This window comes from Amphiura filiformis, chromosome 4 (genome assembly GCF_039555335.1).
Source record: "Amphiura filiformis chromosome 4, Afil_fr2py, whole genome shotgun sequence".
Lineage (NCBI taxonomy): Eukaryota > Metazoa > Echinodermata > Ophiuroidea > Amphilepidida > Amphiuridae > Amphiura > Amphiura filiformis.
Genome location: NC_092631.1, coordinates 8553533 through 8841890, shown reverse-complemented (window position 1 = coordinate 8841890; position 288358 = coordinate 8553533). Strand labels below are relative to the sequence as shown.

Below are 288358 nucleotides of genomic sequence, written 5' to 3'. Positions count from 1 at the left end.
GCTTTGTGTACTCGGTGCATGAGCGCGTCTTGTACGTATAGCTACAGGCTTTGCGTTTGCGGTTAAATTGGATTGATAAACAAGTATGATTGACAGTGTGTGTTAGGGACGAAGTCCCCGGTCAAAGGCCTGTTAAAAAGGCAATGTTCATAGTCGATTTTTAACTCGTGCTTTCGCGATTATTTAACTGATAGATTCTAAAATTAGAACTGTTCAGTATTGAAGTGCCATTATAATATGTAGCATTCAATAAGCCTACGTATACTTTACTGTTACTGTCACTAATATAATTATATAAACTTTTTCATAACCATTTACTAGTATTTTGATGTAAAAAAATAATATCAGTATAATATCGAGTTCAACTGAATGCGTTCATAATGATTAAATAACATATTTTTATTTATCAAAAATCGACTATGGCATAGTCTAGGATCCGATCCACACGCTTGATGTTTAACATGACTCTGTAGCAAGATGTTGCAAAGGCATTGATCTTGTTTTCCATGTCCTTGGTGATTACCCATGACTCGCACCCGGACAGAAGGATAGTGATACAAGTTGTCTCAAACAGCTTGATTTTTGTTTCGATTGGCAGGGATGGGCTTCTCCAAAGGCGTTCCAGTCATGAAATGAAATAAGTATATATTCCATGCTAATCATTTCCTGATTTGAATTTGACAAAATATGTCATAATTTATATGTGGACTATGCTTGTGTACCTCAAAACGACCTAATATTATGATGTAGGATCAAGGACTGCGGCACGGATAAACTGCAAAGGTCGTTTTGAGGGTCGTTTTAAGAGTGGCAGTCCAATACAGATTGGCAGACAAACTTGGACACATTAAAATGATAAGATAATCCAGTTTATTCTGAACGCATAATTTTTTTATAAGCGTATTCATATCCCCTGCTTTTGAATTAGCCTGGGCTTATTACATTTCTATAGAGCAAGCGGGTATAACAATGGAAATATTATATAATAATGTGTCATACTGGGATCAGCCTTCGGCTCCACCCAGTATAGACGAATCCAACGAGCCAAGTCATGGTCAGGATTTGACTGGGTCCCCGCAGCACCAAACTGGTGCTGTGACTGCCCAATTGGGTGGATTAAAGCCGCTTAAAATTCGATGTTAGATTCTTTTGTGTTGTAAACTGTCGTCATTCTTTTGTCTACCTGTAACACGGGTGATAGAATGCAGTTTAAAATACCCTCCAAGGCCGCATCATTTCACATTTTAGGTGAGATTGAGCCGACGGGGACCCAAATATGGATGCCATTGAGGTGTAGGAATGCGTGAAATTGGATTCGTCTATAAATCAGTATGACACTTCCCGTACGATAATGTCCCGTATCATACCGACGCTGAACCTAATAACCAATAATCCCTGGTTGTATCAAGCGTGTGATCACCAAATACCTTACTCGTCGGAAGCTTTATACCTGTATAAACTTATCCAAGGTTCCAAATCATGTTGTCATTGTTGAAATGTTGATGATATGTATGCAGCACACCTCATGCAGGTGAGTTTGTTCATGTAGAGACGTTACTGACCTACCTACCTTTTTTAATTTTATGACTATTATGTTGACTATACTAACCATCTCAGTACCAGTATTATCCGATTTAAACAGAAAATTGTTCACCTTTCATGCTTGGAGGGCGGTCAGTGTAGTGGTCTTCTCACTCGCTTCTCACCACTGTGGCCAGGGTTCAATTCCCGGTCCCCGCGGTGCCACATGTGAGTTTGGTTGCCGATCCATGCTCGTCCTCGCAGGTTTTTTCTCCGGGTGCTCCGGTTTTCTTCCTGCATCTAAAATCGGACCACTTCCCATATCCCCGTCCCGTCATATCCGGATGGCATCCCTTGAATTTAGTTGCCTCTGAGCACTATTTGGATTAGCCTGGCTTCGGCTGAATTTTATATAAAAAATCAAGACTGTTAACAATCTATCCTACAATCGCTTAAAAAACTTCCCAGCAAACACAAAAACGTTTTAAAAACGTTTTAAATAAGTTATATTTTGGCTTTTGGTTTAGGTAAAAACGTTTTAATAACATTAAAATGTCGGGTTATATAAAGGTCATGATAACGTTTTAAAACGTTTTGTATGAAAACACTACTACAACAATATTTTTAAATGTTTTCAAAAATGTTATTGTAAACTATTTTTGCAAACATTTTTGCCAAATATTGTGTCAATACTTAAATAACATTGTGTTCAAATATTTGAACCCAGCAAACACAGAAATGTTCTTAAAATGTTTTTTTCAAAACCTTTTAATAACATTTAAATGTCGGGTTATATAAAAGTCATGAAAACGTTTTTAAAACGTTATTGAAAATATTTTGGGCAAGCATTTTTCGCAAAATATGTTTTCAACCCCAAAATCACATTCTGTTTAGAATGTTTTGTATCAAGTTTTCAAGAATGTTTTTGGAATGTTATTAAAACGTTTTTATACCCTTTATAGCAACAATACTCAGGAAAAGGTGGATGCTTTTTATGAACATCTTAACAGTGCAATGGAGTCATTCTTCCCACATGTCAAAGTAAAGAACCATGACAATGATAAAAAGTGGATTACCCCCCGAATTAAAAAATTGATTCGGGAACGCCAAGCAGCCTTTCTGGCTGAAGACAAAACTCAGTGGCGTCAACTTCGCAATAAAGTTCAACGTGAAATTGCTAAAGCTAAAATTAATTATCATGCCAACTCTGTCCGGAATTTACAACATAAGGACCCACGTAAATGGCACCAACAAATTAAAGTCATGACTAATGACACAAAGGCTGAGCACAACATACATGTCCCTGGTATTCAGAATTCTGATCATGTCAGTATTGCTAACAGCATCAATGAGCTATTTGTGAATGTGTCTTCCAACATCGATCCTCTGGATAACACAAAGCTTCCATCTTATTTACCAGCTTACAAATCACCACCTCAATTATATCCCTGGGATGTGTATGCTGAGCTCAGCAAGGTAAATCGAGGTAAAGCATGTGGGCCTGATGGCATCCCTCCAAGGTTAGTTAAAGAATTTGCCTATGAGCTGAGTGTTCCCTTAACAGAGGTTTTGAACACCTCCCTCATTGAGGGAGTAGTCCCTTCTCAATGGAAGAAGGCCATCGTAGTCCCAATACCAAAAACAAACCCACCAAGCATTGAGAAGCTACGTCCTGTCTCACTTACTGACTGCTTTGCAAAAATCGGGGAGGGTTTTATATCCAAGTGGGTTTTAGAAGATGTAAGTCATAAAATTGACCACCAACAGTTTGGTAATGTCAAAGGTGTGTCAACCTCACATTATTTAATTAGCATGCTTCACTTTCTTCATCAAGGCGCTGACAAGGTCAGCAACGTTGGCACAGTGGTACTCACAGATTTCTCAAAAGCATTTGACTTGATCGACCATACTCTGCTTATGGAGAAATTTATCCATATGGGAGTCCGTGAGTCTATTGTGCCATGGTTGTCTGACTTTGTCAGCAACAGACAACAGTGTGTTCGTTATAAACATGTTCTTTCTGACTACAAAACTGTAAATGGCGGTCTCCCACAAGGTACAAAACTAGGCCCAATAGGCTTTCAGATTATAATCAATGATGCTGTTTCAAGTAGTGTGCCTAAAACAAAATGTTGGAAATATGTTGACGATTTGACAATTGTTGAGAACTGCATCCACCCCAAATCCAGCCAAATTCAAGAAGTTTTGGATGAATTCAGTGAATGGTCTGCCAATAATAATCTGAAACTTAATCCTTTGAAATGTCAAGCCCTACAGGTCTGCTTTAAGAGGAATCCACCCAATAATGTTATCAAAATCAATGACATTCCTCTCAACTTTGTTTCTGAGGCAAAAATTTTGGGTATTTGGATGCAGGACAACCTCAAATGGGATAGAAACATTGCTGAAATTGTGTCCAAAACCAATCGTCGGTTGTATATGCTTAGGATTTTAAAAGGTTTGGTTTTAATACCCAGGAATTATGTTCAGTTTATAAAGGATATGTTCGACCATTACTTGAATACGCGGATGTAGTTTGGCATTCCTCACTCACCACAACTCAAGATCATACTTTTGGAGCAGCTGCAAAAAGAGCTTGCAAAATAGTTCTGGGCAAATTGTATGATGGTTATGACAACGCTCTTAATCTGTGCCAGCTAGACTCTCTAGCTGATAGGAGGAGGACCATTGTCGTAAGTTGGCCGAAGGGCTTTCTGCTTCTATCCGAACAAAAGATCTCATCCCTTCTACCAGACTGGAGAGTCATGGCAGGGTCCTTCGCAATGCAAATCATATCTCTCAACTTTATGCAAGGACCGATCGTTTCAAAAACAGCGCTATTCCATACTTTATCAATTTATTGAATAACTAAGTGCCCTGAACTGTTTTGCATATTCTGACTTTTTTAAATATGTAATATTGAGCCAATTTTAGCCTTTTGATGGTGTGTATTTATAATGTTTTTGAATGATGTCTTGAATAAGTGCAATATTTTATTTTCAATCAACAGCAGTTGCTGTATTTTTCCTTGTTAATATTGATACTGTATTTTTTAATGTTTAATTGTTTTTAATATTGTAAACCACTTGTAATTTGGCCTCAGGGCCACGATTTGTGTGTGAATAAAATATACTATACTATATAACCCGACATTTAAACGTTTTCTGTAAAACATTTTTGTTTGCTGAGCAGTAGATTATCAAAAATGTTTTTAAGGTTATGAAAACGTTTTATACTCTTAATATACCCTTTATATAAACCGACATTTAAACGTTTTCTGACAACCTTTTATAACCTTTTGCGAATGATATTGAAAACGTTTTGTGTTTGCTGGGTTAACGAAATCAATTCATATTAGTTTGGCGTGTCATTTTGGGATTTCATCTTGTGTTTTAGTTGTTTTCAGTTATTCCTGATTGCAAGGAGAGAATACCCTCCTGTTTTGTTGGCCTTTGTGCCTTTTCTTCCATAATAATGTTTTTGTCTCATCATTCTAATTTAAATGTCAATTGATGTTACATTTAGATACGTATTATGGAAATCAATCAATTGAAATGGAAAATTTAAATTGAAAATTGAGTTTGCTGGGTTTGTCGTCACAATTTACTGAAATCGGGTGCTCAAATTTCAAAAGTACAATTTCCTGATCGCATTAACTAAATTTAACATTAAGCTGTGCGTTACCTGCCTCGCGGTTTATAGCATTCATTTGAATATGAAATCAAGGTCACCGAACTTATAAATTGAACTACATCAACCATGTAATGTGACGTTTTCTTTTAAACGAATACTTTGATGCTGGCGTATTCATCGACTTTCGGACGCCAAATTGTATAGGTGAGATGCAAAACAGTACATTAATGTAAAACCAATACAGAATTATAACACAATAGAGAAATTGCGATGTTCCATACGCGGAATGTGGACTATAGGTTTAAACGTGCGTTTATACGCACGTTTATACATACAAGCCACGTTTGTATCAATAAGGCACATTGCAATGTCATTTCTATACAGCCAATCTCACATGCATTTCAATGGACAATCTGTACGAATGAACCGCGCGAATAATGACGTCAAATTTTCACACCTCCCAGTTGCTTGGGGTTGCTTTATTGTAATGATTTCTTACAAACAAAAAGAATCATAATAATAGTTAGACTTTCCTTCGTAGGTTCATTATCCTTGACTGTCTTTAAAATATTGTGAAATGGGCAAATGTTGTGCATTTTCGACGATGTCTCCACGTTCAATTCGAACGTTCAAAATCTTCAAAACTGGCTAAATACGCGACCTCGCTTTGATACAGGAGAGTGGTTTTGAATAGATCGACAGGCGCACGATCACGGCGTTTGGAAATCGCAATCTCTCTATTGCAATAGAATATTATGTCACTTCCAGTCTTCCACTAGTCATTGTGTTTATAAAAGATCAACACTACTTTGCCTTTAGCGTTATGCAGTAAACTTTTAAAAAAATTATGATGATAGCTTTACGTCATACGGTATAGTGTTGACACACGATCTGTGGCTTTTGAGCATATGAGCACATACGTTTATACGGTATGTATCAACACAAACCCAAAAATCGGTCAAAATATGGTATTATCCTGAATAATGCTACCCCGTTGTATCACGATAGTATACATTTCAATAAACATGATGCTTTATTGATACCTAGTTTTACAGAACATTAGCTTACATCTTTTTTGACAACCTGGAGAAGCCATAGAGATTCAGGGGTAGCTTGTGAATCAGATGGATAATGAATTATTTTGACCTTGTGCAGTGTCCTGAAGCAAGTTATGGTCCCAAGTCAAATATTGTCAGTGACTTAAAAGTGGTTTTGCTAAAGGTACTGTTTGGTAAAATTATTATTATTACCGTAAAATAGGGTAAGAATGACATTTTTTCAAAGAGCCTTTAGCACATGGATACTGATACATGGAACAATGTCACAGGGCTCAGCCATATACGGTCTTACTTCTTAATGCTGATAGTTCAATACTAAACTACAGTGTATCTCAAAGTTTCAACGAGTCAATTATTGTATTGTTTAACAAATATATTTTATTGATTAGGTCGAATCAATAAATTCATTATTTTCAATGCAATATCATTTCGCAAGACTAAAACAAATGTTTATGAATTAAAGAAAAGTTTAACTAAAATCTCACGACTTACTATTTAGCTCTGGTATCAAGCGGCCGACATCCATTGCCCTTCGGTGCCAACTGATGTAATTGAAATAGGCCATAAAACAAATGTTCGTTATGACCTATGACGTATGCGTTTATTATTTTAATCCTGTAATCAATACACATTTTGACCCGTGCTTTTAAAGGCTTAATGTACGATTTCCTTCAAATTTTTAATTTGTCATTATATACTCAAAATGCTGAAATAATACTAGTAATAATGATCGGGAATGGTTTCTGTCCATTTTGAGCTGAAATAACGAGGTAACGTGAAAGAAACACTGCTTGTTATTTTGGCCGTTTAACACACAGATCTATGGGCGGACATAAAGTCATAATTTCTTGAATTATGACTTTATGTCGAACTTTGCTCTGTTTACCTACAAACACAACAAATTTGGCTGATTCCATTTAGGTGCTAGTTGTGACATGTGTAAACATTACAAATATGCCAAAAAATCAGGTTTGAAAAAAATTAACCAAATTCATATTATAAGATCGTACATTATGACTTTAATATCCGCGCCTAATCAATAATGGGTCTTTCACCATGCTCACACCATGTTAAACTACTGACAGTATCCCTGTAGGATTATCTACTGACCAGGTGCTAAACAACTCAGTAAAGTGAATGCTTTTATAGTACCCAATCAAGTCTACATATGAAGAGCTTTGTTTCAAAACCGCTTACATCCACTTGCCCATTTTTGAGAACACATCAAAAAATCATTAAAAAATCACTGATATATGGGGGTTTGCAACAAAAGCAGTTTTTTGGGGGATACTTGGGTAGGATGAGCAAAACTGCTTTTGTTGAAAAACACCTTATATCAGTTACTATTTTGATGATTTTTTGATGTGTTCTCAAATTGGGCAAGTGGATGTAAGGGGTTTTGAAACAAAACTCTTCATATCAAGATCATAGCAGGGCATTTACAAAGAATGGTCAAAGGTCAAGTATAGCATAGATGTTGACGCAAGCTTTCGTGCGGGAAACATAAAAACATACTCGCCAGTCGTGGCCTTTTTATGAGATTTGATACGGCGCTGAAGTCTATAGCTGTTCCAAAATCACTTCCAGACCCGGTTTCCAGAGGCAAATTTGTATGTTGTTACAAGGAATTCAAAGCAATTTTATCATCAAATGACCCACATAGAGGAATACGAAATCTACCGTGAGCCAATCTGCATTCTGTTGCCTGCAAAAGCCGACGATCAGGTAAAAATTCTAAAAGCAGCGTGACTATATATTCGCGTTAATTTCATGATAAGCTTAAAACGCATTGAAAACGCCAAATTGCAGTCACAAAATATTTAATATTAGTAAATCACCAAAGCAAATGGTAACGTAGGTATGTGGAAAAGAACTGCAATAACAATAACAAACTAGGTGCCCAAAGAGTTGTCGCTTTATTGAAATGTCACCAAAAATATCAAATTTTGGAAAAACGCCCCAAAATTTAAAACATACACGAACCTTCCAAAATAAATACATATTCGCACTCGGCGGCCCAGTGACTACCCGCCGCTGTGATTTGGGGTAACTCGGTGCTTCCCCTCTTCAGATACCTGTACTTCAACTTTGCCCATACCTCACGCCTTGAGTTATCTTAGAACTGTCCTCCAGCATGGCTTCCATTTCAATTGTTATACCGTTCCGGTTGGTTTATTGCATACACTCTATAATAATAATTGGGTGCGATATATTTATATGACAATCCGTATCGGCAATTTAGTGTTGTCCGGCATAATAACATTATTCATACTGCAGTTACTGTCCGTTTTCCTATACACAATACACATTGCTCTCACCATTGACGCGTGACCTCTACAAATGATGTACGTTGGAAGAATGGGCACTTGCCTAGTTAACATCACTGTGTGAAAAATAACCAGCCAATATTTTAGCTATTCTCCAAACTTCTACCAAATATATTTTTCTAACATGACCTAAAATTACAGCTAGGTTAGATGTTCAGAAATAGTCGCACTTTTGTAAAATATGAGTGAGGGCAAGGCATAGCTAGCCAACTCCCCGTGTTAATTGAATGGAGATTTGACCGAAAATATTGGTATCGGACCGCTCACTTCTGAAGGATGCCACAAAAAAACGGTACAAGCTACATTTTAACTATTCTAAATAGGTTCTAGAAAATATAGTTTTGTAACATGTCCTAAATTTTTAGCTAATTTAGATGTTTGGAGAGGGTCGCACTTTTGTGTTTTAGGAAGGATATGTAAACGACAGATAACACCAAAAATATGAAAAAAAATATTTCCAAACCGTGTTAAGGGCTGGGGTATGAACGTTTGGACAGTATTTATTTTGGGACATCAGAGCACATCAGACATATCGAATTGCATTCTGAATACGAAGAATGTCATTCTGATATCAAATAATTTTATGGCAAATCATTAAAATTGATATTTTTGATATTTAACAGTACTTGAAGTAAACTTTATAAATCTGATGATTTATACTTAAAATGTATGTAGGTGGGATGAAAAGCCGATGATCAATTGAAAATTTTGACCTTTCGTATTGAAGATATGGATTTTTTTCCCAAAGCACAAAAAAAAATTAGGTCTTTTTGGGAAAAAAATCCATATCTTCAATATGAAAGGTCAAAATTTTCAATTGACCGTCGGCTTTTCCTCCCTGCTACATACACTTTAAGAATATATCATTAGATTTATATAATTTACTTCGAGGACTGTTATATATCAAAAATTTGAAAAATATCAAATTTTTATAATTTGTCATAAAATTTATATTATATTGTGATTTTCAAAAATGAAAATTATTTGATATCAGAAAGACATGCTTCGTATTCAGAATGCAATTCGATAGGTCCGAGGTGCTCTCATGTCCCACAAAAAATACTGTCGAAACGCAATAAACGCTCATTTTAGATCCCTTAAGTCAACAATCATTATGTTGCTCATTTTGAAGAATGCTGGTTAACAAAAAGCAGGTCTTTGTCTCATTTCGTGAACAAAGGTACACATACCATTGTTTCCTTTCGTTTCCTTTATAATCGGTTACCCAACTGAAGCTATAAAACCAGCTTTATTGCGATGTCGCACATTGAAAACAGACACTTGTGCACAACCAGAAAAGATCTGATTTAATCAGTTGAGCTGCTTCAATGAGTGTTATCTTGGTTTAATAGCTTTTAATGGGGTTTAAGTCCTGCAAAGGTCGAGATGAATTCTACTGTAGACATGACTGCATCATGTTGCCAGTAATTCGTGTTGAAACCCCGGGGCACACCGACATCGCCCGGTTAATAATTACATTAGTACAGCCAGAGACACTTGAAATGAATACACGTGATCGATACACGTAAATGTGCTATGCACGATTGATATTCAGACGATAAATCTTTTGATACCGGGGTGGAAAATGATGAATATCTCCCGCAAATGATTTCGTATAAAGAAACCAGATGTGGTTCCTTGCACTTGAACATATATGTTCAACATATATTATCGTCGTTAGGTTGCGCTTTGAAAAACTAGCGTGCGTCTTGAGCTGAGGGGAAAAAGTGACCAAAATCATCAGATTTTATATAGCGCAGCGTAGACCCTCGTGGAGGTAGTCTCGGGCCAGACTGTATGTGGCTATCACGAACATACAGGATCGACGAGTGTCAGACCGACTGACACAAACTGACTGTGTAGGAGACTATCGTAAAGGCAGTTAAAAGCATATGACAATGGCGTATGTATGCTCGCTGACCGTACAGAGGTCAGTCACAGGCTAATGTCATTAGCCTTAGTCGGATGTCCTTCAGCCTATTATGTGTTTTATAAACAGGTGGGAACACCCATTCGTGGCTGTGGATTCACCCTACCATGGCATTTTCTGCCATGAAGATATCGGGGCGATGTCGCTGTGCGGGGTTGAAACATTACTTTATTTAAGATGAACTAACAAGTTTTCATAACATAGGCCTAATATGGAAATGCATTCCATGCGTATTATGTATATATTTATTTATTTGTTTATTTATTGTATTTTATTTATTTATCTTGACCGTTCATTTATTTACGTGTTTATTTATTGCGTGGATGGGTGTGGAGCCTAAGCCTATTATATATACTGCAGTTACTGTCCGTTTTCCTATACACAATACACAGTGCTCTCACCATTGACGCGTGACCTCTAAAAATGATGTACGTTGGAAGAATGGGCACTTGCCTAGTTAACATCACTGTGTGAAAAATAACCAGCCAATATTTTAGCTATTCTCCAAACTTCTAGCAAATATATTTCTCTAACATGACCTAAAATTACAGCTAGGTTAGATGTTCAGAAATAGTCGCACTTTTGTAAAATATGAGTGAGGGCAAGGCATAGCTAGCCAACTCCCGTGTTAATTGAATGGAGATTTGACCGAAAATATTGGTATCGGACCGCTCACTTCTGAAGGATGCCACAAACAAACGGTACAAGCTACATTTTAACTATTCTAAATAGGTTCTAGAAAATATAGTTTTGTAACATGTCCTAAATTTTTAGCTAATTTAGATGTTTGGAGAGGGTCGCACTTTTGTGTTTTAGGAAGGATATGTAAACGACAGATAACACCAAAAATATGAAGAAATTATTTCCAAACCGTGTTAAGTCAACAATCATTATGTTGCTCATTTTGAAGAATGCTGGTTAACAAAAAGCAGGTCTTTGTCTCATTTCGTGAACAAAGCTACACATACCATTGTTTCCTTTCGTTTCCTTTATAATCGGTTAACCAACTGAAGCTATAATACCAGCTTTATTGCGATGTCGCACATTGAAAACAGACACTTGTGCACAACCAGAGAAGATCTGATTTATTCAGTTGAGCTGCTTCAATGAGTGTTATCTTGGTTTAATAGCTTTTAATGGGGTTTAAGTCCTGCAAAGGTCGAGATGAATTCTACTGTAGACATTACTGCATCATGACATTTATTTTTCAACTTGTTATTAAGCGGTAATGGCATCTGGCAATAAAATGTTGTCAAAGTCCGCCAACAGTTTTTGTACATAAGACAGGTAGGATGTTCTTTGCCTTCGAGGTGTTCTTTTACCATGCACTAGGGTGTAGAGAGCATATCTTCTGCAGAGTTCATCTTCCTGCATCCTCAGGATATGTCCCAGGAATCGTAGTTGTCGTGACCAGACAGAATTGATAAGAGGCTCAGTATTTAATACGATATTATACATTTCAATAAACATTATGCTTCATTGATACCGGGCCAAAGCTTTACAGAACATTAGCTTACATCTATTTTAACAACAATTCGAACAACATGGAGGAACAACATGGAGGGACAATTCGAAGTTATGTAATAATCGGATTAACTACCATAGCAATAGATGAATATAATTTTTGAATAGATCGCCCTACAAGCAGATTGCACTCATCACCTGTATGTCTGCAATCATAGATTGAATACAATGCCGCTCTTTTCGAATATACTCTTTTCGAAGATCTTACAGGTGTGAGTGATCAGCATTTCTTTGACATCTATGGGTCAATACATAGGTACCGCGTAAACGTTGTTGTGCAGCGCGATCTTTTCAAAATTTGTATTCATCTATTGCTATGATAGATAATCCTGTTACACCATCACTTCGACAGCTTGTGTCTCAGTACATTTCCATGGTCAGTAAAATACTATAGAGGAAAACCTACCATTTTCTTGTATACACGTTCGATGTTTTGATCAAGTATGTGAATATTCGACATTAGACCCAAAATGTTTTTCAGGAAATAAAAGATTAGATTACCATAAAAACGAAACAGTACTCTTTGGTTGGGTCTAATGTAATATTCACATAAATTTTCAACGTTTTTTCTATCCTTATTCTTGCTCAATAAAAAAAATATTTTGGCGTATATAAAATTGAAATAAAATTCTCTGCCTCTTAAACGACATCAAATGTGCCACAATTGGGTATCACGAATCGTTATATATGATGTGCAGTTAATATTCATATTTTCTTTTATACAGAGGATGCTTCAGTTTTGACAGGAAAAATATTTTCTTGAAAACCCTCTCACTCGGTTATTTTAAAAAGGTAACCACGCTTCCCTAGAATGTGCAATAAATTAGCATTAAAATTTTTCTTATTCTAACAGCAAGCGTTTCTAGAATGTATTATGGCGAATTGTGGTGTAGAGCCAGGGGTAGCTTGTGACATAGATGGGTAAGGGGCTGTGCAATAATTATGAGTCCTGGGGGAGGGTAAAATGGGGGGCAAGAAATTTTTGGAGAGCCGAAAGGGGGGGGGCAAGCAATTTTTGGCACCAATTCTTGGGGCGCCTTTTAAATAAAACGCTCTAAGAAGGCTTAGGAAAACAGTACGGAAACGCTTAATGCAAATTTTCCTGCTCGCTGCGCTCGCAACATGTATATAGACCATTTAAGATTTGCAATTTGGGATCCAAAAAATTCAAGTGTGCAAGGGGGGAGCAAAGATTTTTTGGCGGGCCGAGAGGGGGGCAAGCGATTTTTGGCGAGCCGTTTGGAAATTTTGGGGGCTCATAATTATTGCACAGTCCCAATGAGTAATATTGACTTTGTAAAAGTCTGGTAATGTCAGCAAACAATTTATGCTCTCAAGTCAAATATTGACCGTGAGTTAAAGTGATTTTGCTACAGGTACTATTTGGTAAAACTATTATTATTACCGTCTTTTTCCTGTAAAATAGGGTAAGAAGGGCATTTTTCAGGGCGCCTGTAGCACAATGATACTAAGACATGCGAAATAACAATGTCACAGGACTCAACAATAGGTTATGGTTTTACCTTGTAATGCTGACAGTTCAACACTCAAGTACAGTTTCAAAGAGTCAATGTTGAAGTCGAAGTTTCAGAGTTGATTATTGTCTAACAAAGAGTCAATAAGTTGAAGTTTCAGAGTCGTTTATCTATTATCTAACAAATCTATTTTATTTATTGATTAGGTCGCATCAATAAATTCATTATTTTCAATGCAATGTCATGTCGTAAGACTAAAACAAATGTTTATGAATTAAAGAAAAGTTTAACTAATTCATCACGACTTACTATTTAGCTGTGGTGGTCAAACATATTTGAAGATCACTTGATCGGAGGCAAAATTATAGATACTTTTATAACATAAAAGCGTCTTAAGGGGGTACTACACCCATGTGGTAAATTTGTGTCTATTTTTGCATTTTTCTCAAAAAATAATAACACACTGGTAACAAAAGTTTTGCATATTATTGGGGCAAGGAATCCAATTACTACACTGAAATTTCAGTGACTCAAGACAAGCGGTTCAGTATATATGATAGGAAATTAGGTACATCCTAGCGGTACCTTATTTCTTATCATAAATAACAAACCGCTTGTCTTGGGTCACTGAAATTCCAGTGTAGTAATTGATTCCTTGCCCCTATAATATACATAACTTTTGTTACCAGCGTGTTATTAGTTTTTGAGAAAAATGCCAAAATAGACACAAATTTATCGAGGGGTGTAGCTAGTACCCCCTTAATAGGTTTACTTTTTTACTTGCTGCATTTGAGATTGGAAGTCAGTTTGTCCCTAAGTGGTTTCTTTTCGTGAATGAAATCGAGGAGATGAGAGAGTATTATCTCGAGTCCTTTTTGCCAAATATATCCATGACTGTTGGTACTAATGGTCTTATAAGGCTCACTCTTATAGATATGCATTAAAATAACTAATGATACCATTGCCAATAAAAAAGGGCTTGCAATGCATTAACATTAAGATTTTCAATCGATAAAAACTACCAGAATCTAAAGTCCAGGCATGGTTAAATTTGTTTTTGATCATACAGGCTGTTGTGAACAAGAAGAAAAACCATTTTTGATCTTGTTATCAAAAACATAACTTCATGCTTTTGCTTTTGCTTTTACAACTACATGTGTGAGAACTTATGGACCCTAAGCAATACTTCTAAGCAGGCCATCAAAACACTGTCCTCCAAGATTCCAGAGAGCAATTATATCAGACATGATTCGAACTGGGTCCATTTCACTCAACTTTACGAAGCTTCGTAAATCTCGAAATCGTTTTTAACTTACGACGAGTACGAGTCGTAAGCTCCATTTCACTAAACTTGCCAACGAACGGTAATGGCCTTCGTAAGTAATAACAATTTTCCTCAGGGACCCTTCGTAAAGTCACATCTAGTATTGGGTATTCGTAATGGGCTCCAGGTGGCTCAATTGTTATTCTGAAATGCATGTAGCTTTTTTATAATAGATCTATTAAATACCGTGTGACATATTGTTATAATGATTAAAATGGAATGAACTAAATTGAAATATAATCATAGCATTATTATTATGTGTTATTGTTGTTGGAAATATTGATCCAAATTTACGATTTATATTTCTCCTTAGAAAAACAACCATATCTGTTTCTCGAACGATCCTAAACCTTGGCACAAAATTGCTAAAACCTTCTAGCTTTTACGTGCCTAAAACACTTATATTAATATAACCATGATAACGGTGGTATATCATGGCATATCAGCCGCCTGACATACTTCCCCAACTTATACATGATGCATACTTCAATTTTGACAATACACCATATCACCAACTTTTTGACCTAAAACAAAACATCTCAAAATTGCATTAGAATGTATAAGTAATGTTTATTCCCTTTACATTACATTTATATGAAAATCCTTTTATCATTTGTTTAGTTTGAGTTAGTATTTATGAAATAATGCCACATACCAATATAAAATGTTGTTTTGTGAGTGACATGAATGTGTGGTTTCCCTGGGTATTTCATCCCTGCGGGGATTGTACGTTTACACACGTTCACCCCTACCTTGCAATGTGTGTAATTCTGCATACTGTATCATTATCACTATTCTGTTTGGTTTTTTTCCTCGGGACTCTAAATAGTTAATACAACCCACCCAGTTGCTTGACAATACTCAACAAGGAGAACCTGTCGAATATTCCCTGTTGAGGGATGAGATATAAAGTATTGTTGGTAGACATATAATAAAGTTGCTTATATAGTCATGTCAATTGTGACTGACACAATTTATTAAGTGTCATCTATAGCTATACCATACATATTTACTTAATTTGATTCGGCTATTGAAATATTGTTCAAATGACGTGTTCGTTTTCATTTTTGGACCATATGTAACTCCATCCTACAAAATTCATCAATGGACAAAGGAAAACAAATAAAAACATTTTCGGTCAGATAACAGCAGGAACAGGTCTACGCCAACTCAATACAAAAATATTTAAGTTATCACTTGATGAAAATTGACATTAATAGAATTACACATTGTTGGTCATATCTAATATCGTTTATTCTCAATCTAAATACAAATGTTAATACTGTTTAACATTTCGACATGTTTATTTTCAAACGTAAATGTATATCGTAAAAGTGTTCATAAAAAGTCTATATAAACATATTATAGTGTATGCAACATATTCTGATCAATCGATCAATCAATCAGTTAAACCGGCAAGCAAGAATTAATATGTAAGTAAACAACAACAAAACTATATGCGAGTATGTCATGTGTACGCGGATTCTGGTTTCTCCAAATTGAATATCTAGTTTATAACTTAATGCCTTCGTTATCCCATGACGTGAAAACAAATAGCAGAATAAACATGAAAGAACACATCTCCGAGAAATTAATAAGCGAATAGAAAAACGACATAAAGTGTTGAATATGACAGGGTGAAACTATATGAAACTTTAACCAGTTCCTCGTTTATTTCTTTTTTTATTTGGATACTTTTATTGAAGTATCACTTTCAACTGAGAAATAGTTTCGTAAATTTCGAATAATACCGTGACAGCAGCGTGACAACTATACTTGTCAAAGACGACAGCAACCTCAAAACAACTGCAACTACAACACCAAACAAGATGTTTCATTCTTACAGATCTTCAGAAATGTCTTTAAGATGTACTTTGTTGCAAAAATTTCTGTATTATTCTGAACTCAAAAATACACCAAAGACTAGCAAATACGTAATATTCCACTACAAAAAAAACCCATAATAACAAAGCAAGGATATAGAATATTCAGAAAGGTCTTTAAGATGTACCATGTACAAATTGCTGTATTATTCTGACCGCCAAAATATACCAAGTACCGAATATTGACGGTGTAAGTAATGTGATTTGAGCAAATAGGTAATATTTCACTTCAAAGCGCCCCTTTGAAATTGAGTAGTTGATTTTTCGCGGACTGGATGTCATTGCGGCAACACAATGAGTAGAGCTGAGTAGCACATGCCTTAAATCACCGTTTCTGTCATCACTTTTTTTAAAAAAGAAAAAAAGAATATGGTTAAGAATACTAGTATTCCACATCCGCTTTAGATCCGGGCTTCGGGTAATATTGACCACCAATGACTGCAGGGTATACGTTTGAATGAATAAATGTCAGTACTAGTATGTGGTTTGTTGAATACATGCCGGACACTAGGATTATGCTTAGTAATATATGCCTCATCTATGTTCAATCATGCTCACAGAGTTGAGGGCCATAGGCTAAGAGTTAGTTTAAGGACGAGTAAAATATGTCCCTCACATTGCTATTCATTTGGCACCTTCCCGACAGCAGTTTAGAACAGTTAACTAAGGCTCTATCAATTGCATACTACCGAGTTTGTTGCTTATTGAATAGATGGAATGAGGTATAGAATTCATTTACAGGGTGGTAAGCACCTTCTAGCGGTAATGTCGATATTAAACGAAGTAATTGTGGGGTAATATATTAAATCATAGGAAACTATTATTGACTGTCAAAATTACGTATTCTCTTGTCTCTAGTTTGTTCCGTTTCCGGCAAAAGCACCAATCTACGAACTTGTCCAGAAATACATAGCACTACTGTTTTGGGAAATCAAACATAGTACAATCCTTTAGTTGCAACTAACTGACAAAAAGTCAAAATTTTATGTTTGGGAATTTTGTTGGAAAATGGGGCCAAAACATGGAAGTTTGCAAATGGTGAAATAATGCAAGCCTGTTGTCGCGTAGGGTGTGCTATTCCACATGATGTAGGCCTATTTGAAACTCGCGTGCTGTATATAGTTCGAATGTAATGACGGCAGTAAATAATGCTCCATTGTTTCGGAGTTCCGATTGTTTTGCTTGATCGCATTATATATAATTATTAATTGAGTATTATATTATTTATCAATCAGCTATGTTCTTATATCAGCAATGCAAGCTTCCAGAACATCCAGGGTATAATGTCCTCGAGGATGGGTCACATGTGACGCAAATATACGTATAATCCGCATCCACCATGTTATTTGTTGTGATCGTGAGCTCTAAAATGATGACCATGTGTCATGCTCTGGAGTCCAGTACACAAGACGAATCCATTCGGCCCTGTTGAACCCTGTGGCACTCCATATTGTATAACGAATGTTTAGCTTATGTCGTGTATGTTGCCAACAGATACTAGTGCAGCTTGATAACGCTAACGGGAAATTGTACAAACATTGGGTCAAATATTATTTTACCGTTCTTTGGTCCAGGCAAACTTTATTGCTGGGGGCTAGAGATGGCAGGGGCAGAACTGACACTTCGAGCTATCATCGCAAGTAAGAAACTAAGCTTATTTAGCCATATAAAAATCGATAAAATCCCGTTATCCATTACCAAATTTGAAACCGTTCGTTTTGTGTCATTAAACTATTTTTTCGAAAATGCACATAGATGTACTATGTTATAAAGTTCATGTACCGATAGATAAAGGTATTTTTTCAAATATTCAATTAGTTATTAATGTAATATAACTTTTCTTTTCTTTAATACCTCCCGCATTAATCAAAATTAATTTATCTGAACACTTACTGATCATAATTAAACTCGGCGAAGAGCAAGTTAAATTTCAATTTTATTTCAAACATTCTATGCAAATATTTGAAATGTTTATTTAATCTATATAATTAAATCAATCAGATTAATTAAAAGTTAACTTTTTCTGATAAACATTATTTAAACAATCGAAACATTGTTGAAACATTAAGTAAATGAATTATATACCGTACCCCGGGTATCGTACTAATTAATTTGGCAACCATGACTAGAAAAGTAATTTATTTTGAAGAAGGTTATCGGGACTGCAGCGTATATACTTTCCTCAATACCAATCCCGGTTGAAACACTTTAAAACTCTTTGGAATGTTTCAAAAATCAAGAGCTCGAATGTCGATTTGCTCTTTTCCTCAAACAAATGACCACTGATCCATTAGAGTCGCTGCTAAAAAAATACTGCAAGCTCATCTCTAGGTTTAGATTTCCTGTTCCTCTTCTGATTTATGTACCCACTGTTGTACACATCTCTGGGCCGTCAAGTTTTACTGGGCAGAGCAAGTGGTAATACAATAGGTATTGCATTGTCTGGTGCTCAGTGTCGCAATCACAGATGGTTGATAGTATCCCCATTTGTTCACTGTGATGTGATCTTTGACTGACCAGTTCGCTGTTGCTGGACTGGCGCCCACTTGGTGTGGGTAAGTTTCTCGGGGTAAGTTTGCCGAAGATATTGTTTCGGAACTCACTTTAGATCTGGCCTTGTCTAGCTACACGAGCCTGAAAGGAGAAGCAACGATCTAGAGTAACTGCAATGTATATTGGATTTAGAAAGTAAGGTAGCCTGGTGCCATACCATGTGGCATTCAACTGATGGTTAGCTTGCTGGTTCTTTGGGTGGAAGACACACACCTGACATAAATACTCCAAAGACTAGCAAATGCAAATACGTAATATTCCACTACAAAAAAACCCATAATAACAAAGCATGGATATAGAATATTCAGAAAGGTCTTTAAGTTGTACCATGTACAAATTGCTGTATTATTCTGACCGCCAAAATATACCAAGTACCGAATATTGACGGTGTAAGTAATGTGATTTGAGCAAATAGGTAATATTTCACTTCAAAGCGCCCCTCTGAAATTGAGTAGTTGATTTTTCGCGGACTGGATGTCATTGCAGCAACACAAGAGAATAATGAGTAGCACATGCCTTAAATCACCGTTTCTGTCATCACTTTCTGTAAAAAAGAAAAAAAATATGGTTAAGAATATTCCACATCCGCTTTAGATCCGGGCTTCGGGTAATATTGACCACCAATGACTGCAGGGTATACGTTTGAATGAATAAATGTCAGTACTAGTATGTGGTTTGTTGAATACATGCCGGACACTAGGATTATGCTTAGTAATATATGCCTCATCTATGTTCAATCATGCTCACAAAGTTGAGGGCCATAGGCTAAGAGTTAGTTTAAGGACGAGTAAAATATGTCCCTCACGTTGCTATTCATTTGGCACCTTCCCGACAGCAGTTTAGAACAGTTAACTAAGGCTCTATCAATTGCATACTACCGAGTTTGTTGCTTATTGAATAGATGGAATGAGGTATAGAATTTATTTACAGGGTGGTAAGCACCTTCTAGCGGTAATGTCGATGTTAAAGGAAGTAATTGTGGGGTAATATATTAAATCATAGGAAACTATTATTGACTGCCAAAATTACGTATTCTCTTGTCTCTAGTTTGTTCCGTTTCCGGCAAAAGCACCAATCTACAAACTTGTCCATAATGAACTTTGCACTACTGTTTTGGGAAATCAAACATAGTACAATCCTTTAGTTGCAACTAACTGACAAAAAGTCAAAATTTTATGTTTGGGATTTTTTTTGGAAAATGGGGCCAAAACATGGAAGTTTGCAAATAGTGAAATAATGCAAGCCTGTTGTCGCGTAGGGTGTGCTATTCCACATGATGTAGGCCTATTTGAAACTCGCGTGTTGTAGTTCGAATGTAATGACGGCAGTAAATAATGCTCCATTGTTTCGGAGTTCCGATTGTTTTGCTTGATCGCATTATATATAATTATTAATTGAGTATTATATTATTTATCAATCAGCTATGTTCTTATATCAGCAATGCAAGCTTCCAGAACATCCAGGGTATAATGTCCTCGAGGACGGGTCACATGTGACGCAAAGATACGTATAATCCGCATCCACCATGTTATTTGTTGTGATCGTGAGCTCTAAGGCCTCGTATCCATAGGCTGTTCCCTTGTGGCGTGTGCCCTTGTTCCGTGTTTACTTTTTCCCATGTGACCTGCCACACAGACAACCTATGGATACGGCCACTAAGCAAAACAAAGGTTCGTTGTCTGGTTGTATCGGGCCCTGTTGAACCCTGTGGCCCCTGTGGCACTCCATATTGTATGACGAATGTTTAGCTTATGTCGTTTATGTTGCCAACAGATACTAGTGCAGCTTGATAACGCTAACGGGAAATTGTACAAACATTGGGTCAAATATTATTTTACCGTTCTTTGGTCCAGGCAAACTGTATTGCTGGGGGCTAGAGATGGCAGGGGCAGAACTGACACTTCGAGCTATCATCGCAAGTAAGAAACTAAGCTTATTTAGCCATATAAAAATCGATAAAATCCCGTTATCCATTACCAAATTTGAAACCGTTCGTTTTGTGTCATTAAACTATTTTTCGAAAATGCACATGTATGTACTATGTTTAGTTCATGTACCGATAGATAAAGGTATTTTTTCAAATATTCAATTAGTTATTAATGTAATATAACTTTTCTTTTCTTTAATACCTCCCGCATTGATCAAAATTAATTTATCTGAACACTTACTGATCATAATTAAACTCGGCGAAGAGTAAGTTAAATTTCAATTTTATTTGAAACATTCTATGCAAATATTTGAAATGTTTATTTAATCTAATTAAATCAATCAGATTAATTAAAAGTTTACTTTTTCTGATAAACATTATTTAAACAATCGAAACATTGTTGAAACATTAAGTAAATGAATTATATATCGTACCCCGGGTATCGTACTAATTAATTTGGCAACCATGACTAGAAAAGTAATTGATATATATACTTTCCTCAATACCAATCCCGGTTGAAACACTTTAAAACTCTTTGGAATGTTTCAACAATCAAGAGCTCGAATGTCGATTTGCTCTTTTCCTCAAACAAATGACCATTGTAGATGATCCATTAGAGTCGCTGCTAAAAAAATACTGCAAGCTCATCTCTAGGTTTAGATTTCTTGTTCCTCTTCTGATTTCTGTACCCACTGTTGTACACATCTCCGGGCCGTCAAGTTTTACTGGGCAGAGCAAGTGGCAACACAATAGGTATTGCATTGTCTGGTGCTCAGTGTCGCAATCACAGATGTTTGATAGTATCCCCATTTGTTCACTGTGATCTTTGACTGACCAGTTCGCTGTTGCTGGACTGGCGCCCACTTGGTGTGGGTAAGTTTGCCGAAGATATTGTTTCGGAACTCACTTTAGATCTGGCCTTACCTAGCTACACGAGCCTGAAAGGAGAAGCAACGATCTAGAGTAACTGCAATGTATATTGGATTTAGAAAGTAGGGTAGCCTGGTGCCATACCATGTGACATTCAACTGATGGTAAGCTTGCTGGTTCTTCGGGTGGAAGACACACACCTGTGTCTTGCTTGGGTTCACTTTGAGGTGACTGGATATCCCCAAATTACACAGACATGTCGGCGAGTACTTCTTAGTCTGAACTTGGTGGAACTCTGTGTTCAGGGATGTAATGCATAGGTCATCAGCATTACATGAAGCAATATTACGTAAGTCAGTGGGTTTTGTCATTTGCATATATATGTATACAGAATTGGGGAATACTCCACCCTGTGGGAGGCCATTCCTCTGTAAGCGCTATCTACTTCGTTTTCCTCCCAATTCAACATAGAAGCGGCGATTTTGGAGCATGGTTTTTAGAAGGTCTGTGAGGTAAGGGTCTTTAGTCATCTTAGTGACCTTGCTGATTAGGCGCCTGTGGTTGACGGCATAAGCTGTTGATAGATCGGCAAACACTGCTCCCGTGATCTTTTATGTTGAGTGAGATTGAGGAACTGACCAGTTGTGGACTTGTCTGGTCAAAATCCTGCTCGCTCTGGTGTAAGAACTTCATCTACAATGGGTGAGTCTGTTGAGGACAATTCTCTCCTATGGCTGTGAACTTCATCTACAATGGGTGAGTCTGTTGGGGACAATTCTCTCCTATGGCTGTGAAGTTCATCTACAATGGGTGAGTCTGTTGAGGACAATTCTCTCCTATGGCTGTGAACTTCATCTACAATGGGTGAGTCTGTTGAGGACAATTCTCTCCTATAGCTGTGAACTTCATCTACAATGGGTGAGTCTGTTGAGGACAATTCTCTCCTATGGCTGTGAACTTCATCTACAATGGGTGAGTCTGTTGAGGACAATTCTCTCCTATGGCTGTGAACTTCATCTACAATGGGTGAGTCTGTTGAGGACAATTCTCTCCTATGGCTGTGAACTTCATCTACAATGAGTGAGTCTGTTGAGGACAATTCTCTCCTATGGCTGTGAACTTCATCTACAATGGGTGAGTCTGTTGGGGACAATTCTCTCCTATGGCTGTGAACTTCGTCTACAATGGGTGAGTCTGTTGAGGACAATTCTCTCCTATGGCTGTGAACTTCATCTACAATGGGTGAGTCTGTTGAGGACAATTCTCTCCTATGGCTGTGAACTTCATCTACAATGGGTGAGTCTGTTGAGGACAATTCTCTCCTATGGCTGTGAACTTCATCTACAATGGGTGAGTCTGTTGCGGACAAATCTCTCCTATGGCTGTGAACTTCATCTACAATGGGTGAGTCTGTAGGGGACAATTCTCTCCTATGGCTGTGAACTTCATCTACAATGGGTGAGTCTGTTGAGGACAATTCTCTCCTATGGCTGTGAACTTCATCTACAATGGGTGGGGAGTCTGTTGAGGACAATTCCCTCCTATGGCTGTGAACTTCATCTACAATGGGTGAGTCTGTTGAGGACAATTCTCTCCTATGGCTGTGAACTTCATCTACAATGGGTGAGTCTGTTGAGGACAATTCTCTCCTATGGCTATGAACTTCATCTACAATGGGTGAGTCTGTTGAGGACAATTCTCTCCTATGGCTGTGAACTTCATCTACAATGGGTGAGTCTGTTGATGACAATTCTCTCCTGTGAACTGTGAACTTCATCTACAATGGGTGAGTCTGTTGAGGACAATTCTCTCCTATGGCTGTGAACTTCATCTACAATGGGTGAGTCTGTTGAGGACAATTCTCTCCTATGGCTGTGAACTTCATCTACAATGGGTGAGTCTGTTGAGGACAATTCTCTCCTATGGCTGTGAACTTCATCTACAATGGGTGAGTCTGTTGAGGACAATTCTCTCCTATGGCTGTGAACTTCATCTACAATGGGTGAGTCTGTTGAGGACAATTCTCTCCTATGGCTGTGAACTTCATCTACAATGGGTGAGTCTGTTGGGGACAATTCTCTCCTATGGCTGTGAACTTCATCTACAATGGGTGAGTCTGTTGAGGACAATTCTCTCCTATGGCTGTGAACTTCATCTACAATGGGTGAGTCTGTTGAGGACAATTCTCTCCTGTGGCTGTGAACTTCATCTACAATGGGTGAGTCTGTTGAGGACAATTCTCTCCTATGGCTGTGAACTTCATCTACAATGGGTGAGTCTGTTGAGGACAATTCTCTCCTATGGCTGTGAACTTCATCTACAATGGGTGAGTCTGTTGGGGACAATTCTCTCCTATGGCTGTGAACTTCATCTACAATGGGTGAGTCTGTTGAGGACGATTCTCTCCTATGGCTGTGAACTTCATCTACAATGGGTGAGTCTGTTGAGGACAATTCTCTCCTATGGCTGTGAACTTCATCTACAATGGGTGAGTCTGTTGAGGACAATTCCCTCCTATGGCTGTGAACTTCTTCTACAATGGGTGAGTCTGTTGAGGACAATTCTCTCCATTGGCTGTGAACTTCATCTACAATGGGTGAGTCTGTTGAGGACAATTCTCTCCTATGGCTGTGAACTTCATCTACAATGGGTGAGTCTGTTGAGGACAATTCTCTCCTATGGCTGTGAACTTCATCTACAATGGGTGAGTCTGTTGAGGACAATTCTCTCCTATGGCTGTGAACTTCATCTACAATGGGTGAGTCTGTTGAGGACAATTCTCTCCTATGGCTGTGAACTTCATCTACAATGGGTGAGTCTGTTGGGGACAATTCTCTCCTATGGCTGTGAACTTCATCTACAATGGGTGAGTCTGTTGAGGACAATTCTCTCCTATGGCTGTGAACTTCATCTACAATGGGTGAGTCTGTTGAGGACAATTCTCTCCTGTGGCTGTGAACTTCATCTACAATGGGTGAGTCTGTTGAGGACAATTCTCTCCTATGGCTGTGAACTTCATCTACAATGGGTGAGTCTGTTGAGGACAATTCTCTCCTATGGCTGTGAACTTCATCTACAATGGGTGAGTCTGTTGGGGACAATTCTCTCCTATGGCTGTGAACTTCATCTACAATGGGTGAGTCTGTTGAGGACGATTCTCTCCTATGGCTGTGAACTTCATCTACAATGGGTGAGTCTGTTGAGGACAATTCTCTCCTATGGCTGTGAACTTCATCTACAATGGGTGAGTCTGTTGAGGACAATTCCCTCCTATGGCTGTGAACTTCTTCTACAATGGGTGAGTCTGTTGAGGACAATTCTCTCCTATGGCTGTGAACTTCATCTACAATGGGTGAGTCTGTTGAGGACAATTCTCTCCTATGGCTGTGAACTTCATCTACAATGGGTGAGTCTGTTGAGGACAATTCTCTCCTATGGCTGTGAACTTCATCTACAATGGGTGAGTCTGTTGAGGACAATTCTCTCCTATGGCTGTGAAGTTCATCTACAATGGGTGAGTCTGTTGAGGACAATTCTCTCCTATGGCTGTGAACTTCATCTACAATGGGTGAGTCTGTTGAGGACAATTCTCTCCTATGGCTGTGAACTTCATCTACAATGGGTGAGTCTGTTGAGGACAATTCTCTCCTATGGCTGTGAACTTCATCTACAATGGGTGAGTCTGTTGAGGACAATTCTCTCCTATGGCTGTGAACTTCGTCTACAATGGGTGAGTCTGTTGAGGACAATTCTCTCCTATGGCTGTGAACTTCATCTACAATGGGTGAGTCTGTTGAGGACAATTCTCTCCTATGGCTGTGAACTTCATCTACAATGGGTGAGTCTGTTGAGGACAATTCTCTCCTATGGCTGTGAACTTCATCTACAATGGGTGAGTCTGTTGAGGACAATTCTCTCCTATGGCTGTGAACTTCATCTACAATGGGTGAGTCTGTTGAGGACAATTCTCTCCTATGGCTGTGAACTTCATCTACAATGGGTGAGTCTGTTGGGGACAATTCTCTCCTATGGCTGTGAACTTCATCTACAATGGGTGAGTCTGTTGAGGACAATTCTCTCCTATGGCTGTGAACTTCATCTACAATGGGTGAGTCTGTTGAGGACAATTCTCTCCTGTGGCTGTGAACTTCATCTACAATGGGTGAGTCTGTTGAGGACAATTCTCTCCTATGGCTGTGAACTTCATCTACAATGGGTGAGTCTGTTGAGGACAATTCTCTCCTATGGCTGTGAACTTCATCTACAATGGGTGAGTCTGTTGGGGACAATTCTCTCCTATGGTTGTGAACTTCATCTACAATGGGTGAGTCTGTTGAGGACAATTCTCTCCTATGGCTGTGAACTTCATCTACAATGGGTGAGTCTGTTGAGGACAATTCTCTCCTATGGCTGTGAACTTCATCTACAATGGGTGAGTCTGTTGAGGACAATTCTCTCCTATGGCTGTGAACTTCTTCTACAATGGGTGAGTCTGTTGAGGACAATTCTCTCCTATGGCTGTGAACTTCATCTACAATGGGTGAGTCTGTTGAGGACAATTCTCTCCTATGGCTGTGAACTTCATCTACAATGGGTGAGTCTGTTGAGGACAATTCTCTCCTATGGCTGTGAACTTCATCTACAATGGGTGAGTCTGTTGAGGACAATTCTCTCCTATGGCTGTGAACTTCATCTACAATGGGTGAGTCTGTTGAGGACAATTCTCTCCTATGGCTGTGAACTTCATCTACAATGGGTGAGTCTGTTGAGGACAATTCTCTCCTATGGCTGTGAACTTCGTCTACAATGGGTGAGTCTGTTGAGGACAATTCTCTCCTATGGCTGTGAACTTCGTCTACAATGGGTGAGTCTGTTGAGGACAATTCTCTCCTATGGCTGTGAACTTCATCTACAATGGGTGAGTCTGTTGAGGACAATTCTCTCCTATGGCTGTGAAGTTCATCTACAATGAGTCTGTTGAGGACAATTCTCTCCTATGGCTGTGAACTTCATCTACAATGGGTGAGTCTGTTGAGGACAATTCTCTCCTATGGCTGTGAACTTCATCTACAATGGGTGAGTCTGTTGAGGACAATTCTCTCCTATGGCTGTGAACTTCATCTACAATGGGTGAGTCTGTTGAGGACAATTCTCTCCTATGGCTGTGAACTTCGTCTACAATGGGTGAGTCTGTTGAGGACAATTCTCTCCTATGGCTGTGAACTTCGTCTACAATGGGTGAGTCTGTTGAGGACAATTCTCTCCAATGGCTGTGAACTTCATCTACAATGGGTGAGTCTGTTGAGGACAATTCTCTCCTATGGCTGTGAACTTCATCTACAATGGGTGAGTCTGTTGAGGACAATTCTCTCCTATGGCTGTGAACTTCATCTACAATGGGTGAGTCTGTTGAGGACAATTCCCTCCTATGGCTGTGAACCTCATCTACAATGGGTGAGTCTGTTGGGGACAATTCTCTCCTATGGCTGTGAACTTCATCTACAATGGGTGAGTCTGTTGAGGACAATTCTCTCCTATGGCTGTGAACTTCATCTACAATGGGTGAGTCTGTTGAGGACAATTCTCTCCTATGGCTGTGAACTTCATCTACAATGGGTGAGTCTGTTGGGGACAATTCTCTCCTATGGCTGTGAACTTCATCTACAATGGGTGAGTCTGTTGAGGACAATTCTCTCCTATGGCTGTGAACTTCATCTACAATGGGTGAGTCTGTTGGGGACAATTCTCTCCTATGGCTGTGAACTTCATCTACAATGGGTGAGTCTGTTGAGGACAATTCTCTCCTATGGCTGTGAACTTCATCTACAATGGGTGAGTCTGTTGAGGACAATTCTCTCCTATGGCTGTGAACTTCATCTACAATGGGTGAGTCTGTTGGGGACAATTCTCTCCTATGGCTGTGAACTTCATCTACAATGGGTGAGTCTGTTGGGGACAATTCTCTCCTATGGCTGTGAAGTTCATCTACAATGGGTGAGTCTGTTGAGGACAATTCTCTCCTATGGCTGTGAACTTCATCTACAATGGGTGAGTCTGTTGAGGACAATTCTCTCCTATGGCTGTGAACTTCATCTACAATGGGTGAGTCTGTTGAGGACAATTCTCTCCTATGGCTGTGAACTTCATCTACAATGGGTGAGTCTGTTGAGGACAATTCTCTCCTATGGCTGTGAACTTCATCTACAATGGGTGAGTCTGTTGAGGACAATTCTCTCCTATGGCTGTGAACAGTGAGATTAGTCTCATTGGCTCTGAATGGTCCTTCCCAGGCTCGAGTAAGGCAATTATGCGCATTTGACGCCAGATCTTATAAGGTATCCTCAATGTGGAGGAGCCTGAGTTGAACAATTGCAGAAGCCATTTTCGTATCTTTGATCCGAATTATTTGATCGGTGGATAAATTATCAAGCCGTGTTGCCTCCCCCAGATTTAAGTGTTCTGATTGCAGATTCCAACTCATCCTCGTTAAATGCCTTTGTGAATCCAGGATCACAAGAGTACTTGTGCGATCTACAGTATATCCTTGGTTTGGTTTATTTCATGGTGGTCTTAGGAGTTCTCACGTTCTTGAGCAGCTGATGTGCAACAATAGTCATATTATTTTGCGGTCTTGAAAAAGACAGCTTTGAGCCTGATTTGGTACGCGTAGGATCAGCAAGATAAGCTTGACACGGGTCGCAATTAATCGTGAATGATTCTGATATGTTTGATCAGTTTAGCCATTCATACATTAAACTTGTCTTGGACCTATTTCTAGGTGTATAGGTGTGGACCTGATTCTGTCAATTGGTATCAATCTTGTGCACAACGATACTAGGACCCCGTCTGGAAGACATCTGGAATACCCAATGTCAATGTACGTATATTCATATTGAAAACACTTTCATTAGAAATTTTATATCTCATCTTTCTTGTTTGGTTCATTACATCACGACGTTGTTGAGGTCTCATATTTTTGGTGATCTTCAATGGTGCTCATGTTATCCTTGAGCTCAAATTACCATTACTGTTGAATATTAAGGCTGGGGTCGCAAATAGAGGCAGAAGGCCGATATCCTGATACCATCAAGGGTGATATTGGCCTGCAACCATCAGAGATTCAACAACTGATCATGCTGATGGAAGATAGGAAAGTTTGGGTCCACCATACTTCTGATGCTTCCTCCATTCTGTCCACGGACGACTGATGACATTAATTCGACGTTCATGTAGTTTTAAGGGAGGTATAATACTCTGTAAGGTGTCCTGACACAGTGCAGACATGCAGAAAAGGGGTATTAACGAACGCGCCGTCTCCAAAGTGGGAGTGCCCCACTCGCCATCAAATTTCTTGTATGGCCCTAAGAAACACAGCTCTTTTGTCAATTTTTAACAGCAGGTTTAAACTGAGTATGTAAGTCAAATATTGTAAGGCATATGTTAGCACACAACTCAACATGAATTGAATGTGATGCTCAACCTTAAACGCTTTTTTGAAAGTTTAGTAGCACTGTCAAAAGTAACATAGTTCTTATTTTAGAGGCTCTACGGAATTCAAATCACAGGCTTTCAATGTTTAAAGCCCTCTTGAGATACACTTTAATGCTCTGCGTGCTAAAAATAAGCTTCAACATAAAAATTCCCAAGTTTTGAGATATTTTCTCAAAATATCAAGAGCTATCTTAAGAACCACTGAACCAACACCAGGCTTGTTTGTACTCATTTTAATGCATTTTTCATGCTGAATCCAAATATGGTCATGAAAATGTATAACTCTGACATTTCTAAATAAAAAAAAATGAAACTTGACGTCTGTAGTCGACATTCGCGTGGGGAGAGTGGTTTTTTAAAAAGACATCATAATATCAAGCGGCTCTCAAAAAGTCTGCCAATATAAAGCGTCGCCTTCACGCAACTATCTGTACCAACTTTTCTTGAGCACATCTTTTTTAACTCTTAATTACTGTATTCGTTCCATTAACCGCCCATCCCGGGCCGCCCATGCCCTATAAGCACCCACCCAGCGATGACGTCATTAATTTTCTGTTCTAATGCCATAGATTGCTGGAAACTTTTAGTAAGCAAATAAAAGGGTTTCCTATACGCAAGAAATGTAGTAGCTATGGACAAATCGTATTTAAGGTCTCGTTCTTCACTCGTATCAATTTTGTCTGTTTTGTAATATGTAAGATTCATCGGCCATTTGGTTAATTAATTAAATTGTATCCAACCTTTACTTACAAAGGCGTACTTCCTACACCAAACAGTCTCTTCGGGATGACTTGCTTAGTACAGAGGGTTTTGAATTTCACACAGTACGACCGACTCCAGCTCTCTCTCTCTCAACGTAAATCAGGGTATGTTCAGAATTAATTGATTTTGAAGGTTTTAATTTTTATTTGTCAAATCCAGAGTATAAAAGATGAAACGTGGCTCTTGTAGATTCAGATGGACTCAAACACAACAAGTGTTGTGGATCTTGAAAAGCTTCAATATATGTGTGCAAAAATGGACAATTCACTCTTTAATGTCTATGCTCTTCCGGGTGGAATAGGCCAGGGCGAAACGAGGTATATATTTTTTGTTTGTAGACCATTTGAAAATCCTGGTTTAAAATTACTGAAAAAATCAAGTTATAATTATAGCAAACAAATTATATTTTGGGTTTTGATTCTTTGAAACAGTATGCTTTCTGTCATTGTATGATGTTATTGTCAAAATTCATCCGCATTTTTACTTGGCCTAATTATATATTTTGCTATTTATAGGGGAGGGGTTAGTAAATCGAGCGAACATCAAAATGAGCAGCGTGTTGTGGCAGGCACAAAAGGAAAGGGTGTACTTTGGTTTGGGTAATCTTTTGTATGCTTCTCAGCTGATAAAAGATTACCCAAATCAAAGTACGCCCTTGCCCTCTCCTTTTGTGCCCGCCATATTTCAAAAAGGCTAATGGAATGCCTACGTTTATGATTGGTGTCAGGTTTTACAACTGTGCACATCATGGTTCCTAAAATCACCTACTCAAATCCTTAGGCAAATGATCACATAATCTGCACATTCTTTGACAAACTAATACTGGCACCGAAATATTATTATATCACAAATACCACAGAATACAAATCTACAATTCAAAGTAAAGAATATTCACAAGGTTGCATATAATGTCCATATAAGGCAAGATTTTATTACAACTAGAGGTACTATTATTAACAATAATAATATATTTAATGGCAATTTGCTTTGACATAATCTATTAAGATAGTTTTCTTCTCTGAAAAAGCACACATATTTTATCACACATTGAAACACATTGAAAATAATACAATGTTTTTATAAAGTATACTGCATATTGGCTGTACATAACATCTCAAGGCAAAAACTAGAGTTCACAGTAGAACTATGCAAAAATATTTATCAACATTTTACTGCCATGAACACTACTCCAGTAAGAATGTTACATAAACACGATTTCAAAGCCCTGCTAGGCATTGGTGTTCTAGTTCAGATCACCACACAGGATATAAATGTGACAAAATGACAACTTTACACCATATCAATGCTCATTTTTTTACCTGTATCAAACAAGTAGTTTTTGTATATATCATATCGAACAATGAAAGCTGCCGCAAGCCTTCCACACCCCAAAACTCAAATTTTTCATCTTATTTAGTAGATATTAGTAAAAATTGTAAAACAAAGAAACACAAGAACAGACCCAGTTTTTTGGTATGCATAATTCTATGCTCTTGATTTCAACAGTATCCAGACAGGCACCTCCATCATTAAACCCATAATATACTATTGGGTTATACCATTTGAAATCCACACTCCCCCTGTGGAAGATTTAGCTAAAGTCTTCCACAGAGGGAGTATAAGTTTTGAATAGAATATGACAATTGGGTAACTTTCATTTGAAATGCTCACTCCAGTTGTGGAAGATACAGGTAAAGCCATAATACAGGGGGAGTATGGGTTTCAAAATGGTTAACTCTGACCAATTACATTTGAAAAACATACTCCCCCTGTGGAATATATTTCCAAAATCTTCCACAGGGGTAGTGTGGATTTTAAATGGAATAGCCCATTTCTGTCAAATTCTAAATGTCATTCTTTGCCACAAATTATGATATAATACTAGTAACAACTGTCAGAATTTAGGATGGTTTTCTGATCATTTTAAGCTGAAAAATAAGAGGTAAAATGAAAGAAAACCACCATCTTGGCCACTTTACTTTATTCTGTGATTAACTTTCTTTCCAAAAATGTATACTTCTATGTATATTGCATGACAAATAAAGAAGTTGCAGCACTTTTAATTAATGCATTTTCTGAAAGTGCAGCCCCTTATATCTGAATTAAGACATTATTCTAAATTGCACTGTTGTCCTAAAAACACACTAAAAGGTGGGAATTTCAAGTCATCCAACAAACCAAACAACCATTGCAAATATGCACACAAAAAATCAGGTTTGAAAAAAATTAATAAAATTCATTAAAAAAGACCATACATTTTGTCTTTAAGCTGAATTTCAACTTGATCGTTTTGCAATTATGATGGGTCACTTTTCAAAGGCGATGAACAAGCACGTTTTATATGATTGATTGCTCAGCATTTTTGCAAAAATACTAAGTGTTAGTGACCATACTCAAGGGTGTTTTACTAACATGCAACATGTTTTGGGAGGCAAATATACCATTATAGCATACAATGTGTGATCTTTTAAATGAATTCAGTTTTCAAACCTGATTTTTTGGCATATTTGTAATCTTTATACATGTCCCAACTTACACTTACTGCCAAATTGTTTTTGTTTCTGGAAAAACAGAGCAATTTTTGAATTAATGTTTTAAAAAAGACATCAAAAGAATTCACGAAGAACATCACAGTTAAGCGGCCAAGATAAAGTAAGTTTTTCTTTCATCTACATCACTATTTTGGCTTAATACCTTCCAGATAGTTTTAGTATTATTCATTAATTTATAATATTTGGCAAATAAAATAACAAATTAAAATTTGCTCAAAATCATGTATATTATGGCTTTAATTACATTATGTAGAAAGTACATGAATATTTTGCCTTTGGAACAGAAGGAAATCCCATGGGGTGCAGCCCTGGGAGATATGCCAAAGTCCAAAACACAAAATGTTTAAATTATTCACAATACCCAACATATAATACTGGCTAATTTATTACCACCACTTTCAAGTCCCTCATTTTATGAAATAACAAGTTAAGGGATCTAGAATGAGCGTTTATTGTGTTTCACAGTATTTTTTGTGGGACATGAGAGCACCTCAGACCTATCGAATTGCATTCTGAATACTGAAGCATGTCTTTCTGATATCAAATAATTTTCATTTTTGAAAATCACAATATAATACAAATTTTATGACAAATTATAAAAATTTGATATTTTTCAATTTTTGATATATAACAGTCCTCAAGTAAATTATATAAATCTAATGATATATTCTTAAAGTGTATGTAGCTGGGAGGAAAAGCCGACGGTCAATTGAAAATTTTGACCTTTCATATTGAAGATATGGATTTTTTTCCCAAAAGACATAATTTTTTTTTTTGGTGTTATGGGAAAAAATCCATATCTCCAATACTGAAAGGTCAAAATTTTCAATTGATCGTCGGCTTTTCATCCCACCTACATACACTTTAAGTATAAATCATCAGATTTGTAAAGTTTACTTGAAGTACTGTTAAATATCAAAAATATCAATTTTTAATGATTTGCCATAAAATGTGTATTAAATTGCGAATTTCAAAAAATCAAAATTATTTGATATCAGAATGACATTCTTCGTATTCAGAATGCAATTCGATATGTCTGATGTGCTCTACTGTCTCAAAATAAATACTGTCCAAACGTTCATACCCCAGCCCTTAAACTTGCAAAATAAACATTTTAAAACACAACTTTCAATTTCTTCTACAAAAAAATTGAATATGCAAAAATCGGACTTACAACCAGCGACCAATTAGAGCAGCCCAAGATCATGCTATGCACAAAAACTGTATTACATGTCTGTAAATTGTTCTGTTGCATAGAACATTTTGCCGCACATAACCCCTTGACACATATTATGTCACAACTCATACGCAGAGGTTATTGACTGATATATATAGCCCACACCTGTAACTGTTTGTTTCTTCCAATGCTGTAAAATCTTACATAACCACTGTGCATGCCTGCATCTCATGTGAAGCGATGCGCCGATGAGGTAGTCACCCTAAGTTATATTTACACACTGTTTCATTGGTGGGGTCAGCGAAACACCTGTGGCTACCAGTCACCGCTCCAGTACTTAGTACCCCCAGGGGGTCTGAATCCTGATGGAAACAAACTTCTTTGTGCATCTCTCTTACAAACTTCCTTATTTCCTAACAAGCAACTTGATTAGGCCAATAGATACAAAGTCATACACAGAGGTTATGAATTTTTCTATATAACTTGCTATTTATGGTCATAAAGTATATTTTCAGTCAAAACTGCAGTGTTTACTCAGAAGCTGTATGTCACAATTTCAGCCCAGTGGAAACTATATTTGACGCACACAAATTTGCAATGTTGCATTGCAATAAGTCAATTTGAGGAATTACTGAGCCAAAATTGGGCCAATTTGGGGGGAAAATGCTTCACTGGTGCATACAATTTCCAGAGAGAGTCAATATCACATCGTAATTGGGATCATTTCTTTCTATGCAAAAGTCACAACAATATGAAGGTCATAACAGTAGACATTTTCATAAAATGTTAACATTACTTGATAGCACATGTATATGTATGTCCCAAAAGTCACTTTACCATTTTGAATCTTCATACCTCTCGAATCAAATTATGTATTTAAACAGGCTAACTTGCAGAATCATAATGGCATCAAACCGCATATTGGGTTACTCATAAGTTTATACACAGCTCATGTGCAGTTTTTTAAACCAAGGAAATCATTTACAGATTGTCGCATTAAGGGATCTAGAATGAGCGTTTTGAGCGTTTCGACAGTATTTTTTAAGGGACATGAGAGCACATCAGACATATCGAATTGCATTCTAAATACGAAGAATGTCTTTCTGATATCAAATAATTTTCATTTTTTGAAATTCACAATATAATACAAATTTCATGACAAATTATTAAAATTTGATATTTTTCACATTTTTGATATATAACAGTCCTCGAAGTAAATTTTATAAATCTAATGATATATTCTTAAAGTGTATGTAGCTGGGAGGAAAAGCCAACGATCAATTGAAAATTTTGACCTTTCATATTGAAGATATGGATTTTTCCCCAAAAAGACCTAATTTTTTTGGTGTTTTGGTAAAAAAATTCATATCTTCAATACGAAAGGTCAAAATTTTCAATTGATTGTCGGCTTTTCATCCCACCTACATACACTTTAAGTATAAATCATCAGATTTATAAAGTTTACTTTAGCAATACTGTTAAATATAAAAATATCAATTTTAATCATTCGCCATAAAATGTGTATTACATTGCAATTTCAAAAATCTAAATTATTTGATATCAGAAGGACATTCTTCGTATTCAGAATGCAATTCGATATGTCTGATGTGCTCTAATGTCCCACAATAAATACTGTCCAAATGTTCATACCCCAGCCCTTAAGAATGTTTACTGGTTGTGAGCTTGCCTTTTTCCAGATCTCTTTCATAGCAATGAATTTAATGAATCCTAGAATTCCAAGGTCAAAGCTTATACAGGGGTCAAAGTTTAAACATGCTCAAATTTTATGATTCCTCTGGTCATAAGGATTCACAAATTATAGTCTGTAGTTATTGGAGAAAAGGTGGAAGGTCAACATTTGGGCTCCACATGGATCAAGACTGAAAATTGCCTCAGATTTTGCTGAAAATTGTCTCAAATTGTTTTCTTGTAACAGTTATCCAAATAGAGAAAAGTTTGCATTATGTAGGACATCTGTTACCTAGGAAACACACAATATAAGCATAAAATGTATGCAACTAAATTCAATCCTCAAATCATAAGCAAAGAAATACCACAGATATTGTGCCCCAAGATTATCTACCAAAAATTGCTTTATACTTAACACTATGGCAAATCCACCAACTTGGTTTGTCCCTCAAGGAGAGCAGAATGATATTAAATCCTAAGTTTGATAATCCAAAAGTACATTATTTTGCCTATTTAGATACATGTATAAGTGTCAAGAAAACATGGTGGAGTCTGTAATCTTTGATTCTTTTACTTCATTTAGAAATATACTTCTGGTAGAGATTATTAATACAAGTTTACGAGTAAGAATCTCATTATTTATGGGCAATACCAAATGATCTCACCAACCCATTATTACGCAAAGGCACTAGTATCAAATTTACAATTCCCGTTTTGAATATAGGTGTATTTTATGAACCCTGTCCATGTGTTATTCAACCATGATCTCAGGTAGAGTACATGGGCAACACTGTAAAGTCTCATAGAGGGTATCATTTTAACCGAAAGTGGTCTCAGATAAGGTACAATTGTACACATTTCTTCTCTCATATGGAACCACCCTCATAACTCCTGGAACTGACTTGGTTACACATGCACTTGTACAGCGACCTCCATATGTGATCAACATTATATTTAACACTATTGTATAAGTTCTTACAATTCAGCTTAAATATGCAAATGCAGAAATATGCAGTTTGTGACCAAGAAGAACTCTCAAAAAGAACTGTGTATACCTGGTACTGATTTTCAGCATTTGGTCATACTTGGCTTTTAGCAGTAGGTATAACTGTACATTATTTATATATAGGCTATATGGAACAATGACAACTTAACATGACATCATATTCAAACTGCCTTACCTTACATAGAGGCCAGTTTCTCTATATTTATGACACCAACATAACTTGCTCTAGGTTTTTTTAATTTAGCTTAGCTCATATTTCGTCTAGCTATAGATTGTGGCGAAGGCGTCAATCCTTCTCTATTACTGTTGACACCTACTGGTGTTAAAAAAAACCCAAGGTTATTCAAGGTATGGTAGCACAACCATGCAAGTTTTAATCAGATTTTGCTTAGGCCAAAAAAAAAAGGTTTGTCTCAAAGCTCACGAGAAATTTAAAAACAAATGCGAAATGCGATTTTTTTTTTTTTTTATTCACGACTTTTTTTCATGGTATTTTGAGAAAAAAGTTGATTTTTTCTGGAAAATACTAAAAAAAACATTTTTTAAATAAATAAAAAAAATTTCCGCATCTGTTTTTTGTCAAATCGTGGATTTTACAAACGCATAAGCTTTGAGACAAACCTTTTTTTTGGCCTTAGGCTAACAAAAGTTGATTCATTGGTTGCTGTTCCCTTTTGTACTAATTTTTCATTTTAGCCAACATTTTCATTATTCCTGCAGGAAAATTTAACATACTGTACTGTCTGTAGTAATAAATGCCCCAAGTCAAGAAAGGGGGTGGTTTATTAGAAGCAGATTTTCAGTTTTAAAAAGTTACAAAATAGCAAAGCATCACTCACTTTCAATTTATTTCTGGGTTCAAATCCGATACGTATAGCATATTATCGTGGTAAATACTCAACATTACATATATGTAAGTTATCATATTTAGAGAAATACTAACATAATTTTGCAATGACCGAGAATGAAGTTTAAGTTGGATAGGTTTTGTCCTTATCCAGCAATGTTAATGTTAAGCATGGGCATTTTTGTATATCCAATTATTTTTAGGGGTAGCACTTATTACAGACAATACAGTACTTGTCACTAATATACAAATGTCACACTCATAGTCATTTTAACAGTCTTTCATATCAGTGGGGACATAATACAGAGTTAGGAATTACATTTTAAGCATCGTCTCGCCACAAGACTCATCTTTCTAACAAAATTCTAAAAAAAAGTTACCAAACATGATGTATGTTACTGCCAAACACTTCCCATGTGTCTTAACATGTTTTATTCACAAATCCAAGTTATAGAGCTGACTTCCTCCATTGAAATGTGCAATTAATGAAAATGAATAAATAATGACACAGTCACCTCCTCTCAGATCAAAAAATATGAAGAGGGAACAAAGGGATCACATTAGCCTTATGGGAGCCCTTAGACTTTAAACCTCAAAAATAATTCAGTCAGTTCATATGCGAGGCTGTAAAGGCATAATTTTTTAGTCATATTTGAAAGTATTCTCATAACTGACAAACCAGAAGGTGGCTAAGTATGGTAGATCCAATCATGGTAGATACAATGCAGTACTAGAGTAGAAATTCCAATTGAATGAACACAGCTTTCAACAGCTGTACACGCTCAAACTGTGATCATATCGCATATGATATTTCAAACTACAATGCGAAAGCACAAACTTGGATACAATAATTAAAATACTAACCAATCACAAATGTGTTGGCATGGATGGATTCACTTCTGCGTTATGCACGCACAGTCGCACCCCCTGGCGTACATCGCTACAGTGTACGCAAAAAATTGTCATGCAATGTCAGGCTGTGTTCATTCAACTGAAACTTCTATGAGCCGATGTAAATTTTGCTCACCAATTGTGTAATTTCAACTGACAGGTGCTCACCAATTATATATGATTTTATTGTGAGGACTCTTGCACATAAGTAGGATTATCATGACCACTTAACAAGGTTATTTGTTAGCATCACTCATATTAGTACAGGAAGGTGGTTTTCAGTGGCGTGTCCAGGGGGGAGCTTTGGGGGCTGAAGCCGCCCGCACTGTATTGAAAATCATGTAAAATCAGCCGTTTTTGGCGATTTTAGCCATTAAGCCCCCACATAACTCTGAAAGCCCATCTGAGCCCCCCCGCAGGAACAGATCCTGGACACGCCAGTGGTTTTGGTTTAATTTGGCTCACAACTTACAAAATATTTAATCTGGTATACTGGATCTGATCCTTCTGTCTGATACAGCACCCCCCCAAGTATAAGGAAACCTTGATGATTACTACATTCTAGACCAGCTGCAATTCAAAACTCTGTTACATTATGTATAATCGCAATTTCCTAAGATTGCCAGAAACCAGCAGGTAAATAATTCATGGCTGTATGATTACTACCTTCACTCAGGTGTTCTGCACATATGTGACCAACCCTGCAATGAATACGCTAGGCATTTCACACAAGGTTTTACCCACATTCAGCAAAAAAATTAATGTGAACATTTGGAGCGATAACATAGCATATTTTGTTAAAGCATTTCAATTTCTTGATTTGTTAGCAAGTAAAGAAGGCAACTTTAACAAAAACAATTAATAAATTGTAGGATTTTCAGATGCCAATAGCATTTTCTGGATATGACGACCATAATGTTTTCCCAACTGAGAAGTTGGTATTGATCACATAAATAATGCGGACTTACTCTTAACTACACTTGGCTCTCTCATCCCTTGATAATAACCACTTTTAAAGTCTAAGTAATGTCTTGAAGGGCTAAAGCTATCAAATTCTCAACATTCTCAAATGCATGATTACTATTTAATATCACCTCAAAAACAATTAAGGTGAGAATAACAATATAATTGGGACAAAAAATGTGACAGAATTCCCAGTAAATTGGCAGCACCTGACGCACCATACAATCTAGTGGTTAAACTTATGTATGGACTTGTTCAACAAATTTCAGGTAGCACATGATTACTTTTTTTTGAGAAAAATATGAATTTAACATCACAAGGTGAAAGCAATCTTTCTGAGAGGTTCAATTGTGTTCATTGAGATTTTGATCTAAAACTTACGAAAACGATACAAATGCAACAAAAGTAAAAAATTTGGAATTTACATAGTCACATAGACATTAAAATACAGTACAGTGTATTGGAAGTCAAAATCATCATAATATTAAGCTGGAACATTCAGAAAGTAATTTTATTTAGATATTTAACATAATTTTGTTGTACAGGTGAATTGAACCTTTTCGGGCACTTAGAACTCGTCAATTAAAAATTTCCATGGGGCACTGATTAGGGCAGGAATGCTAATTAGGTCCAATACAGTATATCAGAAATTTCAAACAGTTTTTCATAAGCTAAAATACATGGACAGGAGACTAACTCAGTAAGCTACAACATTACTTTACTTGCATCCATATAAATCAAAAGTTAATTTTGCCAGCATGTACTTGCTCCAGATAATATGAAATAGACAGGTGTCCCATTATATATCAGTTGGTCGTATCAAACAAATTGGCTGAGAAGCAATATTATAACCACCAAATAAACCATGTCAGTAACAGTAGGGTTAATCAAATGTGTGGTATATATCATACACATATCCATTGCTTATGGGTATAATGGGAACAATATACCATCTCAAAAATGAAAAATGTTGCTTATCGCATCATGAAATTGAGCAATCCATCTTTCAAATGAGAGATGACATATTTAACCATATCACACAAATGTGAATAAACTTTGTAAATCAATTTTATATTCTGAACATTTGTTCTTCATTTACCTGGGGATACTCAAGTTTGGTTTGGGTAGGGATGTGCCTTTGAGAATCTGTAAGTTAACCCATGTTTATACCAGGTTTCCAAGAAAATTTGACATTTTTTTATACCCGATACCATGATTTTGGCCAAACTTTCATAACTTTGTTTGAAATTTGGACTCCAGTTTTTTTTGTTTTTCTTAAAGTGAGAACAAAATGACCCATTTTTATACTAAAATTGACCTAGCGAAGGGGCCACTGTTATACCACAAGCTCAAAAATGAGACTCATGTGCGATACATCCCTGTGGCAATTTGCAATGAGTACACCACCCCCCTGCCTTGTTCTAACCACATGTTTATATGATGAATTACATTGTTACAGAGCTGAGAGATATATGAATTGGCCTGTCTGGTCCTCTGAAACACATGATAGTGTTCTATCAAAATTAATTATGTGATGGTTAAATACTGTAAATGGTCAAGAGGTACAATACCAAATATAATGATTAGAATATTTGATGTGATGTCACCTAAGTGACCTAACCAGATCAAAGATGGCAATGTTACATTGAGATTCAGGCAAAAATGGGAAGCACAGACATTTTGAATTAGAAATATACAGGGAAATTGGTCTGACCAAAGCTGACAACCTATGGATGTAACCTGAGCATTGAGATTTAAGCAAAAAGACAGGGAAGCACAGACAATTTGAATTAGAAATACACTGTATACAGGAAAATTGGTATGATTTAACTGAGTAAGTTGATGAAGATTTGTCAAAATTGCCACCTTTGACCTGGTTGGATCAGAACCTTCCACACATGTTGATGAATGGGCTATTCCAGAAATTAATTGCACCCCCTTAAAGATTCTAAACAATTTTAGACTATGTTCTCCATGGGAATAACCAAGAAAAATCACCATTAAGCAGTGGGAATTCCCCAAAATGTATCATGTTCATTCAAATGTAAAAAATCTTTAAGAAATGTTGGCTTTTATCTGAGAAACCCAATTTTCCAATGGAATTCCCATTTTTCCCAATGAAATTCTGGTCTGTGAATTAAGTACAAAATGACATGTCTTTTTTGGGGTTTTTTTTTCTAAGGGGTGCAGTTGATTTTTGGAATAGCCCAATACATTATATTAATTAAGGTGGATGCAGCATATTAGAAATCCTAGAATTTAATAACCTAATATATGTTTTTTATCCCATACATGTATGTGTTGATTACAAATCTGAAATAACAGCGCTGTTATGGATCCAAGTTTTGAGCAAAATCAATTCCAACTATATATTTCCAAATATTACTACCATTACTACTGTTATTGGTTATGAAGGGGCTATGCAGCTATGTCTTTCACCCCTGCTTTTACCCCACAAAATTACACGACCCAGTGGAGACAAAATTATGCTGCATCCACCTTAAAAAAAGAATTCAAACTTCACTTACAAAATAAAATCTAATAAACACATTTTTGTACTATTCCATTTGATATCCATACACCCCCAATGGAAGACATGACCTTAATTACCACACAGGGAGTGTGAATTACAAATGGGATTACCTGAATGGGTGACTCCATTTGAAATCTACCACTCCCTGTGTGGGAGATTAAGGTCATGTCTTCCATATGGGGTGTATGGATTTCAACTGGAATAGCCCATTCTGAATTGGACATTCATCCAACGATTCCTATCTAATACAACCAAAATGACCGTACCATTAATCAATCACCCATACATAATGACAAAATGAAAACCAAAGATACATCAACTGCAAAATTATAGCACACTCTAAAGGTAGCGGAGTTTTTGGTTGTCAAAATAGAGAAATGTCGCACATTACACTCAATGAAGTGTTTTATTGGATACCCCATGCTTCCAAATACCTGAGAAACCTAATGTTAAATTTCTACAGTGCTTTAGCCATGGAAGAAAGAGAGATCACAGTCACTCATATCTCAAATAATTAAGTCAGGGCAATCATTCTGAATTTCCACCGTTGGCATCAGCCTCTTTGAGCCAATTTTAATCTCTCCGCCTTCCCCCATATGACTGTATTTTCAAATTCTGGATATGCCCTTGTTCAATGCAAGTGTTTCCTTTCTTTCATTGATCAAAGATACAAAAATATGCACACACACAAACATTTGTCAGGTAGCATACATGAAAGTTCATAAGTCAATTAACTATTTAACAGTGCGAAAATTTGGAAAAATACATTCTAAACTTGGCTCTTAAAATGCTGGGTGTCCTGACTTCGCAAGGACGATTCATTAATTAGCAATTAAAAAGCAGCTTTAAGTATTTGCCAATGCGGGAGACCATTATAATACTCCTTGTCATGAATAGTTAACATCCATGTTTGGTCACCTGGTTCCCTCCCAAGTGGATTATCTCCTAATCCATAAAATATGTTGCACTCCAATTGGCATGCAGGCAGTGCCATTTCATGATGATACTATGCTAGATTTAGTATGCGCAAGATTTTGCAATGCCCAATTTGTTCTTGGACACAACAATTTTGATTGTTTGATTTTGGCTTTGCACAAACAAATTGGAGGCACATATGCAAGACAATAATATTGTTGATTTCCCATATCATATGAACTTGACTAATGAAAACCTTCTCCCCTTTCAAATTCCTTGGAGCCTCCTCCCTTTCGCATTCCTTGGAGACACTCTATATATTTCAAACATTTCTTATATAATAATAATGCTCTTGATATTTTAAACAAGGTTGTCAACTGTAAATATAGTAAACTAAATTGCATTTCAAATTCCCAATTTTAAAAATAGCGTATATTTCTGGACAAGAATATTATACATGTTCTAAACATTCTACACTGCTGTTCATGTACCGATTCAATAATAATATATAATAAATCTACTTATCAACATAAAGCACATAATCATTATCTACCAACTTTGTATTCAACATCAAAGACTACAAGTTTTTGAACAAAATTGCAAGCACCGGGCTATTCCATTCAAAATCCAGACTCCCCCATATGGAAAAAATTACCTTAATCTTCCACAAAGTTGGTTTTTAGATTTCAAATGGAGTCACCCATTCAGGCAACCCCATTTAAAATTCACACTCCCTGTGTGGAAGATTAAGGTCATGTCTTCCACAGGGGGTGTATGGATTTCAAGCGGAATAGCCCATATGCAGATCAACCATCACTGAATTTAGACAAGATAAACCAGACACTTGCGATAGAGACTACAGACCACTTGATGCTATGTACGTCATTAGCTGCTGTAATTTGATATTAATCAATGTAGGAAAACAAGTAAAAAAAATAAAAAAAAGCACAATCTCAATTTACTGAAAATGTATTCAGAATTTTTTAAAACCTAGAATTTATACCACACAATATTAACTGAAAATTTTCCACATATATCCTTCTACAACACAATACATTAATTGTAAATTATTTTGATGCACAGTGACACAACATCCCTTGTTAAGATTTCCTGCATTGGGCTATTCCATTTAAAATCCACACTACCCCTGTGGAAGACTTAGCTGAAGTCTTCCACACTGGGAGTATGAGCTTTGATTAGAATAGACATTGTTGTCTTTGTATATGATTCAAAAAACCACCCAAGTCCAGCATTTAAAATGAACCCCCACGAAGTCCCTGAAATGCTAATCGTCATACCTAATACAGTTTAACCCACTCATTTGCACGTAAAACTTACCATATTGACCAGGTAAATCTAACTGAAGGAATTAAAATGATACACAGGTTTTTTCCCTCAAAATCACTTCCCATGGACTTGGGTGGGTTTTGAATTCATGTATTCAATTGGGTAACTTCCATTTGAAATACTCACTCAGTTGTGGAAGATATAAGTAAAGCCATAACACAGGAGGAGTATGGGTTTCAAAATAATTAACCCTAACCAATTACATTTAAAAAACATACTCCCACTGTGGTAGATATTTCCAAAATCTTCCACAGGGGTAGTGTGGCTTTTAAATGGAATAGCCCATTTGAGACATTGTGAACCACCACGATAACAACTCTACTTTTAGACTTCAGTCTGCTACTCAATAATTAGTCTTTATTTTAGGATGTTTTTGGAAAAAAGTACAATACTGCAAATTATGAAACAATAAATAAAATTAAATAAAACACTGCCAATCAGGTACAGTGGCAAGTTCTTTCCTCAAAACTATTTCGTACAGTTCCAAGTTTCTTAAAGGGATATGTATATATATATATATTGATATATATAATTATGTGTACATATATTTCAAAAACCAACTAAAACTTTTAATTTAACAAATAGAGATACATTTTCTTCATACTTCTGTGTGGATTTTCCAAAATTTTAATACAAACATGGAAAGTGGTATATGTCTGGTTAAAACAATTTTGATCAAAACACAATGATAAAAATATGCAGAGAAACAAATAGAACTGTCACAATTGAACAATTATACTCTGATGCTGAACCATTTCAAATACATTTTTGAACACTCAGAAATAAAAGGCAAGTACACAATATGGTAGTTACTGCTCATGGCTTCATTTAACTTGTTCAGTATCAGCCTATAGTAGCTGCCGTTAATGCCTGCTCTCGTGCTGCCGTTTGTTTGTCATCACTCGAAGGCCTTCAGATTTAGTGAGGTCTATTGTAGCGTAATTTGTTGGCTCCGCCTGCTGTTTCTCCTCATCCGTGTACGGCGATGGAATGGCTTAACGAAACACGCCTTCGATATTTGACTGTCCTTTACCATCCGGTGCTCCAATGTCCACATCGATGTAATTCAGTTCTTTCTCATCAACTGGCGATGATGAGTCGCTTGAACGTCTGGCACTATGGCGGGACGACAATCTCGGGCTGGGCTCGCAACTGCTTTGACCCGACCCCCCTAGAATCAAGTTTCTTACTCCATTGTGTGAACTCAATCGAGGACTCCCTGAGTGCGGACTACCCGCAGAGCTTGTTGAGCTGCGAGGACTGCTACTGCCCTTTGGGCTTCCTATGCTAGACTTACCAGGACTTCCTTGATGTAGCTTAACCTCTTCCAAAGATTTCTCAAGAGTTTTAATGCGTAACGCCTGAGCTGCGGGTGAAGTTGGTGAGCACGGGCTTGGACTGGAACGCCTCAACGACCCCGGCTCAACGTTCATATACTCCGATGTATCACTGGGGGAGTTTTTCAATACCAGGGCAGGTGGAATATTGCGCTTTTCCTGACGACTATTAGACTTCTCGCGTTGGTCAAAATTCACATTTACATATTCTCCCTCCTTTTCTGCTGACGTCCCATCAGCAGCACTTTGAGGCACATTTGAAAGGCTCTGACCACTTTCTTTTTTTCTTTGAAGAGGGTTCCATATATGCATAACCTTCATTACTGCTAGCACTTTTAGGAGAGGAGGAGGAGGCACCAAAAGAGACGTTCATATATGAGGCTGGTTCTTCGCTGGATGTATTTGAACTTGTCCGTGTGACCTGTCTATGAACCCTCATCCTGACCCCAGCATCTTTGTCTAAAGAATTGGCTCTTCTAGCCTGGAATTCCATATTCATGTAACTGTCACTACTTAGCTGTTGTGAAGGTGACACAGGGCGATAGGATGCGGGTATGTCCAGTGAGGCACTGCGAGGCGAGGGGTGCTCTGGCCGTCCACCTAACAGGTGCTCTGGCCGACCACCTGAGATGCTGCTACTACGCGATGACGGAGTCATCATCATGTAACTCTCTGGCTCATCCACGCTTGAGTGCCGAATCACGGGGGTTTCTACGTTTCCGGAACCTCGTCGTGAGCCTGGTCTTGAACCTGAAAAGAAGCAAAAGATAATATAAATACTGATCAATGTCTTTCAAAATGGAACTATAACAATGGCTAATTACTAATTATCCTTTTAAGAAGTACTGTGCAACATCATTTTTTTAGGTAATTCCTATTCAGAAATATGAAAATGAAATAGACATATACCAAAACAAATACTTTCTCTCACCGAAACGGGAATTATCAACTGTATCAAGTTAACACACATACACACGTTTTAAAATAGTACATTTTCGTCAGTTTGTATGCTGGTCAAATAACTATTGGTAATGTAACAAGGCATCATTGAATATGTGTGAAATCTATCATTGTATTGAGATTGAGTGTATAGGGTTTGTCAGTGTTAGAACTCCCTTTTTTTTCATGATTGTAGGAAAATTACAAATATTAAGAAAAAATATATCTCGAAATGCCAAAACTACAATTTAAGATGTGTATGGATAGTGGTCACCAGCGCGAACAACAATGTACACCAGTACACAGGGCAAAATATTGCCAAAGTTTGACCTCTGACCAACTAACAAGAAAAGTTGGTAAAATATAAGGCCAATATTTTCAGTGAAAATGAGCTTGCTTTTTTGCAGATACCAAATAATTGTTTTCTATTTATCTATGACAGGCGATACTTTGGGACAAAAATCGTCATCGGATTGCATGATTTTTGTCCTCAATGGGCCCAAATTACAGTACTCACAGGCGCGATGGAACAATGAACATCGCCTGCTAAATTTCAGCCTGTACCTGTTATAGCATCAATAAAATTGATAAGGATTCTGTAAAATGTTTAAAAGTGTGTCGTTAATCATTATCAGCTTCAATCTTTGCAGACACCAAAGCCTGTTTGACGCATATTGTAAGCTTGCTTAAGTGAACAAATTTAACTAATGCTTTAGTCCCTCAGGTGCTTTGAATACAAATGATTTTTCCATGGAATGTATAATACAGTGTGCCACATATTTAAGTAACAAAAGAATCTTACTTTTAAATGTAAGGCTTCATTTTCTCCATTTTAAAGCCATAATGTACAATCTTTTAAAATGATTAATTTGGTTTATATTTTAAAGCCTAATTTTTTGGCATATTTGTAACCTGTACACATGTCCCAACTTGCAACTAATGGGAATAGCCTAAGTCCATTGTGCTTGAGGGAAAACAGAGCAATTTTGCAAGAGCAAGTAAATTCCTGTCAATTAAGATAATAAATCACCCATTAAATAGAACTCCACAATCAACGGCAAAGTTAGTGGTTTCTTTCATGTAACATTATTTCAGCTTAAAGGTTTTCCTGACCGTTATAACAAATATTATTTCATCATTTTGGAACAGAATAACGAATAAATCAAATTTGATGGAAAACGTACATTATGGCTGTAATTTTTTACGATCAACTTGCCATAAAAATCATAAGTTTAATTTTTCTCTTTGAAAATGGTCTTTTTTAGAAGAAAAAAAAGGCGAGCAGATTTTAATATGGAATGACTCTTGCTAAATAACACAAAACTTGAAGACTTCCACCTGACATCTTTGAGGTGCTAGTGTTTTTTCCAGAATAATCTACACCTACGATGCCTACATGTGCCATTATTAAAATGACACACATGTGACAAAAGCTACACGTTAAAGTCAACCTAAAGTCCTACATTTATACGCAGCCAGCTTGTCATGCTTCACAACTGTTTTACAAATCTTTATCCAAATGAGTGTCAAGAAAGAACCTGCTGTTTTATTTATAGTAAATAAGGACTGCATGATATTATAATCTTTATGAATAAAATTTGTATTAAATAATGTCAGTCAAATGCCAAAATAAACGTCACAAATTCAATTTTTCTTTTTAAAAATGCTCCCTTCTTTAGAGGAAAAAATGCAGGTTTTACTTTGCAATGACTTGCTAAATAACACAATGCCACCTGACATCTATGAGGTGCTGGTATTTTTCCTAGAATAATCCACACCTACATATGCCATTATTTGACACTCTACAATATGACATGAATACTTTTACCCCAACTACAACCTATACAAAATGACATACATGTGACAAAAGCTGCACATTTAAGTCAACCCAAAGTCCTACATTAAGGTGGTACTACACCCCTGGCAAATTTTGTCCCTATTATTGCATTTTTCTCAAAAATTATAGCACATTGGTGACAAGTAAGATATGTATATTATAGGGGCAAGGACTACTACTACTGCACTGGAAATTTTATTTCAGCACAGACAACAGTTGTGGAGTTACAGTCAAAAATGAGGGAAAACCAATATTTGATCAATAAATCAATAACTACTTATCTTGAGTCACTGAAATTCCAGTGCAGTAACTGGATTCCTTGCCCCTATAATATACATAACTTCTGTTACCGGTACCGGTACCAGTGTTTTATTAGTTTTTGAGAAAAATGCAAAAATAGTCACAAATTTATCATGGGGTGTAGTACCACCTTAAACGCAGCCGGCTTGTTATGTTTCACAACTGTTTTTCAAATCTTTATCCAAATGAGTGTTAAAAAAAGCCCATTGTTTTATTCATAGTAAAGAAAGGGCTGCAAATGTCATGACTGCATGCTATTATAATCTTTATTCGTGTCAGCTAAAGTCAGTAATTTAGGTTAAGAAAGATGCCAGAAAACATGTCAAGAGGAAAAGTTATTCATTGGTAGAACACTTTCGAGCCTTGGGTGCAGGGGGGTCCGATGTGCCCTAATTTGACCTCAACTGACCTTAAAATTGTGTGATAACTTTCACCAAGTCTCATCATTATAGGATAACTGTGTGAGACAATATCAGGAAAATGAAAATCCAACCATCTTGGCAAATTTGACCTCATGACCTTTAAATTGTGTGACACATATTACCAAGTTTCATCTTTATAGGAAAAATGTGCAAGAAAATATCAAGGAAAAAAAACCCTAACCAAATTCTTGCGTTTTACAATACGATGCGCCACCATCGTTGCTCTTGGCAGTCCAATTTTTGACCTCCAGAGTTGACATCGCCGTTCTAGCTGCCAATGGATGTGTGATAATAAAGATGTTAAAAACAGTTCCATGAAGGATGCCGTGTCATCAATAGATAGTAAATAATTGTAAAATTGCTGTTTTAGTGTGCATTCGTATGTAACATCAGAATAACATTTTAAACTGACAATGGCGTATGTTCCAGTGTTGTATTTGTGACAACTGAATGAGAAATTATGTGCGAGTGCTTGGTGATATCTACTTCCAGGTTTGGCTTGTTGTCCAATTTCCCACAATTCAACGTGCTATGACGACTGTCGCATTTAAACCAAATGGGGGCGCATAGATTGCGAAATCCAAGAATTGGAAGACACATAAATACACCCCCTGTACATACACACAATGAATACAAATTAGTATATCACCTTATGGCTAAACCCAGAGATGACAATTAGAACACCACTCATTTTGCATGATCTTGTCACCCCACTCCATTCATTATGTGTTCCTTGGTTTCAACATCACAGTGATTACACAGTATAGAATGTGTCAGTCAGCATACATTGCTGTGTAATTTATATGTTAGTGGCCTTTCTAACCCAACACAAATTGTGATCACAGGATCCGTGGTCATCCAAAAAGGAACTCTGCCCTTTTGATATTTTTACTTTTATGACGTAGTACTATAGGTACAAGTATAGAATGTGCATCTTTTTCTGATAATTTGATTATAAATTTGTTTACCCAATTTTTTTTTTTTTTTTTGTACTCAAATTTCAGCATTTGATTTTTTTGTCTTTTTTGTACTTTATGTTTATGTAATCGTTCAATAGACTGGATAATGGTAAGCTTGCAATTTGAATTTTTGTAGCTTCCAACTCATAGCTGCTTTGTTTATGATGCCGACACATTCTCGGAACTTGGGAAATCAGAATTGCAAATTAATTATCGCTTTCCTTCGTTGCTTAAGAGTTGATAACCATAAGATGATATCACTGTACCTACAGTAGCCTTTAATACACATGCTTCAGTGGTAAGATAATCAATTTCACTCCCGGGAAATCTGAATTGGTCGGACTTGGCCTCTCAGGAAATTTACATTTTTCCAGCCCTAATATTCTCCTCACACACTTTTCTTTACCCATTATAGCAGTTCCTATTTACAAAACAAAATTATATAGGCAAATTAACATCCACAGTATGGTGGGCCCTCGTCAAAAGCCTGTGAAAATCACTGAATTATGTGACCTGCTACCAGCAAATGTATGTAAAGTTGTAAGTTGGTAGTCTCGAGATGTCCTGGCTGCTGCGCCGTTCTTTGTTTTAGACACACCTGTTAAGCCAATAGTATGTCCTTTGTGAATGGGGGCACAATGGGCCATTCACAAAGGATATATTACTGGCTTGTAAAGGTGCGTGGCAAGCAAAGAACATCAACTCAGCAGCCAGGATATCTCGAAACTACCAACCTGCAACTTAAGGTTCATTTCTTGGTGGCAGATCACACAATGTGCTGTAAGATGAACTCAATACTGACTTCAAACATCAATATGGTATTACCAGTTGTTGATTTGCAAAAATCAGGGGTGTGAGTGGCCACAAACCAAAAACCAGGAAAATTACTAAGAACGCTGTAAAACAGCGTAAAATCAGGGTAAAAATACATAAATACATACATACAACAAGGCTTTTGTAGCCCGCCATTTCATGAAGACCACAGCGGGTTTGATGATACATAAATAAAATAATACACTACAGAGCAAAGAATGAACAAAGACAAGTCAATATGGGAACAGGTATGTTTTCAAATTCTTCTTAAATATATGAGGAGATGTTGCAGAACGAAGGGCTGCTGGAAGTTGGTTCCATAACTTTGCCAAATGCCAAATATGGTCTGATAATAAAAGACAAGGCGGTTCTCGAACCACGAGTCTCGCCTGCTTTCGCGATCGCCTGCTTTTACGATTACTTTTGGTAGAAGTAAATGAACCTGCAACAACCCATGGCGATTTGCCTGTTCAATTTGAGCTTGATTGGACCAATATTGGAATTTGACCTTTGATCCCTAAATTTTGGTGGGTCTCGGCTGGGCACAATTACCTGGCTGATGGTGACTGTAGGCCTACCCACCAAGTCTCATGCCCATCCGACAATTTTTACTAATTTGACCTCAGATGACCCCTACTGACCCCAAAATGACCTTCCAAAAATTGGGCTCTAAATGTTGACTGTACATGTCATGCCCATACAACAGTTTTTAGTCATTTGACTTCAGATGACCTCTGAGTGACCTCAGATGACCTTGCAATGACTGTCCAAAATTTGGCTCTAAATGATGACTGTACCCACCAAGTTTCATGCCCCTGTGACAGTTTTTAGAAATTTGACCACAGACGACCCATGGGTGACCTCAGATGTCCCTGAAATGACCTTACAAAAATTGGACTTTAAATGTTGACTGTAACCACCAAGTGTCATGCCCATGGATGACCTTTGATGATCCCAAAATGACCTTCCAAAAATTGGCTCTAAATGTTGACTGTACCCACCAAGTTTCATGCCCATACAACAGTTTTTAGTAATTTGACCTCAGATGACCCCTGGGTGACCCTGAAATGCCCTTCCAAAAATTTGACTCTTAATGTTGACAGTGACCACTTAGTGTCATGCCCATACGACAGTTTTAGTAATGTGACCTCAGATGACCCTGAGTGACCTTGGATGACCCCGAAATGACTTTCCAAAAACATGGCTCTAAATGTTGACTGTACCCACCAAGTTTCATGCCCATATAACAGTTTCAAGTAATTTGACCTCAGATGACCCCTGGGTGACCTTGGATGACCCAAAAATGACCTTCCAAAATTTGGCTCTAAATGTTGACTGTACCCACCAAGTTTCATGCCCATACGACAGTTTTAGTAATTTGACCTCAGATGACCCCTGGGTGACCCAGAAATGCCCTTCCAAAAATTTGACTCTGAATGTTGACTGTAACCACTAAGTGTCATGCCCGTATGACAGTTTTTAGTAATTTGACCTCAGATGACCCCTGGGTGACCTTGGATGACCCCTAAATTACCTTCTGAAACTTTGACTCTAAATGTTGACTGTACCCGCCAAGTTTCATGCCCATATGGCAGTTTTTAGTAATGTGACCTCAGATGACCCGTGTGACCTTGGATGGCCCCGAAATTACCTTCCAAAACTTTGACTCTAACTGTTGACTGTACCCACCAAGTTTCATGCCCATACGACAGTTTTTAGTAATTTGACCTCAGATGACCCTTAGGTGACCTCGGATGACCCCGAAATAACCTTCCGAAAATTTTACTCCAAATGTTGACTGTACCCACCAAGTTTCATGCCCATACGACAGTTTTTAGTAATTTGACCTCAGATGACCCTGGGTGACCTCGGATGACCCGAAATAATCTTCCTAACATTTTACTCTAAATGTTGACTGTACCCACCAAGTTTCATGCCCATACGACAGTTTTAGTAATTTGACCTCAGATGACCCCTGGGTGACCTCGGATGACCCCAAATAATCTTCCTAACATTTTACTCTAAATGTTGACTGTACCCACCAAGTTTCATGCCCATACGACAGTTTTAGTAATTTGACCTCAGATGACCCCTGGGTGACCTTGGATGACCCGAAATAATCTTCTGAACATTTGACTCTAAATGTTGACTGTACCCACCAAGTTTCATGCCCATACGACAGTTTTTAGTAGTTTGACCTTAGATGACCCCTGGGTGACCTCGGATGACCCGAAATAATCTTCCTAACATTTGACTCTAAATGTTGATTGTACCCACCAAGTTTCATGCCCATACGACAGTTTTAGTAATTTGACCTTAGATGACCCTGGGTGACCTCGGATGACCCGAAAGAATCTTCCTAACATTTTACTCTAAATGTTGATTGTACCCACCAAGTTTCATGCCCATACGACAGTTTTAGTAATTTGACCTCAGATGACCCCTGGGTGACCTCAGATGACCCCAAATAATCTTCCTAACATTTGACTCGATGTAGCACCCCAACAGAGACATTTTTGACATAAATACCCGTTTTAGACATTTTTTTGAAAAAAAGGCTCCCTTCACCCTAAAAAGGTTGTTTTAAATGTACAGTTTCCTATACTTTTGTACATGAGAGACATTCTTAAAAGTCTTTTTTGGCCTACATGACCTAAATTGATATATATAATGCGCATATAAAAACATTATTTAATTAAATTTTGACCCCCCCAACTTCGAGTGTGTGGGAGGGGCCACATGGGGGGGTGCTAGTGAACATTTGACTCGATGTAGCACCCCAACAGAGACATTTTTGACATAAAAACCCATTTTAGACATTTTTTTGAAAAAATGCTTCCTTCACCCTAAAAAGGTTGTTTTAAATGTACAGTTTCCTATACTTTTGTACATGAGAGACATTCTTAAAAGTCTTTTTTTGGCCTAATGACTTGGCCTACATGACCGAAATTGATATATGTAATGCGCAATATAAAACAATATTTCATTAAATTTTGACCCCCCCCAACTTTGAGTGTGTGGGAGGGGCCACATGGGGGGGGTACTAGTGTGCATCCTCTGGTCATACTACCCCCACCACATTATGTTGACCGTACCCACCAAGTATCGTGCCCATACGACAGTTTTTAGTCATTTGACCTCAGATGACCCCTGGATGACCTTGGGTGACCTTGACGCACTAACCAATACGAACTTGTTCTGTCTGGGGTGAAGATGCACCCACCCACCAAGTTTGAAGAACGTATGCACCCCTAGTTTCCGAGAAAATAGGTTTTTGCATTTTATGCATAAATTATGCAAATTAGGTACTTAATTACCATATTTTGCGCTGAAAATCGAATCGGATTGAGATCCTCTGGTCATACTACCCCTACCACGTTTCATCATCATAGGGCTTAGGGATCTTACGAATCCCCCAGATACAGCTCCACAAGGCGGATTTCTTCAGATTTCCAACCATATTTGTAGAATCGTTCCGCATAAATTATGCCAATTAACAACTAAATGCGCATACTTTTCGCCGAAAAACTAATCAGGTGATCAGCAGATGTGTATCATAGCTGACACCAGGTTTCGATACCATGCGCCCGACGGATCTTGAGATAGTCTGTCCACAAACTCCGCTATCAATTTGCGCTGATTTTTCGATAAATTATGCAAATTAGCTATGTTAATTTGCATATTTTTCCCGAAAACATACGGTTACGGAGCAAACTTGGATACCCTTCCTCCCACCAAGTAGCGTCGCCGTAAGTCTTACGGTTCCCCAGATACAGCTCCGGACGGACACACATACATACATACACACGGACAGACAGAAATAGTGATAACTAAGTCCCATCCTGAACAAAGTTCAGGCGAGACAAAAAGGAGTACATTTTGGTAACAAAAAATGAGGAAATCAGCTAAAAAGAGGAACTCTTACACCCCTGTAAAAATAAAGTCTAACGGAGTGTCACAAAATGTAGACCAGTATAACATTATACAATTTGAGTTTACGACCACTCAATGCGTCCAACCCTGATTAAAATATCCTAGTCATGGAAGGGTTACCCTATCTGCATACACCTGTTCACACATGTCAAACCCATTTATCCCACAGGTTATTTCATCATTCAAGATTGATTTCTAACATGGTTGTTGATGGGCAGATGCTACTCCATATATATAGGTGTACCACAGCAAGGTAGCTTCTTTTCCCAAGGGTAATTAACTGACCGATAATAAAATAGGATGAATTATTAATAAGCTTGATATTGTAGGGCTCATGGTCATAAATTCAATCAACAGATACTTTAAACCAATAGATAAAGTCCAATAGAATAGTAAACAAGCTGCCACACATATCTTGTACCTAAATTATTTTTTGTACACCATTACAAGATTTATTTTCATGCATAGATAGATAAGGTTATTTTAAATTTGACAATTCAGAAATCAATTATTATTATTATTGCTATTTATATAAATATTATATAGTTTTGGCTGCTTTCATGATTACTTTAGGGAAAGCAATTAGTTGACCAGAATCAGGCGTGTATATAGAACTTCAGCGACCGAGGGTGCAAATATCTTGGTGAGCTAAGAAAGGATCTTGAAGAATGTAAATATAACATAATGAAGCTTAATGGAACAAAGCTGCGCCTAAATTTGCTTTTTCTAAAGCTGAAATTATCAAATATGAGATAAATTTCGCCAAGATCACATGCACACAGACGTTTCTCTTCTCTTTTGCTCCAATTTCTATTCTCTCTTTATTTTTAAAACCCGGGTGGCGCGTGCCCGTTTAAAAAGGGCTGTATTTGCTACTGAGAAAGCTTGAGAACACCTTACAAATCTGAGCTCTGAGATCTTTGAAATGACCTCAGATCATGGCTCCTGATGACCTTGAAACTGCCTTGGCACAATATGATTATTTCATAAGCTTTGATGAAAATCCTATTATCTTTATCTCTGTGGTACAACCAGGCAATAATATCTAACAATTCCTTTCAAATCATTTTTTTTTCTGGAATCCAGGTGCCTGATATTCAATGGTAACCAAATATTAATGTTACATTTCATCAGCTACCTCCAAGTTTCAGTTATTACATCTTTAAAGACAAAACTTTGGCAAATATGAATTAAATATCTTTATCCCACAGCTTTGTAGCTCAGAAACCAACTCCATTTATCACCGAGACAAATGAGAATTAATTCAGTCAAACGGCTTGAAAAGAGCTACAATAATGCTCATGGTACCCCAAGGCTATTCATTTTGATATTGCCTTCATGCTCAGTACCCACAACCTTCTGCATCAGTAACTCTGTCACTTCTCTCTCCTCCGACCTGGTTTGATTCCATCTTCACAACAATGTAGCCTTAATAATATCATCACCATCTATGCCATAGACCCAGTAACCTCTATTTAGTTATGCGATAGTGTGTTTGACCCCATGATTTAAGATACAAAATTTAATCTAAGAAACTTTCAAGTCACTTTTTATGTGAGCTCACAGGTAAAGATATCAAAGGCCAATATCCCTATATGATGATGTTGAAGATCCTAGTATCTACTGATGCTGAACAGGCAATGATCACCCTGCACTTTATAATGTATTGCTTCTATGAATGAATGCCATGTCATATGATATTTAAAAAGGAGGTCACAAAAGTTAAAGCAGACTTAATTTGATAGAATCAAGACATTGAAGTGAATTTTAGATGTTATATGTATGTGTGGGGGTGTATGTGCGCTTCTTTTGCAAACACCGCCAACCACACATACACAAACTCCCTATGGAGATCATACACTTGTGATAATTTTCAAAGTTTTTTCCTTATGGAACAATATTATCTCCATAAGGTTGGGCCTTAACACATAATTGGCTCCACATGACATATCCAATTGGACCACACATTATAAAAAAATACCCACAACTACACAGAGTATACCCCTGGAAACCCTTACTTTAACGGGACAATCAGTTTACAGAAATTTCTTGTGGCCTGTGGAACGTTTTTAAATGGAACATTGTTTTGTGTTTCCAAATGAAAAATGATCTCCTTAAGGTTGTTCCAAAACCCACAATTGGCTCCACATGGAATTAGCGATAGGACCTGGGGACATGCACATTATCAAATGCTGTGTAATAGCATAGACCCTGGAATAGTGGACACACAGGAACCATGTAAATTGACCACAAATAGCACAAAAATGCATAACAAACCAGAAGTGTAGCATCATAGAATCATGTGCCTCCAATCTGAGTCAAAATTGGAAAAAAATTCAAGCAATACCAAAATATAACCGGTGCCCTCTAAATCAGATCCAGTGTCCCCTCAATTAGTCTTAATGTACATCCCCCAATTGATTGACTAATGCTAAGCCGCTATTACAATGTCCGCTATAGTGGCATCATTGGTTAACTCAGTGAAATGAGTCAAGTGGTAAATTAATGACAAATATTCAGAACCAAACATGCTGAACAAGGAGCACAGCACACTATAGAGAATACTGTGGAGATTGTGGTGATACAAAAATTACATTGACACACCACATCAAGTTTTATTATTTATTTATTTACTTATCCTAAATTGTGATTGTGGCGGTAAAACACAGTGGTTGTTATTGAACAAGTGCATGGCTCATCATGGGTGTCCGACATGATTCAACAAGTGCTTATTTAGACCATAGGGAAAGAAAAGGCAAAACAGAGCAATGAAGAGAAAACAAATAGAGTTGGTGCACGAGCGAGTGAAAGACTATAGGTTATATACCACTAATAGGCCTGGCCGATGCATGGAAATATGACGAGAAACTATTTGTTCCTGTAGCATCTGAAAAGACTGCTTTAAAATCACTGATATTGACCAATGTTATATACATGTAGCCAAAAACGTACATTTTGAGATTTGATGCTTCGAAATGGTATTTTCTCTCGTTATATGACATTTTTGTTGTAATATTACCAAAATCCATTTGCACAGCAATGGTTTTTAGTAAATATTCCCCCTACCTAATTGTAAATTTCAGCTTAGAGAGGGCACTGCCATTTTAAGATGTTTACAGTTCAGTGCGCTAAAACACGAAAAGTCTCAGGTCAGCCTATGTTGAGTTTATGATCATTTGGCATCTAAATTATCTAGTTTCACCTGATATTTGTGACGTTTAACTGTGAGAGTTCTGAATTTGAGAAAATTCTGCCCGAAATTAACCATTTTTTATTGAAAACCGTGTAATTGATTAGAGGTTAATAACTGCGCATTAGTTATTTGGAGGGCATTGTGAAAAATCTAAACATTTTGCCTTTGGAACCGTCGGGCCGAGGTCCAAAGCAAAATGTTTAGATTTTTCACAATGCCCGACATATAACTGATGCAAAGTTATTAACCGAATTCATAACCGTCACTTTTAACTCATCACTCAACCAAATCTGAAGATTTTATTCTCCGAAATTGGTTATATAAACCATTTTTATCAAAACTCGCCCTTCAAAAAGTCGAACAGGCTAAACAGACTTACCAATTACAGCACTGCGCAATCACGCCATGTGCAAATATGGTAGTTGCGTGCGCATGTAGAGTTCCGGCGCAACAGATGCGCACTACGCGGAAGTCATTGTACCGCGTGAGCATACGCGGAGGTCATTGATGGATAGGTCATTGATGGATATCAATAACCTCCGCGCCGGTATGCGTATATCATCTAAAGAGCAATTTGATTGGGACGCACATATGGCGTAATACGCGGAGGTTATGAATAATTAATAGTATTGAACTGAACCTCAAAGAGCAAGAATGAGAAAAACAGAAAGAACACAAGAAAAGAGAAAGAGAAAGGAGAGAGAGACAGACAGACAGACAGACAGACAGAGCAGCAGATAGAGGAGAGCAAGCACTTGCCAAGCAAGTATTTGACACTTTATCTAGCTATCCTTCACCCTAGCATCAATAGGCAATCTTTTACTAGACAGCAAGTCAATAGTACATTTCATTGGCACAACTCCTTCCTTCAGGAGGATACTGGTGATATGACCTTTCTTAAGACACGACTCGATGGATTATTTCTACATTGGATTTACTAACTAGGCCAGCTTGGCCAAGTTTCCATTAGAGGAAAACGTTAAGTCATTGTGATTTCACCTGTGAAATGAAACCATTTCAGATTCTGTAAATATTTAGATGTCTGATCTGTGAGAATCATTTCCCCAGATGTAAGTCAAATCTTAAAGTTATGCCATTCGCATTGGCAGAGGGGATGTCTAAAAGCTAATATGTGTCCAGGTTGTGCACACTACCGGTACCCTATCTCAATAATCTGAATGTTTACCAACACGAAGAAACATTTAAATGGGGGTATGTAAACTTGAAAATACCCTACAAAGTGAGAATGAAAAAAAGGCTTTTTTTTAATTATTGAAGAAAAAGCCTGTTACCAATATGAAAGGTCGTGGAAAAAGAAACATCTCTTGAAAATAAGTTATGGAAAACAATAAGCCTTTCTGCAAAAAATATAAGTAAAAATGAAATGTGAAATTTGGTAAATTGATAACCACAAATCGACTGTTTTTTTCCACAATTTCTTCGGAAATACATCGATTTAGAGCATCAAATTTCAGGACGGTAATGAGATAAAATGATCTATTATATGATACCAAAAAGTCATTAATAATGACAACAACAAACAAGAGCACCACTGGTGCTGTAGCTCATTTGTTATGGGTTATGGTCAGGAATACCATGCGTAGCTATGTATAGCCATGCATAGATATGTATAGCCATGCATAGATATGTATAGCCATGCATAGCTATGTATAGCCATGCATAGCTATGTATAGCCATGCATAGTATAGCCATGCATAGTTATGTATAGCCATGCATAGCTATGTATAGCCATGCATAGCTATGTATAGCCATGAATAGCTATGTATAGCCATGCATAGCTATGTATAGCTATGGATAGCTATGTATGGCCATGTATAGCCATGCATAGCTATGTACATGTATAGCCATATGTAACCATGTCATAGCCATGTATAGCTATGTATAGGCATGTATAACTATGTATACAGGGCTGCCAACTTTGAAAAACACATTTCAGTATTCTCAAACCTCAAAATCACCATAGTGCTGTGATCAAGCACAATTCAGCATTTTGAAAATATACTTGCGGTTCTCAAGATATTTATTTATTCAAGGCATTTATTTATTTGTACCTTTTGCTTGTCGAGTATCCTTTGATTTGATTTTGTTTAATACAGTTTTGTTTGTATATTTAATGTCTTGGATGCACCATCGGATAGATGAGTGCCACTGATGTAAAAAGCAATTTCCAAATAAAAACTTGAAACTTAAAAACTACAACACTTTCATGGTAAATGAAATAAATAAATAAATAAAATTTTGCACACACATCTAATTTTCCTGACTTCATATTTCAAACAAGTGCTCCCTTCAATCTTCAGAACAGGGAAAGGCCACTAGCCTAGTGTTTACCCCCAGCACTTCCCTGTTCAGACTTTCAGTTCAGTATTCTCAAACCTCAAAATCACCATAGTGCTGTGATCAAGCACAAATCAGCATTTTGAAAATATACTTGCGGTTCTCAAGATATTTATTTATTCAAGGCATTTATTTATTTGTACCTTTTGCTTGTCGAGTATCCTTTGATTTGATTTTGTTTAATACAGTTTTGTTTGTATATTTAATGTCTTGGATGCACCATCGGATAGATGAGTGCCACTGATGTAAAAGCAATTTCCAAATAAAAACTTGAAACTTAAAAACTACAACACTTTCATGGTAAATGAAATAAATAAATAAATAAAATTTTGCACACACATCTAATTTTCCTGACTTCATATTTCAAACAAGTGCTCCCTTCAATCTTCAGAACAGGGAAAGGCCACTAGCCTAGTGTTTACCCCCAGCACTTCCCTGTTCAGACTTTCTGTTTGTCTGTTTTGTAATGTCAGAGAGGGGTTGTCATGGTCCCATATACTGATATACTAGGCCAGTGCCAGTCAAAAGGACATTTCACCTTGATTAAATGTTTACATAACTAATTGGGTCAAGATGTGTGATATAAAGTGTAAATGAGTGAGATGTTTGTTCATAGTCAGGGTTGCCAACTAACAATTTGGTAGCCCAATTAGTTCTGATTTGGGAGAATTTGAGACACTATTTGCTCATGGCTCTTGCACAGAAGGGCCTATAGACAGCACAAGCCCAATTGGTGCTAAAAGCAACACTGAAAAGCAGACATTGTAGCTGCACTGAAACAGTAAAGTTCAACAATCTCTTTTACAAATTCGCACAATCAAGGAGTTTGTACAGTGTTTGTAATATGAAAAGCACCACAAACAGTCTACATAGGAGACTATTCCATGAAATTTGGTAGAACTTTTCGTAAGAAAATGCTCCAAAAATAATACTTTCTGTCTGAATTTTTTTAGCTAAATAAGTAACAATCATGAACCATCATGCAAAGATCGCCGCCTCAAATTACCAGATCCATTGCTCAAACGATGTAGCAAGAGAAAGAAAAAAACATACAGAAATATGGACTATGCCTATAGTGCATTGCGTTTACGCAATGAGCTAAAAATCAGTGGGTGAGGTTGTTGATCGGTTTACGGACCTTTAAAAGAGAATTATGATATTTTTATGGCAGAATTTCCCTGGCAGTGAATATAAATCAGAATGCGGAAGTGGATATCACCATTGATGTGCTCACAGGTTTTCATGTGATCATTTACTTTTTGATGCACAGGATTTCAGAGAATGTTCATTAATACTATACCATGAGACTGGTTTAAAAGAGGATGCTTTTTTTTCTGTGACGTGTTAAGTTTATCAGTTGCCAAGACGGCTTTTGTGATTCTTGAAATAAGTTGTCTTTTTGGATGATAATTCCTTCACAGCCAGCTACAATTATAATCATATATAGGAAGCACACACAAGGAATTAGCAGTTACACATTGTAAAATATATTTTTTACACAATGTTCATTATATTTTCAAAATTACCTTGCTGCATCATTATGATTGAAGGACATATTTTTCCCTTAATTTAATTTCATTTTTATGAAAATCAAATTTAATTTGATTGGAAACAACACATTTTCACCATATTTTTTCAAAATCAAATTAGTTACTTTTACCTTTCAATGCAACATTCAAACAACATGTAACCGTTGAGTCACTGACCAACTTGGGAGAGCAAAAGACATGTGGATTTGCTGCTTTTTAAGTCACTTGGGAAGCAGGAATCTCTACAAATGGTGAAAAACATGCCCTTATGATAATAAAAAAATAGATTAACAAAAAATTAAGTTACTAAGCATATGCAATGATTAAAGTTAATAGCATATGGACCTGATTTGTCAAGAAATCTCACATTTTATCTTAAATTGTTTCATTCTATGTTAGGTATTCAATCATATGCTTACTCGTTTCTGCTCGTTCGATCACCAAAATGTATCATGCACATATTTAATTGGAGATATTCGGAACACTAGCATATACCTGAATGTATACAAGCAAAATATATCAATGTTTTTCTGGTGTTGAAGATTTGCTAGGGTTAGGTTTAGGGTTAGGCTAAAAAAAGCTGTCTCAAAGTGCCTGCAGGCATGTGTTTTTCTTAGTGCGCCCATTTTCTTCAAAACAAAAACCACTGTCAAAGGATTTCTTGCAAAAAGTACCCTTTGATAGCTTATCAATGTATGCCTCAATAATGTGGATCAAAACCCAATTTACTTCTTTGCAGGAAAAAATATTTGCATGAAAATTATCAGCAAAAAAAAATGAGCACTATTGCTTTACTGGAATTTCTGTACAAGATCAAATATTTCTATTTTGCTCCACTAAAAAAATTGCAATGGATACAACATGCATGACCAAACACCTAAATACCCCCTTTATAAACAAACTGACCAGTACTTACAACCAACATCTGTCAAGATCGTTCACTACACCACATTAATTTCATCTCTACCAAATCAAACACTAACTTAATTGCTGGTTTAATAAGATCTGTATATCATTACGTTATGCTCAAGTTCATGCACTAATAAAGGCTTACAAAGAATTCAGCAATAGGTCAAGTAGTAGTTTCCGCATCCTACGACGTAAAACTTGCAATATTGCAATGATATTGCGCAAAATCACACTCCCAGTGCAAGTCCCAATATCAGTTCGGGGGCACTCATAATTCACGGACGTCTCTGATATCAAATACTCTTGAAGCGTTATGTCACATAACAGTATCATATTTCAGAGACGTCTCATAAATCACATACTCCCTAGTTTCAAAACCCAGTCGCAAAGGATATTAGTAATTTTGGTGAACGTGCCAGCGCAGTAGGAATAATTTTGTGAGTAGGCCTTATCAGGGTTGTAGCTAGCCCAAGTTGAGTGCCTGCTAATTTTACTATCCAATTCATGAATTAGAGCGCAGGCTCGGGTACTCTTGGGATTTTTTTACTTCAAAACATTTGATTTTGGCCATTGCAATCTAAGTGTGTTCTGGGACCATTTGTCAGAATTTGCACAGATAGATATCATTTTTGCACAGGTAGATATTTGCTAAACATAGGAAAGCTTATTCTAAAACACTCGGTTTCGTTCCGATGTGCTGCTTCGAGTGCCCAGCTGTCAACAAAGCTCGGCGTATGTGATATCACAGACCCCCGTATGTGATATCACTGACCCGTCTTTGAAATCAGAGACGTCCGTAAATTACGAGTGCCCCCGAACTGATATTGTAAGTTGCACATAAGAAGATGGTAGCCGTCTTGGATACGCAGGTAAGGGAAAACATAAAATTACTTCATACACATTTTAAATGATCATTCCTCAAGAGCAATTTTGAAATTCACCTTCCTTGCTCAAGTTGATGCACATCTAAGATGGCTGCCACCTTGGTTCTTGGTTTAACAAGACAATGTTATGTTTTTAGATATTATTTATTCATCCTTCTTGTGTGAGTGTCTGCTAAGTTTTAACTCTGTATCTTGAAAGCAACTATACTTATGAGCTCAAGATGACATGGGTGTCAAGAGTGACTAACCATAATAACACACCTACATGTATATGTTTTCATATTTTTTCTTTATTATTTTCTATTTTTCTGTTTTTATGATGGTTGAATTTATTGCACAAAAGAAACGTAGACACATTAAATATTGTACATCTGAAAATAAATCAGTTCTAGAGTTTCTTGACTCTTGGTGGTAACAAATAAAGGAAGATGGTCATTAGAGGGGAACACGTTTTTGGTGAAAGCATTTCTGCACGCTGTATTTCCTGTCATCTTAAAGTTAAAGAAATTCATAACAATCTTTTGCATTTATAGGCTTTGTTTGGTTTTGTTGATTTCAAATCGCTGCTGTGTTATATACTGTAAGAATATTATCCATCTTTGACTGAACTCGTGAAATAAAATCATGGGTACTGGTAGAGGGTACATCAATTATGTCATGAAAAGGACATTTTACGTTTGTTAACATTAACTTAGATTATTTTCAAAAATCTACATGTAACCTTGTTTCTGGGGGGGCACCTGGTATATGGATATGCATTATTCACACGGACACATCAACTTCAAGCTAAGAACTAATAACTCCAAACATCAAGACTTACCAAATGATTACCAGTAAAACTAATTCTTACAAAATCTTTTTTTTAAATGAAATCTGAAAACCTCTTCATATAAAATTGATAAAATGGTAAATTATGTACACAACTATCCAAATGAACAAGAGAAGCCAAGGGTTAACATTTGTTTGCAAAAGGTTAACATTTTCTGCACAGACATAAAAGCCAACAGTCCCCTTTCCAAACTTTGTTTCGTTTGGCAGGGACATCTACCCACTTCCAGCAGGCATCAAGTTTGGGACATATTCGTAAGCTGAAGGTGGTGTGCATTCTTGGTATTGCTGCACCTGAGCACAGCTTTCAACATGGTGAATTAGTGTCTTTTTTAATACAGACTTCAAGATTGGTGTTAAATATGGAATGCCTTGAAAAGGCTTGTAGCTGATAAAGGTATAACGAAAATCCTTCCCAAGGGACCAAATTCATCATCATTTATTCCTTCATAATTTATTCATTATCTATTTATTGACTTTTCATACACTCTTAGAACCATGTAGCAAGTCATCAAGCTGTTATAAAAATACAAGAAGTGTATTGAAAATGTATATGGCACAGTACTTTTGAAAGTGTTCTCGTCACATAGGATACTCTAATTTTCGTTGGTGGATGCATTTATATTGCTTTTACTATATATTGTTAGTAAAAGAGTCTAGATAGGAATTTGCGCTGAATATTTTTGTTAATTATTGTCTAATCCACAAGCCTGGATATTTTTCTCTCAACAAGTTTTCTCTCTGTAGTGTTTTTCTCTCTGTAGTTTTCTCTTTAACTAAAAGTACATACAGGTATAATTAAATACTAAATTGGAATCATTAAACTAATCAACTGGACTTGCATTTTTGACAGGCTACGGTATCGCAACTTATCCTAGGTGCATCTTCAGGCTCTCTGTTGACCTGGCAACAATATTGGTTAGTTCTAGTTCTAGTTAAATACTTCTCCTCAACACCTTCTTAGGGCCAAGCAAGAAGGACTCTGGAACCTAGAGACGATGAGTGCAGATATCAGAACCTGGGATGGTCCCCCTTCTCTTTTCGAATAGCTCTAGGTGGTGTTGCCAGAGGTTGCTGATTTTAATCAAACTTCTCAGGAATATTTTTGATTACAGAATTGTAGACCCTTCCAAATTATGTTTAGTGAAGGTTGTTCTTTCTTCACAAGTATAGTTATTGACCTGTATTGACTGAGCTTTGACATCAAAGTCCTGAAATAGGTGTGTGTTTCCTGGTTTATTGTGGCAACAATATCTTACAAATGTAATATGATGGAAATTATTTAATAACTTATTGTTTTAGATATGCCAATTATAATAGCTATTGGTTACAAAAATGTTTAATAGTATAATACACTTTTGGTAAATCGTACCTTATTCCTCAATGTATTAAATTACACATGACTTTTTACTTTAATTTAGTATAATTATATTATATTTAAACAGTATGTATAAAAGGTGCCACAACATCACACTGTGTAGTGTGTATCCTCATCCACTGCTCCTCATACTTTGTCATAGTTTAAAATTAATCATGTTTCTCACTAATTTGTATAACATATTTTTTGTAGGATGCTTGTAATCGGATGGATGAAAAACAAACTGAAATAAACTGAAGAAAGTTGCAACTGACATTTTGGGCAAAGATTATGTAACATTTTTAAAAGCTATTTTATAAGTCTTAATAGCAATTAATTGCATTATTAAAAAGATAAAAACAAAAAATAAGTTAATTGAAACACAAAAAAGCTACTCCTGCAAAATGGCAAAAAAAACCACCTCAATTTGATTTTAAGACTTTTCGGTGTGTATTTAATTGAGTTCAATGGCAGAGAGCATTTTCGAAACACTGATTTTTGCCCGCAAAGCAACAGGTGGTTCACCTTTTTATTAAACTGGTTCAGGAAACACCTTTAATAATGTTCTGATGAAATTCCAATTTAATATTTTGTTCACAACCAAGTGAGTCGATCCTATACAGAAAACATTTGATGGATTAATGATGTAAGTAAAAAATGTCACCATAAGAAAAATGTCATGGCGCTAGTCAAGTGACAATTCAATTTGCACGCTAACAGATAATACATGTAACAACAAGAATTTTAACCTGTCCATTTTTATGCTGCATTGACAGGCACACATTTGTTTTAACTTTTCTGTTTTCAATGGTTTATTCTTTCCTGAAAAAGCCAACAAACAAGTTAGACTTGTATCATATTTGACCATTTGTAAATTGAAATTATATAAATGTCTTTACTTTAAAATTTAGTAAAACATTACAAACCAATATGAGAATACAAAGTTCATTTTTCAAAACCAATTAGATTTTTTTCACTGACCCAACAGTTTAGAATGTCATGGGCGACATTCTTCTTCAGAGTGAGCTATGTCGACACGCCTTCCCTGACAAATTTCGGCTTGTAGGGGCGCAATACTCGCGGAGATGATGGGTCATAGATGTGACTTACAAAATGGGCTCCCTCGTCTCCGTTCATGATTTGCTGGGATTTTTTCCTTATCCAGATGGATTCCATATTTCTTCTCGATCTAGTGTCGCCTTCCTTACAAAGAATTCTGGATCCTTTCCAATCGATGGCATGGTTTGTTGGACAGAATGATCGGCTATCGCAGATTTGCTGAGTTCGCTTTCAGATTGTTTTCTAGTCTGACGGGTGTAGTTCTTTTTTAAACCCGTAACTTTGTCCGTTTCTTTCATGTGTTCACCCACATATGAATGATCACAGTTTGAACAAGGGATTTCATACACACAGTCGGTTGTGGAGTCCGAATCCCTCTTGTCCTTGGGGTGGACGATCATTTGGCGATAGCCGATCATTCTGTCCAACAAAACCATGTCAGTAGTGCACCCTCTACAGGCCAAAATTTGTCGGAGAAGGTGTGTGGACATAGCTCACTCTGAAGAAGAATGTTGTCCATGACATTCGAAACTGTCAGGTCAGTGAAAAAAATATCTACAGTGGAAACTCATTATAACGAAGTTGCCAGGGACAGAGAAATTAGTTCTTTATATCCAAATTTCGTTATATCAGGGTTGTAACTAGAATTTCGCGGTTCTCGACCTGCGCGGTTCTCGACGCAAAGCGTCGGCCGCAATGCCTCCACCTTGATGGCCATCATTTTAACCGGTGCAATTTCACTTGACTCCAAAATGACCTTAACATTATTTGCCTCACTAAGGTGGCCGTTCCCACCAAATTTCATGAACCTGCAGCAGTCTATGGCGATTTGACCCCAGATGACCTTGAATGTCCCCAAAATGACCTTGACATTTTTGCCTTATTTCAGTGTGGTCGTCCCCACAAAATTTCATGAACCTGCAACAATATATGGCGATTTGACCCCAGATGACCCCAAATGACCTCACAATGATCTTGCTATTACGCAAATTTTGCAAATCAGGTCAAGAACCTCTGGCTGTGCTACTCTCCGCCAAGTTTCATCACTGTAACTCGTACAGATCTCCAGATAATCTGTGCACAAGGTTATTTTGCTTGATATGCATAAATTATGCAAATTAGGTACTTATTACCATATTTTGCGACAAAAACCTGCTAAAATTTAGAGACCACCAATTGCCACCCCTCCACCAAATTGCATCACAATACGCCTTACCAGTTCCGAGAAATTGCACTCGCAAGCTCGGACGGACGGACGAACAACCAGGAAACATAATACCTCCGGTGGAGGCATAAAAACAATAAATAACAAAAGAATTTTGTATCTTGGTTCTGGAAAAATACTTCTTTATAACAGGGTTTTTTCTTGTATCAGATTTCGTTATAATAAGGTTTTACTGTAATTGGTTTTGAAAAATGAACTTTGTATTCTGATTTTCTGCAAACCTGATAAATTTATCTAGACGCACATTACAAACCAATTTCTGATATTACTAAGTTGATACTCCACCGACTAATTTATGAGATGAAATCACAGTTAAAGTTGCGTAGCCAGCCCAATAATGTTTAAAGGGTCCATGTACGTCATTTACCCATATTTCTCACCCCTTCGGTTTCAATTTTGCATAAAAAAGTTTGCACAGTGGTGCTCTCTGCCCCAACGCAACCCCATTCTTTCTGTGTACAGCCCTGATAAACTGACTGACTTTGAGCACAGGTACACATGCACTCTCAATTTCAAACCCCAGAATGTTCTTGAATCATATGCTGGATGTCACATTGATTGGTATAAGTAAACGAGCGCCAAACATGTCAAATATATTTTTATGACATATATCATGTGACATGATGAAGAGGAATGAGTCACATGTTGACCTTGTTCAAAAATGAATTTTACACATGTTTCTAAAGAGGACATGTTGATATGACTTTTCTTTACATTAATTTATCAATCGCTGAAAACAATAGAAAACAAAAGAATTTTAACACTTTCTTTGTCAATATCTCAAAATCAGTATTAGCGACACCTGACTCATTTCCCTTGATCGTGTTACATATGTAAACATTAATACATAATGTGAAATGTAGTCATCACTGTCATTTAACATTAAGCGTAGGCTTTGCTTCCTGCTACACTTGTGACTCTACCAGGAACATTCGATAATTTATTGAGTACATTGTACTCTTTTAAGGAAACAAGGTTGACAAGACATAACAGATGGAATGTTTTGTCAATACTATCGCAGATTTCCGGTCAATGTCGGAATCATGTACAGTTATACACTACACCAGTTACAAGCTCTTTCTCAGTTTAGTCTTTACGCGCAACTATTAATTGACGTTACCAACTTGTTACAGGTTTGAAGCCCACCCATGCTTGTTGACATTTCATTAGAGAATTTCTGCAATTCCTTTATAATGGGTAATATCCCATCATTGCTTAGACTTCACATTAATGTCGTTATTTGGATTCCATACAGCATATTTTTAGGATTGTTGACCTTGTTAAAACTCATTGAGGAACGCTGTACAAACAACAGCTGACAATTATGAAGATAAATTTCTTGTCTGTATTGAGAACAAGAGTCTACAGCTATACATGTACCTATGTATCCCCAAATATCATTACAATACACACTTCATAAGAACACATGGAATTTAACATTTTGAGAAATCTTATATGAATCTCAAATTCGGAGTGTTTTCTTTCCAACTTGTAGTTGCATCAATGATGCAATGAAGATTTTTTTTTACAGTTTTTAAGGAGAATTCCGCTATCTTGACCTCAAAACCGACTTATGTCAGTACTACGACAAAAAAAGTGAGAGAGAAAAAAAAAGTTAAGTTGAACAACCAGGAAAGGGTGAGACTACAGTTGACTATTTAAGACTTGAAAGATAATCGGTTACTGAGGAACAGAAAATGACGCAGGATACACTGTTATAATAACAAATCCATGGGAGATTTAAACACTTCATTCAGGGTAAGTTTACTACTCAGGTCAAAGCTTGTACTCTACTTTAAAGGCACAATCACAGGTTTTGAGGCTTATGTGTACTTTTATCAAAAGACTCTACGGCTATGTTTCAAATATTGAACAGGATGAACAATAATTTTGGCATATCATGGATCATAATGTTATTTATTACATGCAGACCCCCTGTGGGATATATTTAAAAAATAAAGGGCAATAATGCATTATCCTTTACACCCAAATGTGTCCGAGGCAGTAAAAATGTAACATAAATTGTTTAAAACATTTTTACTGCCTTAGACACATTTAATATTTGGGTGTTAAGGATAATGCTATTGCCACAAAATAGTGTGACTTTAAAGAGAAAATGTTACTTTCCCCCCCCCTCCCTAATATTTTAAGTAGTTTACTTCAAGGTGGAGTACATACACTTATCCAAGCATAAGTCATCGCTTTGGATAAGTGTACGCACTACAAGCATTGCTCCAAGTATTGCTGAAATATTGTATGCATAACCAAGAACATAAAGTTCATTGCTCTGGCCACTTTATTGTAATTTAAGATCTGTCACATGCATGGTTCTAAAAATTGGGGAATTTGGGAGGTTCCTTCCCAGGAAATGTTGGTGTTTGGGGGGGAAATTCTGGTATTTGGAGGGAAGTTGTGTCTTTTTTGCACATAAAAACATGCTGTAAATTGTGGGAAATTTAGCATGCTTCCCAGGAAATTGACATTTTTTCAAGCCCTGTAAAAATCATGTGACACGTTTCAACAAATCACAATGCGCAATTTTGAATAATGGGTCCTGAAGGTATACTAATAGGTAATTGTAATAATTACAATTAGCTATTATTACACCTTTTATTTGAGTTGCTTAATATTTTGTAGTACATTTATTTTATCTCGCATCGCACAAAGTTTGCAAAATCACAACAGCCTAAAATCTATTACAGACCAGCATACTTACAGGTTAAAGAGCTGGTGAAAATTGTCAAATCCAATATTTTTCACAAAATGGGATGTTTTCAAATTAAACGGCATGTTGCTGCAAGTTTCATTTGGGTTTTCATGTTAAATATTGAATGGTTTAATCCATTTAAAGTCCACACTCCCCCATGAAAGATCTTGAAAATATCTTCCACAGGGGGAGTATGAATTTCAAATGGAATTATCGTATTAATCAACTCTTACTTGAAACTTAGGCTCCCTCTGTGGAAGATTCATGTCAAATCTTTCTCAGAGGGTGTATGACATTCCAATTGAGCTGCCTTATGTGTTCATTCCATTCAAAATTTATACTCCCCCTGTGCAAGTTATTTTCAATATCTTCCACAGGGGTAGAATAAAAATTAAGTGGAATAACCCGATGTACCACATCATAATAAAGTGATGGAAATCAAAATAAGAGCACTCTATACAAATTTCAATAGACCAATCACACAAAATCTGTGCCTGCGCCTTTAAGTTCACTCTACTCGACTGATATAGAATTATCAGTAAACACTTCTAGCTCAATAAGCAGCTACTGAAAGTAAGTTTGGTAGTGAATGTCTTCTCAAGGGTTAAGGGCATTTCTCACCTTCTAACATCCATGTATGTTTTTCCACTTTTTGAGCCTACATATTGAGATGAGATACTGTGCCCTTTCAAAACATGCACCTATGCAACAGCTGCAAGTTGAACTTGTTTAATGTTGGATATTTTTAACACAGGTTGATAACTTCTTGCTTAAGAAATCCGTAGGTGCAGTTTCTTCAATAAATGTTATTGAAAACTTCATTATGAGGAATGCACCATTAGACTACTAGGGGGGTGGGCAGTTAGGGTCAGAGCAAGTTTTTTTATTTTGAAAATCTAATAGTGCATCCTTTGGTACATCCACATCTTTTGGATTATCCCTTGATCATTTAGTCCACTGTATTTCTTACGCTTTGGGGGCAAGGATAAGAGTTGGTATTTAGATAGGAGGATCAAGATTAGACTAAGTTTTGAGATATTTTCTCAAAATATCCAGAGCTATCTTAAGAACCACTGAACCAACAATACTAGGCTTATTTGTACTCATTTTAATGCATTTTTCATGCTGATTCCAAATATGGTCATGAAAATTCTGCAATTTTTGAAGTAAAAAAGAATGGAACTTGTCGTCTGCAGTCGACACCCGCATGGAGAGAGTTAATGCAGCATGCGGTTATTCCAGTGGTCTGTACTTTGACACCGATATAAATGCTAAAATACAGATTTAAAGGTGTATATGTTTGCTATTGCTCAAGACAAGACAGGGTTGTATAAAGTCTAGCAGGGAGCATCAATCCTGTGAAATTATTGTAGGAAGTATTGTAGAAATCCTTTTAAATTGTACAGGATTTTAAAGTGAGGAATGTTTATGCTCCTGAGGAAAAATATGCAATAAATGCTCGTCATAACGACTTCTTGTGAATGCTAATATCCTAAGTTTTTTTCCTGAAAAAGTCCCTTTTCTTCACCAAAAATATCTGGAGTTCAGAATATTTAATGCAGGCTGTTTCAACAATGCATGTAGGAGCTCTAGAGATAAACAAATAATTTTGTTTAGCCATAGGCATAGTGTTTGATTTTACAAATAAACTAGAAGACAAAAACAAAACAAACTAGAAACCACAGTTGTGTTTGACCAAACACGAATATCTATGCCCGTGACCACACCCAACCCCCCTTCCCCTATTCACAAAACGAAAACTTATACCCCTTGGTATAAGCGTTAAATGATATAAGTATCTTTATCATAGCACCTAAAATCCAAAAGTTGGTGACCACCATGTGGAAGCCCTTGTTATAAACTTTAATTGATATAAGTATTATCCTCATAGCACCTTAAATTTTTTTTTAAAGCGCCCAATTGGGCGCCAAATCCAAAAGTTGGTGACCATTATGTGGAAGCCCTTTTTATAAGCTTTAATTGATATAAGTATCATCCTCATAGCACTTAAAATAAAAAAGCGCCCAATTGGGCGCCAAATCTAAAAACTGGTGACCACCCCCTAGGTCACCCCCTTACAAACCGTGACAACCCTTAACCCTCCTAACACCCATTAACCAACCATACGCCATGTCCCACAATGACAGCCTTTTGAGGTGGTCCAAGGCACCAATATCAAAATGCCTACACATTCCCTTTTAAGGGAATTTTTGTCAAGTGATCAATTTCCTTGACGTACGATTCGGGCCGTTATCATTGCAAACACAGGTAGCTAACAAAACGCTACCTATTGCGCTACACTGTGTTAATAGGTTGCACCTAGTTTGCTTTTTAAAGCCTTTGAACTTTGACCTCTGGGGTTGCGGCTACCAAAAAATACATCTAGGGTCATGGGCCATCATTGTACCAAGTATGAACCCTGATGGCGCTGTAGTTTTTTAGCTAGAGCTGTTTGAAATTTTACACATATTGCTCACTGTAGCCCATGACCTTTGACCTCTGGGGTCGATGTTACTGCAGGAAATATCTAAGGGTCATGGGCCATCATTGTACCAAGCATGAACCTTGAGGGCGCTATAATTCTTGAACTAAAGCGGTTTAAAAAAATTACACATATTGCCCCCTGTAGCCTATGACCTTTGACCTCTGGGGTCGAGGCTACCATAAGTTACTTCTAGGGGTCATGGGCTATCATTATACTAAGTATGAACCCTGAGGGCGCTATAGTTCGTGAGCTAGAGCTGTTTGAAATTTTACACATATTGCCCCCTGTAGCCCATGACCTTTGACCTCTGGGGTCGGGAGTACCCTAGGATGATGCTAGGGGTCATGGGCCATCACTATACCAAGTTTGTTGACCTCTGAGGTCGATGTTACTGCAGGAAATATCTAAGGGTCATGGGCCATCATTGTACCAAGCATGAACCTTGAGGGCGCTATAATTCTTGAACTAAAGGGGTTTTAAAAAATTACACATATTGCCCCCTGTAGCCTATGACCTTTGACCTCTGGGGTCGAAGCTACCATAAGTTACTTCTAGGGGTCATGGGCTATCATTATACTAAGTATGAACCCTGAGGGCGCTATAGTTCGTGAGCTAGAGCTGTTTGAAATTTTACACATATTGCCCCCTGTAGCCCATGACCTTTGACCTCTGGGGTCGGGAGTACCCTAGGATGATGCTAGGGGTCATGGGCCATCACTATACCAAGTTTGGGCCCCGAGGCTACTGTGGTTCTTGAGCTAGAGGAGTGCAAAAAGTGGTCTTAAGAAGAAGGAGAAGAACTAGAAACCACAGTTGTGTTTGACCAAACACGAATATCTATGCCCGTGACCACACCTAACCTTCCCCTATTCACAAACTAAAACTTGGTGAGCACCATGTTTTAAACTTTCATTTGATATAGGGCCTACATGTAATGTTCACAACACTAGACTGGCCCACACTCTCTCTAATACCCTACCAAGCCTTTACTCTCATTTATACCCCATCAGACCATCACTCTCTCTAAAACACCACCAGACTGGACCACACTCTCTCTGATACCCCACCAGACCATCACTCTCTCTTATACTCCACCAGAAACTCACTCGCTCTAAAACACCACCAGGCTAACCCATACTCTCTCTAATACCCCACCAAGCCTTCACTCTCTCTTATACTCCACTATACACTCACTCTCTCTAAAACACCCCCAGACTGGCCCACACAATCTCTTATACCCTACCAAGCCTTCACTCTCTCTTATACCCCATCAGACCATCAATCTCTCTAAAACACCACCAGACTGGACCACACTCTCTCTCTAATACCCCTGCAGACCCTCACGCTCTCTTATACTCCACCAGACACTCACTCGCTCTAAAACACCACCAGACTGGCCCACACTCTCTAATACCCCATCAGACCCTTACTCTCTCTTATACTCCAACAGACCATCACTCTCTAAAACGCCACCAGACTGGACCACACTCTCTCTAATACCCCACCAGACCCTCACTCTCTCTATACTCCACCAGACACTCACTCGCTCTAAAACACCAACAGGCTGACCCATACTCTCTCTAATACCCCACGAAGCCTTCACTCTCTCTTATACTCCAACAGACACTCACTCGCTCTAAAACACCACCAGGCTGACCCAAACTCTCTCTAATACCCCACCCAGCCATAACTCTCTCTTATACTCCACCAGACACTCACTAGCTCTAAAACACCACCAGACTGGCGCACACTCTCTCTAATACCTCACCAGACCCTCACTCTCTCTTATACTCCACCAGACACTCACTAGCTCTAAAACACCACCAGACTGGCGCACACTCTCTCTAATACCTCACCAGAACCTCACTCTCTCTTATAATCCACCAGACACTCACTCGCTCTAAAACACCCCCAGGTTGGCCCAAACTCTCTCTAATACCCCACCAAGCCATCACTCTCTCTTATACTCCATCAGACCCTCACTCTCACTGAAACACCACCAGACTGGAAAATACCCCTTTAATCCCAAAACATTGTGTCCCTTTAAGCGGTTAACCTCTTAACCCCATTGTACGTCTTGACGTATATTTGAAACCTTCATCATTGCAAATACAGGTAGCTACCAAAATGCTACCTATTGCGATACACTGTGTTAACCGGTCGCACCTATTTTGCTTTTTAAAGCATATGAACTTTGACCTCTGGGGTTGTGGCTAGCACAGCATACTTCTAGGGTCATAGGCCATTATTGTACCAAGTATGAACCCTGAGGGCGCGATAGTTTTTGAGCTCGAGCTGTTTGAAATTTTACACATATTGCCCCCTGTAGCCCATGACCTTTGACCTTTGGGGTCGGGGGTACCCTAGGATGTATCTAGGGGTCATGGGCCATCATTGTACCAAGTATGGGCCCCAAGGCTACTTTAGTTCTTGAGCTAGAGGAGTGCAAAGAACTGGTCTTGAGAAGAAGGAGAAGGAGGAGAAGGAGACGCGAAGTCAAGACTAAACACAACAAATACAATATCTATGCCACTGTTCCACGGGCATAGATAAGGAGGAGAAGGAGAACTAGAAACCACAGTTGTGTTTGACCAAACACGAATATCTATGCCCGTGACCCCACCCCTTAACCAAGCACCCCCTTGTCCCATCATGAAAACCTTTTGAAGTGGTCCAAGGAACCAAAATCAAAATGCCTACACATTCCCTTTTAAGGAGTTTTTGTCAAGTGATCAGTTTTCTTGACGTATTTATTCAGACCGTTATCATTGCAAACACAGGTAGCTAACAAAATACTACCTATTGCGCTACACTGTGTTAATATGTCGTACTAAGTTTGCTTTTTAAAGTCTTTAGACTTTGACCTCTGGGGATGCGGCTAATATAGAATACATCAAGGGTCATGGGTCATCATTGTACCAAATATGAACCCTGAGGGCGCTGTAGTTCTTGAGCTACAGCTGTTTGAAATTTTACACATATTGCTCACTGTAGCCCACGACCTTTGACCTCTGGGGTCGATGTTACTGCAGGAAATATCTAAGGGTCATGGGCCATCATTGTACGAAGCATGAACCCTGAGGGCGCTATAGTTTTTGAACTAAAGCGGTTAAAATTTTTTACACATATTGCCCCCTGTAGCCTGTGACCTTTGACCCCTGGGGTCGAGGCCACCATAGGTTGCTTCTAGGGATCATGGGCCATCTTTATACTAAGTATGAACCCTGAGGGCGCTATAGTTCTTGAGCTAGAGCTGTTTGAAATTTTACACATATTGCCCCCTGTAGCCCATGACCTTTGACCTCTGGGGTCGGGGTACCCTAGGATGATGCTAGGGGTCATGGGCCATCACTATACTAAGTTTGGGCCCCGAGGCTACTGTGGTTCTTGAGCTAGAGGAGTGCAAAAAAGTGGTCTTGAGAAGAAGGAGGAGAAGAAGAAGAAGAAGAAGAAGAAGAAGAAGAAGAAGAACGGGCATAGATAAGGAGAAGACTAAACAGAACAAATACAATATCTATGCCACCGTTCCACGGGCATAGATAAGGAGAACTAGAAACCACAGTTGTGTTTGACCAAACACGAATATCTATGCCCGTGGCCCACACTCTCTCTAACACCCCACCAGACCATCACTCTCTTATACTCCACCAGACACTCACTCGCTCTAAAACACCACCAGACTGGACCACACTCTCTCTAATACCCCACCAGACCCTCACTCTCTCTTATACTCCACCAGACACTCACTCGCTCTAAAACACCATCAGGCTGAACCATACTCTCTCTAATGCCCCACCAGACCCCCACTCTCTCTTATACTCCACCAGACACTCACACGCTCTAAAACACCAACAGGCTGACCCATACTCTCTCTAATACCCCACTAAGCCTTCACTCTCTCTTATACTCCACTATACACTCACTCTCTCTAAAACACCACCAGGCTGACCCATACTCTCTCTAATACCCTACCAAGCCTTCACTCTCTCTTATACCTCAGCAGACCATCAATCTCTCTAAAACACCACCAGACTGGACCACATTCTCTCTAATACCCCACCAGACCCTCACTCTCTCTTATACGCCACCAGACACAAACTCGCTCTAAAACACCACCAGGCTGACCCAAACTCTCTCTAATACCCCACCCAGCCATCACTCTCTCTTATACTCCACCAGACACTCACTCGCTCTAAAACACCAACAGGCTGACCCATACTCTCTCTAATACCCCACCAAGCCTTCACTCTCTCTTATACTCCACCAGACACTCACTCGCTCTAAAACACCAACAGCCTGACCCATACTCTCTCTAATACCCCACCAAGCCTTCACTCTCTCTTATACTCCACCAGACACTCACTCGCTCTAAAACACCACCAGGCTGACCCCAACTCTCTCTAATACCCCACCCAGCCATCACTCTCTCTTATACTCCACCAGACACTCACTAGCTCTAAAACACCCCCAGATTGGCGCACACTCTCTCTAATACCTCACCAGACCCTCACTCTCTCTTATAATCCACCAGACACTCACTCGCTCTAAAACACCACCAGGCTGGCCCAAACTCTCTCTAATACCCCACCAAGCCATCACTCTCTCTTATACTCCATCAGACCCTCACTCTCTCTGAAACACCACCAGACTGGAGAATACCCCTTTAATCCCAAAACATTGTGTCCCTTTAAGCGGTTAACCTCTTAACCCCATTGTACGTCTTGACGTATATTTGAAGCCTTCATCATTACAAATACAGGTAGCTACCAAAATGCTACCTATTGCGATACACTGTGTTAACCGGTCGTACCTATTTTGCTTTTTAAAGCATATGAACTTTGATCTCTGGGGTTGCGGCTAGCATAGCATACTTCTAGGGTCATAGGCCATCATTGTACCAAGTATGAACCCTGAGGGCGCTATAGTAGTTGAGCTAGAGCTGTTTGAAATTTTACACATATTGCCCCCTGTAGCCCATGACCTTTGACCTTTGGGGTCGGCGGTACCCTAGGATGTATCTAGGGGTCATGGGCCATCATTGTACCAAGTATGGGCCCAGGGGCTACTTTAGTTCCTGAGCTAGAGGGGTGCAAAGGACTGATCTTGAGAAGAAGGAGAAGAAGGAGAAGCCGAAGACTAAACACAACAAATACAATATCTATGCCCGTTACACGGGCATAGATAAAACAAAAAAACCACAAAACTGGAAAAAATGAAGTAGAGAGATGACGTTGACTTGAAGTCATGATAGTCCCATTCTGCTTTGTGACTTCTTTCGTCACCGATCAACCTCTCTGAATAGTATATTAAAGCAACAGTGCCCAAAAGTAGTGCTACAGCAAGGTCCCAACGTCTATTTATGTGACTCTGAATCGTACCATGAAATGAGACAACTGAGGAATGGCTTCCACTTTTGAACCCTTGTCAAGTAATATTTTTGAGCTATCTATGGACCGGCGTGGTGGCCTAGTGGTTAGAGCGTCCGCCTCACGATCAGGAGGTTGCGGGTTCGAATCCCGGCTGGGCCATACCAAAGGCTTTAAAAATGGTACCTACTGCCTTCTTGTCAGGCGTTCGGCATTGAAAGAATGGAGTGGGGAAAGTTAAACACATGGCTACCAGTGGACTAACCTCCTGCTGTAGCTTTTCTGCTTGCAGACATGTGGCCTTGGGTTACGAAACAGAGATAGGCGCCGCCCAATGGGCCGAAAGGCTTGGGAAGGATTTAACTTTAACTTTTATGGAACATAGCCACATCATATCTAATTTACAAACCAAATCACTTTTTCAGCACCCAGTTTTGAGTCACATTTAAACAAGACCAGCACATTTTAAAACAACATGTAATATTACAACAGATACATATCCACATCTACATGACTACATCTATGACTACATCTATGACTACAGCTATACCAACAACAACACCACCACAAAAACAAAAATCCAACACACAAGACCACCAGACTAACCTTTAGTACTTGGTGCCATCATCATATAACCCTCATTGCCATTGGCTGGTATTTCTTTAGATCCTAAACTACCTGATCTGTGATTGGTTGTTGTAGATGAATTATTGTTGGTGCTAGTAGTGGTAGGGGTTAACGTTGTACAAAGAAAGCCAGCTGAGTTGGAGCGTTTCTGGTGACCTGGATTCATAGCCATGTAAGAGTCTGGCTCATCTGTTAGTTAGTTACAAATAAACAAAAAATAAATTAAAGATAAACAAAACTATAAAACGGAAAAATAACTTATTACGCAAATCAACAAAATAAATCAAAACAAATAATCAAGTGCAATACATGTAGGTGTAATGCCAGGACAACTTCCAAAAGTTTAATAAATAGGCTACATGTATACCAGTTGTGAAATCCGCACCCACTCTATGGAAGACAAGATTTCAATATCCCACACAGGGAGTGTGAATTTCAAATGGGAGTCACCAATTCAGGTAACCCCATTTGAAATTGACACTCCCTGTGTAGGAGATTTAGGTCACATCTTCCATAAGGGGTGAATGTATTTCAAGTGTGACGTTGTATGTTGACTGTAAGATTATGTATGTAATGATCCGCAACAAACTGTGACTTTGTAACGAGGGTAGAGTTTTGCATCATGAACCATGTAACAAAAACATTGTTGAGGGGGATAAAAATTTTATAATATGTAACATACACATTGTTGGATGGTACAATAGGAACAGAATAGTTTTGCAATGTGCTAAAATAAGTACAAATTAGTGCAACAAGTGTGAATTTCAAATGGAGTCACCAATTCAGCCATTTGAAATCTGCACCCCCTGCGTGGAAGATTAAGGTCATGTCTTCCACAGAAGGTGTATGAATTTTAGCTGGAATATCCCAATGTATAGTGACGTAGTATGTTTACTGTTTACTGTAAGATGTTGCAGGTATTGATCTGCAACCGTGACTTTGTAATGAGGGTAGAGTTTTGCATCATGAACCATAACAAATAAATTGTAGGGGGGATCAAATTTAATGATACAATAAGAACAGACTAGTTTCGCAATGAGCTAATATAGGACAAATTAACAAGTATGAAGCCAGATCTATAAGGTCTATTAGTTTGCGTCTCAGTTGATTTATTTGTGTATGTTTGCTTTCACCGTTTATAATTGTTTGCTTTGTATGTACTCTTTGGATTGCAAGGAAACACGTCCTTTTGCTTGAATTGCCAACATCACATCTTTGATAAGGCCAAAAAAAAAATTGTTTGTTTGTCCATAGAGGCTTATGAAAAAGTTGGGTCGGTAGGTCGGATTTTTTTTTTTTAATTTTTTTTTTTTAATTTGAAGACTGGTAAATAACTCAAAACACACAGCACTTTACTGGTTTAACTCTTGAGATGGCTCTGCATGTTATACTGTTCATTTTCTTTACATTTTCTTTCTTTAAATTTATACTAACTACTGTTTTATACGATGTCCCATCGATGCCAAAAAAATAAAAAATAAAAAAAAATAAAAAAATTAAAAAAAAAAAAAAAAGACACGGTCGGGACCAGGGTACACGGTCGGTCGGACGTGGACAAACAAACAATTTTTTTTTTTTTTTGGGGGGGGCCTAAGCCGATAAGTTTGATCATATGAACATACTTTTAAAATTGTCTCCCGAGTAATGAAATGAAAAGAGAGCATGCCTTTGAAGACATGCTGCACTGTTACTCTATCAAGACCCCATCAATGCAAATATCTACAGGCTGTAGACACATGAACATACTTTTATCTTCATCACAGTTGCTCACATTTTTATTAAATGGAAATATTTATAAACGGAAACCAAGAGATTACTGTGATGTATGAATATGAGGATAGTGTCGGTAACATCACCCTCAACACAGAAATGAAGAAAAGGCAGCACATAAGACCTTTTAAGAATAGAGCACCAAATCAAGCAGAAAAACTGTTGGATCATAAGCACCTAGCTGCCTTTTATCTTGTCAAACATCGTTCTACTAATGTTGATGTTGAATCATTATGCTTCAGCTGTGCTTATTATTTGATATTGAATGAAAAGTGGTAAGTATGTCAGAATTTGCAGCAGAAGTGATGATGTAACAAGATTAATTACCATGGTAATAGATGAATACAATTTTTGAATATATCACCCAGCACTACAACTAGTACAAGCAGGTTTCACTCATCACCTGTGTATGTCTGCAATTGTTGATTGAATACAATATCGCCCATTTCTAAGATACTAATCCTTTTATTAGATCCAGGTTATCCCTGTTCTTTGAAATCTGTGATTCAATGCATAGGTTTTGTAGAACCTACAAAATAAAATGTTTTGCATAGAACATTGTAGCGCAGGGCGATATATTTAAAAATTGTATTCATCTATTCTAGTTAATTCGATGATTACATCACTTCTACGGCGAATGGGGTTGAACTTTTTTGTAAAAGGGGGAACACTTTATCACAACTAATCACACATAAAGGGATATACAGTCACTTGCAAGTAATTTCAATGTTGGCATCATTCAATGAAAACCAAATAACCTTAGAGTGTGCCACAGCAATTCAAGAGTTTCACAAGTTCAATTTAAAGAGAAAGGTGAACAGCATCCAAAACAGAATTGCCACATACATGTGCCCTGCTACCACGAAATGAGTGTAAAACCACAAGTTGGTAGTTTCGAGACATCCTGGCTGCTGTGTTGGTTTTCTTTGTTTCACATGCACCTGATCAAGCCAACAATTTGTCCTTAGAGAATGGGACACCATGGGCCATTCACAAAGGACCTGCTACTGGCTTGTACGGTGCACGGCAAACAAAGTACATCAACTCAGCAGCCGGGACGTCTCAAAACTTACAGCTTGTGCCTTTACGCTCATTTCATGGCAGCAGGACACATGATGACTAAATGTACAATGAATTAAACAGCATGCATGCTTTTTGTTTTCAGTTGGTTCTGGAACAGGGTCAAGTGTGTGTGATAACAGATTACATATTCTATCAAAACCGCATTAAGTTTGTCTTGGGTTTTGAGTGTCGAAATTAAATAACTGACCTTTAAGAGATTTAAACAACAGAAAGGTTCCTTTTAGTTTCTTAATTCTTGAGAACATTTGAACATAAACATTATCATGCATTTAAATGAGGCTTATGAATAAAGCAGTAGCTATACGGGCTCAGGTACGACTTTTCCAATGACATACTATGGGTTTAAATAAATATACCCTATCTCATAAAATAATGAGGATTGCATTTATCATCATTCATGTATAACAATAAAGTTTAAAAAAATATCAGTCTTAAAATTTAAATTTAAGACAGGAAAGTGTATCCTTGTTCTACTTGTCTGAAATTACCAAGTCTGTAGCTTACTTCTAATACGGTGAAAAAGAAATTGTTTTTGGAAAAGTTTATAAACATTATGTGCGAGTCCTTCGTTAAGTGAACAATTTTAAGGGCTCCACGCTTTATTGAATGGTGAGTTCATTGACTCCTTAGTGCCTGTAAATACACAACAGTTTCATGTTTTGTTTTGTTTTTCCTTTGTTTTTTGTAAGTTTAATTTAAAACAAAAAAAGAGGAGTATTTGGGTGCTATTATAGTCTATACATCTACCTCGAGTCACCGGCACTAGCTTTGAAGCGCAGGGTATGCTGTGTTGCTTAGTGTGGTTTCTTGCATGTATATATGCAGCACGTTGATCGCGTGTGTAAAAGTATGTACATGCACTAAGTGACGCTAAGCTAACGCAGAACACGCTGAACTTCAAAGCTAGTGCCGGTGACTTGAGGTAGATATACATTATATAGACTATAGTCTGCTTCATTTTAATACATTATTTTAAACTTTTTTGAAATTACATAATTCACAAAATCATAAACCGATCTTCATCACCTCTCTTCAAATGATTTTTTCTTTAAAAATCCTATCAGCACCGATGTATTTATATAGTATGGTTGCTACCAGGAGAGGGAGTTTGCACTGCAAATTGACATGTAAAGTATGCTTAACTCCATGAGCGATATGACATATGACAACACTTGTCGCGAAGAAATTCTGCTACAAAAGCGATGTATGGATCGTCTTTTCAATAAACCATTTATAATACATCATCCACCCAAACCTCCTTTTGATAGGGAAGTATTGAACTTTTGATGTCAATTTTACATAATTCTGCTTCTTAGGCTTTTCATTGAAATAAAAATGATGTGAATGAGATCTTCTATGCCCAACCACAGGTAAGTTAAAATTGTGTGGTACATTGCTGGAACAGTGTGTGACAAGTTGCACTCTTACGTACGTTGTTCTTATTGTATGTGTAACATTACAGAACTTTATATGTTTGTAAACTTGATGACATCAAAGGCAATAAATTGTCTGCGCCATGAAATAAAGTTCACATAAAGGGTCATGAAAAGACCTATACACTGTGTATTCTATCTCAAAGCCCTCTGCTAAGTTCACATTCATATAAATATGCAACACTGAAACCAAAATGTTGCTTTGGATCGTCAGAAATAGGTGACATGAGAAAGTGGATAGAATTTAAACAGTATCTTTTTTCCATATATCAAGTTTGGGCAAGCATTAATAAAAGGATAATATGCTCAGAGTGAAAGTCTAAATAGAGTGAGTGTGCTAGCAGGCAAAGTAATACCTCCACACTAATATTTACTAAGGTGTCTACCAGACACCTTAGACAGATGGCTAGTCTGATGGCCTAGGAGCACCGCTACTGCTACAAAAGAATTTATAATAGGCAATACAATAGCTGTGCATATTGGGCCTCAAGTGCCCACTTCTTGCATATGTGTCAGCGTTTAGTCAATTAATATGCTTCCCCCATTACACCAATGCACTGACAATTCCATCAAAATGAGCCTAAGTTTTGATCTTGAGATATGAATATTATTATGTTGCTGTGCCCCCCCCAAAAAAGAAGAAAACAAAAAACTTGGGCCTTTCTCCTTGATGCCCCACCCAGTAAGAACAGAAAATCACTGAAATATCAAATTTTAGGTAAAAATTTTCTGATATTCCTCAATTTCACTTTGTCCCCACCCCATGAAAAATTCCAAGTGCTGCCACTGTGCAGACAATAATTACCAAAGTTCAATATTTTTTGTTGCACCTACGGAAATAATTGGCACATGAATCTGTGAAGAAATTACACTTTACCAGATAGCCCCATTATCAAGCAATCAACATCCGATTCTTGAAAAGAAGCTAATAAAATTTGCGTTGATGAAATTAATACTCTGAGCCATCAAACACCCACACTCATTCACAAATTTTGAGCGATAAGTTATATCATTCTGGCAATCAAACAAGCAATAATCTTACCAGCTCTATCTCAGCTACAGAGCATGGCAGATCAATGTAGGAAATTAATTCAATTTGGAGTAGTACTAGTACTTGAGGTGTAAGACACAATGATGTGAAATACATTTAGCTATATTTCTACACATGATCTTGAGAGTGTTGATGGATCTATTATTGTAATATTAGTGCTGCCATTTTCAGGGATTAGTCGTAAGTACAAAAAATGATGTGATCTTTGCACCATCAACATTTTAAAATGGTACAACAATGAGCAAACATTATTTGATCCTTAAGAAAAAAACAAGGGGTGTATTTTTATGTGCTGCTCAAAGAAAAACTTTCCAATAGCATAGCATGTGAAATATTATGCATTTCCTTTTTAACTGTTAAACCTTGAATAGATTTGAAAGAAAGCACAATGAATCTTGTGGCCCAGTATAGTTTGAAACATTCTTTTTTTTTTCCAGTTACAAAAAAAGGGTACAAAAATCAATGTTAAAATAACTTTGTGAGAAGTTTGCTCATTTCTGCGCTATACTTCTCATGACTGAGATGGGCCAGCTATGGTACCAAGACTGATACTATTATGTCATTACATCAGGTGGTGTAGCCCCTCTCTTCTTTGGTTAAGCAGTTTGCAAGTTACATTGTAAGTATGCTTCAATTATACACAAGAAATGTAAGATTTGCCATTTTGTTGGATATATCAAGAGATCTGCTTTTTTTTCAGATGCCAAATATAACATACTGATTAACAATTCAAACAAATCAAGCTATTAAACTTGGTGTCATATTGACATTTATCAAATGGAATTCTAATGCTATCGGCCAAATCAATACCACAAACGGCCGTAAGCACAAAGTGGGAGGGAGTTACTGCAATAAAATGTCACAAATAATAGAAAAATCTTAATTAATCAATCTAGATTTGCCCGTCACCGGGTCTGTCACCTGTGTGTATTTAGTTTACAAATTTAACGTCATTGCATCGGTATTTTAGGTTAAACACATATATACAAATTCAATCATTTACTACAGCAATCACCACGTAAAATTGCTACTGTGTTTTTGCACGGTTCAATAGTAAGGTCCCGATCAAATATCTGCATGTAATAATGAAGCCCCGAGGGACGACCGTACCGTATTGCAGAACATATGTATGAAATTGCCAAAGCAATGTCTTGATGCATGACTGCAAGCTACACATCTGCTGAAACCATAGACTTACAGTTTTTAGAAAATGATTCCACATTGCTTTCATTCAGTACTATTTTTTAACACTTATTAAGATTTTTAAAGGTAAAAATCACTGATTTTGAATTGTCTTTTCATTATTTAGCAACTTTCTAATGCACTAAACTTTGATCTGAACCACAAACTGGTAGTAAAGTCAAATGATAGGCATATGCACTTCAAACTGAAAAGGGATTGGAACCAATGACCTCTGGATTAAGAGTCCAGTGCTCGACCATCTGAGCTACCCAGTTCTACAATGGATGGTGATCAAGTATGTGTGTGTTTGTAAACACCTCCTAATTAGGACATTTTTGTATATCTCAACTAGGGAGACACACAGAACCATGGACATCCACAATTCACTGCTAGTTGCAAGAGGTTGCAAACAGTGTAAAAATGCTATTCAGAGCTGACCTCCTTTGGGAGTAAAGAACATGTCTCAATATGATTCATGCGTGTAAGTCCTCGGTATGCAGATTGACTTAGGTATTATGTGTCCACGATTGAATAGTACACTACAGGTTCAAATGACGGCTCTTACGAGTAGGGGTGTGTGTGTATGCACTAAGTGCCAATGCCATGCATCACGCATAGGAATCTACAGTATGGGTGTGTGGGGTGAGAGTGGATAAGACCTGCCAAACAGTTTCCTGTTACGCTCTGACAAACCGTGGACTGTGGACACAAAACCAATGGTGGACATCCACAGTCTGCCATATAATTATTTATTATTATTATTACTACACAATATTTATATGGTGCTCTACGCAGCAGAAAGCACCTTACAAAATACAAAGGAATACACAAGGAACAAGAATAAAGAAAAATTTTCTCTAGGACAGGTGTTTAAAGTCTAAAAATGTGTTTAACAGTGAGTCCTCTACTGGTAAGTATAGGGGTATATCAATGGTTGACTGGGCGTAAGCCTATTGGGTCCATACGCAACATCATTGCGTAAATGCAACTCTGTTTGTGCTTTTAAAAAACAACTCAAAACTTATTTATACCAATTAAATAATTCACCGCCTCCTTGCTGATTTTCCTGGTTTTTAAAGTGTTTTTGTATATTTGCCTAATTTTTAGAAATGGTTTTAAGCGTATATCAGTTATGTTTCATAATCGTTTTCTACTTCTGTACATTATATAAGGTTTCTGTTTTCATTTTGGTATTTATTTTAGGATGGTAATCATTGCTTTGTACATGTATCATGGTTTAACTATTTCTTTAATTATGCTTTGTGTGTATTTTTAAGGTTTTGATTGTTTTAAAAATGTTTTTGTATTTTTTAAGGTTGCTTTGTTTTGTACAGCACTTTGTCCTTTAGTAAAGGCGCTTTATAAATGCCGTTAATAATAATATTTAATTTTTTTCCTCGTTTTCACAGGGGTGTTGGGTTTTTTTGGTCGCTGATTGTCAAGTCATACCAGTAATGGTGGATGCACAACCCTGGTGCCATGCATCAGGCATAGAAATCAAGTATGTGAGTGTGTGGGGTGTGTGCAAACACAGCATCATGCATCAAGCACAAAAACGTGTTATATGACATATAGCAGCACTCATATTTATAATGTACGTTAACATATTCCCAGTGACGGTATTGAAAATCACTGGCCCTAATCAACCCCACAGGCACCACAGGCTGAATTATCGGCCTGTAAGAATAATTTTGATTGAATACAAGCGGGCCTTATCATGTATTAAGCCAATCAGAGATGTGGTAAGTTATAGTCAGTATAGGACTGAAAGGGATTAAGCTGAAAATTACTGAGTGATCTACAATAATCTATTTTGATTGGTTTCTCAGTTGATTATAATCATATGCACTGTAAGAGAGAAAATTAATTAAATCACCTTGTATGATTGCATATTTATTGTTATGAGTGTGACAGACTGCCTAATCTGGATTTGTATCTCTGTTAAACTCATGTTACGCATGAACGATCCTGAATTAGCGAAAAAGGGGAACGACCGCGGGATGCTGCACCGTAAACTAACCTGTATGCTGCTCTCCTTCCCTCACTTATCACGCTGATCACTACTAAAAAAATTATATGCTGCATGCTGTGTTCTGGATATCTGGATATAAGCACTGCACCTCCTGCTCGCTAATTAAAGAGAATTCATGCGTAACAAATGAATTTAACAAATGACATATCCAGATTCAGCAATCTGACAAAACTCATAATAACAATAAATGGATCATCTTTTTGTAAACCAAAAATATTATTTGTTTGTGATGTACATGTACTTTGATATGTAAGAAGTAGTATTTTCCACAATTTGCTAACTTTTTTAAAGCTATGAGTCTGATTATGTAAAGATGTGTTGAAACCAATACATGTATGGGTGCTTTGTATTGAAGAAAACTCGCTACCCAACTTACCTTGTGAAAAAAGTTAATTTGTATGTTATGCGGTCTTTGAATTAATTTTGTTAACTTGGGATGCACTTTTGCACCCCATTTTTAAATTTATGGTGTAATTTCATCTAACAAAGAAGAATTTGAAGTGCAGTCTCAGACAATCAACACATACAGTCAGTACTCGGTATCGCAATTTTGCACCACACTTTTAAAGTTGTATAGTAACAGGTGAATTTTGGGGTGCAAATTGCACTTTGATCGGGCTTATTTCAAACACTGATGTTATGTGACCAGTGTTTATTTGATGGAGATTTAAAACTTTTTCTTTCCATGCTGCATATTGTTAAAAATTGAATAACTCCCAATCAAAATAAGTCTCCATTCATTTCAAATATCCATATCAAATACAACTCATTAGATTACTTTCTGGTCAAATTGCTTACAATAAATGTATCTTACTTTTTAAAAAACATGCAAACTACACATTATATACTATACTAATCTACAAAAGACATGCAATACTTTAAAAGAAACTGACAAAACAAACAAAAATCAAAATACTCTATTGACTAACATGGTGAGGAGCTGTGACCAAGAGAGGGCTCGCTCTCGGCACTGCCAGCAGCGTGTATGTGATGGTGATGATGGTGACCATGGTGACGGAATGGGAAGGTGCCAAAGCGATTCACAGAGCTGATGCCACTACTGCCAACTGAAAAACATCGACCTTGTGGAACGGGAAGTGCTAGAAATAACAAAAATTTAAAAGAGGGAAGGGAAACAAAAACCATGCAAGAGTGAACAAAAAATCACATGCACAAACAAGAAAAAGAAAAATATGCTGTCTTTTCTTTTCAATTAATCTTGATTTACTAAGACAGGGATGTGAGAGGCCATTAAAACAAGGAAGAATACTAAATTTGGTAAAAATGCCAAATATGGACTGAAAATAAAAGAAAACACATAAATTTTAGCAACAAAAAAGAGGAAATAAGCTGAAAAGAGGAACTCTCACACCCCTGCTAAGAATTAAAATAGAATGCACAGGATACTTCACTTAAAAGCGCATTTCGTGATCCACAGCCTCATCCCCTCACTTTTCTAAAAAAAGTTGGAGTTTCTGGCTACATAATTTTATGTACAAAAAATTTCTTGCTAAGTAATTCATTTAGCAAAAATATTGCCAAATTTGGATTACGTTCTGGTGTACCAGAACGAAATCCAGAACGAAATTACAACAGTGGCCTATGGAGCAGTGTAATACAAATAATTATAATCATGCATAACTCAAAAACGCAAAATTGGAATCAACTGAAATTTTGGGAATAAGCTTTTTTTCATGAATATCTACTGAAAAATGTCATAAAAAGAGGCTGCTCACAGAATCACAAAATACTCCTTTAAATCACTGCCTCATATTTGCTCTAATAACACCCTGGGGGCATTGCTTATTCCAGGCAATTTTTTAATAAAAAACTCAGAAAGCTTAACCATCCACTGGCAAAATATAACAATTACTTTCTGGTCTACCATGGGCTGATGCTGAATAGCATTTTCCCCAAAAGACCTTTTTTTTTGGTGTTTTTTTTTTTTGGGGGGAAATCCATATCTTCAATATGAAAGGTCAAAATTTTCAATTGATTTTCGGCTTTTCATCCCAGCTACATACACTTTTTAAGTACATATCATTAGATTTATTAAGTTTACTTCGAGGACTTTTAAATATCAACAACATCAATTTTTAATCATTTGCTGTAAAATGTGTATTATATCGTTTGATATCAGAAGGACATTCTTCATATTCAGAATGCAATTCGATATGTCTGATGTGCTTTCTTGTCCTACAAAAAATACTGTCTAAACGTTCATACCCCACCCCATAAGGAAATGTACAAATTTGTGAAAATTTCATGATGCAGAAACTTTAAATGCTGCAAAAATATTATGCTTTACAGTACTTTGCTTATGGGACTTATTATGGTGTGAAGTCGCTGTAATTAGTACACAGTTATTAACCCATATACATGTATGTAAGCTAGCCATGACTTGTCAGTGGCTATCAGCATTTGGACCCACATATGGCACTGTAATTAATGATTCCTGGAAGTGTGAAACTAACAAAGCCCTACTGGCAATGTATTTCTCATTATAACTTAAGAAAATTAAATTGTACATGCATTTAAGAAATAAAGGGTAATGCATGATCCTTTACGAAAATAATGTGTCGAGGCAGTAAAAACGTAAATAATGGGTGAGGCGAGCCGAACCCATTATTTAAACGCTTTTACTGCCGAGGACACATTATTTGCGTGTAAAGGATAATGCTGCACCCTTTATTTCTATTCTATTACCACAAAATAGTGTGATTTAAAGAGAAAATATCAAATTTTTTGCCCAAATATTTCAAGTTGTTTACCTCAAGGTGGAGCGCATACGCGTAGCCAAGCGTACAAAAAAATGTATGTACATTCCAATAACACAACCTAACATTCCATTCTCCCCTATAAGCAGGTATGAACATACAATAACACACCCCTGACATTCCATTCTCCCCTGCATAAGCAGGTGTGCTGTGCGCTCTGCTGTGCGCTGTGATGATAGAAGAACATAAAGTTCGTTGCCTTGACACTTTATCGCTAATTAATGGTCTGTCACGTGACGCGTTTCAACAAATCACAGTGCGCGATTTTGAATAATGGGTCGTGGGGGTAATAGAATAGACAATAATGAGACATGCGTGTATACTATATACAGCACATTATAGTCTTGTTACGTTAATTATGTACATACAATAAAAGAAGCCTTTCGTTCAGCCACCTGCACACACACCTACCACAGGCTGTTCCAATTGAAATCCATACACCCCTGTGGAAGACATGCCCTTAATATTCCACCCATAGAGTGAGAATTTCAAATGGGGTTACCAGAATGGATGACTCCATTTGAAATTCACACACCTTGTGTGGAAGATTAAGGTCATGTCTTCCACAGGGGGTGTATGGATTTCAACTAGAATAGCCACTTGGAGATGGCTGGTGACCGATTATAATAGTCACATCAATTAAGCTAATGGGGTATTAGTGGATGGGTAAACATGTTCCTAACACCTGACTATACCATGGGAAAACTTTCAATTGCATTTATGACACTGTTGATCATGATGAGGCCTTTCTTAACACAAGTCAAATGAGATATAATTAAACCATCATTTTTCCTGGTGCACACATCTGGGTCATATCATTATAGTGCAACAGCTAGAAGTGGGCTGCCTCCAAACATCTATGTGCTAATTGTGCATTTGTTTTTCAGTTTTAGTTAATTAAACTACGGCAGATAGTGAATCGGGTTTAGAACTTTCAAATTGCTTTCTTTAAAGACCTTGAAAATGTCACCCAAATGTGAATAAATGAGCTTCTTGATGGGATGGCACAAAAACATATTCATTGTTTAATAAATCAGAGAACATTCTGAATCCAACACAAATGGTCTTTATTTTTAATGGCCTCATTTCAGCAATTCCTGAAATTTCCGCAAGATTTACATATCTTTGCTACATGTACTCAGTGAGCAAGACCATTAATGGCAAAAGTAGAATACAAATGCCTCTATATGCAACATTTCCCAAAAGTAAATTGTGGGTCTGATGTATATAGAATCCTAGACAAATTTTGAGCTTGCACTTGTTCCCACCTCTGCCTCATGACTGTGTTCAGACAAGCAAACCTATTCACCTTGGAGTAGTTAAACAACCTAAAATGATAACTCACAAAAGCATTCTACTCTAGTCACGTAAACATGCGACAAATAATTAATGGACTCCCGTTATCTACCCGGCTAATGTTTACCTTTGGATGATGCAGAAGGTGACATGTTCATGTACTCATCAGCGATTTCGAGGCTCTCCTCGCGGATCGGCGTGTGAGTAGGCGACTCAGGTGTCCTGCATCGTAGACTACCATGGTGCGGTCTGAAACGACATAAAGGTTTGAAACAGGCATTATATAATGTGTGTTATGTGACTCACTCAGTTTTACACCAAATAACATTTTAACACAACTTTGTGCAGGGTCAAATTTATTAGTTATTGACAAGCAGTTGTTTTAGTCAGCATAAGACCCATCACTGGTTGATCCTTGTAAAGGTTTTGTACAAAACATTTCTACATGGTGTCCAAAAAGTCACACTATCATTTATGACGCTTATAACTATTGTAAGCAACATGCGACATGATAGATTATTCCCTGCTTGTTCATGAAATACAACACCAGATTCGTGCGATATCCTAAAACGCATACTTCACCACAGGCATACCTGCACTGTTTAAAAGCAAGGAAGAAACTGGCCTACTTTTCAGTAAGATTCTCAAACTAAATTCCTTCAGCAAAGTTCAAGAACAAGTTATCCTCTTGTGATAATGAATTCTATACCCTCCACCTTGAATTCTATACCTTCCCCCACTTTTTAGAATGTCCCCAGCATGGAAAATTCCATGGGTCATAAATGTTACTGGGGTTATGAAAAAAATTGTGAGCTTTCTTCAGGACCCAATATCTCAGTATTGATGGATGTGGTAACATGGGGGATTTGATTTTTGATTTGATTTGATTTGTTTGGGTTTTGATAACCCTGGATAACTCAAGAAAGCCTCTATTGAAGCTTATATCCATTGGGGTCCATTTGAACACCAGGACGTGTTGGAAGCAGTCAGGGGTTAACACCCTACTCTTTTCGAAACTGGCTGCGAGATATATGCACAGTAACAGCTTTCTGTACACGGGACTGATGACGGCTTAACGTCCCTCTCTGAAGGATGGAATACTTTCATGATCTATTTCCCCAATTCTAAATGAACCATGGGGAGAGCAGAAGTCTGAATTTAATCTACAGAAGTTGCAAATTAATTTCAGACATTTTTTCCCAAGTCAATATCGCAGCAAATCTCCATCGCCGGGAATTGAAGCCGGGACCAAAGGCAAGTACTATAACCATTAGGCCACGCTCTCCGCTCTCCTGGATGAGGGTCACATATAGCTTTGATCATCACAAAGTTCATGGTAACTCGCATTTATAAATGCAATTTCTTTCAAAGCGTTAAGCCAAATGAAAATCAGCTTAAAAACATGTGAAAAATGTATACATTTCCAGCATTAAAAACATATTTAAAGTGTATATGAACGTTAATGTATGAAATATATAAGTTTTGTCATATACAGGGTATGCAATATGACGTCAGTCATCCTCATTTAAATAAACTTCTCTCCTCCATACCACGGGCAATTTGCATGATAATACAATGAAGCAGGTAATAGGTATTAATGGTTGTGGAATTGATCTAGAGACCTGTCCCTCTGTCATCTTAAATTATCTTAGAACTGTCCTCCAGCATGGCAGCTATTTCAATTGTTATACCGTTCTGGTTGGTTTAAGGGGGCCATGACTACAACTACTGCACTGAAAATTCAGCAACTCAAGGCAAGCAGTTATTGATTTATTGATCAAATACTGGTTTTCCCTCATTTTTGACTGTAACTCCACAACTGTTGTCTGTGCTGAAATAAAATGTCCAGTGCAGTAGTTGTAGTCCTTGCCCCTATAATATACATATCTTACTTGTCACCAATGCGTTATAATTTTTGAGAAAAATGCAAAAATAGGCACAAAATTGGCCAGGGGTGTAGTACCCCCTTAATGCATACACTCTATAGTGGGGAATTGCTATACTGCTTCAAACTGTGTAGACTATCATTTATCTGGGTATGATGAAATACAGATTTTAATTTTAATCTGGTCAATCTGCAGACATACCTATTTATGAAAGACAAACCAACATAATACTGACACCTTCAGTCTTCAGCTAGGTTGTGATGCAAATGACCTTGAGATTGAATACCGGTAACTTCCGGTAAAGGTGACAATCAACCTAGAATGATGTTACTACCGATTCTCAAGGTCATTTGCATCACACTTATATAGGCTTTTTAGCCTGGCTTGAGCATTTTGTTTGAGCCTGGTCCCATCAGAACCCAAGTGTGTCTCCACACGGAGCGACTGTTTAAAAAAAAAAAAAATAAATAAACAACCCAGCTGAAGACTGAAGGTTTCAGGTGCAAATTGGTTCGTCTGTCAAAAATAGGTATGTCTGGTTGAAGTAAATCTTCATTTCATCATATTGCTTATTAGCCAATAGATAAGTAATGATTATTTGATTAAATAATGGGACCGTTTACAACACATATAATTTGAGAACTCCCAAGTCCTGTCTGGGTACATGTTGTATGCTGTGATGCTGCCATTCCTGTATCTAAGTAAGTACATTCTCTGAACAGCAAATATCTCTGAACATAGAGGGCAGTAGTACAATTTACTCAACAATGTATGCAGCTATTTATCAACTATGTCTATGGGTGTCTTACTGGATGCATAAACACAGTATATCTCCTTCACAGTGCTAGTTTTTACATAGCCCCCTCTATTTCAGTATACACTTGCTGTTGCAAAGATGCTGTACCCTGGTGGTGTATTTATGATTGAATTTCTACAGCAAGCATGGGACAGTATGCATACAGAAAAATACAAAAAAAAGAGACAAGCTTAAAATATTGATCTCAATAAGGAATTGTCTTCTGATTTCCTTTGTTTAGCTCAGGAAGCTAATCTTGTACAGGAATGATCATATTGTATATACATACATAAGCTTTTTATACAGGGCTTTTACAAAAATGAACACAGCTCTTTACAAGAATCAAATGTAATAAAAAACAAAAAGCAAAGCAATGGGCTATCCCATTTAAAATCCACACTACCCCTATGGAAGATTTTGAAAACATCTTCCATAGAGGGGTATGTTTTTCAAATGTAATTGGTCAGGGTTAATTATTTTGAAACCCATACTCCCTCTGTATTATGGCTTTACCTATATCTTCCACAATTGGAGTGAGCATTTCAAATGGACGTTATCAACTGTCTATTCTATGTGAAACTCATACTCCCTCTGTAGAAGACTTTAGCCAAATCTTCCACAGGGTTAGTGTGGATTTTAAATGGAAGAGCCCAATAAAACAAAATAAAGCAACAACAATCTAAACATCTGGGTACAGATGTGTATTGAGAATGATTTGAAAACACATATGCATAATGTTCCCCGACATGGGTATGCTACAAGTTACCAAAAAAATGTACATGGCTGACAAGTGAATAATTGGGCTATTGAGCTGGTGGGGTTCCACTGATGAGAGAAGCACAGTGCGCTATTCCATTTAAAATCCACACTACCCCTGTGGAAGATATTGGGAATATCTCCCACACAGGGGAGTATGAATTTCAAATAGACTGAGCCCATTAGGCAGCTCCATTTGAATTTCATGCACCCTCTAAGGAAAATGTCAATCTGAATCTTCCACAGAGGGTGAGTTTTAAATAAAGCTGCCTAATGTGTTCATTTGAAATTCATACTCCCCCTTTGGGAGATATTCCCAATATCTTGCACAGGGGTAGTGTGGATTTTGAATGGAATAGCTAAGTGCTTCTCTCATCAGCGGAACCCCACCACCTATAATGCAGTAAAAGGACTGTGTAAAATTTTGCTGTAGTGATTCATTTTGTAAATATGTTTTGCCATATTGGCTAATTCAGTGAAGTGTTTATTAGATAATCTTGATAATCGCCATGTTGAACATTAGTCCTTTGCCCCGAAGAGAAATCGTCTGCCAAAATACATGTGTGTCTTCATCTCTAAAGTGCATCTGGGACCATAGACCATTGGCTGATTATAGGTTAATGAACGCGTATTACTTGTTGGGAGATAAATTAGACAAAATAATGCACCCACGCTGATGTTGATACGTCTAATGCACGAGCCCCGAAGGGTGGAGTGCATTAGATGCATCAACATCAGTGCAAGTGCATTATTTTGTCTAATTTCTCGAGCAACAAGTAATACACGTTCATTAACCTATTTCATACACGAGAAGAAAAAACACATGATTTTTGCTGTTTTTTAAACAAAATTATCACTAAAAATATTGGTAAACATAACCAAATATAAATGCATCAAGCCGCCCAAAAATGAATCGACCTACGCGACGCGAACGTGTGTGCAAGCACTGCGGGTAGTACACGGAGTGCACAATATACACAATCAATGCATGGTTTTGATTTTTCTAACGATTGCTCTGATTGGTTCGCGCTAGCTAAGAGTGTATGAATCTAAAATAATCTTACTTCACAGTCTTTGTGATTGTACTGACTTGTGAACTTGCTTATTGTGTGACTTAAATCATGTTGTGAGACTTAAATCCTTGCTGAAACATTTTTTGTGAGACTGTTTTAAATTCTTATTCCTTACCCTGTTTACCAGGGTGCAGGATTTTTTAAAAATCACGGGGTAAAAGTGAGGCCATGCGGTTTGGGCAGAGTGCAAAGTTTAGAGGTTAATAACTGCGCATCAGTTATTTGGAGGGCATTGTGAAAAATTTACAACTTTTGCCTTTGGAACCTAGAACATTTCCAAGGTCCAAAGCAAAATGCCCAACATATAACCGATGCAACGTTTTTACTGAATTCGTAACTGTCACCTTCAACTCCTCTCTTTACAAAAATACCAAGATTTTACTCTCTAAAATTGGTCAAAATACACAATTTTAATCACCACCTACATTTTACCCTTCAAACATTCAAACAGGCTAAAACAGACTAACCGCTAAAAAGCAATTAGAGCAGTGCAAAATCACGCTATGTGCAAATACGTTAGTTGTACTGACATGAACTGCTCAGGTGCAGTGGCGTGCGCAGCACATTGAAAGTGGGGGGCCAGGTTGTTCAGTTCCCCCGAATGGAGTCTGATTTAGGTGTGCAAGGTGCGGTTTTAGCGTTTTCCCCCGAATGACCAACAAAAGTGGGGGGGAACGTGCCCCCTGCCCCCCTTTGTGCATGCCACTGCTCTGGTGCATAGGAGGGGCATACACAGAAGTCACTGTGTCTCATAATCCATCGCTACATCACACGCATAAGTCATTAATGGCTATCAATAACATCTGTGCCTGTGTGTGTATGTCATCTGACAAGAAATTTGATTGGGACACACTTGTGGTGCAGATCACAGAGGAACATAATTGCTGAAAACTATGGCCATGTTCAATCTTCCTGAATAACAGCATCATAACAATAACATGAAGTTTCACATCTTTGCTGACCATATCAAAAAGGTGTTTCATGAAACCTATCCTCTACATGACTTCCCACATTTCATTGTGGCAACCCCAGTCAAATGCATTGGAAGAGTCAATGAAACACATAACAGGGGAACCTGTGTTCTCTGCCTTTTTCAATGATATTCCTTATTACATAGACTAAAATTTGACCCCTTGTTCATCTCCCCTCTCTAAAACTGGCTTGCACAGACTACTATAATCTCGTATATATCTACCTCCAGACACCGGCACTGTGCTGCATTGGCTTAGCGTGGTTTGTACATATGCGGCACGTTGATCACAAGCGAAAAAGTATGTACACGAAACAAGTAACGCTAAGCTAACACAAAACACGCTGAACTTCAATGCTAGTGCCAGTGACTGGAGGTAGATATATAGACTATACAGACTATTCGCCTACATGTTAAATCCCAGCATCACATATTAATGGGGCCAATCGTTTCATGAAGTGTGACATACGAAACTGCTACCCCCATACCGCATATTTAAGGTCTATTGCGAAGACACACTACGCTCTATCACATAACGTGGAGGCATGCAATGCTGGCATGATTTGTTAGACATGCGTGACAAATTATCTGCCCTCATGAATATGCGAGAATTCAAAGCATACAAAGCACAGAGACTAGGGCTGCTTGCGAATAGTAGATGCAGTCTGTGCCGGCTTGTTTGATGGAAATTTCTTCTTCTAGTTTCAACTTCACTCTGTTTAGGATTCTTGCTGGCATGTAAGATCAAACTATAGTACAGACACACTCTTTTAGGTTGTCATTTGCTTTTGGTAGTGGAACATAAGGCACATATGGGTTCAAATATGAAAGATGCTGAAAACTCATGACACGTTTTTGATAATATATACCCACGTTTATAATTACACACTCATGGATAGCATTGGTAAATATAATGCAAAAGAATTGCAATAATTCAACATGTTATTTCTTTTTGAATTGTTGATATGCTATAGACATGTACCTTGAGTAATGTGGTTCTCCTGCTGGGCTGTTGCCATAGCCATACTCATCTGGGCCAGGAGTATCACCAGGGCCATACGTCACATAACGTTCCTCCGCTATACCTTGCTGCGATGGGCTTTCACTGATAACAACAAAATACACAGATGGATTATTATATTATGTAACTAATCATGTACAACTTCCATTAGGCTAATGATGAAAATAACTTGGTAGATTCTGGTTTCAAAATGAGGGTTAGAGATAGGGCTGATGGCTCTTGCTATGCCCCTGCCTGTGTATCGTTGCATTGAAACAACCAGGTCACACATTGCTATGCGGCTCGTTTAATAAACGAACGAGGTGCCAATATTCAATTAGCCAATGACATCCCAAGCTCTATGCTTACGCACTACACATGCTAAATTTGCACCAACAAAAAAAAATGTAACGGAACTCTTGCCGGATAGAGAGTAAAAGAGGAAAAAAACATGCGCCATGAAGTTCTGTGGACAATGCTCTTGAAACTACACTTTTAAATGGTCACAGTACAGTGACCAAAATAGAGCATCTCAGCCATTTTATGAGAAGGGGTGGGGCTACAGGTTTAAATCAAAACATTAAATCAAATGGAGAGCTCCCTCCTCTGAAATCCCAACAAGATTAAAAGGTTCCGTGCCCTTATTTGCTGGTGGGAATTTGACAGGAGGGCACATTTAGGTTGTGGCTAAAATTCCACTTGTGTCAAGGGAGCCCATAGCGCCATCAGGCGAACGTTTACTGTATTCTGCCCTCTTTGAAGAACAAGCAAAGTTGTCAGACTTCTCCGGTGCAGTTCCTTATAAGTTGTTGTCAACTGATTTCATACTTGCACCTTTACGATCATCGCATGTGACAAACACAATTATTATAGTGCTGATAGGAATTATCTTTACAGAAATGTTTGCTGCAGGCTTGATTGAAATTGAATATCCATTACAATAATCACTGAAGGGATAAGGGGATTACATCACCGTCTATGCAAAACCTGTCATCAGGGAAATTTGACTTTGCATATGGAATCATTTCAAGATATCAAATTTTGACTTTCAAGATATCAAACTGCGATGGGAAAACCCCTATTTTACGGGCAGACAGACTTCAAGTTCGTTATTTTATTTTTGTTCCTGAAGGCTAAAATATCAACCCAAAGCTTGAAAAATCTAGAAAAAAATCTGATGATATTTAGCAAACATTTGTTGAAAATATTCTGATTTTTTATGCAAAATAATGTAATTTTGTAAAAAAAACATTTTTAATTTAAAATGATTTTAGCCAAATTAAAAAAAATATATCCTCTCAAAATGCAAAATCAGGGTCGGTTGGACCCGTCGGTTGGCATTGTCACCAAATACTACTATTATAATATCATAGTATCATTAAGGGGTACTACACCTGTGTAAATTTGTGACTATTTGTGCATTTTTCTCAAAAACTAATACTACACTGGTAACAAAAGTTATGTATATTATTGGGGCAAGGAATCCAATTACTACACTGAAATTTCAGTGAATCAAGACAAGCGGTTCAGTAAATATGATAGGAAATGAGGTACATCCTAGCGGTACCTCATTTTCTATCACAAGTGTCGAACCGCTTGTCTTGGGTCACTGAAATTCCAGTGTAGTAATCGGATTCCTTGCCCCTATAATATACATAACTTTTGTAACCAGGGTGTTATTAATTTTTGAGAAAAATGCAAAAATAGTCACAAATTTATTGAGGGGTGTATAGTACCCCCTTAAAAATGATTAATAATTAAGGAACACCCAAATGTTTGACGATGTCCTACAAAAGAAAGTACTTTCATTAGGAGGCTGATCCCTCCCTGTAACATATAAGTATGAAATACTGAAAATTTCAATCCCAAAAGATAAACTTTGACCGATGTTTTAACTATTTTTATTAACATAATCAGTAAGTCCATTCCCCAATGAAAGGACTTTTGTTGATAGGGCATCATTAAACTTCGGGTTTGTTCCCTAACGCAGAGTCCACAAAGATCAGAATGTGGTTTGATTCAAATGACAACCATCTCCCAAATCACTCCCAACTGTGACCTAATTACAAGAAAGAATGATGATGCCATGAAAATACTCTGGCTTGGCGATTGTGCTTCACATGATAATTGCACTCAAAGTGTGGTGTATCACAGAATCTATTTTCAACACGGATATGCCCTACTTATATCCTTGCATGAGATGTCAACCATCCTTAGTGTTTTTCACATCTTCAATGTACATTTGATTAGATTTGCCATTGTGTATGTGTATGTGTGACATTGAGTGTGTCAACTGGTATATGTATCTAAGTAAATGCGTCTAATTGATGTCATGCACACGCGTGCTGCATATACGTCCAAATTTAATCCATAATTTATCACCTGTATACAAACGCATGCATTCCACTCCCTCAAAGAAATGTTCACCCCGTTATTAACCATGGTTGACAATACTCATGAACCAGTTGACATCACTTAATGTAATTGTGGTGGTTGACCATGGTTCCTAACCATGGTTGACAATGCTCCTCAACCATAGTCGACAGCAACTTGGTGTAATTGTGGTGGTTGACCATGGTTGACAAAATCATGGTTGACAATGGCCAGTTATTCAGTTTACCATTGACAAACATGGCTTAGTATTTGTCCATGGTCAGAATTGGTCATTGATAACCATACATGTAGTTGAAAGATACTGGTTCAACATGGTTCACCATGGGTAACAATAGGCACCCTATTTAAGTTAGACTATGGTTGAATGCTAAAAAAACTTGTTAACTCTAACCGCCACCGGGCTTTTTCGCGACGGGAAGGGAAAGAAGGAAGGAATAAAGAGAGAAAAGAAAGAAAGAAGTTGTTTGCTCTGGGTGGGATTCGAACCCGAGACCCCTCGCATGCCAAGCACTGGGTCGGCGACACCTTGCCACAGGTCTTAGGCTTCGCTGGCCAGCGAAACCGTGCCTATATATCACTTAGGGCGATTGTGTCATCACACCACGCGGGATGCACACACGAACAGCGCATATACCAAGTAGTATTTTGTAGTACTTGGTCCTGTTAGGGTTAACAATGGCAAGATATTAATCATAGTCATCTCTGTAGTACCATGCATACTCATATTTGGCTGGGGGAGGGTACTCGGTACAAATGACAATACAAAGATGTGCCAGAAATAACAATAGTTCTGAGGACGTGCTGGAAATATGGGCTACATTTTCGGCAATGACCCCTTTTTCTCTAAGCCAATTTTGGTTTATGGATGGCTCATTTCTAACCCAATTTCGTTAAATTTACCAACAATTTTGGGGAAAATTATAAAATATTTTGACTCTTGGACTAGCGATGGGTCAAAATTTGTTGGAAATCAATTGGTATATGGATGGGTTGACATTCAAGTTCTCAGTGGCACATCCCTGCCCAAACCAAATATGTGACATGATCAAGGGGAATGAGTCACATGTCGACCCTGGTCGAAAATGAGTTTTACATAGGTTCCTAAAGACGACATTTAGAGCTTTCAGAAACTGAAAAACTCATGTTGATGCGACTTTCCTTTGTGAAGTTACGTCAATTTATCAATCGCTGAAAACAATGTAAAACAAAAGAATTTGAACACTTTCTTTGCCAATATCTCAAAATCAATATTAGCGACATATGCGACTCATTTTCCTTGATCGTGTCACATGTGAGTATCCTCCCCCCCCCCCATTATTTGCAATCAAATTGAATGTGGTTGTGCTTAAATTTGACTTCACACATAAAACAGGGCATTATTCGCCTATTGCGGAAGTATTACATAACTTTACGCAATGTTATATGATTGGTTCAATTCCCATTCATGCATGCTGCCAGATTGAGGCAATGGGTGAATATAGCCCGGGGGGGTTCTCAGTACAAATGACCATACGGGGACGTGCCGCAAATATGGGTAGCATTTTCAGCCTTTTGGTATATCAATGGCCCCTTTTTCAAAGCCTATTTTGGTATATAAATGGGTCCTTTTTAAAAAAAAATTTTCAATTTTTTCGGAAAATAGCCCAATTTTTCCTTAATTTAGCCAAAATTTTCAAAATTTTCCCAAAATTTTGGGAAAATGTGTAGAACTAAGACAATTTGGGTTAAATTATCAGAAAATTTTGACTTTTGGTATATAAATGGGTCAAAATAAAAAAAAAAATTGGTATATTTATGGGTCCACTTTGAAATTCTCAGCGCACGTCCCTACCAAAACCAAACTTGAGTACCCCGGGAATATAGTGTAAGCAGCCAACCTACCTTAGTGGGCTATTAGGTATAGGAGGTGAGTTGGACATGGGTTGTGCCACTATCCTGTGCACGCTGGTTGGTCGTAGACTACTGGTGCTATTACGTATGTTGGAGAAGCGCCCTCTGCCTTTGGTTGGACTGTAATGATATCAAAGAGGCGAAAAGAATGCAAATTAAACTGTTACAAAACACATGTTGTTTCAATTCTGTTTACATAATAACACAAACTTTAAAAAACCTGGCTCATCTCTTTAGATATATCTATTTGGAACTGTGTGTTTCATTCCTGTATGCGTTGGTGCATTCTCCCACTCATGTTATCTGGAGTTTGCCCCCATCACTTGCTACTTTTGTTTGTAAGTTTTATTGCATCACATGTCCCTTTCTCTTATGAAATATGCTCAAAATATAAATTAAATGTAACTTTCATATATGGCAATTATAATAATAATAAATAATAAATTTCGGATTTATATAGCGCCTTTTTCCAGCTAGATCTTGAAGGATTCAAAGCGCTGTAATTTTGCTGCCATGGTGAATCATCACAATCAGATCGCATCATCTAGGCCTGTTGCAGCCGAACATCAGGCTCAGACCTATCCGCACTTAGATTATAACATCCACCAATTATCTGTGCAGCTCCCCAAATTCCATTGGGTGAAGGAAGATTTTTGATAACCAAACAACTAATCACCGATTTTTTGACAATTACTATGACAATTGGTGTTGATGCAAAAATGAGATATAATCTATATTTTTAAATGTTAAAGAACATTAAAAGGGGTCAGTTTACGGTTTTCCGAAATAACAGAGAAAGAAATCTGAAACTATTAAGGCTGTCTTCAAATCAATTTGCCAGTGCAAAAATAGACACTATTAGCAAAGAATGAAAAACAGAGTAGCAAATCAATCTCCCGATCTCCATCTTGCAAACAACAGGAAATAATTGGCTTGTTTAAGGTTACACAAAGAGACGTATAAAAAACGTATAAAAGACGTATAAAGTTGTTCTCTAAAACAGAGTTTTCTCAGTAATCAAATATCGCAGCGAGTGAAATGTTGGTGCATTGGATGTAGCTTAACATTTTTGTGTGTGTTATATACAAATTATTAGAATAAATTTGAAAATCCTTCGTTTAAAGCATTTTTACCCACCATGTTCACAAGATCAAAAACACGTTCCATGAGGTTTTTTTCAAATGTGCGCTCCGTATAAATCCACACCGAAGCGATTGCTTTCTTCTTTTTTAGTATTGTATTACAAATCGATCAAAGAAATAATGTTGCCATGGGGAAGAACCAAATACAGTACCGATTAAATTTTAAAAGCCCGTTTTGGGGGAAAATTTTGGAGAATTTGCTTGAGAAAAAGCTGGTTTGTGAAATTATCGATATCTTGATTACGAGACGCTAATTTAGACATCTGAATACCTACATTATTTCTCAACATTCTGCCAATTGCTATTCAATTTGATTTTCACTCCAAATTGAAGCTAGTTTTGCAAAAAACGAGGTTTTCCTCCATCAGTTCGTTAAAAATTTCAGCGCCGACATGCGTGTTTATTCTAAGAGCCATAATGCGGACGCGATTGTAATCATATGTAATTGCATCCAATTATAGTTATATCATCCGCTTTGAGAACTGTCAATTGCATAAGCGGGTCTATGGCCGAGTGGATAGGGCGTTGGACTGGGAATCTAATATGAAATATTTTTGTGGGTTCGAGTCTCCGTGTGGCTGAATTTTCTTTTTTTTTTCTTTTCTCATTTTTACTTCCTTTCTTTCCTCTTTTCTTTCTCCCTTTCTTTTTCATTTCTTTTTTTTTCATTTCTTTCTTTTTTTCTTCTTTCTTTTTTCGTTCATTTTCTTTCTCTCTCTTTCTTTCTCTTTTTCACTTTTTCTTTATTCTTTCTTGCTCCTTTCTTTTTAGTTTTATTTGATTGATTCGCTGAGTGCAGTGAATCGTGATTGATTGTTTTTCACTTTATATAATTCAGAAATTTGTCTGTTGATTTTCATCCCAAATTCGATTTACAAATAATTGCTTTTTGATATTGTTGTTGTTGCCTACCCTTACATTGTAATCAGGGGAATAGCAGCATTGATTTCATCAAAGATATCAAGGCTATAAATTCAAAATCAACACATTTTCCAGGGCGTAGCTTGACGAAGTGCCCCCAATCACTTTATACATTTATAAAATCCTTGTGAAAATTGCGAAAACGGCTTGTGCCACCACCCCCGCATCCGAGCTCCGGGCACGAGCTAAGCCAAGTTTCATAGCCTTTTCATGTCTTGACCGTGGATCGATATTCTATTGTAAGTAGGCCTCACGTCCCGCACGCTTGTTCATTTTCTGCATGGCTGTTTCTGTTATGAACTTACGCCCTCTGAAATCAAGCGCATGAAAAACTCTCGCTAACCTTAACACCCACTTGTGTCTATAGGGTCTGCTTAATAATGCAATATATCACTTTATATTGATGACCAATTGGGAATCACACTTACAGCTAAAATTAACTTTTCATTCGTCCAACAACGAAAGATGAGCTTTTGCTGTATTATATAGTTAGAGATTTTATTTCACTTTGAACACTCGAGTTTAATTCACATGAACTCTTAAGAGCTCGGATAGCGACATTTTGAATACGAGGAATGTCCTTCTGATATCAAATAATTTTGATTTTTTTTTATATCCGCGATATAATACACATTTTATGGCAAATGATTAAAAATTGATATTTAAATTTAACAGTCCTCAACTCAAATTGTAATAAATCTAATGTAGCTAGGATGAAAAGCCATCCATCATATGAAAATTTTGACCTTTCGTATTGAAGATATAGATTTTTTTGTTTTAAAATATTTATATCTTCAATATGAAAGGTCAAAATTTTCAATTGATGGTCGGCTTTTCATCCCAGCTGCATACACTTTGAGTACATAGATTTATAAAGTTTACTTCAATACATTACTGTTAGATATCAAAAATATTCAGAATGCAATTCGATATGCCTGATGTGCTCTCGGGTCCCACAAAAAATACTGTGCAAATGTTGCTATCCGATTCCTTAAGGTTATAAAGATTTTTTATTCCAGAGGGGCATTGTTGATACCAGAAACAGCATTTACAGAAGTATGAACTCAGATAAAAATCAAAATGAGGCACAGCTGGGATTTGAACCTGAGACCTATGGGTCTACAAACATATATGTGATGCGATCAAGCAAAATCAGTCGGAACTCGGAAATATTGATTTTGAGATATAGCCAAACAAATGAAATATTTCCTGTTGCTCATATCTTAGAAACTGGTTGTTCAATTTTAATGGAATTTTCTGCAAAACACAGCTTTGTAAATACTTTTTACTATCATATAAGAAACTGAAAATGTAATATTTCTGAGTTCCGACTGATTTTGCTTGATTGCATCACATATATGTCCACCCCAATCAACCACAAAGCAATGAGCTGGGAAGTGTGATTTATAATCCTTGCTACAAACCAACCTTAGCAAATTCCTGTAAATTGTTTGCCAATTTATTCATTTGGCTGACTCTTTGTGAACGCCATAATGTATTTCTCTTGGAAAGGCTTATAAGTGTTATCAAAACTCCTGTCCTTGCTATACATCAATCTACAAATCCTCATCAGCAAATTCCTTTAAATTGTTTACCGATTTATTCATTTGGCTGACTCTTTGTGAACGCCATAATAATGTATTTCTCTTGACAAGGCTTATAAGTGTTATCAAAACTCCTGTCCTTGCTATACATCGATCTACAAATCCTCATCAGCAAATTCCTTCAAATTGTTTGCCGATTTATTCATTTGGCTGGCTCTTTGTGAACGCCATAATGTATTTCTCTTGGCAAGGCTTATAAGTGTTATCAAAACTCCTGTCCTTGCTATACATCAATCCACAAAACCTCATCAGCAAATTCCTTTAAATTGTTTGCCGATTTATTCATTTGGCTGGCTCTTTGTGAACGCCATAATGTATTTCTCTTGGCAAAGGCTTATAAGTGTTATCAAAACTCCTGTCCTTGCTATACATCGATCTACAAATCCTCATCAGCAAATTCCTTTAAATTGTTTGCCGATTTATTCATTTGGCTGACTCTTAATGTGAACGGCATATGTATTTCTCTTGGAAAGGCTTATAAGTGTTATCAAAACTCCTGTCCTTGCTATACATCGATCTACAAATCCTCATCAGCAAATTCCTTTAAATTGTTTGCCGATTTATTCATTTGGCTGGCTCTTTGTGAACGCCATAATGTATTTCTCTTGGCAAGGCTTATAAGTGTTATCAAAACTCCTGTCCTTGCTATACATCGATCTACAAATCCTCATCAGCAAATTCCTTTAAATTGTTTGCCGATTTATTCATTTGGCTGACTCTTAATGTGAACGGCATATGTATTTCTCTTGGAAAGGCTTATAAGTGTTATCAAAACTCCTGTCCTTGCTATACATCGATCTACAAATCCTCATCAGCAAATTCCTTTAAATTGTTTGCCGATTTATTCATTTGGCTGGCTCTTTGTGAACGCCATAATGTATTTCTCTTGGCAAGGCTTATAATTGTTATCAAAACTCCTGTCCTTGCTATACATCGATCTACAAATCCTCATCAGCAAATTCCTTTAAATTGTTTGCCGATTTATTCATTTGGCCGACTCTTAATGTGAACGGCATATGTATTTCTCTTGGAAAGGCTTATAAGTGTTATCAAAACTCCTGTCCTTGCTATACATCGATCTACAAATCCTCATCAGCAAATTCCTTTAAATTGTTTGCCGATTTATTCATTTGGCTGGCTCTTTGTGAACGCCATAATGTATTTCTCTTGGCAAGGCTTATAAGTGTTATCAAAACTCCTGTCCTTGCTATACATCGATCTACAAATCCTCATCAGCAAATTCCTTTAAATTGTTTGCCGATTTATTCATTTGGCTGGCTCTTGTTAACGCCATAATATATTTCTCTTGGCAAGGCTTATAAGTGTTAAACTCCTGTCCTTGCTATACATCGATCTACAAATCCTCATCAGCAAATTCCTTTAAATTGTTTGCCGATTTATTCATTTGGCTGGCTCTTGTGAACGCCATAATGTATTTCTCTTGGCAAGGCTTATAAGTGTTAAACTCCTGTCCTTGCTATACATCGATCTACAAATCCTCATCAGCAAATTCCTTTAAATTGTTTGCCGATTTATTCATTTGGCTGACTCTTAATGTGAACGGCATATATATTTCTCTTGGAAAGGCTTATAAGTGTTATCAAAACTCCTGTCCTTGCTATACATCGATCTACAAATCCTCATCAGCAAATTCCTTTAAATTGTTTGCCGATTTATTCATTTGGCTGGCTCTTTGTGAACGCCATAATGTATTTCTCTTGGCAAGGCTTATAAGTGTTATCAAAACTCCTGTCCTTGCTATACATCGATCTACAAATCCTCATCAGCAAATTCCTGTAAATTGTTTGCCGATTTATTCATTTGGCTGGCTCTTTGTGAACGCCATAATGTATTTCTCTTGGAAAGGCTTATAAGTGTTATCAAAACTCCTGTCCTTGCTATACATCGATCTACAAATCCTCATCAGCAAATTCCTTTAAATTGTTTACTGATTTATTCATTTGGCCGACTCTTTGTGAACGGCATAATGTATTTCTCTTGACAAGGCTTATAAGTGTTATCAAAACTCCTGTCCTTGCTATACATCGATCTACAAAACCTCATCAACAAATTCCTTTAAATTGTTTGCCGATTTATTCATTTGGGCGACTCTTAATGTGAACGGCATTATGTATTTCTCTTGGAAAGGCTTATAAGTGTTATCAAAACTCCTGTCCTTGCTACACATCGATCTACAAATCCTCATCAGCAAATTCCTTTAAATTGTTTGCCGATTTATTCATTTGGCTGACTCTTTGTGAACGCCATTATGTATTTCTCTTGACAAGGCTTATAAGTGTTAGCAAACTCTCACATGATATAGGCAATATGAAAAAGTCATGGATTTATTCATGAATTGATGTAGTTTCTACGTACGCATTTCCGATCTAGGATGTGGCACCATGAAATCAATTGCAAAGGCTATGACAACATGAATGTGTGCATTTAGAGAGTACTTTATACTTTTCCTGTACTTAATTTTGTCCATATATCAACAAGGAGATCACTATTAAAACAAACCCATTAGCATACACATGAGAGGAAGAATTAATACATCTTCTATTTATCTTTATCTGGTCATCCTTTTAACATTTTATCATGAAGATATTGAGTTTGAAGAAAAATGTGCCAATATATTTTTAGAAACTGCACACAAAAAGTATCCGAATGCTTAAAACAAAAGCAATATCTTAAAGACACTAAACCTAAATGATCAAATAAAGCAATCAATAGATGGAGAGTTTTGTTCTACATGTACATATTTGGATACCTCATTAGGCACAATACAAGTATATTTTCCCAACCCGACTCTAAAAGATCAACACCAATCTTAACCATCTCACTTACTCACTTCTTTCTGGTCTTCATTTCTTCAATATTTTATCAATTTAAATGTTGAGTAATTTATTTTTAAATGTATTTATTCAAAGTTACTTACGTATTCCCTTTCTTTACTAATGTGTCTTCTTTATATTTTAGGAATGTTTTTTAGGACAAAGTTTGTACATTTGAGAACGAAGATGGATCTGGCTTCTTAACTTTGCAAGAAAGGAGAATATGCAGGTAGATTTTAGCTACATAGTATAATTGGCCTTAATAATGACTTGTTTGTCCTTATGTTTGATAATTAAAACATATGAATATAAAAAGTGAAACTATTTGAATAGTATAATTAGTTCTGTCTTCCACGAAGTAAGCATGCAATCAACATACAACCTTTACTGTTCAAGAGATGCATTAATCCTTGGAGGCAACACTTGTATCTATTTTGGTTACTTAAACCAATTCACGTTCAACTTGAGTACAAGTACACTTCTTGAATTTGGGACTGAATATTGAATTCTGTAGTGATGATACTTTGATATCATAGCAGCAACGGATCACCATGCAAGCTATAGCTTTTGTCCACCCGATTGTCAGTTTTCCTCGCTTACTAGTGCCTAATACCCTTACAAGCATTGACCTCATATTAACACACTGAGCACTACCTGCCAATCTAACATTGCCTTTGATTTGTCAATTACATGATATCATCATTTTAATCACCAATCAGAATGGAGCTTTGCAAATAATTCACCCCAATTTGTTTTGGGTGGTGAAATTATTTTAACAATGTTGCTGATTGGTCCAATTGATAATGAAAACTTCTGTTTGACCAATAGGCAGGTAGTACTCATGGGGTTAAAGAGAATTAGTTTTTGGAGCCAACTGATTGTGCAAAGATGATGGATGCAAGAACTGTGTGTTCTGTCTGATGAGTATGGGCTATTCCAGTTGAAATCCATATACCCCCTATGGATGACCTTAGGTGAAATATTAGGAAATGCTCTGAGCATGTTTTATGCAGTTTATTTCAGCAGGGCTAAGTATACGCACTGATCAAAGTATATTTTGTTTGAAGCAAATTGAACAAACAATTTTCATAATACACCAATTCATATTTTCCTATAATTTGCATATTTGAATAATCAATGAGCTAATTTGCATAAATGCTGATTATACAACTGGATTGAAACTATACATATGCGAACAAATTTTAACCAAAAGTCTTCCATAATTGTTGATGGCCGGATGTATGGAGACTCTTACACATACCAATTATTCTTTATTGTTACACATTCCAATTATTCTTTATTGTATTTACTATTATGGTTTCATATATTTCCTATTACATGTATGTTGTTGACCGGTACGTATCACATGTAACTTGATGATTGATAAAATAAAATATGAATGAATGAAAAAAAAAAAAAGACACACGACTTGTGATTGCCATTTTCCCGCGGACGACCTAAAAATTGACGTCACAGCAATAGTTTGATTGCTTCACAATAATTATTGAGTAAAAAAATGTTTCTTCCATCCCGACCCTCCTTCGAATTATTTCATCTTATTTGCGTAACTTTTTTCAAACCATTTTTAGTCAAATAAGTTAATCTGCTGTCATCCAAACAGTGAATTTGAAATGCAATCTGACATGCTGTTTTCCATTCAAGCCCAATGATTCACATTGATAACAATCTTCCGTGGTCATTGACTCACTAACTGGCTGCAGGGATTTATGTTTTCCTCTTTCTTTGCGGATGTTATGTATTACTTTGTTCCAAGCTCTTCACTATATCAATAGTGAATATAACTTGTTTCTAATACATGCAGGGGGATTTTTTTTTTGTTATTAGAAACCAAAGAAAAAACTCCCTTCATCCCTCCTCACTTTTCCAAAAAGGTGGGGATGTGAGACAATTTTTTAATTTAATGTGGGCCTATATCAATCTACAATTTTTAAAGTCTCGCCTAATATGAGCAGAACAAGTTTAGACATAGTCTGTTTTCTATGTCGAGTAATGTGGAAACTGTTTTCAAGTGATTTGTTTACTTTTGCAAACAAATCACTTGAAAATAAAATTAATGCAGTTGTTGCTGATGTTAACATTAATTTTCATTTTTTTTTTCAGAAATGTCAGAGAAAATAATAATGCTGGCCAGGGAAGGAAATATCACAAAGTTCTACTTTTTCTGTAAAAAACATTGAAATCAGAACTTGCTTTTTAACATTTTTTTCCTAAAAATTCCACTTTCTAGCCCCTGCACCCCATTATCCTAACTATGGGTCTAATCCTAATTTTAAAATTAAGTAAGAAATTGGGTCATATTTCCTTTTCAAAGGCCTGAATTTGTCCCAACAGACATTGGTGGCCAAGTTTGCAAACTAATATGGATATACATGTAGGTCAAGATATGTAATAGGTTTGTCCTGCAGCATTTTTTTACTGATTGTGTCTTTGCCACAATACATCTACACCAAGATGTATTGTTGCACTGCAGGGTTTTGAATCTGACAATTTAATTTGAAACTGCACGCTCTGTGTTAGAAGCATCTTGTATTTTCTTCCAGTTGAGCTTTGATCTATTACAAGGTTTTGCTTTAGTAAAAAGCAACATGCTGAGAATTGGAAATAGGGAGGGTTTTGGCGAGGGAGCAAAGCGACTGATCCAAAATCGGGTGGGGTCCAGGGACCTGCAGAGTTCCAGGAACCTGCCGGGGTTGAGGGGGCAGTGACCCCCAAAGCTTCTGGATTTTAGCTTAATTGTTTATGTCCTTTTGAGAGTCCATTTCAGGAACTTTGTCTCATTGAATAGCAGGGGTAGCACTAGATTTTAAAACACACCTGAACCCCCAGAAAATACAAAATATGGGGGCGCTTTTAATGCAGCATGCTCACAGTGTCTCTTTTTCAACAATACAGATTTGTTTCTCTAAATTACTGCTGGATAGGCTCTATTCAATCTATCAAAATAAGGCAATGTTTTGTCCTCTTCTTTTTTTTTTTTTTTCTTTGTGGAGGGGCCATCCACAGTTTGCAAAATCTCTCGGAGCCCCTTTCAAATTAAACTATATTATCACCTGTACTCCAAATTTGTCGCAAATGAAATCAAGTTTCCATCAATAGCACACTTACAATAACATCACCTGTTCATGGCCATTACCCAGTTAGTATAAATAATACATCAGCACAATGAATGAAAAACAGATCACTTGAACATCAGTGTATTCAACCCACTTGATTGAATGCATGTCATTTTCTCTTCACAAGGATCTTAATACAATCAATAGAAATTAGTTCAACATGTTAATAATTGATCAACTACGTTACACATCAGTGATGTCAGGTGACCGTATATAGTTAGCAAGTAAGATTTCAGTCTATTTCCCTCAACTTGTTGTGTGGGTTTTTTGTCCTGAATTCTTTAATTTTCTGTATAGATTAATGGGGAAACAATATCAGCTAGTTGTCAGCAAATTAAGGGTTTGACCAAATTGTTACGGAGATGAGATACTGATAAACGTTGCATTGGCGTATCCCTGTATTGTATATTATTTATAGACAGTCATTGACAGAGTCATGACTATCTATTGTTTCTTTATACTTCTTCCTTCTTTCTTTCTGTCAATCTTCTTCTGCCATAAACAACATAGCAAGGTGATGCCACTTGTACACATGCATTGTTATTACCACATGCCTTTAGGATGTTCACAAATGTGGGGTCAAAGGTCATTTAGGGATCACTTCCGGTCCAAATCGAAATACCTTCAAAATGCTTCTTCTGCCCCAAACAAGCCAACGTCTATAAGTTGTTGACAGATTTGAGGTCAAAGGTCATTAAGGGATTACTTTCGGCCCAAGACAAAATACCTTCAAGATGCTTTCTCTGCCGTAAACAACACAGGAAGGTGACACCACTTGCACACAAGGGGTCACTTCTTGTCCAAAATAACTTCAAAATGTGTCTTCTGCCACAAACAACATAGCAGGGTGACACCACCTGCACACAATTGTGCATTGACATTAGCTGAGTGTCTATAGCATACCGTGGAAACATGGCATGTTGCCTCAGGGGATCGACTCTAAGTCAGGTACCGCGTGAGCAAACGCAAAAATAGTGCAAATAGCGCGAGCGTACACAAAGGAAACTGCGCGCGTAAGATAAGCGATGTCGCCAGGCCTGTACGCTGTACCGGCGTCAGCTGAATTCGAGTACGTTTAGAGGGCACAGGCATGGAAAATTCCAATCTGTGTATTAATAATCTAAGGTCTATAGGGTGTTCACAGATTTGGGGTCAAAGGTCATTAAGGGTTCATTTCGGTCAGTGTAAATAATTGTGCCAACCTACTAACTTAAGTACAAATTTCAGTTTTGCCATATTTGGAAGGGTTTTTGGGGGGAGGGGCGAGCTGTAATTATGAGATATGGCCACAAGTATCGATTCTCAAGTTTAACAGGGGATTCAGAATAGCCTAAGGCCCTTCACAATTAATTCTTAGTTTCCTGTTTCATGGTTGAAAACAAGGGATGAGGCGACTTTTAATTATTAATTATTAATTATCTATTATTTTCTTTATTTTAAAACAAGTGGTCGCAAGTTACATCAACCCGTTTTGACAAGGAACATGCATTTAATTATTTTACAACAATGTTTGATTTTATACATAAGTAATGGTACAGTTATGTTCTTTGTTTATTCTTCATTATAGTTGATATGATCAAAGTCAGAAAGTAGCAAATTGGAGTCATTAAAAAATAAATAAAATAATTAAATATTTTGCAATTCTCTACTTTGGACGCGGGCGGGAAACAGGAAACTAAGAATCAGTTGTAAAGGGCCTAATTGTAGCCTCATTTACATTGCCACAAAAAAGCCTCATATCTCCATGGCAATCAACCTATAGTTCCCCATGTCATATACACCTCCATTGCTGGAGCTACTACACATAATCTAAAGTTCATATTTTACAGAAAAACACAAACATCTGCAGCTGGCTGAACACTTTTTCTCAACCCTGCATGTCAAAGGTCACTTTTGTACAACAGCTTAGGATTCACAGAAATTAATCACACAAATTGCATCCAAATTATACCCATGAATAGCACATTATACCACAAAGCAGCTATCAAATTTGATTACTAGGTAATATGAGAACTATGATGGGGCAATTTATCCACAAAACTGTTAATGCTGGATTCCTTCAGGGACCATTCAGTATATATGCATTTAAAAACATTGCAACAATTTTGTTAATGGCTGTTGGTGCCACAGTGGTATGCACACATAGAATTGCCTTTTAAAATGCTTCCAGGCATGAAGACGAGGCACCAAAATATTCTAAAACACATCAAGAAAAACTTGTGTTTGAACTTTTCTGTTCATCATGAAAGTGGCAGATTATAATTAAAGCCATATTATAACATTTGCTGTTGAGGACGCCCTCACTGATTTTTTAAAATTCATTTTTTTACACAATTATATTGTACTTTATTAAACCAATATACCCTGCAAAAATCAAGACTCTAGGTGCTGTAGTTTTGTCAAAATCCGATATTTTGAATAAAGCGCCGGAACCGGCGTCTTATTATTACGATGGAATTATTAGTCGAACGCATACACGATGTTCATAACACACAGTGCGGACGGTGATCTACACAACAAAGGGTCGTACCATAACATGACCGAAGGAGTGGTACGTATTGGCGACATACGCGCTGGTAGAAAATTCCAATTTTCTTTGCTTTGACGTAGTTGTTCGGCTCAAAAATAAAAGGGGATATATCTGACAGTAAAAACTAACATTTTATGTCAAAGAAATGCTAATCTATTTTGTATGATAATGTTATAATATTGCTTTAATTCAGCAAGTTGCCAGTTCTCAAGAACTGACCTTTTTAACTGTCAATATCAGGCATTAATCTGATCTGTTAAAATCAAAATGGTTTTCAATTTCACTTTGCTGTGTTATATACAAAATCGTCTTCTTACACCTTACGGGCCCGGGGGGTATACATACTCAAGTTTGGTTCAGGGAGGGATGTGCTGCTGAGAATTTTCCAAGAAATTTGAACCCATCGCTATTCCAAAAGTCAAAATTTCCAACCAAATTTAATATAAATTGCCAAAGTTTTTACAACTTTTCCTAAAATTGTTGGCAAATTTAAACAATTTTGGCTACAATGAGGCAAATTGGGCTATTTTGGGGACAATCATAAAATGATATATAAAAATTGGCTGAGAAAAAGACGTCATTGATATACAAAATGGCTGCAAATGTGGCCCACGTTTGCAGCACATCCTTGTACAGTCATTAGTACTAAGTACCCCCGGTTCATACTGATTTATTTTATTTATTGCACCTTACAGGTGTGAATTAACAAAGCATCCTCATCGGACTCATATCCGTTTTGTACATGTCACTTAATAAGTGTCAAAGTATTGTTGAGTAATGAAATGCCTTATATGAGAAGCTTTCTACTGACATGTTGCTTTGTATCACATATATAAGAATTCTTGGCTACTATACTATTCAGCAAATTCCTTCAGCGGTGTCAATCTACTCCGTCTAATTGTCACGTAAAAAGAACTAGGTCATGAGATGCAACGCAGCTTTAGGTGCCGATGCGATGATGACGTGATTCAATAACTTAGCCAATCAGAACCCCACTTCCGTATATACCATAAACTGCGCCAAATTGGCAGACCGCTGAAGAACCATGCTGAAAACTATAAAGCTACCACATACCTTTCAGCACATTTGGCTAATAATAATATATAGACACCTCTGTAACATCTGAAATTTGATGAGAATTTCCTTCCACTTGACATGTGTCAAAATCAACAAAATTAGACATGCGAATTCAGACTCCATGCAGCCATCAGTCCTATGTGTAACACTTTTGCAAAATTCACCGTGACCACATTGGATTGACTGGCACTCATTAAGAGCAACAAAGTGTATCTCAAAGACCAAAAAATCAAATCATAATAATAGTTATTAATTTGAATATTTTTGCCCAGCAAATCCATTAAAAAGTACTCAAAACTTTAGCTTTCACCATCTGTGCTGACTGCATGATTGATCACAAGTGAATGGTCACTGCTGTTCCTGCAAAGCTTCTTGTTGACATTTCCCGGAAGCGATGATGTTTTTGTTTTCATTTTGCTGGAAACGCAGTTGTTGAAGCCACTTGTGATCAATCAAGTCATCAGCACAGTGGGCGAAAGCTTAAGTCATGAGTACTTTGTTAAGCAAAAATTTTGCATGATTTGAGATACAATCCTAAAAATTCATCTATATACTGAAATAATAGTTATTGATTTCTTAAAGCATGAGCATTACGAGATGTGCAAATATATCTTGGCTTGTGTAATAGACATATATAACACAATTTACATGCAGATCACTATAAACAAGCATGCATTTAAAATCAAAAGATCAGTTCTTGTTGTTATTGTAATTTGTATGTGGGTGTGTCTACATACATATTGTCGCAAATAGATAATTGGATTAATTTTACAAAAATGTATTTTTTTTTATGTTGGATGTGCCATCACCCTCTGCTTTTACTTCTACTGATTTGTTCTACTGCCCTCTGTCTTTATCTGAAACTTTCTGACCTTTTACCTTTCATCTCCTTTCAATTTCATCTTTTTGTTGAACACCTGTTTTTACTTTATTGTTCACTCTTGCTTCACTTCACTGCTTCTCTCACTCTGTGATTGGTGCATCTTACATTTTCTGTATTGTCTCTTTTGTTTGCCTGTGTATTGATTTTGCAAGCATTATTTTGTTTAAGAGTTTGATGCATGTTTCTTTTTAGTTGGGGAGTATGTGAGCTGATGACGGAACGAGAGGGATATACCTGGGAGTGTGAGGCCAAATTTTTTCCTGCAGGATTTTTGTGTGTAAATGGATGTATGAAAGCTGATGAATGTAAGTAATGTTGGCATCCGAAAACAAAGCTAATTTTTATACTGTAAACCCTTCCTTGACCGGAGATTGCATAAAAATAATTTGGGGTATTTATTTAATCTTTTTCTTAGGTTAGTTGTAAGTAATTTTAGGATGACGGAATTTAATTAGTGTAGAATACTTTGCCAATAATTTCAGGCCTTTGCAAAAATTGTTTTCTGATTATTTGAAGTTGAAGTTTTGGATATGGTTAATACGATTTTGAAATGATGTTTGGAGATATTTTGGTGTGCAATTTTGTTTTCTCGAGACATGAAATTTAGTTGCAAAAATCTTTTCGTTAATTACGAAAATTTATTAGGCCTATATTTTTTTTTTTCTTCATAATTCATTTATATAAAAATTTGGTTGGCCGCAATTTCTGCATGAAAAGTTTTGTGCATCACCTTTAAAAAGGAGTCTTGAACTCCGGGTGATCCCCTTTCAGACTTGTTTTGCACGATAAGCTTGCTTGTAATTCCAAATTTTATTTGTTTTTCTGAATGCATTTTTTGGAAGTTGACGTTTTTACCTTCCCTTTCAGGTAATTGGAACGTCACCGCTTCCTTTTCATAAAACCCATCCCTTGTCGTGCTTTTGTTTAATTACCTTGTCCTTTAAGCCTACACTTGTAGGAAATTGGACTTGGTGATAACTTTCATAATTAATTTAGGCCTTTTATTATTTTGTGTCTCGATAAAAAAAAAAAATGTTCAGTGCATTTATGCTGAATTTATGCGCTGAATGATTTAGTGACACACGCTGAGTTTCGTTCAGTGATGCACACTGAAATTTTCGGTACATGCTGAATAAAAATTCAGTAAAATACGCTGAATGTGTATTTAGCTTTTCAGCTTTTGTTGCTGATTCAGCTTTTGTTTATTTGTTTGCACGCTTAGGTAGATACTGGTGGCTGGGCGCCTATCTGTATAAAAGAGCCCCGCCCGTTTCTTCCGACCATGGATTGTGCCTGCACAAAAATTAGTTCAGTTGCAAATTTGGGGGCTTTGGATTTGTAGATAGAACCCGCCCATTTATTGCTTTATTGTGGTTTTGTGATTGGTTTATTGTGAAATATTAATGTGCAAAGGCCTGTGCTTTATTTAAATTAATTTTGAAGCTTGTAGGTTAGGTTTCCGTCAGTAGATTAAGTTAGTAATTAATTTAGGATTTATTTAGTTAGTTTTGCTTTCTTTGGTCAAGTCGGGTTTCATTTGTATTTTGGCCCATTTCCTTTTTTTTTTTATTTTTGATGCCAACATTATGTCTTTGTTTTCTAAATGTCTAAATGTTAAAAGTTCGCTTATATAAAACATTTGCAAATCAATAAAATAAAAATCATGAAATAAAAATATTAATTATGTGCAATATATGAGAAAAAATGAACTTGATAATTAAATATTTTTGTTTGATATGCTATATTTTATTGTCTTTAATAGAACTTTATTGTGTTTCGCTTTGCTCAATAATATCCAAATTTTCCCGCCACTTCACCTTTTGTTTCTGTTCCTTTAGGCCACGCTACCCACGGCCAGGGAATTGTCCCTCTTCGTCATAAGTCGGACTTTTATTCATTCTCAAAAATCCCTGGTCCGTGACAATATATCACCCTCAAATACAGACATTTTTATGAACCTTTACATTCTAACCTGCGACATTTGTTGGTATCATCCCTGATTCCCTGGTATATGCAATGGGCTACAAATAACCTAAAAATGCATGCCTTTGTAGTTCTAGGGTTAATGATATGCAACTGGGGATAAGTGTGCAGTAAAACACTTAGAAATTGTATACATATAGGGGTACTCTACTATATATGTTGACTTCACAAAATTTTGTCTGTATAAACTGGGGATTTTTTTCACACACATGAGTATGGGTTTGATTAGCAGAGAGTTTGTGTGTGGGTGGGTACTGTTGATGTTATTGTTTTAAGAATAACACAGCTGACATAATGTAGTATTAACATAGTTAGGACACACAGCTTGAGGGAGGCTGAATAGTTATACAGAAATTAATTTGGATAACAATACAGAAATATAAACTGGTGTTACTGCAATTAGATAAAACAAAACTTTCAATTTAGCAAGTAATTTCTGTAAGTTGAAATAATGCTTTTTGGGGAGAAAATTCTGTCATGCCTGTTACGAGTTAGCTAACTACTGAATTAGTAAATGCCACCACCAACCTTTCTGGAGTTCTACCCGTGCGAAAATGTGACTCGCCTTCGCTAGCTGTCCTAGGTCGTAGTTTGCTACCATATTTAAGCAGGCTGCACAAGGAATAACAAAGACAAGATATATAGATACAAAACATGGAGGGGATTGCTGCTTGCAAACAAGTGCTCAGATGGCCGCATAAAATTATATTTTGGTTCTTGTCCCGAGGATTTTCATAAATTGACGCATCCGAGAGTGGGAGGTGTTTTATTTTTCCACAATGCAAAATTGACATTGCAGGCATTCATGGAAAACAATGAGGAATTTTTAATTTGAAAGTTCAAAAAGGTTGAATACTACAAAAACTTCTTTTTAAAGTAATTCTTGTTTCTTAATTAACCTATTTCATTGTCATAATTGCTGGAGCTTTAAAATCAAAAGTTATACTTTTAAAATTGAAAATGAGAACAAAAATAAATGGACAACTCTAGAAAATGATGTGGACAAGGACAAGAACCAAAAAGTTTGATTTATACGGCCTATCAATTACATTTTTTAGTCATTTTAAAAGTGATATGCATTTATACACATGTGGCATGCAGTGCCTGTTATAACTTTTGTTATTGTTGTTTTCACTGCAAATATGCAATTACACATTACAACAAATCATAAACCTCTGATACAGTGAGAAACAGAGTGCTTGCCAACATTTAAAAAAAATATATAAAAAAAAAACATGTGAAATATGAAATGCATTCCCATACATACTAAAATCAATCAAAACAGTGACTTCAACAGTGCTGATTTAAATTGGTTTCCATTTGGGATGCTAGGAACCACAAACTATATAGTACATGACATGAATCCCAAACAGCAGAATTAAAGTGCAAAACAACATCATGTGCTCTTTTAAACTGTAAAAAAATGTAATTATTTAGCATTTCACAGACAATATAACATGTCAAGCAAGCAATTTTTGTGGGCTTTATCAGAATATTTTATACTTTATTCAATACATGATTTGATTGAACCATAAGCAATGATAGAGTGTTAAGCCTGCTTCATACTTTGTATTTGATATTGAATATTAGATGCAACAAGTATTCTTCATTCAATCTGTTTCAGTTCATTTTTATCTTCTACTCTTACAAAAATCCTTGAAGAAAAATCATATTACATTTGACGTCAAATGTCTGTTGCAAATATGTGATCATTTTTAAGTCAAAACACATTCGTTAGAAGATAAACTGTCTGGGAATAGATTGAATAACAAATGCTTGTTGCATTGTATGTCGATGTCTAATAAAAAGTATGAATTGGGCCTATGAATAAATTTGGTATGTTAGGCCAAAAAAAAAAAAAGGTTTGTCTCAAAGCTTGCGCGCGCGTTTGTAAAATTGCACGATTTGACAAAAAAGAAATACAGAATTTTTTTTTTTTTAGTTTTTTCCAGGAAAAAATCGGCAAAAATTAGACTTGTTTCTCAAAAAAAAAAAAAAAAAAATCGCATTTAGCATTTATTTTTAAATTTCTTGTGAGCTTTGAGACCTTTTTTTTTTTTTTTTGGCCTTATAAATAAAGTATAGAAACTGTTTAGAAGTTCCAATTAATTGTATGTCATACTTTGACACAGACCGTAAGTCAATGGGTACAAGAAAGTCAGTTATTACACCTCGTAAATTTTCATGAACTAATCATGCCAATTCACTGGTCAATTACCAACCACAAGATCTATTTCTTTACAACCTCATTCCAAGAGTCACAGTGAGGTGTAATAAAACAAATACTACACAGGGCTGTCAACTTTTTGGAATTGCTTAGCATGAGACAGAGGCGTACCGGGATTTGCCGACTACAATGTTCATTTTTGATCCATGATTATTTGAGCCACGGCCCTCGAGAATCTGAAAAGCGGGGAGGGGGGGGGGGTAGGGACAACAAATTATTTTGACGATGAGATTTTTCTCATTTTCCAACTTTTTGCGTGAGATTTACTACTTAGGCGTGAGATTTACTACTTAGGCGTGAGATTATACTACCTTGGCATGAAAGTGACCCAATGCGTGAGACTCACGGCCAATGCTTGAGAGTTGACAGCCCTGATACTACATGGTTTATATCTAAGAGCAACCAGTGGCGTAGCGTGGGTCATCACATGGGGGTCACTGCGTCTGATGGGGGGGGCACAAGCCGTTTTTCGGCAATTTTCCTGTGGGATTTTTCAAAATTTCAGATCAATTGGGGGGCACATGCACACCATGCCCCTATGATGCTACGCTACTGAGAGCAACTATTTTTTACCTCTGTACTGGCTAAGGGCCTGGCACCCAGAATCCAGAGCCAAGAGGTAAAATAATTTACCCTATTTCCTCTCAAACTATGTAGTATTTTGTACACTTGCTTTGTAGTAGACTACAGAAGGTGAGATATAATAATCTACATAGAATTCATTCTATAAGATGGTCACTGCTGGCCTTATTGGCCTTTCAACCATCTCCTCCATGGTTGTCCTTGTATTAGTTTATGTGTTGATTATGGAAATAAAAGATTTAGTTCAGTCACTAGTATGACAAGTTAATAACAGATCAAAATTGGAGCCTCGGTTTGATAATATCTCTATGCCAGATTATTATGTAAATGTCATGTATATTAAAGATACCTGTTAAGAAAGAACACTGTGTTTATTAAAATAAGAGCCACACATTAGTTAGACTTAGATGGAAGGAGTAAGAAAAAGTAAAAAATAAGAGAAAGGAGGAGAGAAGATGTTGTAACCTCTTCTTGACACCGAGTGTGAAGTTGTTTGGGTCAGCCTCCAGTTAACTGGTTGTAAGAACATTATCATTGGAGCCTTCTACCAAACACCTGATGAGCGAGATCCAAACTACTTAGAACAATTGAGATTATCTCTTAGCCGCATGAAAGTTGACCAGGGTACAGTCATCTGCCTAGCTGGCGATTTTAATTGCCCGGATATTTGCTGGGAAACGCTCACCGTTAAGCCGAATGGTAAAAATCCTAGAGTTTGCCACAAATTGCTGGAAATAGTCAAAGAATTTTCCCTGGAACAATTAGTCAGAGAACCAACCAGACACAAGAACATTCTAGACTTGTTTTTAACAAGTAACCCCTCGCTGGTTGAAAACTGCATGCTGATCCCTGGAATAAGCGATCACGACGGGATTCCGGTGATCGACATGACTACAAAACCCAAACTCAACAAACCCAAACCACGGAAGATTTACCAATTCAACAAGGCTAACAATGATAACGTCAAGAGAGACCTGAAGTGCTTAAGTGACACCATGGTCAACAGAGACAACACACCTCTCTCAGTCGATGACCTCTGGCAAGAGTTTAAGGGTGGAGTTACAAAAGTAATGGATGACCATATACCAGCGCGCGTCATTTCCAAGAGACAACAAACTCCATGGATATCTGGTAAAGTTCGCAGTGGACTACGTAGGAAACAGCGTGCTTACAACCATGCTAGGAAGACTCAGAAGGATTCCGACTGGGAGAAGTTCAGGGAAATAAGGAAGGAAGTACAGAAAGAAACAAAGAAGTCCTACTGGAGTTATGTCCGCAACACATGCATTGAGTCCCCGAAACAGTTTTGGGGCTTCGTTAAGCGACTCAAGCAGGATACAACAGGTATTCAAAGCCTCAAGGATTCAGGACAGCTTTACTCCGAGAGTACAAGGAAGGCAGAGATTTTAAACAAACAGTTTGAGTCAGTTTTTACGGAAGAGGAGCCTATGTCAGATCTTCGTGACCCGAACAAGTTCAGCTACCCATCATGTCCTGAGATCAATGTGACGACTGAAGGAGTAGCCAAGCTTCTAAGGGGCTTAAAGGAGAACAAGGCTTCAGGTCCGGACAATCTTCCAGGAAAAATCCTGAAATTGGCTGCAAGTGAACTTGCCCCTGCGCTGACTCTTATTTTTAACCAATCCATTATCACCGGATGCTTACCTGACGACTGGCTGACTGCGAACATTACTCCCATTTATAAAAAAGGCGACAGGACCACCCCCTCCAACTACAGACCCGTTTCATTGACCTCCATCTGCTCTAAAGTACTCGAACATATCTTACATAGTCACATCATGAAGCACCTTGACAAACACAACATTTTGACAGACAAACAACATGGTTTTCGTGCTAAACACTCTTGCGAGACACAACTTTTACAGACAGTTCATGACTTAGTTTACACACTCGACAACAACACACAGACAGACATCATTATAATGGACTTTTCTAAAGCGTTTGACACAGTACCTCACGACAGACTCCTTTACAAACTAGACAAATACGGTATCACAGGCAACATACATTCATGGCTCACCAACTTTTTAACAACACGCAAGCAGAGGGTGGTCATTGATGGAGAGCACTCAGACTGGGTCCATGTGCGCTCCGGAGTGCCCCAGGGCACGGTTTTGGGACCCTTCTGTTTTTGCTCTACATCAATGACCTTCCTCTCAACATTACATCATCAGTTAGGTTATTTGCAGACGACTGCGTACTATATAGACCCATCAAAAATGACACAGACGCTAGACAACTTCAAAAAGACCTCGACACTTTAACCACATGGCAAAATAACTGGCAAATGACATTCAATACAGACAAATGCTACACCTTGAAAATATCCGTGCAAGACAACGTAAACAACATAAATACACACTGGGCAATGCAACATTACAAGAAACATCCTCACATAATTACTTGGGTATTGAGATCTCTAGTGACCTCAGATGGTCGAATCACATCAACAAAATCACTGCTAGAGCCAGTAGGGTCCTTGGATTTGTGAGGAGAAATCTCCATTCTTGCCCACGTGACCTTAGAGCCACAGCTTTCAAGACCTTGGTACGCCCACACGTGGAGTATTGCTCCACGGTGTGGGATCCCTACACTAAGGATCTGGTAGACCAAATAGAATCCATCCAACGAAGAGGGGCACGCTTTGTTTTCAAAGATTACAGGTGGGCAAGCAGTGTGACAGACATGCTGACCAAACTGGAATGGGTACCACTCAAGGAGAGACGTGAAACATCTAGACTCACCATGCTACATAAAATCAACAGCAGTCAGGTGGCCATTCCAGCGCGAACATTCTTGCAGCCGGTCCAGACGCGCAGCTCATCCCGGCTCAACCATAATAAATCTTTCAAGAAACTAAGTGGCAGAACCAACTACTATAACTTTTCATACTTTCCAAACACCATAAACAATTGGAACAGTCTACCCGAACACATAGTAAACATAGAGGACACAAATATATTCAAGGAAACCCTGGCTAGCTACATCAGCCAGCGAAAAGACGTGGCCTAATTATATTCTTGCGCACACCATATCTTCTCGGTTGGCTTCGAATGAGAAGCGTTGAGAATATTCTTCAGATTCAGATAATGATGATTGATTCAGGCTTTGTCACATTAATTCTATTTATGCTACATACTATGCTGCAGAACTTCACCTAACGGAGTATGCATCATTCATACCTGAAACTGACCTTGAGTGATAAAGGCTCAAAAATGGAAAATGCTCAAAACAAAAATGCCGAAACAGTATGAAATTGGGGTAAAATAGCCCAAACTGGGCTGAAAATAAAAGAAAACACATAAATTTGAGCAACAAAAAAGCTGAAATCCGCTAAAAAGCTGAAAAGTTTCCGGCCTGATCATTAGGCGAATCATCAGGACAAAAAGAGGGAATTGCATTGCGGAGCACCCTTTCCAACAACATCCAAAGTTCTTAAGGAAATCTTGAACCAGTATTAAAGCTGTTGATGCATGCTACACAAATGAACATTCATGGTCAGACAAGTAGTAGGGAAAGCAGCCGACTCAAAGACTAAAGATAGCTCGTTCGGATCTCATTTGACGGTTGTTTTTTCTCATTCCCTTTGCAAGAAAACTGCAATCTGGTGTGCTTTTCTGGTAGGGGGTACTCCCAAAAGTACACAAGATATGCTGCTCAAATATGTCTGCTTTTCACAACATATCCTAGATATTGTACATGTTTTTACAGAAAATCCTTAAGAAAAAAATTTCTTTAAAAATTGAAATAAGTACCCTCTGCCCATTTTTCATGACAATTTGCTCGAAAGATGCACTTCTTGCACTTTTCTTCAAACAAAGAACAGTCTTCTTGTACTTATACTAGCAAAGATAATCACACCACAAAATACTGGCTTAAGGTGGCTGTGTACTCTCAGACATGCATGTAAAAGTGCAATAACTTTGTAATTATTCGCATAAAACATATAAAAGTATACATTTTTATGAAGGCAAGACATCAATAAATCTTAATATAAATACAGATTTGGGGTAAAAACAACAATTTTGAAGAAAATCACAAAAAAGTGAGTTTTTGGCAATATTTGTTAGGTACATCATAACAAACAAACACTCTTTCCAAAATATTTTATTTTGTTTTTAGCTCAATCTTGAGGCTCCATTCCAAAAACGGTTTTTTTTTTTTTGATATTGGCCTTATTTTTTGAGATATTGTCCATATAAGGCATCAAAATGAACTTTTTATAATTCAAAAAACGCCTATTTGCACAAAATGATGCCCAAAATCGGAAATAGACCAAAATATAAAAAATGAGAAAACCGTTTCTTGAGTCGATCATGCTTTTTTTACGATGATCATATTTGCTTACCTATAGATGCTGTATTTATTGAGTTATCGTGTACCTAAATCGTCATTTTATCGAGAAAATGAACATTGAAATAATGGCCGTTGAAGTTTAAAGTGGTCACATTTGCACTTTCATCGAATCTCACAGGAGAATCGACAGTTTTCGTTTTGTAACTTATATTACGTGAACATCGGGTAAATCCACAGCCCCTTGAGAAGTTTGAGCGAAATCCATTCATAACTTGATATTTAAATCGGGGAAATAACTTGAAAAAACCCACATTTTATCAGCTAAAACGGAGCCATTTGACCACTAGGTTTTTGTGAACTCAGTGCTTCCGTGGTGTTTCCATAAGATGCGCCGCGCATGCAGATAAGCGTCGCGTATGCGTAGCGTATTTGTGCGTTAACAAATTGCGCGATACGCAACGCGATGAGTTGTTGNGCGCGTGTACCCTTGCTGGTACAACAAAGATTTTCTTTCCTTTTCAATTTCAAACACGAGTGGAATAGTGAAATAAAATCCTTAAAATATTGCAGTTGGAGTTTACAAATCTGGATTTTCATTCCTTGTATTTATAAAAAACATAACAAGGTACAAACATATCATAAAAACTCAATTTTGAGAAAGAAACAATGGCTAGAGTACACAGCCGCGTTAATTGGTGAAAAGAAAATCAGAAATGACAAAAAGCAAATTGACGGCATGGAATATGCTCCATTAATTGAATAGCAATCATTTATGATAAAGCAATTTGCAGGTTGTGATCATCTCAAGTTTAATGGCTATTCCAACTGAAATCCACACTACCCCTGTGGGAGATTTAGCTAAAGTCTTCCACAGAGGGAGTATGAGTTTGAATAGAATAGACAAGTTGGATAACTTCCATTTGAAATACTCATCACTCCAGCTGTGGAAGATATAGGTAGTCATAATACAGGGGGAGGGAGTATGGGTTTCAAAATGATAAACCCTGACCATTACATTTGAAAAACATACTCCCTGTGGAAGATTATTTCCAAAATCTTCCACAGTGGTGGTGTGTATTTTAACTGAAAAAGCCCAATGTATACCGTAGAAAGTGAAAAGTGACTTTAAGAGCAGAAAAAATCAGGACTCGGCAAGATTTGAACCCTAGACCTCAGGAAAAATAACATGTTAAAAATATCAAGTGTCAAAGATATTCATTATATAAAAGCAGTCACTCCAAACAAATCAAATCAGCCTTAAATAGTTTAAAAGAAAGCCTATTCCTAAATTCAATCTCAAATGCATACAAAAGTATGGTTCATCTATAAGTCACCTCCATAAGTGCAGTCAAAGAAAACAGTGAACTATACAGCGTATTCTGTTTATGATTTTAAACAAACAAGAAAATTGATTCGCTACAAGCAGTTTGTTGAATAAATAAATAAAAGCAAACCGTTCAGTACTTTGCTGTAATTGTATCCAGTCTTCAATCTGACTTATGATTGGATCAAAATCCTTGCTGGATTTCATCTTTCAAATCTTTTGTAACACACAACATTTGAAGACGAATGATTTTTTTTAAATTGTCACAACACGAGGTGATCGACCAAGAGATACTGTTTGATATCACAACAATCATATCAAATTATTCGCAATATATCAACAACACACATAAATCTAATCCAGATGTTTTTGAAACAATATCATGTATCTCAGGTGGTGTGTGTGCACACAATTGCACCTCATTTTGCCTTTAACATGTAAAACAGGTAGATGATATATCAGATACGAATGTGTGATGTGGGCTTCTGAAATAACACATACACTGAATAATTAAGTTCTACATATGACAACACAACAATATCTCAAGAATATGTTATAAAAGTTATAATATGTTTTAAGAGTGCTCTAAGCAGTGTGAAATGGAAACACATCATTGACATTCAAAATATGATGAACTATATTGTGGGAAAATGAACTAAACATGGATCCATGTTTAGAAGCAGACAAAAAGCCATGCAAAACATAAGCATTAGAATGACGTTCTAAACTACGCACACTGACAGTTAAGTCACAACATATAGTTTACATTCTAATTCTAGGTGAAAATAATACACCTCACAAATGTGTTTATTTCGTCAACTCAATCTCCGATAAGCAATGCTCCATCTGATAGCTGTTACTGCAGCGGTTCTCAATTATACCGTAGAATTCTACCTGCAAGCATTATTCTCTAAATGCAGGCTTTTTTTGTTTCTTTTCTTTTCTTTCTTTTTTTTGACGAAAGGCAGACACCTTCCACAAAAACATTATTTGGAGTTTGAGTAACTATATTAGTGATACAGGCAGCAGTACAAACAAGTATTATTAAAGAACAATATATTGTACATTATTGTGGGGGATGTCTGTCAAAAACATTATTTGGAGTTTGAGTAACTATATTAGTGATACAGGCAGCAGTACAAACAAGTATTATTAAAGAACAATATATTGTACATTGTTGTGGGGGATGTCTGTCTTTCGTCTCTTTAATAATAAAACAAAACTCATTTACAGGCATTTGTGCTTGTAGATGGAATTCTACATTATTTGCTCACAGGCCACAGAGGACCAGAGATCTGTGTTTGAGGGCCAAAAACATGTTTTGCTATGTTTAATTACTTTTAAGTTCAGAGCTGTTCAATGATCAACCACAATTGATTCGCAGGCCGGATCTAGCCTGTGTGCCACCTATTAAGAACTCCTGTGTTACTGTAATGTAATGTAAACGATGGTAAATAAAAACACTTAAATGACCAAATTGTACTTTTGGAGATATGAATTCTAAAATGGATTGGTGTTAATAGCCACCTGTGATTTTGGATGGGCACTTTGCACATGGGACTGTCAAAATTAATGCTGTGACATATGCTAAATTCTAAAAATCAATGCTTGAATAAGTTCTGTGAACTCAAAACAAGACCAGACTAATAAATCAAGGCTCTAGATAAACAAAATAGCTGTATGTATTTGAACTGAGCCTCCGGAAAGTGCAGAGGTCTGGTTAATGTTTCAGGATCAAATTTTTGACGGGTAGTTTTGGTGAAAATGATGGGCATTTGTCAAATCCTAGCTAAGACCCTGGCTGTGACATAGACTAGATAATAAGTACATCTAGCATAGGTGGTGCATGCATGCAGCACATGCTTTGAGTCTTTGTGATTACATAAGCAACAAATTTGTTTCAATCTTTAAGAAATTGACATTCTGTTGGGTCTACTTTTATTGGGACAGCTTGTAGTGCAGCATTATGCGAGATGATAATTATCAGATATGTGTTGAGAGAAAAGAAAAATTCAACAGTTTTTATACAAGGAAAGATGCAGAGAACATATTTGTGACATGATCAAGGGAAATGAGTCGGATGTCGCTAATATTGATTTTGAGATATTGGCAAAGAAAGTGTTAAACTTCTTTTGTTTTACATTGTTTTTAGCAATGGATAACTTGATGTAACTTTGCAAAGAAGGTCATATCAACATGGGGTTTTCAGTTTCAGAGAGCTCTAAAAGTCTTCTTTAAAAACCTATGTAAAACTCATTTTTGACCAGGGTCGACATGTGACTCATTCCCCTTGATCATGTCACATTTGGTGCAGTACATGTGTGGTCAGGGACCAATTTCACTAACATTTCTTCACCCATTGTATCTTCAATAACTCATCAAAAAATTACAAGCACTCTTTGCATATCATAACTTTGATAGGTTCCTGTTATTTTCAATCCCTATTATTTACAATGCGTACAAATCCAAAAACAAGAATAACACAGATGTTTGCATATTTGCTAAAAATTAAAACAATAAGAATCAACATTGCTCGGTGCCAGCTATTAATGCCAAGTTTATAGGCAAAAAGGAAATATTATTTTAAGTTGCGATAAACAGTTTTTGACCATTGAAATCCATTCATATTTTGGGGACACAATATACCTGTTATATACATGCATTGAGAGTGCATTTATAAAGAGCTACAAAGTAGGCAGGCCTACGAAATCACCGGTATCGTGGTACCGGCGTTCCCAGAAAAAAATTCAGAGTCGCAGAAAAAAATCAAGACGGGAAAAATATTTTAAAACATCCTAAATCTTTAATACCATTTTCCTGCAGCTCTGAAAATATTCTGTAAACACTATCACTCGTAAAATATTTGTCTGCGAACTTTGACGATTCAGAAAAAAAAATGATGTAACATTCGACCCTGCATGTGATAGCAGACTTTAAAAACCCGGGTAAACAAGGGAGGTAACCAGGTTAATATGAATATCATATTTGTAGTGACTTCTATTATATTTCTCATAACATACACGTTTGGAGTTTAAAATACAGAAATTAAATATACCTGCAATCGGCATGCTCGGAGTTAAAATCGATGGCCCGTAGGGGGGGGGGCACTCAACTTGGAGGTGACGGTATCATGTGCCTGTCAATAGGCCTCTTTTGAAGTCGATGACTCCCTTTTTTTAAAAGTCATACCCGATGACCCCCCCTTACTTTTAATTGCTGCTACCCAATGACCCCTTTTTTTAGGTTTTTGCTTCCCAATCACCTTCTTTTTTTTTTTTTTCTAGAATAGCATTATAATAATGCCGAAACTTTCAAACTCTCTTATTTCAACAAATTTGTATTAGAAATTTGGAAAATTTGGAACAAGAAAATAGAATTTTGCTCCATTTTTTCAACAGTTTCTACCCGATGACCCCTTTTTGAAATCTTATACCCAATGACCCCCTATTTTCAAAATATTATACCCAATGACCCCCTTTTTCATATTGTTTGTACCCAATGACCGCCCCTTTTAAACTAACCTTTTGTACCAGATAGGCCCCTACTTCGCGACGCTGGTAGGCACATACCCGTCACTTCTAAAGTTGAATGCCCCCGGGGGCCAGGGACGGAGATTCTTTCATAATATTTCTCAGGGCAAGCAGAGATAGTAACTATTTTATCAGATTTTTACCTCGGACCTTTAGAGGAGATTTGGGGAGATGATAGTGAAATGGAGATTTGGAGAGATATTCATACTCGCGCTCCAGGATCCGGCTCCACTCTCGCAGAAAATATTCCAAACAGCAGTTCACGTTCCCAGAAAGGAAATTATTTTTAGCTGCCCTGAAAGTAGGATGCAAAGCAGTAAACGACCAAGGACACCCAGCAACCAAGGAGCGTGGTTATAGTGGCTGCATTTGGAAAGATTATACGGCAATATGCATTGTTTTCGCAGTACTTATATGCTAAATAACAGATAATCTGGCTCACTATAAACACGGTCAATGATGTCCATTCCCTACCTGCATATTACAAACAACGTAAAAATGCATGAAGACCAAGTCTTGTTTGCCGGAGTAAAGTCAGGTCGTGGATGGGTAGTAAAAAGTCAATGGTCCACAGTTTGGAGCTTAGCTTCTGGTGTGCAAGGTCCTCGGTTAGGATAGGAAAAAATGTAGGTCCTCATTTGTATGTCTTTACAAGAAAGTGTTTGTGCGTGTACTCTATACTGTATTATTTGTTGCTCAAAGATTATGCATGTGTTCCTAAGAACAAACAATTCAAATGCAGAAGTAAATAATTCAAGAGCAAGTTTGTTTGAATTCAAGTTAGTTTTCCTACAGCTAACGATAATTTCACATATTCTATCGCAAAACAAGGTACTAGATAAAATCGTATTTAACAAACCAACAACTTCAACTCCAATATCTTACAAAATATCTGCAATCCCGCACATCCCTTGAGAGTCAGCGAGAGAATCTACTATTTCATCTAAAGCTAGTCTGTTACCTAAATTGGTGAGTTCACCGTCATGTTTTTCGAAATGTAACCTATAAAATGTGAAAGTGCATTCCAACAGATTCTATATTCAAGAACAAAATAGTACTTGAGACATGTTGTCTGAATATCCATCTTATTGATAGGACATAAACCATGCTGAAAACCAACCACATGCACCATTAACTCCTATTCCAAACTAAAAACAATTTTTCTAAAGCACACACAATTTTGTAAATAATACCTCTGAATAGAACATGTTTTATTTAGACTTAACTGCAAATAGCCCGGGCAAAAAAAATAGAGTCGGGATGCATGGTAACATATGCCTCATATTACGTAGATTTATTTGTCAAATCAGTGCAGAATATAGGTTAGATGTGAAAATTGAGAGTTTTAGGAAAAATAATAGATTGATTTTTATAGGATAGTGATTTCATATTGTTTGTAAACAATATGTAAGAGAAAAAAAATCTTTACAAAAATTTACTATAATATTTTGCTTCAAAGTGTCTTTTTTCTAGATTTCTCAAATAAAATTGTAAAAAATTGCTTACAAAAATGAAATGCCTGTGGAATATAGGAAACAAACAAACTTGTTTTTCTTTCTGCCTTACAAAAGGTCTCCCATGACCTAAAAGTCAATAAACTCAGCAGGAAATTATAGTTTTCATACGACTGTATAATAGAGCCATTTTGTTTTCCGTTTCCATTGATTACTTTCCCTCGTATCATCATCTCGATCAAGACCTCATCTCATCAACCCATTATAGATTTATGGATCATGTATTATACAATGGCTGTTCCACTTGAATTCCATACACCCCATATGGAAGACATGACCTTAATCTCTCACACAGGGATGGGATTTTAAATGGAGCTACCTGAATGGGTGACTCCATTTTGAAGTCTACACCCCCTGTGTGAGAGCGATAAAGGTTGTGCCTTCCATAGGGGGTGTATGGATTTCAACAGTAATAGCCCACTCACTACCCTGGGATGCTTGTCAGCCTGCCTACATGTAGCTAGATAGATTGCATCCGACTGATAATATCGCTACTTCCTATTCCTAAATAAATCCGCACTAAATTTATGAAATGAAAGTAGTGATGTATACAAACAGAAATTTAATTGAATAGTTCTACCTATCAGGTCATGCGAGAGAGAATTATAAGGTATCATTTTTGTAAGAAATGATGAAATTAAAATATTAAAAATTTATCAACTTCCCACTTTTTCATGTTTTTGATATGCACAATTTACAACATGTTGCATTGCTCCACTCCTACAGTCCGTCACAAGTACTACACTAAAATCCTTTGTAATTCTCTGATAATCTTACGTTCTTACTACATCTAATGCTGATATTCCACAAATGACCTTGTAAATTTGGGTAAATAATGCTGACCATTTCCACCAAGTTGAGTGAAAAAGTTAGTTATCTATTTCATACTAAATCGACCTGACCAATAATTATGACAATTCATGACAATTAATTGATTTCAGACGACCCCTGATGACCTTGAAATGACCTTCAAATATTGTTGACACATATAGTGGCAAAATCATGCCAAGTTTGCTGCTTGGACACATTTGCCTCGTGCGAGAAAATAAAAGAAATTCTATGGACCTATGAGTAGCACAAGAATTGTATGGTCTCTGCACACACTTCATGAAAATCATGATATCCCCATTTTTGGTGTAAAAAACTATGACCACCCCCTATATATTCACAACCAACAACCCAATTTCCAAATAAAATGACTTCTCATTTGGGGTGTGGTATTTACAGCATAACATCTAGCAAGTTAATCACCAACCTGGCCTATTGTGCAAGTGAGAGTGTTTAGTTGTTTACGATTTGTGATGCATACTAATCAATCTTGTTATATGTTACAGAGGTTAAACGATTCAGCGATGTCATCACCAAACTTGAGGTGAGAACTAAATGGAGAATCAACACCACTCATATAGCGTGTTTCTATTGAGCATCCGTAATTTTTCCAGTGAAATTGTTAACCGGATAATAGCGGAGAATGACGGCTAACGGTCAATTTCTATTGGGGACTGTTATCCGGAAAATTCGTGAATTTGCCGGAGAAAGGTCATATCTCGGTGACATCCCGCTATCTCTAAGGTCCGCTATCTCTAAGGTTCGCTATCTCGCAGGTTCGCTATCACTAACGTGTAAAGTCTATGGAGATCAGAATCCCGCTATCTCTAATAGAGAAAAGGGTTCGCTATACCTAAAAAAAGGTCCGCTACTTTTAAGGTTCGATATCACTAATTTAGAATAAGGTTCGCTAGTTCTAAGGTTCGATATCACTAATTATAAATAAGGTTCGCTATCACTAATTTAAAATAAGGTTCGCTATCACTAATTTTGAATAAGGTCCGCTATCACTAATTTACTGAAGGTTCGCTATCTCTAAGGTTCGTTATCACTAATTCCAATAAAGGTCCGCTATACCTAAGGTTCATTATCACTAATCTTAAATAAGGTCCACTATCTCTAATATAAAAAAAAGGTTCGCTATCTCTAATTTCAAATAAGGTCCGCTATCTATAATTTTAAATAAGGACCGCTATAGCTAACCTTATTTGAAATTAGAGATAGCTAACCTTATTTAAAATTAGAGATAGCGAACCTTATTTAAAATTAGAGATAGCGAACCTTATTTGAAATTAGTGATAGCGAACCTTAGAGACAGCGAACCTTAGAGATAGCGAACCTTATAGATAGCGGACCTTATTTAAAATTAAGAGATAGCGAACCTTAGGGATATCGGGATTGTTAAAATTAGAGATAGCGGACCTTATTTTAAATTAGTGATAGCGAACCTTAGAGATTGCGAACCTTCAATAAATTAGTGATAGCGGACCTTATTTAAAATTAGAGATAGCGAACCTTATTTAAAATTAGTGATATCGAACCTTAGAAATACCGAACCTTTTTCAAAATTAGTGATATCGAACCTTAGGTATAGCGAACCTTTTTCGTAATTAGTGATAACGAACCTTAGAGATAGCGAACCTTAGAGATAGCGAACCTTAGAGATAGCGAACCTTAGAGATAGCGAACCGTAACCCATATCTCAGGTCATTGCAAGTCTTGTATGGTTGATGATGGCGATCGTAACTTCTTCACTTTTAATGGGAATTTTAACATGTTAATTCTACCTTCAAATGAATCTTGGTAGATAAACCCATCCATGCTATACACAGAAAAGATTAGCCTAGCCTACAAATTACAAAACATGTTGTATTATTGAAGTTGTATTTGCCCGGCTTACTATCGGCCTACACACACTCTACACCGCGCTGTAAATCACTGAACATGCTGAAACCTTCTCGGGCCCTTAGGCCTATTCCTTCATTCAATTCAGCTGTCCACACGAAAAGAGGAATTTCAGCCATGATTTCTGATTTATTAATCATCTATATCTTAATTTATGCCTCTTTTAACAATGTTTAAAATATTTTTTTACTCTGAACGAAAGTTGTATGTCGTATTCGTCAGCTCAGCTCCAAACACACACAGCTGATGAAATGATAAACAAAACAGAACACATGTTGCGATCATGTGACCGTGTCAATTTCCAGTTTCTCTCCTGTAAGCGCAGTCTGTCGGAACGATGTCAGTTTACTTTGGCGTTATCCGGATAATTTCTCCGCCATTATCCTACTAAAAGTAGGATAAATTCCCCGGAAAACTCTCGCCGCTATTATCCGGAGAATAGCGGAGAAGGTCAGTTTCTATTGGGCACAGTTAATCTCTTAGCCGGTTTTTTTCCGGATAATGGCCCCAATAGAAACACGCTAATAGGTGCATAGCTCATCCATCTCATTCACACCTCATTTACATGCTATTACATGCTTGATACAACTAAATCTTGAACTCGATCAAAAGTACTCTGAATGTTGTTGCGAGTTTTGTTTTTCATGACGGGAATAAAACTAGGTTTCTTGATCCAAGAACGATAGATGGGAGTGCTTGTTATGTACAAAACAAAAGACACTAATGACAAGCATACATGACCAAGTGACAATAATAATCACGCTAGATTTATGCACCTTATTATAAAAGTCTTAGTGCAGTGGACAGTGTCTTGCATGATTTGCAACCGTGAGAAAAATCAAAATTCAGATTAAAGCCTTTCAGAATGAAAAAAAAAAACCCTATAAAATGCTGTGGTAACAGCCATTCCATTTATGTGACCATTGATACAAACCACCAAATAGACACCGACAAAGTCAAAGCATATTTTACATGCAAGCTAATAATCCAAACCAGATATATGCAGCAGAAAAAGCAGTTTGAAGATATTTAATCTCAGCCTAGAAAAGACCCTTTCACCCTAACACTGAACACTGCTTTTTACCATCGAAAGTTAAAGAAGAAACGAAAAAGGAGAGAAGATGAATAAAGAAGTCACTTGGTACCCTCGGGATTCGAACCTTAGACCCCTTGCGGGCCAAAAACACTATCACCGACCGGTAGCCACAGGGGTTTCGCTGCTGCAGCCAGCGATTCTGTGAGCATATAGCACTTCTAAAGCGTGATTGCATCATGGCATCACATGGGATTCATGCATATGCAGCAGTGGTTATCCTTGTGGTATTTTGTGCCGTGTTAGGGTAAATGACCTTTGACTCCAAATCAAAAAAGTGGGAACATCCCCAAAATACTGCCTAAAACTAAATGCAATTGGCTTTACTGTGCTGTTATTTGTGGCACAAGAGGCAGTTTGAAGGTATACTATCAGATGGAAGACCTTCATGATTTGTTCACACCCAATGCGTGAACATCCCAGAGACACAGGTTACTCTTAATGTATATGTTCAAGTGCCCTTACTCTGCTATATAACATGACTCCTGCCTGCCCTCTGTCGTGTGACAATATCTTCCACAGGGGAACTATGAATTTCAAATGGAATGAACACTTTAGGTAGTAGCTCCATTTGAATTGCATACACCCTCTGTGAAAGATTCAACTTGAAACTTCCACAGAGGGAGGGCAAGTTTTAAATAGAGTTGTGTAAATGTGCTAATTCCATTTGAGGGTAGTGTGGACTTTACATGGAATAGCCCATTGTTAAAATGGTAGATAGGGGCACAAATATCGGTTTTAATGCATACAAGCATCAAGCCAACCATTATTTTGTTTTGCCTACATGTACTTATCTGTGACAAATGTTTTGAAGTGCAAATCTATTGGTAGTTCTAGAATATAGGCCCTTTTTACAAGTATCTGCATATGGATCTCACACTGCACATATTTCAGAGATTACAGCGTAAAAAAAGGCCAAAAACAATTGGTTGGTTGTACTACAACTGGTCCAAAAAAGTAACGTCAGTCGGTCAGATTTTTTTTTCTTTTTAAATTTTTGTTTATATGGCCTTGTGGAAGCAAAAGAGGCAAAGCAAGATAACATTTAATGTTTAAGGTTGTTACATGGTGTTTAGGTTTATTGAACACTTATGCAGTTGTACAGCAACATGAATGAATGCATGCATGAATTAAGTCGATTTCCGTTCATGGTTAAACAGTAAAAAAAATCGGCTGTTTAAACATACTAATTCAATGGCTGTTCAATAGAAGTAAAAGTAATCAAAAAACTTTATCCAACTAAGAAAAAGATATAGCATTTTTTTCAGTAGCAGTATTTCTCCAGTTTCAAAGCTTGAATAAAATGTAAGGGCCTATAACTTCTTTTTTTCAATTTTTGTAAAAAAAAAATGGGTAGGCCTCAAACATAGGGTCGGTCGGTGAAGCACAACCAAACAACCTTTTTTTTTTGTTTAAGTGATGTTCATGAATAATACAGGTGATACCCACATATGGAGTCAGAAAATATCACACAAACATGAAAATGTCAAGAGTTGATCAAGGAGCAGTTACAAAATTGTATTTTGTCACTATATATAATCAGTAATTCTCAATTGAAATGTCATATGCTGCCATCAATATCCCATCATGCATTGTGCTGTATGTGATACTTGTGAATGTGACCTATTAGGCACCTTGTCCTATCTGAGTGGGCCGATAAAAACAAAAGCTTTAATCTCAGAATTCTTTTTCTCCTGAAAAATCGGTCATAAACCATTGCAAACCGGCGTGTTCGGTACAATTCAATGCAATACAATGTGATTTTTTTTGCCGTTGTTTCTGAGATTTTTACAGTGTATTGGTGCTCACATGCTCACCGATTTTCTGCGATTAAATCCCTATCTTCAGTTAGGACAACATGCCTTAAAGCTATAATTTGGTTCACCTCAAGTTCGGTAATGAAGTATGTGCATATTCAGCTTGCCACAGTATCGAATCATGTGTGTAATGTTAACCCTGCAGAGTGTACACGCACACATACAAGGGCAGTTTGCAATTGCAAAGAACACATTGATGTCATATCACAACTGAATTTGAAGCGAACCAATGTATACAATGTATCTATCAAAGCAGAGTTACATGAACTTATGAAGCATATACCACACAAACACAGCAATGACACACTGCAACAAACTTGCAAAGTTAGCGTGTAAAAGTTCAATAGAAATCTAGATAGGCTGTCTACAGGCTACATCGCTAAAAGGTAACAAACAAATGAAATGAATAGATATTGTATCTTATACCTTGAACCCCCGCTCATGCTGCGATGACTTCTGAACTTGCTGGATTCCCCCTCACTGCAGGTTCGTGGCCTGATCACACTGCTGCTGCTGTTGAAAAGGTAGGCGTGAAATGTATACAGCAAATGAATTGATTGGTTGAGAACACATACATGTATCTAGACACAAAATGCAATATATGCCAATTAACAAAATACCTCAATGAACCGCCTATTGGAAGAACTATAAAAGAGCTCTGGGTAAGCATGGAAAGGTTACCCCATTGGCACAACTGCCTTTCATACGAAGCCCCTGATTGGTTCCTTACATGACATAATCATCTGAATAACCAATCAAAATAGAGCTTTTAGATCTCTTAGCACTTTTAAGATTACCCCCCTTCAGCCCATTCTTACCATATCTCTGATTGGCTCAATACACAATATACCTCTCTTAGTAACCAATCAAAATCATTCTTAGAGGCTATAGTTCAGCCGGTATTACCCATGGGGATTTAAAATATATTAAATTGAAATATATCAAATTTCAATAATATCACCAAAATATGTAGGATAGCACTGTCAATACATCATAATACAATTCAATTAGGGGTTCATTCATATGATTGAGGGCATGATCGCTGTTTATGCCCGAGGCGTGAGCCGAGGGCATCAACGATCATGCCCGAAATCCTATGAATGAACCCCGTTCATACATACCCAACGTTCTGAACATTATTAGCAATCCAAAACAAATGAAAATAATAAGGTTTACAAGTTTAAATAACATTTTCATACCGTTTTCCTTCAAGAATTGGGAGAAAATGAGTAGGCCTACTTGCAGGAAGCAGCTCGTGAGGTCAACGGCCGGGAGTCAACGCGTTCATCTCTTGCGCTCCGCGTGTGATGGGCGCGGTGACATGCGCGTGTCGTGCAACACTAGCAAATCGTGGATCGCGTTAATTGGGTTCCAACGCTGCGTGGCGCAGCTTGTTTATGCCCTGCGTACTGGTCATAAACGGTATTTATGACCAGCAAAAAAGGGCGCAAATCCAATCAGAAACGTCGTTATATCGTGAGTATGTATGAACAAGCATTAATTTCCTGCTTGTCATACATTGCATTTTGTGCCTGAATACTTGAATATTGATACAGTTTGCATTCAATCACCTTGATTACCCATATGAATAAAGAAATAAAGAAAACAAAAGACACAATTATACAAAATTTTGTTGAAAACGTGAAGATACATACAACAAATCTGTATCCATGCAATGATAAAATAACATATGATGTTGAAATCAGGCCTCTCTTGATCACATGCAAAGAACTATTCCTGATTCTGAACAAATACAGCACTAATATTTTGGAATTAAATAAACATCATCTTGTTTTGTCAAATTAAACATAGCTAATTCCTAATCCTTTAGTTTAGTTCTAACTGGCAACAAAAATAAAATTTTAATATTTTCGCAATTTGAGGGAAATTAATCCAAGACTTGGCACAAGTCTAACCATATAAAACCTTAAGTGTAGGATAAGAGTTCGCTTATAATGATAATTATTTTATGCTTTTTTTTGATAATTGGTTATGAAAAAGTTTAGAAAACATGTTTTCCAAAATCAGAAAGCATAACTTGAAATTACTCTTGTCTTGGGGCTAGATTTTGTCAGAGCATAATTATGAAAAACACCATAAAAAGGCATGTTTTTGGTATTTATTTCCAAAACTTGACCAAACGTTAAAATTTGACTTTCATTGCCCGGTTAGAACTAATTAAAAGGATTAAGATTTAGCCATGTTCCATTTGGCAACAATGTCTTTTTAATCAAAAAAAAATTAAGTGCTGTATTTTTCATGATGCATCGCAGGTTGTTCAGTGAGGTGTTGACTGAGGCACCAAAAATGATGTGATACAATTTGCCAATCATGACAACACTTCCGTATACTGTGTAGATCTACACAGTATAGGCCTATGTGCTAGTACATCTACAAATAGGTGAAAAGGAATGCTACTACCTGATGTAATCACTTTTGTTACCATTTTAAAACCACAAAATGTTTAAAAAAACAGCTAGTGAAATATATCACAAGCTATATTCAATCTAAATCTAAGACCTTTAAACACTGAAGCTTGAGGACCAGATTGACTTTTAAGAAGTGTGTAATGTCATCATGCCCTGAATTCTCAACACTTTATACATAATGCAGGACAATACCAGCAAACCCAAAACGTTTTACTGAAATTGTTTAAATGCCGGGTTATATAGTTAATAAAAGAGAATAAAAGCTTTTGATAACATTTTAAAAACATTTTTGAAAACTTGCTGCAAAGCATCCTAACATATAGCCGCAGTCTGTGGCCCTCACGGACTTAGCGAGCGCGTAGCGCGAGACGTTCATTCGAGCGCGTCAGCGCGAGGGCCACAGCAATTTCACAACTTTCTCCCTAGCTTTTGCTAGGGAGGTTCCAAATCTATTCAGCTCCTTTAGTACATTACTAAAGCACACAAATCTTTGTGTGTATATCTATGGACCTTGAAGTACATGGGAGCCAGCCAACTGATGCTAAATTGCAATAAGTGTGCCTGGATTAACCACCTGTGGTGTCAATTATGACGCAACCTCTCTGGATAGTATACTAATAGCAACAGAGCCCGAAAGTAGTGCTACCTAACATAATGTTATTTTTTTAGGTTGGCAAAATAGAAAATTAAATTTCTCTGACATAGGGCCTACAATAGCACTGTATAAAATTTGTGGTTAGTTGTCATCCGTCTTTCGCGATTCGTAACATTATGATTGCAATGATTGAAACACCAAGATTACAATTTAAAGACTAATTAATCATATGTTCTTCTATGTTGTACAGACAGTTACGGTACAGTTCTTGCAAAAACAAAACAAACAAAAAACATGTCAGGTTAAATGTCATACAATATGTTCAGGGATAATGAGCTTTGGCTAGCTTTGAGACTGGAATGTTGCAAATATTGTTTCCTCACTGTTCAATAAAACACAGCCCAACTCATCACTATGTGCTGAATCATGGACTAGAAGTACCCCGAATCATGGGTCAAATAATTGAAAAGTTGTCCGTTTTGTTCTCTTTACCATTGGTTTCTATTTGTCTGGGAACTACCAAATACTGCCCAATCCAAATTGCGAATCACAAATAATAAAAAATGACAAATTTGACAAAATCTGTTTACACTCACTGCTTTTTCACTCTAAAATCTGTTTACACTCACTGCTTTTTAATTAAAAAGTACAGGAGGGCCATCACTCACAATGTAAAGGTTAACTTTTTAGAGTTCCTGCCTACAATCCGGGACAAAATTGTTGGATCACTTTTAGCATGTGCTTTTTGTAATTGATCCCCCTTTCCCCCTATCAATGTTGAATCCTTGAATTTTGTTTCTGATGTTGTGAAAGTACCCAACACTTGAACCCAAAAGGACCTTCACATTATTTGCCTCGCTAAGGTGGACGTTCCCAAATGACCCCAAAATGACCTTGACATTTTTGTCTTGTTTCAGTGGTCGTTCCCACCAAATTTCATGAACCTGCAACAATATATGGCACTTTGACCGCGGATTCACCCAAATGACCCCACAATGACCTTGCGATTTAGCATATTTTACGCTGAAAACCATCAGATCAAGAACCTCTGGCTGTGCTAAAACCACCAAGTCTCATCACTGTAACCCATACGAATCTCCAGATAATCTGTGCACAAGGTTATTTTGCTTGATATACATAAATTATGCAAATTTGCAAATTAATTACCATATTTTAAGACAAAAACCTACTGGAATTTGAAGACCACCAACCCTCCACTAAATCGCATCCCTATACATCTTACCAGTTCCAAGAAATTGCGCTCGCAACCTCGGACGGAGGGACAGACGTACAGAATGACAGTTGGACGGACAGACAGAATGACAGACGGAATGAAGGACGGTCAACCAGGAAACATAATACCTCCGGTGGAGGCATGAAAATATTGCATTGTCATTCAAGTCGGCTATAATATGTTTCTTATCCCTCCTTTCCAGCAGAGTATTAAGTATGACAGATGTCACAAAAATGACAATTATTCAGACACAATACAGGTTAATTAATTACTTGAGTAGACACTGACTGATGTTACCAATTGATAAATTAAATTCACCTTTCAAGCTTCATACCAAATTATTATATTCATCAGATACTAGAAAGTATGACAGATATCACATCAATTATTAAGACACAATACAGGATAATCATACTTGATTAGGTCGACAGATTGAATGACAAGGACACATCCTATTATGACATTAATGAAATTAATTTAAAATGTTGTAATCCTATCCCTCCGATCCCATGCACTGATTGCAAAATTGAGCTGATGAACACCGAGTTGTAATTGATACCGACAAAGTGTGCCAACATTATAGTCAACATGGATATTAAAAGCATGGAGTAAATGATGACAAACACCTGCAAACATAAGCGCTCGCCAGTGACACCCTGTATGCAAAACACAACTAGCGTATGTGCAAGGCCCAACAGGTGCGTGATGACCCTACTCCCTATTCCAGAAAAATACAGCACTAAATTTTTGGGATTAAAAAAATGATCCTGTTTTGCCAAATGAAACATAGCTAAATCATAATCCTTTAGTCCTAACTAACAATACAAGTCAAATTTTAATATAAAATAAAAAAAATAATAAATGTAGATATTTATATAGCGCTTTATGCCGTAAACAGCCTCAAAGCGCTTTACATTTATTCCGCCGTCATTAGAATATGTCGGAACCACGTTTGCAGCCTACAAGTGGCGCAGGGTCCATCAGTACAACGAATGTGACTACCCCTAACAGCTTCCCATTGCACCTGGGTGGGGTGAGGCAAGCGAGGCAAAGCGCCTTGCCCAAGGGCGCAACACGGTGGTGCGACGGGGAAACGAACCCACGCACGTCGAGCAAGCTCTCAGCTTATGCGTCCAAGGCCGTAACCACTGAGCCACCGTGCCCTCTATATTTGGCCAATTTTTGGAAATTGTTTTTAGATTGGGCTTGATTGTCACAGCATACTTGTACTAAGACTAATTTCAGTTGATGCATTCGAATTTTTGGAAAAGATGTGTTTCATTCTTATAACCAACCATTTACTTTTTAAAGTAACACAAAAAAGTGGAAATTCAAGCAAAATTTCGGCATTAAAAAAAAATCAAGATTTGATTTTTGTGACTCGACTCAAAATGTATGTTTTGAGCTCTTTTTCTAAGAAATTTGTAAAATAGTGAACCTTTTTTTATATCTCCAGTTAGAACTAAATAAGTGATAAGGATTGAGCTACATGTATGGTTCATTTGGCAGAACTTGATAATATTTTTTTAATCCCAAAAAATTAGTGCTGTATTTTTCTGGAATGGGGAGTAAATATTATTATAAACTGTGTCACCAAAAAACAAACGGCAGCCATCTTTGGAACACTTTCATTTGAAAAGGTCTATAAATATGATAAAGAGTGATCACAACATCATTATTTCATAAAAAACTAGAGCGATAACCGCACCATAGCTGAACCATGTGGCTTTGGCAGTATACTGTGGTAGGCCTATACCACTGTCACCCGGAGTCTGTAATGGACATAATCTTGAAATGCTACGAAGGTATGACCACCCGAGTGGTGTTAATGAAAGAGGAAAAGTAAAGAATATAAAATAAACTAGAGCAACTGTGCCCTTTGCAAGGGCACGAGGTAAGTTAGGCGGATGACTGTGACGATCTGATCAAGCAGCAATACTGTGCAGGATAGTATTAATTTTAATAAGACTGTTTCATTAATTGCCGTTTTAATATACCTTGATCGTGAGAAGCTGGCATTTTGAAAACTTGACTTTTGACCTCTGTATGACCCCCTTAATGACCTTAAATGAATTTTAAAATATTTAAAACATGTTAAGAATGTCATAAGGATCATTGCATTTCAATTTCAGGTCAATTGAAGCATTTTGAAAACTTGACCTTTGACCCCTTTATTGCCCCTTAATGACCTTAAATGAATTTTAAAATATTTTCAACATGTTTAGAATGTCATAAGGATCATTGCATTTAAATTTCAGCTCAATCGGAGCATTTTGGAAAACTTGACCTTTGACCCCTTTATGACCCCTTAATGACTTTAAATGAATCTGAAAATATTTTTTAAATGTTAAGAATGTCATAAGGATCATTGCATTTAAATTTCAGCTCAATTGGAGCATTTTGAGAACCTTGACCTTTGACCCCCTTTATGACCCCTTAATGACCTTAAATAAATTTTTAATTGTTTGAAACATGTTTAGAATGTCACAAGGATCATTGCATTTAAATTTAAGCTCAATCGGAGCATTTTCAGTTAAAATGACCTTTTTTGACCCCTGTGACCCCTGGATGACCTCCGGCGTTTGGAAATATTTTTATTATATTCTTTATGTTTTCCTCTTTCATATGACACCACTCATGGGGTCATACCTTCGTGGCATTTAGAGATATGTTCATTTCTGACCAAATGGTTAGTCAGTAAGCTAGTAACTTAGTAAGTAAGCTAGTAAGTAAGCTAGTAAGTAAGCTAGTAACATTCACTCTTATAGGCTGATACCATTTCATGGTTCAGCAAAAACAACTATCATACTTGTGTGTTGTACAATTCTGTCCAATTTCTCCTCATAGTAAATTCACACAGAAAATCAGGTTAAAAAGTGGGTGGTTTGACATCTCTGAATTGAGTGCTCACAGATTTTGTTTGGCTTGCTTTACCGGTAGCAGCCAAGTTCTACTGTATCACATGTTGGAGGATTTTGTTTTCAATAAGATCTCACTTGAGCACCGACTCAAACCAAACTCGTAAGAGATAGATCAACAAACACGTTTCTAGAATTTCTTGTCTCGTCTCGTTCTCCCGGATCTTCTTCTCTCGCGACCAAGATTATTTGCACCGGCATGTTTTCACTAAATGTAATATTTGACTTTGTGCTTTGTACTCGTGATGGTAGGATATGGAAACAGAACGCTGACTTTTTCCCCTATGATTTTATTGCACCGTGGTCTTTTCATCTTGAACAATTTGGACAGAGAAAAAAGTAGGTCAATGCATTTCAGCAAGTTAATAACCAATAGCTGCCATAAGTAATTGATGACACCACTAAATACAGTCTCCTGTAGACTTAACTGTGTAAAATGACATCTACTGAAACATCTTCTCAGCTTTAAAGTGACTGGTGGCTTTAAATGTACCTTTTCTTTTAAGATGAAAATGTAGGTATTCATGAAAAAAGATGAAAAAAGGTATAAATATTGAATATGGGAGACTAAAATTTTGAGATACAACTTGTTGAATGGGATCAATCTTTTGTAAGCACCCAGACCTATTACTATATAAAATATATATTTTTAACCAAATTTATATCTCACAATGCTATTTTTTTCCAAAAACGACACAAAGAAGATAATTTCAACTCAAATAGTCCTGGAATCTAGGCCCTTATTATGATTTGAGCACTACACACCAAAACTTAAATTTTTATTCAATTTATAGACGGAGAAATAATTTTGGAATGATTTCCAAACCTCTTTCTTAAAGCTTCTTGGATGAGAAGATGATAGAGGCGGGTATTGAACTGAAGGCCTATAGATAATAACATCACTGCTCTTCTCCATCTGACTTATTAGCTCAGTTGGTAGAGCATCGGTCCGGTGATCCGAAGGTCCCAGGTTCAAATCCTGGATAGTCAGTGAAATTTTTTCACTGGCTGTCATTTATGTATGTGTTGACTTGACTTAAAAACCTTGCTCATATTCAATTTATACTTTTTCCATTTGCCAAGGGCAGCTATTGCCATTTCAACAGGCACAATTGCTCTTGCATCATCTGTAAGGTTACTTTATAGTGGTGTGGACTCTGAAGAATTATGGTCTACAAAAAAAGTGTGCTCAAAAAGAGATTACAAGTATGTTATTTATCAAACACTACTTTTCTTGTGCTTTATGGACTGATTTGAAATAATTATAATTCAAAACACAAGACAGACCATAATTGACTTCCACACATACACAATGTAAACACCGGCAACCGTGGACACTGACCCATCCTTTTTAATCTTTAACTGCAGACACACATATTTTTGCTTTACAATGGACAAGTTTTTACTATCCAAGGCTTCTCCATGATAGACGGCCCGCAGGCCAGCTTGAGCCCCCCCCCCCCCACCAACATTGGTTGGCCCTTACACAGTCCGAAATATGCAGTAAACATAGCAAAACAAGATGTATTTGTCTTTCAAAAACAAATCTTTGAAATTGTTTTGGTCCTCCATAGCCCGAGAGCAAATATAACTGAGAAAATCTTGACCTAACGCTACATTGCCCAAATAATGCAGTCAATGGCTACAATGCATTCTTATGCCTTTGTGGATCTGGAAGGACCATCCACAGCAGACATCTACAGTTCCTGCCCCGTCTTCAATTATAACTGATTCTATAGATCATCTTATAGCTTTGGTGGAAATTTTTGTAGACTTTTAGACCTCAACCATTGTCCAAATAACATAACAAACGTTTTATTGATATCTTCATGACTGTGCAGAAGAACTACATGTAATGCATTGTGTGGAATCAAATAGCCCCTTCAATTGATAATAACACCTACAATACTTGAATGTGGAATGGATGAAACACAGATGTGTGTGTCCTTAATTACTGCCACCCACACAGAGTCGGACGCCGGTGTTTACAAAAACCCACCCACACAGAGTCGGGGTAAGCAATGTAACCCGATCCGCCAATTACCATGATTTAATAACAGCCAATATGACAAATGTTCTGAAAATTGCTGCTCATCAGTTGAGATCCCAAGGTAATAGTCTTTATCACTTTTTTCTTCAATTTCTTTTCGATATATATCTCTAAAATCTAACATTTCAAATGGTCAAAAGAAGTTCATTAGGGGATTTCTTCTTCTATGTCGATAAAGTTTGAGAAAATTCAAGACAAATTATGTTTAGAAACAGGCAACATTGCCAGACAAGTATTAACTTTTGTTGCATTTGACAAACGAATGCTTCAGAGTAAGGCATCAAAGAGCGGTTGCGTAAAAATGTGATGGTACTTTACAAGGACAGTCATTCGAAGTGACATCAGGAGTGAGGCAAGGGTGTGTCTTATCTCCCACCCTATTTCTTGTTTATATGGAAAGTCAACAAAGTTCCATACAATATCAGTGAACTTTTATTGCCTGATGACCCAAAGTGTTATCCACACTGAAAGGAAAAGCGCCATGTGAAAAATATGGAATGAAAAAAGTATTCCAGACAATGGTGGCCATGAGCTGCACAACAAGCACAACAGACATCTCAATAAATGGTAAAACACTACAGCAGACCAAGAAATTCAAATACCTTGGCATGCAAATAGGAAGACAAAATTAGAACTAAGAAGGACAGTAGTATCGAATCCACAGTAGATTTCATCAATGAACAGAGAATGGGATACTTTGGCAACCTGATGAAAATGCCACCAATTGGCTCTGCAATACTAAAACAGTCAACTGTCAAATTCAAGAGCAAGAAGGCGACCCACAAAGATATGGATGGACAGGATCAGGGAACCAGTAGTATAGCCAACCAGAACGTCACTATAGCCCAAAACCACACACCTTGCTCAAACATAAGTTAACATTTCTAATACCACAACACCACACAAGTGTTTGAATTGATAAAGGCAAAAGCAAGTAACATAGGTGAATTGATGAGATTTCATGATCCAGTAACAAAAACAAAATATTTATGACATTTAGCTTGAGGAGGCAAAAATAAAGGTCTACCCATAAGATTTGTTTTATGTCAAGGCATATCTAGATATTACCAGCAAGAAACTAACATCTTGTAGAAGCTGTTAAGAAGTGATCTACATGTATTAATCTCCTTAATGAAGCAAGCCCTGATCTGATATAGCAGGGATATGCATAGGAAGAGCATTCCATATGTGGACTACAGATGGCAAGAGCGATCTCTGGTAGCTGATGAGGTTTGATCTCAGTATCTCAACAAGGTAATTGGATGTAACAGATCTTTGGAGCCTGCAATCTGGGATTAGAACGAGGTTTGTTAACTGGCTTGGGAGCCTCCTGGTGAAACATGCATTGGTGGTTGCAGGTCCAGGAGCTCCACCTCTGATAGTCAAATAGGTATTGTATATGAAATTTTGATTACTGAATTAACTTGAACGAGAAGCTATCGATCGACACATCTCTCAGTTCTATTCTCTCTATGTCCTCTATAAAGCTATGGATGCATGTACTGAAACTTTGATAACTGAATTAACTAGAAACAGAAGTTATCGATACATTTTCGATCTCATTTATGTTCTCTCTTTCTCTCTATTTGTGCAGCAAAGGTATACATACTTAAATTTTGATCACTGAAACAACTTCAATGAGAAGCTATCGGCACATGTTTCAGGTCGATTCTATCTCTACCGCAAAGTTCAATAATACATACTGAAATTATGATAACTGAATTAACTACAAAAAGAAGCTTTTATCGACAAATCTCTCACTTCTGTTCCTTCTCAATTCAGCAATGTTAACACATTCTGAATTTTTTTTGATTACTGAAACAACTTGAAAGAGAAGCTATCAACACATCTCTCAACTGTTTTCCCTCTCTATTTCCACTGCAAAGCTAATGTATACATATTGCTTGATTAGATATGCTGATAACGCAAATGCGGCAGGCACACCAGGAATGTACAAGATCACTTTTGACAAACAACTCTAAATATAACTCCTCAGACAACGCAACCAAAAGACATTGTGCAGATTACAAATCAAGCTCAACAGTACTGATATGTACATACCATCATGGTGTATGCGGCTCAATGCTGATGGTATAGTTCACTTGAAAATAGCAAAAGCTACCTCAAGAAAGGCATGTTTGCTCTGAATGGGGTTGTTTTTTCTGCACAAAAATGTTCCCTCATCACCAGAAGTAGAAATCACAAGCAAATGGTTCAGAGTGGGTAATAGCGTATGCATAGCCAGATATCTAGTTTATCATTAGAAAACAATTATTATCAAGTATAATATAGGAATGCATAAACCATAAGGACGGATTGCATTCCAATTTATTCAAGTATTCCAACATGAGAGCTGCTACGGGAGATGGTGAGGAGTCACTATCAGCAAGCCGACACTCAATCAACAAGTTTCTTTTTTTCACTGCCTTGTCAATCAAATATCGGTGTGTGCGTTGATAAATTGTCTGGCGATGCTTCAAGGAGAAAACTTGGATCTAGGTCTAATTCCAAGAAAAACTCACAGGTTTTCCATACAGTTTCGGCAATCCTTCCTATATGTTGCCAAAACTGTGGAAAACAAGAGAGTTTTTCTTTAAAATTGATTATGAAACCTTTTAATCAGATTTCTGAATTCCTGATGAATATCTTCAATAAAACTGCTAGCAAACTCAATTTTACATGATAACTGCTGTATTTGTGTCAATTTAGCAACAAAAAAAATACAAAAAACACCTCAGTCCCTCCTCACTTTTCCAAAATGGTGAGGATGTGATACAAAATTTAAATTTTACGTAGCCTAATCAATAATACATGAGCAGTTATACCATTTTTCACCTTGGCCAGTCAGTGTGAATTTCATTGGGCCCAGCTTCGAATCACTAGCATTCCCTGAAATCAGTGGGGTCCACACGCACATGTTTCAATATTCTGAGATACGTGCACGAAACAGCTGCCTCAACGTGTTGATTCCCCCGACTCGCCAAGACGGAAAATAGTATAGATGCAAAAAAAAGCGAAGTGATTTATAGTGCGCTATGCACAGGCACAATGCCTAGACGTTGATCCACAAGCCTCAGCACACTTTACAGATGCAATGTGGCAAGTCCATGTAAAATCTGCTCTTGGACCTTCATAACACATAATTATGATGAATTAATTGAACAGGGTAGAGCAAATTTTGATTATAAACAAGTATGGTATACCTGGAAGGACTTGTTTCTTCTTTTGGTATTGTTCCTTCATCACTTTCATGGCTACCTAGCCTTGATAATGAGGTCCTGGCTGGCCTGGTTGTTACTGGCATGCTATCACATCGTGCACGCCATGATGGACACAAGGTGGTTGGTTGTCGGCGACTGGATGTGATTGGTTTGCCATCAGTGCTGCTTCCGCTCTGGCTGCGAGGGCGCATTTCTTCTTGTGCGCTGATTGACCTCATGGCACTATTAAAGAGAGAATAAGATCAAACATTTGAGAAAACTGAAGTTATAATGCACAAACTACTGAATAACAATCTTGGAACTGGGTATAATTTTTAAAATGTACAGAGATGCTTTAAGTTTCCCTCTAAAAGGAATTTTTTTCAATCACCTTAAGGGCTGGGGTATGAACGTTTGGACAGTATTTATTTTGGGACATTAGAGCACATCAGACATATCGAATTGCATTCTGATATCAAATAATTTTCATTTTTTGAAATTAGCAATTTAATACACATTTTATGGCAAATCATTAAAAATTGATATTTTTGATATTTAACAGTACTTGAAGTAAAATTTATAAATCTGATGATTTATACTTAAAGTGTATGTAGGTGGGATGAAAATTGACGATCAATTGAAAATTTTGACCTTTCATATTGAAGATATGGATTTTTTTCCCAAAACACCAAAAAAAAATTAGGTCTTTTGGGAAAAATCCATATCTTCAATATGTAAGGTCAAAATTTTCAATTGACCGTCGGCTTTTCCTCCCTGCTACATACACTTTAAGAATATATCATTAGATTTATATAATTTACTTCGAGGACTGTTATATATCAAAAATTTGAAAAATATCAAATTTTTATAATTTGTCATAAAATTTGTATTATATTGTGATTTTCAAAAATGAAAATTATTTGATATCAGAAAGACATGCTTCAGTATTCAGAATGCAATTCGATAGGTCTGAGGTGCTCTCATGTCCCACAAAAATACTGTCGAAACGCAATAAACGCTCATTTTAGATCCCTTAACATTGTGTATTTTGGTTCCAAATGCATTTTTTGAATTTGGGAAAAAAATCTAAAACAAAAAATTAGAATCTATTCAAGATATAGAAATGTGTACAAAACCAATGCATTTTAATATCTTTAATAGATAATAGAGTGAACACAAGTTACAAAATTTGGCCATAGTTCAGTTCAGTTCAGTTAAGGATTTCCCGCCTTTTATTTCAGGCGCACCCACCAAAAAGGTGTAGAAAGCTGATGATAAAACATCAGTAGTTTACATCAAAAACATGTACACAGATGGTCACGACTGAGCACAATTTACAAATTCACAGGTTGTGCCAGTACATAACAAATTACGTTCACCAATTGAAGCACGATGATGACGAAACCACAAATCAATATAACTGACGAAATCACAAAAATCCACCAATCAATACTATGCAAATTATGACAAACAACAAGTGATAAAGTTGCAGTTCAGCGAGTTTACATGAAAGAAGACAATAAAATTATGGATTCTTTCTGCAAGCAAAACGATGGGCTGCTTTCCAATGCTCTGCTTGGCAATCTCGGCTGCAATAAGCTGCTATGTTACACCTTGTGCACCTTTTAAGTCCTCCAGAAACTTGGGTTTCTGGCTTTAGGTGCACTTAGCGTTATAGCACCATCTTGCGTGAGATAGCTTCATTAATTTCATCACTATCATATTCCTCTCTTTCAACAGCTTGATACAAATCAAGCAACTCAATTTAGTTGTTCTGGATTGAAGCTAAGAGATTTAGTCGCGTTAGGTTCAGCTAAATATTCCTGCTCAGCTTCTTTTTCCAGTTCAACTTCCAATGCCTCCTTTTGTCTTTCATTACAGTCAGAAGAACAAGACCGGGGAGTAAAAGGATAATCCAATTCCAATTCCTTGTCGGGTTCCTTGTCTATACTTCAGTCCTCCTCAGATTCAGTTCTACATGAGATGAAAATATCTCGGGTTCATGTCTTTACAGCTATCATTACTAGGTGGGGGTTTTGTCTCAGTAAAATCTGACGACGATGTGGAGACATTTTTAAGTTTCTTTCCTTCTTTCCATTTGTTGTATCTTTCCTTATCTCTCTTTCTAGCTGATGGTGACTTTCTTTTCTTCCTTTTTTCGTGCTTTTTACCGACAGTAACAGTACCTTTTTCTTTAATCGTAGTCGTAGCGATAGTTCCTGGGGAAGTAGTTGGTTTAGTCTCCTCACTCCTCGCCCGTAAACCCAAGTTGATTGCTTGGTCGCTTTCGCTACCGCTGGTTCCTTTGTTTAGATGATGCGGGAAATTTGAACTGCGGTTTGTTCCATACTATATCCAGACGAATATTTCCTCTGGTTTCCTTTAAAGTCCAAACTGGTTCCAAGTGATGTGTATCCAGAGCATTTAGAACTTGGTTTAGTTGTCGGCTCAGTCCTAAGAAATTCTGGGATGATTTTTCCATAATTTCTTGGCATTTTCCTGGAGCTCCAACAACGTACGTCTTATCACATCGCCATCATCATATTGGATGGATACAAAATTGTAATATTTTGGTAATTTAAAAAAAAATTGCGTTTTAGGTGGGAAATCACAAATTTTTGTGAAAATCTGTGTACTTCTGGCAGGCTTACCTTTACTTATCACCCACTCTTATCAGCATTAATCCCAGGTTTTTTTGTAAAGACCTGGGATTTATGCTATCTATATATTCAAATATCACCCATTAATGTATTGTAAATTATATATGTTTACCAGTTTCTACATGTATCTAGATTAAATTTCAGCTTGCTACTTATGACCTCATTTGATTAGATAGCACACAAAGTACATTCATCATGATCATTGGAACACTCAGAGTCAATAAGTTAATCTAATTTTCTACCAATCTACACAGTATGACAATATTTTGTAAATCAAAGCTCAATAACACAATCTTTGAATAATAACAATTTATATCTTCGTGATACTATCATTATGCCGATTGATCCATAATTGTGTGGACCGGGCAATGGTGCTGAGGGGAGGCTTGGATCTAACTGGGCCACAGGTGTAGATAATTGCTTCAAAATGTGCACTCACTGATCGGTGCAGTATACCAGCTAAAATTTCCAAGGGGGCAAAAAAGCCTTCCTCATCACCGGCTCCCATGATGAATGCGCACCAAAATGAAAAAAAAAATGAGGTTAAAAGGACTTAGAGCTTTTTCAGAGAAAATCAAACAGGGGTAAAATGGCAAAGTTGTCCTGGTCACCAGTTCCCAGAATGACTAGACCATGACAAATGTGCACTATAACAAAATGAGGTTTAAAAGATTTAGGTCATGCCTGAGGACTTGTAGCTTTTTCAGAGAAAATCAAACATTTAAATATGGGAAAAGTAATGGCACAAAGGCATCATACGAACCAATGGGTCTTGGTGTGTTCAGTTATTTTGAAGGCTGATACTAGAAAAGACGGAAAGGAATCCGATTATAAAGCTATATAGAAAAGAGGTGTTCATATAGAGAGAATAGTTAAACAGATATGAGGTTCATACTAGATGATATGTATGGTTCTATACAAGCCTCTGCAGCAGTTGATATTGGATTAAGAATTTCATCTCTCTTGACCTAAATAACAGCAAACAGTAAATGTGACCGTCCACCACAAACCAGCCGTAAAGTCGGCAAATTGTATTCTGAGTTACAGTATAAAATGTGCATGAAGGTTGTATTCATAGGTACCTAAAGTTGGTGCTACATGTATCTGATTTTGCTAGTGCCAGTCAAACACCTTTGAAACCAATCAATAATGACTGCTAATATTATGACTGTTTGATATTTATTACCAGCAATGTGGAAAAAGATGTAGAACCGAAATAAGGTACCACTTTGTCAGGGGCATTGCCAGCTTTCTTGGTCCCATAGGGGGGGAGGGGTGGGGGTGTGGCAAAATAAAATTTCTGGGAGGCAAAGACAAAAAAAATTCAGTTGCACCATAAAATACATATACCGTATTGTTTGTAATAAACGCCCCGGGGGCATTGCATTTTTCCAAAAGGGGCGTTTATTGAAGGTGAATTGTCAGTGAAAAAAACTTTAAAATCGGGTTAAATTTCCCGATGGTGCTCCTGTAGAAAAGAGGGATTTTCGGCTATACTAATGGCCAAAGGACTAAAGGAGGCATTTTTTTAAATTGAGTTACTGTAATTATTACATTATACATACAATAGGCTATCATTTACTGAAAACACCAAAGGTCTAGCATAATTGGTTCTAAAGTTTTTGATGTCTTGATTGTGTTTTGCTGTCTATTTTCGTATGTATTTTATTGTGTTTTTACTCCATATTTTTAACTTTATCCCAGTTTCAAATTTGCCGTCTTTGGCCCCCAGATCATGTCACATATGCCGTTTGTGATGCCGTTTTTGATGTGCGTGCGTAGCGCACCAAAAAATTGTATTTTACACTATTTTTGCCCCCGATCAGGATGAAAAGGACTTTACAGTGGCAAATATTTTGTATTTTATACTATTTTGGCCCATGATCAGGGTGATTTTTTTTTTCTTTTTCAGGGTGAATTTATCTCTTTCATTTTTTATCAGAGGGCACTTTTTTTCTTTTCTTTTTTTTTTTGTCTGGGAGGGGGGCACTATACCTGAAAACAAATCACAAATGATATCAATATGAACAAAACCAAGTCAATAAATATTCCCTTTGAATGGGGATAAATGAATCTTCTTATTTGATCTCTGTAGTTATGATGGTTGATTGGCTCTATCTATATGTCACCTTGTCAAGTGTTCTGAATTTAAGGAGTGTACTGGAATTCAAGTGGTCAATTTCTAAATTTCCTAAAAATTGAACTGGCCTTGGCCAGACCGCCGAACGCGGCATTGAACTTTTATGGAAGCTAGTCCTGGGAATAGGCCAGGAGGTATCACTCCCTCCCTAAATAAAATGTTTGCTCTTTTCATGACGAAATGTCATCATCCAATTTTGGAAATGTAATAAAAATCTTTTTTTTTTCAACATTTCCAGATTTTCTTGGGGGGAATTTCCTGGTTTTGGAAAAAATATGGCTTATCAATGGTACATTGTAGTAGACAAAATTAATTATGATGCTAGAGTTCACTTTTCCTTTTATTTTTAAACTGGTTTGAAGTACATGTTTGTTGGCACTTGTTATCCGTTATATTGCAGAAAACACGGTACACACATAGAAAAAGAATATATGGTTCAATATGATCAACAACAACATGCCTAAAAAATGTTTTTACTAGCAAGACTCAACTTGTCAAATGAATCTAAGCTAAGCAATATACGCAACAGTTTCTCATCCACAAAATCCCCGCTTTCCTCTTTCCTTTAGTGTATTTTTCTTTCTTGCATTGTTATGTTTGTTCAGATGCCTCAAATGCTGATTAAATCCAAGGGATCAAACTTTACCCAGGTAGAATCTTGGCATATTGCGACGAAGCATTTATTTCCGTGCACCCATCGGATGTGATGTGTATGCATTGCAAGCAATGACAGTGTCAAATTCAAATGTGCTTCTCCCTTCCCTTTTATACTAAAAAAAACTTGTTTTTGTATATTTGCAATTTCCATACAGCCTCAAACATACAAGTTCTCGGGTTACAAAAAGTTTGATAAACACTAATGCACCCGAGTATTTCTGTTAGCTTTTAATCGTACAATTATATAATGGGTTTTCACAGCTTACGCTCTCCTTTTCATGCATTATGATAAATGTATTAGCTTGTATTTCTATAAATTTCCTCTTTGCTGCATGTCGTCTTCTAGGCATTCATTTTAAAAAATGGATTTCTGACATTGTATGGATTGAGGTAATATAGTGGCATAATATTACGGATCTATATTACAAATTTAGTTAATTTCTAATTTCAACATAATCATACCAACTATATTCTATACACAGAATATTGGATAATTGAGAAATTGTGTTACCAATTCAATTTGTGTTCAATTTTGATAAATGAATTACTTGGGAGATTATGTGTTATTTGATATCATGATGTGTTAACCGTTATCATATCACTAATACTTCATTCAAGTTTGAGTCACAGAAAGTTATCGGGCACATAGCCAAACTTTATACTTAGATGAATAATGGAGGATAAAACAAAATGGAATAGGTATGCTTACAACTTTGAGGCCAGGTACTAACATGACCTGTACTGTTTGTATCAGATGAAAGCGGTCATCAGCAGTCTCTCTCTATATTAGTAAACATTATAGTTAAATTGATTTTTCAGCAAAATTTGGTCATATTTGGTGATAAATGTTTTGTCAACAGGCCCGGCGCCAGGAATTTAAAACCACAGGCGCTCGCAATATACGATCCAATTCGAGCCCAGCGAGTGTAACGATTGGAGCGTCAAATGATGTGGGGTCCAGGGGCCAACGTAAGGTCCCTTGAATTTTTTTGTTTCCGGATGCACTTAGAGGCCATTTCCTTTTTCTTTTTCTTTTTTCTAGGTTTATAACAGGTCATTAAAACATTTTTTAAATGTTGTATATATGCAAAAATACTACAACAACATTTTTAATATCAGTGTTCATTTTTTTAAATTGCTTCTAAATAGGAGAAATAATAAATACCTTTCTAAATTTCTAATACTTTCTAGTATTGGTCTAGATATATTTGGATGTAGTACTAGTATAAACAGTCAGTTGAATTGAATTTGTGTTTTTCACGCGTGTTCGCTAAATAAACATCGAAGTTGACTTCAAATTGGGCTATTCTAGTTGAAATCCATACACCATGTGTGGAAGACATGACCTTAATCTTCCACACAGGGAGTGTAAATTTCAAATGGGGTCACCTGAATGTGATTCTATTTGAAATCTACACCCTCAGGCCTTGCCGTTTGAGGCGAGCGATCGCTCTCCACCGCTCGCCCAAACTCGATTTCTAGTGAGTGATTTTCCATTCACCATAGACACTAAATATCACTCGCTGCGAATCTCCCAAAATCAGCCATTGAATCAGCCAATTTAGCATTTAATCGATTCTGTGAACCCTCAATTAAGGCGAGAAAGTGAAAGATTTTAGCGCGCTTCACACACATTAATATATAGGCCTAAGCACCTTTTAAGACCGAAGCTCTTATATCCAAATAAGTGATATTTATGAAAATTCGACCGCTCGCCTAGCATCATGCTAGCGAGTGATTAACCACTTGCCTTTAAAATCTAGACAGCAAGGCCTGCACCCCCTGCATGGGAGATTAAGGTCATGTCTTCGGTGTATGGAGTTCAACTGGAATAGCCCATTTTCATGAAGACGACTTCAATTTACTGATAGTGTAAACATCCACCGACTTGAATCAATTGAAGTAATCCTCTGCCACAATTGCATTTGTGGACAAAATCAAATTGAATTTTTCTCTTGTGAATGGGGTCACCGGCATAGCTAGCTTCAACATCAAATGAAAATGAACCACTTATACCTGCTTTTGTTTAAAAACGTTTTAGCAAAACAAGGAGATCTTTTGTTTTGAAGCCTGTTATCTGTTTCTCATGGTTTCCTTGACTTCGCCATTTTTTGGCATATCTTGGCATTAAAAGAAGTCTCTGGCAATCACAACATAATGGGTTGTATCACTTGTATGTTAGAAAAATAATTATCAAGCACAAATCACATGATTTTATTTAAAAACAAACTCATATTGACTATATAAATGAATAATAAAAAATCCCTCAAAAAGGGATGAGCAGCGACAAAGTTCATCATTTGGCTATATGGGGAACAAATTTAGAGTAAGCTAAAAAAGTTACCTTATCAGAGTCTGAGTTGAGCAAAGACGTAGCTTGCGACGCCATTACGGCGTCTTCATTAACTTGCCGTAATGCAAGCTACGTCTTTGCTCAACTCAGACTCTTAAAAGGTAACTTTTTAAGCTTATGTCAATATGACAGAGTCCAATATCAGTCTACATGCTGCTAAATTTAGAGTAATCTTTGTTGCACGAAACCACTGATGTGTGAAATTTCAACTGTGCTCAGTTGAAATTTAAAATTTTCAATTCAACATCTTTGAAATTTCAAGCTCTATTAGGTATAAGTGGCGGTAGAATTTCAAAATTGCTCGAATGGAAATGTTAATATCAACCCTTTCCAAAAATATCAACACAAATTTGCATTCTACTAGTGAGTAAATACTTGTACTCCGACTCTTGGAAGTGAATTCAAGTGAATATTGTGTGTTGAGATGAATGGGCAGTATCTCAACACGCTGAAAGGCATCCATGTATTTTGGAAAGTGGAACACACTTATCCTGATTATTTGTTGATACTTGAGCTGCATGCAAACGCTACACATATCGCATGCACGATGTAGTGGTGTCTAAGAGGGATTAGAAGTGGGAAATTTTTCAAAATGAAGCCATTTGGTGCATAATTTTTATCCTATGTATATGAATTTAGATAGATGGAGCCCATATTTATTGGTCGAGCTATGAGTTTTAAAATATAGTAGTCGAGTCCAATATTTTAAAACTCATTGCAAGACCAATAAATATTAAGTGTTATGTTTGGATCCGATATTTTCACACACTTGGATTCATCAAAACATGTTTAATTATGCGGAAAACTTCAACAAAATTCAAAATACCACTTTTAAGTTGTATTTTATATATTAAAATATTATAAACTGATAATATCCGTACCTGCTAACCTCAAAAGTGCACATCTAACATGTCCAAAAATCAACATAAATTCAAGCACAGAAGAAACATGACAACTCTGGCTATCATTATTGGGCTGAAATCTCACAATTCTACAATAAACTGCTGACAAACCTGCGTCCAGCGAATTAACCTCCTTATTGAAGCTGGCAATGGCATGAGGCCTGATAGTAAGGATATTCACAGGCAGTGAGAGCATTTCACATGCAGGCTGAACACAGTATACAAGATCTCTGATGGCTGACAATGCTTGATCGTGATAGAAATCACCGAAATGTCATGGGATCTTACAAGCCATCTAGGATCTGGGGGATTGTGTGTTTGGCATCAGTTGGGAACGTAGTGCTGCTACTGCAACTGATCTAGCATATACACCTCTGATGATATGGCCTCAACAAGAACTCTACATGAATGTCATCACCTGCATGTACACATAGGAAGTAAACAATTTTGGCAAACAATGACAACAAGAAAGTATTTGTTTCCAATAACAACAAGAAAGTATTTGTTTCCAAGAAATTTAATAATATCATGTACACAGTCAATAATATGCTGCAGTCTATGATAATATGCGGCTCTTAATTGCAAATGGATTTCCTCATTATTTTCTTCTTTTCTGATTGGTTATGAACTCCTTTAGGTCTCACTTATTTTATCAGCCTTGATGTAAACCGTGAGCTTTCACTTCTACAAACAAACATGTACAATTTTAGAAACAAAATGTCAGTGAGAAACCAATTTTAGAAAGACTCTTGATCTCAATACAAAAATATTTACCTCATAAAAATATTTTACCTCAGAGGTAAATATTTTTGTACTGAGATCAAGAGTTAAAATCTTTTTATGGATTACCAATATAGATGAACTTTCATGCTAAGAAATCATGTTTTCCTTAAGAGCCTGTCATGGTCACTTTATATAGAAGAATTTTATGAATAATTTTGATTTTGCTTCTTTGATGGAAAATCACATATTTTTACGGAAAATCAAGGTGCATCTTTTAGCCTCCAAAATCACATATTTTGTGTGGACCTACAATGTATGTAGCCCAGTAGTTCTAAATTAGAGGTTAATGACTGCGCATCAGTTTTTTTTAGGGTATTGTGAAATATTTAAACATTGTGCTTTGGAACCGAGGAATATCCAGAGGGCGCAGCCCCGAGGGATATTCCGAATTCCAAAGCACAATGTTTAGATATTTCACAATACCCGAAAAATAACTGATGCAAAGTCATTAACCTCATTCATACCCGTCACTTTTCAATTTTCACAATTCAATTTACGTCACATTTTCTTCTTTTAATTTGAAAACAGAACACAATTGTAACTTTATCTGTCGTTTTCTGTGTAAAAAAAATCGAATAGCCCATTAAGGAAATACCGCTAGCGACCAATCACGCTATCACACAATGTCCAAATAAGGCGGCTAGTGTCCGCGAAAATTGTACGAACACGTAACACGCCACGTAACACGGTCATTGTAGAGCGTGCTTAACTACGTCACGAGACGCGTCATTATACTTTTTCAATGACCTGCATTTGCGTCCGCGTATTTAAAAGTTATTATCTGTGATTGGATCGCACTTGCTGCTTATATTAATGAGGTATTGAATGTAGGAAAAAGCCATATTTCCTTCTGATTCAATTAATTCATCCGGGGAATTCATCAATTACAAAAACAAGACTCCTGTACAGGAAATACTTTTTCCCTGAAATAAATCAAGAGTGTTTTATAATTAGCAATACGGGCAATAAATCAAGTCCACGCAATAGTTGGCAAATTGGAGCATTGAAATATGTAGTAATTAATGATGCACAAATTCCAGTCAACTTCTTCCTTTCTGTAGCAGACCACAAAGGGCTGTGCAGTATTTTATGAGCCATGGGGGAGGGTAAAAGGGGGAGCAAGCAATTTTTGGCAAGCCGAGAGGGGGTAAGCAATTTTAGGCATACATCCATGTAAATATAACACTTTAAAAAGGGGGGGGGGCCTTAAAATGTTTGACCTTCCTAAGGGGGGGGACTGAACAAATGACCAAATTTTCCTGGGAAAATTGAGTTTATATGCTTTTCTATGGGGTTGACCCATAATTTTGGGAAAAATTTTGTGATGACATTATTTTGCATCAGGCCCCCCTAACAAGTGTTTGTGAACGGTCCCATAGGTTTGCAAATTTGATCCTAAAAATTTGGCATGTGCAGGGTGGGGGCAAAGATTTTTTGGCCAGCCAAGATGGGGCCTTGCAATTTTTCCGAGAGTTGGAAGGCAAGCAAATTTTGGGCAGGCTGTTTGGAAATTTTACCACTCCCTGCCTCATAATTATTGCACAGCCTCTAATAACCACATATCATCCATCATCTGCATCACACACTCGTATCTCAAAAGGCTGCCTTGTGTGATTTTTATTATCGTTGTTGTATTTCATATTGATATTTTATATCAGTATGCTTTTTTATTCATGAACATAAGATGGTAATAAATCAAAACTAGGTGACAATAATAAGAAATCACACAAGGCAGCCTTTTGTGATATGACAGTATAGTGATGGAGACAATTATGTCTAAACAGCTTCAAGCAATTGAGTCCTTTAATTGCTGTATCTTGACTTTTGAATTATGGCCAATTTTGTTAACTTGTACTTGAACATATCACTAAATATTTGAAGCATGTACTAATGTCATCAATATTACAAGTTGCACAAATATCATCATGAATTTTAGTATCTGTGATATGAAAAGCAATCAGTCGGAAGTCGGAAATTCTAGATTGCAGATATGGGGGAAAATGTCAGCATTTCTTATGTAATTCCTCTTTTTGCGATGACTAAACATTGAAATCACTTTCTAAAAACAGATGATTTTCCATGAAATCAGGCAAATAAATTCATACTTTTAAAAATGTGGAATTTGATTTGAGCCTATTTCAAACTGATTTTGCTTGATCACAGCACATTTCATCTTGAATTCCACGTACAGCAATATGACATCTTTACAAAGCTGATATGACAACATGATGTGAATAATTATGAAGGCCGGCCTGACAACATGTGTGGAATGGGAGTAATCTGTTGAGATATCTTAGCACAACTTACTAGTAACTTTTTGATTACCGTATTTAAATCACTGTATATTGCATTTTCTTCGGAATTAACATTTTTATGTAACATACAAAAAATAGAAGGAGTCATACTTTTTTACACCAAAATACGGGGGTTATAAAATTAATAAGAACTTGAGTATTAAATATTTTGGGCTCACTCCGTGTGCATTCTTTACACTTTCCATCACAATTTTTACACAATCTTTTTATTTCAAAATTTTTGTGCGATGCACATGCTTTCGTTAATTAGTTAAAGCACTTCTTTCCATAAAGCGCACACATTTGTTTTGGGCATGTGCGTGGAAGGGAGGGCGTAAGAGGGTCATAAACAAATTTACTCCTATCACTGACATATTTATGATCCCCCTTCCGAAGAAAATAACATCCCCCTTTATAGCTCTACTTCGTTCAGATACATGTACACACAAGCCTCCAACATGAGATATACACATGGGTTAAGCTAGATACATTCTTATTTCACAGGATTTAAAATAAATCCCTAAGGACTGTGGTAGTGATCAATCTGATTGTGGATTACAATTTACATTTGAAAGATCTAAATTTTAAATCCTTAAAAAAATATTTTAAATCCCTTAGATTTAATTTAAATCTTTCATGGAACAACATGTGCGAAGTTCTACCTGGAAGCTACCCAACGTTTTTGTTCAACCTCCCTCCTTTTTCTCCTTAGTTTTTTGTCACAGAATATTAATGCCCCCATGAATTGTTGAATAAATTTTGCTTTTTGTGCAACAATCATATACTAATGTACTGTTTGCATGTATTCAGTGCTGTATGGTGCAAAAACTGATTGAGGAGCCAATGGCCCCTAACTTTATAAATTTTGATCCGAAGTAAAACAACTGAGGCGCTAACTCATTGTATTCAAACCGCTCAAAGTCATTCTGTCACAATGGTTTGAATCTACATTCAATTTTAAGTTTTTTAGGCTTGCTTTCAATTCCAGTTCCATGACCTTACATAACACCACTAGTACTATAGTATTATAGTATCATAGCAGTTGAATTCCCTGATTTTGTTGTTTCATATTTTTTCTCTTTGTTCCCCAAAACTTCATCAAAAAAGTTCTTTTTTGACTTTGACGCCATGTTGAGTACTTAAAAAACAATCAAAACTTTTGACCTAGCCTATTCTAATTGCTGGAATTGAAGGTCTTATGTCCCATCAGAAAAAATCTAGTTACCAATGCGACTAAAATGGTCGTACCGTACAGCACTGCATGTAATATTCATTTTCAATCATGAAAGCAAATTTAAGATGCCCACGCCTTGGGTAGCTTCTTTCACATCCCTAAACATGGCTGTGCCCACTTTGTAAATAAGGCATGTTTTTCTTTAATTTCCGACAACAAATATTGAACAAACTCATTCCACTTTAGTACAACTTTTAAATGTTGTTTTACAAGCAAGCAGGAACTCCGGACAGGCATACAAGTACATGCATAGTTTGTTGTATTTTGAGATCATGTGTCTCTAGATATCATTCCCTGAGCAGATATTTTTGACATGTTTCTGGCAGATTATGGGTTATTCCATTTAAAATCCACACAAGGCACTTGCATCTTTTACAACAATTAAAATTGCATTAACATGGGAAGAAATACACCAATATCCCTCAAAAATGCATCAACCTAAACCCCCACTAACCCCCCCCCCCTTTTTTTTTTTAATGCAGATTCACACTGAACTCAGAGAGGTCATATTTTGCCCTCCAAAACATGGGAAACTGCCAATTCGGTGGTCAGTTTCAATGCCTGACCTGTGTAAGATTTTGATTGCCATCTCATTTGCATTTTCATTTTAAAATCCAGCAGCAAAATTTGTAAATGTTGAAATCTAGTTACATGATTTGACACAATTTAGCTCCTACATGTAATTTGCAATTTTATTTTGGAAATCCAAAATTATCTATGCCCGTGCAACGGGCATAGATATTGTATTTGTTGTGTTTAGTCTTCGACTTCTTCGCCTTCGCCTTCGCCTTCTCCTTCTCCTTCTTAAGACCACGCCTTTGCACTCCTCTAGCTCAAGAACTAAAGTAGCCTCGGGGCCCATACTTGGTATAGTGATGGCCCATGACCCCAGGAAATTTCGGAGGGTAGTCTCGACCCCAGAGGTCAAAGGTCACGGGCTACAGGGGCCAATATGTGAAAAATTTCAAACAGCTCTAGCTCGAAAACTACAGCGCCCTCAGGGTTTATAGTTGGTACAATGATGGCCCATGACCCCTAGACGTAACCTATGGGAGCCACTACCCCAGAGGTCAAAGGTCATAGGCTACAGGAAGCAATATGTGTAAACTTTTAAAACAGCTTTAGCTGAAGAACTATAGCGCCCTCAGGGTTCATACTTGATACAATGATGGACCATGACACTTGGATATTTTTTGAGGTAACATCGACCCCAGAGGGCAAGGGTCATGAGCTACAAGGAGCAACTAGGCGGTTACCCGTATTTGGCGGTTCTCGGCTGTCGCGATTACCTGGCTGATGGTGACTGTACCCACCAAGTTTCATGCGCATAGGACAGTTTTTACTCATTTGACCTCAGATGACCCCTTGTGACCTCGAAATGACCTTCCAAAATTTGGCTCTAAATGTTGACTGTACCCACCACGTTTCATGCCCATACAACAGTTTTAGTAATTTGACCTTGGATGACCCCAAAATGACCGTCCAAAAATTTGACTCTAAAAGTTGACGGTACCCACCAAGTTTCATGCCCATACAACATTTTTTACTATTTTGACATCAGATGACCCCGGATGACCCCATAATGACCGTCCAAAAATTTGACTCTAAATGTTGACTGTACCCACCAAGTTTCATGCCCATACGACAGTTTTTACTAATTTGACCTCAGATGACCCCTGGGTGACCTTGACCAACTAACCAATACAAACTTGTTCCGTCTTAAGTCAAGATGCACCTACCCACCAAGTTGCATGCCCATATGACAGTTTTTACTAATTTGACCCCTAGATGACCTCTGGTGACCTTGACCCACTAACCAATACAAACTTGTTCTGTCCTGGGTCAAGACGCACCCACCCGTCAAGTTTGAGGAACGTACGACCCCAGTCTCTGAGAAAAACAGTTTTTACTAATTTGACCCCTGGATGACCTTAGGTGACCTTGACCCACTAACAAATACAAACTTGTTCTGTATGGGGTCAAGCTGCACCCACCCACCAAGTTTGAGGAACGTACGACCCCTAGTCTCCGAGAAAATAGGCGGACAGACAGACAGACAGAGGCACAGACAGAGGCACAGAGTCACAGACTACCAGTATTATTATATAGATGTGTAAAATTTCAAACAGCCCTAGCTCAAGCACTACAGCGCCCTCAGTGTTCATACTTGGTACAATGATGATCCATGACCCTAGATGTATTCTGTGGTAGCCGCAAACCCAGAGGTCAAAGTTCAAAAGCTTTTAAAAGCAAAATAGGTACGACCTATTAACACGGTGTAGCGCAATAGGTAGTATTTTGTTATCTACCTGTGTTTGCAATGATAAAGATCTGAATCGTACGTCAATGAAACTGATCACTTGAAAAAAACTCCCTTAAAAGGGAATGTGTAGGCATTTTGATTTTGGTTCCTTGGACCACCTCAAAAGGTTGTCATGATGGGACAAGGGGTGTGGTTGGTTAAGGGGTGGGGTATTAGAGAGAGTGTGGTCCAGTCTGGTGGTGTTTTAGAGAGAGTGAGGGTCTGATGGGGTATAAGAGAGAGTGAAGGCTTGGTAGGGTATTAGAGAGAGTGCATGCCAGTCTGGTGGTGTTTTAGAGCGAGTGTCTGGTGGAGTACAAGAGAGAGTGAGGGTCTAGTGGGGTATTAGAGAGAGTGTGGTCCAGTCTAGTGGTGTTTTAGAGAGAGTGTGGTCCAGTCTTGTGGTGTTTCAGAGAGAGTGATGGTCTGGTGGAGTATAAGAGAGAGCGAGGGTCTGATGGGGTATAAGAGAGAGTGTGGTCCAGTCTGGTGGTGTTTTAGGGAGAGTGATGGTCTGATGGGGGTATAAAAGAGAGTGAAGGCTTGGTAGGGTATTAGAGAGAGTGTGGGCCAGTCCAGTGTTATGAGCATTACATGTATATCAAATGAAAGATTAAAACAAGTGCTTTCACATGGTGCTCACCAAGTTTTCGTTTGTGAATAGGGGAAGGGGGTTAGGTGTGGTCACGGGCATAGATATTCGTGTTTGGTAAAACACATTACTGTGGCATCTAGTCTTCCACACTGTTTTTGTTTGTTTTGTTTTGGGTTTTTTTGTGTTTTTTTTGTTTGTTTGGTTGTTTTCATGAAAATTGTTGGATGGAATCTAAAATGTTGAATTTGGTTGGAATGTCAAAATCTTCCTCAAGCTATTTTAATATCTACATTTTCACACTAATTAGTAGCCATAGTGTGCATATTATTAGGACCGGGATTAGAACTCAACCTAATTATGTCATGTACACATATCATGCGATTTAATTTTTTAGTGTGTGGTTGAAATAACTGATGCAGAAAGACAAAATGCTGGATACATAGGGATACAATGTATGAATGACCCCACTGGCCTCTTAATTAAAAGCCATAATGTACGATTTCCATTTTCGAATCTTAATTTTATCATTCTTTACCAAAAGCTTATGAAATAACATTTTAGCTGTCCATTTTCAGCCAAAATAATGAAATAAAAATAATAACCCACTTGCAATTTGGTCATTTAAAGTACATCTCTATGGTGGACAATTACCAAAATACTAAAAAATCAGGTTTGAAAAAAAAACAATTAACAAATTTCATTTTCAAAGATCGTCAATTATATGGCTTCAAATATTAAGACATTACCATGGTGGGTGGGTAATCAGCAGGCTAGTGTTCAGAAGCACACATGTTTCTCATCAAACCAGAGCAGCATGCATGCCAGGCAACCATCATGTTTTTACCGCAGAAACCTCTTTCTGTCGCATGCATGATGATAATGCAATCTTGTGCTGTCAAGTACTTTATTTGTATCTTTTATACACTGGAGATGCATCTCCAATTCACAGGATTATTTGTCAATCATGTGAAACCAGTCGCTGTAAATAGAGGGCTTGTTTTTTTTTAATATCAAACTAAATGTAGGTAGGTACCCCATACAATGTTTCCACAAAAACAAATTGAAGCAGATAAAACAATCACATGGATGTTTTATACAAATTATTATTTGTTGATATTTATTTTATAAGTCATCCACGGAAAAATAACTGGAGGTACCAAATTGCTTTGGGTGCCTGCCTTTGCCTCGGTGCCCCTCAAAATGTGTAACTTTGGATGCATTCTTTAGCATGTGATTGCCTTGGTGCCCTAGCAGAATTGCCTGGCTGCCCTTGCAAATGCCAAAATGAACTTTTTTTTCCCTGAGTCATTTATTTCTGCCACACCTCTTTTTTTTTTTTTTTTTTATAGAACTGTGCTCCCACATTCCTGCCCTTGTCCTATTGAGAACAGGTAAAAGTTAAAACCACTATGTTTTAAAGTTTTAATGTAGGGATAGTGAAAAAAGTGTGCATATTGATCCTAATCAAGGGTCATATACTTTTGATTCAAATATTACTAATATTGAAATGATCAAAACAGTAAAATAAAACACCCACGCACCCACACCCCGACACCCCTACACACCAGCACCCGCTTGATTTGACATTGCATAACCAAGGAAACATTTGAATTGACACTACATGTAAATCACCACACCATTGACATTTGACATTGACACAGGATATGTAACACTCTAACTCTGGACTTTATCCTTGTATTTTTATGCTGTTCAGCACCTCTATTTAGCAGCACATCCGATCAGGGACTGCCCACTGTCATTGTGGTTCCATGGTTATTCAGTATGTATCCATGCACATACTCCTTTCAAAGTTACAAGCTTTTGCAATGCCAATTATCCAATAGGTGCATTTTATTATTTTTGCTGCATCCTGTATCTTGATTTCTCAATTGCCACCTTTGACATGGGCCACATGGCTGGGTCAGATTGAGTCAAATATGCGGATAATGCCCTGAAACACTACATATGTATTTGCTCTGCTATCTACTGAAGATAGCAATGTTCAGTTTGGAGTATAGGCATGTTAGTAGGACTAAAATGTTTGCTGCCAGCCCAAATTACAGACCTGCCAAACCCTGAAAGTCAGAAGGAGGGACACTGTAACACGCAAAGGTGAACAGGTGGGGTCTAGGAGCTGATGGGTTTTGGCACTTGTAGATGGGTTAAGAAATGGTATCTGAGCCTTCAAAACCAAGGATTATATAATGCTGAAATTCATTCAATTTCTGAAAAAGTGGGCAATGTACTCATGTGCTCAGTGACATTCATGCATTAAAATTATTAGTATCATGATTTTTTATGTTCTAATCACTTCAGCGGTTATGACTTTGTGACCCTCTTTCTGAAAGAATCTGCTGAAGCTTTGTGTGCCTGTTAAAGCTGGTTAAAGCTGACATTAACCAGCGGGAATGGGCGGGAATGCGGACGTCCCGCATTGTCGGGGTTTTTAACTTCGGAATGCGAGCCTGTCCAGCGAAATGCAGAACAGTTGGCAGATCTGAAATTAGTTGCTTGAACTCGGGCATGATTGAATAGCTTCATTCCTATCCATTTTCAACATGTGATTCAGACACTATACTCATTAAATGAATGGCTTCAGAACTATAGACTGAAGCCATAATGTATGATTAACCCCATACGGAGACAAGGAAACACAATAGAAAAATGACTATTGCACTGGTGCCGAGTGCATTTGTCCTTTTGCAGCTGACCGCTAAAAATAGCAGAAATAATTAATAGTAATTGGCAAATCAAATGACAAGAAACTTTGTATATTCATGAGTGATAATAATAATTGTCCTGTAGGGTTTCTGTCCATTCTAAACAGCAAATTTAACAAGATAAAGCAAAAGAAACCCCACTGGCTATTTTGGTCATTTATGGAGTAAGCGCTAGGCTGCATTCGGGGGTCCCGGACTCACCAAAATACACTTCGGACCCCTATTGTTAAATTTTCTGCAAGTTCAGGGGTTCCTGCAGACCCCCAGTTTTTCAATCCAGCGCTACCGCAGACATACTATTTATGCTGCATTTGTGTAACTCGGACTCACCAAACTCTACTACGGACCCACTACTTTCTTATTTTCTGCAAGTTTTGTTCTAGCACTACCCCTGATGGAGTTTTACATGTATGGGGGACTTAATGCCATAATTATGACATGACAAAATTGTTCTGTTGACCTGAGAAACACAGGTTTGAAAAAAATTAATCAATTTCATATTATAAGATCCTACATGTACATTATGGCTGATCACACAATCATGATGTTACAACTGTGAAAGATTTTTCAAACTGTCACTGTCAGAATAGATTTATTTTTCGCGAGGTTCTGTTTTCGCAAAATCAGCCACCACAAAATTAAAGACACACAAAATGTTCAACAATGCATTACATATATGTGACCAGCTCCAACAAAACAAGGTAGAGTTATCATAGCCTTAGATGAAATTCCCATTAAAAAAATCAAATTTTGGAATTCTTAATTTCATGGTATTTGACTGTGGTACTGGAAGTGGACTTTCAAACCCTTGAATGTACTTATTAAAATGAGGTTTATTTAATCAATAATTAACAGTTGAACAATGATAATCCCTATTCAATCCTGTGTAAGGCAGGAAACTAATTGGCCCATTACTCAAAATATCAATTTGTCAAAAATGTCAAGGTACCATTTACAAAAGGATCCATATCTTGTGAAGTATTGATGCTATTTATAAAATTTTTATTCAAATTATGAAATGTCAAAAATGTGACTTGTTCCTGGTTTCGTCAGAACCGGTCACATATGTGGGGCAGGATTGACCAACTGCAAAATGAAACAAATTGATAGATGTTGCTTTTGCTTCAAATCAAATTTAAATATCTTTACCCGAAGATGATACTGGCTTAAGTTAAAGTTTTGAAAATACAGTACGGTATGAATGAAAATATGTAAAATCAGATCAATTAAGACTTCCTCGAATAACTATTATTGAAAGTAATATTGAAAGTAATGCTGACAAGAATTTGTCTTTAAAAAAGACAAGTTCACGGATCAAGTGTATAGTACATGTACTTTGATCTAACATTTAATATTTATATCTAACCTACTCTGCACTTATTCGACAATAAATAAGTGATGAGGCTTAATAATGATACCTGCGTCTTGACTCTGGAAAACAATATTTTTTAAAAAGCTCATTTTGCATTTAGTTTTTTAAGCCACCTCGGGCGCCACCTACAGGATCTCATTTTGCATTTAGGTTTTTATTATGCTATGCAAGTAGCAAAACTTTCTTTATATATGGCCCAATTCGTGCCTGGAAAAGGCTATCCCCTCTTACAACCTATCAACAGGTCTGATTTCTGTAATGAGGTGTCACCAGGTTTGCAAGAGATAATAATACCAAATATAAAGACCATGAAATTCACCACATCACGACCAAGCTTACACTGGGTGCCCATTCCTTTTTTAAAGGAATTTTTATTAACTCATTGCTAGCTTTTGTCAGGGTCAGGGTGTCAGGGATATTTGTCTTTGTCAATATTATACAGGTTTATACACATGGGTTATTACAAGAGTCAATAAACATTCAATTAACTATAGATAATGGACTTAGTTTTGTGCAATGTAGGTATATTGAACTTTATCTGAAGTAAATAACATGCTACACAGTTTTCTATACAGAATGATGAGGCCTTTTGTGATGAGGCCTGACCTCGACCTGCTAGTTTTGATTAACCAATCAGTTATGTGTATTGTCAGCATGTGATGGCTATAAGCCAATTAAAAACATGTTTCTAAAAAAAGCAAAAAAATTCCTACGCTGGACAGACTCTTGGCTAGGTTAAGTGGTAATAGTAAGTTGTCATGTTGGGCAGGGATGCAAATTGTGTGGGAGCGGGGAGCACCGCTCCTAGGAAATGAGAGTCAAAATTGAGGAAATAATGGCATGGGAAGAAAAAAAGAAAGAGAGGAAAAAGGAGGGAGAGCGAAGAAAAGAGAAGAGGAAGAGGGAAAAGAGGAATGAAAAAGAAGAAGAGTGAGGTACAAGATAATAGGCGAGGGCTGTGAGGAAGTGAAGCTACTGAAATGAAGAGAGGAAATCTTTAAAGACACTGGTTGTGCAAAATTTGGAGGAATTCACATTATTGTTCAAGAAATAAGAGCAAAAAAGAGGAAGGTGTTGGTGTTAGAATATGGAAATGGGATAATATGAGGAAATTTACAATTCATCCATAGGAGGTATTCAATGTAATTTAACAGGAAAAAAAGAAGTTGGATGAAGACAGGTGGAAACAGAAAATTTAGAGGCGGCAATCATATCTGAGGAAATTTATAGAGAGGCAGCAATGAGGATTTTATGGGAACAAAAGTCATGAAGGAATTCAGTGTATCAATACTAATGCCACTGAGAAGAGGACAAACTGGAAAATCATTGAGGAAATTTAAAAAGAAGAACCATAAAGCACTAAACTAGTTGTGCTCCTCTGAAAAATGACAGAGGAATAGGGTAAAGGAAAATAAAAGGGGAAAGGAGCTTCTGTCCGACCAAAATTGACCCCAACTGAGTGTAAAATACCAAATTTTTGCGCGCTACGCGCGCACATTGTCATCGTAAAGACTTTTTTGGAAGCTCAAAGACCTAACATACAGTCGCTCTAAAAATACACGCTATGTTAACATTCTCATCTTTTGAAGTGCAGAATAAAGCTATTTTATGCATGGTATGATTGAGGAAATCTTGAGCCTAAAAACCTTGCTCCTGAGGAAGAAATCACAATTTGCACCCCTGATGTTGGGCAAGATTAGATAAAGGCATACAAACTAGGGTATGAGATATTAGGAAATATTTCCTAGCCTCTTATAAGCACATGGTTGGTGGGCTATATAGATATTCAAGACACAGGGTATGTAAGGGATAAACTGTGCATATGAGATGTGGGTGCAAGTGGCATCATTTCACTGCCATGAAAAAATGATTACATATTTATCATGTTGAGCACATAGTTCTCGCTTTGCTAGTGAGCCTATGTTCATTGTAACCTACATGTACCTGCAAGTATGAAATAATCTTTCTGCTTTTACATGTTATGAAATAGGATATTGCTACTGACTGAAGAAAAAAAAATCGCTATTATTTTACAACTAACACCTGATCTGAACACCTCTCTTGAAGCCGTAAGGCCAAAAAAAAAAAAAAAAAAAAGGTTTGTCTCAAAGCTCACGAGAAATTTAAAACAAATGCGAAATCGATTTTCTTCTTTTTTTTTTCTTTTTTTTTTATTCCGACTTTTTTTCATGGTATTTTGAGAAAAAAGTCTGATTTTCGCCGATTTTTTCTGGAAAAAACTAAAAAAAATTTTTTTTTTGAAATAAAAAAAATTTCCGCATTTGTTTTTTGTCAAATCGTGGGATTTTACAAACGCGCGTGCAAGCTATGAGACGAACTTTTTTTTTTTTTGCCTAATGTACGATTTCTACCAAATTTTAATGCTGTTAATCTTTACTTAAAATGCTTAAATAATATGAACAAGGGAAGATGCCCGTGACGCATCGCACACTGGAACACAGAAACACTAAAGCACCACAAACCAGATCACGAGATCAAACCAATGAATGATGCTAAATCGTAATTCTATATCAACACACAGGGAAAAGAAAAACTGTGTATCACACCTTTAGCCTAAGTTAACATGAAACCACAATGGAAACAAAACATGCATAGGCAGACAAACCAGACAAAAAACTCAGCGGCAAACACTCCAACCACCAAGCCACACAGACTGTCCCTAACTAACAGAGCTCAGGTCTGGCACCGATGGATAACAAGCAGCAAATGGCAAACAGCACAAACAACACAATGTGAAATGTCAAAATTGCTCTATTGATGCAAGGCTGATTCCATTTTGGTGTAATTGGAAAATCTGTAAACATAATATACAATGCCAAAAAATCAGGTCTGAAAGAAAATGAATCAATTTCACATTATAAGATCATACATTATGGCCAAAATAAACATTTAAGGTCATTTTCACAGTAAAGGGTGTAACTTTTGATTTTTTGGGTCAAAATTTCAAACCACTTAAATATGTTTCTGTTTACTGAAATCATGCATAGAAGCAACTTAAATTCCAGTAAAATAATGTTTCAAGGCTTAAACCTTTTGATTTCTAATAAAAAATTTGACATTTCCATAACATTTTGGTTAAAATCTAAGAAAAAATGTATTTTACATAACCTCAGAAAATTATGACATGAAAGCTGGAATACATGTGAAATCCCATTCCAAAGTAAGTCAACAGATATAAGTTAAATTTTATACCATGTTTTGCTATGTTTGTAATTGCAGTTTTGAAAATTTTTAACATCAAGTGTCATTTACAATGGAAATTTCCAAACCTTAAACATATTTTTTAAGTTTTAATTGGGTTCCTAAAATAATTTGAATGTCTAACTTCATGTACAAATACTACTTGATGAAAGGAACCTCCCAGCCAAGTTTCACAGAAATTGGAGTTATTTTTTAGAATTGGCAATTCAAGCAATGTGTGTTTCGGAGGCTTCAGTTAACAACACAGGTGATCATAAAAGTAAAATATTTGGCTAACCACTACAAGTTGACATAAAAAATAGGTAAAAATATCACAATTACCAATTTTCATGCTTTGCTTCTAAGTATTGAATTTCAGTTGTGACAAAAATTAAATTATCACAGCAAGTCATTTTTTTTGTTTCTGAGGCTTCATGTTAACAATTGTTAAACATTGCAGAAGTAGTTTTTTTGAAAACAACAGTGTTGGGATCATCTAAGCTCTTATTTTCTTGTGTATATTGAATCAATGATTCTATGTGGCAGATATTGTAGATTTATCACATGTTAATTTTTTCACCCATTTGTTAAGTATGGTGTTTTTTGCATGTGAAGCCTCCGAAACAGGCTTTTTTGGATATCAGTATATTTTTCAAACATTAACCATAATGTCAATTTTTTTTTAAATTTATGACATTCTGCACATATCAAGTAATAATTACAATGCAGATATCAGTATGAAACACACCAATTTAGATATGCATAGATGATAATTAATCTTATTGTTGTTTCGGAGGCTTCATTTGTTTCGGAGGCTTCAATTGTTAACGGAAAGTTTGTATTGGGTCCCATTTTCAAACGGTGATATATATCTCCACGATTTAAAAACATGTGACTTGAGGATCTACTTTGCTACATTTTGATAAATAGATTGGATGAGCTCTTTTATTTATATTTGCACAAGCTTGCTGAACAGTTTGTTTCGGAGGCTTCAAAACAGTTAACGGAAAAACGGCTCTTTGAAGTCAAGATTTTATAAAAATTTAAAAGCTTGCAAATCGACTAATTTTTGTTACCCATTTCAAGTTAAGATAACAACTGTTATGAATCAAGAAGAAGTGAAGAAATAACCAAGAATTATGAACCAAAGCTACACCCACAAAGTTTGTTAACAATTGTTAACAGAAAATGAAGCCACCGAAAAGACAAAAATCGAAGTCCGGTTCTCAAAAATACAGGGCTGTTCACAATTAAATCTAATGTGGCAGTGTTTACTGAACATATGACTGTACTTTCAGGATAAGAAAAATTATCCATGAACTAACTGAAGAAAACACAAGGTTTTACAAAAATGTTACTGTTTTTATAGTTTTTCAAAATGGCAATATTAAGTACATTTAAGCCTGCTAAAACTGAACGCAGTAACTCCCAAAGCTGATTATGCTACCCAAGGTAGCTGCTAACTAGATGACTTATGTGGCCAAAAATCATGGAATTCTGTGGCTTTATTAGAACACTACGGATTAAAATGTTAAAAATCCAAAGTTACACCCTTTACCGTGAAAATGACCTTAAATGAACAATATATATGGTGCGATCCAGTCCATGGAGGCCAATAGCGGCAAATTTGAAATTGAGATAAAGGCAAAATATGGAGTAAAAAACAATGAAATACATAAGAACCAAGTATGCTAGACCTTTGGGTCCGATCTCTCGAAGCTTGGCTAGTGGTCAGGCTTCCTAGCCAGCAGGCTTGACCTACATGTACCAATGTAGATCAATTTTATTGATTTATCTTTCTAGGTGATGTACGATGTGAAATTGTGAGCACTGGTAAATAGGACTTGGGCTTAAGCCTGACCAGTGACCACTAGCCATAGAAAAAAAGAAACCGGCCCACAGTGTTCGCCCATAGCGAAATTGTTTGTATTTAAAGAAATAATTATATAGTAACTCAATTTTCAAAAATGCCTCCTTTGGCCTCCATGGACCAGATTGTGTCTCACATATTATTCTAAAGAGAAACTTACTTGAGTGCTGCTTCGTGTATATTCTGTGCTATGACCGTATCTTCCACCTGCATCCAGAGCTCTCCTGCTCCAGTTGCTGCCTGTCTGCCAACTTCCATGAAGAAGAAACAGTCTGAATGGCCACATCGTCTGATGGTGGACAACTGCAATAGCAAGACAGGGGATTTGGTACATGAGAAATGATTCCTAAGAAAAGTTTAAAACAATTACATCATCAGCATTCAGCTTGGTCTATCTATCAGTCTAAGCCAAAGCAAGTTTGCATTTGTTAGTGGATTACTACGCCGGGGACCCCATCCTGGGGGCTTCTCTCTTACTCCCCATAGATTTACATGGCCAGTCTCTTTTATTAACACCATTGGCTAAGTAACAAAAGGAAAACGCAGGTTCACGTCATTTGGTGGGAACGACCACCAATGCGAGACAAAAAAAATGTCATGGGTCATTTTTGGGTCATCCTGGGTCAAATCACCATAGATTGGCGCAGGTTCATGACATTTAGTGGAAAGGACCACTGGAGCGAGATTCTCATTTTATCTGACTGAAATCTTCCACCTACCACCCAAACCAAGAATTCTTCGGTTTTCACAAACCGGTGACCGCCTAGCTAGTATGATCTTGCACTCTATTATGTCTTGGGCACATCAGTACCACAGTGGAAATAAGTATGATGTGTTTTTTAATCATTGGCTTAAATTCTAAATTAAATTAAATAAAATGAGAGAGATCTTGAATATATCTTATTAGTTTTTTAGGTCAACCTACTGGAAACAAATGTGTTCTCTTAGCTTCATTATTCTCATAAGCATAAGTTTTATCAAGTGAAAATTCTTTTCCTACAAAATTTGCTCAGCTGTATCCTTCATTCCACTCTCTCACAATTTTTTTTGTTTCATAATCAAGGTTGTTTATATAAAGCATATGAATCTTCACATAATGAAAACAGAGTGAATTATTCACTGCTTTGTAAAAAAAAAGACCTGGACCTTGTTTTGATAATATGCTAAGTGCAGTGTACTCAAGTACAACTATCATTTCTCATGAGATATAATTTAATCACCTAATAAATAATATTGTTTTGAAAAAGGCAGATGACAAGAGAGAAAATTCAAGTGTCAGAGAAATAAATGTATTTTAATACATTATTTGACTGGTGTTTTAAGCCATATAAATGCCTGCCAAAAAGTAATTACCACCCCCCCCCCTTTATTACGATATAAAACTCTAAAATCTATGATTCAAATTTAAAAACTGAAATTGCAAAAACAAACCCAGGTTAATTCTGTAAATTTTGATACCTCATTAATTTGTTTGGATAGCTCAAAATTTGTTCTCATGGTGACTGCTTGAATGAAAAAGATGTATTTTCAAAAGTTGCACTTAAAAGCTACTCCAGTCAGTGAACCATTACATTCTCTACATGACTGGTCAACTTTTGAATACAGTCTTTTTTATTCAAAGGGTCACCATGGCAACAAATTTTGGGCTATTAAGACAAATGAGGCATCAAAATTTGCAAAACAAAACTGGGTTTCCTTTTGCTATTTCAATTTTAAATGTAGACTATGCCATAGTCGAATTTTATTAAAAATATGTTATTATTAGTCATGATGAACCCATTTTGTTGAACTCAAAATTAAACTGATGTTTATTAAAATTAAAGTATTCAATAGTAAAATGGTCATAAAGAGTTAAAAATATCAGATGATTAGTGACAATAAAAGTAATTGAATGCAACACTATCTTGCATAATTATAATGGCTCACTTTAAATTTAATACTGAACAATTCTGATTTTGGAATCTACCAGTTTATTGATAGCGAACCCCGAAAATCCGACTATGGACTTTGAATTTTAAGCAGAACTTTGCCCAGGGACTTTGCTCTCTAAAAACACACTGTAAAGCATACTTGTTTATCAGTCCATTAACCACAAGTACTAAGCATGGTACAGTACAAGACGCGCTAGATGTTTGATGAGAGATTAACTTTCGTGTCAACACAAAAGCGCTGCAAATACCACAGACAGTTGTGTACGGTGTAGTTAATGGTAATGGCGCGGGCCCGGAAGATTTAAACCATAGCGAGATATGGGCGACCAATCACAAGGCAGATCCATTTAAAGATGCATTACATCATGGCCAATTTTAGTTAGGCCAGAAATTGGCCTAACTCTCCATAGAGTCCTGTGTTAAAAATCTTAACCGCAAGGCAAAGTCAGTAGTCCACTTGGGAAGCTAACAAACAGAGGGAGTGCGGTGACTGAAAAGATCAGATACATATGTGAAAATCTATCAGTTGCACACAAATCAATATAAATCTGAGTTTTATGCTTTAAAATGTAATAGCCAGAGTATGCAAAATGGGCAAGTGGACTACGGAGAAGTCTATTTTAAATGTTGATGCATAGATTTTGAGTTATTATCACATATAATAAAGGGGGGTAATTACTTTTTGGTAGATGTTTAGGATGACACTACCCTTGTATTGATAACTCGAGTAGTTCTGAAGGAGAAAGTGGTTTGTGGGTACACACTATGGGTTTACAGGATGATGATGGGTAGTACTGTGATTTGATATATAACATGCCTGTCAATGCAACCCCGCCCAGGTCATACCGTGAGATTTGCCAAGTATAATGCTGGTTTCATACTACCCTGCCGCTTGCCGCTGAGCGGCGTGGCGCACGCGCATTGCAGACAAACAGACACAAGAAAGGCTCGTCATTGGTTGAAACGCCCTGCCGCTTGCCGCAGCGGCAAGCGGCAGGAAAGTATGCTGGAGGCTTAAAAAAGTCTGTACTGGGCACTGCCGGAAACTTGTACTGGGTTACGGCGGTGACCCGACAATGGCAATTTTGGCCGGTAACATTAACCGGGATCTTGTCAGGGACTTCTACAGGACTTGGGTAAATTCCATGATATATATGGCCAGGATGCTTCTTTCTTTTTTTGCAATGGGTCGCAACCTGCAAACCTGTTAGGGTTAGGTTTGTTATGGGTTACAGGGATAGAGTTAAGGTTATGGGTTAGGGTTAAGGTTCAGGGTTAGGGTTTAGTATTATGCAGCCCATTGTAGTATACAAGACTGGTAATTGGTTGGTGGTATACATGTAAGGGTACAATTTTGGTCAGAACCCTGTGTGAATGCATAGGAATCTCCTAATAATGTGATATACCTTCCTTGGATGGGGGATTCAGTGTTTAGAAAATGGGAAAGTGGCAAGTAAAAGAAATATACATTAAAAAGGGTTTAAAAACAAGTAATTTGGTCCTGACCCTGCTATCATGGTTAGCTGTCCTAATCTAGGCCTGGCTATTTGATTTGCCAGTATCTGGCATTTTATAAAGATTTTACTATAAATGTAAGTGTTCAAAATGTGTTCTAAGTATTTCAGAATCGCCAAGCTATTTGGATTGGATATCAACACCTTCGCAAGCTTTTGAAAAAAAAAATTCCGCTTATAATCATGCAATGCATTGAATGCAAATTTAACATTAATGGAAACATTTTTTTTTTGCTTCAACACATGTAGATTGACATGTTTACAACATAGGACATGCATAATTCATCTCTCATTACTTAACTGCATACTATATGGGTTTTACTTCTGTCATTATGACAGACAATTTCTGAGTTGAAGATGGTAAAAGCTGATCAATTATAATCAGTTACTAAAGCCTTATCAAAATAACTGTGATATCTACAGTGTATGGAAATATAATCAGTAATGTGTATGTAAGCAACTTAGATGTGAAGTTGTGTTAATATTGGCGATGTATAAATTGGTGATGCCAAGATATTTCTAGTCAAAATATGAAATGGGAGAAATTTCAGATCCTCTGGCTGATCTCGGAGAGATTTTAAAGGGCAAGATTTTCATGAACAATAATCACCTTGGTCATTTACACTTTGCCTACAGTTCAGGGGTGAAAATAAGTGGGAGACGGGAGCAGTTTGGCCCCCAGAAACTCTGAAATGGCCCCTGGTTCCATCTCAATTTTAGTTGACCAGGGGACACTTTTCTCACAAAACTGGCCCCCCAGGATAGTGAACCAAAAATATCAAATTACAAGCAAATAGTGCTTATTTAACTCATCCAGCACATCTTTATTTTTATTGGCCCTTTCGTAATTGAAAATGGCCCTTGGTTCTTCCAAATCTTGGTGACGCAGGGGCCACTTTTTTTGCCAAAGTGGCCCCTGGTTCAAGCTCTCTTATTTTCACCCTTGCTACAGTTACACAGGTATGCTGCTTTATGAAGTTTATATATTGCAAATGCAACACATCCCAACATTTACTTTGATATATATACACTTCTAGTGCCCGTTTCTATTCATCGTTATGTATTCTTCTCCCGTGCATTATTTTTGCGAACTACCCTTCATAGCCCAAATTATATAAACCTGCACGCTAAACAATGCATTATCTAAAACCCAGCACGCTAAACAATAGATTCTAGATAATACGTGCACGCTCAAATACTAGAAATACTACTTTCACATAACTATATAGTAGAGTTAGGTGGCGCTTTAACACAGAGGTCACATAACTATATAATTGTCTGTTCGGTATATATACCATCAAAAAGTACGAATATACATTCTGTGGTGTTAAAATGGTATAATTACAAGCGGTGTTCTATTTTGCAAATATCATTGTCATAAATTATGATAAATGACCTCAAATAAATCAAACATCAAATGAGAATAATCGAGCTTCTATTAATTAAAAAGGGCCAAAAACAGGTGGATCATAATTATACAAGATGACACCATTGCAAAAAATTCAGCATTTTATAAATGAAATACATGTAGGCCTATATCTAAAATAACATGGCCGGGCCCGGGAAAAACACACTAGCGCATAATGTCATGATCATGCTTTATAATACTGAACAAATTGTAACATCCCAATGTCGTGTGTTTTAATATAAGTAGATTTTTTTAAGTTCAAATTATAGAGCTATAAAGTCCAGTTGATATGGTTTTTTTTCTCATCTCAATTCACCGTAGTACTAGTCGGACATCTAAATTGATCGTTTCCAGGTGAACTGGTTCAGTGCTCTCTGTGTTCGAAACCACGATATTAAATGATCACAACATAAAGTCAATTGGTTACAAACCATGCGTGAATAAGTTACTAAAGTATGACGTATGGCGCAATCGATACCATTGATAGTTAACTTATACAGGGATTGATTTTCTTTACCAGTTAAATTTTACCTAGCTGGTCAATGACCTGACGGTGTTTTTAAAATGTAAGATATTTTCCCTAATATTAAAACTAATATAATGAATGCAGCAATTAATATTGCCTATTGTTTTAATACACTCAAAGTGTATGACGGATAATGTACACGTGCAAATGCATTCGTCAAGATAATTGCACTTGCCATGGAGTTATTGCATTTAGCTCTCGAGCCTATCGGCTCTCGAGCTAAATGCAATAACTCCACGGCGCGTGCGATTATCTTGATTAATGCATTGCACTCAGTTCATTATCCTTATCGTAATTTGACTTACAGAGAATTCCCAATCTTCATTCTCACAGTTCATTTTGACAAGATTGATGGTCGTCGATGTGAGACACAGACGGTAATTGCCACTCAGATTTTTGCTGGATCCTAAACCTTTGGGCTTCACCATAACTTGCCATACGTGCTCTGCATAAAAAAAACCAATAACAACAAACAATAATAGTCTTTAAAAAAGACAAATGATCTCCTGCATACCATCATGATTGATCACAAGTTCAAGTGGATTATGAGGCATTTTGAAAATGTTCAAAGCATGTGAAAACAGATTAATTGCATACATACATAGGGCAAAGTACATTACATTTTAGAAACACTTTCGTACATTAGAACATTATAAACACTTTGACCAAATTTCAAGGCATAAATTCTGCCATGAACAATTATTGGCCATGGTGGGTATGTTTGTAACTCAATTTTACATTTGGCACTCTCTTCCCCTCATGAGGCATTTTTTGAAAACTAGGATATACTCTGAACATGTAAACATATTAATTAATAGAGTAGGGCAAATTTCACTGATCAATATGCCTTTTGTTTGAAGCAAACTAGACATATGATTTTCATTTTTTATAATACATAAATGTACACCATTCACTTTCTGATTTCAATTCAGATGTGCTTGCACAAAGTCTTTTGCTACATATGTCTCTGGCCTAAGAGAATGGAACAAACTCCCTAAAGCCATCAAGGAGTCTTCCACAATGAAGTTTTTCAGAAAGAATCTTATTGGTGCTTAAAAAATATCAGAATGTATGCTATTGCTACACCCACAATCCCACATACATGAATACTCCTACAGAGTAAAGGCGTACATCTATTCGGGTGTGTTCATGTATACTATGTATTTCCTACAGATTCACAGCATTTCACAAAAACAAAATTCCACAAATTTTCCCTGATTTATTCTAAAAAAGTTTTTCCCTCTCTGGAAAAATTAATTTTTATTTTCCCAGAGTATTACCGTATTGTTTGTAATAAACGCTCCCCCTCTGATAAATGCCCCCCTCCAATTTTTCTATTAAAAATTGACAAAAATGCAAACATTTCCATGCTACATGTATATTGTGTGAGTAAGCTTAAAAACTTGCATCAGTCATGTCAATCTTGTCAGTGACGATCGCTAAATTGCATCAAGACAAAACCTATTATGACTCACACTTCCATGATTCCATTGCCTAATTATGGTAGAATTTCACCAGATTCTTGCTTGATGATGCACTTACCATGCTTACGGGTGTAATTTTGGTATTTGTATTTACCACAAAAATGATATTTTCCATGGGCGTCGCCTTAATACTAGTATTCATATAGCCGTAAATTCCTCCTTTCTACAGGAACACCATAAGGAAATTTAACCAGATTTTAAAGTTTTTTTCATTGACAATTCACCTTCAATAAACGCCCCCCTTTTGGAAAAATGCAACCCCCCGGCGTTTATTACAAACAATACGGTATTCCTATTTACACACCAATTCAGATGATAGACACTTACCAAATGCAGGAACTGGTGCACCATCTAGCCCAGCTTGCTGCTGTTCCAGCAAAGCCTGCAGCCATTCACTCAATGTCTCTTCATCATCCGCTACCATGGCAAAACAATCATCCCGCGTATACAGTGCTAATGCACACTTATTTTTACCATCCGATTTACGGTTGATATTGAAGCACGAGCGCAGGTAGATTGTACGTTTGGTCAGACTTCCAGTACGGAACTTCTTCTCGTTGTCGTAATATTCCAAACGGGCAGGACCGGTGCTGCTTTCCCCACGCAGCACAAAGAACTTCTTTCTCATTGTCTGTAAAGGAAGCAGCATAGCAAAATAATATATAAATAAAATATCTATTTGCATTTAATTGTGAATCATCAGGAAACTTTTTAAAGGGCTCACATAATGGTAACTTTAACTGTAACTTTTCAGAGTTACAGTTCCGACCTGTAACATTTTGAGGCATATTTCTAACACTGTTTGAAGGTGCTGAGGCTTTGAATAGGGCCTCATTGATTAGTTGGCTTGTGGATAGGGTAGTAGTTATGGCTCTTACTACAACAATGTAGAACTGTGGCAAGATTTGTGTTCTTCACATGATGAGTTGAAGAACAAAATAAAGACATACCGTATTTCGTCGAATAGTCGCCCCCCTCAAATAAACGCCCCCCACCACTTTTTTCAACCAAGATGTTAAAAAATTCCGATATTTCCATGCTATCTTGTGTAGTAAGCTTACCAAGTTGCTCACATGGTCAATAATAGCAGCAATAAATGGCGAAAATCTGCATCCGAACCCGGAAGTGAACCAAAAGTCGGTGTCAAAAGGTCATAGTTCGTCATTTTAGCGTGACTTTTAAGCTTACCTAATGATTTTAACGGGAATTGTCGTGCTAAAAATGACCTCGAATAAACGCCCCCTTGGGAAAATGTAACGCCCCCGGGGGCGTTTATTCGACGAAATACGGTAATATTTTCTTCAATTACTTTACTTTACTTCACCAACAGGTTTTAATTTTTGAAATGTCATGATGCACTCAGTGGTCCTGCCAGAATACTGGTAGCGAGACATCCATTTTTTATCAACCAATTGGATATTGAGAGAAGTAGTCCTAAAATGTACATGAAATTTCTTGGAAGCCCCTTTTTTGCCAACCTCAACAACCAGACGATTGCATGGGCATACATGTAGATCTAGAGGAGTTTGTATGACCCAAGGGCTGAACCAAAAACTAAGTTACAGTAATCTTGACCTCATTTAACCTTTGGCACATGACCTTTGACTTGCAAATTGCTAACCAACAATCATTTTTCCAAATTTCACAATAATTGAGCCAACATGATGCATGTATGAGAACAAAACAAGAAAAACCTACAGCCACACATGTGGTTTCTAATGTACTATATAAGCGCCTGGACAACACTGTTCAGGCGACACAGAAATGGTGTAGCTGAAATATTCCCTACCTTTAGTTTCTTTAGGTAACCAGATTTCTTGACATCTGCCATATTTCCACCAACTCCGCTTGGGATGTTCTCCTTTTCAAATGACATTGGAATTGACAGAAAATATCTTGGCCTTTATTTCCTGTCGACCGAGTAACTATTTGGCTTTCACAACAACTGCCACCTCATCTGGCAGATTGCTGCGGCACCCTGGGTATTTTGAGACAGTACTGAAGAAGCGGGTGATAATCGCTTTGTGTATCAGCTGCCAAACAGCATTAATGTGGTGACAATAATGCTTCTGTCAAGTCTTCTTTCAGTGTCATGTTGTACCTGCAATACGGTATCGAAAAAGGAAATTGAAAAATTCAGTAAATAAGGTTAAAGATAGAATGAAGAAGGCGAGAAAAGAAAATATGGCTGGAGCGGGATTTGAGGTTGCTAAAATTAAACTTCTACATTTTTGTTGCTAAAATTGAACTAAATTTTTGACTACAGGTGCAAAATAGTTAACCTTTGCTCTAAAAATATACTAAATTACATTTGACTCATGACCAGGGACAGGCGATTTGCGCGGAAAAAATAGCAAATTGTGCGGAGATTGCGCGGAACTTTATTACAGTCCCGATTTCAGTGCAAATCATGTATCCCTGCCCATAGAAAAAAATAGCCAATTGCGCGGAGATTGCGTGGAAAAAAAGTTCCGCGCAAATCGCCTGTCCCTGCTCATGATCAAAATAACTTTCATCCAAATTTAAACATCAACAGAAATTTAATATATTTATGTTGCAAAATTGTCACCACTACCAGTACAAGTAATCTGCCAAAAACAATAGCTTGGGACTCTAGCCATTGACTGTGAAACTATTGATGAGCAATTCAAATATCTAGACTTCTGAAGCAATTAGTCCTTGACAAGTTATCATGCAGTGATAGCTACATGTAATTGCTTTTGAGTCAAATGGATCTTTGTGTGAAAAATTATTCATTAGGCTAAAAAAAATATGTTTGGTTGCCATCAACCAACCGACCCAGAAAATTGGAAATCTTGGGTCGGGTTTTTTTTTTGGGGGGGGGGTTCAATCACTTTTATAGAAGAAACCTTAAATTTTGACAGAATCAAGGACTTTTATATTTGTTATTCACTCATTTTTGTTATTCACTTATTTTGCATATTTTTACTCTACCAATCCTGATGAATTTGTTCAACCATGCATATTTGATTGAAAACAAAAAGTATTTCCATTTAAATCCAGTCCAAAAACACACATTTTTTTTTGTCATAAAATGATCTTGAAAGCATTTGTCAATACTAGCCTTTTCAAAATGGAGGAAAAATCGAGGAAGAGTCCATGAAAAAAAAAAAAAGGATCAACCTACCGAGGCTACCGACCCTCCAAATTTTTGTCTCGGAAGGGCAACCAAACAATTTTTTTTGGGCCGTACTTTAAAAAGTCTTTGTAACTTGGCTGCAGAATTTGAGAAAAGTCTGGTGACATGCATTTGCCCCTAACTTTGTTAATTTTCACCCTCAACTAAATTTCATTTGATACTCTGATTGAATGGGGGGCCACTGCCCAGTAATAAATACTTTATTGTCCAATTTGTTAGAGTTGGTGGATAATATATCAAACACTAACTTACAAGTATATCTCATCAAACTTGTCTGATCTCAATTAGCTTACTCTGGGGCTGATCCAGGGCAGATTAGGCCAGGGTTCACAGTTTATCGCGTTTTCGCGTCCAGCACGCTCACTGGACCCGGAAAAAGTAAGATTATGTAACCTGAATGGGTCCAGCAGGCTGTGCTTGGATCCGGAAAAAATCCCATCCAAGAAATAGAAAATATCATCACAGCTCAATTGGCTCACAGCACATTTTTAACAACTTTTCATTCATAAATTACGGTACATACAATTACAAAAATCGCTGCAACATGATACACACCTCATCGCTGTTTCATATACAGATATTAGATCAGCGATATGAGGGGAACTGTGGAAGAGGTTGACTTGCGATTTTTTTTCGGATCGTGCAAATATTATGTTACAAATACAATAATAATGTCAACAAAACAGGGTCAATTCCTGGTGACATCGCGAAAACACATTTTTGCAGTAGTTGTATGGTTGTATATATTTCAACCGAGCAAATATAACAAAATAACCAAATAATTAGATGATTTTAAGTAGTGCATGTTATTACTGTAGTAATTGTAGTTCTTTATGAAAAAGTCGGCCGATCGCGGCAATTCGTCTTTTACCCAGTAATTTTACTCGACTTCAATGGTAAGTTTTGGGTGCCAAATTCGGCATACATTCGGCGTACATAAGTACAATTTGGACCCACAAAAATCAATTTGGGACCCGCACATTTCAACAACTAAATGGGATCTGAATGGGTCCAGCATAAAAAAGTGGACCCGGTTATTTGAGAGCAAACTGTGAACCCTGGATCAGGCCCAATACTTGTGGTGTGTGTGAAAATGCTCACTCACTATTCAAAACATGACTCCTACCAAACGCAGCTCAAAATAGTCTACACTTTATAGACCTGTATAAAAGGTGAATTCAAATTTGCCATCAAACTGCATCAAGCCCTTGAGTAAAGAAAGCCAAAACTGACTACCGTTTTGTCAGCAGCACTTTCCGTACGGTAACAAAGTTACATCTTGTCAAAGATTGACTTTCATCAAAAAGATTCAGCCAACATTTAATGCATTAATTAATTAAAAAACAAAACAGCATCATCTCATGATAGAGCAGCTTTTCTAAGTGGAACTGCTCAAAATCCCTCTAAAATTCCATTCATGTGTGATTCTCTCATCACAAAAATAAATTTGGGTCAAGTGAAGTACAATGTATAGATAGAACGATAGTAGATTTCTTTGACCTAGATCTTTTCTTTTCATTTTCTATGTAATGTCAATTGTGTTCGGGTCCCGGTTTGGGCCAATTTGGCCGGCTAGTAAAGCGTTTTGGGTCAAGCTGGGAGAAAAAAATCCCAGGTCGACCTAAAATATTGTATCGCACACGATAGACCACCTAAGTTATCGTAAATCGGTTTCTCCCAGGTCGACCGTAAATTTTGGGTTGCCCCATTGCCCCCATTCGGCCCGCAAACGCCAGGATTTTTAGCCAGGTCGACCACGACAAGCATGCAAATAGGCCTACAAATGTACGTGCCCCGACCATGGCGATATACATGACGAGTATAAACCATTGTACAGCGTTCAGTCATAATTTTTGCAAGCGCCGGTGACTTTACGAATACGATATCTGTTTGTCTTGGCATCTAAATTAATTCACAGTCACAGGCCTTGGCCTACTCTATCGTATTTATTAAAGTAGGCCCACAGAGGCAAATTTAAGGAGATATATCATACTTCCAAGTTTTCTAAGTTGCGTCAACACTGTCATGATATAGGCCTAAGCTTAAGCTTACATCCAAGTTCGCATGGACGGTACTGCGAGTCTGCGACTCGATGTTTCACACTTGTGAGAAAATGAAAGTAATAAATTATGAGAAGAGGTCACAAATAGGATCAAATAAAATAATCCAACAAAGAATCACCCTGCCTAAGTGCCGGACATATGCCTGCATGTTTTATACTTTATTATTATCCACCAAGAAAGGAGTGCCAATTTCTATAATAGCCTAAGCTGTCTTTCTATCAACAAGCGGCATCTCCCATCTTGACCAATTCGGCGCTAGTAAATGTGTTACGGTACCGGAAACTAAGCCTAGACTTAGTAGACTAAGGTTTCCCTTTTTATCTACACTTTAGACACCCGCAAAAGTTCTCTAAAACAATCACTCATATGAGTCATGCGATCCAGGCCTTGTCTTTTGAAAATTGCTGGCGAGTGACAAAATACTCTCCTCAAAACTTGTCAGGTGAGCTGTAGGCGAGTGATTTTAATCACATTACACCAAATGTAGGCGAGTGATAAAAAGCTCTCCTCAGCTTCATTTTAGGCGAGTGATGGCGAGTGATCACTCTCACTCGTCTCAAAAGACACATGGACAAGGCCTGGCGATCCCCAAGCCTTCAGGCCCTTTGGTTACCTTTTACGAATTTGTAGAAATCTTCCTGTCAGAAAATTCCCAGTACAGAAATAGACAGTACCTCGGGCTAAAAATACCATTGAATTTTTGAAGTAAATGGAATGATTAACTACTAAACTAGGTTAGCAATTTAATCATGTTAATTTAGTTTCGTGTTTGGGTGAGAAAGCTTTTAATTGATGACATGCATCTGGAGACAAACAGAGGCTAGAATATCTAATTCCACACTCCCACTCGGATATATAGATACACATGATACAAACTACAAAGTTCATCTTATTTTTAATACAGACATGACAATTGACAATACAGCAATGATAGTAATTTAGATCGCTACACTGCAGTCACAGATAGAGCAACTCACGGTTCACGGCGTTTGTAGTAAACAACTCTCAACCCTGAACTTCTGAGCTCGATATTATCACTTACCAAAGACTACTCCAACTTCTTATGACGTACACACTTTCCTTAATGTATCTTCTTTACTATGTTTGTTTATTTCCGTAAATCTTTCGCTTAGAGAGGAAAAAACAGTATGAGAAATAGGTGACATTCTTCTTAAACTCTGCTATCGTGGTGCGTGTTATTGGGATCATTTAATAGTCTGTGTCCCATTCTGGGAGAGCATTTATTTTCACGTGATATGAAGTGACGTAAATTCAAGAGTGTGAAAAGACTAGTATATAATGTAGCGTTGCTACATACTGCACCCAATATTGGTTTTGGGCGCAGCAATCATGATGATACTGGTAACTGCAGATGATAATGATGATAATTGATGATGATATGAGATGATTTTTTTTTTTCCATTTTTATTCCCTGTACTTAGATCTGGTGGTGGGGAAAAGAAAAACATATATACAAATAATGGCCTATCCACCAGACCCCTTCAATGTAAATTCAATAGACAGTGTTCAATACATAGCTTCATAAAAAATATGTATCAAAAAGTGTAACCTTTAAAAATCAGGGTAAGAACATAGACCCAAACCCACCCACCCCAACACAACCACCCCTACACAAACAAAACAATACAAAAACAACAATCACAACACAACATATAAAACAAACAAACAAAAATGGATGGTGCAATGATGTAGCCTAAAAAGCAATAACAAAGACAAAAAAAATATTAAAGGGGTAAAACAAATTAAGAGGCTTCCAGATCAAGGGTCCATTTCTTAAAATGCTTACTAAGCTTTCCCTTGCTTTCAGCAATTTTATATTCAGTGTTTCTCTTAATTTTAACCAAATTTAAAAAAGCAACCAAATTCGGCTGGGTTTGTTGAAATTTACATCTGTGCAAATAAAATTTCAAACATAAAAAAAGAAAATTGATACAACTATCATGTTCGGACAAATTGGTAACACCAAACATTTTTTCAAAATTGGTAAATGTAAAAGACTCCCCAGACACACTATTGATTAAAAAGCATAATTCATCCCAAATAGGGGTAACCTTAACACATTCACAAAATAAATGCACAAGTGTTTCGGGCAAATTGTTGCAAAAATAACAGTTTGGCGAGTCAGCTCTACCGATTCTATGAAGAAATTTGTTAGTACAGATTGCCCTATGAAATAATTTAAAATAAAAGGACCTCAACTGAGTTTCAATAGTGCAATTAAAATTAGCACTATGAATTTCATTCCATTCCACTTCATCCAAAATATCCAAATAATCGACCCATTTATTTTCAACCACCACTGCAGCACACTTCCTCATAATAGAGTAGACATGTTTGGGAACTTTGGCCTCACTCACAAGGCCAGCAGAGATTTTAGTGAAAACATCATCCTGAATGTTCTTGGAATTCTGAAACCAGTTCAAAAAGATCCCATTCATTAAAGAATTATATTTTCTCCTGTTACTAATAGGAATATCAAATTCAACCACTAAATCTTCAAATGTTTTGACCAAATTGTTACCATAATAAAGATATGAGATGATGATACTGATGACACTGATAAAATCAAAAGTTCAAAAAAGTTTATTTAAAATCAAAAGTTCAGCTGGCTCTACTTTAGAACATGCTTCCAAATGACATCAAAAACCAGAGAAGATGTAATGACATGAGTCCCCAATTCAAGGGTGCAATATTTAAAGAAAACATCTCAGTAACGGCTAATTTCCAGTGGGGTCTGTTGTCCAATGTGTGCTTTCTTTCCTTTTTCTTGTTGTTTATGCTCTACCTTTTTTCCAAACTCTTTCATTGGAAATATAAGCCTGAAACATTGGCTTTATGGGTTATCCTGGTTCCTAGTGTTTTTTTATTTTTTTATTTTTTATTTTGTCATGTGTAATATGTAATGAATTATGAATATTTTAAACTTGTAATAATATATATTTATGTATTTTTTTTTTTTTTTTTATAGTGCTGCTTTTATGGAACCAAATAAAATCAATCAATCAATCAATGATGCCACTGATGAGACAGATCATTCATGACAGTCAGATGATACTGATAAAATGCATAATAATATGGGCCTACTGATGATGATGATGATGATGATGATGATGATGATGATGATGATGATGATGATGATGAGGATGATGATGATGATGATGATGATGATGATGACGATACCGGGTGATGATGAAACTCACGAGCACAAGTCTTATAAGCATTCTAAATATGGAGTATAATTTTTTATGTTAATTTTTATAATTATTGGTTATACATAAAAGATATTAGAAAATGTAGTTTTCAATAATTTGCATGATGAATGCATAATCTGAAATTAGTCCAGTATTATAGGCCTACAACACTCTAAAAATTAACGCCTCATAAAATATATTCAAATTTTACAAGTATGACTATTCGCAGGGGGCTCAACAGATTTTTCTTCAAAATTAGTAGATTTCTCTTCAAAAAGTTTTAAGATTGCCGTATCATTTTCATATGAAAAATGACCAAAAAAATGAAATTTGAATAGTTTGTCATCTCCGAGGGGATAATGGACCGTTCACAAACGCTTATAAGGGGTGGGGGGGGGCGGGGGGCTGATGCAAAAAGGGGGGCTGAACATTTTTATCCCTCTGAAGGGGGGGGCTCAATCACCATAATTTTTCTCGTAGAATATGAGTTTACACTATATTTCTATGGGGTTGGCGTTCATTTTCCATGGCCGCGAACCCGGGCCAAAAAAGGGGGGTGGGGCTGAAAAATAACTTTTCGTCCTAAAAAAAATAGGTGATTAACAGAACCTATATTCAAATTGATGATCTTGAATAATGCGTTAGAGATCTTTTCAATAGTTACTTGTTAAAATAAAACGGAAACAATTCTTTTTGATAAGATTGTCGGTTTAAAATGAAAATATACCATACCTCATCAAAATGAAAAATATAGCCTCAAAACTAATAGTTCGGGAACAAAAATAAATGAGTATGGATTCTTATTCAGAAAAATGAATAGTGTGAAATTAGAGTGAAGTCTCATCCGGGAGTCTCATTGGGCTTGGTTGTCAAAGCAAAACACTTTGAAAACTTATATATACGAGCTTATACGCATGTTTTAGGCCCTGGTTTCCAAAAAATTGACCAAAAATTCAAATATGATTTTTATAGCTTTTTATTGCCAGTTTGAGCTATAAAAGATAAAGATTTTAGCTTATTTCATTTGTTAAAACGGAATATTTTAAATCCAAGTTCTGACTCAACTCGAGTAGCTTGCATACGGCTTGCTTGCATACGGCTTACCGTATATGCAAGCTACTCGAGTTGAGTCAGAACTTGGATTTAAAATACACTGAAAAGAAGACAAGTCACGATTTATGCACCTATTTGGGCGACAAATGTGTAACTTCTTTTCAGTGTACGTCAAACGAAAGAGGGGGTTATCCATTAGCTGCCACTGACTACCAGACAGGTGTACCCAGACTGAACTGCATAACAACCCAAAAGTTCGATGAAACCCTATATGGCGACGAAGAAAAGTTCTACGGGCAGACGGACCTTTAAAGTAGGGTCGGTCGGTCGGCCTTTTTTTTCTTTTTTTTTTTTTAAATGATCCAAAAAAATCAAAAAGTTATTTGCAATTTGAGTAAATACAAGAAAAATACTTGTTCCTGAAATTTCCGAAATTTGGGTCGGCATTCATTTGTACAGGAAATGTTTTTCCCAATTTGTTCAAAATCTGGGTCGGTCGGGTCCGTAGAACAGGTTGGTTTTTTTTCGTCGCCTAAACGAAAGTCCTTTCGTTAGAAGGCTAACCCCCTCCCCCTCCCCTCTATAACGTAAATGTGTCAAGTATCGACAATTCCAACCCGTATTCATTGGGCACAGGGCCGTCGCTATGGTCGAGTTGTGGAGTTTGATATTGCTAGGATATTGATCATGTTTAAGAAACAATAATTCTATTTTATTTTGAAATATTTTCCTTCATAAAGAATAAGAACTTGCTGGATTTTCAAATAAAAAAGAATCAAAGTGCGGTACAGCTGCTTTAAAAAATGAACTTACAAGTTGCAGGTTGCGAGTACTGCACTATTTATTTGAAATCATTTTGAAGCAACCACTCAAAATGTCAATATCGTAATTCAGAAAATACTAAAATTTTACAATTATATATTAAATCCTTAAAAAAAGATCAACTTTGACCGATGTTTTAAATGCTTCTCTACAAACGTAATCGGAGTTTTTTGACCCCCTCCCTCCCTAACGAAAGGACTTTCGTTTATAGGGCTTCGTCGAACTTTTGGGTTGTTCCCTTAAACCTTATAGCATTTCTGTGATGGGATAATAAAAATTCCTTTAAAAGGGAAAGCTTGGTTTTGAATACCCAAACTTAAAGCCCCTTTCCTCGAATGAGTTGAAATTCACATATTATCATTAAAAAAATAAGATAAAGGAAAAAATTCGCGGGGTACCGCCAATTGCAATGACTGAAAATGATCTTCATGGCCTAAATGTCAAACGTTCTTGTTCAGTGCTTTTCACTGAAAAGTTCGGCGGCAAGTATCTTGTATTTAGTCCGCTATGTGTAAGATACTGATGTTAGAAAGATAAGGCATTATTATTAATGTTTGCTAAACTGGAATCACCATGTGTAGTTCTAACTAAATTAATTCATCAATAGTGATATCAGCGGTAGATATGCCTAGCTACTTCATCAATACCCGTATCAGCAGTAGATAGCTACTTTATCAATACAATATCAGAAGTAGATAGCTACTTCATCAATACCAATATCAGCAGTAGATATAGATACTTCATCAATGCCCTTATCAGCAGTAGATAGCTATTTCATCAATACCAATATCAGCAGTATAGATAGCTATTTCATCAATACCAATAACAGCAGTAGATAACATCTTTATCAATACACTTATCAGTAGATATAACTACTTCATCAATACCCTTATCAGCAGTATAGATAGTTACCATTATCAGCAGTAGATACGTACTTTTTCAATACCCTTATCAGCAGTAGATAGCTACTTCATCAATATCAATACCAGCAGTAGAAACATGTAGATACTTCATCAATGCCCTTATCATCAGCAGATAGCTATACTTCATCAATATCAGCAGTTATAACATCTACCGGGTGTCCCAAAAAAAGGTTACATGTAGATTTTTGAAAACAATCTAAGTCAATATTAACAAATATATTCTTTTCATGACATAATCTATGTACCCTCTACTAGTACCCCTGTGAATGTCAAGTTCACAATATACGTACTACGTACTTAATCCGCATTCCACGCATTCCTGAGCAAGCTCTTTACGTGACATAATACAACACGAGGTTCATTATACCACCGTCATAGCCACTGTGCATTTGGCGGGGCACTTGAGCTGATAAACAAAGAATGAAACTTGTTCAGTTTTATTTCAAGATATTAAGAGTTGAGTCAGAAATGTAAAAACAAACAGCAGCGATTTCAAGTCAATAAAATCCAAACAAGGCCTAAATGTAAAATATTGTTATTCATTTTACTATGATGAATACACCGTGCAGAACTGCTTTCACCAAAAAATGCGTTCTTCTCCAATGACCATCATCAGTCTGCTGCGGAGCAGGCGACTACAAGCTTTCTCCAACTAATGCGATCTTGAGCAAGCGAAACAATTTTGTTTGGTTGCAGCATCCCTTCAGTATCTCCCAGGAGGTGCTGGACATACTGTAAGTACAGTGTGCGCGGCCGTCCCGGTTTCCTCTTCCCATGTGGTGGAATATAAAGCGCATATTCTTTCACAGGTTCGCCATCTTCAAGACGCAGTATATGGCCGAGAAATTTCAGTTGATGAATCTTGACTCTGGCAACCAGTGGAGTGGTGTTGGTCAGGTTGTAGATGGTTTCATTTGGAATCCGATCCCCGGGATCCGATCCACACGCTTGATGTTTAACATGATTCTGTAGCAAGATGTTGCAAATGCATTGATCTTGTTTTCCATGTCCTTGGTAATTACCCATGACTCGCACCCGTACAGAAAGACAGTAACACACGTTGTCTGAAACAACTTGATTTTTGTTTCGATTGGTAAGGACGGGCTTCTCCAAAGGAGTTCCAGTTTCCAGAAAGCTGCCCAGGCTAGTGCTTTTCTTCTTTTTAGGTCTCCAACACTAGAGCCCATCTTGGAACCCAAATACTTGTAGTCTGTGACATGGTTGATGGTACTACCATAGACTTCAAGTGCTGGTTGGGCGTTACAGTTTGCAGTCATAAATTCTGTCTTAGGTGCGCTGATGACAAGGCCTAGATCTGCTGCTGCAGTTGCAGTCCTAGTAAGCTGTGACTGGGCCCGGTCTATGGAAGATTCCAGCAGCAGGGCAATATCATCAGCAAAATCCAGGTCATTCAGCATCTTGGCAGGATACCTGCTTGACCGACGTGGGTAGGTAACAATTCCAGCATCAATTCCAGAAGTTGATTTCATCAGAAGGTAGTCTACCAGGATAATGAACAGGAATGGTGCCAACACATCACCCTGAAGCACTCTAGTTGTTACTTGGAAAGGCTCTGAGATACTGCCATCTACCATAACGGCACTATTGGAGTCTTTGTAGAGCACCTGGATGGCATTGACTACAACCTTTGGTATTCCATAATGCCGCAGCACTGAAAACATGACGGACCTGTTGATGGAGTCGAAGGCTTTTTTGAAGTCCACAAAAGTGACTGTTAAGGGAAGTTGGTACTCCTTGAAGCCTTCCATGATCCTCCTCAAAATGTGTACTTGCTGAGCACAGCTGCGACCCGATCTAAAGCCAGCCTGGTTGCTTCTCAGTAAAGGATCAATGTGGGGTCGGATCCTGTTCAGAAGGATCTTGTTGTACACTTTTGCGGCAATGGACATAAGCGAAATACCACGGTAGTTTGTCATGAGAGAGAGAGGTCACCTTTCTTTGGTAGAGGAATGATTACATTCGTAACCCATTCAGCGTTGAGAATACTTCCATACAGAATTCGAGAATCATATCAATCATGTTACCCCCTCCTCCCTGAAGTGCTTCTGCAGTTATAGCACAGTCCAATCCTGCTGCCTTGTTGGTCTTCATGGCTGCTATTTGCTTTGACTACTTCTTCACGAGTTGGGGGCTCAGTGATAATAGGAAGATCTTCAACAGCTGGTGCAGGAAGTTCTGAAGCTGCTGTGCCACTGTCGTTGTTAAGGAGTGAACTAAAATATTCCTTCCATTCCTCAAGCAGTTCATGGTCACTGGTTGGAGCTGATCCAACTCTCTTTTTGACTTTCACCCCTTTCCTTGAGTTCTTCCCAGAAAGCGAGTGTATAATTTTTCTCTAATTCTCTAATGACCACCTTCCTTTATTTGTAACCACCAAGAGTCAAGAAGTTCTAAATCTAACTTATTTTTGGTGTACAATATGTTTCTTTTTAAAGTTCAACAATGAAAAATAAGAGAAAGGTAATAAAGAAAAAATCTAAGAACAAAGGTGTGCGTGTGCTCAACTTTCGCTGTGCGATATTTTGATGGTTAGCCACTCTTGACACCCCTGTCATCTTGCAAGTTAGATACGGAATTGAAACTTAGCAAACAGTTACAAGTAGGACCAATAAACAATTATCTGAAAACATGACATTGTTTTGTTGTACCATCACAAAATGGGGAAGGGGTTGCTGGCAGAGGGGTTTCTCCCCTCGAGTTCTGTAAACTTTTAACAATCACGCGTTAAAATCACGCATTTTACTGATTCATTTTGACGTTGAGAGCTAAGAGCTGAGAGCACATCACTCAGACATACCAAATTGCATTCTGAATACGAGGAATAGCCTTAAAGCCATATTATAACAACATTTCTGTAAAAATAGATTAGTATTTATAGTAGTAAGATAGCCTGTTAAAGTAGTAGATCTCGATAGGCGCTAGATCTCGATAGGCGCTATCAAATTTATAAGCGAGATCGATTTATAATCGATCATCAATTTATAAAGGACCTAGATATCGATAGGCCTATATATCTTTAAAAACGGGAACGATTTATAAGCGATCGTAAATTAAAAACGCGCCAAGTTTAAAGGCGTTTAGAATCGTAGGAACATAAATATCAACGGAGTGAATGTTGAATTCAAGGTAGACTAACTACCGTTGATAAAATTCAAGCTCGGGGGGAAAAACAAATTATCCACGCGCGTCTGAATTACGTAAATAAATCCCGATCCATCCCTGGCATGCAGGAAATAGGTCATGTATTAAGTTTATACATAAACATTTAGAATCAAATTTGATGATTTGAAAAAAATTGACCGAAATGAAAATTTCAGACGTGTCTTTTCCGTAGATTATATTTACTTTATAGACGTTCTTTCTATGTAGATTATTTTTATAACGATATAAAATGCCTACGACTATCCGAGGTAAGTAATATTAACCCTGCACTCAAACAAATTGAATAAAGAGTAAAAGAACGAACAAACATGGCGTCCGTAGAACCAATGGATTTTGAAGACGAATTTGAATTCGTGGATCGCGGGGAATTGAAAAAAATTTACGATCCTTGTACGGAAAATTAATCAAGGAAAATTTCGAAAAAAGGTTGGAAGAGTTACACCACAGGAGGCGTTGTTTGAAGGGATTTTTGGCCTTTGCTCAGCAGAAATGTTGCTGCTACGACAAGAGTAGTTATCCTTATTATCATTTCATGGTGGAAGCAGAAAACGCCTTGGACCCTCAATTTTTGTACAGTCTTTACACCGAGGTATCCATTTGTTTAGGCCTCGATCCAAATATGATAGATGCGTAGGGGCCTACGCCGCTATCGACGAATTCAGACAATATAACCGATTGACGGAATATCGTGAAATCGATACGTTTATCAAACAATCCGAAGACTCGAAAATGGCCGAACGGTACGCTAGATTTAAGATTCATCGTCGGAATGCCCAGGATAAGAGATATTACGAACCGATGGAAACATCCTGAAATTCATGAACGATATAATTCCGGTTAGACGCTCGGGCTGATTCAATCATCCGGGGACTGTTTCACGTACCTTTACCATATAAACGACAATAGACAAAGTTGATTTCAAACATCCGGGACCTCTGTAATGGAGATAATTCCGAGGGTCTAATAAACAAACGGGGTGAAAATTTATAAACGCATCTTGCCCATAGGCTATGTTTTCTTTTTAGGTTATTTTAATAACGATATAAAAGGGGGGATACAATGACCCGAGATAGGTATTAACAACCAACGTAACCAAACATGGCGGATCGAGTACAAGGACAGTCTTCTCAATGGATCGATATTTACGGATCTGGCGAAGAATGGCCCGCAGAAGATAATTTAGATGAAAAGTTATTGCAAGACATTGAGGAACGGGAGAATAATCCGACGACGAAAAAGTCATCATCATCTACTAGTTACGTGCCAAACTATTACAAGGAGATAGTAAAGACCAATACAACAATGAAGACGTTCGATCAACTCGCTAAAAAGGCTGAAAATAGTCGGATCAACGAGGGGGCTTCGTGTTCAAAAGTTCTCCCGAGCCGATTCAACTTGAAGAAAGAGAAGCTCGATAAATCGAGGATCGGAAAGTCAATTAGCAACCACAGGTACCGAAAACAATCGTACAAATTCATGGAACAGAGGCCCATGGTTTCTTCTTCAGCTCAGAAATGGAAACAGGGGTCAAATGACCGAGAACTCGTGAGAAATTCTCTTGATCAAATTAGAAACAGATTCTGCGTCGTGGACAAATGGCAGAACGTCCCTTACATTTGTCTTCGAGAGTATTACAAACCCGAAGGTAGTTCCAGTTCAGAGGCTTGAGACCATCAAAAAAGGCATTAATCTCAGCCTTTTTGAGTGGGGGAATTTGAAGAAACAGATCCATAATATAGACCAGGCTTTGGAACCCTTCACAAAATACAGGACAGCTGGCGTTGATGAAGTAGACATGCAGATTGATTGATACGCAAACAAGGAATCCAACTTACCGAAATAATTAGCTGTTTTTTTAGGAGTCCCGAGGCTTGCTGAGGTGAAGAGAATAGACTATTATAATCATGATAATATTCCATCGTGATCCACGCACAAAAAAAAACAATACATATAAGTTCCTCGAAATCAGAGGTGGAGTCAGCAACAACTTGGACGAGATCCCGTTCATTCGGAAGATGATACCGAACATTCTATTTCCATTAAATATATTATGATAGAATAGTACATGTAAATTGTAATATAAATTCAATAGTAGATGCATTGACACGGCGTGTAAATAAATGTGTATATCCGATCGACGGACAAAAACAAATACTATATCGTTGTTATTCGTGGTTTATTAAGTACTGTCTGTAGATCTCATTGTCACGTCTTTGTTTTCCTTTAAATATAGATATCGTTGATTGAAATGTAAACGTTAAATCGCGAGATGTACGTTCAATGTGGTTCTGGTTGTCAAAAATCTTGCGCAAAATTCAGTTCTGCTTATTCCAGAAGACTCCACGTATCCCGGTTTATATGGAGTGCCGCATACATAGGTATTAATGTCCATTTATAAAAGTACAATTTATTTCCTTTGGTTAAGTTCATGTAATGTCCACCATATTCCACCGGTAGTCCATCATAGTATTTGTAATTATGATCAATCCATATCAAACGAGTACTTTTTTTTTCAGTTCAAACATTACCTTCTGTTGCTCATATCGCTTTGCACAAATACCACTTAGAAAGAAAGTTCTGTGGTATGTTTTATAGAATTGTCTGGTAACAGTGAATGTTTGTTTTAACTAAGAAAAGGACACCAACACCTTGCCCCATGCACGATTACATTTTCTGTAAACAATATCCCCCATTATCTTACATACATCACAGTTGAACTTCTTGAGGCCAAGAGCCATTTGTTTTGTTTAGAAGCGGTCAGTTAGGAAACACCTTAATTATCATTTACTGGTTGATAGTTACGTCAGAACTATCATAGTATAGGCTTATCCGGTTTATAAAGCATGGCCTCACCTCGAGGCAGTGTTAAGGGGGGCGTCCGGTGAATGGGTAATTTTGGGAGTCCTAATCTTAGAGCAGTGTAGCGTCAGTACAACCATGTTCTTTGTAAGGTGTATAGGGTGGGTAATACCTTAAACAGGATCTAGTTACTTAGCATCGGTCCAAAGCTTTGGCACTGGTGTACCGATAACTTATGGTGGTTTCTCGGATGATTTTTTTTGTTTTGTTTACCTTTGCAATGTTAGCCCTTAGTATAAATGGAGTCCTATAATTACGCATAGCGCCACGCCCCAAATTAAGCAACTCAGAGCTCTAGGGACTATTATGTCGTTCACGCATCATCGGTTTATAGTGCATTTAACAATTGTCTATGATTTAACATGCTTCATATAGAGGGGTATAATATGCCTACAGATATGTACCTGCATTGTAATAGGATCCGATGAGCAAATGGCGCCCTTAAAATGTCACGGCAAATTATATAACCTTGATTTTAATGGGAGCAAAAAGAAACGATTTAAGTTTTATAGGCCTACATGATTTTTTTTTTCCAAAGATTCATTGAAAATGTTATCTTAAGAACACCAAAACTACTCGGTCAAGTCTACCAGTTACTATGGAGACACTTAAAAAACAATGAAAATACTCGACGCTATTCGGTACGGGTTCTTCACAAAACTTTATTATATCATCCTTCTCAACGTTTATTTTTTATGAGTTATTGAGATAATACGAGTAACAATTAAGTAAAAATGTACAACATTTTACGCTTATAGTTTTGAAAATATCCCACCTTGTAGGATAGTAACGATCATCGTCATTCAACAAGACCCCCCAATCAATGTTTTGCCTCGTTACGCATTTGTCTACCCTTATAAGAATATCTCTCTTCAGGTCGTTGTCTTTAATTCCGACGCATACGTCAAAAGTACAAACGAGTAAAGTCAAAGCTCTGTAAGAATTTTTGAAGATCCTTGCTGTTTTCCGTAAATACTTCTTCCATCAATGTTTTGAAACCTTCAACCGACGCTCCATTCCTTAAAGTCCAATCCAAAGTTGATACGTAATCAGGATGCTGTCTAATAGAGTTGATCTTTTCGGAGAGACTTCGTAACGTCTTACAATCCGTACATTCTTCGCGTTCGTGATTCATTTCATTCAGAGTTGTACAAATGTTTATCATTCGGTAAACGTTTCTTCCAACGATCAAATCTTCGTAGCTGCCGTTACAGACGCTTCGATGCAAAGGTCGTCCGAGTTCTCCGAAGTCATTTTCGGACTGTCCCATTCCGTCATTGTAGACATTCCTGTTAGTACTAAAGCAGAGAAGTCTGCGGTTCAGTCACGGTGCGTTCTTCCCCACCGTTATACTTTGTCTTATATATTGGTTTTTGATAGCGATAACAGATTTCCGATCTTCGGGATAGTTAGTGAGAATGTGCGATCTCTTGTTCCTCATCCGATAAGGAGAAAGAATATATTCGTAGTTTTCGACACGAGGTTTCTCTCCTTCTTTGAAGCCGATCCTCAATTCACGTAATATTTATACAAGATTTACGGTAGCTTTAGAGTCGAGATCATTTTAGAAACGCTATTAGATTAAATTACAATATCCTGTAGTGAATGATTTGGTCTCTAATGGTCATCGCCTTCGATGTCCTCGTAATCGTCCTCTTCGTCTTGTTGAAACAGTGCCTCAAAGTTGGCCCGGTATTTAGGTATCACTCTCTCATGGCTTTGTCTACGTCCATGCCTTTATCTACTCTTCCTTCGAGATCTTCCACGACATCTAGGTGAGTATCGTCGTCTTTCAAATGCATATAACTCGTCAAAAAGTCTTCGTAGTGATTGAAGAAGATGCGCTTGACCTCCCAGAGGGTCTTCCTACCGGCTTTTTCTTTGGCTCCATCTTCGCTCATACCCTCGTTGATGTACTTTTCGTATTTTCAGTTCTCATCTCTTCGGTGGCTTCCATGGCTTGCGCGTACCATTCTCTGTACGCGGCGTTGTCTTCTAGTTCGCGAAAAGACTCGTCATCATCCGATAACTCGTCGTCTTCCGTCTCCGATCCCTCATTCTCGCTGGAATCTTCATCCTCCGTAGATTCGGAATCTTCCGAATTCTCAAACCTGCGCTTTTTAAACGGAGGTTCGTAATCATCTACGTCGGAATAATCGGGTTGATTAGCTTCCATTTCAGGATTGTCACCAACTTTGTGCGAATTTTCAACGTGCCTCTGCAAGTTGTATCGCCGACTAAAGCTTCTGTCGCAGGAGGAGCAAGCGTATATTTTGTCCGTAGCGGATAAAGCGTTCATGCTGACTCTTTGAAGGTTAATCTCCGAATGACGAGAAACTAACGAAACCGGTCATTTAGGCGTTCCGTACTCCGCTCTTTTCAACGCTCATTGACTCAACTTACTCGTCCGTTACTCATTTTACTCATCCGTTATTCATTTTACTCATCCTTTACTCATTTTACTCATCCGTTACTCATTTTACTCATTCGTTACTCAACTTACTCGTCCGTTACTCATTTTACTCATCCGTTATTCATTTTACTCATCCGTTACTCATTCGTTACTCATTTTACTCATTCGTTACTCATTTTACTCATTCGTTACTCATTTTACTCATTCGTTACTCAATTTACTCATCCATTACTCATTTTACTCATCCTTTACTCATTTTACTCAATTCCCTGCTCACTTGCTCAATTCATTGCTCATTTGCTCAATTTATTGCTTATTTGCTCAATTCATTGCTTATTTGCTCAATTCATTGCTCATTTGCTCAATTCATTGCTCATTTGTTCAATTTATTGCTTATTTGCTCAATTCATTGCTCATTTGCTCAATTCATTGCTCATTTGTTCAATTCATTGCTCATTTGCTCAATTCATTGCTCATTTTACTCATTCGTTACTCATTTTACTCATTCGTTGCTCGTCGATTACTCATTTTACTCATCCTTTACTCATTTTACTCATTCGTTACTCATTCCTCTTTTTGTTTTTTGACTGACGCTACATATGCTAAAGAAAACGATAAAAAGCAATTTTATTTTGTTTATTTTATTTATACATTTTGTTTCCCATCACGCGTTCAATCAGCTCGCGCTTACAAATTCTAATTTACAATTTACGCTTTCTTTAAAAGCCAATGTATATTATTAAAAGTTATTTACATCGTTCACGAGTTCAAAGTTTTGTCGAATCGTTTCTTTAAGCCGTCCACTCTTTCCCGAGCTAGAGCGACCGCTTCAGAATCGAGGGCAGGATTCTGACTAAATTGGTGCGAATGACGCATGATTCGCATCAATCCGCGACCGGCGTATCCATTTCTAAACTGAGTGTCCTTCCATTTTTCGAGGCATTCCTCCGCAGTCACGCAAAAATTGATTAAACTCGCGTCTAATCGTCGGATGTTCGCCACCTCCAAAAACACGATGTGCACGTAGTTGAGATCTAGTTCGGCGAAAGCTTCCTCGTACACTATCTCTCGTAGCGGGTCATCTTCATCAAGTTCTAAACACGTGTGTTGCGACTGGCTAGGATGGTCGATGATGCAGCCGTTACAGCGCTTTTCCAGTAACGTTCCGGACAAATGCTCCAATTCATCCCCTATGATATAACATAAAAAGTTACGAAGAAGTTGCTTTTTGCCTGAATTTTCCCATTCTTTCGAGTCATCAAATCCTTCTCTCGAGGTGTCGTAAGGCGACGCCATTGGTTCCCGCTTTTATTTACGACTGCGCGAAGTAAATGTTCCCTTTAAAATATACGATTATTATTATAGTCTCTCCTTCTTTAGTTTGCTCTCGAGTCTCTCCTCCGTCGTGTCAACAAGATCACAATTATCTGTCCAAAGTAACCCTCCGCTGATACGTAGCTCTCGTTGAATTATTCCTTTTCTTTTTTTATACAAAAGTCAGGGTGCATTTTTATCAACGCGATTAGCAAAAACACGTCAGGATGAATCGTGCATAGAGCTCTAGATTCCGTTTCCCAATCGTGAATTTTCGAGAAAATGTCGTCGTTAATAACCGTTCCAATTTGATATGGAAATTCCGGGATATTCTCTTTTCGTTCGCAGCTGAAAAGGTACTTCTTGATATCGTTGTCTGCGCTGAAGTAATGATCATCGAGTCCAAGTTGATCGATTAAACTGCCGGCACCGCAACAACCGAAAAATGGATCGCAGTAAGGACAATCGCAATCTTTTTCATCTTTCACAAACTTCATCTTACCGTCCGTACGCTCAAACAGACATCTCGATTAATCGCTTAAACGTCTTATCTGTAATTCCTCTATGATGATGATGATTGTACTGCCACGTAACGTTCGTTGTTAATACCTATCTCGGGTCATTGTATCCCCCCTTTTATATCGTTATTAAAATAACCTAAAAAGAAAACATAGCCTATGGGCAAGATGCGTTTATAAATTTTCACCCCGTTTGTTTATTAGACCCTCGGAATTATCTCCATTACAGAGGTCCCGGATGTTTGAAATCAACTTTGTCTATTGTCATTTATATGGTAAAGGTACGTGAAACAGTCCCCGGATGATTGAATCAGCCCGAGCGTCTAACCGGAATTATATCGTTCATGAATTTCAGGATGTTTCCATCGGTTCGTAATATCTCTTATCCTGGGCATTCCGACGATGAATCTTAAATCTAGCGTACCGTTCGGCCATTTTCGAGTCTTCGGATTGTTTGATAAACGTATCGATTTCACGATATTCCGTCAATCGGTTATATTGTCTGAATTCGTCGATAGCGGCGTAGGCCCCTACGCATCTATCATATTTGGATCGAGGCCTAAACAAATGGATACCTCGGTGTAAAGACTGTACAAAAATTGAGGGTCCAAGGCGTTTTCTGCTTCCACCATGAAATGATAATAAGGATAACTACTCTTGTCGTAGCAGCAACATTTCTGCTGAGCAAAGGCCAAAAATCCCTTCAAACAACGCCTCCTGTGGTGTAACTCTTCCAACCTTTTTTCGAAATTTTCCTTGATTAATTTTCCGTACAAGGATCGTAAATTTTTTTTCAATTCCCCGCGATCCACGAATTCAAATTCGTCTTCAAAATCCATCGGTTCTACGGACGCCATGTTTGTTCGTTCTTTTACTCTTTATTCAATTTGTTTGAGTGCAGGGTTAATATTACTTACCTCGGATAGTCGTAGGCATTTTATATCGTTATTAAAATAATCTACATAGAAAGAACGTCTATAAAGTAAATATAATCTACGGAAAAGACACGTCTGAAATTTTCATTTCGGTCAATTTTTTTCAAATCATCAAATTTGATTCTAAATGTTTATGTATAAACTTAATACATGACCTATTTCCTGCATGTTAGGGATGGATCGGGGACCGGATAACCATTATTTACGTAATTCAGACGCGCGTGGATAATTTGTTTTTCCCCCCGAGCTTGAATTTTATCAACGGTAGTTAGTCTACCTTGAATTCAACATTCACTCCGTCAATGGTTTCTACGATTCTAAACGCCTTTAAACTTGGCGCGTTTTTAATTTACGATCGCTTATAAATCGCTCCCGTTTTTAAAGATATATAGGCCTATCGATATCTAGGTCCTTTATAAATTGATGATCGATTATAAATCGATCTCGCTTATAAATTTGATAGCGCCTATCGAGATCTAGCGCCTATCGAGATCTACTACTTTAACAGGCTATCTTACTACTATTTATTTTCCATAAAAATAATGTTAGCTTTTACTCTCAGATATGCCCCTTTTAATTTTGAGCCCAACAAGTGAAGTAAAGCATAGAAAATTGGAATTTACTCCGGGAATTTACTACTAGCGCCAATGCATGTTACTCCAGCAGTTGTAATACGGTACGACTATCTGGGGTGTGTGTGTATGTGTGTCCCGCACGCTGTGTACGTACTGTGTTTATGTGTTATGAACATCGCATACGTGTTCGACTAATATTTCCATCGTAATAATAAAACGAGGTTCCTGCGTTTTATTCAAAATCTCGGATTTTGACAAAACTACAGCACCTAAATCATGTAAATTCTTGTTTTTTGCAGAGAATCTTTCTTTACTAAAGTACATTACAATCGTGTAAAAGCCATGTTTCAAAAATTTTGGAGGGGTTCTCCTCAGCAAATGTTATAATATGGCTTTAACTGATATCAAATTATTTTGAATTTTTGAAATTTGCGATATAATACAACTGTTATGACAGATGATTAAACAAGATATTCCTGAAAAAAATTGGTGTCAGTTCCAATTTACAATGTAATTATTATTTGAATGTAATGTTAAAGATGGTTCCGAAAAATGGCCAAAAGCAATTCGACAAATAAAAAAATAGGCAAATGTGGTGACTAATTTGCATATCTTGCGACAAAAATTGCATCGGATCTTACGACTGCCGCTTACCACAACCTCATCAAGTTACATCCCTATACACCTCACCAGTTCTTCGAAATGGCAAAAAAAAACACCCAAAAACAATTTTAAGTTAAATATGCAAATTAGCTACCTAATTTGCGCTAAAAATTGCATCAAGTCTTAGGGCAGCCACTTACCACCACCCTACCAAGTTATACCCCAATACACCTCACCAGCTCCGTGAAACTGCCGCATACCACAACCTCATCAAGTTATATCCCTATACGCTTCACCAGTTCTTCGAAATGGCAAAAAAACCCAAAAAAACCATTTTTAAGTTAAATATGCAAATTAGCTACTTAATTTGCATATTTTGCGCCAAAAAATGCATCAAGTCTTAGGGCAGCCACTTTAACTTACCACCACCCTACCAAATTACACCCAGATACACCTCACCAGCTCCGAGAAACTAACCTGGAAGCCAAAGGCATTTAAAAACAAAGTTCACACAATACAAATGTATAAGACCCCATTATACTAGCATAAGGCAATTTATAAGTCATTTTAAATGATTTTAAATGTGACGTATACAATTTGTCTATAACACAGGGAGATATAAAATGTAGGGATTTGGGTACTTTTTGTTCAATTTTCACAGAAATTGAAGGATTTTGACCTATGTTTTTGTTTGTCTGTTTACCCCTGGGTCGCTGAAACAAAGAATTATATTAATTAAATCACCTAATTTATAATTAATAAAGGACAAAGAAAGATAAAAGCAAAAGTATGCTTCATTTAGTTAAAACAATAGTAACATCCCTGTTGTGTACAAAAATATAACTCCATACGACAATGCAAATCAGGATCAATTCATGGACTAAGTGCACAGGGAAATGTTGAGTATGTAAATTAAATGGAACAGCCAAAAATGCCAATGGGTATGTAATTTAACTAGAACAGCCTTAAATTGATATCGATATTAATATTGACGTCACAAATTCGATTTGTCACGTGATCGTCAAACCTGTACTAAAGGTGTCAGTTCTGCAGGAACTGACACAAAAATTATATTTTTGACATTTAACAGTCATCGAAGTAAAGCTTATCAATCTAATGATATGCACTTAAAGATGAAAATTGACACATGTACATGTCTGGTTCACTAATGTATTTCACTAATTCATTTAATTGACTTGTCATTATTTTTAATTACCTACAGGTCCATGAAAGTACACACTATGATCATTAATGTCATTAAGTTTATGGTATTGATGGTATTGATATGCAAAAACGAATACAAACTCTGCAAAAATGCATAAAATGCACACAGGTGCCTACAATTGCACGTAATTAATATCTGTAAAATGTAATAAATAATTTTAAAAAATCCTTTTGATTTACTTAGAAGGGCAGGTTTCATTTAAAATTTCATTCCATTTAATTGAATTATCATTTTTGATAACCCCATAAAAGTACACAGAACCTCTTTATTAGATGTTAGATGCACATGTGTCCGGTGTCCCTACCAGCCTTAACCTGCCGCACAGTAGCTTTCCCCCCTTTCTTCTCTTCTCTCATTTCCTCTTTTTGTGGGAGGAGGGCCCGCCCCCTAAACCGCGCCTGTCAGGCCTGGCGCCTGCTGTATAGTTAGTGACCAATACGGGGTCCAGGGTGTTGGAAGGGAGCAGCCAGGTTCATATATACCCGGACCCCGGGGTGCTGCAGCCACCAAAGCACCCCTGGCCCTGGATCCACGCTTGGCCGTAAAATGACTCATAAAAGTTAGAGGGTTCACTTTCTTTTTTCACAAAAGCTGAATATTCAGAGTGTGGCATTTATAAAAAGTTTAAATGGGAAAGTTCAACTTGGTTCGTTGACCTATTGCACTTTTTTACTCACCCTGTATATACGTTTAATACCCAAATGATTTGATTTGCTCATCATTAAGTGTCTATGTGTTTAGTTTAGCGTTGAAAGTGTTCAATTTAGTATTTACTTCTATACCTTTACTTTATAAGCACCTAGACGAGTTTAAACTGGCTGATTTCTCATGCATGCATTTAGCAAATGAAAAAACAATTATTTTTTTTAATAATTATCATAATTATGATTAAGCAGTGCTTTTTCACTGATCTGGACTACTCTCTACTAATCGTAAATAAATAAATTATATGGTCTTTATAGGTTTCTTTGAGCATGTTGAGGAAAGCCGGGCTTGTAGCCTTTTTCACACTAATTTGGCCATAAGTATTGTAACTTTGATAAAAAAAAGTCCCGATATTGAGCCAGAGGGATTATCAAGCTGGCCCGATACCAGGTCTGCATGTCATACAGGCTGCGTACTTGCTTTTTTATTGGTTCCCCGGTGGCATATCAGCAGTGAGCGGCGATGAAAATGTTCCTGATGGTCATAATTTTTGGCCTGTTTTACTGGGACAATTGCGCACGAAGCGCGGAAAACCTTTCCATTTTACACTATTTTAACACAAACAAAGGTGATCCTATCGAATTTGCTGTGGTAATTTGCAACATACACTATTTTGGCCCCAAATTAAAGTGTTTAACGGTCTAAAAACGAAGATGCACAGGGCAATTCCGGACAATTTCTATCCGGTAGATGGAGCTGCCCCCACGCCTGTTGCGGATTTTCTCGTCCAGAGGCTCTACCCCCTCCCCCATGACCGAAAAATTGGGTTGGGAGAAAAAGGCGTTAACAGAGGCGTTATGCCCTGTCACAGGCCTGTCAATTGAATGTTTGACTGATCACCACAAACTATACAATATAGGATATAGGATTACCCGACTAGATCAGTCGGGATTTTTTCGGGCTGAAACTAGTATAGAAATATTTTAAGCACGGATTATTAATTCTCACTGCACGGATTTCTATTCTCACTGCACGAACGTGCCAGGTTAAAATAGCCACTGGTATATAACTCAGTATTGATATCAGCAGTGTAGGTAGATATTTTCTTCAATATCCTTATCAGCATCAGATAGCTACTTCATCGATGCCCTTATCAGCAGTAGATAACTACAGTAATCAGGAGTAGCTACTTTATTCAATAATATACTGCGCCAATAAAGTATCCTTACACTTGGAAAAATAATCACAATTTCAAAACTGAACAATATTGAGGAACATTTGCTTTTAAAAAAAAATAGATGCACTATCTAATCCTGCACATTGAATCCAATGTGACCTCAAGAAGTAAAGTTACAAGCAATTGAATAGACGAAGGTCCCGTTTTAAAAGTGACAAACTGGCCTATACAAGGTGCAAAAAGATTCCAACAAGCGAAATAAAGTTTTTACTTCTCTGTACTTTTCATAACTTACATTTTATTTGTCAGTTCTTTTGTTACAGTTTTCTTTTGTTCCTTTTGTTTTAAATTAAAGCCAAACGCATAAATTAGCCATTCACCACTCTCAAACCAGATGGCTAGTCTGTGGAGTTTTCAATAGGCCAGTTTGTCACTTTTAAAACTGGACCTTCGTCTAATCAAATGCTTCTTGAAGTCACATTGGATTCAATGTGGTGTCATAATGTGCAGGATTAGATAGTGCATCTAGTAAAAAAACAAATATACCCCAATATTGTTCAGTTTGGAAATTGTGATTATTTTTCCAAGTGTAAGGATACTTTATTGGCGCAGCCGCGCAGTATATATATATATATATATATAGTTAGTTGTGGCTGCGTCGGTTTGAAAAGTGTATTTAGTAGATCCATTAAATTATATATATATATATATATAGTGTAAGAATTCCGTAAGCTACGCGACTCAGCATAGTAAAAGTCCAAAATGAATTATAAAGTTGAGAGAAATGATGGACAATGATGTTGCAAATACTCGAGTTTGTATATCCAACGTTTCGGCCTGGGGCCTTTATCAAGGAATCTACAACAAATGAATTAAAATAAAGTATAAATAAATAATATAAATAAATAATAACGAAAAAAATATAACAAATAAAATTAAACATAGGCATAAAATCAAACAGAGATAACAGGACCGGGGTCCAAGCATTAATGCTCTGTACCACAAAGGCCCTATAAGGAGCATAAACATGATAAATGAAATTAAACATGTGAGATAATGAAACATTTTGAGAAAAAAGTTGTTACCGAAAGATGAGCAATGACTTACCAAGGTGATGTACTCTGATGACTGTGAATGATAATGACGATGTTATGACCAGACGTGTGAAAACAAGATTAGATTAAAGCGTGTGAGGGCGTGATGACTGAATTATGATGGTGATCAACAGGAGTTAGACGTGAGGAAAATGGGGAGAAAAGAGTTATATGTCCACATTAATGCCTTTGGGTGCAAGAGTTTGGAGTTTATTAATCCAAAATGATTCCCTGTGTAAGATGATGTGTTCTTGGTGTTTGTGAATTTTTTCGATGGCCATGAGATGTGCATCGGTGATTGAATGGTCAGGGAGGTTGAAGTGGTGTGCTATAGGCAATGATTTACCTCTGTTGGTGTTGTATATTTTGACATCAGAGCGTGTGTTATTGAATCGAATGTAAAGTGAAGTAGTGGTCTTACCAACATATTGTTTTTTGCATTGATTACAAGTGATTAGATAAATTAGCCATGACATCTTGCAATGAAGTTTGGAAGTAATGGGGAATGATTCGTTAGTAGTGGTGCTGGTGAATTTCTTGCCTTCAACAATGAATTTGCAGACGATGCATTTTTTAGCGGGACATTTAGAACAACCGCATTCTGACTCTTCGTCTTCCCCATCATTAGGCACAGCAGCACTGCATATATATATATATATATGCAGTAGGCCTGAGTAGCTACTTCATCAACCAGCACGCAGAGTGGAACAGCTCAGCGTCAATACCCTTAGGCCTCAGATCCATAGGCTGTTCCCTTGTGGCGTGTGCCTTGTTCCTTGTTTACATTTTCCCCATGTGACCTGCCACACACAGACAACGAACCTTTGTTTTGCTTAGTGGCCGCTACGGTTCGTTGTCTGTGTGGCAGGTCACATGGGAAAAAGTAAACACGGAACAAGGGCACACGCCACAAGGGAACAGCCTATGGATAGGAGGCCTTATCAGTAGTAGCATGTCCTCTGACAGTAGGATTTAATCAATGTCCTATGTCAACAAATCTGTTACTTATATACTTATTTTACTTTACCTTTTTACTTTTACGTAATTTTATTTGAATTTACTTTTTACACATTCTACTTGATTTCATCTGACTTTATTTTAATTTAATTGTTTTATTTCATTCTCATTTTCATTTTCATTTTTTTTTTTTGAATTTGTCTATTTTTATTTCTGTTTCATTCTTTTTTCTGTATACGTTAAATATATTTTTCTTTTGGTCTGCATATCATCTGCATATTGATGATGTAGTACATAGCTTACGCCTTTTGTAGAGCTGTGTATTGATGAAGTAGTACATTGCTTACGTAGATGTGTATTGATGAAGTAGTACATTGCTTACGTCTTCTGTAGATCTGTGTATTGACGAATTAGTACATTACTTTACGTCATCTGACAGCTTCTGACCTGTGTAGCCTTTCAATGAAGTAGTAAATTATTGACATCTTCAGTAGATCTGTGTGTAGATGAAGTAGTACATTGCTTACATCTTCTGTAGATCTGTTTATTGATGAAGTATATATTACAATGCTTAAGTTTTCTGTAGATCTGTGTATTGATGAAGTAATACATTGCTTACATCTACTAGATCTGTGTATTGATGAAGTAGTACATTGCTAAAATCTTTGGCAGATATGTGTATCTGTACATTATTGACATCTTCAGTAGATCTGTGTATTGATGAAGTAGTGTAACAGTGCTTATACATCTTCTGTAGATCTGTATATTTATGAAGTACTGGGCCTACACTGCCTACGTCATTTGTAGATCTGTCTAATGATGAAGTAGTACATTGCTTACATCTTCTGTTAGATCTGTGTATTGATGAATGGATCGAGTACACTGCTTACATTTTCTATAGATCCGTGTATTGATGAAGTATGTGTATTGATCCAAATGATCTCTTAAGGTTACACCCATATCTTTAAATATTTCATTTCTTCATGTCATACATATTTTGGGTGTGTCCTTTTGCATATCAATCATAATGTACTCTATTTTATTACATTGAATTGTGCCAATCTGTAAGTAAAGGAGATCCCGGTCGGGGGTGTGGGCAGTGGCACTTAACACATATGACCATAGGGTATGTTCCCCGGAAAGACCCCCCCTTTTTTTGGATTTCGCAGCTCCAAAAGACCCCCTATATTTGACCAAAATAGAGCTCCGAAAGATCCTTGATTTTGATAATTTCAGCTCTAAAAGACCCCAAAATTGCTCATTCCTCATATTTCTGTTATTTTCAGGCGATTTTCAACCAAAAAGCCAAGAAAGACCCTTGATTTTGACTGTTCGCAGCTCCAAAGGCCCCCATTTTACTTGTTCGCAGCTCCAAAAGATCCCCTTTTACCAAACGCTGTCAGCTCCCAAAGACCCACCACCTCAAAACTCTGGGGGAACTTACCCACCAAAATTTTTTGATGTGCCCCCCCCCCCTCGGGAAGGAGGTACTTATGATGAAATAATGCCACAAACTGGACATTATTCGCTGGTGTAGTGCAGGTTAGAATATGACCATTGCTAGGTCAACTAGCTCACGCATTCTTAGCTCGGTTTCTTAGTTACAAACCACTGATCGAAATGATTACAACACAAAGCTTATGGCATATCATAATTCGGAACAGGTGAATGAGCCCAGGCTTGAACCAGTAACCAGTGGTTACTAACATGCACTACGGCGGCGAATAATACCGGCCCAAAATATTGATCGACACAACAAGCCAAAGCGATTGCTATGCTTTGAAGCAGAAAACTCAGAAGTATTTCAAGTTGGCTGTGTTTCATCCTTTGTTTTATTGACTTGAATTACATTTCCAATTTATTCATGCTTGTATGGACACAATAAGCTAGAGCAATTTGCAATGTTTTGATTTGAATCTTAGGAGAGGAAACCTCAAGTGTTTTAACTGGCTGTGCTTCATCATTAATTGTTTTATTGAGTGGAAATATATTCCCAATTTACATAGGCAGGTGGCCTATTCTTTTCAGCGGCAGTTTTCCTAGGTTTGAACTGTGTGTGTTACCTTAGGGCTCATATTGAAATACCCTACCACGCTTTCACACAGAAAGAAGGCAGGATTCCCCTCGATTCCCCTTTGTCTTGAAGAAGTCAGAGTTACTTCTGACTAAAGCTTGACAGTTCTAAACTTTTCCGACAGTGAACCCGCTAAAAACTTACCAATTGTTATGAACTCCAGTTGTAAAAGCCTATCCCACAAGAAGGACTGAAGATGACATTTGTTGTAAATTGTACATTATGTTCTATGCCATTTACAAGCTGCACCTTAATCATACTGTAAGTATATGTCATTCTCATAATTATCAGAGGGGGTATGACAGGGTGGCATACCAGAATCTAAAGTTGCACCAAACCATTCATTGTAATGAATAAATATTATATTGTTGTGAACACCTATAATATTATATTGTTGTGAACACCTCATCCAAGATCAACCATATGACCAGTACGTAATGGGGCTATGCATCCTGCACAAGAACAAATAAATACAATGGGGCATGCTTGCTATACTACAAGAGGAAACTGAATATAATTAATAAGAAAGAACAGTTTACAAACCCAAAGTGTTACAACAAATAAACACAATTACCAATAACTATTTTATCATTTATATTGATTTATTATAAAGTCATAGGGGAACTTACAACAGTTTTTACTAATATGACCTCAGATGACCCCTGGTGACCCCGAAATGACCTTTCAAAAATTTGGCTTTACATGTTGACTGTTCCACCAAGTTTCATGCCCATCGGACAGTTTTTACTAATTTGACCTCAGATGACCCCTGGTGACCTTGAAATGACCTTCCAAAAATTTGGCTTAAAATTTTGACTGTACCCACCAAGTTTCATGCCCATACGACTGTTTTTACTAATTTGACCTCAAATGACCCCTGATGACCTCGAAATGACCTTCCAAAAATTTGGCTTTAAATGTTGACTGTACCCACCAAGTTTCATGCCCATCCGTCAATTTTTACTAATTTGACCTCAGATGACCTCTGGTGACCTTGAAATGACCTTCCAAAAATTTGGCTTGAAATGTTGACTGGACCCACCAAGTTTCATGGCCATATGACAGTTTTTACTAATTTGACCTCAGATGACCCCTAGATAACCTCAGTGACCTTGACCCACTAACCAATACAAACCGGTTCTGTCTCGGGTCCAGATGCACCCACCCACCAAGTTTGAGGAACGTGCGACTCATAGTCTCCGAGAAAATAGGCAGAAAGCAAACTTTAACCAAAACTTTAACCAAATATGTCACATACACACCCCCCCCCCCTTACTCACATACATACGGAAAAGTGATTATATAGTCTCCTGCCTTATCAGGCGAGACAATAAAAGAGACCTCAAAATGTACTAAATTTTGAAATCTTGTAAAAAGCAATGAAAAATCTGCACTTTTTCCAGGTTTGTGGAGAAAATTGTGAAAAAAATCACATAATTTATTAACCAGGTTTCTAAACATTGCAACCCAAAGGTATACCCAGAAGTCTGAAACTGTGCTATTCCAGTTGAAAGCCATACACCCCCTATGGAAGACTTGACCTTAATCTCCAAAACAGATGGAGTGCATATTTCAAATGGAGTCACCCATTCAGGTAACCCTATTTGAAATTCACACCCCCTGTGTGGAAGATTAAAGTCATGTCTTCCATACGGGGTGTATGGATTTCACATAGAATACCCCAATACACTCCAAATCTTCTGCATATCCCCATAACCACCTTTCCACCAAAGAAAATCTCACATATCGACTGCTCAGTGCCAGAAGTGGGTAAGTGCAATAGCTGCCCTGTGAACATGTGGCAATTTACACACAGTATATTGTACTCATCTACACATGGCAGCTATTCCACTTACCCACTTCTGGCACTGAGTAGTTGACTTCATCATCATATTATCACAGTTCATTTTCGTCAACTGTGAAAATTTGACTGTGTCTTATCCAACACAAGCCCTTTCTGTGCATCTTTCAATCTTCCTACTACGCTCTCATGAACATGATCAATAGACCACAGTTCTGGCAAAAATTGAGGTTGCATTAAGTCTACAAAGTGTTGGCGCCATCTTCTCTCAAATTTGACAAGCCCAGTGCACCCTTCTTTTTCCATTATTGCAGTGACCACTTTCTCGCCATGTGAACCAGTGTATTCCTTGTTTGGTTTCCGTGTTTGTATTTGAGCAGCTTCTTCCAGCAGCTCCTTAGTGACCTCTTCCACCTGATAAAAAGTTCTAATTGTTTTCTCAAGTTCTTTGACCCTGTCTTCTGGAAGAGACTTGGTCTTCACATGGCGCAGCAACCCTTTGGCGTGTGAACGGACTCTGGATTTTGCTTCATCTGCTACCATAGGGGAGTTGATGGAAGAGATGGGGGCGTTGTATTCTTGCACTAGCGTTTGGCGTAGTGTGCTGTCATACAGCCAGCTGTTCTGATGGCATGGGAGACAAAGTAGTAGGACATCATGGGAAGCATGGTTCTTAAGGTACTCTGGGAAAAATCTGCAATGAGAGAAATTGCAAAGAAAAATATGGTATTACATTACTGTTTATATTATTAATACATATTTTGAGCTATATATCCAATTGTGTTAACTATTCATTGAACATGTAGCATTTGGATACATGTATTGTAGCACTTGAACTTAGCAAAATAAGATTTCTTTTTAAAAAGTTTACAAACATTGCTTTCTCTGGTGCTTTTCACAAGTTTGTTCAATCAGCATCTTTGAGAGTAACAGACCTGAAACATGGGCATATACAGGGTTCAAAAGAAATAACTCCCCCCCCTAAAATTACAAAACATGGGCATATACAGGGTTCAAAAGAAATAACTCCCCCCCCCCCTAAAATTACAAAACATTTCTTTGCATAACTTGACATACATTAGGTGGATTTGAAAAATTTAAAAACCTGTGAATAGAGGAATCTGTTTGCTACCCTCCCAATTTTCTTCTTTTTGAAAATCATTTTTTATTGGTCAAAAATTATCACATTTTCCAAAAATGATGCTTTCAGAAAAAGTTGCACCTTTCAACATCCTATACATGTAATGTACAAAAACGTTCTCGATATCAATGTGATCAATGGTTTGATTGATTTAATTGTTAGTTAATTTTCTTAAATTTTATGTATCCGATTACTCGGTCACCCATGCAATCATCTTTCAGTATAAAACAATGATTCATTGACATGAATGGGGTTTTCAGTCGGTGTTTCAAAAAAATGGTAAAATCACTATAGGAGTAGAAATAAGGTTTGTAGTGTGATGCTTATTTCTTTCGTTGGCTACAAGAAATGAAAAATTTACTTGCAAATGGTAGACTGAAACAGTTGCAAAGATCTATAGCAACGGCTCTCTTGAATAAAGGCATACATGACAAAGAAGAGAGGGCCAACAAAGATTGGAGGTTGGAAGTCAGCATCCAGCCAATTAACCTGATGCAGCCAATCTCTTGTGGTCACATCATGAGTGTTACACCTCTATCCAAGAAAGCCATCATTTTAAATCAAAATGCAATATGCTTCAACTGACCCAATACAGGTAAATGTTCACCCTTTTGGTCAAATTTATGCTTGGAGAGCTCATTTCTCCTTCCTAGTGATTTTGTCATTTTGAACCAACTGCTGATTAAAAACTTCAAAGAAAATCTTATTTTACACCACAATTAACTCCAACAAATCTTTGTTTTGCACTGAATGATGGTTGCATGAGTGCCTGAAGGATCAGAGACAGAAAGGTGAAGGGAAAAAACAAGAATTAAATTAACCTTAACATTAATATTGAGAACGTTTTGTACATAATGTGGTAAAGTGCAACTTTTTCTAAAAGCATCTTTTTTGGAAAATGTGATTATTTTTGACCAAAAATATTGATTTTGCCAATGAAACAACTTTGGGAGGGTTGAAAAACTATTCCTCTATTCACAGCTTTTTGAATTTTTCAAATCAACAAAATATATGTCAAGTTATGCAAAGAAATGTTTTGTAATTTTAAGGGGGTATTTCTTTTGAACCCTGTAGCTGGGGTGGAATTGGTGGCATCAAACCATAATTCATTAAAAGAATCCAAAAAAATTATCCATTTTTGATCTTTGGGTTCAACATGATACCACTATTTTTCATAAAGTTTGGGTTTAGGTGAAAAAAAAAAGTTTAAATAGTCCTTTCTTTCAGCAAAGTCCACTTTTTTTACTCTCTACATGTAATATCAGGTCCTCCACCCAAATAATCCTAACTATATTGACCAGGGTTGTATTTTGAAAGACTTGTGTAGACCTCTGAAAGAACTGTAGGGGAGATTGGGGTTAGTTGGAACGCGGGGTAAGTTGAAACATTGTATTTTTTTCTGACACAAAAAATTAATTTGGTAAAATACTGGCACCTAGTAATAGGTATTAGTAAGGGTCATCCACCAAATTAGCAACAGCACTGATGCCCCACCAGTGTTGGCTTGGGAAAGGAATATCTGTTTTTTGACTTACTGACTAATTTTTATACCCCTCAGAAAAGATGTGTTATCTCCATGTTGTTTGAAGATTCAGGGGATTATTTTTTGAGTATCATAAGCACTAGTAGTAAGTCCCAGAATAATGTTAAATAAATGTTTTATTGTATTTCTTCTTTTGTGTAATGAACTTTGAAATGTAAAAATAGGCATCGGGGTTAGTTGAAACTTTTGAGGTGGGGTTAGTTGACACGTGAAAATCGCATAGAAAAATATGGTTAAAAATTTGACTTTTTAAAAATGTGTAACATGTTTACCATTTCTTCAATATTGCTTTAATATGGTTAAAAAGCAACAATACAAGCAAAAAGTGCACACAGAAAGTACATTTTATAATATTTTAGGCTTCTCATATTTTGGTCCATGGTGACACTCGTCACCTTGTGTCCAAAGTATTGACCCGCACTCCTACATATTTATTTATTCATTTTTTCACACTGATTGTATGTTAAAGGGTGCTTTCAAGGGAAGTATAACCCTAACAACACAATAATAATTATTTTGAAATTTTTACAAGCCGTGTTTCAACTAACCCCACCCTATGTTTCAACTTACCCCAGGGGTGGGGTTAGTTGAAACACGTTTATCGAAATTTTCAAATTGGATTATATGAATAATCATAAGCAGGTCCAATAAAGTTTAAGGCTGTATTTGTAGCATGTATGTATATGTTTATACTGATATGGTTAGTGTTTCTTGAAAGTAATCGGTTTGCGTTAAAAAGACGATTTTGTGAAAAATGTTTCAACTAACCCCAATCTCCCCTACCATCAAAAATTGTACTATTTGAGTATTTTAATTCTGACAAATATAAAATCTAAGCAATTTTATAGTAAGGCAGCTTTCATATACTTTTTAAAAATTTAATGCTTAAAGGAGGATTTCGTGATCCTAGCATCCTCTTTTTATGACATTTTTTCAGTAGATGTCCACGAAAAAAGCTTATTTCCAAAATTTCAGTTGATTTCGATTTTATGCTTTGCGAGTTATGCATGATTATGTGTATTACACTGCTCCATAGACAATGTGTTGTAATTTCGTTCTGGTGCACCAGAACGAAATTCAAATTTGGCGTGATTTTTGCTAAACGAATTAATCTGCAAGAAATATTTGGTACATAAACATTATGTAGCCAGAGGTATCCAGTGGTGTAAAAATCTCAACTTTTTTGGGAAAAGTGGGGGATGAGGCTGTGGATCACGAAATGCCCCTTTAATTAGTCCTTGAAATACAAGACTTTTATGCTGATACTTCATTGAATCCTTTCCACAGATTGGGCTGTTCCAGTTTAAACCCATACACCCCCTATATGGAAGACATTACCTTAAGGGGGTACTACACCCCTGCCCAATTTTGTGCCTACTTTTGCATTTTTCTCCAAAATTATAGCGCATTGGTGACAAGTAAGATATGTATATTATAGGGGCAAGGACTACAACTACTGCCCTGGAAATTTTATTTCAGCACAGACAACAATTGTGGAGTTACAGTCAAAAATGAGGGAAAACCAATATTTGATCAATAAATCAATAATTACTTGCCTTGAGTTGCTAAACTTTCTATGCAGTAGTTGTAGTTTTTGCCCCTATAATATGCATATCTTACCTGTCACCAATGCGCTATAATTTTTGAGAAAAATGCAAAAATAGGCACAAAATTGGCCATGGGTGTAGTACCCCCTTAATCTCCCACAGAGGCGTGAGAATTTCAAATGGGGTTACCTGCATGGATGACTCCATTTGAAATCTACACCCCTGTGTGGGACACTTGTCATGTCTACCATATATAGAGGGTGTATGAATTTTAAATTGAAGAGCATATTCATACAGCAATCAGAGCTCTATACCTGAAGTATCCAACACTATGATTCAATGCATATTATTTTTGACTTGTGCAATGGATTGAAAATGAGGGCAATTTTCAAATTGACCTTTTCGTTAAATCCCATAATTCTTTACGGTTAGACCTGAGATGTTTTCATTTGACGTCATGCTGACTTGTAATGCGTAGTAACGATGTTCGCTATGTGCGCATATGGCGTGACATCAAATGACGACATCTCGGGTCTAACGGCAAGAAATTATGGGATTTACTGAAAAGGTCAATTGTTAGAATTCAACAACAGAATGGTCAACTTTTCGAAATTCAATGGCAGCTATAATCCGTATGCCTTCCTCAAGGCAGTAATTTAGATATTGCTTTTCATCGTATCTCTAAACTTTATAATAATTATAAAAGTATCGCTCATTCTACATAATCCGGTGCCAATAGCCCTTTTTCCATTCTTTGGTCCACAAATACTTTGTCGAGCATTTAGGGCATCAAATATGTTGTTTTTCTGGAAAAACTAAACGAGATCTACACGGACATATATAGTTGTCCATACTTTAAATGCTTTCTTCAGCCTGATTAACCCTTGCAAAGGCTCGAAAATCGCTAAAATTGCGTTTCCACTGCTCAAGTGTCAAATCTGATCCTTAATATTTTCTTTGAATAAATGCGATATCTTTACATATTTGTTGTTTTTTAATTAGATAAGGCGTCATCATATTGCATATCAACATTATTTTTTAGTGATTAAAACGTCTTTGTGTAATTCTAAGATAAATTGCACTTTCCACAAAAACGCTGTGAGCTACGTTACCCCTTTTAACACACGTTATTGGAAAGACGTAAAACAGAGGTATCAACGTAGTTTACGGTTTTTGAAAGGAAACACTCATAGGTTTTTAAAATAACAGTAAAAATCGTGATGCTGTAGCATTTTTGGCATAGAAATGTTGTAAACATTGAAATTTCGACCGACCATGTTAAGATTGGTGAGCTACGTTACCAGAATTCCATAGTATGCACTTGTATAACAAGTACTTCCTAATAATATGTGATAGGTACCAGTAATCGAACCCCATTTATATTAGAATTAACCGGCATAACATTCTAACGTTCGCAAATCACATCAAAAACATTAAAAACCCGTGAACTACGTTACTGTGAGCTACGTTACGCACTCATTTATGCATCTTCAAAACTTCCATGAAATGGTGAAATCGGTGTTACATTTCACTCAAGTGATCTTTCGTTTGCTTTTTATGACCTTGGATTAAGTAAAACCAGCCCATTTTGTAGCCAGTAACGTAGCTCACATTACATTGAGTTTTAGTGTTAAAAAACATCATGAAGTCCTGAAAGAAAAATATACAAGTGGTGTTGACAATCTTTTACATCTGAAAGTAGTGATACATTTGCTCTTAAAAAACACAAAAAGGATGTCTTTTTGAACAACTTTATTTTTTCAATTTTTACAGTGGATTGGCACCGGATTTTGTAGAATGAGCGGTATACATTTTCAGAAATGAAATGACACAGGGGATCCAACAAATTAGATAGCAGTTTTTGAGAAAATCACAAAATTTGATTTTTGAGTAAGGCATACGGACCATAGTTCCATTGCCCAATAAAATTCTCAATATAATAATTAAATTTTCTGATGGTACAGTTCTTTGAGAGACACCATGTATTATCATGTTCTTACTTCTTGTATTCATGTGGTACTATATTTTTCCTGATGTAAGTGTCCTCTCTTCCACAAACAACACATCTGTTCTCTTTCTCCGATAGATAATACCCTCGATCCGGTCCTGGCGTTCCTTTGGGTTCAAATTTTAGGCGAACAGTAAACGGTTCCTGGCACTCCGCAACACCAATATCTTTGTATATATACCATTCAGCTTTCTTCCTGTCACATGTGCATAGCAAAGTTCCATCTGGGGCTAGGAGTTTACAGTTGTGATACATGATTGATTGCCTCGCTTTGTACGCTTTTGTTGCACTGCCTCGATTGCCACTGCCACCACCGCGAATTATAGGACTTGTTTCACTGTTGGGTTTACTCTTTGGGTTGAACTTGTATTTGACATCAACAATGCCCTGACAGAGTGGCACGACACTGGACCAGATAACTGAATCCAATTCTTGTCCACTATATTTGATTTTATGATTGATAACTTCAAAGAAGATAGCTACAGCTACAAAAGCATCATGGATAGCATACTCCATTTGTTGCCATGACAAATGAAATGCTTCCCAGTTACTGCATCGTATGCGATATGATTTATTTAGAGTTACATTCAGGAGGATTTGGGCTAGTCTGCTCAGACCAGCTCCGTGGCAATGAGGTCGGAGGTCACGTCTGATGTGACGTACTACCATGTAGCGAAGGTCAACACATCCAAAGGTTGTGATGTTGTAGTCTCTTTGAAGCTTCATGGCATCATCTAGTGTTGCAACACCAACTTTCAAAATACTGAAAAGATAAATAATGACCACAACATGTTACATTGATCTGGGTAGATCGGGTAAAGTTCCATGCCCAATGCCACTTTCTGGGGGGGGGGTCTAAAAATGAAAAGTCAAAGGTGAGTGGAAGTTGCAATATTACACACAAATATTAAGAAACTACACTATTTTGCAAGACTTTTTTGCACTGGCCGATCGCGTAAACAGAACCAGGTCATGCCTCCATTATATGCGATGCTGCATAGATTGTTCGGCGAATGAGGTGCTGATGTAATGATGGATTCAATTAGCCAATCAGAACCTGACTTTGTGTTTATGCCATAAACTGCACCAAATCAGGCAGTGCAAAAGGTCTTTGCAAATAGGTCTACGTGATGAATCCTCCCCCAAATTTATGTGATCATATTTGGACTTAATACGGTAAAAAACACTTGGCCAAAACACCATGTTCTACCCATTTTTCTATGTTGTATATTACACCTGATAAAACAAACTAAATCTTCTCTTGACTACTTGACTATAAACTGGATGTGTGATGATCACCCTCATAAAAAAAAATTTCTACAGGAGGGTGTTCAAAAATAAAATACACCCAAATGTGGTTCTATCTAAAAACATGCTTTTTAAACAAGATCTGTTGTTTACATTTATTGAAACTTGGTATATTTTTATCGGTAGTGCAAAACCCACAGATTTGACTTTGTAGGCAACTTAATTTGTCAGAGGCAGTTTTTGGGAAACCCTGTATGTGTTTCTATCCTGTTCTAACCCGGAAAAAGCGTTAATCATCAGAAAAAGCAAAGTGTGTGAGTCATGAGCTATTAGCTGTTGTTATTATTTTCTCTTAATAATATTACTTAGTATAGGCCAAATAAAACTGTAAAAAATGTTGGGCTATTCCACTTGAAATCCCTACACCTCTATGGAAGACATGACCACCTTATAATCATCCACACAAGGAGTATGAATTTCAAATTGGGTTACCTGAATGGGTTACTCCACTTGAAACCAACACCCCCTGTGTGGGAGATTAAGGTTATAATGTCTTCCATAAGGGGTGTATGGATTTCAACTGGAATAGCCCATTTTACCTTTTGTCTGCTAGAAGATCCTTGAGACATTGTGGTATTTGTTGCATGTGACAAAGCTGTACAAGCACACATAAGCCATTTGCTGCAGACAGTTGAAGGAGAGCCACACTGTTAGGTTTACCAGACTTAGAGCACCACTCACAGTCCAATCCAAGCACCTATATTGTTCAGTGATGGTGAAAAAAAGGATAAAGATAATTAAAAAACATTGTGCAGATCTTGTACTTTTTGTTAAAAAACAGTAAAATACTTCATTTAAAGGGGCTGTTTTTCCCAGAGTGGATGCTTGTTTAGGCTGGACATATCTATTGATGTGTTTATCTTGTCATATGACCATGTATGAACCTCCTGACACAAAAGGGTTTCCGGGTACTGGAACAAAAATATTTGATTGATTCTGGCTTCCTGACCCAAAACATATAACTTTCTGAATCATTCAACTTCAGATGGGTTGTGATGTCACAAGGTGACATCATACACCAACCAGATGTTACCAGAATCAAGGTGTTGAATATTACAACCCAGCTGAAGGTCAGTGGTATTACAAAATTAAAGAGCAAACTGCGGTGTGATCAATCTAAATGAGTCTGATGTCAATCAAAATCAAAAGTCAGTTTTAATTTCATTACATGACCCATTCTCAAAGCTTTACTTTGCGCAAACCCCTGGCGCAAACCCCATCATAAATTAGACTTATGGTTCCAGAGACATGATATGGCCATTTTAATGTTGCTCAGAACAATAAAATACAAAGGAAGTTGAATTGGCTATCTCAAAATCAATATCCCTAACATCCAACTCATTTTGCTTGATCACATCACATGTCTAATGATAAAACTTTGTCTACCAAGAATGTTCACTGTGGTTGACTCACCTTTACTTTCTCAGTGGCTTGTCTCAATTTTGCTGTAGCATTTACACATTCCTCAGCATTTCTCACCACTAAGACCTGACGCATTTGTCTCCATATGGCGTGGCCATCCCATAATCCTCTACTTTTCCTGTTATCAGGAACAGGTCTCCTGAAAGATTTCTGATAAAAATACAATGCTGCCGTCAAGGAAATGGTGAGAGCTGATACAGATATGAGTTGCATTGAACCTGAAGATGACATTTTCCTGTAAATTATGAAATCAAAAGATTGGACTAATATTGTTTATGATGAAATGTGATATCAAAAATAACCAATATCAAAAATAATACCACCACAGTGTCAAATGGAAACACAAAATATTAATACTTCTTGTGCACCAATCTATTAATTAATGATGATTTAAAAATGCAAAGTCCTTGACCCATTTGACAGCCCCCCCCTTGATTTAACTCATGATGAGATTTTGGTGTCATACTTGTAATATATCCTATTTTTCTCAGTTAATACCATCCTGAAGTTTTATGTTTCAAATCGACATATCCAAAGCAATTGTGAAAAAATGTTGATTTGTGGTAACCATGCACACCACAGATACAAGTCATTTTGTGTGAAAGTCAAGTCCAAGTCACAAACTGTCCTTTTGTCAAAGTCAAAAGTACGGTAAGTCCAATCATTTTGAAAAACTTGAAAGTCAAGTCAAGTCAAGTCACAAGTCATCAAATCACAAGTTAAGTCACTTGCCTATTCAGCAGTTGGTGATGGATATTCAAGATGGCAAAAATCAAATTGAGTTACGGACAGGGTTCGAATTCAGTCAATTTTTTTGCATAGCTGTTTGTGCGATGCAAAACACATGTTTGTATAGCAGTTTCCAAATTTTGCATAGCAGTTATTTTGCTATGCAAAAAAAGAAAAATGCGTAGCATTTTGTGATGCAATATTTGTATTTTTGCGTAGCGAATCTACAACTTCTGTCATTGTCATCAAATCTCGGCTATAAAGCCCCCAGACGATCACATGTCACGCTCGAGGGCAGAGTTTGAGGGCAATTAGCAAATATAATTATATGCACGAGCAGGATCATAGCATTTGAAAAAAAGGGTAGACCTATACTTTTACCGCGAGGAATGAGCATTGCAAATTTGCAAACCTGGTAAAGTCGCTCCACGACCATAAAGAACAGCAAAAATACCACAGATGAAAAAAAACTTAAAAAACGATAAAACCAGATTAGGTCTTCAGTAAACTCTTCACCTAATTTTTGTTCAACATTATCTCGACATTATCTCATCCCCGTAAAAATATTGCAAGCTTCCGAAGGTCGCTGATCTTATGGTTTTGGTAACTCCCTTCACCAGGAACACGTGTTATGATTTTGTGTATAGTTAGTGCGTGCAATGGCGACATTCTCTCGCATAATTGGGGGCAGGGCTGTCAACTTTTTGGAATTGCTTGGCGTGAGACAGAGACGTACCGGGATTTGCCGACTCCAATGTTCATTTTGTACCATGATTATTTGAGCCACGGCGCTCGGAGGGGGGGAGTAGGAGCAACAAATTATTCATGACGATGCGTGAGATTTTACTCATTTTCCAGCTTTTTGCGTGAGCTTTATTACCTTGGCGTGAGATTATACTACCTTGAGAGAGTGACCCAATGCGTGAGACTCACGGCCAATGCGTGAGAGTTGACAGCCCTGATTGGGGGGAGTAACGCTAGTAAACATAAGCATGACATAAGCAATCAAACACAACAGATTCCGCAATATGGTACCCAACATTGCTTTGTCTTATTTTTTCAACGGAATACAGCATAATTATCTCAGATGTAACGAGAATGAGCAAATACCGACTGCGTGATGTTTTTGATTTTCGGGGGAATTCCAGATCATCCAGATGTGTTTTGAGGTAAATGCGACGTGTCGCGGAATTTGGCTCGCAAATAGCGATGCATTGGGGGACTTTTGAGGCAAATGCGACGTGAAATTTAGCTCAAATTTATGTATAGCACTTTTAGCGATGCATTTTGGACAAGTGCATAGCAGTTGATGGAAATTGCATCGCAAAATGCGATGCGATACCATCGAATTCGACCGCTGGTTACGGAGTATACATGTAGTACTAATGAAGTCTGACACAATATCATAGTAAAGCTTACATGTAGTATTTAATCATCCCGGTTAATACACAATGGTCACATTGGTACGGTAGTTCAAGAACAAGTTTATAGTTCAACTTAATTTGTTTTCCATATAGCCACTGAGAGATGTGTATTGTGTGAGTACAAATAATGACTGCAGAGGGAGTAAGAATTTTGAATGGAATTCGATCATTAGGCAGTTCCATTTGAAACTCACCCTCCCTCAGTGGAAGATTCAGGTTGAATCTTTCTCAGAGGGTGTATGGAATTCAAATGGTGCTGCCTAATGTGCTCATTCCATTGAAAATTCATTCTCCCTCTGTGGAACATATTTCCAAAATCTTCCACGGGGGGAGTGTGGATTTCAAATTGAATAGCCCATTGCAACTTGTCAGCTTCATTTTCATGTAACATTTAGCCAATTCTTAGTCATCAGTGGGAGTGGTCTAGTTTGTCTGATTGGACAATCGCACGATTTCGAGTGCTGGCTATCAGCCCATAGACGACCCCACATCATCATGCGTAACGCATAACACGCTTCTAGAGGTGCGAGTATGTATCACGTTTCAGTATGCGTAGACTAGTGCAGAATATGTGCACGCGCTAGCAGTACACGCAACAGAATATGTGAAGTTGTGAACAAGTTTTGTTCATTTTAAATAAGGGGAGTTTTATGATGGTAACTAACATTTAACTGACTACATGTAAGAATGAGAATAAACAATAGGAATTTTTGTTTTTACTATCCTCTACCTATTTGGGATCCCTACCAGGCCATTCACATCAACAACATTGAAAAAATTCAGAGAAGAGGCTAGAGCCGCCAGGTTTGTAACCAGTGACTACAGAAAGACCAGTAGTGTTACAGGTATGCTCCTCGACCTCCAATGGGACACCCTTCAGAAATTTCGCACTATAGCCAGGCTCACTACAGTTTACAAGGAAACTCATTCATTTACTCTATCCAACATTAGTCATCTTCCCTGCAATCAGAGCAACAGACCAGCAACCCGTCAAAACCAACCCTTAAACTACAACACCATCCCGACCAACAAGGACTGCTACCGCTACTCACTATACCCTAGGACAATACCGACTTGGAACTCCCCTCCGCCTCACATTAAATCTGCCGCTGATCCAAAGGCCTTCAAGTCGCTGCTTCAATCAACAAATTTAATTTAGCAACTGCATGCATGAGGGACTGCACATTTATAGCCCAGCGGCGGCGGTTGGTGCAGTATTAACAAGACAAGAAGACAAGACAGAAACAGTCGTAGAAGCTAAGACAACAAACCAATTCAAGACTTTAAGTCCGAATAATCAGACCCAGAACAAAATATTAATTTCTGACATGATCTTGTTCTGGGTCTGAACTGTTTTCATTCGAAATCTTGATGGCAAAGTGGACAAAAGAAGCACATGGTCCCACTTCACAGTTTTTTAATCCCCTATTCATGTTGAGTGAATCACTCTATTGTGGACCGTCCTTTTGATACTTGAGTATTTGGACAAGCGGAACAGTTTTGACAGACCCTTTATCTACCTCTCTGTTTGTAAACAAACGAGGAGGTCGAATTTGTCCTCGCCGAATACGAAAGTCATCAGCGTAATAGTACGGCACTGTTCAAGACTCAGCTTGAAAAGTTTTGGTGCAAGAGCGAAAATGGATATGGGGTCAAAAAGGCTGATGCCTAAATTATTCCCATCATACCTTTAAGTGTAAGTGTAAGTATAAGTATAGTAAAAACAAAAATTCCTATCGTTTATTCTCTAAATCACAACATGCATGAACAAACTTACATACCTAAAAATTTAAGCTTACCTACACAACAGAGCCAGAGCCTGCAGAGGTATTAATTTCTACAGAGAATGAGATCCAGAAATATCGTGATTAGATTTTCCATCAGGTTTAGTCAGTATTGTCCAGAACTTATATTAAGTTACTTTTTGTATTGTGGCATCCCGAGGTTGTCAAACAATCTTACACTTCGTGTTGCAATCCGGGGTTGCAATCAGTGAGTGACCATGATCATGATGATGATGACATGCCATTTGTCACTTCCTATGATGATTACGTAATCACACCTCGATGTTGTTTACAAATTATAGCAGTGTTTCTATAATTTACTTGATATCACTCACTGATTTAACTTAAAAATTAAGGAATATACTTTCCTGTCTGAAAATAAAATGTGATGTAAATATATTGGATGAAAAATAAAAAGTTATAATTCCTTTAATACACTCTTTTTTTAACTGAATTATTCAGATTTTAATTTGGCTTTTTTTCTCTCATCAAAACTTCATTCCCAAAGACATGGAAGATGGCGGATGTTTCGAAAACAGAAGGAGTTGCGGAAGAACTGGTGGAGAAATTAACAGATTTTAAGGTTAATAATGCCCATATTTTAATGTTCATCATTTTCTTAAGACCATTTCCTTTATTGCTGTTGATGGTTTCGTCAAACATTAAGTCAATAGATTGGCGTTAATTAACTTAATTTACCACCAATGATCACCAGTGTCAAAATTCTGCACCCGTGGCATGGCAGCCATTTATAAAGCTTACATGCACATAAACAATCACTTACAGATACTCATGTACTATAAATTTCAACTGAATGAACACAGCTTTCAACAGCTGCACTCAATCCAACCGCGATCGTTTATCGTGTATTTCAAACTACAAATACAATGTGAATGCACGCGCCCTGTAAAAAGTTGTATAAAAATGCGATATTAAAATTTAAATCCTTATCGCGATGAAGATTGTAGAAGTGGTGACATGCGATATATTGGTCTCCTATCTTGCCATGACTGACTTAAAGGAAGTCTCCGGCAATCATAACATTAGCATTATGCCATAATAAACGTCAAACAACTGGATATAATGACAACGTATGGAAAAATATATTTTTGTAAACAATTTGAGGTCAGTATGAAATTGATATTTTGTACAATTTGTACAGCTATCGAATCTACCCTATCACAAGCAAACGTACCTGTATGTAAAAAGTGCCCTTAAATACTGGACATCGCCAATATATTTATGACAAATTTCAGAATTTGTGTCCAGAACACGAGAAATGTCCAGACATCACGCTTGCTCTCTCGGCTACAACAATGGCGTAATCCATGTATTCCAGCGGTTCAAGCGTAGCTATGAATAATTAAGCAGATGACGTATAAACTCTGATGATGCGTAATGACCTGACCTTGTCAGACCGATGAGTTACATAGGTTTGATCCACCAGTCACTAAATACTGCTTACGCACGGTCATTTTTATTCCGCCATGTTTATTGTTTCGAGATCGGGATTCGGGGCCAAGGAACTTAGGCTACACAACGTGCACAGCTCTGACAATTTCCCACAATGCCTTGCGCATTTCCAGAAGAAGGCCTGGCGATTTCCCACATTTCCGGTAAAATTGTAAACAACGCCTGACGTTTCGATAGGGAAAATGGAGATAGCGAAGTCGCATTTTACATCAAACAGCTGCAAGAGTAAAACGTTCTGAAGGATCGGTAATGATTAACAGCTGGTCTGGTGTATTTGAAGTTCATATTGAAGTTTGTAAGTTTGTGACTTCGTATGTTGTGTGCAATAGATATTGAAACAGGAAGCTTAAATTGGCACGCTGTTCTGCAATTTGTCTGTCGCTTCTGAAAATGTATGGGAGTTCTGGACATGTCACACCGGAAGTGTGACATGACCTCGCTGGACATAATGCCATAATGTAAGAAAAATAATTATCAAGCACGAATCTAGTTCCAGTAACTGTAACTCGGTATCTTTATTTAACATTATGACATTATCGGATACCGAGTTACAGGTCGCCATATTAATGTCCGTTTCGCAAATACGCTAGCTTGAGCTTATACTGGCCATTTCCCGATTGCCAAAATCTTAAAATTCTTCATTCTCTAAAGCACATAAATACCTTACGCTTATGTAGTCCAATATGTGATCTGCAGAAACTCCAGCAAACTATCCGCATATGGATGTCTTGATATGATTGTTAAAAATGGTATATTTTTATGGTTTTTTCCACGTTTTTCGAATTTTAATACTTCTGTTTATGTGTTGTTTAACGTGCTGTTCACATTTATAACGGTCGCTTCTTGTAACGTGACGTAACGTGACGTCAATCATAGACGAGAAAATAATACAAACCATTCACCAACTGGCAAAGTCCATCATCATCTGAAAGATGAAGCATTCGCGCGCACAAAAAATGGCACGATCACATGGGTACGATCGAACGATACAAAGCGCAGGAACTTTGCCTCTTATTGAACGTTCTGTGCACTTCCTGCGTCTGTGCTGGTTTGTAAACACGCCACCACGTGGCCATTAATTTGACCTTTAACCTACTTCCTCGCTACTTCCGTCGACGAGTCTCTACTTAGAGAATTTCGGAACAGAAAGTGCTCCGAAAGAATTGCTTTTTACGAGAAAAGGAAGAATGAAGTGAAATTTCAACAACAGCGTATGGAAAGCTTGTGATTTAAAGGTACATATTATAGATGATGTAGGTATTGAGTTTATATATAAATTATTTTATGGGCCGATGAGTTCTTTTGCGAAAAGGACCAAAATATACCGCAGCATGTCTTCGGGCCCAGTAAATGTCAGTATGTTGAAGGCTAGGACCGAAGACATGCAGGCAGGTCTAGCACGAATCATATGGTTTTACTTAAAACAAACTCATAGACTATAGTGACCATAAAAACGAATAAAAACATCTGTCTCTCAGTCTCACTCAACACGCAATATTCAAAATTTCCGGGCGCTGAGTGCAATGACATCCCAGTAATATTGATCGAGAAATCTATCTTCTATCCACGACAACACGATAGTTACTGTGTGGATAGAAGATAGAGGGTGCTAGTATAACACGTTCAGTCATTATAGCGTTGACAGTTTTAAAACGCATTAAAACAATGTTTAAGATTGTCCAATTTGGTTACAATTTAACTTGGCTAACATCTTAGCTGAAATGTTTGCTTACTTTTAACCGGGAACACAAGCGCTGAAGTACAAATTCCGACCATATTATAAGTCCGTTTAATTCTGCAACCCTACTTGATCAAAGTTGTTTTGACGACCGACCATCGCCGCTAATTACATATCAATGGGAAAATCCAGTGCCGGGCAAATCAATCAATCTCCCGATTGGCAAACATTGAACTGATGGTGACACCCTTCCAGTGTCATATTTTCTTGAACACGTGAGCCCAGCACTACATTTGTTGATCACTAATACAATGGCGACTGTGATGCCTGACGATCACTTGAGAAAAATTGACACAAAATGATGTTTTTCATGAGTACAGTCACGGTGATTTGATGAAAGAATATAGCACATGTGTCACTAATATGTCAAGAACAATATCCTCATATTTTTGAGACAATAATTAACTTGAGGAAGAAGTTTTTATTCATATGCATGACATTGAGCCCTGTAATGGCAACTGTATATGTGCCAAACAAGGTATGTGACATGAGCACAAATACTTGCACCTTCTAACTTTCGTATCACAAGCTATCGGTTGTTCTTACTAAAGTTAAAACTTTTTGAACAACAGTAATACAATGAAGACAGACGACAATTGAGCACAAATAACCATCATGTCATTGCGCAGGAATTTTGTATATCGCGTGTTGAGAGCCGACTATATATTTATTCATTTTTATGGTCAATATGAGTTTATTTTAAAATAAAACCATGTGATTTGTGCTTGATAATTATTTTTCTAACATATTTATAAGGCATGTTATCATTGCCGGAGACTCCCTTTAATGTTCATTACCCATCATGCAATGCAATATTACCGGAAACCATGCACAATATTATGGCAGCACTTGTGGTGAAATCTTGGAAGTACTGCCGATTGCACAAATATGGCAAGTTTCAGAAAATGTTGCTTTTTTAATTTGCTACATGGGAGTATGGCAGGGTCTATTGTTTGTAATGATGCCCCATCCTTAAAATTTACTGATGAAATGCAAAGGAACCCAATTCATGACACATATTTTGTAAAATGGTTGGTGTTAAATGTAGGCTGATATTGTACCTCCCACTAACAGCCACTGGCTTTACCTTTGTATTTACCCTTACAGAATGGAAGTGAGAATTTCAAGCGTACCATGCAGTATGTGCTATCTAACATCAAATATCACCGCTATCTAGATGTTAACAGTCACACAGTCAATAAGGAAATCAAAGGGTAGGCTCAACTTAAGCTGCACTTTATACCTTCAAGCTTCTCAGGGAAAAAACAGTACTGTTGTTAAATATGTACACATGGCCATGTTTTGTAAATTAGTGCTAAAAGTACCATGGATATTACCTAATAATTAGTGCCCCTCCCCACTTTCCATTCACAAGTTGGATGAATGTGACAGTTGTACCAATATTACCGTAACCACCCGGGTATAAGCCCACCTTCGGCTATAAGCCCACCCCCTATTTTTTAAAACATTCTGGGAACAAGGGTGCACTCAGGTATAAGCCCAGTACTAAGTTTTGGCCACATTCTTAAATCAAATCAATGCTTTGCTCTCATATTTAAGAACAAATATAAAAAAGGATCAGTTGATAATTAACATTCCACACTTATTATTTTAAGAAATTGACCTAGATGATAGAAATTACTGGTACATTGGACATATACAAATGGGGGGGGGGGGTTATTGTTCTTATTTTTAAATTCAAGCACTAGCCCTTCCCCGGTTATGTTATAAGCCCACCCCCATTTTCGAAGTGAAATCTGCCATATAGGGGGTGGGCTTATACTCGAGTGGTTACGGTACTAGTATTGGCTATCAGTACCAGATCAATTCACAATACCATACCAAGATGTGAAATATTGTGAATGGATATTTATCAAGCACTGGTTGTATTAAAAGTAAGCCTTTGTGGACAATACAAATATCAGTTTAATTTAAATCAAGAATAAAATTGATTAATGATGAATTTACTACTTTCAGTGGATGAACGCTTGATAATACTTTATAACGTACATCATACATTAGGCTATAGTGTGGAATTTGATCGGTGTTGTAGTGGCAGAGATGCCAACCCTCCCTATTGTAGAAGGAGGCTCCCTATTTTTGTAAACACTTTTGTCCATTTTGACACCCAAATTTGGCAACCTCCCTATTTCTGGTATGTTTTGTGCCTTTGAAGGTGTATGTAATTTTGAAAACCTCCCTATTTTTTGTTTGAATCCTCCCTTTATTCTGGATGTTAATGTTGACTGTCATAAAGTGTTTTAGCCAAACTTATACTCAAAACTCTACAATACAAATACAAAATACTCAATTATTGAGAGCATATTGACTCTTCTAATTTGCTTACACCCCCTGATAAATTTTGTGACTAATTTTGCATTTTTCTCAAAAATAACTACCACTAGTAACAAAAGTTATGTATATAGGGCAAGGAATCCAATTACTTCACTTAAATTTCAGTGATTCAAGACAAGTGGTTCATTATATATGTTAAGAAAATGAGGTACGTTCTTGTGGTACCTCTTATCATACATAGCGTAGCACTTGTCTTGAGTCACTGAAATTCCAGTGTAGTAACTGGATTCCTTGCCCCTATAATATACTTAACTTTTTGTTACCAGTGTGTTATTATTTTTTTTGAGAATAGAAAAATGCAAAAAAAATATCAAGGGGTGTAGTACCACCTTAAGGCCTGTTTAAATTATATAACCTAAAATGTATGTCATTTGGGGCACATAATTCTAATCAGTGTGATGATAGCTCATGATCAAGTACAAACTACAAATTTGAAGCAAATTGCATCTAGGCTTACATAGGCCTACCAATGCACTAACTGATATTCATAGTTACTTAGTCATTTCTGGTTTTTATACCAAATAGGGCTGAAGTTCAGTGATTTAATGACCAAATGACAGGGCATATACCGGTATTGCATCACATTTTGCTACACAATCTAGCCAAATTGCTATGCAATCACACAAACATATGTCATTGCTATTGCTATACAAATAAAATTTGTCACAATTTTGCTATGCAAAATTCTGACACTAAATTATGCCCTGCTGTACTGATGCTAGTAGTCATCAATTTTCTCAAAATCTTTACCCCAACTGAATTTTACAACCCCTATCTATAACTGTATAATTTTTTTTTCCTGCTTCAACAGAGTTTTGGAGAAATTACAAGTGCATTCTAAAGCTGACAAAGCTGAGGCATTGCAGGTAGTTGTGGACACATTCCTAGAGGGACCTCTTGTGTCTCCAAAGGCATCTCATCCTAAGGTATGTTCAGATCCATGTGTCATTGAAGATTTGGTTCATAAAGGAAAAACTATTGGATCACTTGGTAAATTCATTTATAAAAACCAATTATTTTGAACAAAAGAAGAGAGAACGTGTATACCGTATTCCATCAGAAGCTGCCATCATGTTTTGCTATCATAAAAAATGCCCATTGGTGGGTGGAAATGTACCATCATTTTTGACGTAGGTCAAGTAATTATACTATAACATATTCCTATTGTCGTCACCTGCACAGGTACTTGGCTAATAGTGTGCAGTACTTGGGGAACACCAGTGCAGTACAACTGCCAGTTGGTCCTGTATAGCTTGTACTGTGTACTGTGTAGGTATTATGTACCAGTCAGGTTCTTTGGTAACAGTGTACTTGTGAAGGTAGTGGCACCCAGTTTACAGTTAGTCGTTATCTTTTACCCCATGAGCATTGTCAGCAGAGCCCTACACTTAATTTAAAAATCCAAGACCCCCATATCATACTAATTGAGACTGAAAATCACACTGAAACTACCGAGTAAAGCTGAAAAGTATACAGGCTTAGATACTACCACTGAAAAGAGTTATTTTGTTATTCAGGTCTTTTTCCAACCATACTGAAAGATGGACTGAAACATTTCTTGAAATGAGTGGCCATTCACTAATCCCAGGGAAATGGTGCTAATCATGTACTGAAATGTATTGGACCATGCTATTGTTCAGGAAATGAATCCCCTGGACCATTGTTTATTATGAGCAGACAATAGCCACTTTTTTTCAAGCTGTTGGGGTCCACACTGAAAAATAAACTGAAAAATGCACAGTGTGCGTTTCTGTCTCAAAATATTTAATCTGCATTGTATATGTTTCTTCCAGTCTGACGCACACTATTCGGTACTCTCTGTGTTGTTACTGCTTGCTGGTACACCAACATCTCAAGATTATGAGGAGAAAACAGAGCATGAAAGACAGAGTAAGGCATTATTAACTTGTTATTTTATACTGTAGAATTCTGCTTACAAACATATATGCCTCTAAATGAGAGACAACAGGCAGACACCCTCCATAAAAACATTATTTGGAGTTTCAGAAACTCTATTACTGATGGAGGTGGCTGTACAAACATGTATTATTGTAAGACCAATCTATTGTAATGTTTTGTGGAGGCTGTCTGCCTTTCGTCAAAAAACAAACCTCATTTAGATTTTTGTTTTAGATATTTGTCAGGCAGCATACCGATTTACCAATACCTATTTATAGTGTATTTGAATGATTTAATGTGAGTAAATGAATGTGGTAAATATTATTTCAAGGGGCATTTTGTGATCCACAATTAACCTCACCCCCCCACTTACTTTCAAAAAATTTAAGATATTTATGCACCATCAAAAAGAAACCTTGGACTATGTAATGTATGGACAAATAACATTGCTTGCAGACTTGATCGTTTGCCAAAGAGATTCACCCAACAGAGTGTCCTATGAAGTGTTGTAATATACACTGTATAATTATGCTTAGCTTGGAAATGCAAAAACAGAATCGCATCATATCGTACATGTATAATTATAACCATGATCCAGGGGTCAAAAAGCACTTAAGATTTGCAATTTTTTAGGGGAATCTGTTTTGTTCTTTACTTACGATTATTTCTTGATTTTGTTTTCAGATGAGGAACCCGATTTTGATTGGCCTAAATACCTCCTTGAAGATTTACCCCCAATCAAGGATTTTAATGAACCATCATCAGATGTAAGTAGGAGTGTTATTATTAAATGGCACTATCGTGTTATTCACAAAAGCAGATTTTTTGCATTGTTGTAAAGAGAGAAACTGCAAGTGATCAGACTTAAAACAACCTAATAAGGGTATAAAGTGTCGCCACAGAGGAGTAAGATAAAACAGAGCGAGTACCACCAGTCAAAGTCCCCGTGTATTGTATGCTACATGTACCAGTTCTCGCATATTCATGAGGGCCGATTGTTCGAACGTGCGGTGTCAAACAATCACGCCAGCGCTATGCGTGCCTTCGCGTATCGCGATATAGCGTTATGTGTTTTCGCGATTACGCAATAGACCATGAAAATACGCTGGTAATTGCGTAGCAGTCTCGCCTGTCGCATTTCATGGAACAATCGGCCCTCATTATCGGATGAGGCGGAGACTTTGACTGGTGGTACGCGCTCTGTTTTATCTTACTCCTCTGTGAGTGTCGCACATTTGAATGGAGCTCCATATTTATCAACACTGTTGTGTTCTTCGTTTTTTGGGAAAAAAATACATATAAAAAAATATTTAATGATGATTTTACTAGCTTATCCATCCCTTGTAAACGATTACTGCAACTTTTCATTTTTAATGCTTTTACTTGGGCTAAATAAGCTGTATGTTCGCTCAAAAGAGTGGCAATTCCTGTCACCATTTTTATTTGACAATTTGCCCTTGCAAAAGTGAGCTTTGGCATACGTAGTGCAAAAATTCTTTCCTCCAGCAGCGATCGCTTTCCTTTTAAGGTACCTGTTTTTCTGATTGCTTGTTTGGCGGTGACTGAAAATCGAAGGAGTAATGACATGGGGCACTAGCTTATTAAAATTGCCTTGATTGAGAATGAGGTTAGAATCTTTAGAGCTGCGGAATTGATTTTATTTTGAACGCTTTGAAATCGATTTACAGGAATGGGAAGATGAGGAAGAAGTAAGCATCCCCGAAGAACCTTTGAATGACTCCGGTGTCATAACAGACCAATCACGGCACCCTACTGACAATACTAGCCAATCACAGCTTGCCATTTTATCACATGTGACTGGTAGCACAGTAACAGGTGGAGGAGATGCTGATAGGTCATGGCTGTCTAGGAATGTGGTAGTGCAGTACTGGCAAGGTGAAGTGGATATGACAATGGAGGGCACTCACAAGTATTCACAGATAGCAAGACAGTGGTAGGTGCATTAGTCCAATATTGTAATCATCAGGTGTGCATGTGGAATATGTGGATGCTAGGTTTCTCTACTGGGAGTCAGTTTGATTATAATTCCTTCCCACAATACAATCAGCCTCTTGTCACACTTTCACGATAGGCGATTAGGTACCTAACAAACAAGCGCTACGAAGCGTGTCTCTTCACACCTAATGAAATGCTTACTAGCGTTGTGTTGGAGATACTTACTATTATTTCCTCTAACTTACAAAAAGAAACGAAACAGCAACCTATGGATCTATAGTCCACTGTGCTACGAGTCGTCATGCCAGAAATCTGTCTATTTATCATACTTATTGTTTACAGAATAAAGCGCATACACACGATGTAATAGTATGTTACCAATGTGTACCAATATATAATCTACGATCAATAATGAACCTGCGCATATTTCATTAGGCAAAATAGGTGCCTAATCGATGCTACGAGGTGAATCCCAAAACACCTTAGTATTGATCGCTACGAAGCGTGCTAAAGTGTGGCAACGGGTGATGCAATATGCGTGGCGCTAACAGCGTGTCCTTCAGCACCACCAGCAGAGCGTACAGCACATGTTCCTGTGCGACATACTCTAGTAGTTGTTCCAGGATATGCAATAATGATGAGGGCAAACTGACTTCCAATAGAGGAACCCAGGATCCACTTATTGGTGTGCAAGTGCAGGTTTGTCTCATTCTTTACCATGCAATGGATGTCTTGGTTTTTTAAAGGTGTGTGACCAGATTGTGGTCTCATTGTAAAACATTCAGGCATGTGATTTTTCCGCGGATTCGCGGAAATCCGCGGATTTGAGACCAAGATCCGACCCCCCTGAGATCAATGTAAATCCATTGATATATTTGGGGGGGGGTAGGGCCCCCCTCTAAGCTCCTGAACATTGGCAAAGAGCATCTCTCTCTTTTTTAACAAACTTCTTGTTTCGGCCGTGGTTGCCAAGTCGTAAGGCAAATACCTGCTGAAAAAAACACGCACAAAAATTCGCCCAATGTGTTTTTCCTGCGAACATGAATGGAAAAACTGCCGATTATTCATGAATTACTATTTTAAAAGTCGCCCAAAGATGGTTTTATAGCTCGTATGGCAACACCGAAAAAAACGCTATTGTAATTTTACTAACAATTTCTATGATTGATTGGTCCATTGTGACGTCACTTGCCGATATAAACCAATCACTGATAAGCTTGCATTCTATTGACATATGTCGGCCATCTTTAATTTTGACAACTGATATTGCGTGATCGACAGGACTTGTTTATCGGTATCGAACCAAAATCAAGATGAAAACACTTCAGAAAAATGACGCGAATGTCGGCGTAGTTGATAAAGATCTGAAAAACAAGTTCCGCTGGAGCTGGCTGGATCACGAAGTGAAAGTAATACACTAAGCCAAAAAAGAAACTTATAATTTTTCACAAGGTCGTATCTTAAAATCATGTCGATCAAAATTAACGAAAATTGCACACAGGATTGCCTCAATACTCTACTCTAAACACATGTCAGTAACCAAGCAGTTGTCCAACTGACACAATAGCAAAATGCACTGATATGGAACAGCTTCCTGGACCACATTCACAGCCCTATTGACACCTAGCAAACGAAATCTGTGAGAATGGCATCTTGAATCACAGGTCACAAACTTACCAACCGATACAAACAGATCACAAACTTACCAGGATCATTATGTCACATGTCCAAACAAATAATGAAGTCCTTTAGTAACGGTCCACCGTGTCCACCGTGCGCTTGCACGCATGCTGTGCACTTGCTTCTCATGCTTCCAACCAAGTTCCTGATGATATCCTGGGGAAGATTGCCCCATACTTCCCGTTACTAAAGGACTTCATTATTTGTTTGGACACGTGACATGATGATCCTGGTAAGTTTGTTTTGACTCTCTTTAATGTTATTAACTTAATGTTGTTAAAATTGTTGGATGTGACCTGTGATTCAAGATGCCATTCTCACAGATTTCTTTTGTTGGCTTAGTGTACATGTTAAAGATGGTCGCGAATTGAGCTTTACGGTGGAGGAAAATGGTATCAAAAAAATTGCTGTTGCCGGTAAAGCTTATTGCTCACTGTGTGGGGACATGATATCTTATGGATCCAAGGGAAGAATTGCTTTAACGGACCATTGTACTAAAAAGTGGTATTTTTTCATTCAAATTAAACATTTTGTCTTCATTTATGTGTCTTTTTTTCCTGTAAAATTGCTCTCCTGAGAGGGCCTCAATAGGGTTTTTACAGTGTAGAAGCCCTCTGGCTTGGGCTCCGCCCTTGACCCCGCCTTGGCCTTCCCCCTGGAAACCACTGGACCCCGGCCGTGAGGGGGCGACAGCTTCACTCGCCACGCTTGCCTGGGCCATGCAAGTTTCCTCCATTCTTGGAATTCCCTAATCACATGCCTGAACATGAGGCCCATGACCCAAACATTCTTATTCCAATTTTACATAGATTGAAGTTAAAGGTACATGACCAGATTGTGATCCCATTGTAACACATTGTGTTTTCTAACTCACATTGAGGCACATCACCCAAGCATTCTTATTCCAATTTTACACAGATTGAAGTTAAAGGTACATGACCAGATTGTGATCCCATTGTAACACATTGTGTTTTCTACTTCACATTGAGGCACATCACTCAAACATTCTTATTCCAACTTTACACAGATTGAAGTTAAAGGTGCATGACCAGATTGTGATCCCATTGTAACACACTGTGTTTTCTAACTCACATTGAGGCACATCACTCAAACATTCTTATTCCAACTTTACACAGATTGAAGTTAAAGGTACATGACCAGATTGTGGTCGGATTGTAACACATTGTGTTTCCTAACCCACATTGAGGCACATCACCCAAGCATTCTTATTCCAAGTTTACACAGATTGAAGTTAAAGGTGCATGACCAGATTGTGGTCGGATTGTAACACATTGTGTTTCCTAACCCACATTGAGGCCCATCACCCAAGCCTTTTTATTACACAGATTGAAGTTAAAGGTGCATGACCAGATTGTGGTCGGATTGTAACACATTGTGTTTCCTAACCCACATTGAAGCCCATCACCCAAGCCTTTTTATTACACAGATTGAAGTTAAAGGTGCATGACCAGATTGTGGTCGGATTGTAACACATTGTGTTTCCTAACCCACATTGAAGCCCATCACCCAAGCCTTTTTATTACACAGATTGAAGTTAAAGGTGCGTAACTGATTGTAACACATCATGTTTTCTACTTCACATTGAGGCCCGTCGCCCAAACATTCTTATTCCACGATTTGAGCTAATTTGGATTTTAAAAGCAAAACTTCTGAAGTGTTTTATGCTTTTTTTTTGAGGACACAATATAATATTTGACAATTGCCAGTAACCAGGTGATAGGTGAAAGTCACGGCTAATGCTACAATGTACTAGTAGTCACAACTATAGACGACTAAATGCAACCCTACGTACTGTAAGCATTTTATGAATGTAGCATGTACACTGCCATATGTGACCCGGCAGCACAAATGAGCCGTAAATTCCCTAAATTGTATTCTGAGTTACGGTGTAAAATGTGTACGAAGGTCATATTCATCGGTAACTTAAGCTGGCCCGACATCCGTCTCATTTCGATAGTCAAAACTAATCAATAATCCTATTGTTGAAGTGGATAATAAGCTTCTACCTTAGATGGCTATAGAACTTTTAATAGCTCTGGTCTTTGTTTGTCTTCTGATGCCAAAACTCTTAAATCTCTTAATATGTTCAAATCACACTTTAGAAATGCTATTATCATGTCTTACTAGATTTAATAGTCAGGAAAATACTTAGTATTTTTCATGGGTCCATGCTTTTTATTTTCATTTTAAAAATATTGCATTTTCAGTTGATTGGTTGATTATAATCTGTAATATCACTCTTTATTAGGCATAAGGTATTATCTTTTTTTTCTCATGTTTGCTGCAAAATTAATTTACAATGTAATGTAAGGTAATGTAACGTAACGTAACGTAGCGTAAGTAAGGGGGTCGTTCACTGCTGGCCTTTTGGCCTTTCGAACGGCTCCTCCATGTCATGATAACAGAATAACTTGTACTATTTTTGTTTAATTCTTCATTAACATAATATAATTTAACCAATGTACTGACTTATATGTATAATGTTTATGTTTGTAATATGACATGGAAATAAATTTGATTGATTGATTTGATTTATATTGCTAAATCCTGTTCAAGTGGTGGGTTACCAGGCATTGTATTTTGTACAGGTATGCATAACCAACAATTAAATAACAATGAGAGAACTTTCTTAAACCTCGTTGACTTGGGGATGATTTGAAATGACCGCCAATTATGACTGTTTGATATTTATTGCCAACAATGTGGAAAAAGAGACACATATAAAAATGTAAAAAGCTATAATTTTGTTGAAGGAGCAAAGTTTAACAAACCATAACCCCGCTTCTGGATATCGCTTGAAGTCAAATGATATACCATTTTTAAGTTTATGATGTTTATTTTTAAACACGAAATAAAATTGACCGGGGGAGGAATTTACAGCTCATTCGCCGTGGACGGTCACATATGGAGTAATGTAGAACGGGTTTAATTTTAGGAGAATAAATTTTGATAAATCATGCAGTATTAAAGAAGCAATTATTATATTTTATTTTTCCCCCAGGGAGACGCATGAGAAGGAGCAAAGTATTTTTCCAATAGTGAACTGTATGCATGACTTAACGGAAACACACATTATTAGAGAAACTTTATGGTAAGTTATGTCATAATGATTTGAAACTGTTGATATTCTTTTAGGTCTTAAGATTTGATAAGGTAAAAAAATTGTTGTGTAACAGTGTTGCCCTTGATGCAACCCTAAATCCTGACAAATCAGGGTCACATTTTTTTTTCAATGAAGATTTTTACAGTTATATGTTAAAAAAATAAATGTTTTTTACTTAATTAACATTAATATTTTATTGAAATGCTAGTCTTAAAGTGATTATCTGCCAAGTATCCAGTAGTAAAAATTGACAAATGTCCCTAATGGAAGAAACATTATTTAATATTTGTGGGGAATTAAAAAAACTGAAGGTTTAAAAAAAGGGAAACAAAAATCAAGCGACCGACCAAACTTTGCCATTTTTCCCACTTGAGGGCAACACAACAATTTAGAACCATCAGTTGCATATACTGTAAAGGTTCGCCTAATGGCGTTATGGGCTCTCTTGACAGAAGTCAAATTTTAGGCACAACTTAATAGTGCCCTCCCGTAAAATTCCAACCAGCAAATAAGGCCACGGAACCTAATTCTTGTTGGGATTTCAGATGAGGGAGCTCTCTATTTCAGGCACGCGCCGGGGCTTTGGGGCTGCAGCCCCAGGTCTTTAAAAAAAAAAAAGAGGAGAAAGAAAGAAGGGAGAAGACTTAAGCCCCGGGGTCCGGTTTCTGGGCACGCCCCTGTATTTACACATGAAATTTACCCCAGGGCAAAGGACCCCAAGTGCCCCATTAGGCGAATCTTTACGGTGTTTGTCATCTACTGCAAGTATGTTGCTCTACCACTGTATAAGATGTATGTAATACTTGTGTGTTAAGGTAGCCCTATTGTTAAGGGAAAAAATTAGATTTTCTTTAGATTTAAATATGTGAAAGCTCTTGCCCTGTAGATTACATAACTGAAAGTTTTGTTTCAATCAGACATTCGGTTCTCAAGATATGGCCTGTTAAAATGGCACGAAACCAAGAAGTTGGCAACAACTTTATTTTTATTTCTTTATTTTTGACAAGTCCAGTGGTAGTTACATGTATCTAAATATATGTATGAATTATGCAAGGTAAAGTTTAGCCATCGTGTAAGCAGCCATTTTGTATTTATGCAAATTTGGCACTGTTCCTCAACTTGTATTTTCCAGGACATTTGATGTTTCTTGTGAGGTGAATGCATGTGAAATGGAGTCTGGTGCAATTAGTGGTGGGTCATTTCATAATTTGACTTGCCTACTATAATGGTTTAAAACAATTTTACACAAGTGTTCCAACTACTTTTGACTAGGATTGTACTACAATCTTGTAGCTCTTTTTATGTGATAATCACATCATGTATGTTGACAAATGTGATGCGATGAACTCGGAAATATTGACTTTGAGATATAGCCAAACAAAGGAAATATTTCCATTTGTTTCCTGTTGTTTTGGAAACTCTTTAATTGCTTATATCTTTAAAACTGGTTGTTCAATTTCAATGGGATTTTTTGCAAAATGTAGCTTTGTAAATGCTTTTTACTATCATATAAGAAACTGAAAATTTAATATTTCCGAGTTCTGACTGATTTTGCTTGATCGCATCACAAATGTGACACATTTTTGATGGTGATACTTCTATTCTTCTGTGTAGGATACTGATGGGAGCTGAAGAATCTTTTGTGTTTCAGCGCCATGGCAACCATTTTGAAGTGAGAGAAAATATTAGAGTAAATCATCTAACTCCAGTAAGTTTATTTATACTGATCCTTTTTGCAGTCCAACATTAGAAATATAGCTAGCTGGAAAACAAAACAGTTTGTCTTATAACTTGTGAAGCCTAAATCATCACAACATAGCAAAACAGTCCATGTATAAATTATGTTGCTGGCATGGCAGTCAGACAAGTCATGCATCGAAAATGTTAAGCTTTTGAAATTTCACCATGATACTCCAAGCAACAGATATCATACATACCCTATAGCTACAATCTTGGTAAAGAAGTCTTGGAACACTATTTTGTAAAGTATGGAAACTATGCTCTTCACCTCTTTCCCACAATGTTGAGAAATGCCAATGTCTTCAGCAGTTTTCCAATGTGTTCCAATACTGATTGATTGGGAGAGGGAAAGAGTAAATTATTGTTGCAGATGCCATGTTTGCTCCAAAACACAATATATATCATTTCCATATAATTTTGATCAAGTTTGCCAAGTGTTCGAAGTACTTTTTTCCAAGATTGTAAATACAGTGAATTGTAGTCACTACGCTAGTCAGGTCAATTATTGTGATTATTATTATTTTACAGTCATCTCTAAACACCATGCTGCAGTCTCTTGCCAATGATGGCTCCTGCATTCTCCAACTTCAAAGCTTTGTCAATGATATGCGTAGCTGCCCTTCTGCGTATTGTAATAGAGGTGACAGCGCCCTCTCAAGCCAGGAATCATCCAGGTGTCAAACATATGAAGCCTATGCTGAAGCATTGGCCGAATTCTTACATTCATTTAGGAATGCCTTGGTGCAAATAGAAAAGACTGTCCTTGTCCAAGGTGAGTGTTTTCAGCAGGGTCCCACAAAATTTGTTCAATCTACTCCTGGGGTGTGTTTCACCAAACTTTTAACACATCGTAGCGTAAAAATATGTCATATTTATGACATGTTCCTGTTACAAAGACCTATTGTTTACAATGTGAATCAATCGTAAACCTCCTTAGTGAAATGGAAGCTATGATACATCGTAACTTACAATCGATTTTGAGACTTACAGCGTATCGTAAATGTTAGTGAAACGTACCCCTGATTCCAGGATGATACTGAACTATTGTTTGCATAAAAATTCAAATAAAACATAGCTCAATCTTAATCCTTTAGTTGGAAGTAACGAAATACAATCAAAGTCAAATTTTCATTTTTGAGAAATAAGAGCCAACTGCATTTGTATGCTGTAATAATCAAGCCTAAAGACTTAAGAGTCTAACATCAGTTAATGCATTCTGCTTTTGTCAAACATATTTTCTATTTTATAAGATTAAGAGCAATATCTTAGCCTATACTGAATATACAAGATTGCTTAGATTTATGTCAAGTCTTTGCATTTTGTGACTAATTGTGCAAAAACAATGTTTTCAGCCCTTATAAGATTTGAAATTGACTTTTATGACCAGTTAGTTTGAACTAAAGGATTGTGATTGGGCTATGTTTCATTTGGCAAAACAGGATAATATTTTTATTCCCCGACTTCCTCCATACAATTAGCCCCTGTGCTAAAGCCACCAGCCTGATGATTTGGTTTTTATAACTTTCATTCCTATTTTATGATTGTGTTTTCAGAGCAACAAATGACACTAGCAAATGTGATGGATCAGCTGAGTCCTTGGATGCCCAAAGTGAAACTATTAGCCTATGTGCATAACAAAGCTGTAGTTGATTGCCCACAACAGAAACATGTGTACAGGGTGTGGTACCTACTGGACATGCTGCACAATTCTATCATGGAGCATTATAGCATGGGTGATTCTTCCAAAGAAATTGTGAGTAAAACTAGAAAAGATGGTGAAACACAGTCAATATTAAATAAACACCTCAAAAGAAATAAGTCCCCCTCTGAACATGTAGTCATAACATCGTAAGGTTTCATTTTGTACCAACAAAACTAACTTTGAAATAATTATATGACTGTTTACTAAGTGCTGTGTGAAAACGAGAGATTTCCATGACTTCAGGGCTGAATGAGCCTAAATTGAAGGCAAAACTGCACTTTTCAAAAGTCACAAAGTAGGCCTATGCTTGTCAAAAAAGTTGATTCATGGCTTGTTACTAATGGAAAACCCCATGTGTTTGAGTGCAGTTTAAAATCCTCACCAAGTGAACATTTACTGTAATGTGTATCGATTCTTGATCATTCAGCCATGCAAATCCCCTTGGTACAGAGTTCAGCACAGTGAGTTGTAAGATGGTCAGTTCCATTCCTTGTCCCAATCGCCTTTGCAGTTAACAAGCATAGGCCTACTTTTGTGACTTTTGGAAAGGGCACTTTTTGTCTTCAATTTAGGCTCATTCAGCCCTGAAGTCACGGAAATCTCTCATTTTTACACAGCACTTAGTAAACAGTCATATAATTATTTCAAAGTTAGTTTTGTTGGTACAAAACGAAACCTTACGGTGTTATGACGACATGTTCAGAGGGGGACTTATTTCTTTTGAGGTGTTTATAATAAATGTCCAATAGAATAGAAGACCAACAATCACTGTTGCAACAAAAGTCAACTTCCGCGTAATTGGGAGCGTAATGTCTAACGCATGACATGTAGAACGGCAGTACCCACGAGATGTGGGATCCTGTGGAAAAGGCTAACCACCTCTATTAACTCTATCAAATCATGACAACTACACATGTATGATTCCTGGGACATATCCTGAGGATGCAGGAAGATGAACCATGCGGAAGATATGCTCTCTTCATCCCATTATATGGTAAAAGAAGACCTGTAAGGCAAAAAAAATCCTACTTGTCTTATATGCAACAATTGTTGGGAGACTTAGACAACTTTTTACTACCAGATACAATTACCACTTTGGCTTCAAATCGTAGTACATGGAGAAACTTTGTAGTTGCCTGCTTCGTAGCCGAATGAAATGAATGAATGAATAAATATGTCCACAATACCAGCAGAAACGTGATGAGTGCATTGTACCAGCAATACAGTCTGTCCACTTAGAAGTACAAACCCAATCTGTGGCATTGGGGGTCGATGCTTTGCATGACATGCACTGCGTGTTAAAAAACGCGACGCGTAAAGAGCGTGGTGTCCTCAGCAAACACATATTGTGCAGCAGTTGGCGTGTCAAAGAAGTATTTATACACACATCGCACTGAAATAATTATTCTCATACCTCCAGTTTCCGAGGTCTATTTACTTTGTACTTCTATGTGGACAGACATCATATCTGTGTAACATAAACCATCTGCATTTGATTTGATTTTAGGTGAATCTATTAGTACGGATCTGGCTACAGAGTATACGTCCCTATGTAGACTTCATAGATAGGTGGCTCACTCTGGGCCATCTCTTTGATCCTGCACATGAATTTGTTATACAAAGGTATGATGGTGAATAATGGTAAAGTGTAAGACCCTCATAAGTGCAGAAGAATATAATAGCTGCCATGTGCAACTTACTTCTGATCAATAACATATGGAGAACCCCAACTTTATTTTATGGTGATATCTTGGGTTAGCTCAACGTGGCCATCAAAAAAGTAATACAGTACATCAACAATTCACAATGAGGAGGTTGTGCTGCAAACAATAGGTGTTTTACATAAGGCAGCTATTACATTGTACTGTACTTATGATGGTCTTGCACTCTGCCCATATGATATACACACTGGCTCTTATATCTGATTATAAGCAGGGTTGCCAAAAGATTTCAGCCCGAATCGCGGGTCAAATAATCGAAAAGTCGCCCAATTTTTCTCTTTACCATTGGTTTCTATGGGACATGAAACTATCCGAAGTCGCGGGAGCCAATGTTGAAAAGTCGCCCAATTTTTTTCTTAATCATTGGTTTCTATGGGACAGGAAATTGTCAAAAGTCGCGGGAAAAATCTTCAAAAGTCGCCCAATTGGGCTACCAAATCGCGGGTTTGGCAACCCTGATTATAAGAATGCAAGTCAGCAATGCTAAATTGTGAAATTGTTCTGCATGATCACTCATCACAAAGTGAATATTTTAGAATTGCAGATTAGTATGAGTATAAAACGTGTTATTTGTTACCCAAACAAGTCAAAGTTTGTTGTATAATGAGCCTAGTAAAAAATAAACCATGCAAGCCCTGCCTTGGAATGTCCTAGTATATCAGACTTTTCCAGTTGAAATGCATGCACCCTCTATGGAAGATATGACCTTAATCTTCACAGGGGGTGTATATTTCAACTGGAGTCATCCGTTTAGGCAACCCCATTTGAAATTCACACTCCCTGTATGGGTGATTACGGTCATGTCTTCCATAGGGGGTGTATAATTTTAACTGGAATAGCCCATTGAGCCACTTGAGACTGATGATGACCTGTCCAGTGCACTTTGTTTCACCTTGAGTTTGATAGTGACGCTAGTGCTTTAATACGGTTTGCTGCAAGCATGTCAACAAACCGCCCTTGTGCATGTGTGTCTGCTAGTGGGATTAAGTTGGCGCATGTGATTCAATACTGCAACCATTTACATGTGGTTTCTTCAAAATTCTAATATGTACATGATAGTAATGTACTTTAATGAACTAACATACCCTGGCAAAATAAAGGTGCTGGATCTGAGATTTTGAATAAAATCACAAGATGATGTTCATTGACGATATTGACACTGGAATAAAATAGCAATTTTCTTTGTTTTAATTTGTTTGGCTCGAAATTAAAACAGAATAAAAATCTGTTTTTCTATGGAAATTTTACAATATTGCTTCACTTAATTCATTGCTACTGCTATCATTTACAATGTTGACTTCTCTATAATTGTATCCGATTTACTAGAAATTCAGCAGTGGAAGTGAAATCTCCTCATTTCTGGCAAGAAGGTTTCACGCTCGATCGCTTCCAAACAGAGGAATCAACACATAGAGGGCAGATTGCTGTGCCACCATTTTTACAACCAGTGCTTAGACATATTATTCTGGCTGGAAAGTGTATGGAAGTTCTTGGTAGCGTGGGTCAACTGGGAACTATTAGAACTGAAGCAAACTTAGGTAAATGTACACCACTCATTTTTCTACAGTACACACCCCTCGACACCCATAACACCCTCCCCCCCCCCCACACACACACTATATGCCTCATGAGATGAACATTTGCCAAGTTTGGGGGTTCCTCTGCAAATGTAATTTACAATTTAACATGAAGCAGCCATTGTGCATACAACTTTCTGGCACTCACACAACAAATTGGTTTAAAATTTATGACAGAAAATATTTTTGTATTTTTTCTCATGAATATATGTTCTAATTCACCCCAGGAAGTGGTTTTTAATTTTCAAATTTGACCATGTATTTACCTTTCCCCGCCTAGGGCCACTTTTTAAGTTAGGGAACATTTAATGTACTTTGGGATCACCTAAGGAATCTAAACAAGTTGGTTTGTTTGAGTCCGGGGTGGGGTGCAAACTAGGCGGTGTTAGCTCAAATTTCCACAGAATGCAACATTTGGATTTTGATGTAACTGCGGTAGAGTGTTACTAAGGTGCAAGTTTCTCAGAGTTCCATTTGGTAGTTTATGGTTCACAGTTGTGGGTTCTGCATGGATTTTATTATGTCATTAACTGGCATCAGTTAGTCAGTCTTGTCAGGGACGATCGCTAATTGTTGCATGGACAAAACCTATTATGACTCACATTTCTATCCATTCCATTGCCTAATTATGGTAGAATTTCAGCAGATTCTTGCTTGATGAGGCACATACGGGTATAATTTGGATGTATTTACCACAAAAATGACATTTTCCATGGGCGTCGCCATAATACTATATTAGTATAGCCGTAAATCCCTCCTTTCTACAGGAGCACCATCGGGAAATTTAACCTGATTTTAAAGTTTTTTTCACTGACAATTCACCTTCAATAAACGTCTCCCTTTTGGAAAAATGCAACGCCCCCGGAGGCCGGGGTGTTTATTACAAACAATACGGTAGGTGACACTTGTGATCAATCTCTCTGTTGTATAATCTTTCTAACTATTTTCTATCAACACCGTGGCAACTTTGTACTTATTGTTGTTTTCAGAGTCTACTTCAATGTACAGCAACCTGATTACATCAACAAAAGATATGGATGATATTTGTTCATCATCATCCATTGCCATGGCAACAGAGGAGGAACAAGATGAGTCAGCCACTAGGACTCTAGTTGTGCAGCAGCTGCAATTGCCTGGGACAACCGATCCTCTCTTAGCTAAAAACTTTGATGAAGTGTTGGGAACATTACTGGACTCTGATGAGAAAGCAGAAGAAAGGTATGCTCAGGGCCATTCCATAGAATCGTGACCACAACCTAGAAAAAAATGAATTTTGAATATGAAGTAAAACTTAGTGTTGGACTTTTTGCGCAATTTATGTTAGCAAAATATGCACCAGTGTTTTCAAAAAAATGTAAAAACCATGATAAGATGAGAAATAGCCCCAAAAATGTGGTCTTCATCCCCACTTCTGGTTCATATATGAAGTTGGCCTTCCGCTTCAATTTCCTGATTGAAATTCAAAATGGTAGCGCTCAGAACACAGCGTGTTGTCATGATTGGAAGATGAAACGGCCAAAACAGTAGTAAATTATTGCATATATGTCACGATTTAGGACAGAAAAATTTAGACTTACTTTATACAAAAACCGAATCAATTATTGGGCTTGTAAAACAAAAAATCTACCAATAGTGTAATAGGATTTTGTTTCTTAGTCTTATAACTATCTCTTTCAGATACAGCCAATCTGATGCTAGCATACTACCTGATGTGAATAACATGCCATTGTTGTTGGTGATCAAACGCTCTCTCTACCCGTCCATATTATCCCGTTGTAATGTGATCTGTCAGCAGCTTGTGAACACACTGAAAACAAAGTTCGATCTGATGGCCAATTTGGCTATTCTGAGGGTAAGAAGGAATGTTGATTTAAACAATAACAATGCTTAGTGTAAGGCCAAAAAAAAAAATTGTTTGCTTGCCCTCGAATGGATTTTAAAAATTGGGTCGGTCGGTCGGGAAAAGTTTTTTTTTTGTTTTCCGTTTCCCAGAAACAGACATGGCGAATACCGAATGCAATTAATGGTTCAAGCATTTCCGTAGCAGCAACATCACGCCATGGTCCAGCATCTGTGCTCGCCACTTGCACCTTAAACAATTGTAGCTCTTCTACATGTAGGCCTACGTTTAATGAAGTGTACAATTCTCCTACATGTAGTGTTTTCTGCTTTTCAAAACTATCATATTAATCAGCGTGTTCGGTCCCTTGCTTCACCTGTACAGCTAGCGCTACTCATGTTCTGTCCGCCATGTTTAAAGTGAAATCATATTATACCGAGCGATTTGTGCTCTTAATAAAAGTAGCCTCAACAAACATGTTGAAAAAAATAGTGCAATGTTACTTCCTAGTCAATACGAACAAATATCATGAATCTAAATATTTATAAACAAGAAATGAATATCGGGTACAACTGTTTTCAAATTTTATCTACTTTTACCATATTTTAACATCTGCTATATTGTATCCATTCTTGCACGATATGCACGGTTATATTTTGCCTGTAAATAAACTCATCCCTAGATGCGCCGTCCGAAATGTGCAGGTGGATAGCAAATTGTATTAGAGCTTAGACGCTGAGGTGGTATACGAAATTGCGGAACCCGACAGTCAGGCACAGCCGGACACGTAAACATGCAGGATATGGTATTTTACAACGTTTCTGTTAAATCATCGGTTTTTCAGATGAAAAATACATGCCATTTTGGGAAAATCGCCAAAAAAACTTTTTCAAAAAAAAAGTTCTACGGTCGGGACTGCCGAGACGGTCGGTCGGACGAGGGCAAGCAAACAACTTTTTTTTTTTGGCCTAATTATGGGACATTTGACAAGAAATAAGGCAAAGCATGCAAACTAACACACTCTACATTTTAGTGCTCATGTAAGCCAGAGTTCAAAAACAAACTCAAAACTAGTGTTATTTCAATGCATCGGAATAGGAATTGAATTGAATTTGATTTTGGCCATTTTTCAATTCAATTCAGTGAATTGAATTGAAATGTTTGGTTTTTTCATTTCAATTCAGTGCATTGAATCAAAATGTTTTATTCTTTCATTTCAATTCAATGCATTGAATCGAAATGTGTTTTTTGTTCATTTCAGTTCAATTCATTGAATCGAAAATGCATGCAACATGTATTTTGATTCTGCCATTTCACCTGTATTGTCAGCTTATCAGTTACAATAAACTTTCTCCCTGAACTGCTTTTAGCCAAATGCCCGGTTAAATGTATCAGTGTTGGTAATAAGAATTGAATTTGAATATGAATTGAATTCAAATGGTGTGAATTGGGATTGAAATTGGTTAGCAGTTAATTTCAATGCATTGAATTGGAATTGAATCATAATGATTTAAACCAGAGAAAAATTGAATTGAAATTGCTTCAAAATGATTTTATAAAATAAGAATTGAATCTGAATTGAATTGAAATTCATTTTCTGAATCAAAATAACACTACTCAAAACTCATATGAATTGGCATTTATGTGGTCATTTACCATGCATATTATTTATTGCTTGTTGGGTACAATGTTCCAGTTTTCCACTTATATCATAATATTTTATTTTATAGTGTATCTTTCGGTGTTTGATTGTTCTATAATGTTATTTCACTTGCTGTTTTTCTGGTTTTCAAATAAAATTGTTGCCAACACATTATGTATTTCCTGTTTGTGCTTTTTATCAGTACATTGAAACTTTAGTCTTCTGTGCTTTGTAAATGTAAATTCTGTTATCTATTCACATACAGTATTTTCCACCATGCCTAGCACAGAGAAGTAGTTTAAAAAAAGTAATTTCAAACATTTTACTTACCAATAGAAATTCTACCTTTTGGAAGATGGTGATGTAATGTGTGATTTTTATGTGGACATTTTTGAGAAGTTGCGAAGGCAGGAATCATGGAGTGACTATCTGTACCTTCATGGTCATCTACAAGAAGCATTGGGGCGTAGATACCCTGAAGAAATTGAAAGGTATGCACTCCTCTAATGCACAAAAAAGTATGGAGTAATTACCGAATAGGGTACAACTCTGCAAGTCTCATTACAAGGCAGCTCTACCCCAACCATAAACCCTAACCTTTAACTCCATAAATGAAAACTGAACTCAAGTCTAGCAAGTTGTACCCAGTTTGATCATTTACCAAAAGTATTCTGCGATTATTTAGTTGCATGATTATTCTCTTGGTCGGGCTGATGTCACAAAGGGGAAATGGCCTTGTAAAACCAGTGTGCGCATCTGCAGTTCCCTTTCTCGAGCTGGTTGCTATGCGCGCGCTTGTGCGAAGGGGACAATGTTCCCGGATGTCCGACCGAGTGAATAGGCACATTATGGAGTACCGGCAGGTATTTCTCCAGGAGATTATTTATTATCATCAGAATATCCCAAAGGGTCACTCTCTGATGTATTACTGAATAAAACTGCCTAGTAAAAAAAGTCTGATCTGTATTTAGAGTGTATCTGTTGTTTTGACATTCAGACTGTACCAAGTGTGTCAATGTGCTCACCTCACTCAATTTCTTTTGTCTGGACGAGTGCATTCAATCAGGCCCTGTGTATCGATTTTTGACGATTGACGATTCGGGCATATTTATTTGTGCACAGAAAAGAGGAGCTTAGGTGAAAATATGATCCTTATATTTAGGTTTATTGTTCACCATTGATGCATTTTGGAAAGGAAATGTTATAATGAATGACAGAGATGAAAAGACTAAATCGCGTCTGACGTCAGGGCAAAGGCTCGCCGTGATTGGTTGCTGACCTGCGCAGTACAGCATTTTCTGTCTAGTTGTCAGAATTTCAGACGCGAACTAGTCTTTGTATCTCTGTCTTTTAGTATAAGAAAATTACATCTTTGGTTTTGTTAAGGAACCTGCAGACAATTTGGAAAGGTTTAGCTTTCAATCTGAGCAATAATGATATCAAGATTATTAATTATAGAGTAAAAGTATTGTTTTGAGCCTGACATGTCTGTTGTTTTTATATTCTGATAGAGTTACAGTGAGTGTAAGCTCTGACGAGATATCTGCCAGGCTAGCAGCAAGGCCAATACATGCATTGGATGGACTCACATTACACTATCAGGTAAGCTTGCAGTTCAACTCTAGTAGAGTGTATGTCTGCCAGGCTAGCAGCAAGGCCAATACATGCATTGGATGGACTCACATTACACTATCAGGTAAGCTTGCAGTTCAACTCTAGTAGAGTGTATGTCTGCCAGGCTAGCAGCAAGGCCAATACATGCATTGGATGGACTCACATTACACTATCAGGTAAGCTTGCAGTTCAACTCTAGTAGAGTGTATGTCTGCCAGGCTAGCAGCAAGGCCAATACATGCATTGGATGGACTCACATTACACTATCAGGTAAGCTTGCAGTTCAACTCTAGTAGAGTGTATGTCTGCCAGGCTAGCAGCAAGGCCAATACATGCATTGGATGGACTCACATTACACTATCAGGTAAGCTTGCAGTTCAACTCTAGTAGAGTGTATGTCTGCCAGGCTAGCAGCAAGGCCAATACATGCATTGGATGGACTCACATTACACTATCAGGTAAGCTTGCAGTTCAACTCTAGTAGAGTGTATGTCTGCCAGGCTAGCAGCAAGGCCAATACATGCATTGGATGGACTCACATTACACTATCAGGTAAGCTTGCAGTTCAACTCTAGTAGAGTGTATGTCTGCCAGGCTAGCAGCAAGGCCAATACATGCATTGGATGGACTCACATTACACTATCAGGTAAGCTTGCAGTTCAACTCTTGTGTATATCTGCCAGGCTAGCAGCAAGGCCAATACATGCATTGGATGGACTCACATTACACTATCAGGTAAGCTTGCAGTTCAACTCTAGTAGAGTGTATGTCTGCCAGGCTAGCAGCAAGGCCAATACATGCATTGGATGGACTCACATTACACTATCAGGTAAGCTTGCAGTTCAACTCTTGTGTATATCTGCCAGGCTAGCAGCAAGGCCAATACATGCATTGGATGGACTCACATTACACTATCAGGTAAGCTTGCAGTTCAACTCTAGTAGAGTGTATGTCTGCCAGGCTAGCAGCAAGGCCAATACATGCATTGGATGGACTCACATTACACTATCAGGTAAGCTTGCAGTTCAACTCTTGTGTATATCTACCAGGCTAGCAGCAAGGCCAATACATGCATTAGATGGACTCACATTACACTATCAGGTAAGCTTGCAGTTCAACTCTAGTAGAGTGTATGTCTGCCAGGCTAGCAGCAAGGCCAATACATGCATTGGATGGACTCACATTACACTATCAGGTAAGCTTGCAGTTCAACTCTAGTAGAGTGTATGTCTGCCAGGCTAGCAGCAAGGCCAATACATGCATTGGATGGACTCACATTACACTATCAGGTAAGCTTGCAGTTCAACTCTAGTAGAGTGTATGTCTGCCAGGCTAGCAGCAAGGCCAATACATGCATTGGATGGACTCACATTACACTATCAGGTAAGCTTGCAGTTCAACTCTAGTAGAGTGTATGTCTGCCAGGCTAGCAGCAAGGCCAATACATGCATTGGATGGACTCACATTACACTATCAGGTAAGCTTGCAGTTCAACTCTTGTGTATATCTGCCAGGCTAGCAGCAAGGCCAATACATGCATTGGATGGACTCACATTACACTATCAGGTAAGCTTGCAGTTCAACTCTAGTAGAGTGTATGTCTGCCAGGCTAGCAGCAAGGCCAATACATGCATTGGATGGACTCACATTACACTATCAGGTAAGCTTGCAGTTCAACTCTTGTGTATATCTACCAGGCTAGCAGCAAGGCCAATACATGCATTGGATGGACTCACATTACACTATCAGGTAAGCTTGCAGTTCAACTCTTGTGTATATCTGCCAGGCTAGCAGCAAGGCCAATACATGCATTGGATGGACTCGCATTACATTATCAGGTAGGTTTGTAGTTCAACTCTAGTAGAGTGTATGTCTGCCAGGCTAGCAGCAAAGCCCAGCTAACGGTAAGACCACTGCTTTGCAGTCAATCATGGTAACACTTGCCAAGCAAATTTAACCCCAACCATCAGGCAGGTTTTGAAGTTGGCTGAAAATGTGCTTCCAAGAAATCCTGTACTTATCTCATTAAATATATTTGGTTGCAAGAAACCAATATTTTGGTAGTTCATGACCACTACGTTTAAGTTTCTTTACATTATTTTCAAAATGATGGTTTTTATGGTGATCATCCAAAACTTAAAAAATTTACCAGTTGTAACTTGATAACAAGAAAAACAATTTCAGAGTTGTTAGAAAATTAAAGGATTTTAGTTACTTCTTTTGAACCCAGTATAGATCAATTGAAGAAGGTCAATGCAATGTACAAACGGCGAGAAGTTGTGTCACTTCCGGTAGCGATGTAGTCTCCAACAGTGAATCATAAACATGACTTTGATTGTAGATCCCCTTGTCTCTGTTCATAATAGTTGCTTTAATTGGTTTTGACAAATTAAATACACTTTATTTTTTTTAATTGCCAAACCTGTTGAACCTATTTAAAAAAATTGAGAATGGAATTCAATTTGGGATGTTATTGTGAGGTTATTCACATTTTTCATTGCATTCCCTAGGTGTGTTTTGCATTTTCTCAACATATATTTGCTTACAAGTGTTACTGTGTTTTCTACTGAACAGGTGGACCATCCCTTAAACATCATCATCAACTCACAGAGCCTTGATGTATACAATCGAGTCTTCAGGTTTCTATTACAAGTGAAGAGAGCTAAGCATTCTTTGGATCAGGTCTTGGCAGGTGAGTTCATATAAATGGACTATTCCAGTTGGAGTCCATACACCCTCTATGGAAGACATGACCTTAATCTTCCACACAGGGAGTGTGATTTTCAAATGGAGTTACCTGAATAAGTGTCTCCATTTTGAAATTCACACTCACTGTGTTGAAGATTAAGATCATGTCTTCCATAGGAGGTGTATGGACTTCAACTGGAATAGCCTGATGTACAAAATAAAGGAAACACACAGTGATTTATAGTGCGCTATGAGCAGGCATAAACCCACAAGTCTCCACACACAGGTATATTCGCTGACCACTGTGGCCCAAGACACACATTATAAACCATTTGGCATCATTCAGGGATGCAGATTTATACCAGCGCTGCCGCTGAATGCTAGTCAGGATTCAGCGTGGGAGACCATGGCCTAGTGGTTAGGGTACTTGCCTTTAGTGCATGAGGTTCCGGGTTTAATTCCCAGCGGTGGAGATTTGCTGGGATGGTTCATTTAGAGAATTGGGTAAATAAATCATGAAAGTACTCTGTCCTTCGGAGGGGACATTAAGCCATCTGTCCTTTTTACAGAGAGCCATACCTGTACATCTATCTTGCAGCCAGTTTTGAAAAGAGTAGGGTGTTAACCCCTGACTGTTTCCAACCCGTCCCAGTGTTCAAATGGACCCCAATGGAAATAACACTCAAGAGAGGCTTTCTTGGGTTATCCAGGGTTGTCAAAACCCAAACAAATCAAATCAAGAAAATCTAAATCAGACTGCCATATCACATCGTGCAGGTTAGATAAATTCAAATAGTGTAAAGTGTTTATAAACATGCCCTCAACTGAAGAACAGTGGCACCCTTATCACAAGTAAAAAATACTGTATATCCGCTATCTACAGTGACCCCCTACAGCAGGTCACTTGGCCTGGCTGAATTTATGTCGGAGATATCTCCCAATTTCGGCTTTTAATACATGCTATGCTTGACATTAAAAAACTAAAAACTAAAAAGACAAATTTAAACTAGCATACTAGTTGAATCATTTTCTTACGATCCGTGACCATTCATAGCATACCTTTGTTTCTCTGTGGATTTGACTAGATGGACATATTCTAAGAAAAAATAGCTCCTATGTCCCTCCCAAAAATGGCGGGAAAATCTATTTATAGCTCATTTTTCAAAATTTCTTCTCGTGACATTTTGAAAAACATGAATATCTATATACCATGTTCTGGATAGACTATAATGACAAATAATATGTCCTTTTCGACTATCTTTGGCATGCCCAACCTTTTAAGATAAAATTCAAAGTGTTGAGAGGTCATTTTGACCCCTAAATCCAAGATGGCCGCCAGTTCCATATTGAAAAACATGAAAATCGATATATCATGAAGGGGATAGGCTATAATAACAAACAATGTGTCGTTTTCAACTACATTTGGCATGAAAAACCGTTTAAGATTATATTCAAAGATTTTGGGGTCACATTGACCCCTAAATCCAAGATGGCCGCCAGCGCCATATTTGACAAAAACATGAAAATCTATATACCATGAAGTGGATAGGCTATACTGACAAACAATGTGTCGTTTTCCACTATTTTGGCATGCCAAATGTTTTTTGTCATATTCAAAGTGTTTGGGGTCATCGTGAACCCTAAATCCAAGATGGCCGCCAGCGCCATATTGAAGAACATGAAAATCGATATATCATGAAGTGGATTGACTATAATAACCAACAATGTTTAAGATCATATTCAAAGTTTGGGGTCACCTTGAACTATTGTTTGGCATGCACCATATTGACAAAAGTGGATTTACTGAAGATCATATTCAAAGATTCAAAGTTTGGGGTCACCTTGAAGTTGACTAAATGTCCATGATCGAACGATATTTAAGATGTGACCACATGAGGCCCATACCTGATACAAAAGTGTTACATTTGTTCTTTCAGAAAGTTGCACGAATAGGAGAACATAACAGACATTGAAGATTCCCCAACTATTCTTGATAAAATGCATGCTGAAAGATCATTTCAAAAAGATAGTTTAGAAAAAAGTATTCATTAGTGTTTGGAAGGGCATCTTTTACCCTAAATCAAGTTGACTGTCTAAGCTTGAACTGAAATGTAACCGACAAAAACAAAAGATGCATTGCAGATGAGGATACAAGAGAGCGTTAGATACATAACGCAATCCCAGACAGGCAAACAGACTTCGCTTATTAATCAGATACCACGGTCATTGCTGGCGCTCAATATGTCAGCAATCGAAAGCGAGATAATCTCAGTAAAAATGCAGATCATCTACAGCATGTTAACCTTCGGGGGCTCAGCTTTGTTCTTTCAACATATCCAACAAGTCATATTTAAAGATCGTGGAATACGCACAAGGACTGCTCCAAGATTACATCCAATATATTATCAGGACACACATGGGGCCAATAAAAATTTTACTCAATTACTTATACTATAGATTTTCGTGTTACATTTGTTCTTTCAGGATCTTGAAAAGAGCATGTGAGTGAGAACTAACAGACATTGAAACTGGTTGAAAAATTCAACAACACAGATAAACTAAAATGATGATTGCTGAAAGATCCGTTTGCCCAATCTTAAAGATAGTTTACTTACAGGGGAATGGGCATTTTGAGGGGGAACCCGATTTTTTTTTTTTTTTTTGATCTTGAGGTGGAAACGAATAATTGTTTGTTGAACCAGGAAGGGATTGTTAAAATTTTAAAAGGGGAATCTGACAATTGAATTGAGGGAGGACTGAGGGGGAAAGCAATGCACTTTGTTTTCACGATGTTTGTTGAACCAATTTCTCCACTTAAAACTTAACAATCCCCTCCTAGTTCAACAAAAAATTTGACCCCCCTTCAAGATAAAAAAATCGGGTTCCCCTTCAAAATGCCCCTGTAGTAAATAACGATTGCTCCCTAAGATTGACGAAATTGATCAGACCTTTGGGTTGTCATCAGCTGAACCTGTGTTAGGTTTTTTCAACCAGGTAATGAGATTTAGTAGGAGCTTACTAAAGTTTTCATCTTGCTCCGACTCATGTATGTACGGGGGCCAAGGAATAGTGGTTCTTTTGATGACCTGTTCTCTAAGTCGTGTTGCGACATTGTTGACCAACTGGTCAGTCATCCGTCATCCCAGTGATAACAGCGCCCTCGATGTATGTACCGGCAGTTCTTGTATCATACACAAGCTCACTAACATTCTTCTGAATACGTTCGTGAAATCCTCTGACTTTTCCAAATTCTTTGATCGGAAGGTCCTTGAGGTAGCTGGACCTTACTTGGGGAAAAGTGCCCGTAGTTTGAAGTAATGCGAATGTAATCTTGGAGCAGTCCTTCAAGGGTACGTATTTCACGATCTTTAAATATGACTTGTTGGATATGTTGAAAGAACAAAGCTTGAGCCTCCCGAAGGTTAACATGCTGTAGATGCTCGCATTTTCACTGAGATTATTTTCGCTTGATTGCTGACATTTTGACGCCAGCAATGACCGTGGTATCTGATTTCCAAGCCAAAGGCTGTTTGCCTGTCTGGGATTGACGTTATAAACGTATCTAACCGCTCTCTTGTATCTTCATCTGCAATGTGTGCCTTGAATCTTCTCCATGCATCTTTTGTTTTTGTCCCGTTACTAACTTTTGTGGACGACAATGCCTTATCATGCAGAACACATATACTTGAACGAAGTTTCTTGGGAGGAGGTCCTGAGAAAGATGATTGCTGACCGGACATTCCAGCCTTTTTTTTTGATTTCACAGATTTGTGCTTGCGTTTTGTGGCTTGGCAGTGAGCGTGTGTGTTAGACATCGTGGTACAACAAGTAGCATGCATATGACAACCCTTAGGTCCTTTATCCCATTCCACTATTGTATTGACATGTTGAAATTTATCAAGGCACTTCCATTGTAAAAATTTGTCCTTAATGTTCTCCCATTTCTCTACTTTTCTAAACTGTTTTTTACAGGGCAATGATCTTTCAGCATGCATTTTAGTTTATCAGTCTCTTCTTGGTTGGTCTGTAGCTCTTCAGTGTCTGTTCTGTTCTCCATCACGTGCTCTTAACGTGCAACTTTTCTGAAAGAACAAAGGTAACACTTTCAAAATCTATAGTATAAGTAATTGAGTAAAAATAAGCATTGGCCTCATCTTAAATATCGATGTTCATGTTTTTCGACATGGCTTAGACAGTCATCTTGGATCTTGGGGTCAAGATGCCCCCAAACACTTTGAATACGACATGAAAACGGTTTGGCATGCCAAAAATAGTGGAATATTTGTCAGTATAGACTATCCACTTCATGATTTTGTCAATATGGTGCTGGCGGCCATCTTGGATTTAGGAGTCAAGGTGACCCCAAACTCTTTGAATATGATCTTAAATGGTTTTGCATGCCCAATATAGTTGAAAACGACACATTGTTGGTTATTATAGTCAATCCACTTCATGATATATCGATTTTCATGTTTTTCAATATGGCGCTGGCGGCCATCTTGGATTTAGGGTTTAAGATGACCCCCAAATACTTTGAATATGACAAAAAGATTTGGCATGCCAAAAATAGTGGAAAACGACACATTGTTTGTCAGTATAGCCTATCCACTTCATGGTATATAGATTTTCATGTTTTTCAATATGGAACTGGCGGCCATCTTGGATTTAGGGGTCAAGATGACCTCTAAACACTTTGAATTTTATCTTAAAAGGTTGGGCATGCCAAAGATAGTGGAAAAGGACATATTATTTGTCATTATAACCTATCCAGAACATGGTATATAGATATTCATGTTTTTCAAAATGTCACCGGCGGCCATTTTGAAAAATGAGCTATAAATAGATTTTCCCGCCATTTTTGGGAGGGACATAGGAGCTATTTTTTCTTAGAATATGTCCGTCTAGTCAAATCCACAGAGAAACAAAGGTATGCTATGAAATGGTCACGGATCGTAAGAAAATGATTCAACTATACTGCTTCAGTAAAGATTGACTGAAGAAAATGTGTTGTCTCTTTGTTCCGCTTGTTGGACTTTTCTCTTTGTGTAGGCCAGTTTGTTATTTTTTTTAAATGTGACTTTTGCCCATTCAAATGCTTGTAACCTTGCTAGGAGAGATCACAGCAGATCCAAAAAGGTGTCAAAATGTGCAGGATTCATTTGTTTTGTATTGCAAATATACATTTGTGACATGATCTTGTCCATGGGGCCACAGGTGGCAAATTTGAAATTTCGATAAAAGGAGAAATATGGAGTAAAAAACAATAAAATAAATAAGAAAATAGATATCAGAAAACTTCAGAACTTAAGAACCAAGTATGCTACTGTAGATCTTTGGTGATTTCAGTATATGATAGCTTAATGTTTGTAGAAGGTAATAATTATTAGGAAATCATAATGATGTATATTCATATGTAGCGGTAAACTTAAATAGGAAGCAATTTAAGACTTCTACGCTATTCAAATTTCACTCACAGAGTTCTTTCACCTGGTCAACCGGCGTCTTTAGCGGATGTTATTGCTCGGAATATTTGTTGTTGCTAGTGATGTTATTGGAACACCTCCGATGACGTCACAGCTAGATGTAGATGATATCAAACTAGTTTAACAGTTTTCAAAAATGCCTCCTTTGCCCCCCGTGGAGCAGATCATGTCACATTAACATAATTATTTAGTTTTAAAATTATGGGATCTTTCCCAAGTGTAAAGATACTTTTTGTGCAAAGGTAACTTTCACTCCTCTATTTTTATATCGTCATCTCAGATTTGAAGAAGGAAACCCATGAAGATGAAGAAGGAAAGCCTGTGACAAACTCTGCTCCTGTCGTTGGCACAAGAATGGATGATGCCATCATCAAGCATCAGTTATATCTTCTACGATTTAAACTCATGCACTTTGTTAACAGTATACACAATTACCTCATGACTAGAGTAAGTATGGATGCATTTATAAAACAAAGATTACAAAACCAAGCCCAATGATCAGTGGTTATTATGCCAGCACTGTAGCATGCCATTATTTTCACGCTCACTTCAAATCAATACAAATAGCTGCAACTTTTAAATTTTGGTATTTTTCTTTCAAAACACTGCTGTGTTGTTAATGTTGAACAAAATTGGACAAATTGGGTATCAAAATGGGCGTATGTAAATCATCCTTCTTTTTATGTTGAAATATTGTGAAAACAATTATTAGTTCTGAAGCTATAGGCGTATTTTTAAAAGCTGTGTTACTTTTTGTGCAGACTTCAGAAGAATGTTATTATGGAGCATGTGGTCACACTATTGGGCTATTCCAGATATTATCCACACCCCCACCAAAGATGACACTGGGATTTCCCACTACTTCTCTTCTCAATATTACATGGGAAATCCCGTCATGAAAGGTGCATAATACATGGGAATTCCATGATGAAAGTGGCTCTTGAATGGGAATTCCCATCATTAAAATGTAGTATCCCACATCTTCTTGCATCTAAATTCCCATCACAAAAATGCCTCTTTGAGTTGGAGTTCCCATCATTAAAATGCAGTACCTCAATCACCCAAAGATGACACTGGGATTTCCCACTCACCTTCCTGTCAATACTTATTATACTTGGGAGTAGATAATTGTGTGAGTACCCCTAAAATGTAGGAGGCTTGGAATGAAAGTTTCAAAAAAGTAATAATAATATATAATAATACTAATAATAATAATAATAGTAATGATAATGATAATACTAATATTAATAGTACTAATAATAATGATAAACAGATTCATGATAAATGCACCAAACGTAAAATAAGCTCATAGCGAATTGGGCCCAGGTCCGGATCCAGTGAGCCACTTGTATTTGAAAATGTAGGCCTATATCACCCGCATACAAGAACTTTCAAAAAGTACCCAAAGCAAGTATTTTTCAGTAGTGTAAAAAGGACCCAAAACAAGTACTATGCGGTTGCTTTCTCACCCTAAGCAAGTATTTAACAGTTACTGACGAACACACATAAAACCACCAGTCAAGAGGCCAAGAACCCCGGGCGGGCCGGGGAGGGGGTGCATTTGACTTTGGAAGTGACGAGGAAGTGCGGACAGCAGTTCAAAACTAGGGGTCTTTCGGTGAGAGCCTAAACACCGTAAAAGGGGGGTCTTTCAGTGAGAAGGTCCCAAAAGGGGGTTCTTTCCGTGAGACTGTTGAAAATCTGACCAAACAAGGGGATCATTCAGTGAGTCTGGGAATAATTTTGGGTCATGATATAAAAGTTGATATATATTTTTTTTTTTTTTTCATTTATCAAAATATTACAAAAATTTAAAGAAAATTCATGAAAAAATGGGGTCATAAGTGAGATATTATCAGGAACTTCCCAAAATTTTAGAAAAAAAAGGGATCTTTTGGTGACAGGAGAGTTCAGTAAAACAAAAACGGGGTCATTGGGTGAGAGGGTGCTGAAAACACATTTTGAGGAGTTTTTGAGTTCAATTTTACCCAACATTTTACTTTTTTCTTGGTGCTGAATTTAGCTACCCTTTTTAAGTAACATCTGTACGATTAAGGTTAGCAACTGATGCGATTTGGTAGTGCACATCATCTTGCGAATGGTAGTGAGGTTTGGCAAAAATTGCATTGATCATTTCATTCAAGAAGAATTCAAATATCGCGGATATACTTTTGTAGGTCCTGTGACTCTTGAATTATGTTGTAAAGAGGGCTGAAACAACAACACTTTTGTAAAACGTATATAACTTATTAACAACAATAAATCAAGCAAGTTTTCAAAGTATATGATTTGTAGAATAAACTTTTGCAAAATATTAAACTGTTATGTTTCATAAGAAAAAGATGAAAAAATAACAAGGTTTCGAACCAGCGACGATCAGAGCAGCATCAAATAAATCAATTACAACGCCTTAGACCGATCGGCCACCCAACCATTACATCACTCGGTGTCTGGCGAGCCAATCTGCATTCTATTATTTGCAAAAGCCGACGACCAGACAGAAATTATAAAAGGAGCAGGACCAGATATCAGCGTTAATTCCACGGTAAGATTAAAACGCATTGAAAACGCCAAAATGCAGTCACAAAATTTATAATAATTACTAAATCACCAAAACCAATTGTAACGTAGGTATGCAGAAAAGAGTTGTATTAACAATGACATGCAGAGTATGTGCCGAAAGATTTGTCTTTGGCATGTCGTTTTCTTGAAATATAACCAAAATATCACATTTCGGAAAAAACGCCCCCAAATTTAAAACAAACATGAACCTTCCAAAATAAACGAACATTTGCACGTGGTGGCCCAGTCATTACCTGGCGCTGTGATTTGGGATTCCTCGTAGTTTCCTCTCTCCAGTTACCAGTAAGTTTGCCCTTACCCCAGCCCTTAACACTTCAAAATAACAATGTCATCCGAAAGTGTAAACGACAACGAAAACATAAACCGAAAAGGTAAAAAGACCCTTAATATCAATCAGCATTTAGAAGAAGACCTGCAGACCATAATCAGATAATCATGAGTAGGTATTGTAAATAGCCGTATTGTAGCAATTTTTGTTTCTGACGGTTTGTTTGAATCAAAAACTCTCCAAGAAAACCATTATATGGATTTAATTTTCTTATTGAGAAAAAAAATTTAAACAAAATTTGATAGAAAATGCCCATTTATCTGGCATCAAAAATTCGAATTTGGTAATTTGAGATTTTATAATTGACGGGTAAAATGGTGTATTACATATAGGGTTAGGATTATGACTTGGGTTAGTTTATGATCAGAGTATAGTTTAAGATTAAGGTTGGGTAGGAGTAAGATTTATATCTTGCTTCCCGATAGAAAACGAAAAACTTTTCTATCTTATCTATAGACAATTGTAACCTTTTTATGTCCAAATTCTTTCTCTTTTCCAAGTTCTACGATACTAGCCGTTGTTAAATACGCGCAAGATTTAAACATAATAATAGAACTCTGATTAACCAAAGGTGCAAACAGTTGTATCATGCTCGAGTCTCTGATTAAAGTGTATAGTATAAATTTGTTTTCCCAAATCGCTTTCCCAGCAAACACAAAAATGTTTTAAAACGTTATTAAGGGTATACAATGTATTGTTGGTTGAAGCAGCCAAAACAAAAAGTAGTTCGCAGCATCTTGCGAATGGTAGTGAGCTTTAGCAAAAATTACATTGCTCAATTCGTAGCGAGCATGTAGAAGAATTATCACAGATATACTTTTGTAGGTCCTGCGGTTCTTGAGTTATGTTGTAAAGAGGGCTGAAACAACAACACTTTTGTAAAACGTACCATGATGCAGTCATGTCTACAGTAGAATTCATCTCGACCTTTACAGGACTTAACCCCATTAAAAGCTATTAAACCAAGATAACACTCATTGAAACAGCTCAACTGATTAAATCGGATCTTCTCTGGTTGTGCACAAGTGTCTGTTTTCATGTGCGATATCGCAATAAAGCTGGTATTCATAGCTTCAGTTGGGTAACCGATTATAAAGGAAACGAAAGGAAACAATGGTATGTGTACCTTTGTTCACGAAATGAGACAATGGCGTGCTTTTTGTAAACCAGCATTCTTGAAAATGAGCAACATAATAATTTTTGACTTAACACGGTTTGGAAATAATTTCTTCATATTTTTGGTGTTATCTGTCGTTTACATGTCCTTCCTAAAACACAAAAGTACGACCCTCTCCAAACACCTAAATTAGCTAAAAATTTAGGACATGTTACAAAACTATATTGTCTAGAATTTTAGAAGAGTACTTTTAATATTGGCGGTTATTTTTCACACAGCGGCGTTACTAGGCAATGTACTATTACCTATAACATTAACTAAAACACCAAAGTACGAATATTTCCAAACATCTAAATTAGCTAAAAATTTAGGACATGTTAAAAACTATATTTTCTAGAACTTTAGAAGAGTACTTTTAATATTGGCGGTTATTTTTCACACAGCGACGTTAACTAGTCATATCCCCATACTTTTAACGTAGGGCTATTTGTAAAGGTCAACGTCAATGGGAAAGAGCACTGTGTATTGTGTATAGGAAAACGGACAGTAACTGCAGTATGCGTAACTCATTAAGAACAATAAATTAAGTTTTCAAAGTATATGATTTGTAGAATGAACTTTTGCAAACACCAAAGTGTTATTTTTCAATAATATATTGATTCAGATAATGAAAATCTATTTTTTGGCTGCTTCGACCAACAATACCTCGTATACCCTTAAACATGTTATAAACGCGTTTTGGTTTCGGTATTTGAAAAACATTTTATATGAAAAAAAAAACACCACAATAACATGCATTTTAAAAGTGTTGTCAAAATGTTATTGTAAATTTGGCCAACATGTTTGCAAAATATTCTGTCAACACTTAATAAAATTATGTTAGAATGTTTTGCATTAAGTTGTCAAAAATGTTTTCTGAATGTTGTTAAAACGTTTTATACCCTTTATATGACCTGACATTTATACATTTTCTGTAAAACGTTTTTTGTTTACTGGGTAGCAATGGTGTTCAATAAAGTGATGTTTTAATAATGTCTTTTGTTGACAGTTTTTGCCCTTAAAGCTTAAGTATGTGCTTGAGGGGACAGGGATGCTTTTGGACACAGAGAGGGCAAAACATGATGTGGGGTATATGAAATTATATGGATACTAAGAATTTCCTCAATCAACAAAATGGGGCAACATTATACCGAGTGTTCTATTTACCCCCCCCTCCATGCCTTGCGTTTTGTTTCATGGGTTTACTTGATATTGGAGCGGAAGAAAAGCTAAAGGTTGTCAACCACAAAGTAGTGCTAGGATTGAGTGAACAATACTAATTTAAGGGTATTGATTCCTAAATATTTGAATATTGGTATAGTAGATTTTAATGATGAAATTATGTATATTATTATTTTATTAGCTAATTAATCAGTTTGGTGTTCTATTTACCCCATATCAGATCCACTTGGGGTGAATTGAACAAAGTTGACTGACTTTAAATAATATATATAACATGATAATATTTTTAAGTTGTTAATTGGTTTAAATAAAAGGTAGATAAGGTCCCATTAACTTTTTTACCTGAAAACAATCAATATTTGTTATATAGCAAGAGAAAGTGCACTATTTTTACCATGATTATAAAAAAAAACTTGAAAACAAATATATTGTTCTTATTCTTTTGTTTAACCACAAAATATATATGTTAAATAAAATATTATGTTTTCTTTTAAAGGTAAATATGATTAATGTGTAAATATCATGAACATATTACTAAGTGTAAATATACGGATAAGGGAGAAAGCAATCACTCAGCATGTTTTTTTTTCAGGGCACACATTTGAAAAAAAGACCATAGTACAAGTTTTTGAACCGTGTTTAAATGTACAATTGATATAAAAGGTTTGTTTTTTGATGGATCACAATTTTTTTTTCATTGTTTAAAGTTATGTCGGTCATTCATTACAGTTTTAAACTATTTTTAGTCCAAAACATCTTTCTTTAAATACTTTTTTTATTATTATAAAGTCAATCCCCCAGTCCTCTACACTTTACGCAAAAACTTTAAAATAAACCTTTGCTTGTAAAATACAATGCACATGCTGTTTTTTTTAATTTTTCAGAAGGGACAGCTTTTGGCCCTTATTAAAAAAATATTGGCCAAATAGTCCAACTAAAGTATTATGATGTATTAAGTTTACTTTTATTCAATATTTAACAATGTGACAATATATAGGCCTTAATCTGAAAAATCGAAATTAAATACTTCTAATCTAAAATTAAAGAAAAAAAATCATGGTACCCGATAATCTACAGCTTTATAACATTGATCGCAGGACATCATCAAATTTGGCTATGTTTTTCATCAGGTTATTGTTTCCACTTAAATAACCTGAAGAAAAACAAAGTCAAATTTGTTTGTTTCCATCAATTTAAAAAAGCTGCAGATTGTCGGGTACCATAAATTTGTTTGTTGAATTTTAGATCAATCTATCCATTTAATGCAATGGGCACAATAATTAGCAATAATGTGAGGAAATTGTGTTGAAACATTGTTGTAATGCCAAGATGAACTACAAGGATTTCAGAACACTATAGACCTAGCTTAGAAATTCATGTACAGAACATCCTTTGCCTATTTCAAATTTATTTTATTGGTTTATAATTCTTGGTCTGTTATTCTTAATATTTATTTAGTTTATTTATCTATATATTTATATATAATATTTATTTATTGTTTGTTAGTTTGTTTGTTTCTTGGTGTCCGTGTTGGTTTGTTAGTGGTGGTGTTTATTTATTTGTTTGTTTGTTTATGTGTGTGCAAAGATATAGGGGTATATGGGATGTGTCATGACTTACATTAAAATATGTTTTCATTCAAAGTATAGCCTACTTATTCAAACAAGTTAATTTGTTTTTTTGCTGGTGGCCTGAACCAAAGTTAGATTTTGTTTACAAAATAAGTATTTAAAAATATTTTGTGTTTGTGTAACACTGAGGGTTAATTTTGATTGATATTGCAATTTTGGAAAAAAAAGGCTAATGTTATAAATCTATGTCACATTAATTGTTATTAATTTCATTTTGCTTGTTGCAGACGTACGTATATCAACAGTATATTTTGAAACAAAAACTTTTATGAATGGGCTGCAGGTAACAGAAAACAATGTTTGTTAAATCAATGTATTCCAAAGGGCATAAATAAAAATTTGAAATTCTTATCTATGGGCCTGGTGTGCATAAGGCTAAGCCATAGCCTACAGGGGAGCTGCTTGTGACAGCGCTCCTCACCCCCCAAAAAAAAAAAAAAAAAAAATCCACAGAGGTCAAGGTCTGCTTGTTGTTGCTTTTACCAATAAAAAGGTCCAAAAGTAGGAGAAAAACATTGACAAAAGGTCCACTCAGGTTTTTGGTGATAGCCATTCAAAAGGTCCAAAAAGGGCAATTTGTAGATGGTTTTGGGTCCACATATCTGCCCAAGTATAGTTTTATTTAAAAAAGGTCCACTTTTTGGACATACTGACTCCCCCCCTCCCCTCCCAATTAAATCCTGCATATTTGCCTGGCCTTCACCAACTTTTACAAGCCCAAACTCAACTTCAGAATATTATGGTTATTTTTGTTTGTTTGTTTGAAAATGAACCAAATTTTCAAGGACTATTCAGGCCTTTTTAAGTTTGAAAAATTATTTATAACATTCACTACACACATGATTTTTCCTTTTTAATATATATATCTCTGTCTTCCATATTTAAATTTCAATAGTTTCTTTGTTAATACTTTTGAAGAGATGATGATAAATATTGATTCAAAAACTGCCCAAAATAAACATGCAGTTTGCAGCTGTATGAAATTGAGTCTGAAAGGCATTTAAAACCTAATTTGAATATGCCTGCAAATAAGTTTATAGGCCACTATAGGCCTACTCATATACCAAGATTTATACCAAAAACCCCGGCCAAAAGCATGAAAGCACGCGAACGACACGGTGCACGAGGAAGTCGGCAACAACAACAACAACAATACTTAATTAAAATTAACAATTTTCATCAAAATCATACTCAATTACTCATACTTTCATGTGGTAATTTGCTAAACATTAATTTTAAAATGTTAAATAATGTACACAACTGTTTTTTTAATGATGACTTTGACTCTCAGGATTTTTAAATGTATACATGTATTTCTCAGAGTATAACAGTTTACAGTTTATAGGATATATTCATAGCAAATATCACTATGTTCTTTGTAGATTTGTACAAATGTTACTTATTTACTTCATCAGATAATTATTTAATTTATAAAATATGTGTAATTGTTATGACACTAGTATTCTTGTTCAAGTTTATTTTAAATTTCCTAAATAGTAAATATGTACTGTGTCACAGTAATAGCAAGTTATGCCTAGTAGCTAGTACTAGAGCTATAAAAGAGAGTTCAAACTTACCACTTTTAGTTACTAAGGTCAAATAGGGCGAGCTAGGGGCAGAGGTTAATGGCATTGGCAGAATTCTTGTACTGCTATTATTAAAGGTGCACTGGTATATTTAGAGTATCAATAATTATTAAACACGTTCTATTGTTTTGAAAACCACATAAATAGGAGTGAATCAGGTGTTAAAAAACATGCCTTCTCTGTGTTCAATGTATTACAAATTATTTACATGAAAAAAGACTAGTATAAATCTAAAAATGCAACAATTAAGTGGCAAAATCAATCACATTCGCTTTCTAGCCATGAAGATCTGTGTAAAGGTTGTGTTCTTCATCTATTATTTAGTTTTATTACTTTTATTTTAGGTATAACTCAGTATACTAGCACTAATGACAGATTAGGCCTATGTTTATAAAATAAAATAGCTTACAATACAATTTTTAATGAAATGTTATGTCAATTTGAAGTTGAACATAATGCATAAAATGATAAACTATGAGTTTCTTATTTGCAAATGTGCATGTCTTGCATGATAATATTTATAAACAGTAGGCCTAAAATAATCGCAGAGTCGATATACTTCCCTGAGTAAAGGTCTGTAACTGTGGGCCTTGATGCTTTTTCATTAGCGTTCCATCAATTGCACAATACATCTTTTTTGATTTTGTTTGTTTATTTGTTTCTTGGGCAATAAACAATATTAAAATAAAAATTTTAAAAAATGAAGTTACTAATTCCCAGCTTGAAAGTGAAACATATTTGTAAACAAATGTTTTAAAATGTTACATATCTTTGGGTTTTCGGGATTTCCTATGTAAAAAGTGATTTTCATGGATGCCATCTTTGGGTATTTGGGATTTCCCAGAGTAATCGCAGCAAATTGTGGTAAATTCCCATGGAAAAAGGAAACTGATCTTGATTTTGTCATCTTTGGTCTTTGGAAATCCCACTATTATATATGAGAGCCTTGGGAAATCCCACATGGTTTTGTGAATTCACCCATGGGAAATCCCACATTAAAAATTGTTTTTAACCATGTCATCTATGGGGGGAGTGTGGATAATATCTGGAATAGCCCATTCACACCCTATAGAGCCTGCTCTCTCCAAAGTAAAACTTTCATCATTGTTTACACTGGCCTTCTGTTTTTATCGACAAGAAATATATGTAAATTTAGAGAAATCTATTGTCAATGGAGATGAATAATAAGTGAAAATGGGCTATTCCAATTGAAGTCTGTCCTACCTCTGTGGAAAATTTAAGGAAAGTCTCTTCCACAGAAGGAGTATGTTTTTCAAATGGAATTGGCTAGGATTAATTAATTAAAACCCTATAATCTCCCTAAATATGGCTTTACCAATATCTTCCACAACTGGAGTGGAGTGAGTATTTAAAATGGAAGTTACCCAATTGTATGTTCTCTTTAAATGCTATACTCCCTTTTGTGGAACACTTTGGTTCAATTTTCCACAGGGGGAGTGCGAATTTTAAATGGAATAACCAAATGTTGTCTTGTTACATGTAGATACTTCACACCACCAGTCTCGAGTTCCAAGATGACTTCAACAGAGCAACAGATCTTGATGGAGTCCTCTCAGCTCATGAGAACTACTTAACCAAAGTATTACAGAGATGCTTGCTCCATGATAAAGTTAGCTTGGTCAGAGAGGCAGTTGTCAAGGTGCTTAACATCGCACTGGTGTTCCAGAGAAAATGGGATGCAGGAATACATACATTCAGGTATGTGTGGTGCTTTGATGAGTACAGGCCTGCCTCATGTTCCACATACAAGCATATATGCCTCTAAATGAGTTGGGTTTTTTTGTGTAAGCGACAAAAGGCAGACACCCTTAACAAAAACATTGCAATAGGTTGGTCTTGCAATAATATGTACATTTCTTCAGCTATATGTATATAGTTGCTCTATAACTCCAATTAATGTTTTGTGGATGTTGTCTGCCTTTCGTTTCTTTTGTTTAAAAAAACACTCATTTAGAGGCATATATGCTTATAGATGGAATTCTATGTTATGATGCGGGGATGGGATTATAACCTGGATATCCAAACAAACATGAAACACCAAGCAGTCATGTGGTAGCTCAATCGGTAAAGCTTGGTGCATGGTGTTTGATGTTGTGAGTTTGAACCCGGTGCAGTGTCTGTTTGCTCTTGTAAAATTATTGAGCAAGGAACTAACTACTGAATGTCTCGGTTACCTGTATATGAACTTGGGGAGCCAGTCCTGCCTGCTATGGTTTATTGTGGTATGTATGGAGTATGCGCTTCTTAGCTGCAATATATAATAGATGAGTTGACCTCAATGTTTATCAACATAGGCAAGGGACTGGTATATTGATATGCTTGAGCGAACTGTATACAACCACTAAACTGTTCAATAGACTTATTGTGATGTGGCGGGAGTTTAAAAGCACAGGCCCTGAACAAAATATAATGCACACACATACTGCCAGGCAAAAAACAATGATGCGTGCGCATACTGCCAGGCAGTGACTTCAGAAGTCAACTCATCTATACCAGCAAAATATTGAATGTAAACAAGTTAAACAATGGCTTTGTTTGACAATAAACTCTGACCTCTTGTAATTGCATTTTGTGGCTACTAGGACCACAGGGACCAAGATTATGAACTCACCAAGATGCCATTGAACTTTGCATGTAAACTCTTCACGCAATCTGGGTCATGGCAAGTAAATTTATTAAATAATATCCTGCTGGTATCAAGTTGCTGGTTTTTGTATTACTCACAATCTTACTACGCATCACATAATTACTAATCTGCTTGTTTTATGCATTGTTTTAATTATTTCAGTGATGACAGTATCAATAAAATGGAAAGTGAATTCAACAATTGTTCCATCTTCCTGTCTACAATGCTTATCAACATGACAAAGAGAGGAGCTTTTCCACACCGTAAGTTGATCTGTCTCATACACGTCCTAGTTCCATACTGTATTTTGTAGGAATGTGGCATAATTCGGGTTTGGAGTGTCCCTGGACCTAGAGCTAAATGCTAGGATCATTCGTAGTTGACCTACAAAAAAGAAAAAAAATTGTTAGTGTTTTTAATATGCAAAGTGATAATTTGTGTTCATGTCATACTTTATTAATGATTTCAAAATGCATTAAATTTGTATCCATTTTAAAATCTTTAATAGAGTATGACATGAAAACAAATGATCACTTTGCATATTAAAAACACAACTTTTTTGGAAGGTCAATCATGAATGATCCTAGCATTTAGCTCTAGGTCCAGGGACACTCCAAACCCGAAAAAATAAATTACATTAAAAAAAACAAAGAAAAAAACCAATTTTTTTTGTCCATGTGTTATTTCTTTAAAATCCTCCAGAATCATGATTAATATAGTCTACAGTAGTTTTATTAATGATAATCATGTAATAAATTGATATCAATTGAGAGATCCTGTTTTTCTCATCAACTTATTGAAATTAGGAGTTCTAAATCAGTGTATTTCCGAAGATATCATCAAAAAGTGTTGAATTAGTCATGTGGTTTACCACAGTTAAGACTAATTCAACAATTTTTGGATGATTTCTTCGGAAATATGCCGATTTAGAGTTTATAATTTTAATATGTTAATGAGAAAAATATGAACTTTCACCGGATACCAAAATCTGCATTTTGATAGGGTAAAGTCCAAGTACAAATGTGATGTGATCAAGCAATATGAGTCGGATGTCAGGAATATTGATTTTGAGATTTAGCAAATAATAGTATTCAACTTCCTTTGTATTTTATTGTTCTGAGCAACAATAAAATGGCCATAACTCTGGAACTATAAGTCTAATTATGATGGGGTTTTCAGGAAAATAAAGCTTGGAGAATAGCTCATGTACAAACTGAATTATCAGAATTCTATCAAACTATTAGGACCTAATAGGACTTACTTAGGTTTGAATTCCACTTGTAGACTGCCCCTTGACTACATGGTATCATGGCCTGCCCCTTGCCCAAATCAGTGACTTTGAATGGGTGAGAAATTTACTCTAGCTCAATTGGTTTGGAATGAACAAGTGAATGGGTGTGGTTGGAGGGAAGGTGAATGAGTAGTTTGGCAAGGGATGGCTTCAAAACCAAACCAGCGCTTGTGGTTCTGCCAGGGTACTGGCGGTGAACTGGCGGTTGAGTTTTGAAGTCATCCCCTAAGTGGGTGGTGTGATGGATATGTTAGCAGCCTTACAGCCTTCTAGGCTGCTGTGTCTCAGTTTTCCCCATATTATTTCAGTTATGATGGGATAAGTGATAAACGTGTTGTGTCCATTCAGTGTAAAAAGTTCACCGTTATATAGAAAGATGATCCATATGTGTTGAAAGATCTATATTACTGAGAGTTTCTTATCGTTGAAGATGTACATGTAGTTTAGTTTATTGAAGGTTGAGATGGTTGTAGGTCCTTTCTGTCTCTATACATGTATGTTATGTTCAATATCCAGAAAGGAGCCCAGGTACCTGCATTATTTCAATCATATCATTTCCTGTTCTACTTATTCTATATGCTTATGCGGCGGTTTCGTATATAAAAAGCACTTATAATTTACTAATCAACTGGTTTAATGTAAAGTTTTGATTGTTTTGTATATTTGCAGTGGCAGCCTTGTCTTTTTCTCTGGCATCATTACAACAATCTACGACAAGTTCTCCAAGCAAATAAATATATCATCACATCCATTGCCAAAGAAGTTATTGCCATGCTTATGATGATTTACTTGGTGACATATCTATGTTGTATAGGCAAATCCTGAGCAAAATAAGACAGAACTTTCTTTATTAGTTCCCTTAAAGAATTGGGTGACGCCAAGAATTGGCGAAGAGGGCAATAGAAATGCTTGGCGTCCGTGCGTTGGTGAACCCGATAACGCAATATCTTTTGATATAAGCGAATGTGGCTGGCCATCTTCGCAGCATAGATGTATCTCAAGTGGTTGAGTTCAGAGGTGTGTCATGGTTCAAAGGTCAGATCAAATGGCATGTGATTTAAAGGTAGATAAACCTATAAATGCATATTTGTGACATGATCAAGGGGAATGAGTCACATGTCGGCAATTTTCAATTAGAAGTGTTTTACATCATTTTCTGGCAGTTTGTGAATGCTACATTTTGATGCAAACCCCATCAAAATCGGACATCTGGTTACCAAGTTATGAGCAATTTGTCAATGGCTGAAAACAATATAAAACAAAAGAATTTGAACACTGTTTTTGCCAATATCGCAAAAACAATATTAGCAACATCCTACTCATTTTTGTTGATCATGTCACATTTGTCACTCACGGTTCACTGCCAAATAGGTTTCAAAGTGTTGAAACGGTTATGCAGAAGACATTTGACAGTACAAGAGAAAACCTTTATGACAGAAGAGAACTGAAAGCTTTTTGGAAGTTCAGCAGCAATGGCAAACCCATTTTCTAAAAGTATCCAAGACACAGATATAAATAATGATAATAATATTGAATGGCTTGCTTTTGTGTGATGCAAGAATTATATCGTCAACCTGCTACGCTTTTTGCCTAAGTCATTTTTTGTAATTTTGAGAACAAAGTACAAAACATGGTTCCAGCATGCATTTAAACATATTTATTCACCAATCTTTGCACAAGAACAAATGATAATGATACAAATGAAAGGAATAATCCGAAATAATTAGGGTGATTACGTAACTAATGCATGCTTGAACCACATTTTGTTGTTTGTTCTCAAAATTACAAAAAATGATTTAGGCAATTAGCGTAGCAGGCTGATGATATTGTAGATTACAATGTTTATTTTTTCAAAACCAAAGTAGCTTAACTTAATTAACCAGACAGTTTTGAATGTCTTGGCCAAAATTCTTCCTTCTCTCTGATGAAGAATGTTGGCCAAGATATTTGAAAGTGTCAGATTAGTTAAGTTTAATTATACTTCGCACAGAGAGTATCCAAAAACTAAACCATATTTATTTGTTTGTTTGTTTGTTTGTTTGTTTGTTTGTTTGTTTGTTTGTTTGTTTGTTTATTTATTTTATTATTATTATTATTATTATTATTATTATTATTATTATTATTATTATTATTATTATTATTATTATTATTATTATTATTATTATTATTATTTTTTTTTTTTTTTTTTGTTTATACAGGGTAGCCTTATCAGCTCTTAGTGCTGCTCTCCCGTTATTTATTTATTTTTATTTTATTTTATTTATTTACATTTTGTTTATACAGGGTAGCCTCATCAGCACTTAGTGCTGCTCTCCCTGAGGGCCCTGTTTTAGTTACAAAGAGTCGTAATGCTTTTACTACTCAACTTGTTATAATACAATTATATTAATTAAAATGTACATTTTAAACCTACAAAACTGAAATATTAGGCAATAAGCTTAATATTATGTTTGAAAACACTCATTGACATTGACATAGTAGATGCATTTAATCTAATATCGGCTGGGAGTCTATTCCACAGCTGTACAGAACGGTATGAAATGTTCATAAACCTGAAGATGACTGAAATTTAGGAATAACTAGAGTTGCACTACAGTGATGTCTTGTAGGATATGAGTGAATGGATGATGTATAAATGAAATTTGAATTGAGATAACTTGGTGCCAGATTGTTGAGACATTTGAAAATAGAACAATACAATGAAATTTCCCATCTTTTGTTAAGTCGAGACCAGTTTAGATCATTTAAGGCCAGAGTAATGGGAGAGAACATGGACCTTTTCGAGCATGATTATTTCTGAATGCTTGCTTAATTCGAGTGGTGTCCTCGAACTGTGATGGCTTTCCACAACTTCCTGTCCTCCATTGCTGTCTTGAAGTCTGCTGCCTCCAGTCCAGTGTCATTTTTCAGAATGTCAATGTAGGTCAGAGCAGGTCTTCCAGGTTTCCGCCTCCCATGCTTGGGTGTCCAATGAACCATTTTTGATGCGGGCTCATCACTTCTAGAACAGTGGCCAGCAAACCGGGTTCTTCTTTCCCTGATCTTGTGGCTTAATTTGGGAAGATCTCCATATAGGTCTGCATTTGACCTATGTTCTTTCCAATGCACATTCAGTACAGTTCTTAGCATACGGGTGTAGCAGCCATCCAGACCCTTTGCAAGTTTTGGTCCATGCTTCGCATCCATAAAGCAGCACTGACTCCACTGTTGCAGCAAAAATCTGAAGTTTGAAACTCTTGGTAAGAGTTGACCTCCAGATTTTCTTTAGTTTACTGCACGCCCTCCATGCTGCTGCTTTACGTAACTTGACATCCCTTTCTGTGCTTTTCATCCAAGCGCCTAGGTATTTGAAGTCATCTACCTCCTCTAGTTCTACACCCTCAATTGTTGTGATGCTTTCTCTCCTGTTATTGTAGGACATATACTTTGTTTTACTTCCATTCATCTTCAGGATTTCTGAATTGTATGTCCAAAGTATATAAAACTATACATTTTTGGAAAGGAAATGAGTCAAGGAATCCCATGGTGACATCAGATTTGTTCAAAAATCTCGAGTTTTTGTAAAAATCCCAAAAATTCACTTTTTTACCCCAATTATTTTGAGACAACTTAGAAAATAATCCGTTCGGAGTAAAAAAAATTCAGTTAGCTTTTCATAAAGAAGAGACATGAACTTAGGGAAGGTTTTTTTATTTTTTTGAAATTCGTCTCTTTTTTCAAAATATTGAAAAAAACATGTGAAAAAACCAATTTTGTCACACTATTAAGCAAAAAATTGCACATAATGGTGTATATTTGTGTTTAAAACAAATATTTTGAAAAAATGAGAAAACCTTCCCTAGACGTTGATGTACTCTAAACGATAGTGCAAAAAGTTTACCTTTTGCTTGCATATTTTTCGAGTTATCTTGTCACAAAAATCGTGCAATGTTGTCAAAAGTGAACTCTGAGAAATCGATGTTTTAGTAAAAAATGTCAAAATTATGCACAAAACATCCTTATATTTTAAAACGGCAAGTTTTTCACGCTTATAAAAGCTGTATCTAGTGCATGGTCAAAATATGCATCTTTTTGCACCAATGAATCGATAATGTCTGCTTTTAGTGCGCCAAAATTCAAAATAATTGAAAAATCTAAGTGCCATTTTGACTGCAAATTTTTGTTTTGTTTACACCACATTTGCTGGCGTCAACAAGATACCGAATGCGCCTTGACTGCGTTGGACATACGCGCAGAGTTGCGACGCGAATCGCGTGCGTAATCACAATATTTCGCATTCGCGCATTTCTGACTCGTTATTTCCCGCCAATTTACTAAGCTGTCTTGAGCCATATGTGACTTTTAGAGTTGAAAAGAGTGAAATAAATCAAGCAAAAATATTAGCAAGTTGTATTTTATCAGTTTCAAGTGAAAGAATACATCTTAGTGTTGATAAATATCAAGAAATGTCAAATTCGGCCGTGGACGAATGTATCTTCCATTACTCTGGCCTTAACATGTCATCAATGGGTGTTAAAATATCTGCACCAAGTGGGATCCTAGCCAGTTTATTGGATAATTTGTATTTTTAAGTGCAACAAAGAGACAACACCTTTTTCTCTACAATCAAGTTTTATTTGAAGCAGTTAGTTTTTCTTTCCCTTTTTTCTTCTCTCTACTGTTTACAACTTTATTTTATTTGCTGGTTAATTTTTTTTTTAGTTTTCTTTAGTTCCTTTTCTTTCAGTTCTTTTGCTTCCATCAATATTTTGTGTGACCACCGTTATTGGCTACAACAGCTGTGCAAAGTTGTCGCATGCTCTTGATTAGAATATTTTCTCCTGGTATAGGCCAACTCTTACTTACTCTTACTCCGTCGACTCTTGCTGTCGGGCATCAATGATGGCTCGCCATAACCGCCTGTCCTGCATGCTGGTCTCAATTTCTGCCACTGTGTATCCTGTGTCTTGTTGAAGCAGGTCCACAAAGGTCTTCTTGGGGCGTCCTTTGGTTCGTTTTCCTTGGGTGGGCTTCCATGTTACCAGATCAGATGTAATCCTCCCTTTGGCTCTCTTACAGTGTCCCGCAAACCGTAGCCGTCTTGTGCTGATTTTTGAGGTCACAGGTGGAATGTCCCCATACAATTCCTTATTGGTCATATGCATTTTCCAGCTCACATTTAGTGCTGATCTTAACATTCTTGTATAGTAGCCATCCATTGCTTTGCCAATTTTCTTGGTAATGGTCCAGGTTTCACAACCATACAGCAGGACGCTTTCTGCAGTAGCTTGGAATAGGCCAAAGTGTCACTTTTAAAATTGGACCTTCATCAATTCAAATGCTTGTAACTTTGCTTCTTGAGGTCACATTGGATTCGGTACAAGATGAGATTAAAAAAATTGATTCACTGAAATTGTGATTATTTTTACAAAATAATGTTTTGATACTTTCTGTGCGCAGTATACTTTGGTTTTGAAAAATGAACATTGTAATCTGATTTTCTGTAAACCTAATGAATCTATTTACAGATTTAAGAATATATTACATTCAATTGAAAAATGTTCTTGTATCACACTCTAACGCCATTCAATGGCTGTGTGGAAGATTAAGGTCATGCCTTACATAAAGGGTGTATGGATTTAACTAGAATAGGTCTCTAAATGTGTGGCATTATTTAGGACAAACTTGCAGTTTCATTCTTGGCAAATCTCTTCCGTAACCAGTGGTAACCACCAATCTCCATACCCCAGTGTATGCTGGGTCTCCTTTCTGTGCTACTTTGTCATTCTTTTTGTAAGCAGTAGCATAGTCAGGACCTTTCCAGAGGGGTTGGGGTAAGGCAACTGGGGGGGGGGGCCAAACTTTAACGAAAATGGGCTTAAAACTAAGGCCTAAAAATCTTATATCTGTTTGTAAGAGTAATTTGTAAGAATAAAATTCTTACGTTTGAAAAAACATAAATGTAAGTGTAAGGATTAAAACACTGCGTTTTGTTACACATGTAAGACTGAAAGACTTATTGTAAGAATGAAATCCTTACATTTGACAAAATAAAAACATGCATCAGAATTAATATTATGTGTTGCTTGTTGTCTTATTGTGTTAAAGTAATTGTAAGAATGAAGTTTTTAGATATAATTTGTCATGTTTCTTTGTTATTCCTTTACTTTGATTGTAAAAATAGAATCCTTACATTAAAAAAAAGTAAACGTAAGGATTGAAACTGTTATGATTTTTTTTTGTTATTCCTTTAAGATTAACTTTCAGAATGAAATTCTTAAGAAAATTAAAGTAAATAAAAGTAAGCGTAATGAATAAAATTTCTTTGTTATTACAGTTACTCTTACCAAATAAAGGAATAGTGAAGAAACATAATATTAATCCATGCTTTTATTTTAAAAAATGTAAGAATTACATACTGACAGTTACTCTTACAGTTATTCTGTTTCTTTGTAAAAGTAAAAGTAAGAATTGTGGTGTTTTTTTGGGTTTTTTTCTTGTTACTCATGTCCCTGGTGGGAGTTATTGTAAGAATGAAACCGGGGGAGGCACTTCGATTTGAAATTGATATAGGTGTAGGGCTGGCACTTTGGCACTAAGGGGCATTCGGTAAGAGCAAAATGTAAAAAATATGGGGTCATTGGGTGAGAGCATGATTCTTGGCATTCGGTGAGAGCAAAATGTAAAAAATGTGGGGTCATTGGGTGAGAGCATGACCTTTTTTTTAAAATGGAATCTTTGGGTGAGAGCCGAAACAGCGCCACAGAAACATCGAAAATCAAATTTCTTTGTTTTTCAAAATAAGTGACAAAATCAGTGATAAATGACTTGTAAGGCCAAAAAAAAAAAAGGTTCGTCTCAAAGCTTGCGCCAGGGATGCAAATTGTGATTTCTTCCTCAGGAGCAACGTTTTAGGCTCAAGATTTCCTCACTCATACCAGACATAAAATAGCTTTATTCTGCATTTCGAAAGATAAGAATGGTAACATAACGTGTTTTAGAGAGACTCTACATGTAAAGTCTTTGAACTTCAAAAAAGGGCTTTAATAGGAAAAATGTGCGCGCAAAATTGGGTATTTTACACTAGTTTGGCCACATGATTGGGGGTGAATTTTGGTCCAGGTCATCCTCTCCTCACTGGCACTTATGATTTCTTAGTATTGTTACACTGAATTTCTTTTATATGACTTTTCCATAGCATCCTCATTGCCGCCTCTGTATGAATTTCCTTAGATATGTGCCCTTTTTCCACCTGCCTTCACCCAACTCCTTTTTTTCTTGTTAAATTATATACATTGAATACTTCTCTGGATATGAATTGTAAATTTCCTCAAATATACATTGTTACCAATTTCCATATTCTTACACCAACACCTTCCTCTTTTAAGGCTTTTATTTCTTGAACAATCATGTGAATTCCTCAAAATTTTGCACAACCAGTGTCTTGAGATTTCCTCTCTTCCATTCAGTAGCTTCACTGCCTCACAACCCTCACCTATTAACTTGTTATCTTTTGCTAAGATCTGTTTCCCTCTTCGTCATCTTCTTCCTCACTCCTCCGCCGCTGCCGCCTCTTCCTCTTTTTCTTCTTCCTCTCTTCTTTTCTTTTTCTTCTCCCTTCCTCTTTTTTCCTCATTTCTTTTTCTTCTCAAGGCATCATTTCCTCAATTTTGACTGTCATTTCCTAGGAGCGGTGCTTCCCGCTCCCGCACAATTGCATCCCTGGCTTGCGCTGCGTTTGTAAAATCCACGATTTGACAAAAAACAAATCTGAAATTTTTTTATTTCAAAATTTTTTTTTTTTTTTTTTCCAGAAAAATCGGCGAAAATCAGACTTTTTCTCAAAATACCATGAAAAAAGTCGGGAATAAAAAAAAAAAAAAAAAAAAAATCACATTTCGCATTTGTTTTTAAATTTCTCGTGAGCTTTGAGACAAACCTTTTTTTTTTTTTTTTTTTTTTTTTTTTTAGCCTAAGGGTCTTTGGGTGACAGATCAAATGGAAAAATAGGGGTATTCGAGTGACAGAACATGTGTTTGTAAAAAAATATGGGGTCTTTGGGTGACAGCAACAGGTGACAGCGATGCTGAAAAAAGGGGTCTTAACAGCCCTACATACGCGTCACCTCCAAAGTTGGAGTGCCCCCCCACCCCGAATGAAATTCTTAGTGATTCTTGTTTTTCTTTCACTGTGTAAGAGTATTGCAAGAATGAAATTCTTACATTAGGAAAATAAGGATTAATATTAAGGATTAATTATGCATAAGGATTAATATTATGTTTATTCTAACTTCATTCCTTTGATTTTACAGTTTACATATTGTAAGGATTAAAACTACGTTTTGTTACTCCTGTAGGCCTAAATTATTGTAGCAGGCTGACGATGTAAGAGAAGATTTAATTACATCATTACATTTTCTCTGACATAGCATAGACAAAGGGGCAGCAATGAGATTAGACGAATCAATGAATGTTAAAAAAAAATAAAAAATTTTAATGTTAATGTTAAAAAAAAATGTTAAAAAAAAATGTTAAAAAAAGGCTGAACTGAAATAAAAATGAATGCTAAATGAGGAGAAAAGGATCAAGTGTATATAAAGTGTGTTAATTTTGCCCCCATTGTGATGTCATACACACATTACGTGTCGATCATCAGGCAAAATTACTTGTTTTTGCACGGAAAAGTAGAACTAGTTCTTTGCGGGTTGCGGGGTGCAACTGATACAATCCTCTATTAATATTTTGTATTTGTTGGGAGGGGGGAATAGGGGTAGCCCAAGATTGGGGATATGCTTTTACCCATTAACGCTGTCACTGATTTACTGATAGGTAATATGAAATTCAATGCTTGGTTGCAGAATTGACGATTCTTGGATGTTTTGAACCATTCACTGTACCCTGTAGGATTGTCTTTGTTTGTAGCCTTCATCAAACGTTAAACAAAAGGTTATATTGTCCAAGCAACTGAACTACTAAAAAATCAATTACGTTTTGTCCTGTCAGCTTGACATGCTTTGTTGAAAACATTTTGTATTAACTTGTAGTAAAACAGTCCGGTAGAATGTCGAGTAACAATCGTAAGTAGGTGCTGAGAAAACCAAGAGCTACCGATGTCTTATGACTCAAACAACCATCCACTGTAATAACAAATACACATTAATAATGGTAGCAAAAAAGCCCTGGGGAAAAAGCATCCTCAAATAATGCTGCTCAGTTTTATTCATGCATTGTGCTTTATTGTATTATGATGATACATGGGCTCGTTTTATCTTTTCAGTTTCCGTAAGTCTATTGTTCAGATACGAAAACGCAAGGGATTTAGTAAGTTTACTGTAACATGACTTCATTGTTAACTTTGAAGTACCAATCAGCTTATTTCAAAAGAGGCAGTTGCTTATGTCAATAAAAGCGGGAGAGACAACACCACTGTTTTTAATGGCCTAGCGCCCTCTCGTCTTTGATGCATGCCAATCCGAATGACAAAGTCCACTTTTTCTGTAAAAACGTTGAAAATAAGCTCTAAAATCACAAAAGGCCCGCTTATGAGCATATCGCACCCCAATGCACTTGTGCAGGGCCACAGTGTCGCCCTTCCCTCGTATCAATGTCTATCTCCCTATTTTGCTTCCTCCTGCCCCCCCCCATGATCAGTCTCCCCACTCCCTCCCCGTCCCCCGGTCCCTACTCTCTCCTCTCGAGTTCTTCTCTTTCTAGTCTTTCCGTCTCTCCCTCTCCTCTCTTTCTTCCTCACCCCTCCCACTCTCGCTTGTTCAGTCTCAACTTAAGTATCTCCTCCCTCCCCCTCCCTCCCTCCCCTCGCGAAATTTATCAGTATGATCCATGACTGAAAATAAGCTCTGCAAAAATAAACATTTAAAATAAACCCGAGTCTTGCATATAGGCCCAACCAATTATCAGATTAGCTTGCCATGAATAGAATACATTATCTTTGCTCCAATGCAAATTCTTTTGTATTGCATTTCAATATAAAACATGATTACCAAATCACCACTTGTACGCGCCTCATTGGGAGATTTTAGACGCTCGTTTCATCGCCAATATGAAAGACTTTTGCTTATAACTTGGCAACATGGTTAGTATATATTTCAATGCAAGACTTTTTTTACGAGCCACTTACGTCTAGGCGTAAGTGCATATACACCAAACACAAGTCAATTGAAGCCGTACAATTTACCGCGAATTTAGGACCGTAAAATTTAGACTCTTCTTTTGTCTAGATTGGCACCCAACCGCACATCTCAAGGTTTTATGTACAAAATCAATATAACTAATTACCAAAACGAAAACTGAAATTCACGAGCTTCAAATTTTCAGTAACTAACAAAAGGCTAGAATAAAAGATTGGTCATACCTGGGAGACTACCACTTCAGAATAACAAAAACTATTACGGATACGGAAACAGAAACTGAAAAGATAAAACGACGGATGGTAAAAATCACGAGGTCCTTATTGCCTGATTCAAATACCTATTTCAACACGTGATGAAAACTGCTATAGAATTGGTCCTCCTAAGCACAAGCTGTTTTTCTCGCGATGGACTTAGTGTTGCCAGTTTATTTCATCCATGTCAGATTTTTGTAACATGTGATGCAGCAGCTCATCAAAAATACGAGAAATGTGATATCGACCTTCGTCATGGCGCCCCTTTTCCTTAATATCTCTGTGACATATAGTGTTGACCCAACGTTTGAATCTGCCTTGCTCTGTGACTACAGTAGCATATGACCGCAGCCTCCCTCAACTAATGATATGAATGTCTTTCTTTTTTTTTTTCAAAATGATTTATGCCAATATCACTGAGTTTTCTTACTTTCCTGTATCAAAAACATCCAGCAGGGAAAAACTCATATAGCATATAGCTAGAAAAACCGCTTGTGATATGATTACCAATTCACAGTCGTCATTACTTGTTGAAATACGGTATCAGACCGGCGTTTTTGAGACATATACACAGCAAGTGCATTTTCCTTGGATCAGACAAGAATCTTGTGATTGCCTTTATTCTACAGATCCTGATGAATTTATTCAACAAATGAAGAGCTTTGTTGCAAAACCCCTTACATCCACTTTTGACTTTTTGAGAAAAAAAAAGCAGTTTTTCTCAAACATTGTGCAAGTATTACTGGTTCGATTTGATTCAATTTGGGTTTGGATAAAGTGTGGATGAATAGAAACTAAAAGAATAGGTTCAGGGTGCGTGCAGAACCTTGAAAAGCCAAAAAAGTGCTTGAAAGTACTTGAAAATCAAAATGCCTTTTCAAGGCCTTGAAAGTCCTGGAATTTTGTTGAAAAGTCCTTGAAATTTATGGAAAGTCCTTAAAGAAAAAATGTGCTGGAAACAATAACAATTTTATGTTATAAATAAGTAAGAAAAGAAGTTTGGAAATAAATCTGTCTTGTAAGTTGTAGGCCTATATATTTTTCATTTTATGTAGGCTATATAAGTACACATTAACTCTTTCTGGACTCACATATTTCCAATTTTAAAATGAAAATTCCTCAGAACCCTGACCGGATGACTCGATTAGATAAAGGTACTCATTTAAAGGAGGATTTCGTGATCCTAGCATCCTCTTTTTATGACATTTTTCAGTAGATATCCACGAAAAAAGCTTATTTCCAAAGTTTCAGTTGATTCCGATTTTGCGTTTGCGAGTTATGCATGATTATGTGTATTACACTGCTCCATAGACGATGTGTTGTAATTTCGTTCTGGTGCACCAGAACGAAATTCAAATTTGGCGATATTTTTGCTAAACGAATGAATCTGCAAGAAATATTTGGTACATAAACATTATGTAGCCAGAGATATCCAGTGGTGTAAAAATCTCAACTTTTTTTTGGGAAAAGTGGGGGGATGAGGCTGTGGATCACGAAATGCCCCTTTAACATGCATGTGGTCAAATTTTTATCTTATTGAGAACACCTTTTCATGCCCAAAATTGATGAATTTTAGTCCATTATCGACCAGCATGTTATATGATTGTGTCGGTTTTGCGTTCAAAAACTCATCTCTTTTTCCTCAATGAATGTTACCCAAGTAAGAAGTATGTAATGTGTATTAATGAACGATGACGTTTGAGATGATGCTGATGCTGTATAGGCCTATATGTAGGCTATACTCTAATATCAAGTCATGTTTAAGTCTAAATGGAAACAAACTTCGGTCAAAGGTTTGATATGAACCTTTTAACTGTATGCTTTGGCTTTGTGTAGCCGTCGTTGTGAACATGGGGGTGGGGGAGGTTGTGTGGGGGTGAGTGGGGGTGTGTAGGCCTATGTATTTCCTTTGGGATAGGCCTACTATTTTAGTCCCAATTTGTAGTGACATCACTCTGTATGTTTAACATACAGAATTTTACAAATTACTCTTAGGCCTATCATACAATGTATTCTTCATGCACATTCATTAGTACCCCCCCCCCGTGGGCCCCCTCCCTACCCGAAGAAGGGTGGGGGTCAAAAATTTGATGAATCATTGTTTTTATATTGCGCATTATATATACAGTAAGCAAAATAATTAAGGTAGCAGTTGTTTTCACCCCCGTATATCGTAAATAAAGACAAATGTGTCAAAATTAAAACAAGCAGCCGATGCCTGTACTCTTTAGCTCTGATTTAAGGCCTTATTTGTTGAAATTGGTTGAGCATTAATGAAGCGGGAGTCCAGAACCTGATGAAGATACGAAATAAAAAGTTGCACTTTTGTGTTCTAATCAGTGAAAGCACGACGCTAGTTTTTCGTGCTAATCAATGAAAGCACAGCGCTAGTTATCTTGTTCGCGAACGCTTTGTGTACAAATCAATAGGACATGCAATGTGGCAAACTGCAACTTTTAAATTGGCATCTCCCTTGGGTTTTTGGATCGTCGTGTCTCTATTTCTTGAACAATGTCAACGAATGAGGTCTTAAATTCGAGCTAAAAATGCAGCTATAGGTTGTTGGTTCTAATTATGACATATCTGCCGTTGATTAGGATATACAGGGGGTGAACGTAACTGGTACCTTAATTTTTTGGCTTACTGTATATCAATTTCAATCATGTTTCAAAAAAAGTCTAAAATAGGTTGTTATGTCAAAAATGGTCTCTTTTGGGGTGCTAAATCTGCTAAAATGTTTGTCGTGCTGAAATTTTAACCAAAAAGCACATTGACCATCAAGGCCCAGGATGGGGTGCCAGTTGGTGGGGGTGGGTGGGGTGGGTGGGGTGGTAGTGGATGCAAGCACAAATGGTTAATTATTATTTTATTTTTCTGCTTCAAATATATCAACATCAGCCATATTGGTCATGTAATAAAGCCAAAAAACATTTTTTAAGAGTGTCTCTTGTGCATAAAAGTATAGGAAACTCGAAACTTTAAAGTATGTTTTCTGGAAGAAGGAAGCACTTTTTATTAAAAGAGGAGAACAAGCCAGGAGCTTTTAAATATTCTTTTTACCCTCTGAAATGGCCTTTCCTGTGGTGCTAAATGTGCAGAAACCATCTTCGTCCCCTGAACCCCCACCGGGGCTTCGCCCTTGGACCCCACCGGGGGCCCTTAAGTGGGCCCCTGGACCCCCAGCCATAGTCGTGAGCGCTACGCTCACTCCGCTTCGCAAGTGTCCCTATTTCTAGTTTTCAAAAGTTGGCAGGTATGCACTGGGCTGCTGCCCCTAGACCACTGGGTATTTTTCTACTTTTTTACACACACCTATCTCTGGGTCGTTCCGTTCAAAGGTACTTGAAAATTAATTTTTGGGTACTTGAAAGTCCTTGAAAAGTCCTTGAATTTGAAATAGAGGTGGCTGCACGCACCCTGTAGGTTTGGTACAATTTTCAAGCCTTCCTATTTATTTTATTATTTATTTTAAATCGCGCCTTTTGTGGATGTAAGGGCTTTTGCAACAAACTATATTTACCCCTTTTCTAGAAACCACCTTTGCATTCATATTTGAGCC

At 37.0% G+C, this 288358-nt stretch overlaps 3 protein-coding genes and 1 non-coding gene across 4 annotated transcripts; 2 read left to right on the top strand and 2 right to left on the bottom strand.

Moving 5' to 3' along the window:
- Positions 1–45770: 45770 nt before the first annotated feature.
- On the bottom strand, positions 45771–184147 carry LOC140149668 (insulin receptor substrate 1-B-like). The gene is made up of 13 exons (XM_072171747.1): positions 184061–184147; positions 182599–182902; positions 181093–181232; positions 175569–175711; positions 150329–150568; positions 138326–138412; positions 119291–119374; positions 102646–102774; positions 98353–98475; positions 92017–92138; positions 88746–88916; positions 79245–79454; positions 45771–46285 (listed from the first exon to the last, which is right to left on the bottom strand). Exons 1-13 carry the CDS (start codon positions 184145–184147, stop codon positions 45771–45773), a joined length of 2355 nt encoding a protein of 784 aa, XP_072027848.1.
- On the top strand, positions 145993–146066 carry Trnat-ggu (transfer RNA threonine (anticodon GGU)). The gene has a single exon. It is a non-coding gene; the product is annotated as a tRNA-Thr (tRNA).
- Positions 184148–213682: 29535 nt separating the features above from the next.
- Positions 213683–224080, bottom strand: LOC140150529 (exonuclease 3'-5' domain-containing protein 2-like). Its single transcript, XM_072172560.1, has 4 exons — positions 223838–224080; positions 222964–223121; positions 221109–221879; positions 213683–215571 (listed from the first exon to the last, which is right to left on the bottom strand). The coding sequence occupies exons 1-4, from the start codon at positions 224075–224077 to the stop codon at positions 214989–214991; spliced, it is 1752 nt and encodes a 583-aa protein (XP_072028661.1). The 5' UTR covers positions 224078–224080; the 3' UTR covers positions 213683–214988.
- A 4218-nt stretch (positions 224081–228298) lies between these two features.
- Positions 228299–276421, top strand: LOC140150528 (gamma-tubulin complex component 5-like). Its single transcript, XM_072172559.1, has 21 exons — positions 228299–228366; positions 232102–232208; positions 234161–234275; positions 235143–235239; positions 235933–236015; positions 236937–237202; positions 241907–241996; positions 243623–243716; positions 244277–244520; positions 245302–245501; positions 246958–247073; positions 248498–248709; positions 249738–249966; positions 250426–250600; positions 252567–252721; positions 253742–253832; positions 256419–256536; positions 262296–262462; positions 271986–272200; positions 273291–273391; positions 275089–276421. Exons 1-21 carry the CDS (start codon positions 228301–228303, stop codon positions 275151–275153), a joined length of 3006 nt encoding a protein of 1001 aa, XP_072028660.1. The 5' UTR covers positions 228299–228300; the 3' UTR covers positions 275154–276421.
- The last annotated feature ends 11937 nt before the right edge of the window (positions 276422–288358 follow it).

What these genes read in the sequence shown, in the direction of transcription:
- LOC140149668 (XM_072171747.1), bottom strand. Translation starts at nt 184,147, where the DNA reads ATGTCATTTGAAAAGGAGAACATCCCAAGCGGAGTTGGTGGAAATATG. An exon ending in TGCACCAGTTCCTGCATTTG is followed by an intron (nt 181,233 to 182,598) that starts GTAAGTGTCTAT and finishes TTTTTTATGCAG; the next exon opens with AGCACGTATGGCAAGTTATG. An exon ending in GATGGCACCAAGTACTAAAG is followed by an intron (nt 46,286 to 79,244) that starts GTTAGTCTGGTG and finishes GCTTCTTTTCAG; the next exon opens with GTTCAAGACCAGGCTCACGA.
- LOC140150529 (XM_072172560.1), bottom strand. Translation starts at nt 224,077, where the DNA reads ATGTCATCTTCAGGTTCAATGCAACTCATATCTGTATCAGCTCTCACC. An exon ending in GATCTTCTAGCAGACAAAAG is followed by an intron (nt 221,880 to 222,963) that starts GTAAAATGGGCT and finishes TTATCTTTTCAG; the next exon opens with TATTTTGAAAGTTGGTGTTG. An exon ending in GTACCACATGAATACAAGAA is followed by an intron (nt 215,572 to 221,108) that starts GTAAGAACATGA and finishes CTCTCATTGCAG; the next exon opens with ATTTTTCCCAGAGTACCTTA.
- LOC140150528 (XM_072172559.1), top strand. Translation starts at nt 228,301, where the DNA reads ATGGCGGATGTTTCGAAAACAGAAGGAGTTGCGGAAGAACTGGTGGAG. An exon ending in GTCAATAAGGAAATCAAAGG is followed by an intron (nt 232,209 to 234,160) that starts GTAGGCTCAACT and finishes CTGCTTCAACAG; the next exon opens with AGTTTTGGAGAAATTACAAG. An exon ending in GACTCACATTACACTATCAG is followed by an intron (nt 253,833 to 256,418) that starts GTAAGCTTGCAG and finishes TCTACTGAACAG; the next exon opens with GTGGACCATCCCTTAAACAT.